Source organism: Prionailurus bengalensis, chromosome D1 (genome assembly GCF_016509475.1).
Source record: "Prionailurus bengalensis isolate Pbe53 chromosome D1, Fcat_Pben_1.1_paternal_pri, whole genome shotgun sequence".
Classification (NCBI taxonomy): Eukaryota; Metazoa; Chordata; class Mammalia; order Carnivora; family Felidae; genus Prionailurus; species Prionailurus bengalensis.
The window spans coordinates 89,567,955-89,856,312 of record NC_057346.1 but is presented as its reverse complement, the minus strand read 5'-3'; the positions used below and the strand labels follow the sequence as shown (position 1 = coordinate 89,856,312).

The window sequence follows — 288,358 nt, the reverse complement described above, 5'->3', positions numbered from 1 at the left end:
CATAGTGGCAACCCTAGCAGTGGTATTCATCATGGTTTTGTTTGTTTTCCCCCTAATGATTAGTGATGTTGGGCATCTTTTCATACGCTTGTCGGCCATCCGTACGTCGTCTTCAGAGAAATATCCTTTCAAGTCCTTTGCCCATTTTTGAATTGGGTTGTTAGTGTTTTTGTTGCTGAGTTTTAGAAGTTCTCCGTGTATTCTGTATATGCAAATATTTTCTTCCTTTCTGTCTGTCGGCTGCCTTTCTACTCTGTTGGTAGAGTCTTCTGATGCACAAAATTTAACAATTTTTATGAAGTCCTATTTATCTATTTTTTTGTTTTGTTGTTTGTGTGTTTGGTGCCATATTCAAGAAATCATTGCCAAGTCCAACATTGTGAAGCTTTTGCCCTGTTCTCCTAAGAGTTTTGGAGTTCTCGGTTTTACATTTAGGACTTGGATTCATTGTGAGTTAATATGTATGTATTCAAAACTTAATGATAAATGTTTTTAGTAACCAAGCATTAGTGACATACTCGTGTGTCAACAGATCCTAGTTTTAACTGCTGGGGTGGGTGGTGCCAATACAGTGCTTTTTTGGCAACTCAGGCTTCTCGATTCAGATCGTCACAGTGCCTGATGTTCTTTCCTGAGCCCAGTCTTTATCTGATATCCACTGCCAGTTGGAGCCAGACTTAGCTGATCATTAGCATCACAGGAAGACTTAAAAAATTTTAAATTATATTTTGATTAACCCAACATATTCAAAGTATTTTAAGCATTTATTTTTGAGAGAGAGAGAGAGAGAGAAAGAGAGCAGGAGCGAGCGCATACATGTGTGTGAGCCGGGGTGGGGCAGAGAGAGCGAGTGAGAGGGAGAGAGAGAGAGAATCCCAAGTAGCCTCTGCGTTGTCAGCACAGAGCCCGACATGGGCCTTGAACCCACAAACCGCGAGAGGTCACCATCTGAGCCGAAGTCAGACCATAACCAACTGAGCCTCCCAGGCACCCCCAAAGCATTTTAATTTTAACATGCAATTAATAGAAAAATATCAATGTGATCGTTTCCTTTTTTTTTTTTTTTTTTAAATACTAAGTCTTTGAATTAGGTCTGTATTTTGAACTTACAGCACATCTCACTCTGCACTGGCCACATTTCATGCCACAGTCGCAGTCCTACACTCTCATTTAGTAAAAGAAAAAACACAGTCTCGCACACACACAGCCATGATCTTGGAATTTTTTTTTTTTTTAATGAAGACATTGAGATGAATAAAGGAATGAATTGCCTTGTCCCTATTGTTCTCTGTCTTCTTTACGACTGTCTTGGAGGGCCACGGGAGTTCATAGAGAGGTGTTCTCCGTTAGATACCGCAGGGTACGCTGAGTTGCACCATGGTGTCTGGGACTGCCCCACCTGAGTCGATTCTTTCTTGCATTGACCAGCTATCCCTGAGAGCGTACCTTGTACCAAGCCCAGCTGGGGAGAGCTTGCCGTGTGTGAGCCAAGAGAAGACATCTCAGAACGAAACCTACCTGACCAGCACCTCGATCCGTGACTTTCCAGTCTCCGGAATCGTGTGCGAGAAAAGCGTGTTGTTTAAGGCCCCCTGTCTGTGGTATTTTGTTATGGCAGCCTGAGGTGATGAACACACCGGATGAGTTTGACGTTCATCTAGGTGTTAGAACTCTTGATCTGAGGCAGGAATAGCCGTTAGAGTTCTTCGCCCTCCTATTAGGGAAGGACTTTTCCTTGGTGGAAACAAGTGCTGTATCTAATTGACCGCTGATGTTTACCAAGGCTGGCAGGACGAAGGGGTGGGGTGAGGGCATGGGGTGGGGAGGGCGTGGAATTATTTGCCACAGTGCCATGTATTTGCCATTCATGTATTTCTTTCGAGCTTTAACAGCTTCTGTCCTTATTTCCTCGAGTCCTTTTTTCCCTTCTTGGCACTGTAGTATTAATAACATGTTAGCAAATCCTCAAAGAACTTTGCACCCTTCCCCTTGACTCATACTCATGCTCCTTGGATTTCAAAAACAGATGCTCAAGAGCCAAGAGTCACTGTCTACATTTACTGCATTGGGCTTTCCCTTTTGGCTTATCTTGTTTTTTTCCATTTCTGTTCAGAGTTCTCAAACAAGCTTGGGAGTGATTCATTAGTCATACGTTCTAACTTTGAAGCAAAAGCATCTTTGGCATTCAAAATAACAGAAGACAATTAAAATGTAATATTATTGTGTTCCTTATCTTCGCCATCCATCCAGCTGTTATTTTTGAGCACCTTCTAGGAGTTAGTCCCAGAAGGCTGGGCCTTTGGGAGACAAAGATAAATAGGAGATAAAATCTCTGCCCTTGGGGAGCTCCAAGTCAAACGTGAGAGCCAGGTTCCATATCGAACGGTTATAATGTGTTAAGTGCTGTACTGGGAGGTGCTAAGGGATCACGGAGGAGGGCCCACTGCTGTCTGGAGGGGATGATTGAGGGCATTTTGGTTTTGGATTGCTAATCACACTCTTAATTCATTAAACAAATAAATACGGAGCCCTTCCTATGTGCCAAGCTCTGATCCAGGCACTTGGGATACATCAGTGAACAAAATAAAAATTCCTCCTCTTGTTGAGCTTGTGTGGTAACTGGGGGACCAAATAGATTGGGGCCTCATCTGAAGACCAGCACATCAGATCTATGAGCTGGTGACAGGGTATGAGAGACTGGTTTGGACCTGTGGCTGGGGTCAGTTGCTCTGCCTTCCCTCCCACTGTCTCTGTGGGAGGCAAAGGCTGCCTCATGCTGTCCAGTCTCAGGACCGATCTTCAGAAGGGAGGCCCTGGGCCCTGACCTGGATGTGCTCACCTCAGAATAGGAGGAAGGGTCAGGCTAGCCTGAAAGAGAGAGCTTTTCCTAATACCGACATTCTGGTGTCATACTCCCCCTTCATGCTAGGAGAAGAGAGTAGGAATGGGGCCAGGGCTGGAGAGAAGGACAGAGTGGCTTTCAGGGACCTGGAGGAAGGTGGGGAATGGGGAAGAAAGTCTCCTTTTACTTTAGATCTGGAAAAAGTGCAGCGACAAGGAATTCGATGATGAGGAATTGCCCACCAGGCAGATAAGGAAAGAGGGGGTTTTAGTGCAAGAAATTGCAGATGCTGAAGCATACATAGGCTCTGCCAATAAAGCCCCTGTAATGTTTTTTAACCCCCACTGGACAGATGAGGAAACCGCATTGGGCCCCTCTCGTGCTCATGTCCTCTGGGCCTACCATTGAGTCTAGTCATTGATGCAGCAACCAGCTCGGCATAGGTGTGGCTTCCCTGACCACACCTCATCCAGACTGTACCTCACCTCTCTTGCTTTCTGCTGTTGGGGAGGAAGAACTTTTCCCGTGCCCTCTTCGCCCTCTTCGTTTCCTCTTCTGCAGGCCGGCACGTTAAACTGACAGAGCCAGATTAGCAGGAGGAAAAGTGTTACTTGCCTGTGAAAGTTAACAAAAGAAGTAACTAGCTCATTACATGGTTAAAGTTAGAGGATTAGAGACCTAACTTAGTAGGAGAAAGGGGAGAAGGGAAGGAGTTCGTCTTTGGGAAGAACGAATAGATGTCTCTAGAAAAGACAAATAGATTTTTAGGAGAATGAGCTGGAGATAAGGAGGTTTGTGATAATGTTTGTTTATGCAGGTGCAGATGGTCTTTCTGTTTTCCTGATGGCCATGACACTCCCCTGAGAGGGAACTCATGGCAGCCTCATTTCCCAGAAGTTTCTGCTTTCAGTCAGATAAGGAAAACCCTGACAACTGACAAGGTTTCTTTCTGCATCTTTTCATTTTCAATGGCTGGCAGCTCAAAATAATCCTTATGGCAAAATAGCCGATTTTAAGGTGGCATATTCCGGCATATCCACTGCCTCGGGACTTCCCCGAGACAGCTGCTGGGGACGTCTGCAGGAACCCATCTGGTGGTCACATACTCGTGATCTGCCAGTGGATGGGTGGAGGGGTGGACGGTGGAGCCTGTCCAGAGCCAGCCCCTCTTTTGTTCCTGGGACCTTCAACACGGACCCCAGAAGGTCCCTCTACTCTGGGGCCCGGTTGTCCACCGTGGTGGCTAACTCAAGAATACCCCCTGGTGATGACTCTCCCTCCTTTCCTGCTGCTTCCAGTTCCCAGTCCTTCTCCTAGGTCATTTCCCCAAATACCTGCGTACCTGCATAAAAGCCCTTGCTTATGCTCTGCTCTGTGGTGGAACCCAATCTAAGACAGAAACTGCAGTTCAGAACCGGAGCGGGGGGGGGGCGGGGACAGTGCCAAAATGCCACAGATGATAGAGCATGGAAGAGGAATCCAAACCCGGGCTTCACTCAAAACCAGGTTCGTTCTTCCTCCCGCGATGGTGCCTTTCTTCTCTGCATGTTTTTAGTTGCTGAACTGTACTCACATTCACTGCTTTGAGTCCTCTAGGCCAGCAGCTAAAATAAACCAGGAGTGGAAAAGAAGAAGATATTTTGTAAAGTTTGAAAACAGGAAAGTTACATCTGGTTTCTTGGGACTTTTGAGAGTCATTGCCATCAATAGTTAAATTTTGAAAGTTTGTCAAAATACTGGTTTTGGAATGGGTTCCTTAAAATTATTTGATTTGGGATCCATTCCATGTGGTTTTTATAACACAGAAGTGACTTTTTAAGACAGTGCAAGGCTGTTTGTTTTCAAACTGTTTTTTTTTTTTTTTTGAACCGGACCTCTTAGGCAAAATATTTTTGTAACATTTTTCTACTATCTAAAAATTAAAGAATTTTTAAAGCAAACGATTTAAAACCCTGTAGAAACCTACTTATCTGAGTACTAAGATTTTTGGATAAGTTTCACACTATTTAACTTCAAAACACTTAGTCAAAATAGCTTGGATCTGGGACAGATTTCAAAGCTGGATACTTTCAAATGGCTCATCTAGATAACATGCAAGGATATATGGACCATTTTATTGTCTCAAAACATTGGTTTCCCATCATATAAATAAAGCATAAGCAATAACTTCACATAATTGCAAAATCAGCTACATATTTGAAAAATTAAAACATCTGTGCAACGTGCAAATGGATTGAAATGTTTTCTTTATCAATAATATGGAAACTATTTTGCAAAACTTTCAACCCAGCCTCCTCTTTCCCTCCCATAGGATTGTGACTCCGTGGGTTGTACATCCCTGGATAGAGCCAGCACCATGTGGCCTTGCCTTGTGCTTACTTGTACTGTCACTTGTAATTTTTCACAGCAGTGCTGTGAGGCACATAAGATTATCTCTTTTAACAAACAACCCCCGGGGTCAAAAAAGGTTTTAAGTCTCTAAAGTCGTAAAGTTCCTCAAGTACAGGTCCCAGGCCTCCTCTGGCTGCGTTTCTCAGATTCTTAGCCTTGGTACTTCCTGCCCGTGCCCCGTTTTCATAACTTGGACTCACCGAACCTCTCTCTCGGGGCTGTGTACTTCCCCCACTTCCTAGTCTTTTGCAGTGGATCTCAACTAAAGAATTGCCGTGTACCTGCAATCGGTGGCCAGATCGGTTGCGAGTAATTTGCCATCAGTCCCACCCGTGGATATGAGCTCATGATGATTTAGGTTGAGACATGAGAGTAGGTTCAGGGCTATCTGTAAAGTTACGTCACTCCCGCACATTCCTATTCGTATACGATTCCTAAACGGGAACGGGGGGGGGGGGGGGGGACAGGTGCAGTTTGAGAACAAGACATCCCACAGTCCGTGTGAAAGTAGCACCATTAGCATTCTCCAGGATGAGAATGGCCCTTGGCCAGGAACTGAACGTTTTCTTTACACGTGGTTATTCTAAGCTCAGGCTAGGGCCATGGGGAAAAAGTTACTGTTGGTGCCTATTGCTACCAGGGGGACAGAATTTGAAAGGGTGAGGGGTGGGAGTAGAGGGGATAGGAAGTGACATTCTGTGTGGTAACAGAAAGGGCTCAGAAACAGGGAATTGTAGGGAAAAAGAAAATATTTCTCCTTCTCCTTATGGGATGAGTATACTGCCTCTGAAGTTGGTGTTTGACTTTGGGTGTGTTTGATTTCAACAGCCAAGAGCCGGACAATAAGGACAAATACGAGGTATGTCCCATTTCTGGAATGTTTTGTGGGGCCTCATTAAAATACTTTGTCGTGGACAGATGACAGCTGCTGGTTAGGGCTCATCTACCAGAATGAAACCATTTTGCCTCTGACTCAGTATAAACCCGTCAGATAAGTCAAGAATTAAGACAATTATGCAAATAATGTAGTCTTTGTGAAAATGAGTAATGGGAGACCTCACCAAATGGAGTCAGGATGTCCGCAGTGGGATTGCCACTCTGCCAGTTGTAGACCCAACAGGAATAGACAGACCTTGCCCTGGATACTTCTTTTCTGGGGCAGGACCAGGAAGAAAGTCTTTCCTCCTCCCCCGACAACAGCCCAGCCAATGAGAGACAGTCACAACTCAGCCAGTGAAAAGCCATTATATTTCCAATTCCCAGTTTATCCCCATGGACTTTTTGTTTACAACAGCCTCTCCAGATCTCCTCCTTTCCTCTATAAGTAGTGTTTCTCTGCTTTGTTTGGCCTACTTGTCTATGCTTTTCCGGAAGGTTGCTTGTCTTGGATTATAATTCTCTGTTATCTTGAATAAACCCATCTTTTGCTGGGAAAATAACTGGCGGTTTTATTTTTAAAGTTAACATCTTCAAATATAGTTTTCTCTGAAGCATTCATCTAACTAAGGCAAAGGATTTTTTTCATTTCGCATAAATTTTCCCCAAACTGCTTTTGGGCTCTGTTAACAAAGCCACTGTCTGTAGGAGGAAATGTCCCAAGATGGGGGTGGGGGGCTGAGTGGAGGGGGTGGGGGGTGAGGGTACGGGGTGGTGGTGGAGATAGATGTGTAGTGAGAGAAATTAGAATTTAACAAATAGAATGGCTGGTTGCCTTTCTGCATTCCCGGGGAGACACTAATTCCCTTTGTTTGTAATTTCACTGTATTTAAATTCCCCTTTACAAGTGGGCAGCTTTTGTGAAGGAGATCACCTTGATAAGTCTTGATGGGCTTTAAGAATGAGAAAGGTGAGACAGCCCTCTCCACCCCCAACCCCGTTTCCTGGCTGAATTTGAATGGGCGAGCGTGAATTGCTCTGGAGATAAAGTCCTAAGAATTAGGGTTTGGTAAGCTGAAGCGGAGGGAAGAAGGTCTCCAGAGAGAGAAGGACCCAAAGGGGAAGGAGACAGGAATATATCTTAGAGGGATTTGCCACAGCAGAGAATGACTGATAGATTTTAGGAGTGAAATGGCAAATATTAGTTTTTTGAGCATGTGTGGTTGTATGTATTTTGGGGTAGGAAACAGAGAGAGCAAAGTCAAACAATTTTAAAGGATCTACCATAAATCTAAAATGTTGATTCGGGAAGCCACACTGTCTTTGTGTAAATCTCAGGTCCCACTCTTCCTGGCTGCAAGATCCTGGGTAGGCAAGTTCCCTAACCCCTCTGTGCTTCCATTTACCCAACTACAGAACAAGGATGATAATGACTCACTCCCGGGGTTGTTAAAGGGAATAGCTGATTTTCATCCATGTACCATCTGTAAAGGGTCAAGAACAGTATGTGGCTGCTAATGAGCACGTTATAAGCACCATATGTATATTGTCATTATCAAGTATTTCTGAGGTGCTTCTCTTAACCCCACTTTGTCTACCGGTGCTGTCCCATTTCTTTGATCCCCTTTGCAGCAAATCATTGGAGTATTGTTTATCTTCTCAGCCTCTGAGGCTTTTCCTCACCTTCTTTCTGTCTGGAACCAGTGTTTCTCATGCTTGCTTTTTCGTTATTGTCCCCACAATGCATCTTTTTGGGTGTTTTTTTAAACTGCCTTCTCTCACCCATGACTTGTGAATACCGCAGACATCCTGTGTAGTTACGTACTATATGTTTACCTGTGCTCTAGACGTAACAAGAGCAAGGTTTTTTTTCCATCTCCCAAGAATTGATTTTCCCTCCCTTGGGAATGATATCACCCCACTAAGAATGTGTGTCTTAAATCTACTCTAATCCTTCTTTTGTCCCCATTAGAAAACAATTCTCATTCAGGGTCAGATCATTGACCTCCATGTCGCCAAATCCATGGTCAGTTCTCCGTTCCCATCTTAATAGACCGGTCCTTGGCACCTGTACAGCTGATGACGCCCTCCTCCTTCATACACTTTCTTCAGTGCACTCAGTGCATTCTGTTATCTTTGGTTTTTTCTCCTGTTTACTAGTTGTTGCTTCTCAATTCCTTGTGATTCCTCTCTTCTTGTCCTCCTCTTGATATGGATGGAGGACCCTAGGGCTCAGTCCTTGATACTCTTCCCTACATTCACTCCCTTGGTGATATCATCTGATACTCTAGCTTTGCTACCAAAAGTCTCTCCTGGGGGTGTCTGGGTGATTCAGTCAGTTAAGCATCCAACTCTTGATATCAGTGCAGGTCATGGTCTCTCAGTTCGTGAGATCGAGCCCCGCATGGGACTGTGTGCTGACAGAATGGAGCCTGCTTGGGATTCTCTCTCTCTCCCTCTCTGTGTCTCTCTGTCTCTCAAAACAAATAAATAAAAACTTAAAAAAAAAAAAAAACCACTCTCCTGGACTCTAGACTAGTATAATAGTAACTTCTTACTCCCCTTCTCCATTTGGGTTTAATGGACCTCCTCCATTAACATGTTCAAGATTTAGCTTTTGGATTCTTCACCCAAAGTACTTTATCCAAGATCTTTCCCTTTCTCTATTTTTCTTACACACTCAAGTCCATTAAGAATTCTGATACCAAAATAAATCTAGAATGCTCCTTCAAATTTACTTAAATGAACTGAAAAAATCAGGTGTTTACACACAAATGAACACATGGATGCTTATAGCAGCTTTATTCATAACTGCCAAAATGTGGAAGCAACCAAGATATCCTTCAGTAGGTGAATGGATAAATAAACTGTGGTACATCCAGACAATGGAACATTATTCCGCACTAAAAATAAATGAACTATCAAACCATGAAAAAACACGGAGGAAACATAATGAATATCACTAAGTGAGAGAAGCCAATCTGAAAGGCTACACACTGTATGATTCCACCTATATGACATTCTGGAAATGCAAAACCATGGAGACAGTGAGCAGATTGCTGCTTGCCAGGGATTGGGGTTTTAGGGCCATGAAACTATTGTGTCTAATAACTGCAGTGGTGTATTCGTGTTGCTGTGTATTTGTCAAAGTGTATGCCATTAAAGGCACAATACCAAGAATGAACCTCAACGTAAACTATGGACTCCGAGTGATAACGATGGGTAAGGGTAGATTCATTTCATTGGTTATAACAAACGTGCCTGTGGGATGCAGGATGTTGACAGAAGGTTAAGTTGTGTGTGTGTGAGGGCAGCGGGGAGATGGGAACTCTCCGTACTTTCCACTCAATTTTGCTGTCAACCTACAGCTGCTCTAAAAAATAAATTGTGTATAAAAAGAAATCCAGAATCTGCTATGAGCTTGGTGGGTGCCACCATCTGACTCTCTCCTAAATGAGCACGATTGCCTTTTAACCGGGCTCCATGCAATGGCCTTGTCTCACTGTAGTCTGTGTTCATCCCGGGTTCCCCATCCTACACGGAGAAAGTCCAAAGTCCTGCACACGGCCTTTCTGGCCCTTCTTTCTGACCCTTGTCCTCCTCTTCTCCCTCTTGTTTACTGTGGTCCAGCCACACGGACTCCCTTGCTATTTTGCTAACACGCCAGGTGTGCTCCTGCCTCGTGGCCATTGTTTCGGCCGTTCCCTGTCCCCGGAATGCTCTTCCATGTATCCTCATGACTCTGTCACCTCCTACAAGCCTTTGCACAAACGCTACCTTCTTAATGAGGCCTTCTTGTCCTCCAGTTAAAAACTGTAGCTCTCCTACCCTGCACTCTGAGCTCCCTTACCTGCTGTATTTGCTTTGTTTTTCCATAGCACATCATTTTTAATGTACTAAATCATTTACTTTTTAATTTGTTGTTTATTTTGTCTTCCCTTGAACACACACAAGGACAGTGACTTCTGTCTTTTTGTTCACTGATGTATCTCAAGTACCTAGAACAATGCTTGGCACATATTAGGTGCTCAATCAGAATATGTCGGATAAGTGGGAGTCCCCCTACCGCCCCTGCCTCCAGGTCCTTCTGTGTAATGTCCTTCTGATGTTCTATGTACATACGGGCATATGAGATGAAAATAAGCCAGTTCTTATACTTTGCTGTATTCTGTTGCTCACAACCTTCAGTAAAAATCTTCTGTACACAATGCTAACACTACTTGGAGGGGCTGAAGGAAAGGAATGTTCGGCATGTGGTAAGTGGGACAGAGAGAAGACAAGAATCAAAAGAGATGAGTCGTGGAATGGAGAGAATCCATCAGAAACACAAAATCTTGGTAAGGTGGCCAGTAGAAACATACAGTCCCCAAGAATCCTTGGCGTTGTATATATACTGGTTGCCTATTTATTTACTATCCTGTTTGAACAATAAATGAAGAAGCCACCGTCTACCAAGATTGGGAGACTTGGTGATATCTAGACAGCAGAGGTCTTGATCAGGATAGAAGCATCATCCCGATTCTTTGTTTCCTGATGCCGAAGTTAGCGTCACTAGGGGCAGGCTCTCCAATAACTGCTCTATAGTTTCTGTTTTCTTCTTTCTGTTGCTTTTATGAGATGATATCGGTTCTGATGACTGGGACCAAAGGTGTGGGTGGAGAAGGATGGGAGATTGTGAAATTGGCTGAAGTTCTTCAGGATCCTGTCCTGTTGGTCCAGAGACAGGTTCCTTCTCCCCCGCTCGCTGATGCAGGGGGTTGAAAACACTAGGACACAGACTCCAAGGCTGGGCTGGCCTCCTCTGGATTTTACAGCAGCGCAAGTCTGTTTCCTTCTGGCTGAAATGCCTGGGATTGCAGGTCTGGAACATGTATTAGCGGAGCAACGTCTGGGGAGAAGAAGGCGGTGACATGGAAATGCTGGCTGCTATGGCAACAGCTGGAATAATAAACAACTTCTTTTCCCCCCTAGGAAAATCACAGAGCTTGGCCTTGGGGCAGCATTAGGAAGGGGAATAAGTAATACCCAAGTTAGAGCTCATGTTTGGCTTGATTTTTAACTCCCGGGTCGAAGAGGTTTGCTAAGCGCCTTATTGGGCAAATGGAGGGAATTATATGTCATCCAAAAGTTCCTACACCTCTCTAGAAATTGCTTTAAATGAAATCAACTCAGAATGTTTGAATTGGAGAGTCAAAATTTCCCCTCCCCCGCGTCCGCCTTCCTCTTCTGGGGTAATCAATACTATGTGTTGGTGACAGTTGGGTTTGGGGTTGGGCTGTTACTGAGTGGGTGACGCTTGGTGGGTTGCAGTCAGTAAGCGGTACAATTTCCCCCCCATTTCTTATGTCAAGTGTACTCTAATGATTTCCCTTCTCAATCCCTCGAAGGCATCTCAGATGGTCCCCTAGCTTTCGGACTGCTGGCAGGTGTTAAAAAGTCCAGCCCAGTATAAATGAAAACTGTAATCTCTCATCTCAGTTGGTTTCTTTCCCCACCACCCCCACCATGTTCCCGGACCCCAACTTGGTGCTGACCTGATGGGGAAGGAAGGTGGTAGTGATAGGATCTGTTGTTGTTGTTGTTGTTGTTGTTGTTGTTCTTCTTCTTCTTCTTCTTTTAATTTTTTTAATGTTTATTTATTTTTGAGAGAGAAAGAAAGACAGAGTATGAGTGGGGGAGGGACAGAGAGAGAGAGGGAGACACAGAATCTGAAGCAGGCTCCAGGCTCCGAGCTGTCAGCACAGAGCCCTACGCAGGGCTTGAACTCATGAACTGTGAGATCCTAAACTGAGCTGAAGTCTGACACTTCACTGACTGAGCCCCCCAGGTGCCCTTAGGATCTGTTCTTTCATACTTCTTGCATCTTGCTGTGCTTTGTGGCTCTGGGCTCCCCCAGGTTGGGAAGAAGGAATTAGAAGGGTGCCATCTTATTTGATTGGCAGTGTTGTAATCTGTTAGGCAGATGCTCATTTGAATGCTGCCTCTTCAGAGACTCCATGACTTACTCCACAGCAAATCCAGTCTCCTTTATGCCATTTGATGAGTTTATTGCTCCCCAAACTTGGGTCCTACCCTTTGGGGTACATACACCCTGGGATCTACTTGCCTCCTAGCCCTGTTCACTTCCATGGAGTTCTCTTGGCCCAGTACTGCCCCCAGCCTTGGGCAAAAAGGATACCAGCCCTGCACCTGCACTCCCCTCCCCCCCACCCTTTAGGGGACCCCATGCTTGCCCTTTTCTATCTGTAGCTCTTCAACTTGGTGAGAAATCAGTAGATCCATGAGGACATTCCCACCTGGAGCTCAGGCAGTCCTAATCCTCATTTGGGTAATGGGAGTCTGGAGTTCCCTACCGGAATGGCCTCAGCCCTGTTTCCAAGGTCTTTGTGGTTTTCTTCCCCAGGGCCCCATTGCAGGTATGTACATCTCGAGGTTCAAGGAGTAGTCAAGGGGTGCTGCTTCCTGGGAATGTGGGTGGAACTCATGTGTGGATATGCTGGAGCAGGAACGTTGGCGGGAAATGAAGGGGAGGCCCCGGAAGGGCCCGGCTTCACCACGCCTTGCATTCAAGCGTGAGTTCCAAGGATCAGGAGAATCCAGCTCCCCAGGTCATTATGGAATTACATTTGTCAAGGTAACATGATAGAGCATGTTTTCTTTAGCTTGATTCATACTTTACAAATATTTAGATATAGGATATGTGGGCCTCCACTTGTACTCTTGGTCTGTGCCCTGGAAATACTAGAGGTGGCCGTGACTCAGCCCGTAGGAAAACTCACGCCTCCATGACGTGCTCAACCTTGGAAGCATAGGGGGTTCTGCTGCCTCCCTCTCACGACTCCCTAGTGTCACAGGTAGCTTTGGCAAGTGCCCACCTTTGTACTTCTCCAGACTAGAGGTGGGCATTTCTGTTTCCCTGTCCGTATCGCTCAAACTCTGGGGGCTACATTTCAGATTCTTAAAGGACTCTTTGGCACTCTACTTGATAACAGCACCTGGCGGTGGGTTTGTGAGTTGTCCCCTGGACGCATTAGGTTAGGAAGGGTGAGGTGTAGCCATTTCTCCCGGCAGACAAACCGAGACTGCAGGAGTGGTCCTCTTGGGGAGCATCTCCCCTTGGTCTGAAGCGGAAAGAAGGAGAAACAGGACTGTTTTCTCTACTCCTCTGAATTCCCTCCAAGAGATTTTTTCTCTGGGACCTCTTCCTCTTCCTATGTAACCTGGAGTTGGGTGAGCAGAATTGAAAGTGGAAGGCCTCTTTGCCTACCTCATGGTAAGACCTGTGTGGATGTATCTAGAACTTCTCCTTAGAATGCGTGGGGACTTGTCCCCTAGTTGTTTTCAGCTTTGGGCCTTAGCAGAATTCAAAGGCGGTAAGACAAGTCCCATCTGGTAATCTGTTATACATACACATCTACCCCATTTATAGTCCTAAACGGGGCTTTTTCATTTGGGTGATGGTTTACACATTTCTTGAACAGCTACATAACATTTTGGATGCTACGTGGGGCTCTACCATAATTTGTGTAACCGTTCTTCTATTGATAGTTATTTAGGTAGGTCTTTGATATTGTAAGTGGTGTTGCAATGAAAAATCCTTTGACATATATCCCTGTGTCCTTATGTAAGTATTCCTAGAAGTATGGTTGCTGATCCAAAAGGCCCACGCATTTTACATTTTGATAGGAAGCACATTCTGTGTTCTAGTAGGTGGAGTCGATTTGCACTCCTACTAAAAGTCTCTGGGAGTGCCCAAACCCCTGCCTGCACTGAATATTGCCAGAATCATCTAATCGGTGAAAGATTGTACCTCATTGTCACCTTAATTTGCATCTCTCAGATCACTAATAAGGTTCAGCATCTTCTCATACACTTTTTAGTGATTTGTAATTGTGAATTATGTTTGTATCTTTCGGTAATGTTGCCTCGTTTTCTATTTAGACCTCTTTGTGTGTTAGTCATACCTGCTTGAACATAGAATATGTTGCAAATCTTTTTCCCTGTTATTCTCCGGATGCTTTTATCACAAATAGATTCTCAAAGCTAAAGGATTGTTCTGTCCTGAACCAACTTAGGTTGGTATCTGTGGAAAACAGAGTAATGAATTAGACTGGCCACAGTAGTCTAGCTGCTATAACCGATTATCCCCAAGTTTCTGTAGCGCAATTCAGTCACGGTTATTTTTCACTTTTGCGCAAGTCCCACGTGGGCGTCCCTGGTCCGTTCTTTTTCCAAGGTGACCCGTGGACCCAGGATCCTTCTATCTTGTGGCTCTGCTCTCTAGATTCTTGGAGTCTTTTCCATTTATCGAGCATATGAGGAAGGAGAGAGCAGAGCATTTCACAGGATGTTTTATGTGCCAGGATTGGCAGTGACATACATCACTTACCCCGCTATTCCCTTGGCTAGAGCACAATCATATGGCAAGGGACACTGGAAATGAGGTCCAGCTGTGAGCCTGCTGGAGTCTGTGCTATATAGCAGGTGGAGAATCTTAGCAAATATACATACGTCTTCCATTCTCATCGTGTTACTGAAGGAAGCCTAGTGGCTCTGGGATAGAATGCATAGAATGATCCCTGCCAGAGAGTTTTCAAAACACAGAGGACTGTTTGAATGCCAAGAATCATGATTCCCTTGGTTTGAAGTCTTGAATATGTAACTTCCTTGTGGAACAGGATTTAGTGTTCTTCAAAGGGACAAGGGTTTCTTGTGGATTCTTTTACAGGAGGAAGAGATCATCTCTTAATTCTGAAACATTTCTGGAGGTTGTCCTGCCCTTCCCAGGCTCAGAGGTTTTTAGTGTGGTGACTGGGTGGAGGGGCCGAGGTCAGGCAGGCCCTGTGAGGGTTGGGGTTAGGAGCAATGCAGGTGGGGAGGTGGTTGGCCGAGCACCCATGGGCCAAGGTAGAGCTGGGGGAGAGTTGAAATAAACAAGTGTCAGGGTTGGGAGACCACTGTTGGGGTTTGAGAAGGGGTGACCTGGTAAGGGGTAACTTTAATAACAGATCCGGGCAGAGAGAGGAGAAAGACAAAAGACAGACTGGAGCTGGGATTTCTGACTCAAGTTCCAAATGGGAGAGAGGGGGCAAAAGCTAAGGCTGGCGAGGGAATTGCTCCCCAAAAGTGGCACATGAATTTCCAGGCAAGTAGAACGTTTTGTTATCTTCAGCAGGCTTGACTCTAGGCTAGCCCTGTCACACCTTGGCCATTGCGATGTTCCCTAAGCCCACGCCTCTATGTCGTTAGGAAGTAGTGCTTCCCCATCTGGGTGGTCATGTACCTGCAGGAGTTGTCCTGGGGCTGCCGTGTGGCTCTGGGGCCCTGAAGGGATTTGGCTACTTGGAGAAATGAGGGTTAGGTGTTCACAGCTAGAATGCCAGTGAGGAGAACAGTGTCTGGTTCCCCATTTGCGAAATCAGAGGGCTGATCGGAACGACCTTCGACATCACAGTACAGCATTCACATTCCTTTAGATGGGATGTTGAGGCCAGCGAGAGTCACGACCTGTTCTTTGGGAAGGGGTAATTAGTCCCAGGACCAAGCAGAGGGAAACAGCAGCTTCTCCCCAAATTACTCAGGTTCCAGTGATGTCCCTGACCTCAGGCAAGTTACTTTCTCCCCCTGGGACTGTTTTCCCATCTGAAAAACGGGATGATTTGCTCTACCTGCTCTGACTTTCTGTGACAAACACAGCCTGTAAAAAACCTGAGTTTGCAGGAAAAGAGGGGTTGTGATGCAGTACGATCAGGGTGGCACTGAATTCAGGGATCATCGAGTCGTCTTTATGCTGCCATATATTGCTCAAAGACCTTCAGTCTCCCTCATCACTCACTTGGGAAGATAAGGATGTCCACGCAGAGTGCTTAGTGCTGTGTTCTGGTGGCTTTCGGGCCTGGAACCCCTCCATACCCCGATCCCAGCACATCTCTGATTTCTATCTGGTGGCCTTTCTGTGTTTGTTTCACCCTTTCAACTAAGGGTGATGGTCCCTTAGCTTTGAAATTTGGCTTCGCTCTATATCACAGAGTCCCCCATTCTTTCCAAAAACCATACTCCAAAGCTCATGGGTAAGTCCTAACCAGTCTCACACAGGCTCAGAGTCCTGAGTGTCCCCTGGGGAGAGTTACTGAACAGTTACTGTTACAGCACAGCATTTTGTCTTTCTGTTTTCTTTAAATGTTATTTAATTTTGAGAGAGAGACAGAGTGCACGAGCGCACACGAGAGGGGGAGGGACAGAGAGTGAGGGAGACAGAATCTGAAGCAGGCTTCAGACTCTGAGCTGTTAGCACAGAGCCTGATGCAGGGTCTTGAACTCATGAACCGTGAGATCATGACCTGAGCCGAAGTCGGATGCTTAACCGACTGAGCCACCCAGGTGCCCCACTTTGTTTTTCTGTTTGACCAAACTTTGGAGGGTGGCAGATGGTGGTAAAATGACCTTTAACTCCGAGGGGCTGAGAATTCTTTGTGAAAGTAATGTGAGTAGTGGCATTTCCAATGGCTAGGATTTACTAGATGCTGGGCCATCTTGGAGAATTCATTTGCCCCATATTTTACTAAGATGCAAGGAGTTTGGCAATCAAATGTACCCTGTTAGCAGCCAACAGGGTCTTGGAGTTGGACAGGGGCTGGAAGAGGTCCTGGCTGATGTTCTGGTCCAGTCTTGGGCTATTATTCCTTAAAGTTCTCCCAACATTTGCAGGTCTAGGATATTGTTATCATTAAAAAAAAAAAAATTAAGGTTGCACCGTTCAGGGTCAAGATGATTGAACAGAACACTGGGCTTATTTTTCCTTATGCCAGGCAGCCCCTTCTAATTTAGCAAGCAGGAATGGATGGCAGTGATTGAGGGAAGTGTTAAATTGGTTAATTAGCTTTTTCAGAATGGCTAGCCAAGTTCTCAGCTGGTATCACTCTCCACTTTGACCAGGCCTGTATGTCCTCTGCTTTATAAGGGCACATCTGGGAAAGAGAAACCAATCTACCAACCCAGAGAGACAACTGTGGGAGAGAAGCTTCTGTGAAGCAGAAAGAATTTTCTGGAAGAACTTTCTCATTCACGGAAACCACCCTAGGCTGTGGGCTCCTTGAGGGTAGGGTCCATGTTTTGATCACTATTGCTTCCAGTGAGTGTGAGTGGCAGCATCTGGAATGCACAGGTGAACCCAGGGCTTCCCCCAATACCCATGGTAGATACTCCCAGGGCTGGGGTGCCTTCTTTGATGAGTAAAGCCCCACAGTGACTGCCCCATAATTTGGGGCACACATTCTGCTGTGTTCTGAATCCCACACTGTTTCTTTCTTTTTTTATTCAACATGGTTTTTGAGACCTAGCCCTGTTCCTACCTGTAAACTATGATTTTTGACTGCTGTATAATACTTCATTATACATTTATACCAAATTCTCTAGAGAGGGATATGTAGGTTGCCTCTAGCCACGAACTCCAATTCCTAGCTAGCTCGTTCAGAGTATATCCTTGTGCTTATCTTCTTCTGAAATGCAATCTGTCTTTATTTGTTTCATGTTTACTCAGATACTTTGAAGGATTAATTCATTGCTTTCTTAACTAGTTTGTAAGTTCCCTTTGATCAGGTAATCATAGTATCCACTTTTTAGGGTGGTCGTGGGTATGGATGAAATCATGTGTATGAAGTGCTTAGCACATTATCTGGCAAGCAGAACATTCTCAATAGATGGTATGAGCCCTCCAGAGCCTAGAACACATTAGAACTTTAATAAATACCAATTATAGTAATGAATGTTTAATGACCTCTGGCGATCTGGGGTCTCCTTCCTCATAAAACTAGGCCCCAGAACACTTGAAACATGAGTTAATCAGGAGATGGTAATTACGGTGGCCACCATTAATCCTCCCAAATGATTCCCCATTTACAGATGATAAAACTGAAACTCAGAGAGGTTATACATCTTGCTTATGGTCATTCAGCATTGTTAGTGGCAGAATTGGGGCTCAAACTCTGGTCTAGCTCGAAAGCTTTTATTCGTAGCTACCCTGCTATATTGCCCCCCTGCGGGAAAGTGTGCTTAGATTATCACCATTTCAGCAACAATGGCTTTTATTTTCTCCCTGTTATGGATAGCAAAGAACTTAAGGTGTAATTAACGTTTACTGAAACCTCACACGTGCCAGGCCCTGCCATGGCCGTTTTTAGGGTCCATTTGTGGAACTTATTGAAAGGTGCTCCCTCTGGCCAGATACAGCTGTGGGCACATGGCTTGCTCAGTGGAATCTGGGCTGGATTCTGGCCTCTGCCTGTCTCCTCACCTGGGCACCTGTGTGCAGAACACACACTGCCCAGGTGTGCGCTGTGTCCCTACGAACTTGCCGTGTTTCCTCACTGCCGCGACGTTGAATCTTCCTCCCCACACCAGTCCAATGGGGCAAATGCAGTTCTACGTGACAGATGAAGAGAGTGCGGTCCAGAGTTGTGACATTTCCAAGGCCGTATGGTCTCACGGTATCCAAATAGGAGCGTTCAAATCAGAGTCCTTGGACTCCAAATGCAGAGATTGATCAAATATGAAGCCGAGGGCTCCAGGAGGGTGACACTGCGGGAAGGGAAAAGAAATACAGGAATCCCTGGGCAGTGATTGGGCAGTGGACCGCCCAGTTTGACCGCTCGTGCTCGGATGACCCTTGTGTGCCTCTCTGGCGAGGGGTGGATATGGTCCACTGGAACCCCAGAGGAGCCAAAGCGCCTGGCAGGCAAAAGCCCTCTGGTGCAGGATCATCATTGAGCTTGGGGCTGTGGAAAGTGAGTGCCTGGAGGGCGTTACAAGCTCCTAGAACAGGCCTCAGGCTTCAGCGCCCATCGCTTCTTCTGCACAAGGGATTGGTAAATGTACCTGCATTTGCAGAGTGGCACTTGCGCGGCCAAGGCCCGAGAGATCCTTTCACTGGCCGAGTGGAGCGAGACAGGCTGTTGGAGAGCCGGGTCAAGAGGTGGGCCCCCGGAGATACTGGAGGTTTCCTCATCCTCCTTGTCCTTCTGTGATTTGCCTAGGCCTTTGAAGATTGCATTTCTGATCTCTCTGCAGATGCTTCAGTGTCCCCAGGTCAAACAGAGTGTTCTACAAAATCATCACCTCCAGGAGGTATCTGCACTCCCACATTGACAGGAGGAGTGTTATTCGCAATAGGCAAGGCGCCCACTGGCAGGTGGATGGATAAAGAAGATGTAAGAGGCAGAATGGAATATTTATTATCCAGCCTTAAAAAAGCAGGAAATTCTGTCGTTGGTGACAATACGGTGGAACCTAGAAAGCGTTATACTGAGTGAAATAAGCCAGACAGAAAGACAACGCGTGGTATCATTTGTATGTGGAATCTTAAAAACAAAAGTGTCGAATTTCTAGAGAGACAGTAGAAAGGGGCGGGAGACCTAGGGCGGGTTTGGTAGTAGGGAGCAGGCGTTCAGTTACAAGATGAATGAGGTCTGAGGGTCTGATGTATAACGTGGTGACCATAGTTAATAATGCTGTATTATATCATTGAGATTTGCTAAGAGAATAGAACTTAAGTGTTCTCTGTCACACAACAAAGGTAAAATGTGAGGTGACGTGTTAATTGACTCTATGGGGAGTCCTTTAGCAGTGTATACGTGCATCAAATCATTTTGTTGTACACTTCAAATATCTTACGATTTTATTTGTCAGTTATACTTCGGTAAAGCCAGGGGTGGGGAAGTGGGAGCAAAGATTGTTCTAGAACACCACAGATTTTTCTGTCAGTGAAAGAGATATATATTTGGCGGGGGCATTCTCAAGTTACTCTTTGGAGGCATTTCTTCCTTCCAGTGCTGGGACTTTTTCCCTCAAAAACCTGTGCCAGGTACCGGAAACACCATAGTAATATTTCCTGCCTCGATGGAGTGTACATCTAAAGGGAAGCAGATTAATAAACAAGAATTTATAATCCCGTATGAGAGCTAAAATAGGCACGATACTGGGGGAATCAGAGAAGGCTTCCCGGAGGAAGCAATATCTAACCTGAGTCCTGAAGGATGAGTACAATGTGGAACAGGAAGAGGGCTTCAGGGAGAAGGTGCAGCCTGTGCAAAGGCCCAGAATAAGTCAAAGCCAATGCGCTTGAGGGACCGAAAGGTTGGGAAACAAAAGACTTTTCAGCATTGTTGTTGTTGTTGTTGTTGTTTTAGCTACATTCATGCATTTAGACTTGTTCTTGGGCAGTAGGGGTCCTGGAAGGAATTGGAACAAGGATTAACCTGCTGTGAAGTTGAGAAAGACCACTTTGGCTCCTTGGGGCAGAGAATCGGGGTGGGGCAGCGAGGGCCCTCCAGATGTGGGATTACTTAAGAAAACCTAGAAACACAAGTCTCACTGGCCAGGAGGAGAGAAGACTTCCCGCCCAGGGCGTTACCTCTAGATTCTCTGAAGCCCCCGAGGCTGGGAGAGCCTGAGGTTCTCCTGGCTCCCGAAGAATGCTCTGCCCCAAAGCTTCCCCCGGCCCCTTCCCTTCCAAGAACCAGGCCTTCCCTACTGCGGCTGATCTTTCCTTCCCACGTCCCCAGGGCCTCCAGACCCATCCCGTATATTTCTTCCTGTGCCCTTTAGTTTTCCTTCCGACTCTCCTCTGATCTTCTCTTGACCTCCCGGGACCGACACCGAGATAAATCTGTCCGCCTCTTGGCGGGGGAGCCGGGTTCCTTTCCAGATCTGGCCTGACACTTCCCCTTAGCTCAGCAGGGCTGAGGCAGCGGCTTCTGTCTGGCCTGGGACTGGGCAGAGAGGCAGTGAAGGAGCTCTAGTTGCTGGGAGGTCTTGCCATATAGACTTTGGAGAAGGCGAGAAGACCTGATTCTGGTCTCCTCCGTGAGGAGTGGTGTGTTTGTATCCTGTCTCAGTGGCTCTCCAGCCTGGCTGTAAGATAGAAGCACCTTCTGGCGCCTTTTTTTTTTTTTTTTTTTTTTAAGGCCTGGTTTTCCACCCCAGAGAGTCTGATTGTACCGTCATGGGAAGAACCCAGACATCCATCATTTAAAACTGCCCAGGTGACTTTAAGGTGTGAATATCAGCGAAGACAGCTCTCCTAGCGGCATGTTTCAGAGATTCGTAGGCTGAGTGTCAGCTCCGGCAGCCTTTTGGCTGGGCTTGCCTTGGACAAATCATAGCCTGTCTGAGCTTCATGAGTTTTCACCTCTGGCCGGGGGAGTTAGTAAGGACCTACCCTGAAGATGGTGAGGGATCTGCCCAAGCCGGGCATTTGCCATGCTGGGCACATAGTTAGTGCCCAACTGTGAGCACTGACTGCTTCTCTTTCTTATCATTGTACTTCTAGTTATGCTTTGCCCTAGCCCTCCTGTTCCTTTTTCATGCCCAGCCACTCTCGCGCGAGTTAGACGATCAGATTTCTAACACTCGTGTGTGAGAGGGGATGTACTAAAGGAGAAAAGTGCAGGGTTAAAATTCTCACAAAATGACTCAGTAGAAAAGTTGTCTGCTGGGCCCCCAGCCCCATGTCCTCTCCCTGTGCCCTCAGGCTTTAGACAGGAGTTGAGGCCGGTGGAGGTCCACGTACCGAATACGAAGCACTTCAGCACTGAAGGACCAAGCATGCCTCTCCAAGGAGCATGGAGAAAGAATTCTTCTGGAAACTCTTCCTTTACTAAGTGGCTTCCGTGCCATTATACAATAAGACTTTCCGTAGCTTTCCTGCCAGAGTCTGTTCCATTGGTCTCTAGATGGTTTAGTCTCTACACCTGTGTGGGCTTTGCCTATGGGTGGACGCTGAGACCCCTCCCGCTTCCTTACTTTGGCTGTGATTCAGGGGCTCATGCTGGGTAGCGTGGTGGGGGAGGAGTGACTTCCTCCGGGCAAGGTAGCTCTGCAAAGACTCCATCCCCTTCCTCCAGTATCACAAGCGTTTTTCGCTGGGCACAGCAGAAATGTCAGCAGAGGAGAGAAAGGTCAGCGAAAACTCATCACCATTCCGGGAGAAAAAACTCACGACACGCTTTTCAATGATGAAAGGAGCGATGTGTCTCTCTCAAAATATTTGAGACGCAGAGATAGGCAGTGGTGCTCCAGAGCAGCTGAAACTGAGGCCCAGAGAGAGGCTCAGAGGGCCAAGTGACAGCTAATGGGAGACACCGCTGCGTCACAGCCGTTGTGATAGAATTCTAGCTTTATTTATTTTTTTAAGTTTACATATTTATTTTGAGAGAGAGGGTGGGGAAGAGAGAGAGAGAGAGCATGAACGGGAGAGGGGCAGAGATTGAGGAGAGAGAGAATCCCAAGCAGGCTCCCGACTGTCAGCACAGAGCCGGACTCGGGGCTCGATCTCACAGAGCTGTGAGCTCATGACCTGAGCCGAAGTCAAGAGTCAGAGGCTTACCCGACTGAGCCACCCAGGCGCCCCAGCTCTGACAGAATTCTTTTTTTTTTTTTTAATTTTTTTTTTCCAACGTTTTTATTTATTTTTGGGACAGAGAGAGACAGAGCACGAACGGGGGAGGGGCAGAGAGAGAGGGAGACACAGAATCGGAAACAGGCTCCAGGCTCTGAGCCATCAGCCCAGAGCCCGACGCGGGGCTCGAACTCCCGGACCGCGAGATCGTGACCTGGCTGAAGTCAGACGCTTAACCGACTGCGCCACCCAGGCGCCCCGCTCTGACAGAATTCTAACCCAGAGGGTATTGGGTTGCCTTTCCATAGAGACCAGGCTCTCCATGAAGGCAGAAAACAATGCTTTCAAATATGAGCCCTAAATGGATTAAGCTAAATTAGTATGAGCCCTAATGGATTCAGAAACTTCCAGTTTCTGAAAGTTAAGCTATTTTAAGAAGCAGTACGTTATCCCGAAGACTTTTTAAATGCTATGACAGCACCTGGATGTCCTATGCGTTGAATCACTTCGTAATTCAACAAACACGAGTTATCTTAGTGAGTGTCTGCGTCTTCTGTTTTGCCACAAATACATCGCAGGGGCAGACCTTGCAACGGCAGGCATGCATTTAACTCTGTGTCCTGGAGAACTGAATGACCAGTTCACCACATAAAAAAGCTCTAATGCAAAATTAAAAACTATCATGGCTTGGCATTAATCATTAACAATTATAAAAAATTATTACAACTTCAGAATTAATTTTTATTGTTTCCATTAAAGTTTATTTAACAATGGCTAATTATTTCTGCTGAGCCAACCTGGCAATACAGTTAGTGAAATAAAATATGTCGAGTGCACGGTGTCAGACATTTAAATACGTACACCAGAGGGGCGTCTGGCTGGCTCAGTCAGAAGAGCACGCAACTCTTGATCGCGGGGTCATGGGTTCAAGCTCCACATGGGGTATACAGATTACTAAAAAAAAAGAGCAAAACAAAAAAAAAAACAACCAATAATAATAAACTTTCAAAAAGTACATGAATAAATATATAGACAAGAAACAATGGTTTTCATTTTATCATGGGAAAATTATTATTTTTCCAAAAGATAAAGAAAGCATTTTGGGAAGACTTAGTTTTTACAAACAAGGAATAAATATGGTACTAATCTAAGGGCTAGTCTGATAGTCTAGGAATCACAGTATCCATGATTTCAAATCTAGATGTTCACTGGGTTTTGCCATTTCCTTTTTGTTTTTTTTTAATATTTATATATTTACTTAGAGAGAGAGCATGATCAGGGGAGGGGCAGAGAGAGAGAGAGAGAGAGGGAGACAGAGGATCTGAAGCAGTCTCCAGGCTCTGTACTGACAGCAGAGAGCCTGATGCGAGGCTCGAACTCACGAACTACGAGATCATGACCCGGGCTGAAGTCGGATGATTCACCGACTGAGCCACCCAGGCGCCCGGCTTTGCCATTTCTTGAATGATCGATCCTATCAGCGGCAGCTACTACAACTATTATTGTAAGTATTATTAGTAGTATCGTCCCATTTGTCGTTGGCATCATTTATTTCTGCTTGCACAGGATCCCAGCCTCAGGCCCTGGATACTGTCTAGATTTTCCTTTGGATAATTACCCCTCCTCATTGGATTTGGTCTCGGATGGGATGTGAAAGTGTCAACCCTCCTTTGGAGGGTGACTCCGTGTTAATAGAGCTGATTCATCCTGACAGCAACACCTGGAAGATACTGTCATTAGTTCCTGGGACTTACCTGGGCGCTCTCCTGACTCCTGCTTCCTGGTTCCTTCCAAAGCTTGACCAGTCAACCTGTCCATTGACTCCCTCTACTGTCTCCAAACCACTCATCACATGTTCTGTTCTTTTTCCTCAGAGGTGATTTGTTTTGCTTGGAAATCAACTCTCCGTAATATGCGGGAAGTATTATTAGTAAAAGCAGCTCTGATCGTCACTGCCTTTGTTCTCAAACTCATAGTAGCAATAACTACCTTTTACTTCCTATGTACTATGTTCTGGACACTCTTCTTCTTTTTTTTTTTTAATGTTTATTTATTTTTGAGAGACACAGAGACAGAATGCGAGTGGGTTAGGGGCAGAGAGAGAGACACAGAAGCAGAAGCAGGCTCCAGGCTCCGAGCCGTCAGCACAGAGCCCGACGCGGGGCTGGAACTCACGAGCTGTGAGATCATGACCTGAGCCCAAGTTGGACGCTCAACCGACTGAGCCACCCCAGCACCCCAGGACACTCTTCTAAGTAGTATTCCATCGTACCCTCATGACAACCCTGGGACGTAGCGGATACACACCATTGTCACCCCCTTTTGCGGACAAGGAAACTGGTTTGAAGAGGTCTAGCAATTTGCCCATAGCCAGCAAATGATGCTAGCAAATGTGGTGTCCCCAGCTGTGGCACAGACACCCTCGATCCCTAGGCTGCTTTGCTCTGAAATGACTCAGACAAGTGCCTGGCAACGTGCTAATCCCTTTATTTATATCAGTCACCTCTTGAATTTTTGCAGAACCAATCATGTCTCAGTATGAGTTCTGTGTGCAGTTCTACAGGTGAGGAAACAGGGGCTCAGGTGGGTTAAATGCTTTGTGCAAGGTCACTCAGCTACTCACATTCCAGAGCAAAGCCATGGAGGAGAAAGGTCTGAGCCTGTCGGGAGAAGGATGAAGGAAAGGGCCAGGTCTGTCCAGACTTAACCTCACTCACTGTGAGCAGAACAAAAGAACCTTTAAAAATGCGGAGAACTGGGCTGCCTTTGCAGAAATCCCCGGAGGTTTCAGCGGAAAGGGAAAACTTCCTTGTACTGAGATAACTTTGAAACCCTCACATCTAGGCCAGTTTTTTTTTTCTTTCTTTGTTTCTTTCTTTCTTTTTTTTTTCTGTCTCCTTTCTTCTTTGAGAATTCCAGACCTGATTAGATCATGCTCTGGACTGAGTCAGCCAAGGGCCATGGTTTCAATCACTGTGATCCTGATGACCTTACAAGAACATCTTAAAAGGATAAATCTATTTGTTTCACACTGAGATAATGGAAAATAAAGCAACCCCCGCTCCTCTCCAGGAGACCTTCCTTGCCAAGTTGGTTTTCGTAACATACTCTTACAGTTGATTTATCTCCTCTGAAAAATGAGATTCAAAAACGAAAAAATAAAGAAGCCCTTAGTAGTGCTTGTGCCAAAAAACAATGGCAAAAGCCAAGACCGGCTTCACAGAGCCTGTTACCAGAATTGGCAGGTAGATGTGCTTCCAGACATGGGAACAAAGACCCCAAATTCCATGGAGCCTGGGGAAACTTTCAGCGGCTGTATTTCCAGGGGAGTGAGTGAAGTGGAAAGCACTGTGTGGCTGCTGTTTGGCCCCCACCCTCGGCACCAAATCCCAAGGGAATTTTGGCCCTCACCCCAAACTCCTAGGGCAAGTGGGGTTGGCAATTCGAAATTTGTACCCAGGAGGTAGATAGGGTCATCTTGAGAGGATTATCTGGCTGGGGTGATTTTCCAGGGGATGCTGACGGGGGCGGTGTGGGAGGTACTCAGGGTGATGGCGGAAGGACAAGCGATTTCCGTTTATCCTGCCTTTTGTAGCAGTTATTTCGAGGGGAACACAACTTTTCACAAGCGTGGAAGGATGGGATTGCCATTGACTTACCGTCTCTTTTTGGTAAAATGGAGGTAGTCTGGCACCTAACTCAGCCAAATGGGAGGCTTACATGAGGTGACAATGCATGCATCGTGCCTGGCACAAGGTGAGTGCCCGGGAAACGGTAGGTTCTTACCGTTACCCCCTCCCAGCTGCTTTTGAGCTGAATCACTCTGCGGTCCCACGTATGGCCACTGGTCTGCCTTCAGGCGGCTGTGGCCTACTTAGATCACCTCCACATCTCCTCCTGTACTAATACCCTATTGCCCAAGGCCATTCCCCCCATCTTATAGGTGGATAAAGAAACTGATGCCCCGGGAGGTTGTGCGACTTATTCAAAGTCACACAATTAGTAAGTCTAACTCTATTGTTACCAGCTATCTGTTGCCGCATAACAAATTACCCCAAACGTAGCCTCTTTTTATTATTAAATTTTTTTTTAACGTTTATTTATTTTTGAGACAGAGAGAGACAGAGCATGAATGGGGGAGGGCCAGAGAGAGAGGGAGACACAGAATCCGAAACAGGCTCCAGGGTCTGAGCGGTCAGCACAGAGACAGACGCGGGGCTCGAACTCACGGACCGCGAGATCATGACCTGAGCTGAAGTCGGACGCTTAACCGACTGAGCCACCCAGGCGCCCCAAACGTAGCCTCTTAAAGCAATAAGCATGTAGTATCTGACATGTTGTCTGAGGCTTAGGGATCCGGGAGCAGCTTAGGTGTGTGGTTCCGGCTCAGGGCCTCCCACGGGGTTGCAGCCATGGCATCGACCAGGCCTGCAGTCAACCAAAGGCTTGGTTGGCCTGGGGAATCTGCCTGCAACTCACTTACATGGCTGTTGGCCAGAGGCCTCCTAGTGCCTCGGCACGTGAGGTTCCCCACACGGCGGCTCGTGACTTCCCCCAGAGCAAGTGATCCAAGAGAGGATGCGGACGGAAGCCCGGTGGAACCTGATCTCAGAGGTGATGTAACATCACTCCTCCTGTGTGCTGTTGGTCACACGGACCAAGGCAGGTGTGCAGTAAGAGGGACTCTGTGGGCATGGGTGCAACTTCCAGGGGGTGGAGGCAGTGGACACCATGTTGGAAACGGGCTACCACCTACCCCTGGCTACTACACATGACAAGGACAAAAGTCCTTCATGTGACCCACAGCGATCTGTGTCCCTCCCCAGCCTCACTCGTTGCCCCCGGGTTCCAGTTCACATTGGCCTCATTCCTCACGTATCCCACGTTCCTGCCCAGCCTGCCTTTGTGTGGTGGTCTTTCCACCTAGACCACTGCTGTGTCACTCTGTCTCAGCAGTTCCTCTCTGACCTTTAAAGCTCAGCCCTGCCGGCGTGCCTCCAAGAAGTCCTCCCAGATGCCCCAGCCTAGGTCTGCTCTCCCGGTCGCATGCACTGTGTTGGCAATAATCGAGCCACGAATCGGCTCACTAATTAATTGATAGTACCAGAGCATGTGGTCTGACGGTCGGGGAGCACAGACCATAAAGTCAGGCCTGCGTTCCAGTTTCTTCACTCAGAATCCTGGGTCCATAACCTTGATAACCACTTAAGATTTTTGTTTAATGTTTATTTAATTTTGAGAGACAGAGAGAGAGCGTGAGGGAGGGAGGGAGGGGGAGAGAGAGGGGGAGACACAGAATCCAAAGCAGGCTCCAGGCTCTGAGCCGTCAGCACAGAGCCCGATGTGGGGCTCGCACCCACAGACTGCGAGCTCATGACCTGAGCAGAAGTCGGACACTTAACCGACTGAGCCACCTGGGCGCCCCTTCATAACCGCCTTTTAACGCCTATTCCTAGCAGGAGAAAAATAGCTATTTTGTACCTTGTCCTTCTCCAAGGCTCTTTTCATTACTTCTAAAACTAGGATCATGCTTATTTTCCAGACTGAGCATCTAGCCTGTAGGTTTGCTTCCAGACCCCCTGCGTTAACCACAAGAAAGCACTTTCTTACAGTATGATCTTTTATTTCCTTACTAATTTGATTCGTACTTGTCAGCAAGTACACAGTTTTAAAAGTCACCAGCACCATTGTTTGTCACAGGTTTTCTTTGGAGATCAAGTCCTGCTTGTAGAATACATTTGGGGGAGAAGAGAATTCTGTTTTTATTTTTTTATTTAAAACATTTTTTTCTAATGTTTATTTATTTTTGAGACAGAGAGAGACAGAGCACAAATGGGGGAGGGCCAGAGAGAGAGGGAGACGCAGAATCCGAAGCAGTCTCCAGGCCCCGAGCTGTCAGCACAGAGCCCGACGTGGGGCTCGAACTCACAGAGCGGGAGATCATGACCTGAGCCGGAGTCGGAAACTCAACCGACTGAACTACCCAGGCGCCCTGAGAATTCTCTGTTTTTAGCCAGTCTTGCTTGCAATTTGGCCCACTGGACGGGCCACTTGGAGCATTTAGTCCTTTTCTCTTAGGACATGCACACTCAGCACGCACGGTCACACGCACATCTACCTACACTCTCCCTGACCACTCAAACTCACAAACTCACACAGTCTCCCACACACACTCATGTACTCACATACTCACATACGCCCATACCCACATATACACCCACCCACACGTACACACCCCACACCCACACACTCAGTTTTACTCACACTCGCATGTGCTCACACACCCACGCTCACGCACAGTCTTACCTGCTCACACACACACACACACATACACACACATACACACACACACCCCTTTGATTTATTTGCTGGGATGATACAGTGGAAATTACAGAATCAGCGATATATACTTACGTGTGCATTTGGGGGCAGAGTGGGGATGTCTTGACTGAGCCTAAAATGGGATTCAAACATGCCTGTGGATGTGGTGGGGAGATTACCACGAGCTGATTTGCAGAAAGGCTCTCCCACCCCTCACTGGGAGGAAAAGGGGCTGGATGGGAGGACCCCACGTAGTCAGACGCTATGTCTGGGTCTTGGGAAGCTTGCACGGAAAAGAACGAGGAACTGTTCGTACAATAGATCCTGTGACCCTTCGGGGCACAAGCAGGGCCTTTTGGAGGTCTAGGTGACCCCATGTAATTCTCAGTGGGGGAGGGGCCGATCACCTCCCTGCAGAGAGGACCAGAACTTGCTGGCACCTGGAGGGGCCCGGCAGCTGTGGAAATAGTGGCAGGTGGCATCCTTGTGCGGACGTTGGCATTGAACTAGCAGCAGCCGCGGCTCAGAGGACACGCTGTGTGCGCTCAGGGGGCTTGTGATGCAGGCAGTGTACATGAGTGGGGCGGGAGAAGGGAAAGGCCCAGCGGCTGCCACGGGAGGCGTGGTGTCTGTGGTCACCACTTGCCGTGTGACCCCCCGGGAGGTACCTCCAGGGGCGCCAGGGTACGAGTGATCTCACGGGCCGACGTCCTTCCTCTGGGGTCCTATGGAACAAAGAGCCGGGGATGTGGCGGAACAGCTATAATAGGTAGCCTGTTCCCGGGCACAGAGCAGACAGACTTCAGAAACTCAAATCGTGCAGAATAAACCACCGAAGCTGGAGGCTAAAAGAGACCTAGAGGTCATGTAGTCCCGCCCAGCCCTCACTAACCGATGAGGAAGCAGAGCCCGGAAGACAGGCACGTGGTCCAGGGGCAGACAGCTACGGTGGAGATCTGGGTTCGAGCCTCATGGCGTCTTGCTGCCTGAGGGAGTGTGGGGAGCTTGGTTTATCACTGTTACTTCCTCAAGACTGTTGACGCTTGGAGGGATGGGCTGATGCCAGAGGGCAAGCAGGCCCCTAGGTTGGGTGGCTCCGTGTCACGTGACTGGAGGGACAGAAGAAAGCCAGGACACTTGAAACATCTCCCCTGACGGCATGCCCTGGACTCAGGAATGCCCCCCTCCTCAAGGTCATCCTTTGGTCTAAAGGCTTGTGCTTACTCGAGGAAGCGGGCCCTGGCAGGCAGCTTGGGAGAAGGGTCAGAGAAAGGAGCGGAAGGTCCGCAGCAGCAGCAGAAATGGCAGGTCTGGGAGAGGCCAGGGAGGGGAGGTCCACGGAGACGCCCAGAAAGGCGACCAGATGCTAAAATGGCAACATTGGGGTGGAAGTGGAAGACAGGGACCAAGCGGGCCATTTCCGGTGCCCCTTCAGGCAGGACTCCCTGAGTTTCAAAGGGCCTGATATATATCAACCATGTGCTGAAAAATCTCCTTTGCCTGGATAAGTGATGTCCCAGTCCGGCCTCACGCTTAGGTTCCTGAGCCTTGTTCCGCTGCACATAGAGAGAGAGAGGAGAGGAGAGGAGGGGGAGGGGAGGGGAGGGGAGGGGAGGGAAGGAGAGGGGGAATCAAAAGGAGAGAAAGGGAGAAGACAGATGGAGAGTGAGGGAGGAGGAGAGCAGAGGAAGGGGAGATATACAGAGAGACACGGAGAAAGAGCAGGCATGAGCCATAAATTGCTTCCAGGGTGTAAGGAACCACAGACACCCACTTTCCAGACCTTTGGGGGCCACTGTTTCACAGCATCCAGCTGCCTGGCTGCGGGTGGGGCTCTCACCTGACTCCCATTAGAGCTCCTTGCCTCTGGAAACCGGCATGATTTATGGGTCCCTCTGGGCCCGTGGTCAGACAGCCACCCCTCACCCGTCGCGTCCTGGCTGACCCCGAGTTGCCCTTCTTGTTGCACGTGGTCTAGCAGGTGGATTTGAATTTCTAATGACTGCAGACACCTGTGTTTCCCTGAGGCGCTTGCCCTGGTGATGGAGACCAGACCCCGGCCTTACCCAGGAGGAAGAGCGCAGCGCAGGAAATATGAGCGGCAGACCTGTCGGAGGCATGAAATATCGCGGAAAGCGTGGACCCTGTTCGGTTTCATTAACTGTTTACATTTCCCCGGCTGCATTCCACTGGTCACCTGCCCAGAAACACAATTGGAAACACAAACCTTAAATGAGATCAGATTTTCCAATGAAATATGATAAGAAAAAACCAAAAAAAGGATCTGGAGCCAAATCACAGGTAAATGGGCCCAGTCCACCAGAGGGCCATTGTCGAGGAGCTCGGTGTAAATGCAGCCCCGGTCCAGTCTGACTTACGGTTATCCTGCGGCTCCCGGAGGCCTACTCTGAAGGAGAAGGGGTAAAGCAGGTTTGCAGAGCCCAAGGGAGGCACGTATGGACTTGGATTTATTGTGAATCCCCACCGGCTCCCTCCCACCCTCTTAACTTCTTTGGAGAATAGTATGCTGCCCCTGATCACAACTCTGTTGCAGCGGATAGAAACTCAGGATTGAAAGTTTAAGTAAGATCCGTCGTCCGGCCAGCAGTGCAGAGGGAAGAGAAGACCTCGTTACAAGTCCTAAATTCTTCAAGATACGGCAGGATCCATGCTGTGCACCTCCAAGCTGCTGAGCAAAGAGCAGCCCCTTTGTTCTGGGAAGCGTGGTTTGAAAACCACCTCTGTCAGGTCCGGCTAAGTCTGTGGTGCCAGCTTTCAAGGGTCAGCAGTGCCCTGATGCTGCTGCTTAAAGGGGAAAAGTGGTCCCTGCTGAATAATTCATGACTCTCCTGTAGAGCCTATTGAGAGAACTTTTTCCTCTATCAGAAGGATAGAGGAAAAAGTCCTCCTTACTCCTCAAACTTACTCCTCACTCCTCAAACTGTAGTACATAGACCGGCATCATTGGGATTATTGGCATGATTTACGTCCTTGTTAGAAATGCAAATTCTCAGGTCCCTGTCCTACTCCTACCGGATCGGAATAGCCCCATATCAGGGGCTTAGGGTAAGGCCCCTCTGGACATCCAGAGGTGGCAGTAGTCAGGTTGGCTTTGGTAAGAAGCAGTCCAGGCTGTTGTGTTGCGTAACCTTGGTCCCTGCTACAGTGGTCATTCTGTTGATGTGCCTATCCTGCTAGGCGTGGGTGGCTGATGACAAATACTGGTTAATGTCAACTGGCTGAGTCATTTTTGTCTGCGTGGATATTCCATGCCTATTCCATGCTGGATTCTTTCTTGTCCGCCATGATGACATTTTCTGGTCGTCTTTGGTGCCTGGCCACCCACATGCGTCTGTTCCAGACCTGCTTGGGTCCAGTCCTTTCCTCTCGGGCTCCTCATCAGCCAGAGAAGCCATTTGCCAGGGTCTGTGAGTCTATAAACGTTCTCACTTCAGGCTCCTTCTCCCACGCAAGGCAGACGACTAGGTGCGCCACTCAGAGCTCCCCGCAACGGGAAGATTTTCCCTCGGTTCCTTTGTTCAAGTCCACTCTGCAGTGACTCCGCTGTAGCCACCGTTCATTTTCAGCTCATACTCACATTCCGAGATGTCCCATCTCTAAACTAAGCTTGGAGATTTTCTCCTTTAGCTACGTGAATTGGGAGCCCCCCCTCCCCCTTAACCATCTGGCTCTAGGTCAAATACCTCATATCCCCCTGGCCTCGGCAACAGGCCGAGGATCTGTTCCTCCAAAAGCAAATGCTGTAGATCAAGTGGCCTTGGTCCAGAACCCCAGGGGCCTATGTTGTGATTCTCCCACTAGGGCTTGAGGTAAGACCTCTGCTGCGTGCATTTGTTTGTTTTTGTTTTTGTTTTTGTTTTTCCAGCAGTGACACCTCCAACACTGGATGGCCTGCTAGATCATATGCTCCAAACGGCAGAGCTACTTGTACCGTGGCCCCTTCCTTGCTCCGGGCCCCATGCAAAGCTGGCTACCTTTCAGATTTCCTGGCCCACCGACTGGAGTAGTTTTGCTGGATGTGGAATGTGCCCCCTCTAGAGCCCAACCCAAAGAAGGCTGACAGACATTGTACTTCATTCCTGATGGTAGGGGATGAAAAATGCACCAATTTGTCTTTCACGTTGGACAGTATTTCTCAGCATGCCCCTGATCTCTGGACCCCTGAAAACTTTACTTTCGTAGGGCTTCTCTCCCACCATCTGAAGTGAGTTGCTTCACCCAGGCCTCCATTGTGCTAGTCTTCTCTTACTCTCTCTGCTCTGTCATGAATGTGATGGATCAGTGTGATAATTCTGCAGGATGTCCCGAGGGTCCAGACTTCTTCTGCCTATGTTGTGATGGCAAGAAATTAGCATAAACCTAGACAGTCCTAAAATGCATACTATTGTCCATGTCATATGAATGTAAATTTTTTCTGATTCTCTTTTCTGATCGAGCTGGAAAAGAACTCATTGGCTGCATACCATTTACCCGAGTCTGTGTTCATCTGCTCTAGTAAAGATCCCATGATTATCAAGACAACCATTGTTGGAACTATTTCTTGGTTGAATGTGTAACAGTCTGTAGTCATTCTATAGGCTCCATCTGCTTCTTCAGGGACCTGACTAGTGAATTAATTTGAGATAGGAAGATATGAAAAAGGTTGCTGCTACAGCATCATTAAGATCTTTAGGGCTGTCGCTAATCTCTACCGTCTCTCCCGGAATGTGATACGGTTTTTGATTCACTGTCTTGGGGAGGTGAAGGTAGTTTCAGAGGCTTTTACTCTGCTTTTCTGTTATGATGGGCATGATCCCATGTTGGAGTTTCATGGCTGCATATGGCAATCCCAATTACATATTTGGAGACCAGGAAAATGATCACTGGATGGGTCCACGGACCTACTGGACCCACTGTGAGCTAGATTTTGTCCAGGATTCAATTTATTAACTTGTCTCCATATACCCCAGACAGATGGCAATGATGACATTTTGGGTCTCCAGGTATTGAGGTCATCTCAGACTGTGTCCAATAATCCTCAAAACGTATGGGTATTTCCCTTTCCTCAGTTCATAGCCATCTGAGTAAATGATCATATGTCCTATTAGAGAATGGTCAAGGGAATCATTACAGTATCTATTTGCCATGGTGTTACTGGTATACTTTCTTTTAGGGAACCATCTACCTCTGTAGCCAATAGGTTCTTGGGTTTGAAAACTGGCTCAGGGGGTGCCTGCGTGGCTCAGTCAATTGAGCGTCCAACTTTGGCTCAGGTCATGATCTCGCGGTTTGTGAGTTTGAGCCCTGCGTCGGGCTCTGTGCCGACAGCTGGGAGCCTGGAGCTTGCTTTGAATTCTGTGTCTCGCTCTCTCTCTGCCCCTCCCCTGCTCACACCCTATCTTTCTCTCAAAAATACACATTAAAAAAAAGAAAAGAACACTGGCTCAGGTCAAGAAACTGAGCAACGTTCATGACTTCCTATTGGGGTGACCCTCAGTGTCCTGCTTATCCAGTCTTGCTTCTTTAATTGTGTATAGTAAGTAGCACCGTCCTTATGTGCCTATTTTGTTCCTAGGGATATCGTGTTCTACTAAACATCTCCACAGCTTCTTGTGGGTCAGGCTGCCTTGGGTTCCTTTCTAATTTTATTGGCTGTGATGGTAATTTGAGGGCCCCCTCATTTCTGGCAATTAAACACCACCACCTGGACTCTGTTGCTTTGAGTCCTCATCATTCTCACTGCTATTAATAAGCCAGGTTCTGTGACATATTTCCAACAGTCAACCCTAACCTGTAGAAGAAAACCACCACTGAATGTCTTAGTGATGCCAAGACCTGTCCCATCAGTACATCCCCGATGGCCTTGGGGAATAGTGTGTTCTCTTAGTCCTTCCACTGAACAAAATCTCTGATGGGCCTTTTCTCCTCATGTAATATATCTGATCCAATATGCCTCCTTTCCTGGGCCATTTAATCCCACTGTCTTCTATGGCATCTCAGGCATTACCACTTTGGTCAGTATGGGCTAATTTTTTCTCCAGGTTTCTAAGAGTAGCAACAGGTTTGCCCACACCCAAGGGTTCTTGCCAGGGCACTAAATCCCATAGCCTTGAAGAGTACTCCCAAGTAAGTGAACTGGTACTTATCTTTTCCTGTGTTCTGTACTCCTCCATGAGGGACCCTCACAATCCAATCCAATGGGTACTTCTGTTGCTACAGGCTAACCAATTCTTACAGATCCACTGGGATTTGTCCTTTTCTTTCTTTATCAGACCCATCACTTCCTGAACTGGAATTTAAACCTAGCTATTGACCTGGCAGTGAGGACAGGTCTCGGGGCAAAGTCTTGAGGAAGACACCTGTTGTCTTGCAGTGGCCAGGCCTATGCTATATCTTCCCACAGGAGGGAGTTCTAGCCCTTCTAGGGACTACAGATCCATCCATCCCTGTAGGCCTGGAAGATTCAGGGGGAGTCAGTGGAACCTCAGTCTTTGGGAGCATCCATCTAGATGACTCAATCTTATGTTTAGGAGTTCACGTTTTTCCAACCAGGGCCCTGATTTTAGCATAGTAGATCTGCTTTGATTAACCATCCAACTCTCTTTGAAGCTTGGTGACAAAAAATATCAGAACCTGAGTTTGCTCCTCAGCTGTGTCCATTCTCCTGCAGGAGCTACCTAAGAGGACCATGGTCTTTCACGAATAATTTTTAAGTCTGTTAATTGCCCTTAGTTTCTCATGATCCCTCTGTAGGCATCCATTCAGCTTAGTAATCAGCTGTTTCCATTGTCCTTAAATGTGTTAATCCTCCATGATCAGAGGCGCGAATCATCATCTCAGCCAAGACTTTCCCCTCCCTGGGATGTTCTTTTAACTAACCACCTGTGAAATTTTTAGCAATTGGATTGTCATCCAGTTGTCATGCCAGGAAGTATCTGTGCCCCCAACACCATTTGGGATGGAGTCTTCTTTGCCAGCTGTGTGGTGAGTGAGGCGGAACCCACACCCGACCTTACCACCTCTTTTTTTTTCGGTCATTCCTGGTACCAGTTGCGTTGGTGGGTTCTCTAAGAAACAGACACCAAGCAGAATTAGAAGTGCAAGACAAATTGTTGGTGGTGAAAAATAAATGGGAGAGGGGAGCAGAGTAGGCAGGGAGTGCTCTGCCGGTCTGACCCTAAAAGGCAAGGGGAAACAAAGGAAGATTGAGGAAGATACAGCTGACTTGGGTAGGGCCTGGATGAGAGCCTCAGACTGACACAGCTCTCAGGACTTTTTAGCCAGCCCAGTCGGGGCCCTAGTGTGAATATCACCTAAAGAGAATTCCTGCATTGGGTAGAAATGCCAGCTACGGTACCCTCATGGACCAGAGGCCGCCTGGGCATAGCACGGCCTCAATTCAAAGGCTAGAATTAGGGGCAGGTCCACACATCCACACATACCCCCAAATTGTAGACAAGAATCAGTATGTGTATACTTTGCTAGGACCTATAGCTTGTCGCTAAATTCTCAAAGGATTTTCGATGCCCAGATGGTAATGTGATATTGTTATCAAGCTTCACTTGGTCATACCAACATTTTCTCCTGGTCTCTTTCATGCCCCCTCTTGTTAAAAGGGTTGGGCGTGTGCTTGTGTACCTGCTACCCTGGCTTTCTCTGTGTTCCGCACACAGGCGAGGCTCATTCCCACCCGGGGCCTTGGCACTAGCTGTCCTCTCTGCCGGGCACGCCCTTGCCTCAGATGCTCCCATGGCACTTTCCTTCGGGCTCGAAGTGTCACCTTCTCAGGAAGGCTTGTCCTGATTCCTTCCACAGTCACTCCGTGGCGTACTTCTCTGCTTTGTTTCTAGCATGGCGACTCTCACCCTCTGATCTCCTTCGCTGCTTATATGCCTTTGCCCCATTGTGTGGAAGCCCCGTGAAGCAGGAATCATTCTGTCTTGCTCACCAAGCTGTCCCTGGTACCTAGAATGTGCCTGACACATAGGAGAGACTCCAAATGTTTCCCTAGACTGAAGAGTAAGTGCCTGCCTGCTCTGTCAGAAAATATTTTCCAGGGGTGCCTGGGTGGCGCAGTCGGTTAAGCGTCCGACTTCAGCCAGGTCACGATCTCGTGGTCCGTGAGTTCGAGCCCCGCGTCAGGCTCTGGGCTGATGGCTCAGAGCCTGGAGCCTGCTTCCAATTCTGTGTCTCCCTCTCTCTCTGCCCCTCCCCCGTTCATGCTCTCTCTCTGTCCCAAAAATAAATTTAAAAAGTTGAAGAAAAAAAAAAATTAAAAAAAAAAAAAAGAAAATATTTTCCTATGTCCCCCTTTTATATCTCCCTATTGCGCCTTCTTTATAGCACTATAAAATAGAGATCTACTTATCAACAATTCAAACATATCAAAATTTTTCAGAAAATAACAGGTACCTATGGGTTCTCCTCAGAAGATAAACCGATATTTACATTTTGCTCCCAATCGCTTCAGATTTGTCTTTCGCTTCCTTTGTATTTTAGCTACAATTGCATGCCCCGTGTTTTGTGACACCCTTCATTTTCAGTGACAACTGCTGTCTTGGAGGTAGTGTATGTCACTTCTGCATACGATTTAACCGTTTAATGATTTGCATTTGTATTCATAAACCGTATATGCTATTTTTATGTGTCCTGGGATTTTTATATAATGGCTCGCGTGCCGTGCAACAGCATTGTTGTTGAGCCACAGAATTAAGTAACACTGAAGCCGCCCTACCTGTGGACTTCTTGCTATACAGGGTCGTAAAATACCCTATTGTCTACGCCACGTGCATTGGGTTTGTCGTTCCGTGCTGCTGACAGCCTCTGCGCTGTGGGGGTCTCATTCCACGGACACTTCTCACAGTGGCATCCTTAAGCCGGGGCTGGCTAGCAGTTTGCCTTTGGTCACAAGTGTACCAGGGTATAGACGGGTTTAGTTCCTCCTTTAACCCGGATTGCCCAATTCAGAAACCTCTTGTATTGGTACCTGATTGCTGTGTAACAAATTTAGCAACTTAATACTACACTGTCGATGATCTCATCCAGTGTCTGAGAGTCACGAGTCTGGGAGCACTTAGCTGGGTGGATCTGGCTTGGAAGGGTCTCCTGAGGTTGCAGTCAAGTTGCCGGCTAGAGCCGCAGCCATCCGGAGGGCTGGAGGGGCTGCTTCCAAGCTCATTCTCACCGCTGTTGCCAGAAGTTTCGCTTCCTTTCCGTGTGAGACTCTCCAGAGGGCTGCTCTCACACAACATGGCGGCTGGGCACTTCTCCCAGGGCAAGTGGTCTGAGAGTGAGAACGAGGGGGCTTCTCCAGCACAGCCCCCTTGCACACCCCAGCATCCACGTGGTCATCAGCCGGGAGTCATCCTTGACTGCTGTGTCTCCGTTATTCTCCAGGTACATCAGAATCACGGGCCCCATCTGGTTGACCTCCGCAGTGCCTCGCACACCTCCCACTGGTGCAGGCAGAGTCAGAGGTACAAACCTGATCCAGTCACTGGCCCTCGAACTGGTTCCCATTGCCCTTAGGATAAAGCTCATGGTTTTCATAGCCGGCCTGCATCTCTAGCCTCCTTATGACATGACCCTCCTCAGACCTTGTCCTCTCCTGTCCCTACCCTCTATTTTTCTTTAGATCTGAAGCTCAAAGGCACTTCCTCAGGGAAGCTTTTCTGACCCTCCGGCGAGATTCCCCTCTGCCTCTGCCAGTTAACATGCTTCTAGAATGTTCCATTCTTACACGTGCTGCTTTTCACATTTGCTCCACGTCTCATTGCTTTCAGGTCTGTAAATCCACAAGGTGAGGGACCACACAGGTTTTGTTCAGAGCCATATTCCAAGGATTTGAAATGATGACTGGCACATAGCAGACAGGCAATAAACTGAACTGAATAAGGGAGCAAATGCTTTTTATCTGGTAAGTATTTGGGCTTTCTCCTTTGCTTCCTTCCATGGAAGAAGTCAACTTGCTTTACATACAAATCCTATTTATCCTAATGAACAATGTAGCAAGATTGAACCAGACAGTCAATGCACAGACCACCCCCCCTCCCCACCCAGGCTTTTTTCTGGGTTCTGTGACAAAGACTGTCTCCTTAACCAAACCCTTTTTTTCCTCTTTTACTAGACCTCACCCGTGGGCCTTGTCCTCAAGAGCAAGAATCCCAGCTTAGTGAAAATCTCCCAACCTTGGTATCTGATCACCCAGGCCTGCCTTCAGCAAGAATCCTGTCAAATTGGTTTAGCCAGAATATCCCCCTCTTATCCCTGAGTTTCCCCTTGATAATTTTCCATCCACTGATTTCTACCCTGTTCCTTGGCTATAAATCCCCACTTTTCCTTGTTGTATTCACAGTTGAGCCTGGTCTCTTCCCTCTACTGCAAAGCTCTATCGCAGTGGTCTCTTGAGTAAAGTCTTCCTTACTGTCTTTAACAAGCGTCAGAATACATTTTCCCCTAACGCTTGGATGGGGTCCATTCAGGTCGGGCCTCTCAACTTGTCTTCAAACAAATGCACCCCCTGTCCCGAGACCTCCAGCTGGGAGCAGAAATGTACAAGGCAATATATTTTTCAGACATGAATTTCTTTCAAATTAATGTAGGAACATAACTGACGTCACTAGACCTGAGGAAAATGGTAGCTATTTAATTTCAGTTACATTTCTGAAGGGAGGGTTTTTTGAAAACTCTTAAGATCAGATGTCCATACATAGTTATAATAATAGTCACCACTAATTGAGCTACCGTTATGTTAGCCAGCCTCATTTGAATCTTCTCACCAAAATTATAAGGTAGCTATAACCTCCTTTTTTATAGATGAGCAAACCGAGGCTCAGAGAGACCAGTGAACTAGCCCAACTTCAGCTAGCCAGTAGGTGGTAGAACCTTGATCCATACTGGGGTCTGCTGACTACAGTGCCTTTTTGGTGCCAGGGTACCCTGGTGCCTTCCCTTCTGCTTTTGTCCCCTTCCCCCCTCAAAATAGCTCAACTGCACAGAACTGTGGAGCTAGCCACTTGGACCGTGGTCAGAATTTTTGCCAGTATATTCTGTATAAAGCTTTGCAGTTCAGTTGCATAGCAGACAACATTTTTTTAAAAAAGTGGTTTATAAATACACACGTCGAAGTCAAGAACAGGTTTCCCCCAAGTGATTCAGGAGCCCTTCAACTATGAAGGAGGGAAGCTCCCTCTGGCTTTCAGCAATTTGCACGAAGAATGACATAGAGCAGGAAGAATGTGGCCAGAGAAAGCACCACGCACCTACCCCCTAGCCTGGCTCCCAGTGGAAAGGGAGCGGAGCTGTGCCAGACCTGGAGGCAGAACATTATTGCTCATTGTGTAGGTGAACAGCCGGGATTCATTAGGGCTGGAGGCTTCCATGGTGGGCAGGTTCTAGCAGGCTCCGGTGGGAGGGCCCTTTGTCTTTCCCACAGACCTACCCCTCTCCGTCTCGGGCCCTGGTTGACTTGAACTTTGCGTTTCGTGCGGCGGCGGAGGAAAACCAAACGTAATTACCCCGTTAGGCTGCGATGTTTCTCTCGGGTTTGCAGACCGGTCTCCCCTAGCCGTCTTTCCTCTGGCTTTCCCACCGCGTAGTGGCTGCTGGGTGCTGATCCCAAGGTATAGCTTGGAGACCGGGGAGCTGTTGGCATTCATTCACAAGGCAGCCTTCTCAGGGGTTTCTTCCTGTGTATTCACATGCAACCAGCCTCCCTGGTGGCACTGAAAAAGGTACAGGTTTTGCTAGAGTGCCTCATCCTTTCGCGTGAAAATTTAGTGGGTATTGTGACTTGTAATTAAATGGGTGGCTTGACTCTTTCTACTACAGCCCATTGTTGATTTCTGAGCGCTGATTATAAGTAGATAATTCTTAATTCCAGGCGTCACTCCCTGCTTCCCAGCATGGCAATGTGCCTTTTTTCACCCACGCCTTTTTGGCGATTTACTTCTGCCAGAAGTGGGTGTCGAAGATAAGGGCTGAAGGGGGAGATAACGGCAATAAAAATAGCTAACATTTACTGCATGCTTGGTGTATTTTAGGCACTGTGCCGAGCACTTTACTTCAACCTTCTGGGGGCAGATAGTATTCTTCCCATTTAACAGATGACGAAACTAAGGCCATCACAGCTGAGAGAACCTGCCCAGGTGTACATGGGATAGTAAGTGCTCCAGCCAGACTCAACAGTAGCCAGTGATCCAAGGCAAGTGCTTTTAAGGCAGAAATCAGGGAAAAGCTAGGGGGAAGGCTGGTCCTTCAAATATCCACCGTGTAGTTTGTAGCCTAGACTCAACAATTGTACACATAAAACCACTTTCCCCAAACCCAACAAATATTTCCTCAGCTTTTCAGTGTCAGCTTATGAGTACCAGTGATTCTGAAATGAGTTGGAAGTTTGTAGATCCTCTTGGGGCCTTGAAGAAGGCTATGGCTCCCTCTTACTCCAAACTGCATGCAAAATTTTGCATATAATTTGGGGAGGTTTGAAGGCCCTCCAAAAACCCCCTCCCAAGAGAGCCCATGGGATCCAGGTTAAGAAGCCCTGATTTAGGACAGTACTGAACTCTATTGCTATGAAAAGTTGAGTTGACCATAATGGGAAGAGAGGAAACTAAACTTGTGTAGGAAAAGTCGAAATTTGTGTAGGGCTGTACAGCCTCAGGCAAACCACTGAGCTTTTCTGTATCATAGTCCTGGCTTCCCTCTCCCTCTATGAGCCCAGGTTTATCGTGAAGTTCAACAAGGAAATATTGGATCATGCATGGCTTTGAGTTCCCCACAGAAATGTGTCCTGCTTCTTTCTGAGAATTCCTTTCCAGACTCTGTAGCCCTAGGAAATCTGCAAACCCAAATAAGACAACAAATTAGCAGGGAGCAATTACTACTGTGGGCATTCCAGGAAGAGCAGTGAGGGCCTGTTTCCAGGTTTCTAAGCCTGGAGGAGCAAAGACCTGGCACTAGGGACTCCTTTAGGTTCATCATCTGGAGTCCTGCCCTGTTGGGGTATAGTTGCTGTAGGGGTGAGGCTGCTGGGTTATCAACCCAGGGAGGTTGAATGTGTGTGTGTGTGTGTGTGTGTGTGTGTGTGTGTGTGTGTGTGTGGCAGGGGCGGGGGTGGGGGGGGGCGGTGGCTGGAGATGCAGGATCATGGAAGAAGGAAGTGCTACTGTCAGCTGGTAGTAAGAACAGACTCTTGAGAGGCTCTAACACCTACCATTATTTGGAAACTAAGTCACCTCCTCCCCAGTCCCATCATCGAAGGACTGGGGCTGGTTGACCAGACGTAAAGTGAACCTCCCCTCTTCTCACCTCCGCCTTCCACCCCTTAGATATGCTGCTCTTTGGTATTTCCCACCTTTTTAAGGCTTTTTTTTTTGGTGCTTTTTTAAAAATAATTTTTTAATGTTTATTTATTTTTGAGAGCGAGAGGAAGAGAATGAGTGGGGGAGGGCAGAGAGAGACGGAGACGCAGAATCGGAAGCAGGCTCCAGGCTCTGAGCTGTCAGCACAGAGTCCGGTGCGGGGCCTGAACCCAGGAGCTGCGAGATCATGACCTGAGCTAAAGTCAGACGCTCAACTGAGTGAGTCACCCAGGTGCCCCGGCACTTGTTTTAATCAGATTTCACCCGGACAGGGAAGTTGAGGGTGAGGGAGAAGGTCCATACCATAGGATTTCCTTGGTGTTAGACTCAGGCCCATAATGCAGATAATGATTACTATTTAAAAAAAAATTTTTTTTAGTCTTTATTTTTGAGAGAGAGGGAGACAGGGTGAGTGCGAGCAGGGGAAGAACACAGGGAGAGGGAGACACAGAATCCGAAGCAGGCGCCAGGCTCTGAGCTGTCAGCACAAAGCCTGACGGGGGCTCGAACTCATGAACCGTGTGATCATGAGCTAAGCTGAAGTCAGACGCTTAACCAACAGAGCCACCCAGGCGTCCCAATGATTACTATTCATTGAGCATTTAGTATGAGGTAGGCACTGTGCTAAGGGCCTTATATACAGTCTCCCTAAATTCTCCCGTCTACAAAGTTTGATGATTATTTCCATTCTACAGATGAGAAGACTGAGATTCAAAGAGTCAGTTAGCTTGGTTTAGGTCATTGTATTAGGAAAAAAAACCCCAAACGGCTGCCCTTCCTTCTTCTGGGTGTGTCCCCTACTCTTGGACCACTACCATACTCATTTTGGACACTTCTGATACCAGGTATGTGTGGGTTTTCCCCGCACCACGCACGTCTGCAACACCAGCTGGGTGTTCTATAAGTTTACTCAATCCTGACACTGCCTGGGGGGAGTGCCACATCCCACAGGTCAAGGGCTCAGTCTCATGGGACTGTCCCCCACTTCAGACATCAACCGCCAGTACTAGGTCCCCAAGTTACCCACAACCCCTGTCCCACTTGGCTGCAAATCTGGAGCGTCCCGTGACTTCCTCCTCGTTGGATTCGATTGCTTGCTTGAGGGGCTCACAGAGCTCAGGGAAGCCCTTACATTTACCAGTTTATTAAAGGGTATGGCGAAGGATACAAATGAAGAGATACGTAGGGGAGGTCTGGGAGGGTCCCAAGTCAGGAGCTTGGAGTTGGGGTATATCATCCCCCCCATGGAGTTGGGGTATATCATCCCCCCATGGAGTTGGGGTATATCATCCCCCCATGGAGTTGGGGTGTATCATCCCCCCATGGAGTTGGGGTATATCATCCTACTGGTACATGGTTGTGTTCCCCAAGCTGGAAGCCCTCCAAACCTCGTACCATTGGGATTTTTCCGGAAGCTTTGTCATTTTAGGCATGATGGGCCATTAAGTCCATTTTCACCCCTTTTCCCTTCTCAAGAGAATAGGGGGTGGGACTGAAAATTCCAAGCTTTCAGTCATGGCTTGATCTTTCTAGTGACCAGCCCTATCCTGGAGCCCACCCAGAGTTGCCTCGTTAGGACCAAAGACGTTCGTATCACCCAGGAGACGCAAGGGTGTCAGAGCTCTGTGCCAGGAGCTCGGGGCAGAGACCAGCATGTATTTTGTGTGATCTCACAGACATAGAGTCAGAAAGTGGTGAATCAAGGTTTTGAACACAGGGCTCTGACTGCCGAGTTCCTGTTCACGGTTACTTCCCTGCAATAGGCCCCAGGAGCAGGGCTGGGATTTAGGAGTTTCTCTCTGAGAGGAGTGCCTGGGCCGGGCCCCTGCCTATCCAGTCTAGCCTGAGCCCTGGGGGCTCTCCCTTCCCTAAGTTTCGCCCATCCTTCTTTCCTTCCACTCCATTGCTTACTGTTTACTCCGAGTCTGTCAACAGTCTCAGATGTGCTCCCAATGCCAGCCTTGGCCTCCTCCTTCCCTCGGTCTGGATGCCAAGGTGGCTTTTCTTCCTAGAAATTTGCTTCGGGCTCAGCACCCCTGCTCCTAAACCGCCAGAGCCCCTCATTCGCTCCAGAATAAAATCCAAACACCCTAACCACTTGCTTCCTCTTTTCCTGCTCTCTGCCCCATCCACGTGACACACATTGTCTATCCTCCTGAGTTGGCTTTTGTTCTGGTACTGATATTGTTTATCCAAACCGTTAAAGATGTATTTTAATGGTACGCATTGCCATGGATCCTTTGGGGACAAGAATAAATATAAAGTTGTACCATACGCAGGCAAATACTGATTATTTCCCGGTGGCCCTGGTCAAATTTAGTCCTTCCTCCTAGAAAGGCCTTCCCACGCCCCTGCCTGGGTTGACATCCTCCCTGTCTCCCAGGCTCCAGGCGAAGCTTCCCCGGTTCAGGTAAACCTCCTGCTGCCCTGGGCCTGAATGATCACTCACTTCTCCCAATATGGGTTCTTCATGTGAGAGTGCAAACCGGGACCAGGCATGGCCTGAAGCCCCAACACTTCCCTGAGTTAGACCTGGCTGTGAATCCTGCCCTGCTGCTTCCGGCTGAGTGACCTTGAGCACGTCACTTCCTCTCGGAGGCTTGGGTTTCTGCGTGCGTGCTGTGTGGATAGGACCGTCTGTTGCACACGCACACAGTGCCTGCGGCACTTTAGTGCCATATTCACAGCATCCTAAGGAGTGGTAGAGCCCGACGGCTACGACTGCTGCCTTTGGACCCGGGTTCAAACCCTGGCTGTGCCACTTACCCACAGCGTGGCCTTGGATGAGCTGTTGAATGCTCATCCACTCAGTTTGCCTCCCTGTAAAGCGGAGATGATAGGTTAATTACGAGGAATGAATGAGTTGATACGTGTAAGGTACTTAGATCCCTGGCACAGAGAGATTGATGTTAAAAATCAGCTATTGTCTAGGGGCGCCTGGGTGGCTCAGTCGGTTGGGCATCCGACTTCAGCTCAGGTCATGATCTCATGGTCCGTGAGTTCGAGCCCCGCGTCAGGCTCTGTGCTGACAGCTCGGAGCCTGGAGCCTGCTTCCGATCCTGTGTGTGTCTCTCTCTCTCTCTCTCTCTGACCTTCCCCCATTCATGCTCTGTCTCTCTGTGTCTCAAAAATGAATAAACGTTAAAAAAAATTCAAAAAAAAATCAGCTATTGTCTAATAAGCGTTCTTTCTCCTCATTTGAGAGGTCATTTGCTATTCCTGTGTCTAGACTGCTGCTCTCACAACGGAGGCAGCAGGGTCCTCTGTGTTCTTTTATCCCTGAGCCTACTTCCTTGCCTGGCACACACTTTATGCTCCTGAACACTCCATGATTGGGCATCAGAGGAAGATGCCTGTGATGCAAAGGATAAGGTTTTCAAATTGTGATCACCTGGAGGAGCTGCAGAGGGGGAAGCAGAACTCGGGGATAGAGGTGGGGAGGGGGGAGGGTTGTCTCCCTTTCTCCCCGGTCAAGGCCACATTCTTAGACTGAGTCTGTAGTCCTGGCAGGGTTCCTGTGGGATGATGGTGGGGTGGGGGTGGGGTTTCGGGCCTCACCTGAGCTGCCCCACCGTCCCGCCTACCTTTACCCCCATCAGGGGTGCTACCAGCTCTCCCCCAGCATCACCCCCCCACCCCTGCCCCCGCGGCTCCAACCCGGCTCTGGGCATTCAGCCTGACTCAGGCTGGCCTCCTGCTCCGAGCGTCCCTCGGCGTGACCACACCTCCCGGGCCCCGCAAGGGTTAAGGCAGCGGAGAGGAGAGGTTTGGGCTGACGTCGCTCTGGCTGAAGGTGGTTCCCCTCGGACGAGGATGGGAGAGCCTGGCGAGCTGAAACCCGAGCTCCCGCTCAGCTGGGGCTTGGGGAGGTCCCTGTAAGAGCCGCCTGCCCCAGCCTCCCTTCGGTCCCTCCCCAGCAGTCACTCTGGCACCGGCGCGGGAACGATGGAGCTGGGCTGCTGGACGCAGTTGGGGCTCACTTTCCTGCAGCTCCTTCTCATCTCCTCCTTGCCTAGAGGTACTGTGAGTAGCGTTCAGGGCCCCCCAGGGGCACTTCCCTCCTGGGTATGGAAGGGACCCCCCCCGCCCCTGGGGGGGGAGCCCCGAGAGGTGGTGGTGCTAGGTGGGGGGCTGGGGGGAGCAGAGGCAGCGCTGGTGTAATTTGGGGGGCTTGGCTGCTGGTGCTGGAGCGTCTTTCCTCCCTGAGAATGGGGCACCGTTTTATCATCCCAACTGGTGGGACTGGACTGCCTCAGGAAAGGGTACCAGCTCCAGTGCATTTTCCCAGTTTTCATTTTATCTTCGTAAAGCACAGAAGTACCTCCGGGAATCTATCCGGTCTGATTCACCCCCTCTGACTAGCAAGAGGGAGAAGTTTCCCCTGGAAAGAGCCCCCCCAGAGGTGAAGCGGGAAGGAGAAAAACGAACCAAGAGCAAGGCTCGCAGCAAGGGTGTTCCTCCTGGTGGATGTAGCTTGCTGAAATCCTGCAGTCCCAGCCTTCAGAACAGAGCCCCAGCCTGGGAGATTCACCCACTCAGCATATATACACTTCCTTCCCATAAGAATGAGAAAGAAGAGAAAAAAAAAAAAAAAAAAAAAAAAACAAGCAAAAAACGGCCGGGGTTAAAAGTGCAGAATCGTTTCTGGGGACACACAGTGTTTGTTTGGAAAGAGCTTTGGCTTCTGTGTTTTTCACTATCATTTTCTGAGCCGCAAACCCCGTGTCAAATGGGCTCCCGGGACAACTGAGGCTGAAATGTGACCCAGAGCTCCTGTGGGGCCTCTTGACCCCGTGAGGGAATGGCAGGCTTGTCTTGTAACTGCTCGCTGGCAGGCAGGGAAGCAGGGACTTCTGGGTGCCTCTGTCCTTACCTGGCTCGAGCGGGGCCAGGAGTCAGGAGGTAGGTGAGACGTCCTGAAGGAAGGGCAGGCTGACAGGGCAGGCTGACGTGTGCAGATGTGACAAAACAGGGCAGCTTGGGGAGGAGCAAGGGAGTGTGTGAGCATTTGCTACTCGCCTTCTGTGCTGGTTACCTGTCACCTTGCTGGTTACTTGTCACCTGTGTTCTACTTAAGAGGTGGGCGCCCCGTTGCTGCAGGTAGCTGGCGAGTGTCCGGGAATGAATCAGGGTTCAGTGGGGGTGCTGAGGGCCTAAAGTCAATAGCCTGCTGTATAGATAGGGGACTCGACCATAGGCACGTCCCTTCATGATGAACAAAAAGCCAGGACACATGAAAAACCAACCAACCAACCATTTTGGTCAGAACTTTCCACCTGTAGCCTGCCGGCCCCAGGTGAAATGTTCCTTGGCGCTCTGCTCTCAAGCGGGGGTGTTTCATTGGAGTTTTGCCTCAGTGGCATCTGGGGACAATAAATATTGAAGGAAGAAGGAGCCCACGAGGGGCCTGATAATCCATAAACACAAGTGCTCGCCCAGGGGTAAGTCACCAACTTTCATTAGGATTCCTCCCTGTTCGTCTCTGCCTTTTGGTGGCCCTAGCCCAACTCCATCGGGGGGTTCCTTCCCAGAGCACCAGGGCTCCGAGGACTAGTTTCTCGTGGCTGCATCAACCCTCCCCTGCTTCCTTTTTTGTAACACAGCAGGTAAGATGGCTCAAACCCACGCCAGTTAAAAAACAAAGGTCAGCTGCCCCTCTCTTCTTGCCCGGGATCTGGAAAACAAAACCCATTTACTCCTGACCCGAGAATCTCTTTTTCCTTTGGCTACGGAAAAGCTTCGGGAAGGGTGCCTGGCAGTCACGCTGTTGACGGAACCCCGTAGCACCCTACAGCAGCCTCACGTGCCTATTTTGGTGGTTGAACGTCCACCGTCAGAGGGGAGAGGGAGGAACAGAGTGGAGAAGGGAAATAATTCTTCAAAGAGTGAGTGAGTCCACTCCCGGCTGGAATGCTGAATCTGGCCCCGTCTAGAAGAGCCTGGAAGCAGATTTCCTCTAATTGCTTTTCTAAAACGAGCGTTTGATGAACTGTCAACATCCACTGGATGTTGTGCGGATGGCACAGGAGGTGGTTGTGGCTCATCGACACGGGACACATGCTGCAGGGTGAGAATGCAAACATTAGGCCAAGTGACAACCCAACACAAACAGCATGTGGGGGAGAAACCCGACTCCAGTGACTCCACCAGACAGCAGTGGCTTTGCCAGCAGGATTCTGCCTAAGAGGAAAAACTCATGTAAAATATGTGACTCTTGGGAACGAAACCTTAATATGGATAATTTTGCAAGTGTTGCTTCCCAAAGACATTAGCTTGCGGAGAACGAACGTAGAGGCAACCGGGGAAGATAATTTGAAGCCCAGATATCCAGTGGGCAGGAGCAACCGGCCGAGAAAGGGAATGTGGAAAGAGAGCAAGGGGAAAGGAGTGGCAAGAAAAATGAGATGTTGGTTTATGATGGGATGTGTTAGCAAACTCCAAGGAGAGAGCTTTGGAAATTGGGCCATATCTTGGCTGGGGTGGATTCTCGTGGGGAGCACGAAGACAGTGTTCCCCTGATCGATAACTAAGAGCTGTGGCTTCTCCACCGGGAAAATAATTTGATGGTGGGGTCATGGATTTTTGGAGCTGGGAGCGACTTTGGAGATCACGTGGTTTTGAGCACCTTAATTTCCGACGGCAACGTGATGAAACATCTGTGGACCTTTATGTTGTGCCCAGTCTTTGAGCCAAATTCCGTGCATGCATGAATTCTCAGGCCACCCTAATAAGGTAGGGGCTGTTATCCCATTTTACAAACGGGGTTTAGAGAGGTTCTGTGACCTGTTCGAGGATGCACTGGCCTGGTTTCTCAAAAAAAAAAAACAAAAAAAAACAACAAACCTAAACGTTTGACCCAGCAATTCCATTTCTGGGCGTATACGCGAAAGAAATGAAAGCGGGGACTCGAACAGGTATTTGTATACCAGTGTCCGTCGCAGCCTTATTTCCAAGAGCCAAAAGGTGGACACAACCCCAGATGTCCATCCATGGACAAAGTGTGGTATCTATACCCACTGGAATACCATTCAGCCTTGAAAAGGAACGAAGTGCTGACGCTGACTATAGCAGGGCTGAATTTTGAAGACATTACATGCCAAGTGGAAGAAGCCAGACACAAAGGAAAAATAAATACTGTGTGGTTTTACTCATAGAGGGTGCACAGAGCAGGGAGATCCAGGAGGGGCTGGGGGGGGAGGGGAGGAGAGTTGGGCGAGTTCACGTTTAGTGGGTGTGGAGTTTCACTGTGAGATCATGAAAAAGTTCTGGAGATGAATAGTGGTGTTGTTTGCACGAGCCACTGAACGGAACACTGAAAAGTGACTGAAATGGTAAATTTTGCATTACTTAAAGTTTGCTGCAATCATGATGAAAAAGACAAAGAATGCACAGGCAGACGAGTGGAGCCTGGGGTGAGCCCAGACTGTCTAATTCCTGAGCTCAAACTCGCCTGGTACCCGGGTGACTTAAATTCCCTCATCTAACGGATGGATCGATTATGCTGACGTACGTCTCCGCTTGGCACGGCTTCAGGACCCGTGTGGTAGGAGAGAGTCCTTGCTAGCCCCAGTTTCGGTGGCACTGGTCGCCTGCGGCAAAGAGGGAGACTCGTAGAGCTGAAGGTCTGGCAGTCTTTGGGTCGAAATGCCTGCAAAAGTATTTAGGTAGGATTTGAAGGTAGGTTGGTCCTCTCTATGGCCAGACACCCCACCTTTTCAACCTACGTGTATGTTCCTGGCTACTTCCTACTGGCAAGTGAGATTTTGACTGCGTTCCTGAGAGGGGCGGGGCGGAAAGGGAGAGTGAAAGGCAGAAGGCAGAGCGCTCGGTGCTGGTTGGGGAGAAACACATGAGAGGATTGAGTAGCTTGACAGGACTCTTTATTTTATTTTATTTTATTTTATTTTATTTTATTTTATTTTTAATGTTTTTATGTATTTTTGAGATGGAGCACAAGCAGCCGGGGGGGGGGGGAAGGGGAGGGGAGGGGGGGGGGGGAGGGAGAGGGAGACACAGAATGCAAAACAGGCTCCAGGCTCTGAGCTATTAGCACAGAGCCCGACGCCGGGCTCGAACTCACGGACTGTGAGATCATGACCTGAGCCGAAGTAGGATGCTCAACCGACTGAGCCACCCAGGTGCCCCTTGACAGGACTTTGAAAAGAAGGAATGTGAATATAAACTTGGGGGTTTTGTAGAACATGTAGAACCTCTGTGACCACCAACACTTCAGTAAAATGTTTTATTCCCTTGAGCTCTCAAGAGTGAGCTTTTGATGGAAACAGAGGATGAAGCTGGGTAGTATGTCTGGGTCAATAAGCTGGGGACAAAACACCTTTGGACATGGGAGCCCAAAGGCAGAAGTGGCTTAAAGCATGTGAGTCTCTCAGAAATACCCAGAAGTCTTAGGGAAGGCTTTGGAATACCACTGGCATGGACTGAGGGTTTGATTTAAACTTACCTACATCTGAGTTATACTGGCTAGACAGAAATGGCTGAGATAATGGTGTCTGGGGGGATCTAGTGACTGGCCTTAGGTCAGAAATTATTTCCACCTGTCCCACTAGGGGCGGCCAATCCCCATGCAAGAGAGACGTCTCTACCTGCCTCCCCTGAGACCAGCTCTAGAAGCTGCGATTGATTTGTTGTATGTGTGGATTGGGGGAGGTGCCATTTCAGTGATAAATGAGGGAAGTTGGTGCCCCGTTTCCCCTCCAATGTGGGAGGACCTGTCACCCTCCCTCTGGGATATCTGAAAGTCACAAGAGCCCAGCTCCCTCCCCTCTCTCTCTCTCTTTTTTTTTTTTTTTAATTTGAGAGAAGAGGGAAATGCAGTGTTTACATTTTCCAGTTCCTGAATTCCAGGGTAAAGGGGCCAGAGGCCAGCTGGAGCTTTGAAAGCTACCAGATCAGTGGCAAAACGTCTACCAGCTTCCAAGCCTGGTCTGTGTTTAAGGAATTCTGCTTGTCAGCCATCATAAGATCTGGGCTGAGGCATTAGGTTGACAGTGAAATGTGTAGGAAAAAACAAACCTTGTACCTATAAGCAAAACGACTCAAGGAAGGCAGAGAATTAGAGTTGGTATTGTACTCTCTTAGTCAATGGGACCTTCCACTGCTCCTGGCTCATCTCCACTCCTTTCATTTTTCTGGGGTACAGTTATCTGTGAGACAGACCCAGAACCCGTGTGGTTGATAGCAGAGTGGGTAGGGGTTGTACCTCAAACCCTTCACCCTTGATGATGGAAGCACCAAACAGCCTCCCATCCTCTCGTGTATAAGGGACCTGACCATAAGTTTGGCCACCCAGATAATTAATGGCGTTTGTGGTAAATACCAGCCTCTGTCCTATGTGCCTTACGTTTAATTTATTTAATGACACATGGAGGAACTTAGGTAGGGAGTACTCGCCCTGGCCACATGGCTGGACATCCCTGTTGGAGCCCAGACAGTCTGGCTCCGTAACACACACTGAAGCCCTCCATGACACTGACCATGGTAGGTAGATGTGCTGGCTGTATTTTGGCTGACTCATAAAAGAACACGGTGTCAGTAAAGAAATCTGGTTATCCCTTGGGCATTGAAAGTGCTCAGAATGGCAGAAGTGAGGCCGTATGCTCACCACTGCGGAGACGGAGAGGATGCGGGAGGAGGGAGAGAGGCATCAAAAGCCCCCGTGGGCCCATGTGGGATCTGGGACTGGGGGGGAGCCGTTCCCTGAAGGAAACTGAGGCACTGAGCAGAGACCCAAAACTTTAACCAGTTGCTGGGAGCGCTGTCCACAAGATCATGTGTCTTATTCTGAATCAGCATAGAAAGTGAGACTTTCTTTGTCTCGTGGTTAACTTTTATCATCGGAATCACGTGTCTGTTCACAAAGGGATAGAGTTAAGGCTGAGCCGTGTTTCATGTCCAGCCCTGATACTATGTAGCCTATGTCCTTTATGGATTTATTCTGTCAAGATCATCAGTGTGTAAACCCTTAACGCTTTGGAATGGGAGAAGCAGGCCTGGAATAAATAAAGGCAAGCATTTTTTTCCCCTTCTTTTTTGGCATAACGCAGTTGATGGATATAGCAGGGGATGGAGACACCATCCCCTTCCAGTAAAATTAAGATGGGCTTTAACCAATTCATTTCGACCATGAATAAGGATCTACTGTCTACCAGACAGTAACGTGGAACAGTTAAGAGAAGTGCCCCCATCGCCTGGGCAGCAAGTGAAGACACCTATTTCTGTCACCCTTCTGCCTCTGGAGCTGGGGAAATGCCTTTATTCCTGCGGTGTGGGTGTCTGTGTCACCACCCTCCCTGAGGTTCTGGCCGTTTCAGAGGGCTGCGTTAGTGGTTTGGCAGTGAGTCTCCGTGTGAGTAGAAGTCTGGTCAGTGGGTTTGGTGATTGGAAAACCGGGGCTGCCGCCAGAACAGAGTGAGGAACGCATTCAGGCAACGTTAGCTCATGGGGAGACAAGGCAGTTGTCCTCATAAGCTGAATCCACGATTGGTTTTAAAAAAAAGTTTTTGCAGCCAGTTGAATGGAAAACCACTAAATGGAGGGGATGTTGACCCAGTTTGCTTCAAGTCAAATGAATCATTTGAAGACTGAGGCTGGGGCGCCTGGGTGGCGCAGTCGGTTAAGCGTCCGACTTCAGCCAGGTCACGATCTCGCGGTCCGTGAGTTCGAGCCCCGCGTCGGGCTCTGGGCTGATGGCTCAGAGCCTGGAGCCTGTTTCCGATTCTGTGTCTCCCTCTCTCTCTGCCCCTCGCCCGTTCATGCTCTGTCTCTCTCTGTCCCAAAAATAAATAAACGTTGAAAAAAAAAAAATTTAAATTGAAGACTGAGGAGCTGAAGGGTCAGTGTTTTTCAGAGCCCCCTCTCCACATCCTTCATAGGATTCCTTTGCATGTGATCAGTGAATCGCCCTCATGCTGGGATCTTCCCTCCGGATCAGCACTGAAGGTGGAGAGCACCTGAGGTGTCCCAGGACACGTTGCCTGAGTTTAGCTTCTAGCTGGTCACTTCTACTCCCATACTTTGCCACATCCCCTTGGCTCACCTGGTTGTGAACAGAAGCGGGGGTTTGGGTGCCAGTAAAGAATGTTTGTTGCAGGATTTCTTGGTCTGGCTTTCTGCCTCCCAGTGGGTGGTTGGCTGCCTGCTTCTACGTGGTGCTCAGCCTTCCTTCTGTGCAAGCCCGGCTCCCCTGGCCAACCCACTGGTGGAACAGAACAAGCGAGCATCCCTAGTCTTTGTAGAAATGAGATACACACTGCAGTTAACAAAAATATTCACAGTAATAGACCCAATGGATTCCTCATACTGCACCATCGAGACTCCCGTGTGACAGCAAGAGCCGTTTCTAACCTCACTCTTTGTCAGAACTAACCTTTCCCTGGGAATCACACGTGCTTCACGTGTCCACATTCAGGTATTTATTCAGCAAACTTGATCACGCACCTACCCCGGGGCCAGGCGCGATCCTAGGTACTTGGGGATGTCATGATGAACAAGACAGAGTTCTTTTCCTTAAGGCACTTGAACAATCTATCGAAAGAGCTGTTGGTCCAGTCTGACATTTTTCCAAAGTGGGTTTCATGGCATTCTAATGCTGGAAGATATTCAGCAAAAACAAACAAACAAAACCGAGGGCGTTGTGATGAAAAATGTCTGGGGAATGTGGAGATTAACTGTGCACAAAGCATTTATAGACACTGCTAAGCCCTGCAATAAAGAAAGCAGTGATTAGCATTTTATAAGGTTAAGCACAGAATGTCTTTTCACACAATACCTTATACCACCAGTGGAGTTACTGCTCCTTAGAATATAGTTTGGCAAACTACTCCCTTGCCCATAAGGAACGCAACGCTGAAGAATACCTCACCATTATGGAGGATAAGGGAAGAAGGGAATTTGAAAGTCTGTGAAACAGGGGCTTCTCATTAGCCTTCTGCTGAGGGCAGGGCAGGAAGTCTGATGTCCTAGTCACTTACCACTCCCTGAGAGAGTGAAAGAGCCATGGATTTGGCCCCGTTCATGTTGAGAAACATCCTTGCCAGCATTGACCTGCATGGTTCATTGAGAAAACTCATTTCTCATAGTCAGGTTGCCTACAGTAATGCAGTCGGTCTGGGATCATTGGACAAACTGAATCTGATTAACAGGTGCCCACGGTGACACAGCAGTTCTGGGGAGTGATGGAGCTGTGGCTTGACTCCCCAACTAGACTGTATCCTTGACTGTCACCAAGTCTCCCCTTCACAAGGATGCTACTTGAGCATCCTTCGAATCCCTGGAGGCACTGAGTCCCAGGACTGTTCATCACCAGTTACCCTCTCTTCTCCACTCCTCCTTCCCCCACCCTGCACACCCGGAGGCTTGTCTCCAATGCCTTCTTATTTATCCTGGTGCTTGCCAGCTCGGGAATAGCCCAGTCACTGTGACCGAGATTTGCACACCCTGAAGTGGTCTGAGCTGTTTACACTGGGGCTGTATCCCAAAGAGACAGCACGTGAGTTTGAGCTGCTCATCAACCCGCTGTTCGCTGCTTCTGGGAACTTCTTGGTTCCTGCCTTTGCTAAATATTGTTCTTGTTGTCATGCAACACGGCTTCTGTCTTGGCCCTAGCATTGCCTGCCCCTTCTCTCTGCCCTGACTTGTTTCAGATTGGATAACTGCGGTGGCAATGGGTAAGGGAGAAGACCTGTTGTTCCCTTAAGGGGTATCTTGCCAGAGTAGACTCAAGTCATCCATGACCTCAGCAAAGATCCAGCCTTTACTTGCCATAATTCTGGAATTCACCTTTGATGTAGATATCTTGGTATGGATGTGTCCAAGTTTGAATACACACGTACACAGAAGAGTAGAGATGTGGATGTGTGGTTGTATGAATATGCATATACACGGGGTGTAGAGTATTACGGTTTAAAGGATGGGGCAGGGTTTGAGTCCTGGCTCTGTTGTTCGTGGCTGCTTTTCTCTGGCAAGTTACTTAACCTTTTTCATGTGGCCTTACCACCTTCCAACCTGTAGACTGAGGATTGTAGTGTATTATGGGTTTATTGCAGGTGTTAAATGAGAATCTACTCAGAGTAGATTAGTGAAACGCCTCGCAAAACAGGAGTGCTCAGGAAGTTACAGTCGTCTCCTTCTCTCCCTTCTACTGTACTTCCCACCAGCACCCATTTCACAGGGTATCGAGAGGAAACACTGGCGGTTCCGTGTGTAGTAGGGTGGGAGTTACAAGGTCCCCTTGAGGCCCTCTTTGCCTCAGTCCACAGTCCTATCCTCTTTCCCTGTGGCTCTGTCAGAAAAAAAATCCCCTAAAGATTCACCGTAAGTTTCTCTCTTTGAGCCTTGCTACCTTCCCTTGGTTTTAGCATGCATCCACCTTACAACCTTAGAGGAAATGCCCTTCCGCACAGTGCCTTAGTTTCTCTGTGTTTGCACCAGGGCGAACGGTAGTTTCTTGCAAGGGGCTGAGAGGTCAGTGTTTTTCAGAGCAGGTGATTCCGGATCCATAATGTTGGTGTCCCAAACAGGAGATGCTCCTGACCCCCTGTTGCGATTCGAAGGTGGAGCCAGGCAGGAAGCCTCAGGCAACAAGAAGTTCCCCTTCTCTTGTTCTAGCCCGCAGAGCTGGGGGAGGTAGCTATAATGAAGGCTAGCCTGCCTGAAGCTGCTGCCAGCTTAGGGTTCCGTGAACAGGACATACCATCATAAACGCATCATCCTCACTCAACTTCCCTCCACATTCGACCAGTGCTGTTGGCCAGCTGGCTCTGGCAGGAGGAAAGTCTGGCTTCTGCCGGGCATCAGTGACCCTGGATCTGAAGACAGTAACACTAACCCTGGAAGCTATTGGCAAGGAGGGAGATGTGGCCGACCAAGACTCCTGTTGTAGCCTTGACGTGCTCCGATTCAGAAAGAAGGGTTTGAAAGTGTGGAAGATTGGGGGCAGGTGGGGTGGTTGGTAGAATTCTTGGATCCAGGGAAATCCAGATTGGATTTTTAGGGTAGAGCTTAAGTTTTATTGTTTTTGACTTGGCCATTCTGATGTTTCGGTTGATGTAATAATTTGCTGAATTCGATTGCCAAGTGCTTTTAGATGCATTATTAAAATTTTTTTTTTTGTAGTAGCCAATTCTACTGAGGAAATAAGACCCAGTCAGCTCGCTCGTTTTCCAACAATGCAAGTAACCCAGAAGCAGCTGTCCTTCAAGGATTTCCAGCACCACAGTTGTTGAAGATAATGGCAACTGGGGGCCCTTCCAAATGCCAGAGTTTAGGTTTTGTTCCCATTGGCAATGGATGTCGAATTTCTATTTCTAGAAGAGAAGCAGCAGGAGGTGAGGTATGTCCTATTTAAATGGGTGTCTGAAGAGGGAGTATTAGGAAAAAGAGACGAAGACATCTAGAAGCAAGGCGAGGAATTCAGAATGCCATGATTTAAACATGAGCCTACTGCTGAAAAATGCCATGTATGTGTGGGCCTCAGGAGAAGACATTATTACTCACCCCCTTCACTCCCTTCGCCATCTGTGTCTTAGCCAAAGACGTGATGGCTCTTTATCCTGCAGAGAATATTGGTAACGTCTTGACAAATCTGTACTTTTTCTTTCAAAGCCCTTTCTGCTCAGCGCCTTCTTCCACCGCAATGACGTCGACAACACCATCGGCCTACACCTCTCCGCTTGAAGCTTTGGGGGAAGGTGTCTTGTCTGCGATTGTCCAGCAGCATAAAAGAGGGACAGATTTCAGGATTAAAAGTTGGGTGGTCTGTTTCCCAAACGTGCCCGTTTCGTCACTGCCGAATTTTTAATCTGCAAAGTCAGGGGAGTGAACTCTCTAGAATGAAGCTAGTGTGTTGGAAGGAATCTGTTTCTAGGCTCCGGCTTTAGAAAGAGGTGGGTTCTGATCTTCCTTCTTTCACCTGAAAACTGTGCCGCCCGGGGCAGTTTATTTACCCTGTCTGTTCCTCAGTTTCCTCATCTGTCAAGCGAAGAAAATAATACTTACTTTGAGGGGTGGCGCTGAGGATTCAGCGAGCTGGTGTGGGCATGCCCTGCGGGTATCGGGGCCCAGGGTGCAGAGGAGGGAATGAAGAACCACAGCGGAGAACAGTGTGCTTAATAAAGGGTGAGTAGGGACAGCTCGAGACACACTGACTTTTACCTCCCCGTCCCTCCCCATTGTGTGCATGCCTAAAAACCAGATTTCTACAGAATCCCTGAGAAGTTTTCTCACTCCTGATACCCAGAGGCGGTGACAAAAACCTTGACTCCACAGCTGTCATCATCTCATTTACAAGAGGAGCTGTAAAAAGGGGCAGCCAGAGGTCACCGAGTTGGGGAACCCAGCCAGGCTGGGACCGAGGGTCTCTGGCTGACAGGTTGGTTCTCAAAGGCTTAGGAGGAGACAAGGAGTCCCCGAGGGCCCAGTCAGCATTGCGTAAGCATCGCCTGTCCCCTGACTCACCATCCTGCCTGCCTGGGGTTTGCCTGTCATGGATCCTGATCCCGCAAGCAGGAGGTCTGACCCTGGGGGAGTCAGGAAAGGCGTGTGCTGCCCCGACCTCAGTATGGGGAATGCAGATCGCATTTTTTAAAGTTTATTTATTTTTTGAAAGAGAGAGACAGAGCACGAGTGGGGGAGGGGCAGAGAGCGAGGGGAACACAGAATCCGAAGCAGGCTCCAGGTTCTGAGCTGTCAGCACAGAGCCCGACGTGGGGCCTGAACCCACGAGACATGAGATCATGATCTGAGCCACAGTCAGACGCTTAACTGACTGAGCCCCCCAGGCACCCCCGAGTTATGCGTCTTTTTTCCCCCTTCTGGTCTCAGAAGGTTTGCGGAACGCAGGACAGTAAAGGCTCAGTAGAAATTTTAGTTACATGTGGTTACATGGGAGGACCTGGAGGTTTCGGGGGACAGAAAGGAGGGCTCTAACATCAAGGAGGAGTGAGCACCTGACAAAAGTGCCTTTCTTTGCCACCTTCTGGGGTGGTCTCCACCAGGGCCTTTCATCTGACAACTGATGTCTCCATCTTGCAAGGAACAGGCTGACCCTTGTTTTCATGGAGAATCCTTTGCGTTTTTTCAGATGGACCTTAACGGCCATCAGTTTCAAGTTATTTCCTTAAAATGTCGTGTTGAGAACACAGTACTTGAAGGCTATGGGGACACAGTCCCCCACCATCCTGTGGAGGTTAGCACCTGCTGTTTGAGGGATTATGGGCTCTCCATCTTGTCAGCAGGAGGGAGAGATCAGAGCTGGACAGCCTGCAAGCAGACACTCAGTCTGCCGAGGGACCCTGCAAAATAACGATGGTGACAATGACATCAGCCAGCTTTCTTTCATTGATTCATTCATTCGACCTCCATGTATATGAAAGCTGAACTTGGGCCAGCTGGTCAGCATTGTCCTCATTGCCTTGGTATTCCCACTGATAGAGCAGGACTGAGAGCTCGAGTGCCTTCCATTTTCCACAGTGAGTTCTGGAAGAACCAAAGCTGGACCAAAACAATGGACTCTCTCCTCTGGATAGGAGCTGCTAGGATAGCTTATGCCTCTAAACATGGCAGCTGAGAGGACAGAGCTCATGATACCAAAGTACTTTGCAACTCTCTTGCTTTTATTTGCCCTGATTTAAAACAGAGGGGAGCAGGGGCACCTGGGTGGCTCAGTCAGTTGAGCATCCAACTCTTGATTTCAGCTCAGGTCATGATCCAGCTCAGGGTCATGGGATTGGGCCTCATGTCAGGCTCCGCACAGAGCATGGAGCCTGCTTAAGATTCTGGGGCACCTGGGGGGCTCAGTCGGTTAAGTGTCGGACTCTTGGTTTTGGCTCAGGTCATGATCTCACAGTTTGTGAGTTCGAGCCCCACATGGGGCTTGCTGCTGTTAACCTGTCGCCTGCTTTGGATTCCCTGTCCCGCTCTCTCTCTCTGCCCCTTTAATTAAAAAAAATTTTTTTTAAATGTTTATTCATTTTTTGAAAGACAAAGAGAGACAGAGCGTGAGGGGGGGAGGGGCAGAGAGAGGAAGACACAGAATCCGAAGCAGGCTCCAGGCCCTGAGCTGTCAGCACAGAGCCTGATGTGGGGCTCGAACTCACAAACCGCGAGATCATGACCTGAGCTGAAGTCGGACACTTAACTGACTGAGCCACTCAGGCGCCCCATCTGCCCCTTTAATTTTGATGAAAAAATTAAAAAAGAGGGGAGACGGCACCTGGACACATGAGATAATTATGCAGCAATTTAAAACCACTTTTGGAGACTCCTAAGTGTCAAGAGAAGACATCCATGATTGAAGTAAAGAAAAAGAAACAGTGGTTTCTAACCGGAAACGTTATCTATGTCACCAGTTTCCAGAAGACTATGTGTGCACACGTATCAGTATCTGTATGTGTATATATACGTCCGTGGGAATAAGACAACTTGAAGCTTGCTGTCTATCCAGACAGCAAAAATATTAAAGATATTGCTCAATATTTTTCCTTCCTTTATGATTTTATTGTTGAAGCTTTCATAAGGAATCTTTGATATTAAAATGTGTAGTGTTTCATAAAAAAAAAAAAAAGAGAACCGTAAATATTTTACCCAGTGGAAGAGCTCGACATGAACAAGTGTGAGCGGCACGCAGAACTCTCGGAGCTCGATTTCGTCATGGACGTGTGTTCTCAGTGCCTTGGTTTATCCCAGGCGAGTTCTTTGTGCTTTATTTGTGCTTCCTTCCTGGGAAGCGCTGACGGGATAAGGCGCATTTGCAGCTTATATAAGGTTTTGTTCGTAAATGTGGACGGCAGAGTAAAATTTGCTCACCTTCCGTAGCTGCTCATGCTGGGGGCGGTCCTGGCCCGTTGCCCCCTGAGCAGTGGGTTTTTCACTCCCTCCCTGGGCCCACACGTCTGTATTGGCCTCCCGTCCTCCCAGAATTAACTGCCCAGAAAAGCTTTGGCATTTCTCTTTACTTCTTCTCCTACCTAGCTCTTTTCCTCCTTTTCCTCGCTGGTCAAGTGAAGAAGTGAGGCTACATCATTTTAACTTAAAAGAAAAACCTACTTCCCTGGGTCACGTTGAAGATTAAATTGCATGAACAATATAAAAGCACTTTAGGTAAACACATGCTGACATGCTTTAGTATTCACACGTACATCCAGTAACTTCTGCTATTGGAGAGGTTTCTCTCAACCCTACTTTCTGGAACGGGCCTCTAGCACCATACTGAAATTCCCTGAAATCTACACAGCAAAAGCCAAATGACCAATATGCCTTTTCTGCAAATGTAATTCTAAGAAATGGAGGGAGGAAAAGTCCAGGAGATTGCTTTTGTCTGCTTACCGCGTTTTTTTTTTTTTTTAATTTTTTTTTTCAACGTTTATTTATTTTTGGGACAGAGAGAGACAGAGCATGAACAGGGGAGGGGCAGAGAGAGAGGGAGACACAGAATCGGAAACAGGCTCCAGGCTCTGAGCCATCAGCCCAGAGCCCGACGCGGGGGCTCGAACTCCCGGACCGCGAGATCGTGACCTGGCTGAAGTCGGACGCTTAACCGACTGCGCCACCCAGGCGCCCCATGCTTACCGCGTTTTAAAATCTCTTCAGCTGGTCAACTTTAATTATTTCTCACAGAATATTTCACTTATCTATTTATTTCTTACACATATATTTTGAGGGCACCTTCTCGTCTCTGTTAAAGCTGGGGAGAAAGAAGGGTGATGGATTTGCCAGACCAGAGGGAACAGGTCGAGTCACAAAACCATGAAAACCATTGCCTCCTCTGGCACTTACACGGATTTCTGAGTTTTTGGTTTTGTTTTGTTTTTTAAGATTTATTTACTCATGTATTTATTTATTTATTTATTAATTGCTTTACCCCAGGTGGGGGCTTGAACTCACAACCCCGAGATCAAGAGTCACCTATTTCACTGGCTGATCCAGCCAGGTGCCCCTCTACCTGTGGTTGTATTTAACGTCCTCCCCCCCTACCCCCCAGCAACCCTGTGAGTCCCATAGATTTGGTACTAATGTCCCTTCATGACCATCCATTTGTTCTCAGAGCATCCTGAAGTTTCCTTACCACAGTTAGTGATCATGTGTTTGTGAGGTCATTTGCCCTTAGTCTCCTCTTCTACAAAACAGTGACTTCTGTAAGGCTGGAAGGGTGTCTGTTTTTCTCTCCATCATATCCCAGCACCCAGCCTCCTACAGGACACAAGCAGACACTTGGTAAATACTTGTGCAATGAAAGAATGAATTTGTCAGTTCACCCGTATTCTTGGCACTGCGTTCAGTGGGGAAACTGAGGGACGGGGTGGTTAAACCTTTATTTATTTATTTTTTTCTGAGAGGACGCAGCATGTTAGTTCTGTTAGTATGTTACCGCGGTAACAAATTACCACAGACTTACTAGTAACTTAGAACAGCACACCTTTATTTCTTCCAGTTCTGGCGGTCAGGAGTTTGAAATGAGTTTCCTGAGGCTAAAATCGAGGTGTCGGCCGGCCTGCATTCCTTCAGGAGGCTCCAGGGGAGGGTCTGTTCCCGTGCCTTGTCCAGCTTCCAGAAGCTGCCTGTGTCCCTTGGCTCGCCGTCCCTTCCTCCATCTTCAGAGCACGTCAGTCCAGTCTCTGCTTCTGTTGTCACCTCTTTCTGAGCATCCTGCCTCCCTCTTACGAGGGTCCTTGCAATGATGCTGGGCCCACCTGGACAATCCAGCATACTCTTCCCATCTCAAGATCCTTAAATTAGTTATATCTACAAAATCCCTTTTGCCTTGTAAGGCAACATTTTCATAGTTTTGGGGGGTTAGGATGTGGACATCTTTGGGAGGGCCATTATTCTGTTTGCTACCCACAGAATCCTCGAAAAGGAGCAAGTTGGTGGACCTGGCAGACAGAATAGCTTCCCGGGATCATTCCCTTTGGTTAAGATGATACGACGCCTGGGACGTTACCTGTGAAGTTAATATGATGGGCTTGGGAGGGCAGAGGTGGACTTGCTCTTTGAAGTTAAAAGAAATGTCAATGAAGGCATTTTAGGGAATTAATTTCTGGGTAAAAAGGAGGCCAGAATATTCCATGGCTGGGCCAGAGGTGTTGCCTGCTGCTTAGGGGGAAATGGACGTCACTCTCTGTTGGAGTAGAGCCAACCTCACTTGGCCTTCTTAAGTTTAAAGGCTTGTAAAAGTTGCAAATTACTTTTATCCTGCCATTGCCCTCCCAGGAGTTACTCGCGCTTATAAATTCTTAGAAAAGCCTGAAGGATGTAGGGCTTACCCTAAGGTGAACAGAGGGAGGGCTAAGACACGAACCACACCCCACAGGCATATTTGCTGTTCCCGGGGATTCAGACTGTGCACAGCTGGACAAGGTGGGGGCTGGACCCAAGGCAGGCAGCCTGGACCCACTGTCCCGGGCACTTCTCTACAGATGGAAAGTGCCTTAGTTCCAATAGCAAATTATGGGATGAAGCCAGCTCCCCTGGCTTGTAGCTCCAAGCTGGACCTACTGGATGGAAATACTGGACTTTTGAAGAGAGGTAGCTCAGGTGTTAAGGCGGATTCATCCAATAAGCATTTATTGAGCTCCTTTTGTGTGCCGGACCCTTCCCTAGCAGCCGCGAACAAGTTAGATGTGGCTCCTACCAGCTTATGGTCATGTAAGGGATGCAGACAATAGGCAAGTAAATGGAAATGCAGAAAATGAGTATAAGTTGTGGTAAGGGCTAGACAAGGGAACACTTAGTAGAGATTATCATGGGGGGGGGGGCGGTGGAGCTATGCACTTCCGGGGGAGAAGTCAGTGAGAACCTCTCTGAGCAGGTGTCATTTATCATAAGGCCTAAAAGGGTGAAACAGAGGCAGTGGGAAAAGCAAACGTGAAGGCCCGGAGGTGGACGAGAGCTTGGTGGTTTTGAGAAACTTCTAGAAGGTGGGAGACCATGGCCAAGAAAACGTTTGGAGGGGTAGGGAGTGGTGGGTTCTCAAAGGCCTGTGGGCCATGACGGAGCATTTGGGCTTTGTTCCAAACGCAGTGGGAGCCAACATGAACATTTTAAGTAAGGAACTGGTATGCTATATAGTAAAACCTTGGACTGTGAGTGTTGTGCAAAACAAGCAAGCATTTCTAATAAATTTTGACTTGAGAAACGAGCCATGACTTGCGATATGAGTAGTATGTGATGCCGAATGTCACATGATCACAGCTGAGCCAATGGCTCTTCTGTCTCTTCTCTCGCTGTGGGATGGTGGGCGATCATCTCCCGTGCTTGGATGCTCGGTCTCAGGCCGTGGTGTTTGGCAGAAATCAGGGATTTTTCAGAACATTGGAAGGTGCCCACAGCCGGCACGGGTGTATTTTTTGTCACTTCGAAGCACCCGTGGACAGTCCTTTGCTTTTCCATACAAGAGTAAGCTCAGGAATGCTTTGCCTCATTCTAGGTCCGGCTGCCTGCAGATAGAGACCCGTTCCTCTGCTCCCTTATTGCCAGTTACATTAAATACGGTGTATGACAAGCGTTTATTAATACTGTACTGTAGTCAACATTGGTCAGTGATAGTGGAAGTCGTCCCACACAACAACCCTCCTTTCTTGTCTCCCTCACACCAGCCATGAAGGTTTTCAAAGGCAAGTGCAGGTTAATTTGTTTATTTTTCTCCATATCTTGTCCATACTGGGCACCTGCAGGTAGCAGCCGTGCTGCATGCCTTTTCATGGCTGAGTAATATTCCACGGTCTGAGTACCATCGTATCCTGCACCACATTTTATTTACTCACTGATCTCCTGATGGACACTTGGGTTGTTTCCACCTTTTGACTCCGGGGAATAATGCTGCAATGAACATTGGCCTACACGCATCTGTTTTGAGTCTCTGTTTTCGATTTTTTGGGAAGGTAGGTGGGAGTAGAATCGCTGGGGCTCAGTGATATTTCAGTGTTTGCCTTTGAAGGAACCGCCACCCTGGTTTCCACTGCACCCACCTTACCTTCCCACCAGCAGCACACGAGGGTTCCAGTCCCTCGACATCTTTGCCACCTCTTATTATTTTTCTTTTTTGTAGCCACCCTGGTACTGTGAGCTGGTATCTCTTCATGGTTTTATTTTGCATTTCCTCAGTGACCCTTGATGTCAACCATCTTCTTATGAGCTTATTGGCCATTTGTTTATCTTCTTTGGAGAAATACGTCTTCATGCTACTTGCCTGTTTGTCTTTCTGAGGTGGAATCATAGGAGTTCTTTATGTATGTTTGATACGAAGCCCTTATCAAATCTTTCATTTGCAAATCTTTTCCCCCATTTTGTAGGCTGTCTTTTTACTTTCTTGACATGTCCTTTGTTGCACAAAATTTATTAATTGTGATAAAGCCCCATCTATCTGTTTTTTCTCTGTTGTTGATGTTTAAGGGTCGTATTTAAGGACTCGTTGCCAAATAACGATGGAGATTTGCCTTTGTGTTTTCTCCTGTTCTTTCTCATTTTTAACCAGTATGTTCTCATCTGCATTTTCTTTTATTTAAGTTATTTTTTTAATGTTTATTTAGTTTAGAGAGAGAGCGAGCAAGCAGGGGAGGGGCAGAGAGAGGGGGAGACACAGAATCCGAAGCAGGCTTCAGGCACCAAGCTGTCAGCACAGAGCCTGACGTGGGGCTTGAACCCACAAACCGTGAGATCATGACCTGAGCCGAAGTCGGACACTTAACTGACTGAGCCACCCAGGCGCCCCTTGTCTACACTTTAGAAGTCATTCACTTCATCCAGCCAACATCAGAAACGTGGGAAGCCGAGTAACTATCCCAGTGTCTGTCCTGGTGGGGCCCGCAAACTAGTGGGGGAAACAAAACCTCACTAGTGACATTACAGTAATCTCTACCAATCACTCCCAAATGCCATCGTGAGGACCTTTGCTGGCTGGCCAGAGTTTGTGGGGGGAAAATTAGAAAATTTTTCAAAAAGCTAAATTTATTCCATGTCAGGAACCATCTCGTATTATGCAAGTGGTTCCTTGCTATGATGCTAGAATGTTCTTATGACCTGAGGCTGACAGGAGATGGTGATAGTTTCTCTAGATGGTTCTACCTGGCAGGTTAAGGATGATCAACTCAGCGTTCCAAATTTAGGAGGGGAAAACAGAAAACTAAACTGTGAAATTTGAGAGGTCAGAAGCCACCACAGATCCTAGTGTTGGTTTATGTGGGCCTGCAAAGCATGTTGGGGCATCCTTGCCCAGGGTTTTCAGGGACGACTTCACAGAGAAGCCAGATTCGCTTTCTCCCTCAAATATCTGACCTATTTCTTCTTCAGTCATCGTCTTTGTGCAAAATTTTTAGAAACTGAGAGTGGATGAGAAAAAAGAGCCAATCAAAACTCAGTCTGTTTTTTAGGCTGGGTTCCTCTGGGCAGCCTCCAACCGAGTCCTCTTATAGATTTTACCAGATGGTTTTTCTTTTTCATTTACTTAAGGTATGTTTTAAAAAAGAAAGAAAGACAGAAGTTCTACCCAGAAATACTTTTCTCTCTCTCTCTCTCTCTCTCTCTCTCTTTCTCTCTCTCTCTCTCTCTCTCATGGGAAAGAACGCTCAGTTGTATTTGGGGACTGAATGAAGTTTTGCCAATGAGTTCACCCTGGTAAAACATTGAAATTCTCCCAGACATACTAATTAAGATACTTTTTGTCTTTTTTGTTGGTGTTAGCTTTGAAGATACGATAAAAATGGCATGCTGCAAAATCGAGGAGCCAAGTTTGGAGGAAATGACATGGTCTCTGCTTGGCAATTAGCCTTGAACTTGAATGGCCTCGTCTACAGAGTAGTCTCCAAACTTTTTTGATGGCCCAAATGTCTGGGCTATGCTCTACAGGTGTTCAGTTGAGTGGTTCCTCCTGGAGTTGTGCAGTGTACAACCTATGTAGCTGTAAGCAGTAGCCGGATGCACCCCAGCAAAAATAGAAATGGGCATAGACACTCAAGAAATGTATACTTGTTTATATTATTTTTGTGTATTCGCACAGATTATATACTGATAAAACATCAGTTCTTAGCTTTTTTTTTTTTTTTAAGGAATAAAAATGAATAATACTTCTAACACAATTTCATCTGTGCCCCGGTGGATGGTTTTGAACACCCTTCAGGTCAGGCCACCCCACTTTGGAGACACTGGCCTAGGAAGAGTCCCCACGGCCTTCTCTATCGTTCAGGCAGGATGATGCATTTATAGGGCAAGGTTGCATCGTCCCGGTAGAGCCCTCATGGGTCTTACCCCTTCCTACCAGAACCCCTGTGCTCAGCTGCCGGTTTCCATTTCAGAGTACACGGTCATTAATGAGGCCTGCCCGGGAGCCGAGTGGAATATCATGTGTCGGGAGTGCTGTGAATACGATCAGATCGAATGCGTCTGCCCTGGAAAGAAGGAGGTAGTGGGCTACACCATCCCTTGCTGCAGGAACGAGGAGAATGAGTGTGACTCCTGCCTCATTCACCCAGGTGAGCATGGAATGCGAGACCTCAGGCTGCCTTCGGCTTTCCTGAGGTCGTGAATGGGAAGAGGCTTAACATCCTGGCCGACAGATACCAGGAGGCTGTGATGCCGCGACGTGAAAAGTGGCATGATTCGGCCCTGTTCTAACTTCAGGCCAGGGAAGTGGAGGAATTAGAACCCTCTTCACCGCTAACATGGGAAAGCTGTGCATTCATCCACTTTTTCGGTCATTTTAATGAAAGACTCAGCAGCTCCTATGGACCCTAGCAGATACTGGGAATACAATGATGTTTTTTTTTTAAAAAAAGACATATTCCCTGCATTCCCAGAGCTTGTAGCCTGGTGGGGGCGATGGACGAGTAAACAGGCAGCTACAGTACACAGCGTGGGGAGTGCGGTGATAGAGAAGCACCAGGTGCCATGGGAGCGGGGATGGCGACGGAGGGTGGCGGTGGAGCTTACTGGAGGAGGTGATAGGTGTGCCGAAGGTGGAAGCAGCAAACTGAACGGGGTGGAGGGGGTGTGGTAGAGAGCTCAAGCTGTAGCCGAGAGCATGTGCTAAGTCCCTGTGGCAAGAGAAAGCATGGGGTTTGGGAATTGCGTGTTCCTGGTCTAGCCAAAGGAAGCTGTGTGTTTGTGTGTGTGTGTGTGGGAGAGAGAGAGAGAGAGAGAGAGAGAGAGAGAGAGAGAGATGAGAAACATGAAGAGTGATAAACAGACAAAGAGAAAAGATTCTAAGAGAGCTATCTGAGGGTCCAAGCCCCGATAGGCTTTGCACGTTGTGCTTTGACTTTAGGCTATATCCTGAAGAAATTTTAGCAACATTGGAGATCTTTGAGTAAAGACGTGAAACATGATTTTCTCTTTGGCTGAGGTATGGAGAAAGGATTAGAGGAAGGGCAGGCCAGGAGGCGGGGGGGGGGGGGGGGGGAGTAACGGAGACCTTAATGAATGCCGAAGCCTTGCAGATGGAGAGAGGTGGCGGGATTTCAGAGCAACGCAAGGGAGTGGAATTGACAACAGTTTGGGATTGGCTGGATGGGGAAGGGAAGGGAAAGTCAAGGATGATGCTCTGGCTCTGAGCTGGACATACAGGAGGGGGTCCCAGTAATATAAGAGCATCTGAAGGTGAGATGGGACCTTCCCAGGCCACCGTGTACCATTCTTTGCCTTCTTCCGAGCCACCGTATCCCCACCACTGAGGGGACAGTGATTGTCGTTTTTCACTGCAGTGCCTGTCTGCCCAGAGGCCTGTGAACACCCCGAGCCTCAGACTGAAGATGTTTCCAATGTGATTAGCAAGCCACCGAACAATTTCTAGGCGCTTTCCTGTCTGCTCCCTGGCGCGTCTGGCTTTTCCCAGCGGCGTCTTACCTTTTCCCTCATAGGCCAGATCAAAAGGAAGATGTAGAGAGTTTCCAACACGCTTTCCTCGGGCTGAAGACCGAAAGGATGTCAAAAGTGCGTTTGGGGAATTTCTCTCGTTTCTGCTTTTCCCCCCTCTTTGACAAACACCCAGAATGACGCACGTAACTACCAGGAAGTTTCTTTTGTGGGAAGCTATAGAAGTGGAAAGAAGATGGGGCTCAAGTAAACAAGTGATATTTCTAAACTGTCTTCCTTCTTAGAAGAGAGCAATGCTGAGTTTGGAAATTCGAGTGACCTCGGTATAGCCTTTGTCCATTTGATCTAGAAAAGAAACCAACGGCCCCAATTTTCTGATGGTTAGTGTGGTTTGGAGGGAAATACTTGAGTAATGCTTCCAGATTTTCTAAGGAAATTTTGAGAACGAAACCAGGGTCTCTCAACCCGGCATCCTTGGTAGTGGCATCAGTCTTTGGATGATTTTCAGTATTTCCAAAAGCCTGGTGGTCACTGTTGGGGTGAGGGCGGGGCTTTGATTTTATGGTAAGTAAGAGAACTTCATAAGTGGTGCTTTGTGCTTCCTGCTACATTGTAGAGACGGCAGTCAACAACCTGTCTCAGCCGTACCAACATCTTCCTGTTACGTCACACACGAGGCACCCGGTGTCGCCCCCTTGAGGAATGCTAGGAATGATCTTTGGACCTAAGCGGTGACCAGCTGGTTGTTCCTGAAAGGGCAGGTTACATAAAGGCTTGTTTTCTTTTTCTCATTTTCAGAATAGTGAGTTGATGCCCTAGCAGTTCCTACTGGTGATCAAAGAAACGTGTGCATGGTGTGTGTCAGTGTGAAATTGTGAACTTAGGTGCTTCTGCTTATGTGGTTTAATCCATTTCAGTCACGATTCATTTTCATGCATACATCCCCCTATCTCAGGACACTGGGGGGGCCCCCCTCCGTGTCCATCTGTGTTCTTCTGACATGACCACTCTAGTGTTTGAGATCTTACTTGATTTCAGGCCCTTCTTGTGTATTTTCTGCCCCAGATCTGGAATCAGCCATCCCTCCAAGGAATTCTGGGCTTGACGCCATAATCTGGGCTCCAAACATGTTCTTGTTCCTGGACTGTCCTTGTACTAGGCTATCATTTATTTGTTTAAAGTGGATGGGGCTAGGAAATACGTATTTTTAAACAAAGAGAAAAAGGAGTTTATGCCGGTCGTCAAGTGCAAATGTAATATTCCGAGGTGGTTTAATTAACTTTGCTAATTTTATATTTGCGTGTCTTTTCTGTCATGGTGAAGACAGTTTCTTAATGGTATTAACCTAATCACTTATTGGCTTTATCTTATAGCATAATATCATTGTACAAAATAGCAATAGCACTATTTTTTTTTTTTTTGCGACAGCACCATTAATACTAACAAGGCCACTGATTACAGTTTTTATTGACCTTAGGCTACATCCCCCTAAATATAGTCGTTCTTTCGTCTGTGGTGTTACACCACGTACTTGATATATAGGCAGGTTTTTTGTTTCCATCTGTGTTCTGTATCTGACAACAGGAGCAAATGCACATTTGTATATACATTTATATATCTCTCCCCTGGCACAAAAGACAGCCTACGATAAACACCGCTAACTACCTTGCTTTTTGTTTTCCTCTTAACACCATATGCTGGAGATCACTCACTGACCGGATGGATAAAGCCATTTTTTTTTTTTCCATTTCTTTTTACGGTTGCATGTAACTGCATTGTGTGGACTCCTGTAGTTTCCGAGTATTTGGGTTGTTTCCAGCCTTTTGCTATTGTAAATAATACTACAGCGAAGAGCCTTAGACATACATCACTTAGCATTTTGCAGTGTTCTTTGGGGTAGGTTCCTGGAAGAGAGGTTGCTGAGTCAAAGAGAGATGCCTATGTCACGTTGCCGGCCTTTGTATCGTCCCCCGTGCACTCGGCATTCTCAGCAGCCGGGTATGAGGGTGCTGTTTTCCCAAAGCCTTGCGACACAAATCATTGTGGATTTTTGCCAGTCTCAAAGGTGAGAGATGGGATTGCAGCACAGTTTTAGAATCTCTATTCTTTTCCTCATTATGGTAGACAACCATCTTCTCTGGTGGCAGTGGTTACAGGCAGATCCGCACCCAGGCACATGGTGGTGGGGATGTCAGTAGTGATGTCCCACGGTCCCGCAGCACTCGGGCCCTCCCTGGATCGAGTGTGCCGTGTATTTTTGTGTGGCTTGAGGCTAGGTAGCTCTGAACTCAGTCCTCTGGCTTTTCTGGCAATGCCGTGAGCTACTTGGTGTCTTTGCGTCATCGCCTTGCTCATCTTGATCACCTGGCCGTTTTTTGTGCCTTGCACCCAAAGGCCTTGAAGTTACTGTGCCCAGAGAGAGAGTTGGTGGGGTAGTTAGGGGAAGACTCGGAGTCCGTTTGCCTCCTCAGTGGCAGAGTGGATAGGGAACCAAAGCGGGGAAAGTGGCACATGGGTGAAGATGGCCTTTGGAAAGCACGGTGACTCCCCTGGGACCCGGTTGTGGGCCACATGACCCACTGGGATTTGATGAATCATATCAGCAGCTCTTCTTCTCTGGTGGGAGGAAGCACTAGGACAGGGAAGCCGCATCAGGGTGGTGTGCAAAGAGAGGACTACAAGTGCACACTACGGGCGGATGAAAACCCAGTTTCAGCCCAGATCACAGAGGTGTGCTATCAGCTCAAGGAAACGCTGGTCGTCTCCAATGGTTGAGAAACCTGGATTAGCAGTTCATCTCTCCATCCACCCACCCGTCCCTCCGTCCATCCATCCATCCCGTCCACTTGTTCATTCATTCAAATAGTACTTCTTGAACACTTGCTATGTTCCAGATATCACATTAAGTGCTGGGAATATATTGTTGAACAAGATGCAGTACCTGACCTCAGTCCGTCGTAGGCAAACAGGCAGGCAGTTAAACATTGAGCAGGTTATGTGCAGTGGTAGGATAAGCCACGTTCAGGGATGGGAGTGTAGAGTAAGAATTATAGTTCATATTTAGGGGGTATGTACTATGTGCCGAGTCCTTTATATGTATGTGTTCGTTTAATTTTTAAAATAACCCTTAGGGGCAGGTACAGTTTTTAACCCCCTGTTTTACAGACGATAACATGAGGGCACGGAGAGCTTCAGCAGTTTGCTCAGGGAAACACAGCCGGAGAACTTAGCTCTCCATTTTGATAAGTGGGATCGAATTATCTCTATCTTTCATCACTGCCCCCCTCCCCTCAAGAGACTGTGTTTTAAAAATGACCCTTAACTGGGAGCTGCTCAACCTTCTGGTGTGGCCTGCTGGTGGGGGCAGGGCGACACGTTCTGGGGTGAGCCCCTTATTAGGCGTTGAGGTTGTTTCCCTGGCATACTTGGGTTATGGAAGGATATGGCATAGAAGACTATTTAACAGAACAGGAAGATACTATCTATTATTAACTGAAAAACTAAGTTACAAAAACAGAATGTACAGTCTATGACTCAAGCTTAATTTTAAGAAAATGTGTTTTTGTATATACACAGAGAGGGTGTGTTACCAATCGTTGCTCCTGGGTGATGGACCGTTAGGTGTTTTTAATTTAATTCTCTTTGCCTGTCTGAATTTTCTAAATATTCCACAATATGGACATAATACTTTTAGAAAGAGAAATAAATATGCTACGTTGATAGACAGATTCTAGCTTTTACTAGAAGTAGTTTCATGTTACTTCAAAACGTCAGCCACTAACTTGGAAGATGGTTCAGACCACCCCCCCCCCCCCCACCTTGGACTCCTCGCTGTGGATTCTGGTGACTCTGGCATTTTCCTAGGAAAGAGTATCTTTTCCCAAGGCTCAGGCACCTTTCTAGGCCCAGAGGCCTTCATCTGAGATGGGGCCCTGAGAAGTACGGCGTCTCTCTCCTGCTGTCCATTAGAGCCCGTAAGTGCTTTTTTTTTTTTAAATTTTTTTCAATGTTTATTCATTTTTGAGAAAGAGAGAGGGAGACAGAGTGCAAGCGGGGGAGGCACAGAGAGAGAGGGAGGCACAGAATCTGAAGCGGACTCCAGGCTCTGAGCTGTCGGCGCAGAGCCCGACGCGGGGCTCGAACTCAACGAACTGTGAGATCGTGACCCGAGCCGAAGCCGGACGCTCAACCGACTGAGCCACCCAGGCGCCCCAGAACCCATAAGCGCCTAATCTAACATCCTTCTGCTGGGGAATTTTCCAGGCTGTACCATCTTTGAAAACTGCAAGGCCTGCCGGAACGGCTCGTGGGGGGGCACGCTGGACGACTTCTACGTGAAGGGCATCTACTGCGCAGAGTGCCGGGCGGGCTGGTACGGAGGAGACTGCATGCGTGAGTAGACCCCGACGCGGCCCCCTCCCTGTGCATGCTGTGTTCACATGGCAGCTTGCAACACACTAAGGTTTGTCTGTTGGAATCTGAGTTCTGGAAAGCTGCGACCAGAGGGCTTTCTAGGTAAGCCTATAAAAAAACAACAACAACAAAGGCGTGTTTCCATCTGCTGGGTGTGGATGGTGGACATCTGTTTAGAATTGGCGACCAGGGGTTTATATCTGCTCTTAAATCTTCTCCTTTCTCCTAAATGAAGCCAAGACATTCTGCACCCAGCACGCCTCGTGTCTGTTAACACAGAAGCAGTTGTGTGTTAGCCGTGGTCAGCAACCGGTGAATGAGGCTTCAACCATGCTGAGTTCTGTAGTGCATTTTAAATATCAAGTTCTATTGGTGAATTTCTTGAATCCTGAGTTAAATTCCTGGCACCCACACCAAATTGTCGGCATGCCGCTTCTCCCAGGGAAGGGATTCTTTCTGGGTTTGACTTCGTCTCTAAGAATTACTTAATCTTTATTAGGATTCCCCTCTGAGTTTCAATAAGCCCTTGAAAACGGAGTGGAAATCTAACCTCTCAGTTTAAAACTCCCCTCCGCAGTGCCCTGACAGTGACTGTCCCTCTGAGAGTCTGGAGCCACAGACTGTTATCTTGTTAAGCCTCTGTTACATGCTCCCTATTTGTGTTTTGTTTTTAGATGTTTATTTTTGAGAGAGAGGGAGCCAGAGCGTGAGTGGGGGAGGGGCAGAGAGAGAGGGAGACACAGAGTCCGAAGCAGGCTCCAGGCTCCGAGCGGTCAGCACAGAGCCTGACGCGGGGCTCCAACTCACAAACTGCAAGATCATGACCTGAACTGAAGTCGGACGCCCAACCGACTGAGCCACCCGGGCGCCCCGATATGCTCCCTATTTGAGTCAGAAACAGGATGACTTGACAGTCCGAGCGAATTTACTGTTATGAATGATAGTCCCAGTTTGCAGAGATGAGTATAGAGTATTGTTGCTTTTTTTGCCTGACCCCACCTGCAGCAAAATGCCATGAGTTTCGAGAGTCTAAGGCAAAGGATTCGCTGTGTGGTCTGCAGCTGAGGGACTCCGCTCTATCTGGAGGAGATTTGGTGTATTAGGATTTTCGGATGAACCTGGATGTTAAATTATCCAGAATACAGATAAATTTATTTTATGTATTTATTTTTAAATGTTTTTTTTTTTTTTTATTTTGAGAGAGAGAGAGAGAGAGCGAGAGAGAGCATGAGCAGGGGAGGGGCAGAGAGAGAGGGAGACAGAGAATCTGAAGCAGGCTCTGCACTATCACTGCAAAGCCCAACGTGGGTGGGGCTCGAACTCACGAACCCTGAGATCAGGACCTTAACCAAAGTCAGAGGCTCAACCAACTGAGCCACTGGGGCACCCCCAGAATACAGATACTTTTAAAAGTGCTGGGTTTTGGTTGCAGATTTAAAAACTTCAATGTCATTTTAGGTGGGTTCTAGGGGGATTAGCTGTGGGATTTAACCCTGGTCTGCCTTTGGCCGCTGTTCTCTGAGGATGGTGTAGCATAAAGGTCAAGACTACAAGCTCTGGAATGACGCAGACCTGTAATTTTGCCAGTCACTAGCACCGTGGCCTTTGCCAAGTCGCTTAACCTTGCTAAGCTCAGTTTCCTTTTCTTTACGGTGGGAGTAATGCTACCTCCTGGGGTTAGTTCAAGAATTCATAATGCATATTGGGGCGCCTGGGTGGCGCAGTCGGTTAAGCGTCCGACTTCAGCCAGGTCACGATCTCGCGGTCCGGGAGTTCGAGCCCCGCGTCGGGCTCTGGGCTGATGGCTCAGAGCCTGGAGCCTGTTTCCGATTCTGTGCCTCCCTCTCTCTCTGCCCCTCCCCCGTTCATGCTCTGTCTCTCTCTGTCCCAAAAATAAATAAAAGTTGAAAAAAAAAATTAAAAAAAAAAAAGAATTCATAATGCATATGAAGCACTTAATGCTTTGTCTGGTACATAGTAAAAGCTCAACAAATACATAAATACATCATTATTGTTCTATACGCTCCTTAATTGCCAAGCTGGTAGGTGGCCCAGAAATAAAAACTACTTTCAATAAAAGGGTTTTTTAAAAAAAAAATTTTAATGTTTATTTATTTCTGAGACAGAGAGAGACAGAGCATGAGTGGGGGAGGGGCAGAGAGAGAGGGAGACACAGAATCCGAATCAGGTTCCAGGCTCTGAGCTGTCAGGACAGACCCCGATGCGGGGGCTCGAACTCACAAACCGTGAGATCATGACCTAAGCCGAAGTTGGACACTCAACCGACTGAGCCACCCAGGCGCCCTCAATAAAAGTTTAAGAAAGAAGAGATATGGGGCGCCTGGGTGGCTCGGTCGGTTAAGCGTCCGACTTTGGCTCAGGTCATGATCTCATGGTCCGTGAGTTCGAGCCCCGCGTCGGGCTTGGTGCTGACAGCTCAGAGCCTGGAGCCTGTTTCAGATTCTGTGACTCCCTCTCTCTCTGCCCCTCCCCTGTTCATGCTCTGTCTCTCTCTGTCTCAAAAATAAATAAACGTTAAAAAAAAAAAAAGAAAAAAAAAAGAAAGAAGAGATATAATGTACATGGTTAGATTTCACATTGACCTTTGGAGTAATGAGACAACTTTGGGGTTTTCTCCCCTTTGGATATGGGAAGTTGCTCTTTTTCTTTGTGGGTGAATAGAGAAGTGGTATGAGATGGGGTGGAGCCATCTGCCGGAGTCGGCTCACATATGACCTTAGAGGCAGGGAAAGTAGGTAAAGAGTTTAGATGTTTTTATATTTTATTTTATTTTATTTTGTTTTATTTTATTTTATTATTTTATTTAATTTTAATTTTATTTCATTTTATTAAAAAAAATTTTTTAATGCGTATTTATTTGAGAGAGAGGCAGAGACAGGAAGCAAGTGGGTTAGGGGCAGAGAGAGAGGGAGACACAGAATCTGAAGCAGGCTCCAGGCTCCGAGCCGTCAGCGCAGAGCCTGACGCGGGGCTCGAGCTCACGAGCTGTGAGATCATGACCTGAGCTGAAGTGGGTCACTCAACTGACTGAGCCGCCCAGGCACCCCTTTAACTTGATTTTATTTTAGACAGTACACCCAAGTGGGGGAAAGGAGCAGAGGGAGAGAGAATCTTAAGCAGGCTCCACACTCAGTGTGGAGCTTGACCTGGTACTTAATCCCACCATTCTGGAATCAAGAGTTGGATGCCCAACTGACTGAGTCGCCCAGGTGCCCCAAGAGTTTAGATGTTATTCTAAGAGCAATGGGAAGCCAAGAAAAATCTGTGAACCAGGTATGGCTAAGTGCTCTGAGAACATAGATAAAAGGACAATTGATCCCAGGGAGTCAGGGACAGGGGAGGTAATGGTTGAGCTATGCCTTTGTTCACCTGTGGGTAAAACAGGAAGGTGCCTAGGTCTGTGTGATTCTAGACCCCTTGTTCTTTTTTTTATTTTAATTTTTTTAATGTTTATTTATTTTTGAGAGAGAGAAAGAGACAGAGCGTGAGTAGGAGAGGGGCAGAGGGAGGGAGACACAGGATCTGAAGCAGGCTCCAGGCTCTGAGCTGTCAGCACAGAGCCCGTTGTGGGGCTTGAACCCTTGAACTAAGAGATCATGACCTGACCCGAAGTGGGATGCTTAACTGACTGAGCCACGCAGGTGCCCCTAGGCCCCTTTTTCTTTTTTTTTTTTTAAGTTTATTTATTTTAGAGAGAGAAAGAGAGAGAGAGATTGAGCACGAGTGGGGGAGGGACAGAGAGAGAGACAGAGACAGAGAGAGAGATAATCCCAAGCAGGCTCTGCACTGTCAGCATACAGCCTGATGCCGGGCTCGATCTCTCAAACCGTGAGATCATGACCTGAGCTGAAATCAAGAGTTGGACGCTTAACCGACTGAGCCCCCCAAGTTCCCCTAGACCCCTCATCCTTAAGCACAGTGCCATCCTACCTCTGCTGGCAAGGCCCCATCGGACAGCTCTGTTTCCGCTGAGAAGTGGGAAGTGAAGTCCTGCCGACAGCAGAGTGCACGTGCGTCTGCGACTGGGCATTTACCGAAGGTTTGGGACAGCCGCAGGAGGACTAAGGAAAGGCACCAGCTGGTGGCAAAGTAAAGCTTGTCCAAGCAGACTAAGGACCCCGCTGTAGCTGGATCCCCTGTGTAGGTGGTACAGTCCACACGGTTGGGCAGTGCTCGGGCAGCAGGGCAGCAGAGGGGAATAAAACCAGTCATCTGGCGGGTCCACGCATTGGCTAAGACATGATGGTCCAGATTGGAGACCACATGAAACCGGAAAGAGGCTGGAGAAAGGGCAGTGACCAGAGGTGTCAGTGAGGTGGAAAAGCAGGTGCAGTGTCCATAGAGTAGCGGAACGTGTAGGAGGGAGGGTACTGTGATCATAGAGCAGAATTTCCAAGTGGAAGCTTCCAGGAGTAGTGGAGATAAGGTGTTCATCTATATTAGTCATTTGTGTGTGTGTGTGTGTGTGTGTGTGTGTGTGTAACAAACCATCTCAAAAGGACAAATGTTTATGTTCCTTTGTCATGCCTCTGTGGGTTGGCTGAGGTTCAACTGATTTCAGCGGGGTTGGCTTGGGTTGCGCTCCAGCTTCAGGGCTCAGCCCCAAAGGAGCAGCAGCTACTTGGGACGTCCTCTGCTCAGGGTGGGTTGCAAAAACACTAGAGGCCGCGCCAAACACACAGGCACATTTAAGGCCTCTGCTCCCATCACATCCACTAACTTCCCCAAAAAAGTCACACGGCCAAGCCCCCGATCAGTCAAGTAGGGAAGTGTATACCATCCCAAGGAGGAGAGGTACAATTATTTCCTAAATGGTTCTCCAGTCCCTCCGTATAAATAAGTGAGCTTGTTTAGGGACAGGACAGGGAAAGAGAAGAATATTTGGATACAGGAGAGTGCTAAAGCAAGTAGTAACAAGACAGAAGGAGAGCAGTTGCCCAAAGAAATCCTGTGTGTGAGCCTTTCCAAATAACACCTGTTGGTTGAGTCTTGGCTTTAGCCTCAGTATAAAAGTTGGCTGTATATGGAATCTGACTGGTTGGATAGTTAGAGTGCCCATGTGTAGGATCAAGGGTTTCTTGAGGATAGCAGATAACAGGGCAACTGGTCATGAACCCTAGGAAAGAGAGCGGAGAGCATCATTCGTTAATCTACCCATCCATTCAAAAAAGATTTCTTTTTAATGTTTATTTATTTTAGAGAGAGAGAGAGCGTGAGCAGAGCAGAGCAGAGAAGGGACAGAGAGAGAGGGAGACATGGAATCAGAAGCAGGCTCCAGTCTCTGAGCTGTCAGCCCAGAGCCCAACGTGGGGCTTGAACTCACAAAACCCGAGATCATAAGCTGAGTCCAAGTTGGACACTCAACCGACTGAGCCACCCAGGAACCCCCCAAAATATTTCTTTAAAAAAATTTTTTTTATTACATTTATTTATTTTTGAAAGAGCGAGACAGAGCAGGGGAGGGGCAGAGAGAGAAGAGAGACACAGAATCCGAAGCAGGCCCCAGGCTCTGAGCAAGCATTCAGCACAGAGCCTGACGCAGGGCTCAGACCCACGAACCATGAGATCATGACCTGAGCCGAAGTCACTCAACCGACTGAGCCACCCAGGGGCCCCCTAAAAATATTTCTTAAATAGATGCTCCTAGGTCCTGGACATACAATGGCAAGACAGATATGGTCCCTGTAATTTTGGATCTTGCAATATAGAGAGGAGAGACCAAAAAAAAAAAAAATTGGAATGTGGTCAGCGCTATGAAACAAACAGAATAATGGCCAGATTCCTATCTCATTCTGTGTTGGTTCGGTTATGCTTGTTCAATTTCATTATGCTTGTTCTGAAAGCCTCTTTTCACACATTGTATGTTGTTTGATCAGAGTCATAAGCATTTATGAAGCATTTCTTATGGGTCGGTCACCAGGGAGAACAATGAGCCCTCAATGAGTTTACAATCCAACTTATGGAAACAGGGCTTGACTGTGAGAAGACTAGGTTCTTAATACCTGCACCTCATACTGGCATAAAATAAATGTGAAGGGAATTCAAAGGAGGAAGTAATTCATTTCGCTGTTTGCTGAGTGCTTGCCTACTGCTGGGCACTATGCTGCCTGCCTGTATAAAGAAGGAGCTGAACGCTTGGTGCCCTGTTCCTGGCTGGAGCAATGCAAGCATTTGCCCAGTAGATGGCACCCAAGTGATCCTTTCAGGTTGTTTAATTCAGAAGGAGGGCTTCCTGCTGAGTAAGATCTGTGGAGCCCTGGCATTTTTTCCTGAGTGCCATATAGAACCTTGGAAAGAGAAGAGACAGGCAAATGCCACAAAGGATCAGAATATTTTATATTTGAATTATAGAGCATTCAGTATTGAGCAGATGCTATAGCACCTTTATTTGCTCACTGTCCTTGACAATATTCTTAATAATTGGTATGACAGTCTTAAAACCCGTTAGGTGATTGATTCATTCATAACAATTGACAGATTATATTAACCAAGTTCATAGGAGAAGGGCCTGAGGTCAGTGAGCCCAGGAGAGGACTTTCTTCACATCCTCTTGCCTGCGGAAGATTGGTTTAGTAAGCTCAGAGTATTCCAGGCTTCAGAAAGGAGCTGATTCTTTCTTCCTTCCTCCAACTTTTTATTTTGAAAAATTTTATATTCATGGAGAGCTGAAAGAATAGTACGTTCGTATGCCCTTCACCTGGATCCACCAATGATCATTTTCTCACATCTGACTTTCTCTTTTATAGCACTATGAACGCATGAATTTAAATTTTTTCCATGTTTTGCAATGTTATCATCATTTTTCTTTCTGATGCTCAAATTGTCCCAGAATTGACCTTTCAAGCCAACTCTATAGCATTATTCTCTAGGCACTTCCTTGCTTTCCTTCTGCCCGCCCCTCAACCAGATGTTTCAAGTTCACCTTGATTGTTTATGTCCAAGTCCTGGCGCCAGCCATTTCTCCACGAATCCTGGTTCCTTTTGTAGGGAGTGGTTATTATGAACTGTGAGCTGGACGGTGGCTAAAAAGGCACTGATACCTCAAGTCAACATTAAGGCGTCCTCCCAAGGCTTCATAAACTGGAAAGTTGACTTCTTAAGTGGAACCACTTCATTGTACTTCAGAGTGGAATTTGTTTGTTTGTTTAATTTACTTACTTTTATTTTGTTTTAATTTTTTTAATATTTGTTTTTGAGAGAGAGAGTCAGAGTGTGAGTGGGGAGGGACAGAGAGGGAGAATCAGAAGCACGGAGCCCTACACGGGGCTCGCACTCATGAACTACGAGATCATGACCTGAGCCAAAGTCAGATGCTTAACTGACTGAGCCACCCAGGTGCCCCAGAGTGGAGCTTATTTAACGTGGCCCTCAGGCTGAGTTCTTTAGCCACCGAATGAGATGAGCAATGAGAGGGCAGAAGAGCCACCCAGGATGCCATACCTTCAGCTCACATTGCAGTGACCCAGACTTTCAGGCTATGGAGAATCTAGGGGATGGAAGGTTAGGAAGTCAACCCAGATGAGAGAGGATTTATGAGGAGAGATTATGGACCCTTAATACATTTTATCTTCTTAGCCATATTTTGGATAGAACAGAGGAACTGGCCACGAGCCATGCCTAAAAACATGGGCTAGAATATGAGACAGGAGGACGATTTGTGTAGCCTTGTTCTTGAGCCATAGTGTGGAATGATCAAGAGCAAATTTTGAGAGAGAGAGCGCGAGCAAGAAGGCTCACAAATCTATGTGCTACTGATATATGGAGCTGTCTTCCTAGGGAACCATAGAATCACCAAGGAGGAGTCCCTGAAAACTGCCTCACCTTGTTCTGGACTCATGTGTCCTGAAACTTCCAGGAAAGGAAAGATGCCCATGTGGATCCAAACTGGGAACTGTATTCTGTGGTGGTTACCAACTGGGCTTGGAACTAGTAGGACCTGGATTTGAATCTCTCCTCCCTCCGTGACTTGGGGCAAAGTGACTCAATCTTTGTAAATCTGTTTCCTCATTTACAAAATGGGATCATAATAGTGGGCGCTTTGTGGATTTTTGTGAGGGAGGGTTAAATGAAGCACTATCTGTAAATCCCTTAATATGAAGCCTGAGTCATAGTAAATGCTCAATAAATGGTGGTTGCCATTCTTATCATTACTAAGCAAGAGACAGCAAGAGAGCTCTTGTTTTTCTTTTTTTTTCTTTTGTTTGGGAAAGAAATGAATGTAGGGCCAGAGAGCAAAAATAGTAAAGTAGAATTCCCTAAGGAACAAGAAAATATATACCAGGCATGAGGAGGTAATCTTCCCAGAACAAGTATTATATGGTAAGTAGTATTTTACATCTCATATAAAATTATATGAAAGTTATATATATATAGTATATATATATACTATATATATTTATATATATAGTATATATATATACTATATATATATTTATATATATACTATATATATTTATATATATAGTATATATATATACTATATATATATTTATATATATACTATATATATTTATATGTAACATATTTTATATTGCTAAAGCTGTGACTGCAGGGAATTCATGTCTGAACCTTTGAAGAGGATTTTATGTTATTTTATTAAAAAAATTTTCTTTAACGTGTATTTATTTTTGAGACAGAGAGAGACAGAGCATGAACGGGGGAGGGTCAGAGAGAGGGAGACACAGAATCTGAAATAGGCTCCAGGCTCTGAGCTGTCAGCACAGAGCCTGACGCGGGGCTCGAACTCACGGACCTCGAGATCATGACCTGAGCCGAAGTCGGCCACTTAACCGACTGAGCCACCCAGGCACCCCTGAAGAGGATTTTATATTGTCAAAGAACTCATCAATCATTGCTCAGTTTCTGGCGAAGGTGTAGGAGGACATGAAAAAGGCCTTCCTTCCTGCTCAAATAGCAAGAAATCACTTGATAAACCAAAGAAAATCCACAGTTTTCTTTAAAGCTGTCAAGTATCCGTGAACACAAAATCTAAAAGAATCTAAACTCCAGAGGAATAAGTTCTTCCTGGGTAGGCGGGTCATCCAGGATACCTTAGACCAGGGCTAGCTATGAGGCTGAGGGCAAGGCAGGTGAAAGAGGTGGGGGGGGGGGGGGGCGGCTAGCCAGACTTGTGATGAACCTGTGGGCCAGCCTGCTGAACTTGTATCTAAAGGAGACCCCAAAGTAAAGGCAATTCAAGTATTTTCTTAAATGAAATTGCGCCGAGCAAGCAGAGTCTCGGGCAAGACTGCAAAGCAGAAGATCTCGGGATGCTGGAGTTTTGCAACTTCAAAAACTTGGTGATTTCAAAGTCTCAAAAGCTCACAGTTTCCCAGTCTTACAATTATGGAGGTGGAGGAAGCTGAGGGGGGGAGGTTCAGGGGGAGTGTTGAAAATCAAAGACAGACTTTTTTTTAGGTTTCTGGTGCTTCAATTTCAAGATCCCTCTAGAAGAATCATATATCCCATCCTGCTTCATACTAGTTTAATTTCTGATTGGTTCCAAATGATCAGCCCCTCATCTTCCCTGCCTAATAGAGGAAAGGATATTACCAGTCAAAAGAAAAATATGTATTTTCTATTGTGAAGAAGCAAGAGAATATAGCCTTCAGTGTAGAGAAAAAAATCAGTCAAAAGAAACAGACCATGCATGATCAAATACTGGAATTTTCGGTTAAGGAATCAAAAAAACCACTTTTTAATAGGGGCACCCAGCGGGCTTAGTTGGTAGTAAAGCACGCAACTCTTGATCTCAGGGTCATGAGTTTAAGCCCCATGTTGGGCGTAGAGCTTACATAAAAATAAATAAATAAATGAAATAAAATAACTTTAAATATACTAAAGGTTCCACAGGAAAGAAGAGATGAGAAATTTCAGGATATATTTGGAAAGTGTTAAAAAGAAATTTCATAACCGAAAACCAGTCTACACACACACACACACACACACACACACACACACACACTACTGTATTCATTGGAGGGGATTAACAGTTGATTGGTCACAATGAAGAAAGGATTGGGGAACTTAAACACATATTTAATAGAAATCAGCCAAACTAAAGCACAGAGAAATCCTTTTTTTTTTTTTTTTATTCAGCAGTTGAAGTTCTCTGTGCTACCCAAGCCCAGATCCTCTCTTTTGAGTTGGATTGGCAGAGTTCAATCTCTACTATTTTTGCAAAGATCCTGATGACTTTGGGGAGGACAGACTTTCTACAGCAAAGTGGCAGACACTGTTCTTGCTGGCCAGTTGTTTCAACTAAGTGGACAGACCGCTTAGTACAAAGATGAGGGGCTTTCAGAATGGTTTGATTGGGCGGGGAGATGTTTGAGTTTATCTGGTACAGGCATTCATTCAGTTAACAATTATTTGGACACCTACTCCATGCATATAAAGGTGTGAACAAGACAGACAAGGCCCCTGCTCTCACAGAACTGTGTCATGGGGGGGGGGGGGGGGCGGGAGGAGGCAAACAATTAAATAAACCATCACTCTAATGTATCAAATTAGTTGAGATTATAGGCCAAATCATAAGGTGAGCCATGGAGTTATTCCTAGACATCTGACAGTTCCTGATTAAGATCTGAGCCCCTGATAAAAGCCATCTTTTGGCACTTATTATGAACCAGGCATTGTTCTAAGTGCCTTCATGTCCTAAGCCATCATTCCTCATCAAAGCTGTTTTATAGGTGAGGACACTGAGGCACAGGGAGGTTAAGTAACTTCCCCATTGTCATGTAGCTTGTAAGTAGCAGAGGGAAGATGCCAATTCAGAAGCCAGGCCCCAGAGCCCAGTCTCTCACCCTCTATCCTAAATCATTTCTTGTGGGAGGCACTTGAGGTCCTCACTCCGAGTTCCTGGGCAGGGGCCTAGCAGGTCATGGTAGGATGATACAAGTCACGTGAAAGGTGTGACCTCCCCCCCCAGCTCCTGGCCTGGAACGTGGGTCGTCCCCATGTCATCATCCAGGCATTTCTTCTGCCATCAGTTTCTGGGTTCCTGGGTCTAAGTGGGTTTAGGGATGTAGCCAATGCTGTAAGGAGACCCTTAGGAGCCTTGGAGCAGGCTGGGGCATCCCCAGCGAGTCTTGCGCCAAAATAGCGTCTCAGATCCAGACAAGACTCGAGAAATAACACGATTAGTTGCCGTTTATTGAGCATTTTACCTATCGGGTACTATGCTAAATGCTTTACAAAATGATCTATCTTGTTTAATCCTTACAACAAATAAGAAAACAACAACATGGTGGAAGGAACATTCTCCTTTCCAAATGAGGAAGTCTTGGCCTTGAGAATCTGGAGAACTTGTCTGGAGTCACACAGCTAGTAAAAGGCTGAGCGGAAGCGGACCCAGCCTGACTTCACGACTGCCCCTTAATCATTTTGAGTCTTGCCCTGGAGTCCTCTCAGAAGGAGGGAAGAAAATGCAAATGTCTCTGTCTGAATGCTTGCTTTCTTTACTCCTTTCTGCACCCCCCCCCACTCCCAAGAGGAAAGATTTAAGAAACAAAACAAACACAGCAAAACCCCAACCATGTCTCAGAAGCTTGTTGTGTCTGTCTCTTGCTCCTCCTTCCCCACCCTCCATGCTGGAGATAGCAAGACTTTTGTCTGAGTGCTGTGGTGTTCATTTTTGTTGGGAACCTTCCAGCTCTCTTGCCAGTTTAGAAATTAATGGAGGTTTCCCTTCGGCTCTGCAGCAGTAGGGTCTCTCCAGCTAACTCTCCTATTTTGGCTCATAGCAACAGAGAAGGGTCGGGGGGTGGCGGGGTTGGAGAGGAGTCCAGGATTTGAGAGCCCAGGGGACAGTGTGGCTTCGCTGGCAAACACCCCTACACGCATACACACACGCCCCACTTCCCCCTGCAACAAGACATCGTCGGGGAATCTGAGCACGTTTCCGGGCCCACTGCCTGCTCTGGTCTTTCAGACTCAGGACCACCTGCTTGGTTGGCCAGCAGTGCCTCCTTGGCGGGAACACTCAGCTGTGTTCACTGTTCTGCTCTAGACAGAGAGGTGCACTGAGTCCGCCCTGCACCCAGGCCCGCCAGTTCCCGGGGAGGAGGCAAGAGTGGAAAGGGAGCTGAAGGAGCCCCTTGGGGTGGGCAGGGGGTAGGGCTCCTTCCTCCTCTCCCCTGTGCCCAGCACCCCTCCCCTGAGCACATTTCTGAGAAGTGGCCTCTTTGTGTCTGCTTGGTTGGAACTTGTCTGCCGTCTTGGGGTCAACTCCTCCCTTCCCCCCAGAGGGAGAAGGAAAACATCAGGAGGAACCGAGGCATGGCATGTGCTTTGGAGTCCTGGCTACTTCTGAAGGACAGCCCCGGGCCTGGAGGACCAAGTGGTCTTGCATTTCACATGGCCAGGGGCCAGCACCCGGGTGGGAATGGAGGCCCCAGCCTCTCCAGAGGCTGCATGAGATCCTGAGTCTGGCTAAAGCCTGAATGGTCCTGCCAAGGAGACCTGACTGGGATGGGTACCAGCACCCCCGGCCATGAGGAGAGGCCCGGTTTCCCTGCTGCCTGAGTCCAGCTTCCATATGCAGGGAAGCAGGCAGGCAGCATTTGCTGCTGGTTCTCACTCAGGGTCCCTGCAGGAGGTTTGCTGTGGGAGCTGGGATTTAACACCTTGCAGGCTGGGAAGCTGCCAGTCCCCAAAGGGTGGAGGCTGTGCAGGCAGGTTTCTTTTTTTGTCTCTCACACCCAACGTATCACTTCCGTAGCCGGGCAGCAGATGGGCGGATGGGGGCGATGGCGTGTGAGGTGTGCAGGAAGGAGGAACGTGCACTTCAGAAAACACGGCTGAGGGTGGGGGTGGGGGGAGATTCAATGTCTCTTTTTCAGGGCAGTGGAAAAATCCTACTGCTTCGAAATGTGAGTGGGACAGAGCTCCCCTAGAAAGCCCCCAAGACAGTTGAACATACCAGCCAAGACCCAGCACTGGTACTAGACAGATCCAAGTTCAAATCCCGGTTCTGCCACCAACCAGCAGCAGCTAACATTTACTGATGTCTCTGCTTAGGGCTTTCCGCCCATAACCTGATTCAAGTCTCACAAAATCACATGACGTAGGTGCCAGTTTTATTCCCATTTGGTTCCGGTTTCCTGAGGTTCTGAGAGAGGAGGTAACTTGCCCAAAGCCACACAGCCAATGAAGATAAAGCTGAGTCTCAAACCGAGGGCAGTGGGGGCTCTGAAGTCTCCATTCTTAACCAGTACTGTAGAGTTAAAACACTCGATTGCAGACTTTGACCTCTTGGCCTTCTGGCCTTGAGGAAGTCACCTAACTTCTATCCTCAGTGTTCGGCATCTGGGAAATGGAGAGATGAATGGTGTTCTCCTAGGTTTCTCAAGAGCATTAAATGAGAGGGTGTTTGTAAATGTTTCAGCCAGTGCCTGGCCTGTGATAGTATCGTCATTCATTCATTCATTCATTCAACCTATTACACACCTGGCTCCATTCCAGGTGTACAAGCTAGAAAAGGTCCCAGCTCTACTAAAGTGAGTGAGCAGATAAGCTAGATAATTCCAAATAGTGATGTGTGTTATGAAGAAAACAAAAGTAGAATAAAGGCAGTTCGAACTGTAGAGACATGGGGTCTCTTTGAAGCAATGGCATTTGAACTTAATTCGCAAAGAACAGAGATGTGGGAGAAGACAAACCTGCCAGGCTAAGAGCAGCAAGGGCAAGGCCCAGAGCTGGGGACAGAAATGAGGCTGGTGTCACTGGGGCAGTGTGAGGAGACAGATGAGCGGGAGTGGGGACTGGGCAGAGGGTGGGCTTGGGCACTCAGTGAGGCCGGGCCGTGAACATCGGTGGGAAGGTATTTGCATAGCGGGAAGCCTTTGGAGGGTCAAGAAAGCCTTTGGAGGAATCAAGAAAGCAATGTGATCTAATTTATCTCTTTAAAGAGGTGGCTTTGGCTGCTGTGTGGAGAATCAAATATTGGTGAAACGGATTGCAGAGAGGGATGGCGGAGGCTGGGCGGGACGAGGACCCCCAGTGGAAAGTGGTGGACCATGCTTCTCCCTGGCAGACCAGGACAGCAGCAAAAGTGAAAGTCCGAGCAAAGACATGACTTGTGCAACCAGCCTGGCAGTAGGTGTCACAAAAGCCGAAGCCTCACACCTCACAGCTCATCGGAAGCAGAATCTGAGCTCCTTCCCTGACATTGTAGAAATGTCACCACCACCATCTTGCCATGGAGCAGTATCCACCGACATTAATATTTTTCTTCTAAGCGATGAGAATTTATACTTTGGGGGGAGGAGCTATTGAGTGTAACTGCATACCTAGAGTTTATGAGGTCAAACTGGATTTCTGTATAGAGCAGGGTTAGATAAACTTTTTCTGTGAAGGAGCAGCTAGTAAATATTTTCATTTTTGTGGACCCTGCTGTCTGTTTCTTGTCAGAACTGCTCAGCTCTGGCATTATAATTTGAAAGCAACCATAGACCATGAATAAAAAATGGGTGTGGCTCTGTTCCAATAAAACTTTATGTGCAAAAACAGGCAGTGAGCCACATTTGGCCCATGGATTGTAGTTTGACAACTCTGGTAGAAAATAGTGTTTACTTACATGACCCAGATAATTTTATTCTTATAAACCAATTCAAGACATTTTCCCCAAACTCTTTTGTGAAACTAGGGTGCATCTTGCACACCTGTGCTTATCTTAACACTAGAGAATATGATGTAATTTAATGAAGACTTAGTCCAGTGGTTTTCAAATCTTAGTGATTCCTGGGAGGTAACTCAAGGAACCAGGGCGATAGTGAGGGTGGAGGGCTTTGGGCCCCCAGTTTCAAGCAGGAGAACCTCTTGGATCCATGTTTTCTAATTGGTGGTTTTCATGAAAGTTTGTCTGGAAAAAAAGGGGCTGGGGGCTAGGAAAAAAATAGAAAACCAGTAATGCAGCCCAGCTGGTGGAGAGCATGTCCCCCTTCTGGTGTCATGTGTTAAAGAGGCATTTATTACATAATTGCATGTAGAACAAAAATTGACACATAAGTGTTCTAAGTGGATAGAAAGAGGTCAGGAAAGAGTTGCTTTGGGGTTATATTTGTGGAGTAGAGCATGTTCAGGGAACACAGACCAAGGGTCTTATGCAGATTTAGGCTTCAGACAAAGGCCACTGTGTCTACTTTTAAAGCCTTTTAGGGTGGGGGATCCTGGGTGGCTCAGTTGGTTAAGCATAAGTCTTCAGCTCAGGTCTTGATCTCACAGTCTGTGGGTTCAAGTCCCAAGCTGGGCTCTATGCTGATGGTGCAAAGCCTGCTTAGGATTCTCTCTCTCCCTCTCTGTCTCTCTGTCTCTCTCTCCCTCCCTCCTCCTCTCGCCCTCTCTCTACCCCTGCCCCACTCATGCTCTCTCTCTCTCTCTCTAAATAGTTAAAAATAAAGCCTTTCAGGGTGGAGTCAGTAGGTTGGCATATGGAAGTCTTGGGGAGGCAGAATGATAGAGTGGCTTGGACTTTATATTCAGATACAGTTAGGTTTGAACCTCTGCTCTGTCACTTAGTGGCTCGACAAGCTATTTCTTTTTTTTTTTTAATTTCTTTATGTTTATTTTTGAGAGAGCAAAAAGAGCACAGATGGGGAAGGGGCAGAGAGAGAGGGAGACACAGAATCTGAAACAGGCTCCAGGCTCTGAGCTGTCAGCACAGAGCCCGATGTGTGGCTCGAACCCATGAACCGTGAGATCATGACCTGAGCCAAAGTCAGGTGCTTAACTGATTGAGCCACCCAGGAGCTCCTCAACAAGCTATTTCTTTAACTCTCTTGTTATGCATTTTCCCAGATGGAAAACTGGAATGATATTACTTCCCTTTTCAAGCTGTTGAGTAGATTAAGTGAATTAACCTATGCAAATTTCCTAGCACATTGCCAGGTGCTTGAGAAAGTAATTTCCTTCCCCATTCTGTTCTCAGGGGTGTGGGATGAGCACAAAGGCTCTTTGAGACCTTCTGCCATCTCTTTCCTGTTTATTCCAATTTCCATGCCCCAATCTTCTCTTCCCAGGATGTGGCCAGGTTCTGCGAGCCTCAAAGGGTCAGATTTTGTTGGAGAGCTACCCTCTAAATGCTCACTGTGAATGGACCATTCATGCCAAACCTGGGTTCATCATCCAGCTAAGGTAAGGGAAGGGGCTGGGATCAGAATTAGGGAGTTTGAGGTTATACGGAAACACAGTAAGAGGACTGAGTGCCCTGGATCCTAGTGACCAAAGGCTAACCATCAGAAAACTCAGAAAATGTACCTTATTCAGAAAATGTACAATGGAGCCTTTTGTTTGTTTGTTTGTTTGTTTGTTTGTTTGTTTGTTTTTAAATGTCTTGGCAATTCCATGGAATAAACCTGGTCAAAACTACGACCAATGAAATGTTTGTCATTCACTGCCCTAGAACAGGGGTTGCTTAGGTAATTTTGAACCAAGGATAACACCAACAAAACAGAATACTGATAGCAGTCTACCCATCCACAAATCTTTACCAAGTCTTCCTGTTCACCCAGTACTGGGCTGGGTTCTATGGGAGGAAAGTGAAAAAATTAAAAGACACGGATCTAACCTTCAAGGAATTTATAGTCATCAGCTCCTTTCGCTGATGTCCTCAGAAAACAACAACCACATCTGTAACAAATAAACCAAGTTTTTTCACTTGCATGGAAGATAAGTCATCTCTTCTTATGAAGCTTTGGGGTCCTCACAAATATGCAATTTATGCCATAGTACAAAGTGTAGATCCAGTCTTGTTGTAACTGTAGATAAATAACACAAGAGAGAACTGTTCACTGCTGCATCCTAGTGCTGGGAACAGTACGCAGTACACATCATAGGTGCTTGATAGATACTTGTTGCATGAATGAACGTTGAAAGAACTTCTCCCTGCCTCCAGTGTATCTCCTTTTTCCTGGCAAACACCTCTCCTTTAACTCTCTAGGGAATCAGAGTGACCCACTCACCCCTAGGATTTCTAGGGATATTGTCCACTTAGCTCTTCCTTTTCTAACCAGGGGGGGAGGTTGGCAGTAATGGAAATTTCTAATCTTCTAGGGCATGGGTTTTCAATAAGTATTTTCTGGATGGATCAGTGGAAGTTTCCACATTCCAGCTGGCTCCTCAAATGACTTTCTATCCTCTAGGAGGGACCGCATGGTACCCTGCCCGGGAAGGATCCAGCAAAACAGGTCCCCTTCTCAGTTCTCCTCATCAAGGCTGGCCCTCAGTGGCTGGTCTCCCCATTCCTGTAGGATCTGGGGTTGGGAGTGAGTCTCATCAATTGGACTTTTCTAGAGGAAGGTTAGCACAAGGAACATCTGAAGGCCCACACCCTTCTGCTTAAGGTGCTTCAGGTGGGGTCTGCCACAGATGGTGAGGGGAGGTGTTAAATGCTGCATATTATTTCAGCACCTCAGGAACCAGGCCAGATGGTCCCCTTAAAGGGTCCCCTTAAAGGAGGAGCTTCTCCAAGATCCAGGATATAAAGGAAATCTGTCCCCAAGCAAAAACCCAAAATGGTGGAGGGATTGGAGAAGCACATCACCTGCCTGGGAATGCCCCTAGGGAGGCCTGCAAATAGGTAGATTTCTTTCCTTCTCGTCAAATCTGGACCTGCTGCCCAGTGATAATAATAATAATAGGAAACACTGATGCATATGTACAGTGTTCAGACCAAAAGCCAAGCGGTCATCCCTGATGCCCCTCTTTCTATCCCCTACCACAGCCAGACCACCACAAAATCTATTTTATTACCTGTAAAATAATCTCAAATCCATCCGCATCTGACTCAAGTGCCGCTATTCCACGTTATGCCACCACAATCTCACCTCAGTTCTCTCATGGCTTCCTAACTGGCTCATGTTTCCACCCTTGTCAGCTCTGCTCCTTTCTCTCCTCAGTGACAAGAGTGACCCTTTAAAATCCTAAGTCCACTTCTGTTGTCGAAACCGGTTTTTTCCTATGAGGCTTGGAATCAAATCTGGATTCAGGATGCTGGATCTGGATCCTGCTCTCCTCCTTAGTTCATTCCAGTCTCCTCTTTACACTCCATCATGCAGCATCCCTGACTTTCTTTCAGTTCCTCAAATGCACCAAACTCATTACTGCTTCAGGGCCTTTGCACTTGCAGAGCCCCCTGCCTGGGCCTCTCTTCCCCATGACCTTCACATGACTGGCTCTGTTTCATCATGTAAGTGTCTGCCCAGATACCAAGTTCAGAGAGGTCTTCCTTGACCACATTGCATAAAAAGCTTACCCTCCCCAGTCACTCTTCATGCTCTTACCCAGTGTATTTTATTCACAGTGCTTAATACTCTATGAGATTACCTTGTATTCTGGTTTCCTTGCTTATTATTTGTTCACCAAATCAGAACTACTCTCCATTAGGGCAGGCACTAGTTGGGTATATTTAGTAGGGGCACTGCTGTGCTTTCAGCACCTAGAACAGCGCCAGCCACAGAGCAGGCCTGCCACAGCTAGATGTTAAGTACATGAATGAACGAGGGTATGAACATAAATACAACTTGGACTGTCTCATATTTTGGTCTCAGAAAAAGCTGTGGTCTCTTTTGGGTGGTGGCCTTGTCCCTCCTCCTTCCCTTTTCAGACAGAGTTACTAAAGTCTGGAGAAAGAACTCATCTGTCAAGGCCCACTGTGACCTAGCAGTGGCATCTGGATGAGAAGTCAGGTCCTTAGATATTAGACCACGTTTCACAAAGCATGATTAGTGGCCCTTACAGTCCTTTACAAAAAGTTTTGTGATAAAAACTTTGTAAAACAAACACTAGCCATACGTAGTTAGAGGGCTTCTTTTCCATAAGATCCTTAGGTGCATTTAAAATATACCGATTCACTATGTTCTAGTGTTCTCTAATCCTGACTATTGAACATTTCACCCCAAGTGGTAGAAATAGACCCTTGTCCCAGCTTTTCAGGTGGCAGTTGTGCACTCTTCTGTCTTTTCCTGCTTCTTCTCCAAAACTCGAAGGAGAAGATACAGATGTATATTCTGTGAACTCAGTACCCAGGCATTCCCTTGGGAATATTTTGAAAAATGGCTTTTCCTCTCTTGCTGTGGGATGTGGCTGCCTCCTGTCTTGTCTGTTGGCAGTGGAAGCTTGCGTTCATCTTCTGCTTTTTTGATCTGATGTATTCCAGTATTTCCAAACCTGAGACCCTTTTAGGCAAACACACGTTTATCAGATCTCCCCCGTTTCTGAAATTCTGATATAGTGCTACCTTTTCTACTCTTTGGGGTAAGAATTATTGCTACCCAGAGGATAATTACCTTCATATCCTTCCATTAAAATAGAAGAATGTGCAGAGATTTTGTTCTTTTATGGAGTTTTGCAAGGCAATGTATACTTTTTCCATTCTTCAGTTGTAAAATTATACTATAGTATCTATTCAACCATATCTTCATCAATATTTGCTTGGCATCTCTATATGCCAGGCACTGTGTTAGGCACAATCAAAACATTGATGGAATAAGACAGATGTTCTCTCCTACACTCAAGAAATTTGCAGTCTAGTGGAGAAGATAGGGATTCATGCATGTGAACGCACACACACACACACACACACACACACACACACACACACACACACAAAATCAAGAAGATAAATTTGAGGAGTTAAAATTAGTATCCTCACTATGAAGAGAACAGAGGATCTCCTTTAGAAAGAGTTGTCAGGGAAGCGTCTTTGAGGAGGGAATATTTAAGGTGAGGCCTGAGGATAGGAAGGAACCAGCCAGGCAGAATGGGTGGAAAAGTACCCCTGTAAGAGAGGCCAGCTATGTGCAGAGATTCTCTGAATGGAATAGGTACTCCCTCTGTCTGGGCATGCACATACACATGGGGACAGCAGATGTATACATGCCCCTCTGTTAAAAGAAATTCATCTCATCTCACATTGTCCAGGACCCTTTTTCTATCAGATCAGGCCAGTGGTACCACTCTTCTGAGACCTGTTCATCATCTGGTCTGGAACTTGCTCAGAGGTCTCAGGAATCTCAGGATGGTCAGGGTCCACCTGTTTTGTGCTGTCACTCTCTCTACCCACAGGTTCATCATGTTGAGTCTGGAGTTCGACTACATGTGCCAGTATGACTATGTTGAGATCCGTGATGGGGACAGCAGCAATGGCCGGATCATCAAACGCTTCTGTGGCAATGAGCGGCCAGCTCCTATCCGGAGCACAGACTCTTCGCTCCACATCCTCTTCCATTCAGATGGCTCCAAGAATTTTGATGGCTTCCATGCTGTATTTGAGGAGATCACAGGTAAAGGCCGTGGAGACAAGTGTAGCATCTTATGGCTATGCTCCAGACGAACATCTCCTTTCTGTGCACGTCTCCTTCTCCCTGCTCAGCCTTATTAAAACCCAGTGGGCTGAGTTCTCAGAAGCAACCTACACATTGAGAAGGAAGAAAGAAATGGCGAGGTATATTTCACACATGTTCACCAGAAGTATAGCTAGGAATTATGGATGCCCTCGTATGCTGGAGTAGGGAGAGGGTAGGTAATTTGTCCAAGGTCACAAAGCGGTTGGCTCTATGGATCACACTGGGGGGGAATCTCATGGTTAAGAGCATTAGCTTTGGAGCTCTGGCAGATTAAGCCGTGTGACCTGGGGTAAATTCTACTTCTCTGGGCCTCAGTTTCCTAATCAGCACATAAGGGAATATGCCTAGATCCTGCTCCATTACGGAGGCTCTGGGAGATGGAGTGGACGAAGAATGTAGCCTAGTGTCTGGTACATAGGATGCACTCAATAGCTGCCCAACCCTAGGCCTGCTTTGAGCCTCCCTCTGTCATCTGCAAGATAGGCATCAAAAGTGTTTAAGTCAGTGGTGAGGGCCACTTACTTTATGAGCAACTCTGAGCTTGACTTTAACTCCTGCCCTATTCATATCAGGAAGTAGGATTTGACCAAAATGCACAAAACGCTCCATCCTAAGGAAGCCCCCTCAGCTCTCACTGTTCTGAGATTGAATTGCATCAGGTTTTACAAACTAAGCCCAGGCTTAAAGTTCTGGGGGTTTTTAAGTACCCAATTAGGCATTTTTGTGGCATTTTGATCGCTGTGGCTTCCTATGGAAGGTATGATACGAAAGACTCAGGAAGAGTGATGGTGGCAGTGGGATCATCCTTCTGCAGCCTTGTCCTTTTGGTGAGAGTGGGAGACCACCCCCCCCCCCGCCCACCTGCCCATCCCTTGGAATGTCTCCACGTGAGCTCTCAGCAGCTGCGGCTCCCCTGTGTGCCCGCTGCCTTCACAGAGGATGTCCCCTGTAGAGCTGTGCGGGCCTGGGGGTTCTGGAAGTGTGCTTCTGTGGTGTGGTGTGGTCAGCCTCCGGCTGATCCGCCCCCTTGGTAATACGTGGCTGGCCGAGGCTGGGCAGGGGGTGGAGGGGTCACACTTGAGATACTTATGTGGGTACTCGTGACAGACAGCAGAGCTGGCTGTCAGGGAAGCCAGGTAGAAGCAGTGGCAGCTTGCCAGCTTATGACCCTGTGACTAAGGGGAGGGCCAGGAGGGTCTTTTCCTCCCCCGAAGTGGACTCCTCAGCCCCCTCTGGAGAATTTTGGGAAATGCTGGTCTGCGTCATCAAGTGGAGAGTAGCACTCGTGGCTTCTCACACGCCCTGTTTGCATGTGTGTACTTGAATTTTCTCCTCAGGCTAATGTCACCTCCTCCACACCTGTGCATCAAATCCCAGCCTTCAAGGTTTGTCTCCCATTCATCCTCCTCTGCTGAACCTTCTCTCTTGGTCCAACGGGTTGTGACTTTGCCCTATTTTGAACGTCTTACAACACTCTCTCCCCTTTCCCAACGCTAAGTGAATTATGCTTCAGGTGATAGTCGTATATTTTTTGTCAAAAAGCCCTGATTTGGTAAACACGTGTCCTGTTCATCTTTCTGTCTCTCCAGTTGCCTCACACAGAGCAAGCACTCAGTTTGGGCTTGTGGAACCGGACCCAGCGATCTATTTCCATGTCAGGGTAAATGAATGGAGGGTTAGTGGTTAGGACACAGACCTCTGTTTCCCAAAGTATTCTCTGCAGAAGAATAGTTCGCTGTAAAATGTAGGTTCTGAGGCCAGATAAGCTTGGGAAAGGCCAGACATGATGTGCCTTCTTAGATATCTGCAGTGCACATTAGGACATGGAACATTCTGAGAAGTTCTGCAGTAAAGAAATCTGGTTCGTTGCCATTTAATACCAGTGGCACTTGCCCACCATATTTGAGCTTAGAACCCTTTCTTAGTTGAACGTATCAACATCTCAAGAGACTAATGTTTACAGAATGTATGTTAGGAAATTCTCAAGTACGCTTTTGACAGTGTCATGGAGATCTTCCAGTTCCTTCCCCTAGTACCCAGGACCCTGAGCTTTCTTAAAAAAAAAAAAAAAAAAAGGATCTAAAGCTGCCTGAGGACGCCTGTCTCCCCTGGAGTCTTTATGGGAGGGGTAAAGGCATGCTTCCACTTTAATCCTGTGGTGTGCCTGTTTATGTTGGCTTTAGGCTTTTCAGACCATAGAAGCATACTTCTGGGGCCTTTGAAAATATCAAATAACATCAGATAAGCACCGATTTTAGGCATTCTCAAGTGACAGTAATGTGGATCCAGTAAAAGAAGTAAAAATATTGCAAGAAGACTGCAAAAGGCAAGTGAAAGACCCTGGTCGAGGCTCCAGGCTTGAGGAAATTGACTCACCGCAGTGACGCTGAGGGAAATTGCCTTTTCTCTTACAGCATGTTCCTCTTCTCCCTGTTTCCATGATGGCACTTGCCTCCTTGACAAAACCGGATCTTACAAATGTGCCTGCCTGGCAGGCTACACCGGGCAGCACTGTGAAAATCGTGAGTATGCTTCTGGAGTGAGGGTTGAGGAGTCACATGGGGCTGGCATGAAGAAGGCTCTGGGAGCTTATGAAGTATGTTGTTTCTTGGTGTTTAGGACGGTGTGTCCAGGGTGGCACATAATGTGGACATTCCCGTCGAGTGGTTTTCGGGGCTGGGCTGCCTCTGAGTCAGGATATTTGGAACCACTTAGGTCTTCCCGTTGACATTTCCACATCTCCCCCGCTGCATATAGTTCTCAAAAAGATATGCCTTCAAGGGCTTGAATAATATTCAGAGCTCAAAAACACGGAAGAAGTGCCAACAGGAGAAAGCCACCATCATAAAATCTCCTGTGGCTCTCAGCCTGAACTCCCTGTCCTTTGCAAGATCTGAATTTTGGAGTTGTGCCCCAGGGAAGCATCTATAGATTCCAGTATGTTGTTGCATGGTCTGAAGCCATCAGCAGAGAGGAACTCAACATCATGACCAGCAATCATTTATCAAGGGTCACTGGTCACAAAGCCTTGTGTATGACATGTGTCACAACCAAAGTTTGAGACCTGAAACAGGTGTCATGGACTGCAACTATCAGCATAGAATGAGATGCGCACAAGAATAAGAAGAATCAAAATTTGGGGAGGGGGCCAGGGGAGGAAGCAAAGGAGGGCAGATAATGGCATAGGCAGGGGTTCCCCCCAGCAGATCCTGCGTGGTGAGTGTGAGTCAGGAGCTGTATTAGGATGTGCTCCCAGAGAAGCTGGCAAGGGAGTGGGGAAGCTGGACTGGGAAGGGAGGGAAGCCAAGCAAAGGTGTGATTTTAGGCAAAATCCAGCCTCAGTGGAATCTGGAATGTAATTTATACCTCTGCGTGTATCCTGGCTTTATAGCAAGGAGCTGGGCTTCCATATCCCCCTTGCAATCAGCCATTGACCCAGGGCTGCCCTGGATGAGCGGGAGAACATGACTGACGTTCTGTGTATGTGGGATGAGTGGTTCCAGTAGCCCTTGAATAGTCAAGGAGATCTCAGATGCAGGCCAATGGAAGCAAAACCATATAGACTAGCATGCACGGGTACTTTGGGGTCGTCCTATAAGGTGCCTGGTCTGATGGCATTCTATAAAGTTCAGACATTTTCCAGTCAATTTCATCAGTCGTCCTTATCAACAAGGCAGACGGAAGCCGCGGCGTCAATAGTGTACCCTTGAGTGTGTCATTGCGTGGTGCTGAAACCATCCCTTGATTTGGCTTGGCACGGCTGACCTGAGCATGGTTATGCTGGGGGCTTAGAAAAAGATGTTCTGCTTCATGGCTCCTGCCTCGTTGGAACCTGCTGTGTTGTGTGCAGGGCAGGGAAGAGAAATGCTGCTTTCTCTTTGTTTTGAAATTGCGTGTAGAGAGTGAATCTGGAATCTCGACAGTGGCAGATCCTGAGCTTTAAAGGGCTCAATTCAGAGCGAGAAACAAGAAAAGGGGGGAAGGCTTAATTTCTTGATGAACTAATTACACAATACTAGAGCTTTGAAAAACAAGGTAAGATTGGAGAGAAGGGAAGTATTATCGAAGAAGCTGGGTCAAATCAGGGCACAGTGAGGATTTGGGGGCGGGGGGAGGGAAGGGTAGAAATTGATCAAAAGTTGTGACTAAAATATTTATGAGTTGCTTATGAGTCAAACATTGACTTTTCAGCATTTCCATTTTGTCCAGAACACAAAGCAAAACAAAACAAATACATATAATGAGAAAGAATGGAAACTATGTCATTACACACTGATTCATATCTTGAGTCACAAACTGGCTCAAATCACATCTGATCTCAAAACACCAGCATAGATGCACAAGAGAATTCTTCCTAGCTACTTTTTAAAATGTCCTTAAAAAACCATAGTTCCCTGTAGTTGTAACTGGGTGAAGGTACTGGGTATTGGTGGTGGGTATCTGATACATCATTTGCTGGCATTCATGTGGGGGACCAAATGTTTTATTATTTTTTTAAATAAGATTTAGGTTTGTTTTTCCTTCTAGGAAATTCAGCAGGAGTCCCCACTAACTCAATGAGGGGAACGTCACAAAAATTAGCTGTGACAGCTTACCTTGTAATTTCTGAACAAACCATAGCAGATTTCTAGAATAGCCTATTAGTTAGAAAAACCAAGAAGGAAAAAAAAAAAAAAAGATTTACATTATTGTTTTCCTCCTGAGTATACCACTGAACTGGAATAATCTCCCTGGAGGAAATTCCTTCAAAATGAACAAGAAACTCAAGCATTCTGGGATTCTTTGTACGTTTTGAAATGCCTAAATTGGAGTAGACATTTGTTTTACAAAATAGCTTTAAAAGCACCGAGTCAAATATTAATGAGAATTCCATCTTTTATTTATGTAGTACCAAATCTGATGAGGGGCAACCACATCATAGATGCTGCCTTAATGGTCTGCCCTCCTGAAGGCTTTGTGAAAAGGTGGATGCCCCTTTTAACAGATGAAGGATTTGAAGCAGAGAGCGCGAGGCACTGAAATTCAAAACGAGACGCTAGAATGCCACATTTCCCATGTTGGTCACGGTCTCCCAGACATGGTTCTCGCCATGTGGCTCAGTGGAACTGTGGGTGAACAATTGATAAGCTCTGGTCGTGGCCTCATGGTCCATTATGTATTCCTCTCAAAGGACTTACCTTCCCAGGTAAGCTCTGCCTGTCACTCTTTTCTAAAGAGCATCCTGACTCCCTGTCTCTTGATAGAAGCTATTCTCATTCTTTTCTTTGTGTATATTTAAGAATGTGAGTGGGACTGGAATAGAAATAGATTTTATACTGACTTACAGAAGAAATATGTGCCTATAAAAATAATCAAATAGTCCAGAGGTGTTTAAAATAAAGAGAACATGACTTTCCCTAACCGACCCTAGTAGACTGTTACTATGGTCCTTCTGGACTTTTTGCTATAATGTACAAACCTAAGTTGTTGAGAAACCAGTATTTTAAACCAGTGATTCTCAGTTGGGGATGAGTTTGCCCCCAACTTCCACCCTCAGGGGCGTTTGGCAACATCTAGAAACATTGTTGGTTGTCATCATGGGCAGGGGTGGGACGCAGGGGGATGTCACGGGCTTCTAGTGGGTGGAGGCCAGGGATGCCACTAAATATCCTACAACGCATGGACCCAGACCACAGAGTTATCTGGCCCAAATGTCAGTCATGCCAAGATTAAGAAGGCCTGTTTCAAACAAAAGTTTGTTTTCAGTGTGCTGTTTTCAGTGCCTGTATCATGGATATTTTTTCCAGGCCACTCCATGTTGGTCTACCTCATTAAAAAAAGGGGGGGGTGATTTTCTGTGTATTCCATCATAGGGATATATATACAATTGTATTCATCTAATCCCTTAAGATGGACTTGATGCCGTATTTAATATATTATTATAAAGAGAGCTTCAGTGAATATCCTAACATCTACCTCTTAGTTCATATGGAGAGGAATTTTTATAAGATAAATTCCTAGATTTCGAGCTGTTAGTTCAAAGGGCACACATATTTAAACTTGGGAGAGCTGTTGCTGAAACTGTCACTAAGAGGTTTCACCAGTTTACGAGATGAGCTGTTATAAACACCAGTCCTCAGATTAAGAATTAGGACTCGCATTTGAGAGACAAGGGTCTGCTCTTGTCAAGTTGAAAATGGATTTCTTCTCCAAGGGAGACAAGTGGGTCTGAGGGAAGATCTCATGGCCAGACTTCCTGGGGCTGTGAAGACAGAGGAGGAAGCAAGCACCCGCGCAGGTGGGCGCCTTCAGTTGTGGAGACGCTGTGAGAGCCCCCAGTGCAGTTGGACCATAGGTGCTGCCCCCTCGCCCCCAGGTGTCTCCTCAGACTGTTTCCCAAGGAGGAGCGACTTTCCCCTGCTCTCGGGTGACCTCCTCTGAGAGCAAAAAACGGGAGTGGCCCCCTCCTCAGCACTGGGGCCAAGCTAGCCTCCTGCCAGCACCCTCAGTGACCCCAACCTCCCTGGGCCACCGCGTAAGAAACTGCCCCCCCCACCTCTTTTCCCTCTGAAGTTTCCTGTTTCTTTGTATGGGACACAAGGACAAACTAAGTTCTTGAGTAAATGGTGGGAATCTTGTTCTGTAAAAGTGAAGAGCGAGGGCTTCATTGCCCCGTTCCAGTTTCCATGTTGCCTTTGTTCCTCTGGCCCAGTTGCCGATGCCCGGGCTCTCCCCTGCATCCTAATGAAGGACGATGAAATGGGCTAAATCTTGGGGCACAATGCTCACACTGCGGGCTCTGACGCGCTTGGAACAAAACAAACCGGCTTCCACCAATTAAAGAAAACGGGGGAATCTGGATTCGTTTGGGGTTTGGAGCATCAGAAGGTTTCCCGCTAGCCTGTCCCAAGGACTGGGAAGAAAGAGCCCCAGATGAGAGGCACACTTTATACTTTAGCTTCAAAGGGGCAACCGCATTTCTCATCAGAATAAGTGATTGGGAACTTGGGGGTTTTCATGGAAACGGTAATGCTGATGCAGTGAGAATGTGCCGAGGCCAACAGTGGGTCATGATCACCTCTCCGATCAGAGACGTAAGATGCGGAGCTTTGGTGGGATTCGTGCAGATTGTCCCAAGATCACTCAGGGGCGACACTGTTAAAATGGAATAGTTGCCTGGATTTTTCACCGTTCCAAGGGCCTGTCTTGTCCTTAATTTATGGAAGACAGGTGCACCTTTGTCTGTAGTCTGGAGATGGTACATCCCGGGGTGGAGAGCTTGGGCTCTGTGGCCAGAAAGACCTTGGTTTGACTCTTAGCCTGCAATTTACCAGCCAGAGGACCTTGAGGAGGTCGTTGAACTCCAGCCTCATTCTCCCTGTTTACAAAGTTCAGAAAAATAATGCCAAATATTTCTCAGAGCGTTTGTGAGGATGCAATGAAATAATCCATGTAAGGTGCTGAGTTGAGTAATAGGAGCCATTATGTTTTTTAAATTTTTTTAAATTTGAAGCATAGCTGACGCATGATGTTATATTAGTTTCAGGTGTATGACATAGTGATTCAGTTTCTTTATGTGTCACGCTATGCTCACCACAACTGTGGCCACCATCTGCCACCCTACGCTGCTATTACGGTATCATTGACTGTCTTCCCTATGCTGAGCCTTTTGTCCCTGTGGCTTATTTATTCCATAACCAGAAGCCTGTACCTCCCACTCCCCTTCGCCCATTTTGCCCATCCCCTACTTCCTTCCTTCTAGCAACCACGAGCTCGTTCTCTGTAGTTATAGGTCTGTTTCTACTTTCCATTTGTTTATTCGTTTGTTATGGCCATTTAAAAGTTTGGCAGAAAGCAGGGGACTCTCCAGATAAGGGGTAAGGGGAACAGCACCAGTTTCTACAAACTAGATGATTATGACACACCTTTCTCGGGGCTCCAGGGCTTAGGAAAATTCTCCCTTCGACTTTGTAAGTTTCCTCTGTGAACTGCTGTTTGTAAATCATTGCCAGATACTAAGAACTGCTCCCTCTGCATTTGCATACAGGCAAGAAGGATCTGGTTTTATCAGGCAAGTAGACACTTCCAGTGTTGTTGTCATGGAGGAATCCTAGATCCCAGGAGAAGACACCCACACTGGGCATGAGGGATAAGGAGCCTTTGTAACCAGGGCAGCTCAGAGTGGGGGCTTTGAGAAATGATGGATGGAGTAATGCCCCGGGAGGAACTGGATTTGGAAACTCCAGGGCAAGTTGCCCAAGCATCAGTGTTATCTGGTCAACCTCCCTTTTTCTTATGGGGATTTTCAGAAGTTACTCACTTCACATGTGGCGGGCCCTATGTCAGTCCCCTGGTGGTCATATAGGAGACTGCTGCCCCAGGGCATCCCTTAAATGTTTCATTATATGTTTCGAGCAGTCTGGCTTGAGATGGTATGAGATGCAGAAGGATAATTTCATGAAGAGTCCTGGGGAAATCCATAGTTGTTACCCACAAGCACTTGATGGCCCAGAGCCTTCAGAGATTTCAGGGGCCCCAAGAAGACCATCAGCTAGTGGACTGCTAACTCCTCATACACTTCCTTACACCTGTGCCTCCCATCCACTTCTGTCCCTAACATGGAGATGAATCTCTGACATCCTTCTTGGTGTATTTAGAGGGATGCCATCCCGTTTAGATTAAGATCTGAAAAGCAAAAGCTATAACTGAACACAATAGAAACTGCCTTTATGTAGTTATCAAGGTATTTGTTTGTTTAATAATTCAGGAGAAAGTTTCCTTTTCGTTTGGATCATTCCTTGTTGGGCGAACGTGAGTCTACATAGACGACATGACGCTTTAGCATCAACTCTGATGGGCTCTGCGGGCCTCCAGCCTCTTAGCCAGAGTGTTGCCATATCCCTTTCGGGGTAAGATGCTTTGTGGTCGGCATACAGGGGATATATTTTGCGAGTCAGCCATCCCTCTCCTTATGGACAGCATTCTAGCAAGTAACAAGAGGACAAGTGAGGCCACATGGTCAACTTTCCAGTCTGACTGTCTCTAAGAGCTCGGGATGGAGCACCCATCAGTGTGGAGAGGGCCAGACCCACCACTGGTTTACCAAGAATTTGCTTCCATTCGCCTGCCCCTGACGGGGCCCTCTTGGCTTTTGCTTCGGCAGATGAGGTCGCTGACGCAGGACTTATCGCAGGAGGCAGATTTGATTTGGGGGCTGAGGAGGTGAAGAGGCAATCCATTAGAGCGGGGACGGGCTGTGTGCCACTGAGGGAAGGCACTGGAGGAGGCAAAGAGTAGAAGAGCATGAGAGCAAAGCAGAATGAGCTTCTGGTGGGAACAAATATCCCTGCCTTCCTGGACCCTGAGACTGACCCCAGCCCCCTGACAGAGGCTAGAGGGGGGCCCCACTTTTCTCTACAGGCTTCTGCCTTGTGGGATATCAGCACTTGTCCCTCACCCTGCTTCGGAAGATGAAAGCTTCCTCTCTGCAAAACGTAAGACCTTGTCACTGGCCTCCAAATACGAAAAACGACAAAGGTAGTTGCTCTTATTTGTGTCCTCGGCACAGGCCAGACTCTGTGCTTTATGTGACATTGTCTCATTCCATTGTCTCAACATCTCCACGGGGTGGGCACTATTATCCACGCCACTTTATATATTCATGTAGCCGAACATTTTTGAGCGTCTGTTACGCTCTAGGCACTCAGGAGCTTGGACAGAGCTATACCGTATGTGTTTTCCCTTCTATTTGGCAGAACTAATCTTAGCCTTTCTCAAGTGCAGAGGAGAACATCCCATGCCACACAGTTCCCGGTCACAGCTTCCTCTAGTAAGGCCTTTGGTGATGGTGATGGTGGCGATGAGAATTAGTAAGTGGGCAGAGTCTCTTAGGACTCTTCTGCAAGGTCATTCTCTTCATCCCCAAGGCTAAACAGAACCGAATTGCCTAGCCTGGGCCATTTTCATGGTGAGTGTTTCTTATATGTTGAAGAGTTGACAATCAATACTGCTGGGAGACATTTTCCCTGGGAGTTAGCATTAGGACCCACCTTCTACCACAAACCCAGCAGCTGACTCAGAAGCCTGAGATTTGGGGAGGCCCCCAGAAGACTATCACCAAGCAGGTCCACTAGGTAGAGGGCAGCTAAGTTTCTACCAGTGACGTAGGTTACTCAGTTACTCTACCAAATGAGTGTGTGTCAGGTTGATTTTGAACAAAAGTAAAATGACTAGTACTTTCTGAACATCTTTCAAAGCCGACCTGTCTCTTAGACACAGGCAGCGTCAGCTAAGTAAATAGGCCATCCAAACACCGGAAAAATGGTATCCGAAAGACACAGTGTACCAGGGGCCAAGGACAATACTGATTAAGATCAAATAGCTAATTGTAAGCCTCAGCCTCCAAATTGCTGCCGGATGAATAAACAGCAGTGTGTGCAATCCAAGCATAATTTCACATGGATACTGTCTCATTCACACCCGCAGAGGGCTGGAAAGCATCAGGGGGACAGAATACCATTGGCTGGAAAGAGATAAAAAAGGGTTTGTAGTGGGAATTACATCGCCGGTGGGTGTCATTATGCCTGTTTGGGGAAGACTTTTGTGGAGGTAAAAGATAATTGGTTCGGTCCAAAGGCACTAAACTCAAATATAAGCTGAACAGGAAGAGAAGAGACCAGAGTCCATCCGGTGGTTATCTCTGGGCGTTGGTCTTATGTTCATTCAGGTTTCCAGGATGAACAAAGCCCCAGTGGGAAAGTTAATGCCTTTTCCAAACAGAATGTAAATTCTGTCACAAACTATTCCCTTGATTTTGGTGACAAGTGAGAATGGGCGGGTACCAAGGGTATGCTAAGAATTGAGACCAACAGCCTCCACCACCCAGCCCCCAACATCAGCCAGGTGCTGGGATCACGAATTGTGTTGAGTTTGGATCTGTTTTCTTTGCTGAAATTCTCAGATAATCTCCCAGCTCTGAAACTCAGCTCCTATTTAAAGAGACAAAATAGTACCCCGGTTTAGTTTTTGCCTCGCGCGGCTATCTGGCTGCCATAACCAGTTCATTCATATACGATTCGACAAAAGAAATGTATGCTTCTTGATGGGCAGTTTTGTAAATGACATCAAACCATTGCTGAAAGCCAGGAGGATGTAAATAATAGTAATTAGAAGGAATCCAAGTGATTTAGAAGCAGGGCAAGAACAAGCGAAAGAGAACACTAGATCAGATGAGGGAGTTAAATGCAGCTTCCACGTTTGCATTAGGTGAAATGCAGCTGCAGATGTCTCTGATTCTGAGTGTTCTGGCAGCAAAGGCAAAAAGGGAAATGCCTTAGATGGTACGGCTCTAATTGTATATCAAGTGAAAGTGGACGCAAGTTCATTGGGAGATGCAAATATCACCCATCCTGTTACAACCCCTACTCCCTTTTGCTCCTTATCCAAAGATGGGTGCTGGGGAAATGTTTTCCACTTCAGTTTTGTAAACAACAGAAATCTAATCTTTTTTTTTTATGCCAAATATTTCTAAAAGCTAAATCCATCCACGTCTCCTGAAAAAAGAGGTAGCTGGATTTTATTATGTTTACACCATCACTGTGTATATTGACCCACTGGCTTCCAATCCCAGGCTCCTGCAACCATGCCTCAGGGTTTTCTTGGGCTTCCAAAGCCACTGACTCATATATATGGGCAGACTGGAGGTGCGGAGGAATTAATGTTTATCTCATCATCCTTCAGCAAATGATTGATTGCGTTTGGTAGGTAATTACTCATACCTCTTACTCCTTCTGTAGAATAATTCTGAGGTAGGTTCCGCACGGTCTCTCAGAATTTGCCAATGGCATTGAGCCTCAGTTGTCCCCAGTAGTAGCTTTCTTGGTAACGTGAACTTCCCTGTCTCACTTCCCCTACACTACCATTGGTCCTTCCCGGGATCACCACCTAAATAAACTACCTGCACTCAAATCTCTTCCTCGCAGTCTGCTTCTGGAGGGACCCAACTGAAAGTACCTCATGAAAATATTTATTTGAGAAGCTAACTTAATAGAGGGCTGGAGCTCAGGTCAGCTAGATTAGCATTTGATTGTTTCTTTAAAATATTAGGTAAGCCTTCCATCAGTGCTGAATAATGTGTATTTCAGGATTGCACTGTCTGAGGATGCTCAAAATATGAGTGTATGGTTGATTTTAAAAGGTCCAGTGTTAGACCCAAGAATTGATCTCTCTCTCTCTCTCTCTCTCTTTGTCTCACGTTTGTGTGTGTGCATGCACACACATTCTCTGTGCATAAGAGCCAGCCCCGTCCTTTATTCGGTGGGGTGGTGAAAGTGAGTGGAGACTCCAGTGGTGATAGCTTATAGTACCTCCCAAAGGACTTGAAATCTTCTGAAGGATTTGAGCAAACTTTGCCACCTAGCATTTCCAGACAGGGACTAGAAAGTGAGTGCTCCCACCCTCAGGAAACATCATTGGGCCTTCACTAATGGTCTTGTCTTTGGTTATTGTGCCCTTGATTGACTGGTCATACTGCACTAACTTCAACGTGTGCCCTGGTTAAATGGTGATCTCTATGTCAACAGCTCTGCCTAGTAACCCAAGGGGAGCACAAATGTGCCAACACATTCCAACAAGTCCCCAGTGGTTATTCTTAGCAGAAGCATCTAAATTAGAACCCGGTTCCACCTCCCCTGGGTTCTCTGTCTGGATTTACAAGTTTTCTTTCAGGTGACACAGCAGGCTAAGGGCTATCAACCCAGTTCAATCAACGGTGCCTGATGAAATCTTTGTTGCAACTCAGACTATAGTCAACTGCTGGGGTCGGTTAGTGTTTGCTGAGACCCCACAACGCATTCAAATTCATTTAAGGCCCCGGTGATTACCTTTGTTTTATTCCTTGGTCAGGGCCCTACATTCTTTTGTAATTTTAGAAGCAAAGTTAGGAAAAGCACTAGTCACTTAGGATGAATTGGTGCTAATAAAAAAAAGAAAAAATATATGACAACACTATACATAGTATATATAGATTCCTCTGAATATTTTGTTTGGTAAAAATCTGACCTGGGGAATAGGTAGTTGGAAGGAAGTCCCCAAACCATTCCTAACAAGTACTAAGTGAGGCCAGGGAGAACCTTCAGGTACCTTAAGTACTTTAGTACAATAAGCCTTAACTCACATCACTTCTATTTCTGGGTTTAAATAAAAACGTTTCCATATTAAAGATGTAGGAAAACATCTTCCAGCGCCTTATTCTCCTGGGCACAGAGGAAGCACTCATTCAATATGTGGTGCAAGAAAATTAGTCCATGAAATCAATAGAGCTCAGCACTCCCCCAGGTCTTTCTCTACAGAGAGGCATGCTGGACTTCTAAAAGGCAAAGCAGTGATTGGATTCTCTGGTTCCTAGGGGTTTTTTGATAGATCTTGTCTTCAAATTTGAACTTGTAACTTCAAGAACAAAGCAAGAGGAAAAGACAAATATTCGTGGGTGTTTGGTATATCATATTGAAATTCTGGCCTTATTCATGAAAAGATTATTTTTGTGGGCAAGGATATACTGGTGGACACTGATATAATGGAAGAAGAGGTCTGGGTTTTTGTTTGTTTGTTTGTTTGTCACAGCTGGGAACTGCCCCCACTCCCAAGTTTTGTGATTATTAGGGGGGTGGGGAGGTGGTTCCACTTCCTAAATTAGGGATGAAGAGTGTGGACTTTGTCATATTCAATATAATTGAGCAGAGAACACAAAAAAATTGGTGTTACTTGTGTGTACTGAAGAGCCCCCATTCCTAAAAATGTCTCCACATTATCTTGACATGCTCTCTGATATCTCCATCATCATGTCCATTTCCTGTAGAGCTTCTGGACCTGGTCACCTCAGCTACCTTCTGTCGAGTATGAATCTTAGTGTATCAATCAGGGGGAGAGAAAGCCGTAAGTTTATTTGCTTTAGGTCAACCTAAAGCCAAGTCTAAGACTCATCATTCAGACTTGTGAGAAATTCAGTCTGGCATTGTTGGGGCCTTGTCTGTACCTTTGGGGGGTAAACAAGTTGCTGGATTTACAAAGACAGCACCAAATCATCAGGGAGAAGCTTCACGTGGATTCTGGGTCCACGCTATTTAGCTCGCGAGGAAGCCTCTTGTCTCAGAGCACCTGATCCCTTCAGGTCAAACACCTCTGCTGACATGGGGCCGGCCGGCTGCTAGAGGATCTGTGGAGGCTGGAGGCCCCTCTGACGAGAGCTGGCCTCTCTAGATGCCAATCATCCGCCCCAAGATCTCCCAGGAGTGCTGAAAGGCATGCAGAGCTTCATGCCCAGGGCTGAGATGACCGCCGCTCTGGGGTCTTGTCACCTCCCGGGAGTGCCACCGTGGGGAGGCATGAGGGGCCCTAAAGCCCAGAGCTAAGAAAATAGCAGACCTGTCCTTGGTAACTTTTTCCCAAGCCGGTCATTGAGCTAAGCATTTGCGTCCAAATGATTTATTAAAGGAGGTAAGGGATCAACCAGTTGATCCCAGGATCGACCAGTAAGGGAGTTGGGGAAGCGAGATGGGAAAGAGGAGGAAACCAAGCAAGAGTGATTTCACCTGAACTCCCAGACTCAGTCCGATCCTGTGGGGGTGCTGGGGAGTATAAATGATGCCTTGAGGAATAGGAGTTGAGCTTTTGTGTTTATACACCTAGCAGTCATTGTCTATAGGCAACCCTGGGGTGGGCATGAGGGGACAAAAGTCTAGGCATTTTTCAGCTTTTCATATGGGCAAGATGGTGCCCGTGCCTGTGCCCAGGGCAGTCCTCTGAAGGTGGCAGGTGTCAGCTCTCAGCAGTAAAGCGCACATGTGGAAGCTGAGCTGGTAAAAGGGGATGAGGGGACCTGGGTGGGGCACCGATAGACTTCATTACAAGAGCCATCTCAAAACCATCATGTGTCCTTCTAAAGTGGCATCACAGCGAACCACCTTGTACTGTTGCCCTGAGAAAACAAGAAAACAAGGTTAGGGAGTCTTTCTTTAAATGTTTGTCTGAAACAGCAATGCACCTCGAGGTACTGTTTTTTGTTCATGAAATGGCAGGTAAGGTCATGCTAAACTTAATGTGTTTAGCATCCCCAGACTGAGTTCTAAAAGTAACAGGGAGATGTGCTATTTATTATTAATCGTGGAGTGTATTACTTAGCAAAGCAGAAGCTTGGTGCTTCTTCAGGCCAGGGATTCAGATGTTTTACATTCTCATTTGGCTTTGTGTGGAAACATCCATCCCACTGAGGAGAAAGGAAGCACAAAGCCCTTGAAAAATCAAATAGAAAAGAATCATGGATCTGTTCAACGGGGAGATACAAAGGATTCTAAAAAGAGAACCCACAGGTGAAGTGAAGAGATAGCTTTTGAAATGTAACCCTGGGGAGGTGCTCTAATGAGATGCAGATGGTCTATAGACCCAACACGTAGATGTCTAAACTGGGAGAGAAAAGGATGGGTGGAGGAAGTCCTAGAATTCTCTTCAAAAGCATCCTAGGAGAGTGTACAGCTTTGTATAGTATGGGAAATAAATGAGAGGGAAAAGGAAATGATGCCCACTGGATGTTTGAGACAAGAATACAATTCTGAGGCTTCATGTTGCTTGATTAAAAGAGATGAGACAGAGACCATGGCTGATACCCAGAAGTCTGAGTCAACATCCTGGGCCCAGGTCTCCAGCGCATCATGCATAGACATTACCAAGAAGCTAGACAATAGAGTGGCATATTGTTTTATATTCAAATAGACCCAATAATAGGTCTTTAGATTTCCTCGTGGGTTTTCTTTAAAGTGTCTGAATTTGGGGAATTGAGTTTTAGAAGTTGCGTACTTTGTAAATAAAGGCAAACAGGAGAAAAGGAAACTGCGTGTTATAGAAATTATTCCTCAAAACAAGCCCAGCCAGATAAGTGCTATTATCCCATTTTTCAGGCCCAGAAAAGCAAGGTTTGGAAAATTATGTCATTTTCCCACACCCTAGTTCATTAAATGGAAGAATGAATAAATTTTACCCTTTATCCCCTCCACCTACTAACAAAGATTAACTGAGGACCTCTGGTGTACTTATTCTGGACACTGGGGACCCAAATAATTATTTCAACCTATATCTGTCTGATTCTGGAGGCCCTTCTTTTCCCCCCAGATTCTAGTGACAAAGCTCATTTAAATCTGAGCCCACAGTAGGTTGGATTATTCTGTGATTATGCAAGATGGTAATGAGATTTACAGGGAGGGGAGAGAGTATGGGAACATAAAACAATGCATGGCCCAGTTCATGCTAGGTTTATAGGCTGAGCAGGGAGGACCCAAACCATTTTGCCTGCTATTTTAAAAAAATTAAAATAACGAATGACCACAAAAATAATAAACACCAAACTTCTATGGCTACAGTTTCTGATTGTCAAACATGGGGAAAAAATGATAAAGAGGCAAAAATCCTTTTTGATGTTACAAGCCAGAGAATGACTATAATTATTTTAAAGTATGTTTTTCCCATCCGTTTTTTTTTTTTTTTACCCCTTTGGCTGCTTAAAATTTTTTCTTTGATTTTGGTTTTTAACAGTTTTGTGTAATAGGTCTGTGCCTGGTTTTCTTCCTATGTATCCATGTTGGGACTTTGTGAATCTGTAGGTTGATGTCTCTTATCAGTCTTTTTCAGCCATTATCTCTATATACTGAGATGCTAGGTACATGTATTTGTTAACCTTCTCTGTATTCTTACATGTTCCTGTACATTTTCACTTTTTTTGTCTCTTGGGCTTCATCCTGAATTTTTTCTTGCGAGTTATATTTCAGTTTATTAATACACATAAGCTGTATCTGACTTGCTATTAAACTCACTTAATTTAAATTAAGCTTTAAATTTCTGTCACTGTAACTTTTCTGTTCTACCTTTCTCCTTTGGTTAGTTTCTCAGGTTTCCAGTCCTCTACTGAGGTTCTCAATTTTCTGTTTTATTTCCTTGAGCACATTGAGCATATTTATTTTCAAGTGGTGTCCTAAAACTACACATCTGAATCCTTCCTAAATCTGTTTCTATTGCCTGTATTTCTCTTGAATTTTAGCCATAGAGTTTTTTTCCCTAAGATTGAATTTTTAAGTAATCTCTACACCCAACTTGGGGCTCGAACTTATAATCCTGAGATCAAGAGTCACATGCTCCATTGACTGAGCCAGCCGGGTGCCCCAGCCATATAGGGTTCATTGGACCTAACTCGGAAGCATCATTCAGCACTAGGAAGCTCCATCCTGCCGACCATTCATGAGCAATAACTTAAAATCAAATAATAGTTCTCTGTTATAAGATCTCATCAAGTTTAAGGTGCGTTGTTGATTTAATTATAGCTTCTTTGAGAATTGGAAATAAAGACATACTACATGAAATGTATACATGTGACCTGATTCAGACATGTCACTTAAAAAAGAGTAGCATCTAAGAATTCTAGAAACATGGCAGAACTCCTCAGCCTTGGGCAGACCTATTTGTATATCCTGACTCAGTTTCTCTTGGAGTCTCCCTTTAAATCCTCCTCAGGGAGAAAGGCAGATAACCTAAATTGTCCCAAGGCTTTGTTACCTCCAAAGGCTTGAGAACTTTCCAGTGCGTTCCTGCTGGTTAAACCCACATTAAATGGGGAATTGGAAATAGGATCCACAAGAATGCTGCCATTAGGAAATCACAGGGCAGGAGCCTGGTGGACCACAGAAGTCCTTACTTCTAAAAGGGGAGAAACCCAACTATCAGGCTCACGGTAGAAGGGATTTCTTATCTGCTGTTGAAACTGCTGTGATTCAACTATAGTTCATTTTCTTTCAGTATTCCAGGACTGGTCTTAAGTATCACCAGAATTTTTCTTGGCTGTGAGCTATAGGAAGCAAAACTCAAAATGGAGGAGAAACTGCCCTGGTGTTGCACAAATCATGCCCTTTGCACAAAGCATGGCCCTTTGATAGGCTAACTAACCACAGAGTGGAGCCCCTGCCAGGGCCAGGCAATGGGGGCTGTGACCAAAATGAAGAATGCAGCCCCCATTAAGCAGAAGCCACTTCTCAACGCCAGTTGATTGTGGCCATGTGGGAACACAGGCCCAGGGTTTCTGGATCTGAATTTTGCTCAGAAATTAGTAATATGGATTTCTCTGAGCAATCTCCTGATTTTTATGTTGGCAGTGAATTCCATTTTCTAACACTTGCAGGTATGACGCACCGTACCTTTTTGAGACTGTAGGCTCAGGTTCAGGCTACACGTTCTGGGCATTGAGTGATCTCCGCTCTAAGAAGGGAGTCCCATCACTGGAGCAATACGGAATGCTTTCTCTGCCTCTCCCTCCTACATCATAGAGGCATTCCTGGGAATATAAGCACTGGGGATTTCTAAGGCCGCTTGAAGTTTCAAAAAGTGCATTGCTCTCCATATGCCATGTTGCGAAAGCTCTCTCAGGTTGATTTCTTAAGTTAAGGTGGGGTTTTGGAGTTCCCCATTGTGGAAACTGCTCCTAGTATGTAGCCCAAAAGCATACAGAAGATCCTTGAAATCATCTGCCACATGGTCTATGGGCAGTCTTAAAGCAGACAAACCAGAAATTTGGTTAATATTAGCAACCCTGCCAAATTGGCACAAAGGGAAATTTACTCATATTTACTTCTCAAGTATTTTAGAAGTGCTATATGAATGGAATGGAGATTCTTTTCTTGCCTGGAGGCAGGCAAGCAGGTTTCTTGAAAGGTAATTGGGATGGTTAAGGGAAGAAAAGCATGTCAGATGCATGATCACATTGCGTGGGGACTGTTTCATAGGGATGAGACTGTGTTTGAGAAGAAATGATTAAAAAGAGACCAGGGAGGCTGACGGAGCGATTGGTGCCCAAGGGCAGTAATTAAAGGTCGAATTCCTCAGGGGACTCCCTCTGCGTCCTTACGCAAGCAGGATTCACCCTTGTGCCATAATCCATTTGAGAAAAATATGTTACCTGATAGAATCTTTCCAGGAATTGTCTGATACCCTGCTCAGTGCTCGGACACTGGTGTTATAGCTGGTGTTGACATTTCTGCTCTCCATTGCTGTCCAATGTGAGTTAGAGAATAGAAATGCCTTTGGAGTGGACATTAAGTGTTTATTTAGTTAGAAAGTATATAGTTGGAGATCGGGGGAACTTTGTTTTATCTCTGAATCTATATAGTTTCTAGTATTTTTTCACCATAACTTTCAGCACACTTGGGTTCCTGAAGATGAAACATAGCATCTAAATTCATTTCACACATAAGGCTTTGTTTCTAGTAAGTTCTACATTCTGGGTATAATACAAATGGGAAACTGAATGGTCTTGTTGAATTGCACAAGCTTTAGGGAATGGAAGAGACAGCACAACACCGAAAGCAATAACCCCTGGGTACTGGTCATAAAATCTAGGTGCAATGTTTATTTTGCCCAGGCCTGCCCAGCTCCCACAGTTTGAGAAAGAAATGAACAAGATCACAGGAGAGCCAGTGGCGATGTCAAATTTATTTATATACGGGATGAAATACTTCTCAAGGGAAGACATGTCTAACGCATGCATTTTCTATTACGAGTTTTCTCTTGGTGATTCCTCTGGGTACCGTCCATAGCAGGCTCCACCTCACTGCATGTTTAATTCAGTGAAACATGAAAAGATTTGGTTCTAAAATGGAATACTCCACACTTCTAACAGCTCCTCCCCCCACCCCCTTTTATTTCTTCTTTTAGTCCTTGAAGAAAGAAACTGCTCGGACCCTGGGGGCCCAGTCAATGGGTACAAGAAGATAACAGGTGGCCCTGGGCTTATCAACGGGCACTATGCGAAAATCGGCACTGTCGTGTCCTTCTTTTGTAATAACTCCTACGTTCTTAGTGGCAACGAGAAGAGAACTTGCCAGCAGAATGGAGAGTGGTCGGGGAAACAGCCAATCTGCATAAAAGGTAACCTACAAGTATTTGCGAGAGAGCCACAGAAGGAGACGGAGCTGCGGACTTTTTGGTAGTTCCCATACATCGGTGTTTGTGAGCCCCTGAAAAAAGAAAATGCCTTTCCCTCTTAGGTTCTCCCGGGAACCATCCATAACTCTCAGGTGGGAAGCCATCTCTGAAAACATTTGCTCCTTTTCTGGACCTCCAGAGGACCTGCTTATCCTAATCACAGCTTCTTGCTGTGATCAAGATAGTTATCAGAGCAGTTTAGGAAAGATGACAGGACTGATTTAGATATGCAGACCCAAGAACAAAATTGAGGCAACCAGTGTGCTTCAATATAGCTGTGTTTATCTACTGTCTATGAAATACAAAGTTAACACAGGAAACAAAACAAAATAGACACACCGTCCTGCCGGCCTATGTGGCAGTAAGTTTAAGATGTTAACATAGTGGGGACACCTGGGTGGCTCAGTCAGTTAAGCGTCCAGCTCTTGATTTCGGCTCAGGTCATGATCTCATGGTTTGTGAGTTCGAGCCCCTCATTGGGCTCTGTGCTGGCAGCGCGGATCCTGCTTGGGATTCTGTCTTTCTCTCCCTCTCTCTGCCCCTCCCCTGCTGGCGCTGTCTCTGTCTCTCTTTAAATAAATAAACATTAAAAAAAGATGTTAACATGGTGAAAGACATCTTAACAAGATGTCAAGTCCTTGAGCATTCAAGGCAGAGTTAGAGGAAACAGATGAGCAATGTATGTTCAGAGGAGGGAACGATCAATATTGCTTGAAATGGGGATAGCTGCACACCACAAGTCAGAGGAGAGCCAATCTGGGGAGCTGGGAAGGGTTGGCAGAGATAAAGAGCAATCGGGACGATAGTGCCATCATGAGACAAAGGAAAACAAGGAAGTATAGGCAGGAGGGAATGGATCATGCTAAACTCAAAGTGGGGCCAACTGGGAATCTGGGAGGAAGATGGAAAAGGTTGGTTTGGGACCAGAAAAAAATGGAACCTTGTACAGAGAAGCCTGAAACTTCCCCCTTGCACTGGGGGTGGGTAGTTTCTTACTGAACCAGGTCAACAGCCCCTGTATTTCAGGGGCAGGTCACAATCATCTGGCTGTTTCCTAGGAAGAAAAGCATGTCCTTGGCCTAGATTATCCAGATAATTGCCTTAATCCTCCACTTTCCCTTCTGGGTGTTTGTCAACAACCCAACTCCTGGGAAAAGAAATAAAAGAGAATTGGTTTGTGAAAGGAATAAATCACTTTAGACTTTAGCCAGAAGCGACCTTCGTCCCCACCAGCACAGACTCTGATTCTTGATTTCATTAAGTATGGACACGGTGTTACATATGTCCTTGGAGATTTTTGTCAACTCTTCTCTTACGAATTAATAACAACCAAAGTTCTCTAGTTTGCTAATTAGACGAATGTTGGCTGCCTGATTGGGAAAGCGGAACGAGAAAGATTGCTTTTCACTTGTGAAGAAAGAGACACTTCAGCAAAATTACGCTGGGCTTTGAGGTGTCCTTAAATGGTCATCAGGAGCCTCAATTTCAGAGAAAGGACATGAGGGAGTCAGCTACCCAAGACTTCCCCATGGTGGACACTGACATCTGGGCCTAAAGGAGAACCTTGTAGTTCCCTGCGTGGGGCTTTAAGTTAGAACCTTCATTTTGACCTTGGCTCCATTTTCCATCAAGGTCACTAATGCTGTCGTGTGAACAGAGAGTGCCAGTGTGTTGACTGCCAGGGTTCCACATCACCTAGGTAGAGCGGCTTGTCAGAGGTGCGTGCTCTACGTGGCTTCTTCGGAGGGGCTTGTCAATTTAGATGGAAGGCGGCGAGCTCTTTCGCTAGGGAGCTGTCCAAGCTTGGCCGGCATGCCTCCCCTCAGAGACCCCTGGGGGTGTCCAGAAAGGGCAGTCAGGGATGAATCTGAACGGAATGATGGGAGCAGGTAATATGGGAAGAGATTATGCAGTGTTGTCTCCTTCGTTCTAGCCTGCCGAGAACCAAAGATCTCAGACCTGGTGAGACGCAAAGTTCTTCCAATGCAGGTTCAGTCAAGGTGAGGTGGAGACACCCGAGCTCTGCTTTAAAGGCAAATGCATGCTTTCCCCTCCCGCCCCTTTTCTCGCCTTGCGTTTGGCCAAAGACACTCTGGGGTTTCTTAGGGACCCTCAGAGCTGACTGCTCATGAAAGAACAGGGCCTATTAGAGGGAGGCTGATAAGCCAGCTGCCTTTGGCCAAGAGGTAGCAACAGCTGGAACGTGTACACGGTTCACTGGATCGTGGGAAAGCAGGTGGTTGATGGGAAGTAAGGCTTGAAGATGATCCGTGAGGGACTGGATTTTAATACTCGAGTCTTCGTGAAATTGCTCCGTGTTTACTAGGGTACCTTCTACAGGGATGGCCCTCCTGCCAGACTCAGGAAGATGTTTTCTGTAGTAATCAACCAGAGGAGGCACGCCGGTGGCACCCAGGAACTAGAGACAAACGATCAGTCCCCGATGAGGGACGCGGGCCCTCAGATGTGCCCGCCCAGCCTTCCTCCAGGGAAGACAGATGTGGAGGCCACCGGTGGGGATGGAATCGGCCCATTTCTACTACGTCTCGCCTCATTTTGCAGGAAACACCGTTTCATCTCATCTCCTGCCATTCTTCTCCTCACCCTCCGCTCCGGCCACACGGGCTGCCTGGCTTGTCCTCTCTACCCCTCCACGCACGGTGCCGCTTCAGAGCCTCACAGCTCTGTCTGGACCCTGCTTCCACTGGATTTCAGTGAGGCTTCATGCCTCCCTTCCTTCAGCTCTCGCTCAGCTTTTTAACCTGGCAGAGAGACCTTGCCTGGCTGTGCTTTTGAAAATAGCAACCCCCCCCCCCCCAAAATGACAACCATGTTGTGGTACCATTTAATGTTTTCTCTTTTTCCACCTTATATAAAATTAAGCCACAGTCAACCGGATAAATAAGTAAATAAGCAAATAAAACAAAGGTAGTAATGTCACTACCACCCAGACCGCAGAGCCGACTTCTCTACTCTCTGGCATTTGCTGTCATTCCGTCTTCGGCTTGGCTTCTATCCCCACCTGTCGTCTTGCATCCATTTTTTTATTTGTTCAAGTTCTATCTCCACCCCCGCCCCCCCCCCCCCCCCCACCCAGCCCACGAAAATAAGTAAATATAGGTTACAAGCGCAGGAACATTTTGTGTCTTGTTCATGCTCGAGTTCTCCTGCCAAGAACAATGCTTGCCACACAGGGGGCACGCAAGAAAACATAACCACCCCGAACGTGGACTGAATGAATGGGACTGACAAACAATGGCTCGAGACCGGCTTCTGTCTCTCTTTAGGGCTGTATTTAGTATTCTTGGGCAAGCTCCTACGCTTGCTAAGCCTTCAGTTGCCTCTTTTGAAAAATGAGGACGATCATAATAACATGTGTCTCTGGGGATTGCTGAACAGATTAGACGCAGCCCCGATAGACAGCATTTATCGAATGCTATGTGCCCAGTTACTCTTCTGAGCGCTTCCCATGCATTAGCTCGTTTACTCTTTGTTACGACCTCTGAGGTAGGGATTATCATTATTACCATTTTATTATAGATTTTATTACCAATTTTATTACGGATGGGTAAACCGAGGCTCAGAGAAATTAATTAACTTGCTCCAAGTCACATTGCAAAATGCGGATCCAGGATGCAAATCCAGGATCTTCACAGTCTTCAGGGTCTTCAGGGCTTGCTCCCTTATGCACTAAGCTCTAACTAAGTCCTACGTAAAGGCTTTAGCAGAACACTTGCCCGGATGAACACCTGTCACTGGTAGCTATTGCTTTTAGGATTGGTAACAGTGCATCCCAGTGACCAGAACTGGCCACAGCCAAGTGACCTGAAATATTCATAAAGCAGGATATTCCTCAGTCTCTCACCCTTCCTCCGGATATCTCCTATTTCTGTCTTTCCCTTTTCAGGCAAGGCATTCCCTTGGGAACAGTGGCTGTAGAAGACAAATTCTGCTCCCTTTCCTGATCTTTATGACCTACCTGGAGCTGGACTCTCCGCTAAGTGGGATAAACCTGTTCTTTCCAAGGAGACGTCTTGTAGAGCAGCCCCTGAGCTATTGAAAAAGACTATGGGGCTTTGCATTTTTAGAGCGATTATAATGGGAGGTTAGGTGACAAGGTGCCCGGTAGCTCATGTAGATGAAAAAGCAAGCCTAAAACTTGGTTTTAAGGATCTTTCTGGAAGATAGGCTGCTGGCAAGTGGATATACATATCTCCAGCAGCCTAGTCACCCAAGAACCCCCAAAGGCAGTGTAGTCTTTCAACAGATGGACCAAAAGATGAGCTTGTTGGCCAATTCAGAAGCTCCTTGAACTGCAGACCTTGTTCTAAACTGGGCTCAAGATTTGTTGAATGAAATCAGTGTGGGTGGAATATTTGTTCTGAGTGAAGTGCCGTGCAGACACATGACACAGATTTCTTCAGATGATATCAAATGGCCCAGTGGAGACACCAGGTTGGGAACCATAACTGCTCAGTGCTGCCTTGGGTACCAACTTAGCTTCCCGTGTACCCTTCTGTGTACTCTCACTCCCCTCTCTGGGCTTCCTCTCCCCATTCATTCAACAGAGATGAAAACATTGTTTCCTAAAAGAATTCTAACTTTGCAGTGATCGTTAGCACTGATGCACCATGAACGCAAGCTCTCCAATGTGTGTGTGTCTCCCCCAAGAACCCCTGGGTGGTCTCTGGGGGCTTTAGCTCCAAGTGCTCATTTGAAAGGCCTTTTCGCATTTACACACAGTACGCTGTGTTTCTGCCAATCATTGTGCCCTGAGAAAGCTCTATTCCCTGAGGTGTCCTAATTATATACGCTGATTGCTAAATCAAACTACTGTATCAACACAGTTTAGTTCAAGTCGATTCCTAATGTTACCCCATTATGATAATGTTTGGAGGAAAAAAGATGCCTGGATTTCTCTCATTCAAATGAACTTCCTTTCCTGTTTAATTTCACAGTTAATTTTTCTCTGTGTGCACGTATAACGTACCCTTGGATCGCAGCTATTACACCAGATACTATCCTTTGGTTAAAATCCTAGGCAGCCGGAGGCATGCCAGAAATGGAAATGGATGAACAGAATGAAGGTTGAGGTGTGCAAGAGAATTTGCTCAGTGGCAGAAGGGAAGTGTGTGTGTGTGTGCATGCGTGTGTGTGTGTGTGTAAGTGAGAGAGAGAGAGAGAGAGGAAAGAGAGGGTGGGGGAGGTGAGCGGGAGGGATAGAGAGAATGAGATAGACTTTTCGTTTTCTGCTCTAACCAAATATCTACGTGGGGGGCTGGCATGGATACCATAGGGGCCGCCATGACCGTCTCTCACCCTGTTTTCTCTGGGCCCGTGGGCCCCAATTCAGGGAGACGCCATTACACCAGCTCTACTCAGCGTCCTTCAGCAAGCAGAAACTGCAGGGCGCCCCCACCAAGAAGCCAGCCCTTCCCTTTGGAGATCTGCCCCCCGGGTTCCAACACCTGCACACCCAGCTCCAGTACGAGTGTGTCTCACCCTTCTACCGTCGCCTGGGCAGCAGCCGCCGAACATGCCTCAGGACCGGGAAGTGGAGTGGACGTGCCCCGTCCTGCATCCCTAGTGAGTCAAGGCTTGTCCTGGGGCTGGAGCCCCTTACATCTTCCATGGTTACTTGTGAAAAGCCCTCAACCCTCTTGAAGACTTTTTGGGAAAGGTTTCTCGTCCCATGGTCTTAGGTGAATTTTTTTGGAGGGCGCATACTTCCTTCTGAATAATTCTCTTATGTTTCCTTGGATAAAAGGGAGAGAACCGTCATTACACACAGGTGGGGAAAGGAGTTAACAATTCCAGAAGGCTTCTAATTATGTCATCTTGGATATCCCGTCTAAGCCCGTTTTCATGCTCATCATCCAGTGGTATTGAGTAAGTAATTGTTACTAATTAGGTGATGAGCTTTTAATTACCCATAAGGCTAAGATGATGATCACTGAAGTAGTATGTGGAAGTTTCTGGAATAGGGTCTTGCACATAGTAAACTACCTTCCCCATCCTCTTTGTCAAAGGAGAACAGTATGGCCTAATTCTTTGTGGTCAAGTTTATAATGATAGTCACTGATATTTTGAGTCTAACTGTTTACATACATGATCATCCAGCCTCCTCAAGAATTGGGTGAGACACGTGTGATTCCTGTATCCATTTTGTAGGCAAGAAGACTGAGGCTTTAAGAGATTAGGCAATTTGCCCAAAGTCCTATTGATAGTAAGTGCCTGGGATCCAAAGCCTTCAATCTTCACCCTAGACTTTATAGCCAGCCATGACAACAAGGTGGTTGGTAACTCTTTAGTGGGAAAGGAAAAACAGCTTAGATGCTTAGTGGTCATCACGCGCACGGTGCTTACCTTTCCAGGTTTGTGTTTTCTTGGCTGAGTAACACATTCCCCTTTGGATGGGATAGTCTGAGTTTATCTCACTGAGCCAATGCTTTCTCCATAGTCTGTGGGAAAACTGAGAACATCGCCGCTCCAAAGACCCAGGGGATGCGCTGGCCGTGGCAGGCGGCCATCTACAGGAGGGCCAGCGGGGTGCACGGTGGCAGCCTGCACAAGGACGCGTGGTTCCTGGTCTGCAGCGGCGCCCTGGTGAATGAGCGCACCGTGGTGGTGGCTGCCCACTGCGTAACTGACCTGGGGAGGGTCACCATGATCAAGACAGCAGACCTCAGAGTCGTCCTGGGGAAGTTCTACCGGGATGATGACCGAGAGGAGAAGACCATCCAGAGCTTGCGGGTGAGAGAGGGCTGTCCCCTGGAGACTAGGCCTCGGCTCAGCAAACTCCACACCAGGAGAGCAGCAGGTGTGCCTGTGCCGACACCTTGGCACTGTAGCACCCAGCCAGAGGATGGCATGTAGCAGGTGCCCAATATTTCACGTAGACAGATACTAGAAAGGGGCACCTAGAAAGACTAGGGAGTCTTTTCTCCCTTTGTTTTCAAAATAAGATTGTAACAACTATCATCTATCATGGAGATCATCAAAAGTTAATCACCCATTATGTTTAGGTCACTGTACTAGGTAGGCTTTGAGGACATAGAAAGATTTTATCCAAGGAACTCCTGATCAATTTATAATATACATCTGTCTTTATTTGCCTCTTTCCCTCCCTTCCTCTCTTCCGTCCACCTACCCACCTCCCTCTCTATCTATCCATCCATCCATCCATCCATCCATCCATTTATCCATCTTATCCATCTATCCATTCGTTGTTGATCTCCCATAGTACGCCATTCACAGGGAATAGATACAGAACTGATACATAAGAATAGATACATGAGGCATGGTTTTTGCCCTGAGGAGTCCACAGGCTACTGGAAGTGACGGACCAGTATGTTATGATTAGTTTGACACAAGAGAAGCCCCGAGGAAATGTGCCCAAAGGTAGTTGCAGTACTAGAACACGAACATAAAAATGTTAGAGCATATCACAGACGTAGGCTCCTAGAAGCTCCCATCAAAGTGAATGATCAGCAAGGATTGGGACAATCAGCAAAGACTGTGGAAAAGTCTTGTAGAGCATTCTGGGTGGAGCTCTGTCTTCTTACTGGCTTACAGATGAACGTGTATGGTGGGCCAGAGGTTGCAAACTGGTCGCCTTGAGGGGTTTGTGTTTGGATGGCGCTAACATACATTTTTTTTTTTAAGCCAGTTCTGTGCCAGCATTTAAAAATCAGGAGGTTCAGATGAAGGTCTGGAGTCGGTTCTCTGGCCAGGTTAGAATGCTGCCCCCTTTCGGCCGGGCAGTGGTCAGCCAGAGCAAAGTGGCCGCTACCCGCTTTAGCTGGGTTGTGCCACACTGTTGTCGGCAGCCCCGTCTGCCGCCCCCACTTAGTTAACCCCACCTACCAGGCAGCAGTGGGCTTTTCACTTTGCAGCCCCCGAAAGAGAGCTGATGTTTCCCAGGACCCCTTAAGCAAAGCGTCTCCAAATAATTACGTGTGTCCCTAAGACATTTGCTCCGAATTTTATTTGGCCCTAGGGCTTGCCTGTTCTTGTTCGCTGTGCAGCTCGTGGCTCACCACTACTGTCCATGTCTTGCGTTTGTAGATTTCTGCAGTCATCCTGCATCCCAACTACGACCCCATCCTGCTGGACACGGACATCGCCATCCTGAAGCTCCTGGACAAGGCTCGTGTCAGCACCCGTGTCCAGCCCATCTGCCTCGCCGCCCCGCGGGACCTCAGCACCTCCTTCCAGGAGTCCCGCATCACCGTGGCCGGCTGGAACGTCCTGTCCGATGCCAGAAGCCCGGGCTTCAAGAACGACACGCTGCGCTCAGGGGTGGTCAGGGTGGTGGACTCGCTGCTGTGTGAGGAGCAGCACGAGGACCACGGCATCCCCGTGAGCATCACGGACAACATGTTCTGTGCCAGCCGGGACCCCGCTGCCCCTTCTGATATCTGCATGGCGGAGACGGGAGGCATCGCGGCTGTGTCCTTTCCGGGACGGGCGTCCCCCGAGCCACGCTGGCATCTGGTGGGGCTGGTCAGCTGGAGCTATGACAAAACATGCAGCCACGGCCTCTACACGGCGTTCAGCAAGGTACTGCCTTTTAAAGACTGGATCGAGAGAAACATGAAATGAGCCTCAGCGCCACTGAGGTGCTTTTCGTGGGTCCATCTCTACGTGGGTTGCCTGAGGCAGTGTGGACCTGAAGTTTGATTCTGCCTGTGAATTCGGCTGGGCCAGGGCTTCTGACTTCAAGCTCGAAACTCAGTGGAGAGTGAGTAGAGCTCACTTTTTGGTAGACCGCTGCCTTCCTGGCTGCTGAGACCATTTGGAAGACACCAAGGCTGCTCTGCAAGGACGGAGTCTCCTCCAAAAGGACTATGGGAATAGCAGAGAAGTGGTCCCCGTTCCACCAGCCCAGTGGCTTTGCCCACCTGCCCTATGGTGGTGTGAATGTCATGGCCAGCCCTGGCGGAGACAGCACTGGCCAAGAAGTCTGGGTTTCATGAGGTCTCTTCCAAGACTCTAGCCAGACCACGTTCCAAAGAGCCGCCTGTGGGACAGCCCGGGACAGCGGAGCTTGGATGTGGCTCTGGCTTTTGTGTACATTGCCACCGTAAAGCGTGGTCCTTCTCTTTCTCAATCCCCTGTCCATATTTTAATAAAACGAGGGTTGGCTTCTGACCTACAGAACCGCTGTGCTATGGCTCTCATTGCTGCGTGCTGCTTCTGATGGCTTGAAGCCCCTTAAAATAGATCCTCAAGTCATAATTTCAAAACAATGCGTGTGGCAAAGCTGAAGCCATCTTTTCAACACCAGCCCCTGAAATTGCTGGGTTATGGGCTGGAGGAGGAACAACACGGGGGCCGTCAGAAAAGGCACAACCAGAGGAAAATACCAGGGATTAGATGATTTCTAGTGTCCCCTCTGGTTCTCATGCTCCAGATCTAACCCAAAACTCTGCTTTGAACTTCTGTCCATCTTGATGACGTATTCTCATAGCATCTGAACTGGAATCACCTATTTACTCACACTAGATTGAGATGTGCCAAGACAGTGAAGCTCCACTGTTTTCCAGAAGTGATGTGATTTTCTTTTCAAACGCTACCTGGCTCTCACTGGATAGCGGCGGGAAAAAAAATATGAATTCAGTCCCTGAAGTGATCTTTTCAGTAACTTTCACTTTTGTGTGTGTTTGGCGGGGGGGGGGGGGGGGGGCTCACTCTTTTATTCTTTCTTCCCTGCTCTCTTGGCCAGTCTCCTCTCCTCCAAGAGGGTGCCATGGAGGCTACCCTTCAAGTACTGGGGCACAATGAGACTCCGGAGTCCCTGCTGGCTCTTGGGTGTGTGTGGTGGGTCCTTCCCATCCCTGGCCGTCCTGCCGACATTGACCTCGAGTGCCACAGCGGTAACCACTGAAACTTGTGCCATGTTCTCTCTGCTACCCTGGGGCCCAGCAGCCCTCCCTCCTGACATGGTACTCCTGAGTCGTGGGGGTGACTCCCTTTTGACCCTGGTTTGGATCACTCGGCCTCATTGCCACAGCGACGACCTTCTCTGGTAGCAGCCATCCTGCCAGACTCTCAGTGACCTCCCCTTCTACCCTTGGGGCCTTTGCGAGAATATCTTGGTCTTTTCTACACTTCATGAGGGCTGAGAGCCCAGGGTTGGTACAGGGACCTCCAGAAGATACTCATCTTCTATAGACCCAAATAGGAACATTACTCTTTCTCAACCTACTGGAGAGAACTTCGACCTTCAGCTCTTGGGCCCCAACACAGGAGGTTAGGATACGCTTGTCTCCCAACCTGCCTACTATCTCTGTGTCTTTACATAATTCCCTGAGCCAGGAGACAGTTTCTGGTACTTTATCATCTTGTCGGACTTTCCTGGGGCTTCCAGAATCCACACCCACCTCCTTTCTCATGGCTTAGTCGAAGAGCGATGTATTAGTTATCAACTTCTGAGTGACAAGCATCTAATGTTTAGTGGTTAAAACAAGCAATAGTTATTGTCTCCTAGCCTCAGTGGGTCAGGAACTGGGGAGCTGAGCCTGGCATGATGCCGTAATCATCTGAGACCTTAACTAGGGCTGCGGCATCGGGTTCGACAGATATTGTTACCAAATTGCTGCAAGGTTTTTTCGTTTTCTTTTTTCTTTTTTTTTTCTAAGCCTAGAAAACTTGGATTTTGAGAGGTATAATGGGAGTCTGAGCAAAGAAATCTAGATTCAACTTCCTGCCTCTCAACTTCTTTTCTAAGTGACCCGGGGCAAGTCACCTAACATAGCTGCCTCAGTTTCCCAACGGTTAGGTTGACATAATAAAATCCATCTTTTGTGGTGACTGTGATGATTAAGTCAGATACCGTGTAAAGTGCTGAGCGTAGTACATGGCTTATAGCTCGGTGCCTGTAATACGAGGCTGAGGCTAGGCTGTCCAGCTGGGCACAGCTCCATAGAGCCTGCATCTGTGCCTCTGTGGGCATATCCCACATGGGTGCCCATGTGCATTACCTGTTCTCTCTGTCCTGACCACCCCCCCCCCCCGCCCCACACCACTCCCCAGACCATCAGTTCCCTACTTTCTTGACATCCTTTGCGTCCTTGCCCCGTCATTCAGACTTGGTTCACATTTATGTCATCTCAGCTATGACTCTGATCCCCTCAGAAGTTGAAACGGGCCTGAAATCCTGGCAGCCCTGCCTTGGCATACTTGGTTAATGGGCCCCATGCCCATTTCTCCACCACCCCCAAGATCTTCCCATCCCGGCATTGCCCTCGTGGGCTGCAAGCACTCTGCCATGCTGACCGAAATCTCTAGGTCTGGACAAGAGAGTCAGACACCAGCCTGTCCCTTGGCCACATCTGGCTCCATAGGAATGCCATCCGTATCTTCATAACATGGCCTTCACATCCTAGCATGGGGCTGTGAGGATGAGAGATCTCTTTCTCAGCTGGGAATCTAGAGTGGCCCATCAGTCAGGGGTTTTGATCAGAGAATCAGAACTTCTAAGAGTCTTATAGAATAGGGGATAGTAATGAAAACATACAGTTGTGGGCACTGGCAGGGAGGTCTGTGGGAGGCTCTTGCCTTGGCATCTGGTGTTGAACCTGGAATCAACAGGGCTAGCAGTCGGGAAGGAAAGCTGGCTGGGAAGTTGGCCGAGCAAGGACAAGCTGAGACCCCCAAGGATGAAGGGAAGCCCATGTTTTCCCTTGCCGTCCCCAGCCGTCCTGACACCCTTAGCATGTAGCTGTACGCACACCTGATCCAGGACACTCAGAGAAGCTTGAAGAGGATTTCCAGCAGGTGGGCCTGGGTGCTGTCCCCCTCACCCCCCAGCAAGGTGAGCCGGTGGATCAGTGACCTTGAGTGTGAACTATCACAGTGACTGGTGTGCTACCAGCTTTCAGAGCAGGGAGGTACTGCTCCACTCCCCTCTTCAGATCCCATGGAAGTTCCTCTTGTGCCCACCCGCAATCACATAAGGAAGGGAATTTTGCATAGTTCCAGCTTCCCCTAGGTTGACCTGGAACAAAAGCCATTGCAAATGATGGGATACGAATGCTGGACAAATGTTTGTCCATTCAGGATGCATTCGGGGGGAGCCTGAGAAGACTCCTGCTTCACCCAAAACAGTTTGGTTCTGATTCGTTTTGTAGTAGTTCTTTTTGTCTTTTATGCACAGGCAACCCCCAGCTTGGAACGTTCTATTGGCGGGGCCTTGAGGAGCTGGCCTGGCACTCGCAGCTAGGCTATGGTGTTCTCTTGTTGAAGGTCAGTAATTTCACAGGATGCCAGTAGCAGTCAAGATCATTCTGTGACTGTGATGGAGCAAAACACCAAGACCCCATTATCTTGTCAATGAACAGACAAAAGCAGGGTCACCATACAAACCACAAAAACACCAATGACTCCCTCTCCAGCTCATGTGTGCGACTGGCTGCTTCTACCAATTGCTGTTTTAGCTTTGGCCAGTTTTCCTTTTAGGTAAGATTTATTGAGATCGCTATTACAGAATGACCTCCACTTACTGATAGTACCTGAGCTAGAATAAAGTCCCACTTCCTTGCAACCTCTCCCAGATAACCTAATAGAAGCCCAAATCCAGTAAGTTCTTTCTAATACTATCTAGGTGAGATACCCTACAGTTCCCCAGGATATACACTCTCTTTTATGTCAAAGAGCAGTTAAGTCCAACTTGCTTAGCTATTGGTGTATTTCTGGTGGTCCTTGGCTGGAGGTCACTGAAAAAAAAAAATGTATATGCCCACATATGCTTCCATGTGTATAGTAAGAGTTTTGCCTAAATCATATAGAACTTACTTAGATTTTGTATATCATATGATAAAATGTATATGATATATAAAATGTAAGTAAAGTCTATATGATTTAGGCAAGCCTCTTGCCTTCCTTAGGAGTGGCCAGGCTTACACATCAAGAGGACCTTTTCAAGAGTAACTGAGTAGTGGACTCACACTGTATTCTCTCATATCCACTCCAACAGGAATTGAGATGACGGGGCAATCCAAGCAGGCTAGCATTTCCAGTTAACTTGACATTCACAGGGTAGTTAGCACTTCAACTGAGTCTTTGGAGTGGTGGATGGGAAGGAAGTAGGATATAAGAACTGGGCAAGTGCATAGGTTTAAGCATGGAGAGGGACGGCCTGGAGAAGGACCAATTATTGCCCAACATGAGCCCTTTATTGCAGTGACAGGTCAGGTTGGCCAGCCAAGGCAAGGCCAGTCCAGGCGAAGCCGGTTGGTGGTGGGTTTCAAATGCTGGGGTGAATAATTTGGCTTCTTATTGCCCATCGGCAAGTTTCAAACTCCTGTCGATGTTTCCAGGAGTGAAAGGGTTGAAGTGGAATTCTAGACAGGCCTCTCAGGCTGACTGTGCAGACAGAGGCAGTGGTTAGAAGACCCAGCCTGAGCTCAAATTCCATCTCTGTCAATTTGCACGCTGTGACCTTGAGTGTGACACTCGATCTCTATTCTGCAGTGGCCTCTTCTGTAAATGGGACTGGTGTGATGCGTGTGTGAGTTCGGCATGGAAGACGGTGGTCTGACCCATTGCACTTGGTCAATAATGGCCACTGTTATGGCTGTTGTTTAGCTGTTCTTGAGGAGGAGGAGATTGGACGTCTGGGAACCAGTTATGGGAAACCTTACAAGGGGTGGAGAGGAGAAGAGAAGTCTTTCAATGCGGCTGAGGTCCCAGCATGTAGGAATAAGTTCAAAAATCTGCAGAGTGGGGTTGACAACAGGAAAGGGTGGGCAGAAATAAATAGGGGCCTGGGTTAGAAAAACCAAAAAGTCTGAGAGCAAGGAGCAATGGGATTGTGTAAGTGGAAGGTGTCTGGATAAATTTCTGAGACAAAGTGCTAGGCTTGCAGTGACTTTTTATACGTTTCCCATCTGCATGTGTGTGCACGCGTGTGTGTATGTGTGTGTGTTGGGATGGAGTGGGGTAGGGGGGCTATATATACTGAAAGGGACCAGGCTGAGCTGGCCAGTCGAAAATATAGAGCTATTTCACCCCCTCCTTTCCAGCATAACACACATTGTCCTCTGAAGTTATGCGTGTGGGGGCTGAATATGAATCTTTACAGTTCTTTGGGATTTCAGATTTTTTCTGCGGCCAGATTTGTCACCTACTCAAAACTTAATGGGCCTTCCACATTCACCTCCTATATCAGAACATCAGTCAATAAAATCTCTTCTATCCCTAATTCAATCAAGAGTTGTGAGTTCATGGATTTTCTACCTGCCTGTCATTCATTCATCAACAAAAATGAATAGAGTGTTTACTACGGGCAAAGGACCGAAACACTACAGGGGGGCGAAACAGGCTTGGTGCTTGCTCTTGGTCATATAATCCGAGAAATAAGAAATCACGGTAATTACTAGGAAGGAAGACACAGGGTGCTGTGAGACCCTCTAGCAAGGGTGGCTGATTTAATCTGGAGGGTGGGGTAAAAGCTTGCCTCCCCCCAGTTGGCTAGCAAATGGATCCCGGGCCGTGGGGAAGAGCATTCCAGATCGGGAGAAAAATATGTGCCAAGGTGTTGAGAAGCAGGGCTCCTGGCCTGTTTGAGACACTTCTAGAAACCAGTACGTCTGCAGTGGGAAGCGTGAGGAGAACAGTGGTGCGGTGTGTGGCTAGGGATGGAGTCCCGTGGGCCATGACCACCTGGGGAGGTTGGAGGATGAGGTGAGTGGGCATGGCCGGGACCACCCTGCACGTATCAAACCCTATGAATTCCTACCTGTGCCCTCGGAATTAGTGAGATCATCAACCCAATCAAGTGTAGCCCTTGGCTTTGACGTGGGGTTTTTCCATGGCACTTCTAACCTGGACAGGAAGACCTTGAGTGTCATTGCTCTGACACCATCCCATATTGTTTGGACAGTGAATGATCGTAGATGAAGACAGTGAAAAGAAGGCTGATGGCCAATGCAAGATGCAAAGAACTGAGACCCTTAGATCTCAGCTCTGGCCTGCCTTCTATTTTTCTCCTTCTTTAGGATCCTGTGAAAATGTTGAGTGAAACTGTTCGGATCCCCAGGGCTTGGGGGAAGTTTATCTTTTCAGGGCTGCTGGAAAGACGAGAACATTCTGGAGTGGTTTGGTAGCCATTTGTGGTTTCTCTCTGCTTTTCCTGGCAGCAGGACCTGCCTTCCCTGGCAGGGCTCTGCCCGGATGTGCCGTTGAGGCCCAGCATTTTAAGAAGAGCGTCTCAATGGCTGAGTTTTTCAGGGCTCGCTTCACACTTGTATTTCAATTCACCGAGTGTTTCTACAGAGGCTTGTAGTCTAGGTTTGATGGAGAGTTTTGTCAACAAAGGAAAAAAAAAAAGTAGGTAAAATTAGCGAATAGCTTTCTCAGGTGAAGAATAATATTAGCGATTGAATTCTCAGAGAAGAAAAACAACAGTGCTCCGTTCCTGAATTTATGGTCTCTAGGAAAAGGTAACTCCAGACCAAAGAGAAAGGAAGGACGTTATTAATCCCTGTTTGCAAAGGGGAACAGGGTGTTGCAAATACAACATCCACGTGCTAATAAATGAAATCTTCAAGTGGACTGAAATGGTTCTACTTCACCTGTTATGCAAAGGCATAATTCAGCCTTCGATTTGAAGAAGAAAAGATCTCTGAATCTATAGTCTTCGGTTAGAAGACCCAAATTACCTGGTTGCTCTCTCTTAGTCTCTTAATAAGGAAAATAACTTTATAAGAAAAAGCACTTTTGGGATTTGATACAAAGCCTCCCTCGGAATAATCATGTAATTTCATTAGGAGGCGAATACAGGAAATAGAACAAATCACGTCGCTGGATTTTCTGAGGTCACGAGAGCCTGACTTGGGCTCCTAATTCACTCCTTTAGCCAGATCATTTAGCATTTAACCACCACGAGCCGGTGTCACGCAGAGAAATCATCTCAAATATAAACAGTGTTCGCCCTTTGCCCATCAGAAGGATGTCACTAGGGAATATTGTAATGTGCCGGCAGAACACAGGGAAACACGCATAACAGGCATTCTTTGCCAGGATTAGGAAAAATGGGGGTAGAAATGAAAACACCAGCAATCGCTCTCCAAAAAATATTTCCGCTTGACACAGGATCAAGCTACTAAAAAAGAGACAGACACTCTAATTCAGATTTTTATGGTTTTTACGGCGGGCGTACAGAATTTGTGCCAACCCTGACATTTAGCCTCAAGCCATCTTGTAGTAGAAGATGCTGACATACAGGAATGATATACCAAGAACTCAGTTCATTTTTTTCCCCATTGTCTCCTTTCCTCTTTCATCTCTACTGAGTAAATGGGACGAAGCCACACTCTTTCCATTAGAATTCATCAGGAAATAAGTGTAGCTAGCAAACGTTTTAGTCTCCCTGAGCTCTCTGCTTAATGAGACGCTTTCTGCCTCAAGAATGGATTATATTTAGACCAAATTCTCAGTCTGAATTGAGATTTCTATGAAGTAACATCTCTTTCCCATCAGCGTAGAGAGTGAGTAAAAATAGAACTCTCTTCTCTCCTGCTAATGTGTGTTAACAAGGAGAGAGTGAACGAACTCAACGTGTATCTTACCGCTCCAAACACAGGGGAGATGATGATTTCCTTTATTCTCTATCTAGTGACCACGCTGGGACAAACGGAACCACAGGCAGGCTCATCTCTAGCTGTCCTGTGTTGTTGGCTCCAAAGTGCCACCACTGTTACCACTTTCGAGTAGAGCAGCCGCAGCCAGGAGACTGACATAATACAGATGATGATAGCTGTCACCTCATGCCAAGAATTGAGCTAAGTGCTTTATATGATGTTGCCTCACTGCGTTCTCTTCCAAGCCCAGTAGATGGGGTCATTACCACCCCACTGATGTCCAGAGGGTTAAGTGACTTACTCAAGGTCATTCAAAATGGCGAGAGAGATGATGAACTCAACTGGAAACTCACTGGTCCAAAACCAGATGGGGTGGTTCCCAGGTTAGTCTAATTCTGAAGCCCATGTTCTAGCTTTTGCTGTGACCATCTCAGCATTCTTAGTACACTGAACTGGGGCTGCTGCTGTGAAAATCCTCCCCCTACCAGTTATCTCTCTAAGCACCCCCTCTGTTTCCAAAACCTTTTCATTTTCTTTTTTTAAATTTTTTAATGTTTTATTTATTTATTCATGAGAGAGAGAGAGAGAGAGAGAGAGCATGAATGGGAGAGGAGTGGGGGGGAGACACAGAATCCGAAGGAGGCTCCATGCTCTGAGCTGTCACTGCAGAGCCTGACGTGGGGCTCGAACTGAAGAAGCTCGAGATCATGACCTGAGCCGAAGTCAGACGCTTAACTGACCGAGCCACCCAGGGGCCTTAAAACCTTTCATTTTCAATTTCATTTCAGACTTCTCCATTTTCTCTTGCTGATGCTCTTGGCTTCGGGGACAATGCTGTTGAGAATACTATCTTTCCCCTAAAATCGGAAGGAACGTTATACAACAATTTTCACTCGTCCTAAAAGTTGCTCACATATTTGAAAAATTAGCACATGCACATTAATTGTCAGGGTGAAAGGGCCCGATATCTTCCTCTGTTTTATTGCTTTTTAAAAAACCTAAAGATGTCTAGTCTCATAGTCTTTATCAGGCCAAACTTTTAAAAGACAGATCAGACATGCAGCTTCCGTTTCCTCCGCTACTTAGGAAGGTTGGAGGCAGACATCCAGTGTGTGATCCCCGCTTTATAGGTATCACTTTCACAGAGACAAGAATGGCTTCCATTTTATAGAGGAGGGAGTTCAGTGTTCGAGGGATTAGGGGGCCCACTCGATGTCCTGGGGGAAGGAGCTGGGCTTTGAACACAGGCCTGCTCGACTCCAAGACCCATACAAGTTTTATCAGAACAACTACACGGAACCTGAAAAGACAGATTTGTTCACTGGGTGGTTCTGACTTGGCAAAGAACCGTAAGAGTGAATGTCCCACCGAATGAACCAAGGGTGGGTGGTTTTCTCATTCCTAAATTCTGGACAACATCAATAATCTTTAAGAGCAAGTGTGATGAAATGGTTATTGCATTCAGGGGGAATCAAATTTAGATTTCTCAGACATTACTAAATGACAGTCCCTTTTGGAGAGGGCACCCCTTCGGTCACTTGGCAGCTAGTTCTCGCTCTAGGTCACTTTCTTCTGATAAACTTTGAACATTGAAACATCTCTCCTCTGTTGTCATCATGGGAGGGAATGGACTTATTTAACAGCCTTTTATGGGAAATTGGTGTAGGACTTTTTTTTTTTCCTTTTCTATATTAGGAGCCTCCCCCACCCCTCACCCTCCATCGAGATGCAGTAACCAATCTCAAGCAATCTGAAAGAGAACCAAGACAGGAAATGAATCCTTTACAAGAACATAACAGGAGAAGAGAGAGTCTTTACCTCTCCTTTGGTCCAACTAAGCTCCAATAACGAGGCTAATGATCGGAAAAGAATGTTAAACACTGAGGGAGTTAGGACCGGAGACTTGGGGCCATTTCGTGATTTTTTTTCTAGAAAAGGGTCTAGTTGAGTCTTCTCTGCTGGAAGATGCTCCAGGTGGAGAGGTCCCCGCATGTCAGGGGGACAGCCTGTTCCAGGAACAATGGCATCATTATTACCATAGGTTGCACAGCAGAAGGGTTAAAAGCCAAGTTCTACAGGAAGATTGCCTACACTCAAATCTCAGCTCCACCCCCGCTTTATCCAATGGCCCTGGAGCTCCATCGTCCACCCTTCTCCAGCCTGCTGTGCTCCCCAGGGAGGCTGGGCTGCAAGGACAGCCCGGGAATTGCAACAATGCAGCTCCCCGCTTTGGCCAGTAGGGAGCCCCAAAAGGGAGAGAAGAACCGGAGGGAAGTGGGATCAGATTATTTATTCCCCGCACCCATCCAGCAGGTTGTTGTGGCAACAAAGCTCTCTGGTCCTGTTCTGCATGGGGCACTCCCCTCTAGATTCTAGTAGCCTCCCTTCAAAAGTAAGGTGGGTAAGGGGTGCCTTACAACTACCAGCCCAGGGGGTCTGCACTATCCCGTTGAATTTTCCTACACCCTTCTCATATAGTCCCTTTATCAAACTGTGCACAACTTGCTTAATTTGAACATGCCATCGTCTTCTAGCTAGCACCTGGACTGATACGGCCACTCACTATCTGTGTAACGTTGGGCAAGTTCTTTAGTCTCTGTTGGCCTCAGTTTTCTCCTCTGTAAAATGGAGGTAATAATAATAATACTATCTTCTGTCGAAGGCCATCTAGAGGATCAAATGAGGTTAGACACATTATGATACTTTGAACACACAGTAAGGATTCAGTAAGTGTTAGGGGAATACCACAAATACCCTGCAGTCCCCAGTCACTACCTGAATTCAACCATGGTAAGTCACTTCTCATCGCGTGGGTTAGACCTGGAGTAAACAATCAGTAGGCAAAAGAAAAAAGATCCTTTTTGGTAAAAATTAACTTTGAAAGCCTCTTAAGTCACCTATCAGAGCAGGGTACAGAAAAACGTTGGCATTCAGTGCTACAGAGTGGTTCTTCAAGCGAACTTTGAGAACGCTCGCGCTAGATCTGAGAAAGAAAAATCTATGTGCAAACCTCAGAGCATCCCATCCCTTCTGCTTTGGCCATAACCATGGCATCCCTGGAGGAGACAGATACTGGGCAATTCACAAGTGTTCCTGCTAGCTTGTTGGGTTGACCTGGTTCTGTTCTATCAAGTCTCTATCAACTTCATGCTGCTGGCTAGGAGACTTACGGTTCGTTGTGAGGATAGAGGAGTTTATGGGATCATACTTGAGGTGACTTTAGCAGAGGCGAGGCTTGCAAGCGAGCTCCGTGGTAAACGGTCTGTGTCTAGGGTGACCCTTTATTGAGCACTCACGAGGTGCCAGGCTTAGAGCTAAGCATTTCCCACATAGAATCCCATTGAATCTCACAATGATCCTGAGGTGGGTGTCATTACGTTCTCCAGTGTTTAGATGGGAAAGCTGAGAACCTAAAGTGCCCAGCCTAAGGCAACACAAGAGTCTAATACAGGTTCAGGGAAGTATTTAATGCAGGTCTGCCTGACCCAGAGCTGAGTTCTTATCTAGCACTGAACTGGTGGGTATAGTGACTCACTCCCAATATTCCCTGTGTGCACAACCTAAGAAGAGAGCTCTGCGTTTGCCAGGAGAGAGTTTTTAAAATTTATTTATTTATATTTTGAGAGAGAGAGATGTGGGGCTCGAACTCATGAATGGAGAGATCATGACCTGAGTGGAAACCAAGAGTCAGATGCTTAACCCACTGAGCTGCCCAAGTGCCCCTGCCAGGAAAGATTTTGTTGATGCCCTGTGTTTGAAGAGAGGAGGGTCAGCCTTGTATCATGTCCTTCTTAGTTTTGCCTTTCCAAAGGCTAAACACACCAATTAATTCCGTCTATTTCTGGGTGCCATTTTGTTGAACCATCTCTAGTCCGTCTCTGATGCTGCCTGTACAGAATTCATCACCGGGGGAGAGGGATGTTTTAAAAAATACTGTAGGGGCGCCTGGGTGGCACAGTCGGTTAAGCGTCCGACTTCAGCCAGGCACGATCTCGCGGTCCGTGAGTTCGAGCCCCGCGTCAGGCTCTGGGCTGATGGCTGGGAGCCTGGAGCCTGTTTCCGATTCTGTGTCTCCCTCTCTCTCTGTCCCTCCCCCGTTCATGCTCTGTCTCTGTCTGTCCCAAAAATAAATAAAAAAAAAAAAAGAAAGAAAGAAAAAAAATACTGTAAGTTAAGGCCCCCACTGTAGGCTGATGGACCCAACATTGCTGGCAGGTAGCCTGAGCAGTTTTTTTTAATTAAAAATTTTTTTGTAATGTTTATTTTTATTTTGTATGTTTATTTTGAGAGAGAGAGACCCAGCTGCCCTGGGTGAGAGACCCATCCCACAAACCCACAGGCAATTATTTTTAAATGAAATATAATTGGCCTGCAACACGGTGTAAGTCTAAGATGTACACCGTGTTAATTTGATACACTTATACATGGCAAAATGATTACCGCCATCGGTGAGCTAACACCTCTATCATGTCACATAATTATCATTTCTTTTTTTTGTGTGGTGGAAACAACTTATACTTAGTCTCTTAGCAACTCAGAATTTTTAATACAGTATTGCTGTCTATAATAACTTGGCTGTGCATTAGATCTCCAGGTTATTTACCTACTGGTTGCGGGTTTGTACCCTTTAATAACATCTTCCTGATTCCCTCACCCCCGAGCCCCTGGTAACCACCATTCTACTCTGTGTTTATGAGTTCTGCTTGTTTAGATTCCACCTGCAAACTATAATCATACAGTATTTGCCTTTCTATGTCCGACTTGTCTCACTCTGCATAATGCCCGAAGAGCGTTTTTTAACTGGATGGTTTAAAAAGTGAAAACAATCCCAGCGCCCTTTCTCTTTCCTTTTAGTTACTCTGCGTTTACATACCACCCGGTGCCCTGCTCTCTGGGCAGTGAGTGCTAACGAATGGTGCCACTCAGCCCTCCGCGCCTGTGTGCAGGCACTGCGGGGTTATAATGGTGGAGTTCATTCACACGCATCTTCAGAGGGGTGTTGCAGTGTGGCTGGGATCCTTAATATCTCGGCCTGGGATAGATTTCCAGCTGCCGCCTCAGCAGGAAAGTGAGGGCTAAAGTGTCAAATATAGGGCTTGGTGTCAAATATAACACCAAGGTGTAAGAAGGTAGTTTTTCACCTACGAATCATTTTTAAATGCACGTGCCAGAGTGCATTAATTTAAATACAGATGAATAACATGAGTAACTACGATTTAGAAATGCAAGATTAGAAAGGCTGTTAAGTAAAGGGTGATGGGCTGGTTAACATATAGATCTGGTTGATGTAAGGCAGACGGGAAGAGAGGAGGGGAGAGGGAAAGCAAGATACGGAGCAAGGTATGGACGGAGGAAGATGTTGGGGCTCAGATTTGGGGAGGGGGCGGGGTGAAGGGAGGAGGTGAGCAGAGATTTTTTTTTTTAACTTCTATTTAGCTCTTTTCTCTTTTTCGTGTTATTTCTCTCATCTGCCTTCATCCTTGGATATTGAGCCCAAGAAACTATCCTCTGGGGACCCTTAGATTTAACTGAGCAATTTTTGAGGTTTTTACCGGGTGCCAGACTTTAAAGCGCTTTGCATATCTTTTACATTTTATTTAGTTCCGGGGAGGGGGGGTGGTTGGGAACGTAACTCTCGTGTTGCCTATGGGATGAGAAGACATTGAGGAATTTGCATTTCCCCCCCCCCCCCCCATACTCCACCGGCAGGTGGTGACGGGCTCAGGCTCTGGCATAACCACTAAGCCATCCTTGTGGGACTCCGCTCCCCTGGCACGGTCCCCGGGATGAACTCCTGGAGATTCCAGGGGGCCAGCGGTACTCCGGCGTCGGACAAGGGTCAGCACAGCCGCCGCACTGAAGGGCACCTCCCTAGGGCAGAAAACTGGGGAGGCAGTGAGGAGCGGACACTATTAGAGCGCTGGGGTTCCGTGACCCCGCTCGGAGGAGCCTGGCACGTTCCTAGCGACAAGCCAGGCACCGCTGACATCTCCCGGGGCGCGTTTACACTTTGCAAATCTCTCCGTCAAGAGGGCCTGTTTAATTCTCACCGCGGCCCTGCAAAGGGGGTTATTTTTGGTCCCATTTTCCAGACGCAGAAAGTGAGGCTTCCGCTCCCAGGCAGTCACAGCGTCCGGCAGGTGGTGGAGCTGTAGGTGTCTGCTGTGTCCCAAAGATAATAAAGTCGGCACGGATTTCGTCATTATTATGCAAAGCCGGCGGGGAGGCTCCGACCCTCCCCTGCAGGAGCCCATCTGTCTCCGTGCGCCGCCCCCGGGGCTCAGAAGCCGAAGGCGAGCGGGAGCGGGTGGAGACGCGTCCCCAGCCGCTAGCCTGGGCCACCTCCCAGCGCCCTGCGGGCCAGCGCCCCCGAAGCCGACCTCCCAAGGCTTAAAAAAAACCACAGCCTCCCCAGCACCCCGCCCGCCGGCCGCCCCCTGGGAGCTGCATTAATATTAATCCCGATGAATAATTGAAGGCCAGAGATTTATTCGGGCCGCGGCGGGGGAGGGCGCGCAGCTGGGTTCGGCTGGGCCCGGCACCCGGCACACCCGGCACCCGGGACGCCGGAGGCTGGGGTGGGTGTGTCGCCGGTGAGGGTGAGCTTGCTGGTGTGCGTAGAGCCCGAGCTAGTGTGCCAAGGAGCGAGGCGGAGCGCCGGGGGGCTGCTCGAGGGCGGCGGGGACGGAGGGGCATCCCAGGTCTCCGCGCCCCGGCCTGCGCTTCGCCCCGCGCGGGGTGACCCGGGGCCACGCGGGCTTGAGGGGGGAACAATAGCGACTCCTTAGATCCTGGGCTCCTGCCACGGGCTGCCCAGGCCTTCCCGGCGACCAGCGGGGCCTCCTTTCTTATTTCGCTAATTTATGGCGAGAGGCCGGGGTGGGGTGGGGGAGGGGGGATTGGCATGGCAGAGGGGGGAGCGCGTCTGGGGACGGGGGGCGAGGGGGCGGCAGTTAAAGGAGTCTCCCGAGGCGGCGGCGCGGGTGATGTCAGCTCTCGACGAAAATAGAGAGGGATCGCCTGCAAATCCCCAGCTGCGGCGGGGCTAAACCTCGCAATCCCTCCCCGGCGGCGGCGAGCCAGGGCGCAGCGGCCGCCACCGCCTCCCCCGGCGCGCACACACCCGCACACGCGCGCACGCACGCACACACTTCCCCTGCACACCCGCGGCACACCCCCTCCCGGGCCTCCCCCGCCGCCCGCCCCGAGCCCCGCAGCGCACGCAGGTGGCGGCCGCGGCCCGGCGGCCCGGGGGCGGCGCTGGCTCGGGGAAGCCACCCCCAGCCCCCGAGCGCCCCGCCGAGCGCCGGCGAGGCGGGACGCGCGCGGAGGAGAGCCCAGCCGGGGCTTAGCGCCCGCCGGAGCCTCCCGCGCGGGCTGAGGCGCTAAAGGGCTTACCCGGGAGGGGGGTGGGAGGCGGGGAGAGGCTCCCCCTTAAATAGCGCGCTCCGCCACTCTCCGGCGCTCACGCCGCGCCCGCCGCCGCCGCCGGACCGTGCCGAAGAGGAGGGGGCGTTCCCCGGACCATGGCATCCACCGAAGGGTGAGGGGGCTTTTCTGCGGACCCGCGGGGAGCGGGCGGGCGGGCGCGGGCGGGGCGGGGGGGAGGGTGGCCCCTCATCCCGGATGGGGACGCGGAGACGTCGGCGCCGGGCCTCGGAGACGGTGGCGGAGCGGTGGCTCGGCTGGGGGTGGGATGGTGGGCAGGGGATTGATTTTTCTTTGGCGAAGCTAGCTGCTTAACCCTTTGGAGATGCGGGAGGCAGACGCTGCGTTTCTTTTAATCGAAAGGGCACCGGTGGAGGTGTGAAGAAGAGTCCGACGGGGTGGAGGGGAAGAAAAACCCTCTTGACGTTACTTGTGAGATTTAGAAGGAATACGGGATTGGGCACGATGTGAGCGGCAGGCATTGCCCGGGGAAGCGGCGCTTGGAGCGCGGCGCGGGCTGGAGCGTGGGGACCGGCCCGGAATGAATGAGCCGGGACCAGGACCGGGGCGGGGCGAGGACCGGCGCGCGCGGCCTTGAATGTCAGATTTGCTGCAGAGTCCCGGGGTAGATGCCCGGCCTGTGGAGATCGCACTCTGTCCTTGGATGGTGGAATCTCCCTGGCCAGCTCAAAGGAAGAGTGGAAGAGATTTGGGTACTTCCCGGGAAGAGGCGAGAAAAGAAGTAGTTTTGGGCAAGGACAGGAGTCCCCAGATTCCACTGGGTAAAAACGCTGGCCTCCCCATTCCGCCCCGGGGCAGTGCAGTCCGCTCCAGCCTTCTGAGGCAGCAGTTGGAGGGGCGGATGTTCCCAGTGATAGATGACAGCTATCTTTAGCAAGAGGGGACAGGGGCTGCAGGAGGCAAGAGGATCTCTTGAATACGCACACCTCAAAGGAAGGGTCCAGAACAACGTCCCTGGAATCAGGATCTCCCAGGAAACTTTTCTGGCTTGGTAGAACCTGGTTCTGGTTGGGGAGCTCAGCTCTCTGGTTAATACACAAAATTGCCCTAGCCACTTGCCAGAAATCACCAAATCCAAGTTGTGTAGAAAGCCACTGTCAGCACCTCCTCGGGGCACGGGTGGAAAATCCTCGGTGCTGGCACTGTCCATAATTTCTGTCTAGTAAATTTTCCAAGCACCACAGGCTTCTTTGGGGGGAAGGAGTCTCTAGGAGTAAAAAACTGGTTCCCAAGTTAGATCTTCAGATTCCTACCTCCAACAAAAGGAAGATAGTTCTACAACCGTCTCTCTGTGTTCAGGGAAGGAGCTCATCCCTTTTCTGTCCCCAGGACTCTTTCCGAAGGAGTCTGGCACCTTGTGCTAGCGTGAGATTTCTTCTCTCTTTTCATCCTAACATTTCGGCAGTGTGGACTATTTTGATTGTTATTTCGCCAAGAAAGATGTACACACGTGTACAAGGAGGGTATCACATTGTGCTAAAACAGAGCTCTGGAATTAAATATTAAGAGCCCAGATGGCTCAGTCTCAAAGCCTTTCCCTGTTAAATCAGTCTTTCAAATTAGAAAGGGTCCTTCTAGACTTAGCCCTGCTTTTAAAAGCTAGGTTGCAAAACGTCTGTGAAAGAGGTGAAAGTCTTTCAAATCCTGCACCCAACTCACCCCTCATTTTGATAGCCAGATAGTGAAGGCAAAGGTTAAAGCAACAACAAAGACCCCCAAAGGTGTTTGCCTCACCTTTGTCCTAAATGAGAGTTGTCAAATGATTTGACATTAAATACAGAGTGGAAGTGATTTTCAGTGTTTTTAATGCCTTGTTTGCACACCGTGCATGTTAAGAAAAAAATGGCAAAAAAACCCCACAAACTTGTACTGAGAAGATGAATTGAAAAAAATGAAAGGCTGGGAAACATAGAGAAAGATCTATGAGCCGTTATCCCTTAAGAACAATAACTGATGAGCGGGTAACATTTTCAGAAGCCCTGGTCTGTCTTTGTCTCTTCCTTTCTTCTACCTTTCCTTCCCGGAGCATCTCCTGGGTAGACCCCACATGCTAGGCACTCCTCGGAGATACAAACAATAAACAGTTTGAGAGCTGGGTTTTAGAATGCTGCCTCCAATCAACGACATTGATTGGTAAATTGTTCGTACGGTTTGGTGGGATTCTCCTGCGTCTTCTGATATCTTTGATTAATGGGCCTTATAAACACAAGTTCAAGTTCATGGGGAATTCTCAGACCAGTTGCCTGCATTAGCTTTTGCTTTCTACCCGTGTTGAAGCTGTTTCTTTGAAACACATTGCCGAGAAGGAAGCAAGACTAGCAACACAATTATATGTTTTCCATGCATGTATTTTCAGTTCAACTCTATTTGATCCAGAATGTTTGGGAAATGGGAGAGTATGGTGAACCGACCATTCTGGGTACCATTCATTTGGTGATATAGTTACCGTCAACTACTTATGCCGATTACCAGCTAGAAGCAATAGTGACATCTAATGTTTATTTAGTACGCCACTTGCAAAGCTCATTTGTATACATCATCACATTTGCTTCTTCCAATGTCTGTGAAGTAGGTGGTCCAATGAAAATGGAATTTAAGAAGAAGATGGCGTAGAATGTAAAGTCATCTTTCCAGGAAGATTCCAGGACTTGGCAAAACTTTGGGGTTATCATCTGGAAATGTCAGTTGTCATCAGAGAGTATACTAGGCATATCTAGCTCAGAAGATCACCCGCTTTCTCTCAATCCTTTGCATACACACCCTGCAGATTTGCTTTTGGAATATTCTTATTATCAGCCTCTGCACTTGGTCTTTGCCTTTGCAAAACATACCCAAGACGCTTTGGTTCTTTGAGGCTTCTAATTATTTGGAATGGGGATTATTAGTATCCAGTTGCCATAGAAGTCAACAGTGGACTCTTTGGTAGTTCCCAGGCCCGGAGAGGTATTTTCTTGCAAAGCGGCATCTAATTTGATAGTTGAGCACTCTTTTTCTCTGGCTCCCCGGACATGGCTAGAATTACGGTTTTAGGTCTTTGACCCAAATTGGAAAGAGATTATAAGTAGTTGGTGGCAGACAGGCTAGTCAATTATGGTCTGAGTTATATTGGAGTGCCTCGCTGCTGTAGAGGTGGACGTTTTAGAGAGATGTTTGGGGGGTGAAAGACCGCTAAGTCTCCGTGTCTGTCAGGAACCCACAGCGATCTGTCTTCTGATCAGTTCCCAGGAGCCAAGGGGTCAGGGCAAACGCCAACCACGAGGTCTTGGGTTTCAGTTTGACTGAGAAAGCAAGCGAAACAGAACTGCTGACAGCAGGAAAACCCTGGCAAGGGAGACCTCTGGATTTATTATTTCAAGCAAACAAAAGCAAAACATAACGATTGCCTTCTCCCTCCTCCCCTCGGGACTGAGTTTGAGGTCAGTCGGAGGAAGAACCCACGAGTGGACTTATTGGAAGGCAAGTGGCGCGCACGGGGTTTGGGGGCCAGAGGGGGTTGCGTGTTGCATGCCTTGGGCTTTGCTGCCACTGTCATTTTTCACTTTGAAGAATATAAAAACAGCCTCCTTGGGTAAAATAGATACTAGTGGAATTAACGAAAAAGCCATTTCGTGTTCACTAAGACGGCCTCTTGTGAGTGATTGGAAGCTCAGTTCCAACAAGAAACAATTTCTAAATCCGAATGAAGCTGGATTTCCACCAAATGAAGTAAAAGAGCCAGGATGTTAAAAACCAAAAGACAGGTCTGTCCATCGGTATCAGTAGGCCCTTTTGCTCTCTTAGGCAACACGATTCGGCACTGTCTCTTTTCACTTCAAATTTAAGGAAATTGTCAGACAAGGGAAAGTCCTTAAGAGAGAGCGCTTCGGTTGCAGGAACAAGCGATATTTAACAGCCAAGTGTGAAATTTCTGGGTCATTGTGCCATAAATCCTAAAGATGCAGGATTGCAAAGCTTTTTCACTGTTCGAAGCTCAACACAGGTTGATTTCAATGAAAATCCCCCCTCCCCACCCTCCTCTAGGACTGTGTCACCAATGCCCAGATGTCCGGTTTTCCCCCACGTGAAGGCAAACTGAATTGCTTTCCATGCTGATTTTTCTCCCCCATGGGACTGGCTTGTCCTAAGGAACTGAATCTACTCGTCATTTCAATTGCCTGCTATGATTCTTTTAATCGAATGAGACGCCAATAATTTAAAATCTTCTAGCAACAGTAGGCAGGAACGTCACTCTCAAGATAAAATTTTAGTTTTCCTTGCATGTAAGAACTTGTCCTTGACGTCTGAAAACATCTGACAAATGCCATATATCATCACCTTGCTTGCGAGCTTCTCTTCATGCTCTTGACAGCTTGTTGGGGGCACGCGGGATGCTTCATAGCAAGGGTTTTAGAATCCAGATTATGACAAATCTCTTTATTTACCAGAGCCTGTGCTTGCCCTCTCCTCCCTCGGCCCGCCCCTCACCCCTCACCCCTCCGCGCCTCAAGGGCTTGGTCCTTGGATGAATTCATCAAAGGGGTGTTTAAAAATACCTCATTGCTCTGTCCCCACGTGCCCATCATGGATTGGAGGCAGATGGGCCACATATTTGTCAGTAGAGTAGAAAAGGACTAGCATCTTGTTATAAATCTGTCTGGTTGCCTTCTAGACGGTGGCAGGAAAGACAATGGGCCGGAGACAAGGGAGGATCCTTAAACTTTAGAAAAGAATAACTCGGTTTCTAAGTGCTTTGCTTCCCCCCCACCTCCCAAAATGGTGGTTGTTGTTTTCTTTAACGGTGTGATATTTATTTACGTGTCTTTCACTGATGTATGTATTTAATTTTCCACGTAGGTGAGCAGATATGACGGCTGTCTGCTGCACCGCCCTCTGGTGACGTGGGCAGTCTTGGTAGCTACTTTGGATCGCGGACTCATGGAGCAAGGGTTGTCCTTTAAAAATGGAACGAAGGGAATGGACTCCATTTTGGTGGCAGGACTTGGTCTGTGTCAGTCCTGGCTCCCTCTAGGATACGTGATGGCACATGTTAAAGACCTTGAATGAAGTCCCTGGGGACAAGGAGGGAGAGGGGCTCCCCTCCGCCCCCTCCCTTATATTAGAGGCTTCATTTAAATCACCGAGAGTACTTTCTCCTGTTACATGTGGTCAGGAATGCCATCTGTCACTCGCTCTTCGTAATCTGGCACGGGACTTTCTCTCGTGTGCCCCTGCCACCCCCGGCTCCCAGGCGCTGTGCTTTCAGGATCACGGAGCTGGTGGCAGAGTTAGAAGTCAGTCTGAGACCTGTCTGCCTCCCAAGCATGGCTCTTCCCACATCACTAGACGTGAGGCACCGGATGCCTGTGGACCGTACATGGCCCACAGGCATGTATGTTTCGGCTTACACAGGATTTTGAAACTATTACAGTTATTTGCTCCTACTTAGACATATTTCACCTAAAAAGGAATTGCGATTCTGGCTTCTCTCAAACATTGGGAAAGCTGATGGCAAAGGATCTGTCCTTTTGTCTTGGTACCCACTTATTGAGCGATGATAGCTCTGCATTGGTTTAAGCACTTTATATGTATTAATTTATTTAATCCTGCCAACAATGTGATGCACAAGGACTATCATGATCCCCGTTTGACAGGGATGGAAATGGAGGCGTAGAAAGATTCAGCAACTTGCCCGAGGCTTGGGCAAAGCCAGGCTGTAAACCCAGGCAGCCTGGCTCTGCACCCTCGCCCTAACCACCAGACTACATGGCTTAGTCCCAAAGGGCTGGGGTCAGCTGGGGCCAAGTGGCTGTCCCTCGAGGTAGGGCATGTGCCTTTCAGCTTGGGCACAGTCTTTTCTGAGACGACTCACTCATGTTACCTCTTGACCCCTCACCTCTCTAAGGCCCTCTTGGAGAGAATGAGAGTTTGGGTTCTGTCCTCTTATGGAGTGCCACTCTAGTGGTTGTGGATTGGGAGAATTCTTCAAAACCCCATTTCTATGACATGAAAGGTAATTCCAGCGACTTTTTCTCGTTAGCCCTTTCACCACTACCTTCTTGTTATTTCCTTTCACGTTCGTCGCTCTGGGTTATTCTTAATGATGAATTCTTTTGTGATTATTCATTGTCGGGACACCGGTAACACAGTCTTATCCAGATGCGGTGCTCTGCAAGGGCCCAGGGCACGACCACATGGGTCCCATCCCTTAGAATGCTGAGCCTTGGGCGTGCACTTCTTAGTGGCAAATGTAGCTGAGCGTTTTACAGCTCTGGGATTTATCCTTTCCTGTGTGATTTCAAGTGTAGCCATTCAGGGTTGTGACTTCACTTAGTCACTTTCCTGAAAGAGCTACGAGCCCTACCCTTTTAGGAGCAGGGCTGATGTTGTTGGGTGGTTTTTTTGTTTGTTTGTTTGTTTGTTTTGTTTTTTGCGACATACGCAAACAGTGATGACTAGAGATGTCCTTTTTTTTCTATTATTTTTTTAATTTTTTAATTTCTTTATTATTATTTTTTTCAGTATATGAAATTTATTGTCAAATTGGTTTCCATACAACACCCAGTGCTCATCCCAAAAGGTGCCCTCCTCAATACCCATCACCCACCCTCCCCTCCCTCCCACCCCCCATCAACCCTCAGTTTGTTCTCAGTTTTTAAGAGTCTCTTATGCTTTGTAGAGATGCCTTTTAAATTGAGGGCAAATTTTTTCAGAGGTCACGTTGCTGTGTATTTAAGCACAGTTTGCTGATCACTCCATAGGTGGCAGTAAATGTCAGCACTTTGTCCACACTGGTCTTTTGATTCCCTTTGGAAGCCCCTGGTGCTTAGGGACTCCCAATTCCCACAGCATTCCATTCTTTTTTGATTAAAGAAATATATCTCCACCAAGTAAATCATTTAGTATTTGTGAGACAATCATCATAAATCAACAGTGTTCATAGATATCACCGTAAACAAATATAAATAGGACTATTCATTTCAACTTATTCCAAGTCTGGGTGACTATACATATACGATTTCATTAAATCCTTGGGAAATTACTATGGAATGTTAGGTTCATTTTACGGAGAGAGGAATTGAAGCTTTGAAAAATTTTGGTTTTATGCTGCTATCGGGTGCCTTTTTTTTCCCCATCTCATTCAACTCTGTTTCAAAGTATCCACATTTTGCAGTTCATTCGCATTTCCTTAAAATTTCACAGACCTTCTCTTTGTTTGTTTCAGCTCTAGTGAGTGTCTCCAATCATTGTGGTCAAAGGGAGCAGGATAGCCGAGCGTCCTTGCAAAAGGAGACGATAAAGCATTTAAGAGACAATGCACAAGAAGGATGGCAGTGATTACAGAGAAGTTAACTTATCTTTGAATGGAGAGGCGACATTAAGGAAAATGCCTCCGTTTAAAAAAAAAAAGTGGGAATAAGTTTAGGCAACTGAGAACAATGGCCAGACCCCGGCCTGTAGACATGAAGCCAAAGAATCTCAAATAGAAGAAGCAGTTGCAATGTACAAAGGGAGATAAAGTAAACGAAGACAGATAAAACAAGAAAAGCGTTCTTTTTCTATTAGGTATCAGACAAAGCCAACTGCTGCGGACCAAATTGTATTTTTGTTTTTATCTCAGTCTTCACTTAAAAGGATGGTTGGGATCTGATAAGCAGCTTTGTTAGGAAAGTGGATAGAAGTCAACCAGAACAAAACACAAGCAGATAAACTCGGCTAGAGATCAGATGGATGGATGTCAGCTGACAACACTCATTTCAGGCACTCGGGACCTTCAGCTATTGTTTTTTTATATTTTTTATTTAAAAAAAAAAATTTGTTTTCAACGTTTATTTATTTTTGGGACAGAGAGAGACAGAGCATGAACGGGGGAGGGGCAGAGAGAGAGGGAGACACAGAATCGGAAACAGGCTCCAGGCTCTGAGCCATCAGCCCAGAGCCCGACGCGGGGCTCGAACTCACGGACCGCGAGATCGTGACCTGGCTGAAGCCGGACGCTTAACCGACTGCGCCACCCAGGCGCCCCTGTTTTTTTATATTTAGATGCAACATATGGTCTAGAAAAAATAAATTTTGTACGAATGTGTAAGAATAGAGTAGGGAGTAATGGAATTATAGACCGAATCTGTTTCCCTGGTGTTTCTCTGGGATTCGGCGTCATCAATCAGCAGACATTAATAAAATCATCATAGAATAGAAGCTCTGAAGGGATCATCGATTTTTTTGATCATGATTAATTGCTGACATTTCAGATGAAGAACTGATCATTTGTAGAAGTTTATCTATTAGTCTGAGAAGATTCAAATTTGCCTTCTTTCAGGACATTGATACATTGGGTTTGAGGCGTTGTTGCTGGTTGGTCCGTCCTGGGAGGGCACTCCGAGGTGGAGACTTGTGTTCATAAAGTTTATTGAGGGGAGCTGTCAGCATAAATCCCCGTGGAAGAGGGAAGGAAGCAAGGTGTGGGCAGAGGGAGAAATTGAAACAGTCACATCAAAGGGCTCAGCCCATCCCACAGGAAGCTCATTTCTTCTGAATGAGCCTGAATTGAGGAAAGAGGTGTGGCCTTCCTACCCCTGCGTCAACCAGCCTCTGCTGGGCAGTGGGCATGGCCCTGGGTGAGTACAGGGCAAGGCTCTAGAGGGCGCTATAGCTGGTGTCGATATCGACACTGCCAGCAGGTAGGGGAAGAAATCTTAAGAGTTCTGAAGGTGGGAGCATGGGAGTCTCAGTGGCACACCACAGCATCCATTATTGACTCCAGATTCGAACATTCGAGAGAGAATCAAATAATGGGTACAGTTGCCTTCCATCTGAATGTCCAGGCCTCCACAAAGCCATTGTCTGTAATAAAATACGATATCTTAAAAGAGTAGGTGGTTGGGGGAAAGGGCAGGGAGAAGATGGAGTCTAATGGGCACGGTGGGCAGAGTTAGCAGGCATCCTTTCACTTAGTTTTAGCCGTGACCCACACGGTCGCCAAAGACGGACGACCAAAGACCTTCTCTTCAGTCCAGACCTTCCAGAAGTATCTGGTGCAACGGGAGGATGGTTATCTGAAATTGCCTAGGAAAGGGTTATCACCTCTAGTTAGTGGAAGGGGCCAGAAAGAGCAATAGATAAATATACGGGGAACCAGAGTATAGCTATCGTTGGTAACCCCAGGGTCGACAGCAGCTTTTTCTATACTCCCACTAGTGTGTTGCCCGTGGAGTCCTTACCTTGGGAAAAGGTGGCCAGTGAGCTGGACAACCCCTTTCTGGAATATCCACTGCTTTGTTCTGTTGATTCAGGAACTCATGCATTCTGTCAGTCTGCAGCCAAAGGTGCTTTTAGGTTGATATGTCTCAGCTCCGTTCCCTTGGCAAATATTAAGATATGTTCAGAGATGAAAGAGAACTTTCGTACATAATCTAAGGCCTTGGAGGTTGCACATCTATAGACATTTCCCCTTCTTCTCTCACATTAGCTGACTCCGCTTTCTGAGACTAGGACATTGATTATCAATGTTTGAGTTTTTATTAGCACGACAACTTAATCCAAATGGCTCAATTGCAGGGCAATAGATGATAAAGCAAGCCAACATTGAAAATTGCCTTTCTTGGGGCGCCTGGGTGGCACAGTCGGTTAAGCGTCCGGCTTCAGCCAGGTCACGATCTCGCGGTCGGCGAGTTCGAGCCCCGCGTCGGGCTCTGGGCTGATGGCTCAGAGCCTGGAGCCTGTTTCCGATTCTGTGTCTCCCTCTCTCTCTGCCCCTCCCCCGTTCATGCTCTGTCTCTCTCTGTCCCAAAAATAAATAAACGTTGAAAATTGCCTTTCTTTCTTTTTACTTGTTTACATTATCTACTATGGCAAACAGATACTGTACATGTTTCCGGTATTTGGGTAAATACAACACTGTATTCAGTCAACATTGAGAAAATCCATTTTATACAAAGAATTTGCCAGCTAAATGAAGGGATGTTCAGAAATTACATGAATAATTTCTGTCAGAGGAATTATTTTTAACAAAAATTTTTAACTTTTTGTCCTCTGGATCCGTGACTCTTAGCCCCCATAACGGTAACAGCGGCACCGGCGCAAAGTGGCATTATTAAAAAACAGAAACCAAAAAACCCCGAAATTTTAAATATTACAGAATGGCATAAAATGAATAAGTAAGAGAATGCCTCCTACCTCAACCCTGTTCTCTAGAATTACTCATTTTTTTTTTTTTTAATGTTTATTTTTGAGAGAGAGAGACAGAGAGAGAGAATGAACGAGTGGGGCCGGGGCAGAGAGAGAGGGAGACACAGAATCCAAAGCAGGCTCCAGGTCTAAGCTGTCAGCACAGAGTCCAACACGGGGCTCGAACCCACGAACCGTGAGATGATGACCTGAGCCAAGGTCAGACACTCAGTGGCCTCCCAGGTGCCCTGAGACATTTTTCTGTGCCCATGTACACATCCTATTGTTAAGATGCAAATTTTACCGTCCTATACAGACGGTTGTACAACTTGATTTTCACTTGACACTTGTAAGTATATGTACATGTGTTATATTTATCTGATCATAGTCTATCGTATGTCCATATAGGTGGAATATGAATTGGAGGAGAGGATGAGGCAGGGACACTGAGACCAGTTATGATTCAGGTGACAGCAGTGATTCACGTGGGAGATAACGGCCCAAATGAAGGTCCAGGGATGCATTCGCATTACCAGGTTCCAAGGATGGTTAGAAGGACTCAGTGACCAAGCATCTATAGTGGGTGAGCAGAAGGGAGTCTCTTGGGTTTCTGGCTTAAGCAAATAGAGGTGGAAGAGAGTGCAGAAAAGGAATTCAGGAGAGAGATGGCAAGTTTGAAGGAGAAGGTAATCAATTGGGTTCATCATGGTGGTTTAGAACTTTTTGGTGGACATCAGGTGGGGAATGCTCACAGAGCAGTCAGATACAGGAGAGTCTGGGGGGGCCTCGATTTAGTGGCATTTATGATCACAGAAATAAATGAGCTCACTCAGACAGGTCATGGAGCTAGAAAGAAAAATGAGGGGGTGGTGCCGGGGGAAGAATCCTGGGATGCTCTAATGTCTATAGCTGAGCAGGGGTGGGGGGCAATTCACAGGATGCTAAGAAATAGGGAGGGGAGTCAGGAGAGAGCAGGTGTCTTGGAATGGGAGACAGTGCTACATGCTATAGAGAGGTAAAATAACATTAAGTACTGAAAAGTGTCATTGAACTAATTAGTTTCAAGGCCATCACTGACCTGTGCCAGAGTCAGCAACGTGGTGGCTCCTGTTGCCATGTTGGCATGGGTTGAGAATGGATGGAGGGAAAAGGCATGTAATTTTTTTTTTTCAAGAGTGGCAATCAAGGGGAGGATGGGAATAGGAAATTACGTGCTGAGGAGATTACATCTTGGCTTTTTTAGGATGGGTGCAATGTGAGCATGTTCATATGCTAAGAGAGAAGTTTGATTAGTGATGGTGATGTCTTGGGTGCCCTCTGTAGAAGCTGATGAAGAAGAGAATTAGAGGGGGCGCCTGGGTGGCTCAGTCAGTTGGGCATCTGACTTCGGCTCAGGTCACGATCTCGCGGTTCGTGAGTTCGAGCCCCGCGTCGGGCTCTGGGCTGACAGCTCAGAGCCTGGAGCCTGTTTCCGATTCGGTGTCTCCCTCTCTCTCTGCCCCTCCCCTGTTTATGCTCTGTCTCTCTCTGTCTCAAAAATAAATAAAAGTTAACAAAAATTAAAAAAAAAAAAAAAGAATTGGAGCCAGAGGGTAGTTCATTGCTTGCTCTGGAGGTTCCTACAGAGGAGGGGAAGGTCGCTCTGTGAGTGCTTGGCCAGAGTATTCCTGTTTGACTGATCCCACAGCCCACAGTATAGGGAAGGACACCTCCGGATGGAGAGGGAGGAAAAGGTCACCTGCTTAGACTTCGAGCTCTGTGCCTTCCACCCTGGTGATCCATGGAATGACAGGCAGATGGGGCAGCCAGCTAGAGTTGGATAGATTTTAGTAGTCATTGGCATCATTTTTGAAGATTTAACTTCTGGAATCCTTTCTAAGTCTCCCTAGCTGGGATTTTTCTCTTCCCCTCCAACTGTTCATTTGTACTCTCGGGTAGCTGGTGAAATTTCCTTGGATTCATTCTTGATCTCCATTTCCTCAGCTCTGCATTCTCTTTGGATAACTTCTTGGGTACTTTCACACCACATATACATTGAAAACTTTAAAATGTGTGTATATATATAGTTTATTTATTTTTGGAAGAGAGTGGCAGAGAGATAGGGGACAGAGGATCCGAAGTGGGCTTTGCGCTGACAGCAGAGAGCCAGCTGTGGGGCTCAAACTCACGAACCGTGAGATCGTGACCTGAGCCAAAGTCAGACACCTAACCCACTGAGCCACCAGACACCCTCTAAAACGTATATTTCTAGCTCGGACCTTTCCTCCAAGCTCCAGATTCGCATATCCTGCCATCAAATTGACATCACCCTTTGTGCGATCCACAGACATCTCCAAATTACCGTGGGAACAATAGAACTCTTGATATTTCTTCCTGTAGACCTCTCCCTTGGCCCACCCGCTTTCTCCCATCTCAGTTAATGGCACTACCATCCATTTGGCCATTTGAAGCGAGCACTATAGGTATTAGCCCTGTTTTTTCCCCTCTCTTCCATCAGCCCCACCCTACAAGCTTTCTCAGTCCCATCTCCAAAATGTACCTCAAGTCTGGCCTTTTCTCTCCATTGCCAGGGCCCTCACATCAGCTCAGACTACCATCATGGCCCCACCGGAAGCTCCATAACCTCCTAACTTTCAGTTCCTCAAATACCCCGTGGTCTTGCCCACCACCTTAGAGCGCATTCCCTCCGTCCGGACCACCTCCGGCCCTCCACCACCGCCATGCTTCAGTTGGCCGGCACCCTCTTATCCTAGAGCCTTCCGTTCTCGGTTCGTACGCCATTTCCCAGAGGGGTCTGCCCTCATCACTCCAAAAACTAGGTCCCCCTGTCGTGGCCCCACTTCATCCTCTGCGTTTGCTTCCTCCATGGCGTCAGTTACAGTTTTTCAATATTTTATTTATTTACCTTTTTGTCTGTATCTACCCCCCACACCGGAATGTAAGCGCTCTGGCGGCTGGTCCATCATTGCATCCCCTAGACCCTGGCACCACGCACTCAGTAAGCACCTGTTGATTGAATGCTCATCCTCCAGGTCCAGCCTCAGGAGGCAGGGAAGGCCTCTCGGAAGAAGTGACATTTGAACTGTGTCTCTTCCAGGGAGTTTGTTCCCATTACACTTTGTTCAGACCTCTCTTCTGACAATTCGTGATAATGGGGTGTGCTGAGTGTTTTCTTGTCTGTCTGCTCCCGTCCTGGTGTCTCTCTGGGGATCAGGGCTATATTAATTTCTTTGTGCCCCAACTTATTATCATTATCACAATGCATTTAGTGTAATTGAGTTGTCTAGCTTACAGAAGGCAGAGGGGGATGGCTTTAAGGGGCTTCAGGGCCATAGTAGAGAAAACGTGTCCTTTTGCTTCTTGGGACACGTCCTTTCTTAAGGTTCTGGTGGTCAGTTGCACTACCCTGCCCAGCAGTCAATAACCCGACTTTTGACCGCTAAGGGTTGATAGCGTCCAGGCAGGTTACAAGAATAACTAGCTGGGCAACAGCTCATCTTGTGAAGCCACCAATGTATTTATCACAGTCAGTCATGTTCCTGTGCTATTGTCTGGGGAAGATGACAAATCCCTATAGCGGCTGTTAGTTTAAATTTTTTTTTAATGTTTATTTATTTTTGAAGGAGAGAGAGAGACAGAGCACGAGTGGGGGAGGGGCAGAGGGAGGGAGACACAGAATCCGAAGCAGGTTCCAGGCTCTGAACCGTCAGCACAGAGCCTGATGGGGGCTCGAACTCACGAACGGTGAGTGACCTGAAGTGAAGTCGGACGCTTAACTGACTGAGCCATCCAGGCGCTGTTATTTTAGAATGCACTGAAGTTTAATCAGATGAGACTTTTGAGCCTTCCCTCCATCTTTCCCAAGACCACCTGCGTCCTGTCCTATGATGTCTTTCTGTTCCTTTCCTTGTTCCTTGTGAAGGAAAATAAGAAGTTACCATGAGCTTGATATTTAGATACACAGAGAAAGATTTCTTAAGTCCAAGATGATGTTTAAATTGCATCAGTGAGTAAAATCCAAGGCTCAAGAGTTCAACCGCTCATAAAACTGATTTAGAAAAAGAGAAGTCTAGAAGCTGACACCATTATTGTTAAGCTGGGGCTTTTTAACTTTTGAAGAGCTTCTCAGTGTATTTAATCATTCCCAATAGAGTTCTCCACTCCGGCTTCCTATTGTGGTTGGAAAAAAGAGCCATGAGTGAAGAAATAAAAAATCCTATAGTTGGTACGTGTGTTTTCTGGCCATCGAAATAAAAACGTTTGTTGTTTCTCTGTTTTCTAAAGTGAAATTCTTCTCTGGAGTTGTCTGGTGGCGGGACATGCTGAGGGGTATTTGTTGTGCCCTGGTGGGATAAGAGGATAACAACTCTGCCCAGAATCTTCTTTTCTTATCAGTGAGAATTCTGAGGTTGAGTGAAGGGCCAGTTTGTGAAACTGTCTTCCTGAGCCTTCACCCGGTAGCTGAAACCACCCTCATTGTCCTTATGGCAAATGCTGGATTCCTGCTGAATTCAGAGCCAGGGCCTTCAAACTGCTGTATTTGAGTTGAAAGTGGCTTCCTCAGGCATGGAAGTCACTGTTCATTGGGAGAACCAAGCATACACGGCTCATGGTTTTACTTGATTTGCTTTCTCTTTCCCTCTGAAGACGCTCAGTGGGTTTCTGGGAAAGTAAACTCGAGATCCCACACGATCTGCACGTAATTGTTCAGCCATCAGAAGGACCCATCCGGTTTTTCCAGGAGGGGGCACTGTGGAGCCCCGTGTAGGCTCCCTGCATGGTAATTTTCCTCTGCGGCTCTGAAGCAAGAGCCAGAGGGCCAGTTGCCTCTTTCCCAGGCCAACACCAGCTGTTGCCTTGGTTTTCAAGAAGGGAAGCCCTACTGCTTTGATTATTTACATTTCAAGCGACCTGGAGTTGTTAAGTCACTGAGGGGACCAGAGCTCCCTGGCACTCAGGGCTATCCCTGACACCACGGGCTGAGGTTGAGAGTGAGTTGACAGCAGTCGCCATTTACCATCCTGGTCCTGGGTCCTTGTCCACGTCATCAACCACCTGGCTTCTCCGTGAGAGTCATCAGCGCCGATTGAAAAACATTTGCTGGTTCCAGAGCTCGGGTATGTCCAAACTGGTTTTGTCTGGGTTGTTGACTGACTTTTTAAGGTGACACAGGGGCAACCATGGGGAAAAGGAGAAGCCCTTAAAGAGGGAGAAAAAGACACTGGAGAGATTGAAGGGTACATTTTGAAAGAGTTGGAGAGGCCCCAACATGAGGGACGCAAGAATAGAAGTATGAACATAGTCATCTCTCTTCTCAAAAGGACTAACCAGCCGCCCCAGAGGTCTAGCTTGTGTCCCAGCCCAGTTGGAAGCAGGCAACAAAGTCAAGATGTGTGTGAAAATGCTGTGTGTTTGGTACAGGGCACACTCCCTCCGGAGGAGGCCGGAGAGGAGTCAGGGACTTCTGTCCATATGTTTGTCTAAAGAGGACCTCCCTCTTCGCCTTTGAGCTAAGCTGCCGCGGCCGGCCAGTGAGATGAAGGCGTCCCCATGGTGTCAAGGAGCAGGAAAATCACAGTTCCACCCAGCTGTGACTTTAGTGACTGGTCACAGGGCGTTTTAAATTAACCTTTGAGTTTCCATGTCATGGAGTCCCAGGGTATGTGTTGAGTACATACATGAAAGCGGTAAAAAACTCACTGGGCGGGTTCTTTCCTGTAATGATTTCTGATTCCTCCTTCAAGAGAATCTTAGATTGGGTGTGGACAAAGAAACACAGAGAAGCCGATAGCTTTACGGGCATGTGACAGGTGGTAGCCCAGGGCCTGAGCTCAGAAGGGCCCCGTCTTTGGTTTAAGGCTCTGCGGTCACCATCTTGAAATTCTTAGTAACAAGAGACCTTGTGTTTTCAGTTTGCACCAGACCCTTGGAAAGTGCGGGGCTCGTCCTGCAGGGAAGCCACACGTGTGCAAGCCCAAGACGATAACCTTGGGGCTATCTGATCTCTTGCAGGGCACCAGAATGTTCCAGTAACGAGACGCTTTGCATAAAACGGCTTCTGGCAGCCAGTGTTGCCCAGTGGTTAAGGGGTGTGTTTTACACTCAGAAAGACCCAAGCAAAATTTCCCGTTCCACCACTTGTGAGCAGCGTCACTTCAGGGAAACTCATTAACTTTCTCCGAGACTCGGTTTGTTTCTCCATTACATAGGCACAATACCACCCACTCGACGGGGTTGGGAAAAGATTGAGGCGGGATGTGTGTGAAGCAGTCTGGCTGGTGTCTGGGACGTGGCAGACCCCCTGTAGTGGTGACTGTCCTTGGAGTGGCATTACCATACTGCTGAACTTAGCGGAGTCTATCCGTCATTCTCCTGGCTTTGCACATTGGATTGCTAACACTCAGCGCATACCTGCAGGTATGTTTGCTAATTCGTTCTCCCAGAGGCCCCTGGTGATAAGATTAGAAAGTGGGTCCTGGCCGTCTTTGATCTTCTGAGCGGTGTATTTGCACTAGCGTAGGTTTGAAGACTTTTCTCCTATGTGCTTTTAACCCTTGAACTCACAACACTGCTGACTCGAAACGCATGGTGACTTTTCCAGTGTGCCTCCAACTCTCCGACACCAGCCGGGTGCCCTACGATGCCATTCCATTCTGACACCATCTACCTGGAGTTGGCGTCACTCCCATAAGCTAAGCGCTCGGTCCCACCAAACTGCGCCCACCTCAGTGCCGGTTGGAAGCCCGTGTTGCGCTTCTCCCTGATTGGCCGAACATCCGGGGGGTTTGCACAACCCCCGCCTCAGGTTTGATAATGTGCTGGGACGACTCGAAGAACTCAGGGGAACACTTTACTTACGTTTTCCAGTTTATTGTAAAGGATACCGCTCAGCAGAAGACAGAAGAGGTGCATCGGGGCAAGGTACTGGGAAAGGGACCTGGTACCCTCTCTGGGTGCACCACCCTCCCAGCCCTTGGATGTGCTCACCAACCCAGAAGCTCCCGAAGCATCGTTTAGGGGTTTCTGTAGAGGTTTCCCTACATACAGCTGATTAAATCGCTACCCACTGGTTGTTAACTCTGTCCAGCTCCTCCCTCTCCCCAGAGGTCGAGGGTTGGGGCCGAGACATAAATAAGTAAAACATAAAAAATCATATGCAGCTGAGTGCCGTAAGGTTTCTATATGATTATTTTTAAGGGAAATCAAGTCTTTTAGAAAGACTTCCGTGTTTTGGGGTCTTTTTGTTTTAATGTTATCTCTGCTAAATTTTCATGGGACTCTGACTTTTCAGGGATGCACCTGTATGATATCGTGGCAGCAGTAAGCCCTATGAAGGCACTGTTCTGTAAAGGTAGAGAGTTTATCCGTAACAGAGGTATTCGTGATGCGTGAAGTCCATACTGGTTAGACACAGACGAGATTAAAATACCCCAAACTATAACACCTATTCTCCCACTAGCCAGCGATAAATATCTTTGCCATTGGTGTATTGGACTAAATGCATATTTACTTATCAATACATTTTTACTAAAAATGGAAGCATAACCTACAGATTGTCTTATAAACTAATTTTTGACTCGACAATGGGTTGTGAACCTCTGTTAATAAGTCAATCTATACACTTATTTAATTGCAATAGTTTCCATTTTGTGGATGTATTATAACTTTTAGAAGCAGTCTCCACTTGTCAGATACTTAGGTTGTTTCCGATTTTTCATTATTATGAACGTCTTTGTGTATACCCCTATGCAAACCCGTTTCATCATTTCCTTAGGGTAGGTTCCTAGAAGTTGAATCGCTGGGTCAAACGGTACACATGTTTATCGTTTGGACACCTGTTTCCCAACTGTGCAGTGTCTGGTGGGGACAGGAGATTTGAACGACCAAATGCAGTTGTCTTTTTGAGTTGACTTCACTGCGGTGTCTATTATTGTAGTTGTAATATAGAATGGCTCTGAGGCTAACTTTAATTCCTGGCAAACACCTGAAACATTCCTGAGCAAACACCATTTCTTTAGACTAAGAAACGTCTTTTCTTTGCACTTGGTTAAACATTTTTTTTTCCTGTCTTGGCTCTTTTTTTTTTTAATATTTATTTATTTTTGAGAGAAAGAGAGAGACGGAATATAAGCGGGCGAGGGGCAGAGAGAGAGGGAGACACAGAATCCGAAGCAGGATCCAGGCTCAGCCGTCAGCACAGAGCCTGACGTGGGGCTCGAACTCACCCACCGTGAGATCATGACCTGAGCCAGAGTAGGACGCTTAACCGACTGAGCCACCCAGAAGCCCCCTGTCTTGGCTATTTATATGTATGTTTTCTCTGTTACATTCCACATCAGGGCTTTTGTGGAACATTTTCACGGTTTCTTTATCTGTTACTGTGCAGAGTTCACGCTGCGTTCCTAAGGGGCTAGCTTTCCTCTAACAAGTGCTTTTTGTTAAAAAAAAAAAAAAAAAGTGGCTCCCGATGTTACTGGGGCTGGCTTCTTCTTTTTTGCCTTGTCTTTTTGCTGCACCTTGAAAGAGCCGAATATCCGCTCTGTTTTGAGTACAAATAGGTGGTCCGACAAGCTGTGTACAACTGGAAAAGGCATCTTCTAGAGTGCAAGCATCGTCACACAAGGTTTGCCTCCCACATCCTTAACCTTCTTGTCTCGAGATCCAGTTCTGCCCCTCACCCCGGCCACCCCCTGACCTCCAGTTGTGCTCATCTGGATCTTGTACCCAAGCTTTATGGAGGTGACACGTGTGTAACAATCAAACAGGGAGAATCATCCAGTTTGGTTTCATCATTGAGTACGTCAAGCTCAAGGTCAAGGTGTTGGGTCCAAGTAATTAAAAGTGTTTGCTCTGGGGGTGCCTAGGTGGCGCAGTTGGTTAAGCGTCCGACTTCAGCCAGGTCACGATCTCGCGGTCCGTGAATTCGAGCCCCGCGCCGGGCTCTGAGCTGATGGCTCAGAGCCTGGAGCCTGTTTCCGATTCTGTGTCTCCCTCTCTCTCTGCCCCTCCCCCGTTCATGCTCTGTCTCACTCTGTCCCAAAAATAAATAAACGTTGAAAAAAAAATTAAAAAAAAAAAAAGTGCTTGCTCTGGTTTCCCATCTTAGAAGTCCACAGGGGGCTCAATGTCTGTTAAAGGCGAACTCTCAGCTTCCTTATGGACGAAGGGGGACTATGTGGGGAGGACAGAGATTTGGGGAGCAGGGGAGGAAGAGAGGGGAGTACTGAGGACATGCTGAAGGTCAACGTGGATGGGGTTGCTCTTTCCAGGCTGGTAGGAACGGATTGTAGTTGAAAATTTTTATTTTGTGAGCAATTTGCAGGCTGTAAATAAATGCTCACAAAGTCTCTCCCCTAACTGGATGGTGACCCGGGCAGGGGCAGGCTCTGCAGGGCTGGCGTGGGGTCCTTCCTTCCAGTTCATGAGGCTCTGAAGGGGCTCTCTCTAAAATGCGACACACTCTGTTCTCATCTCACGTGTTTCTCAGCCCTGTGGAGCTGAGTCGGAGGCTAAGCCTCCTGCCGCTTAGGGTAAGACTTTGCCTTTATTTAGCTCTCTTAAGATTAGATAACTCGCATCACCTCTTAGAGTCCGGAGGTGGCATTGCTTTTTATTACCTGACAAACTGTGGACCCCAGATATCTTTGAGCAGGTTTTACTTCATGCAATGTGTAGTCACCGTAGGCCTAATGTCCTTTGGACTACTCAGTATGGTAGCGCTCCAAGTCTGTGCCCTGTTTCCTTGGCCAGATGTCTGCGTTTTGTTTTTTGTTTTTGTTTTTGTTTTTTTGGTCCATCCCCTTCAAAAGTGACAGTGGTCAGTGCATGTGAAATTGCGCTGGAAATGAATGCCGAATGGGCTTTAATGTCATGTGAAGGATAATTAAGTGTTTCTACTTGTGGTCATCATGGACTCAGAACATTCCAGAACATTTGGCTCAGCCCCTCATTATGTTGAAGCCCACAGTCAAAGAGGGTTGAGAGACCTGGGTTTTAGGCCTTGCTCTGCCATTGGCTTCTGGACGAGAAATCTATCATTATCTCATTCTTTTTCCTGCTCCCTATGTGAGCTTGAGAAGGCGTGTGGCCTATTGTACCTGTGTTCTTCCCTGTACCTTGGACCTCTGGTCCGCATATGCTGGCTGTTCTGGGGCCCCTGGGACTGTTGCCCCTTGACACTGTGCTGCTCACTCCGAGGTCTTGGTGCAGAGGTGAGGTGGGGAAAGCCGAACTTCCCTTAGTTTCTCTGTCCTTAATTCCCCAGAACCTCTCACATACAAGGGGGTTGTGGACGTACAGACTTTATCCAAGATAAGGGACAACTAGAGGGAATGATGATGTGAAAAAAAGATAACTGTAAAAATCACTATTCTCAGTGCTTAAGAGGAAAAGAATCCTAAACATTTGACAGGAGGCCTCCTAAGAGATGAACTCATCCCTGGTGCCGGCTTGAGGTCTGAACTCAGAGAAAGAGCTCCTCTTCCAGTCCTCCTCCAGGCTAACCGCCACTCACTTCTGGAAAACCACCCCGCTCCTGCCCACAGTATACTGGGTGTTGTCCTTCGATCTCTGTCGCCCTCCCCGCCCCAGGACAGCTCAGAAGTGTTCACCGTGAAGTGTTCCAGAAGTCATGGTGAATCACGGTGGAAGGCACAGCTGCAGCGTGTGCCGGAGCCCACGTCCTCCTGGGTCTCCAGGGTCTCTGGGGACCTTTTAGTAACCGTAGGCCACAGCCTGTGCTTCCACACGAGGCCCCCGGGTTCTTGGGGACAGCACGGTCCTCGTGGGCAGCGCACCCTCCATACCTACCAACGAGAGAGGTATTTGGCTCAAGATGTGACAAGCTCTGCACTCCGTCCTCCATCGATCACAGAGACTTCGCCTACCTGGGCATCACCTTTGCTCATCTTCCATGTCATGCCTGGCGGCCTAACTGGGCATTCGGAACAGGACTCTGTACTGTGCCGGTCCAAGCCCGGGGCCATTGGGCCCTGGTCCGTTCTGCTAACTAGATCAGAATCTATGGGCTGGGGTTTTCCTGCAATTCTGTCCTGTTCCTGGCCGGTGGCACGGAGGCCTTCCAGCAAATGAAGAGGAAGAGAGGGTGCAGGGGTGTTACGGCCTCTCCCGGGAGAAGAGAAGGCCGTGCGGCCTGCCTTGCCTGTTCTGGCTTCTTCAGCTGAGCCGCTCGGCCGTTTTCTGCAGGCTAGAAAGTTGATGCTCCGTGGATGGAAGGGAAGGAATTTTATTTTTAATTAGCACACTTAAATTAGCTGTTTGCACACTCCTATATTTGAAAAGTGGCCTTTTGCTCCGGGAGGTACGGGCTGCAAAATCTTCACGTGCACCGTCCAAGGGCACGCAGGTCATGGGGGGCCAGAGTGAGGCCGTTGTCCGTGGTGCCTGAGCAGCCAGCTGAGGCTTTGACCCAGGTCTTGTGTCTCTGATGCCCCACACCTGGCCCCGGGCATGTTCGGGGGGGACCAGCGTGGACGTCAGGCTTTCACTGCAATGCTGTGAGCAGACCAGGTCCGGGTCACCACCGCTGTAGCAGGTGTGTGTGTGTGTGTGTGTGTGGCAGGAAGGATCACATCCTGAGGCCCTTAGACAAGTCAGAGGAGTTGACCTCCCCCAACGAGCCAGATCCCAGGGTTTGGTTGGGAATTGCTCAGGGGCTGGGGCAGGAGCTGGTGACAGAAGGGGAGTAGTAAGCTTGCAGATTGCTGAGGCAGGAAGGGCTCCACCGAGTGGGCTGGAAAGTGCTGGGTCATGGTTAGAAAGAGTCTCAAGGGCCCCTTCTAGCTGTTGTCATGAGAATGAAGCCCTGGGGGATGAAAAGGCAATGTGTAGAAACACGAGTTAATGGAAGGGAGTCTCTATTCTCTCCCTTCTCTTAAAACCAGAACATTTAAAGTTTGTTTGTGTTTGTTTATTCATTTAGAGAGCATGTGCAGGGTAGGGGCAGAGAGAGAGGGGGAGAGAGAATCCCAAGCAGGCCCTGTGCTGTCAGGCACAGAGCCCTACATGGGGCTCGAACCCGCAAACTGTAAGATCATGACCTGAGCTGAAACAATGAGTCAGACGCTGAACCAACTGAGCCACCCAGGTGCCCCTAAAACAAGAACATTTTAGACAACAAACCTTGTTGATGTCTTTGAAATATCCACATGCCATTTTAAGATGAGTGTTTTATTCATATTTATAATGATTTTCAGGGTTTTTTTTTTTTGGTGGTGGGGGGTTTCACAAATTATTAAAGGGAATGTTTAAAACTCAGAGGAAAAGCGGTTGGTGACTTTTTTTTTTTTTCAAATTTGTAAAACATCATTTACATTTTATCTGAATGCTTCTTTCTGATTACCAAATCCTAATTTGGTTAAAGGCTTAGCCATGAATCCCAGTTTTGGAGTGATTTTTGCCATCTCTGCTCGGGCCAGTAGGGCGGCAGGAAGGATGGAAGGGTAGGCTGTGCATGTAGCCATTGCAGTGCCCAGGGAAGGGGCCCCTGTAGTAGCAGTGGGGGTAGGGTCAAGGGCAGGGGCTAGACTGGCCTCTGTCTTCAACAAGGCAGCTTCAGAAATCAAGGCCATCCTGGAATACCACACAGACCCCTGGCTCAAGTCACAGTAAAATGTGGTGCCATTCACTGATTTAACAGATGCTCGCGGGGACTGGCCCTCTGCGAAGTGTCAAGGGTGGCCTTCTCCCAGTCGAGTCAGATACACCCACTGTCCGGCCGCCACGTGGAGCCTGACAGCCTGGTGCCCTGGACGTAATGCACCTTAGTCTTCTGATCCCTGCTGTCCTCGTGCCCTGACCAGAACCTTAGCATGAGACACCTGGAACCAAGGAGCTGAAGACGCTTGGACCTAGGACCGGCTGCATACTGGATGGGTGACCTAGCCTTAGAGCTAGAGGTTCCTTCTCTGTCCCTGCTATAAAGTAGGAATAATAGCATCTACCTTGTAGTGTGATAATGAAGGTCATCTGTCATTTGACCAGTGCTGGAACAAATAGGTGCCCAAGAAAAGGTAGCCGTTTTATGACATATTAGCATTCAAGCACAGTTGTGCTTCTGTCCCTCTGGAACACCTCAAACGGAGCCCCGAGATAGATAAAACCTTCAAAATGTGTCAATGCTGCATTTATGCACGGTCCCCCTCCAAGTACACATGTGTACCTCACTGTGGCTGAATCTTCCAGAAAGGGAGATCCTGAGGATGCCGAGTCTAGATGGACACTGTGAAGGACTCAGGGTATCCCTTCCAGATGACTTTCCAAGCCCCCCCCCATTGCTACTGGGAGAAGACTTGGGGAGCCCTGGGGGCCTTTATTCGCAGCTCAGATGTGGCACTTAGGAGCCCAGAGTCTCTGACATGCCTGGTCTGGCAAGCAAAAGTGGAACAACAAACTCAAAAAGACAGATACTCTGTTCCTGGGAATTCAGAATAGTCAGGATGGAATGGCCCAAAGCAGCAGGGAGGCAGGCTTCCTCGGCCCACTGCCGGTGACTTCCACCACCCCGACGCGGGGGGGCGCTGCAGCCCCACTTTTCCTCAAAGACGGAGGGAGGCCGTCCCTGGGTTTCCCCACCCAGCCTTGAAAGATCCCCCATTTCCTCTATACTTGCATGATTGCCCATTCTCTGTGCCTCCCTACGTGGAATTCTGCAGGGCCCTAAACAACAACAACAACAACAACAAAAACCAAAACCTCCAGAAAATATGCATGGCTTATTCAACCAGGAAACTTAACAAATTAGCAAGAAATAGCTTTTCATTGTCACAAAAATTTAAAAGTACACATCAGCCGAAAGAATTCCATACACCCCTTGATAATAGTCTTCAACTCACGTACACTCACACACACACAAAATAGAAGAATTATAAATGATTTTTATATATTTACTAAAATAAGGTAGCACTCTGCAACCTATTTTGTTACTTGCTTTTTCACATAACAATAGCCCTGGGAAGCTTTTCAGAGTTGACTCTGTTTAGATAATCTGGGACCATCAAATCTGAGGTTCAAAGCCCTAAGGTATTAAGATTAAAAACAAAAATCAGGGCATCTCAAATGCAAATTTCTAATTAAAGTCAAGAGAGGCTTAACGTGATTATGTTTTGGTCACTCCATGAGCAGCATCTAACAGTATTTATTTGCATGATGGGTAGAAGGCAGGTGATGTTTCCTAAAGCTAGAAGAGCAGTTACGGCCCTTAAATACCCCGAGGAGAGGAGGCCTCGTTCCCCAGACCTGTCCCCGTTTCCTCCTGGACTGCTTGGCGGTCACGTGGGCCAGTTGGTTTTCCCAGAGACAGAGGTGGAATTTAGCCCTACGTCCAGCTGGGAAGGCGATGGTTTGGGTAGGGAGAGATGCACAGAGAGTAGAAATGATAGCACAGGCTTTGTTGTCGGACTAGCACAGGTTCAAATCTCAGCTCTGTTACATGCTGCCCAGCTGGGGGGCCTTGGGTCAGTTACTTAATCCCTCACTGCCTCATTTGTAAATCGTGCTAAGAAAACTCTTGCGGGATTGCCGTTAATATCAAGTAGCATATCTATCTCTATCTATCTATCTACTTATCTATTTATCCTTATCTATCTACATCTATATCTACATCTATATCTACATCTATATCTATATCTATATCTATATCTATATCTATATCTATATCTATATCTATATCTTCTCTATCTATCCCTATCTATCCCTGTCTATCTATATCTCTACCTATCTACTTACCTATCTGTCCTTATCTATCTATATCTATCTATCTCTATCTACTGATCTATCTATATCTATATGTATATCTATATCTATATCTGTATTTATATCTATCTATCTACTTATCTATCTATCCCTATCTATCTATATCTCTATCTACCTATCTACTTATCTATCCCTTTCTATCTATATCCATCTATGTCTATCTATCCCTCTCTATATCTATCTATATCTATATCTATATCTATCTTCTATATCTATCCCTATCTATCCCTGTCTATCTATATCTCTACTTATCTATCTATCCTTATCTATCTATATCTATCTATATCTATCTACTGATCTATCACTATCTATATCCATCTATGTCTGTCTATCTATCTATCTATCTACATAACCTTGGTTGGTGACTGGCAGGTATAAGCACCCAGTGCGGTCAGCAAACATTAACAGAAACAGAATGCAGCGTGGGTTTGACCCAAGGGCAGTCGTTGGTGGTGCCCGCTGTACATCAGTGCCATCCACTGGCAATACAACGTGAATCTCATAGGGAATAAGTGTTCTCGTAGCCACGGCACAAAAAGAGAGACAGGGGAAATTAGTTTCAGTTATAAATTTTATTGACTTGAAATGATCCCAACTATGATTGCCTCAACATGGAAACAACATGAGAAATCATTAATGAGGTCCTTTCCTTTCATTTTTGGTATTATTATTTTTTTAATCTGCTGTGTATTTTGAACTCATGGCACCTCTTATGTCATACTGGTCACATTTCACGTACTCAGTAGCTGAACTGGTTGGCACAGCCTTGGGTAGCGATTCTCCATCTGCAGGTCATGCTATGACGTGGGCCCAGAAATCAATTTATTAGAAAAAAGTCTGGCTGCAAAGATGAAATAGAGGGGAACAGAAACTATCAGAGAGCATATAACTTACAGAAAGGATATGGGCTGTTTCCTGCAGCTCTGTGTGTGTGTGTGTGTGTGTGCGTGCGCGTCTGTGTGTGTGTGTGGGCACGCGCGCGCGCGTGTGCTGGACCACGATGAGAAGCATAAGACGATTTCTTTCTGTGGCTTGTTGTCAAACAGGGTTGAAACTCACTGCTTTACCTACTGACGTGTGCTGGTTTTGCTTTAAATCAGGCTAACTGTGGCGTATAGCTGCTTTCTTACTCAGGCTGCGCTGGGGCCGGGCCAGAGCTATCTGGTGTTCCAGTGAATGAATGTCCGAAACCGGCCAAACCAGTCACTGAATGTCGTGCTGACCATTTAACATGTATAAACCAGGGGCACCTGGGTGGCTCAGTCTGTTGCGCATCCGACTTCAAGCTCAGGTGATGATCTCAAGGTTCATGAGTTTGAGCCCCACATCGGGCTCACTGCTGTCAGCGTAGAGCCCGCTTCGGGTCCTCAGTACCCCCTCTCTCTGCCCCTCCTCTGCTCACGCTCTCTCAAAAATAAATTAAAAAAAATACTTTAAAAGGGGCAAATCACAATCCCCAACTTTAAACTCTATGACCTCTATATTTGTTTCAAAGAATCCTTGTTTTACAGATAGTGAATGGAAACCCAGAGAGGTGAAATGCTCAGTCAAGACCCAAACCCGCAGCAGTGCTTTGGGATAAGAATAAGGCAACGTGGGAACCCGGCCTGAGAAGAGCTCCTCCCTCCCCTGCCGGCGCTCCACCTCTGTGCATGAACGGAAAACTGGATTAATTCCCTCAGTGGTTTAAGCATCACGAGTCATTTTTGCTTGGCAGTTTTGAACATATAAAACAAAGTTAAAGAGATATTGCTTTAAAGTGTTTCATTCTCTTGATTTTTTTTTCTATTTTAGAAAGAGAGAGTGAGTGGGAGAGGGGCAGAGAGAGAGAGAGGGAGAGAGAGAATCCCAAGCAGGCTCCACACTCAGCACAGGGCCCGACGCGGGGCTACAACTCAATGAACCGTGAGATCCTGACCTGAGCTGAAATGGAGAGTCGGATCCTTGACCGACTGAGCCACCCAGGTGCACCTCTGTTGATTTTTTCACTGATTCCTCCACAAATTTTTCTGAGCCTCTAAAAACAAGGGTTCGGGCTCTGTGCCCAAACAGTTCACAGTGGAGGGGGCGGATGGTATGATACCCTTCTATAAAAACCTAAGATTATTCAGAGTGAAGTGGAAAAGAGTTTGTTGTTGTGTCTGGCTCATAATTCCCTAAAAGATGAAAAGTAGGAAACTGGGAAAACTCACTTGTCTCCCTCCTATTCTTTAGCTAAGTGTTGAAAGACATTTTAAATAATTTTTATAGCGAAAAGTCTATAAGGTCCCGTTTCCCGAAATAAATTCTGAGTAAATCCCACTCGCCACATGGATTCAGTTTTTTCCCTTTCCCGCAGGATTGGTGTGTAGGGACCAAACAGACTTTGGAGTTAGGCTGACTTGGATGTAGAGCCCACCTGCACCGTTTCCAGGCTTTGCCTTGACCGTGGTCTCTAAGGACTCCGTTTCCTCATCTGTAAAATGGGCATGATCTTGGCCTCATAAAGTTGTGGTGAAGATGAGCTGGGGGACACGTGTGTTAAAAGAAAAATAGTTAAAGTGTGGGAGCATGCGTTTCCGCATGCAATTTTTGATATGAATCAGTTTTCCGAACATAGCAAATGGAGTACAGAGGTGATGTAATTTTGTCACTTCCTCCTCCTTCCAGAAGGGTGCAGTGTGGAGCCAAGAAATGCCCCCTTTCCCCGCGATTTTCATACGCGGACAGTGACTTAGAGACTGCATTTTTAAGATGTTTTCCTCCACCCGTTCATGTATCACTCTCACACGGACACGGTTGCTATCGGGAATTCGACATTCCTGAAAAAACAGCCACATTTTTTGGACACTCTTTTTTTTTTTTTTTTTTAAACAAGTAAGGGCTTTCTGTTGTTGCCATGACAGCCAAACGCTCGCCTGTCAGTTATCCAGGGCTGAATCATTAATGGTCTTTGTTGAGGACATCAGCAGTAAACACACTCAGTGTCCTCCGGGGCAAGGTAATAGGACACTAACAGCAAGAGTGGTCCCAGTGCCGGGAACTCGGGGGATGTGCTTGCCGTGTCCCGTCCACGGGAAAAGACCTGCATGAACCGGCTGCCTGCCCGGGATCCTTTTCAGTGGCCACAGACCCTATTCTCCTGGCATTTCAGGTTGCGTAAATGGCTGGTGCCTGAGTCACTCTTCCAGAAGCAGGATGCTTATACTGGCACTTTCTTTCATTCCCAGAAAGATTTCACCCATTCCTGCTCAGATAATCCTTCCCACAAATTAAGACAGCCATGTACGGGGAGGAATGGTTGACCAGGAACAAATTCGTATCCCAGTTTCGTGGGAGAATGGGGAGGCCACTGAAAGAGGAGAGGGTCAGAAAGTGTCGGTTTGGAAATTACAGGGATATAAATGGCTGCCCTTATTTGTATTTAAAAATAAGAAGCACTGGGCGCCTGGGCGGCTCAGTTGTTAAGCATCTGACTTTGGCTCAAGTTATGATCTCAGTTGGTGAGTTCGAGTTCCTCATCGGGTGAGCACAAGCCCCGCTTGGGGGAAAAACACGAGCCCCGGATGAGCCCTGCTTCTCTCTCTCTCTCTCTCTCTCTGCCCCTCACTCACTTGTGCCCTTTCTCTGTCTCTAAAAAAAAAAATGTCCCGCAGGGCACCTGGGTTGGCTCAGTTGGTTGAGCATCTGACTTTAGCTCAGGTCATGATCTCACGGTTCGTGGGTTCGAGCCCCACGTCGGGTTTTGTGCTGGCAGCACAGAGCTCTTTCAGATTCCGTCTCGCTCTCTCTCTGCCCCTCCTCCACTCTCCCTCTCTCTCAGAAATAAAACATTAAAAAAAATTTTTTTTTAAATAATAAGCACTGCATGTTAGTCATGGTTAAGCTTCTCTGAGGGTAATTTTAAGGCAACTTAATCTTTCTGACCCTTAGTTTCCACCTATATAAAATGGGTTTAATAATAGAACCCAATGTCTTAGGGGTGGTCGTGAGGGTAAATGCATAGAAAGTGCGTGGAGCAGTTTCCGGAGCACAGCGAGCCCCTTACTGTGTTAGCTGTGTTATAAAATGCTTGAGCTCTAAGTCATGTATCAGTATTTCCTTAATGTAGCCAGATCCCCTGAAATCTATTAGGAGATTCAGGAGACTGCCATCCAAGTCACATCTCACGGACGTCTTTGCTTTAGGGTTGAGATTTGGTTTTCACAAACATCACTGAATTTCGTGGCAACGGTGTCTGAGGGCATCCACGTCTGAAAGTATCTAGAAAATGTGTACGCTTTAAAAGAGACATTCCTCTTCGGACACAGCGAAAGGGTGGGGAGAGAAGGCAAGACGGGTCTCAGAATTCAGGTGTTCCTTGGGGAGAAGTGCAAAACGTGCAGCCAGGAATGTAATTAAGGCCCAGAGACAGTTCTTATAGGTGATTTTTCGCCTTTCTTTCGGTCTTCTCTGCCTGAATGCTTCTAATTCTGATGAGACAAATTCTTCTAGGGACAAGATTGAAAAAGAAAAAACTTATTATAGAAGTTCCGCTAGAAGATGTGAAGGAGAATCCAGGGAGCCCAGCCAGGAAAGCAGATGGCTGGCTCACCGTGGGATTGGCGTGCAGGGATAACTTACGGGTCCCAAACAGTATGCCTCTATGCTATTGCGAAAAGATCGTTTCACTGCCCGTTATGCCCCTCTGTAGGATCTTCTCCTGGGAGGATGGGAGGCGCAGCACTGTGAAACGTATAGGCTGCAGAACCAAGAGACTAGCTGTGTGACCTTGGAGAAATTACCTAACCTCTCTGAGCCTCAGTTGCCTCAACTGAGGGAAGAGAGATAATAGTATTTTCCTTGCAAGGTTGTCATGAGGATGAAATGGGGATAAAATGTGACATGCCTGTCATGTTGTAGGCCCTCAAGTGTTAGTCTCCTTCTGTCTTTTGAAAAAGCTGTTCGGGGGTGCCTGGGGTCTCAGTCGGTTGAGCGTCTGACTCTTGATTTCAGATCACGTCATGATCGCACGGTCGTGGGATCAAGCACCATGTTGGGCTCCGTGCTGAGCATAGAGCCTGCTTAGGATCCTCTCTCTCTCCCTTCATCTGCCACTCCCACGCTTGTGTACATGCTCTCTTTCTCTCTCTCTCTCTCTCTTTCAAAAAAAAAAAAAAAAGTAAAAAGAAAAAATCTATCCACTTTCCTAATTTATAGAGAGGAGGGCAGGGATGATCTGATCTGAGCTGGAAGTTTCCTGGCCTAAGTTACGAGTTAGAAAGCGGTAAAGGGGAGAGCTTTCATTTCTGGATATTTCTGTTTCACTCTCTCATTAGTTTACTCTGGACCCACCCATAGTATGACCTTGTCAGTCATTCAGTATGTGGGTGAATGTTTATTATCCTACTTCTTTAGTTCATCCTTGTATAAACGACATATTTCTGGGAAATTTAACTGAGCGCCTCTCTGTGAGGCAGACGGTGGCATAGGGAAAAGCATGCTATACTAAGACTCTGCGGCTGTGGGCTTCTTGACCTTGGCACATCACCTTGACCTCCCGAGGCTTTCTAAATTTGTTTCATGTGTCAAATACGACGTTGATGATTGGGTTTTAAATGTCCTTTTACACCCCCCCCCAAATTCTGTAGCACAAGCAGATAAATGGCCAGACTTTTGTGATGGTATTTTTCACCCCCAAAGTTGGTAAATCTGAAGATTTGGAAGTTGGGACGTTGACGATTATGCCACGGTGGCAAGTATGGGTAGGTAACTCCGCACGCCAGCATGCTTCGGGTTATCTAGTCCGCTGGGCCTAAAGCTGAAACTGAGACTCGTTTTAGGATTCTTGGAACGCAACACGTACTTGTCATTTTGAGTTATGCTCTGCAGATGGCCTCTGGGTTGGTCTTCCTTACTCGAGAAGGAGGAAGGTCATATTCACTTATCCGTGCGTTAATTGCTTTCCTAAAACTCATCCTTAGGATTCTAAGGATGAGGTCAGAATTCAGACAAACCGTGAACAAGCCACGTGGCTGAGAAAAATCATCTTCCATATTCCACGTGGGATCTGAGGTCATCCAGAGTTTGGCAAATAAATGTCTTTACGCGTTTCTGTTAAAATATTTATGGTATTGTGCTGTCATTTCAAAAAATTATTCCCAGCTCTACCTGACCGGTCATCCAACCACTGGCCCAAATTGCATTTGACAAGGGCAATTCCATTATTATTTTGTTTCGTGTTCTTGGATTCCATGAGATTTCTGACAATACCGTGTTCTCTGTTTTTGTGTCACGCGAGTACATTTCTCCGTGAAGCAACCCGATAGCCCCTGACTAGGACAGTGGGGGATGATGACGGCCATTGCTAAACTTTCCTGGGTTGTGGCAGTACGGTTTCTCAGTTGTGTCTTTTATCCTGCTAATCAGCAGTGCTCCAAACGTGCCCCTAGACAACTGCCTTCCCTTTCGCCCTCCATGGGTGCCGTCTGGAGGGAGCCATCACCAGTGACATGGTATCATGGCGGCTGCTCCTCAGAACGTTGGCACTGCCCTCTGGAATCCAACCGGGCACATTCAACAGACGTTCATCATCCACGCCCGCTGTGCATCAGGCCCTTTGATAGGTGTCAGAAGTGAATATGATAGGGTGCTTACTTTTGAGTGGTTCATACCATAACAACGTGTGCAGAACATAGTCTATGGAAGGCATTGTTTTAAATCCTTCATGTACGTTAGTTCACGTGACCTTTAGAACGACCCCACGAGGTAGGTACTATTATTATCATCCCTGTGTTCTAGATGGGGAAACTGAGGCACAGGGAAGTTGAGTAACTTGCTCAGTTCCATAGCCTGTGAGCAGTAGAGCCTGAATCCAAACCCAGGCAGGTGACTCCGGAGTCCGGGCTCCCTCCCCGGCGTGTACGTTCCTCTTCTCTGACCTCCCCAGGAACATCTTCGTCTCCTTGATCCTTGCCGCCTTTTTCTTCAGGCTTCTTTCTTCCATAACAAGTCTTAGAAAAATAATGTTGCTCAAAGCAAAACAAACAACAACAACAACAACAAAAAGCCCGGTGAATCCAAAAGGCACAAGGCAAAAAATCTAAACAAAAAGTAAAATCACTCACAACCCGATTATTGTTATCATTTTGGTTTATGTCCTTTAAATCTGTATGTTTTGCTATTTTTGTAGAAATATACATTTTAAAGTCTGAACTCACCAAGTCTTACGTCAGGTTTTCTTTTTCTTTTTCCCACTATATTCTTTCTTAACATAATTTTTATGGCTTAACCAGTCTGAATGTTTTAAAAGCATAGTCACACCATACATTGATGTAACCAGCCCCTTCTTGTTGGACATCTAGGTGACTTCTGACATTTCGTTGTCTTAAACCACACTGTCGTGTACATTTTTATATATTCATTTTTTTCATGTGTGTTTGATAATTTCCTTAGGTGGATCTTAACTTTTGTGGTGTTTGGGGGGTGGGGTGGGAAGCAGAATCAGACTTAGGAATCAGGTTTAAAAGGACCATCTAAGTTCTTTTCACTCCTGGAGAGCTTTAAATAGTAATACCATAAGTGTGTGAAGCATGCTATAAATCATTCATCTTTTGCTTTTTAGGAGAAATGTCATAACTTACGATTTACGGTTTGGGAATTATATGGCATCTTCTTTTTGACACATGGATTCACGATCCTACCAAGGGTTAACAAAACCAAGGTTTAGCCGGCCTGGTTGCCTCTTCCCACCCTTCTTGAAGAATCACCCAGAGGGATGATGGAGAATAGAACACGGGAGGAACAGGAAGACACAAAACAGATTGAACAGGAACTCTGTGGAAGTAGAAATCTAGAGGGGCGGACAGGCCAGGAGGGAGAATGTGGTATGAGGTAAACATCACTTAAAGGTCCATCAAGCAGTGAGTGATTCCGTGGAAATGGAACCGGTGTTTCAACACTGACTTTGTGGCTACGTGGAGTTGCGTTTGAAGCCTAAGTCCGCTTCTGACTTGCTGTGTGATCTCGCACAAGTTATCCCTCTTTCTGAGCCTCGGTGTCTTCATCTGTAAAATGGGCGTGTTTTTGTACCTGCTTCACAAAGCTGTTGTGAGGGTTTAATCTGACTGTGGGAGTGAAAGTGTCAGTACTGTCTGTTGGCTGCCTCGTGCAAGCCACTAGGCTCTTACCCATGAATCAGCATCATGTTCATCCGCATCAACATCACTTAGTGGAGGGGATTTTATCGTGAGAGGTCAGTTCTTCCATGCTGGTGTGGCCCATGGAAACCACTGGAGAAGTTTTGCTTTTGTTGGGGGGGGGGGGGTAGGAAGGACAACAAATTAAAGGGTGCCTCATAAATGTTGCACTTTATCTTCCTGAAGCACAAAGGAGGATTGTGTTGGGAGTTTCCCGTCTGCTTTCCGAGACAAATGAGGACCGTTTAGGGGCCTTTGCTGAGGGGCTGGGATGCTCTTCAACAGCAGGGTGGGCCTGACTGGATAGGCTTATGGCTTGTGCTTCAACCTTTCTCCGGTGTTTAAAAAAAATTACATTTAGAGATCGCTCTGTATTCTTTTGGGTGCTTTCCTCAAAGGGAAAGAAGGGGGGGAATTTTCGTGGCTCAGGTCCCTGGGATTTCTAGGGATTTGGTAGCTACAGGCAGAGCAGGACCCAGGACTCAAATGCTGTCATTGAGATCCTGTTCCCCTTCCCATCTCTTGGCTGGGCTTTCCTGGGTATCTTTGTTTCAGGTGACAGTGTCCCCTGCAGCTCGAGGCTGACAGCATCCCCATAGTTAATGATCCCAGCAATAAAAAGAAAAGGCCCAGGGGACAGTCTCATTAGCTGGACTTCAGTTGCACCCCTTCCTGGGCTGACCACTGGAAGAAAGGGTTATCTGGTTGGCCAGGTCTGGGTCACTGTGTTCACTTCCCTGGAACGAACGGAAACGGGCGGGTCCCCGTAGAGATGCTGGGAGACAAAAAGTGGAAAAAAGAAGGGAGAGGAAGGAAGGGAGGGAGGGAGGGGGGGAGGAACAAGGAAGGGAAATATCTGACTACTACAAACTCCTAAAAATCTTATAATTAGGTGACTGAAGCCTGCGTTCTGCAGGACTGAATCCCAGCTGGGTTTACCAATGACTCTTTTCCCTCTTTTCTTCTGCCTTTTCCGCCTCCATCCCCACGCAGGTGTGATTTTTAAGTCAAGTGTTGCTTTTTATCACCTGAAGCTGCAGCAGTTGGTGTGAAACCCGCTTCTTTAAGCTCAGGGTGTCATTAGTAGCCTAACAGCTACCCAGTGCAGCTTAACTTCTCCCTGCGGGTTCTAAAAATACCCGGAGGCACTCAAAACAAACAGTGAGGCGCTGTGTGCGCAGGCGCGGCCACTCCCCCCGGCCGGCTCTGTAAATTGCCTTAACGCGGGCGCTGTCCAGAGAACCTGGGCGGTCGGCTTTATTCTTTATTTTTCCCTTTTCGTCTTGGGTCACCTGTACCGCTGTTTATGCAGAGGAGAAAAAAAACAAAAGGGGGTTATTGATGGGACAGAACTGACTGGAAGAAAGGGAAAGGGAAAAGCAAACACCAAGCTTGTTCACACACTGTGGTTTCGCAGCTCGCTCGAGACCTGGACTAAGATGTGTCGAGAGATCAGACCAGTCCAGGGAGCAGCAAAGATTAGCTGGGATTTAAAATAAAACTCTTTAACAGGAGGTCACCTAGAGTAACCCTCACGTATGTCTCCGTGAAGAGGCCTGAGGACCATAAACGCAGAAGGTTAGTGCCCACAAATGACCACCAGGGCCACGACCCGGGCTGGTGTTCAAAGGCAACGCAAAAATCAGTTCCTTTTGCGTGGAATTCTGAGGTGGAGCTGAGCCATCCAGGGAATCGAGGTCTTCTTGTTTCAAGGAGGCGTCCCATTTTACGGGGCTGAGGAGCTAAGGGGATTCGTATCATATGCCCTGGGACTAGCGGGTTGGGGGCCTGCCTCGTGCTGTCTTGTCAAACCTGTGAGCACTTGGGTTTTTTGAAACCTGGCCAAGGGATTAAATGATAAAATTAGATGGGTTATGAAAATATGTGAGTCATTACAGATGTGACCTTTTAAAGATTGCCTGGAGGAAATCAGATGCCTCCTTAACGAGACAGTGAACCTGAACCCAGTGAAATCTATTAGATGTCACTAGTGACGATCATGGATAGGAGGGAAAAAATACACTTTTTTTTTTTACCAACTGTATGGATGTGTGGACGACATGGAACGTTTGTTTTAGCTGTTGGGAATTGCCACACGATTAATAGATTGCCCAGAAGTCGTTCTCAGAGCAACATTTCAGTTGGCCGGTTTATGGAAGGCTTCTGGGATTTAAATTAAAAAGTTAAGCCTTGAAGGGTAAGCATGAGTAAGTTCTTGGACAGAACGTACTTAGCATTGTTTCCATCCATACGTGAGTGGAGGAAGCGTATGTACCCTGGACATATGCTTCTCATTGGAAAATGCGATCAAATGTCTCTCTCTGGACCGGCTCTCAAGGAAAGTCCTTGGCATCTTCTCAGACCTTAAGCGAAGGCTTCTAAGCTCCCAAATTGCTAGGTGGTCTCTCCCGAGGAACATGTCAGAGGCAGGGGCGCCTTGCTCTTTGTGGGTGGGTTTGCTCATCTGGGATTTTCATGCCTGCCTTCTTTACAAAACCTGCATTGCTTACTTAAACGGAATTGCCTGAATGTGGCGCAGGCTTTGAAGAGTTTTGTGAATCTGGGCAGCTTAATCACAGTGTTGGTAATAACGATAGCAGCAGGAACAAGCACGGACATTTCTGTAGTGCTTTCTGTGTGCCAGACTCTGCTCTGTGTATCACAGATTCTGATGCATTTAATCCACGAAGAGTGGGGCCTCAGATTTATCCCTCCATCTTCTCCTTCCACAGCTACAATTAGCCGTGTTGGCTATGCACCCTTTGCAAGACGACCAGGTAATTGCCAGCTTTTCACGGCACCCATCAGACTTGACTTTGAACAGAGTTTGACTGAAGAGAACCACAGGTTGTGTATTTGTCTGGACACATGCTTGCCTTTTACACTCTTACGGGTTGTTTTTTTTTTTTTTAAGTTTATTATTTGAGAGAGAGAGTGAGAGAGCGAGCAGAGGAGGGGTAGAGAGAGGGAGAGAGAGAATCTCAAGCAGATTCCGTGCTAGCAGCATGGAGCCCATGGAGGGGCTCGAACCCACAACCTGTGAGGTCATGCCCTGAAACCAAGAGTCAGACGCTCAACCAACTGAGCCATTTACGTGCCCCTCTTGTGGGTTCTGTGAGCAACAGATTCAAAGCACACCATTTATCAGTCCAATCAAGAGACTCCGTTGCAGGCAAAGACACATTTTGTTCCCTCTGCCTTTCTCACTTTCGAACACATTTGAAAGGTTCTTGTTTTATGCTAAGTAGTTAAACCTCATGAAAAAGAAGGGCTGTGGACTTTTTCGAGTTGCTCATGAAGACATAGATTGCTGATGTGAATGGGAAGGGTGAGCTCTTTGGGAGATAAAGATATTTAACAAATCAGACCAGGTTGGTGACAACTTTAAGCTGCTTCGGGTCAGTCAGCGTTTATGTCTTTTTTGGCCTTTCCTCTGCCTTTGGTGAAAGCTGTGTGATAGGCAGCAGTGAGCTGCTTTAAGATGGCTGTCTTCCTAGGAGGCAGGCAGGGTCCCCCGAGTGTCATGCGTGTCCTCATCCAAACAACTGTTTCAGAATAATCAGTCCCTGAAGTAATACTGTGCAAAGGCATCAGGTCATTTCCACGTGAGCCTGTGTTTTCGGATCTGGGGACTGTACCCTTTTCTAAATCCACGTGTCGCTTTTCCTTGCCGAGTGTGGAATCCTGAACTGGGGCTGGAATGTGTTTTGGGGACGGGAGGCAGTGGTATTACTGATTATATTTCCAAGTGTGAAGCCGACGGACTGGGCACGGATTGAGGGGCGCTTGCCTGGTTCCATGTGGCTTCATTCTTCTGGCTGAAACCTACCAAGGGAACTTCCAAGTGCTGTGCTCATTTCATTTGCCCTGGGCAGGTGTTTTCGCTTAGAAATGCCCACTTAGTGAGACAGGCTGGGAACCCGGGTTTCTTAAAGGAAAACCCACGTTGGAATAAAAGAAAGGGGTGTATGCAGTTTCCTAGATAGTTAGATCACGTAGGCATCCAAAATAGAAGAGGGAGGCCAAAAACAAAAGAAAACAGGCAAAACAAACAAAACAGACCGACCGGCAAGCAAAAACTACTCTACTCGTTTGGGGTCTAAATGATCTGGATTTGATAAATATGACAGGCAAAATCAATTGGAGAACAGCAAAAGCTTCGTGAATATGCCCGCTCAGGTCCATCTTGGAGGGTTACTTTTCAGGGGTTGCGGAGAGGGGGTTCATGCCTTCTTAGGTGATCGATGATTTTTTTTTTTTTTTTTTTTCCCACTGAGTGAGTTTTGCTTGGGAGCAGGTGAATGCAGAGAGCCTGGGCTTTGCTTATCAGGAAGATCTGGGCTTACATTGTGGTGCGGCCACCTAGCCATAAGTTATGTAACCTTTCTGAGCCTCAGCTACCTCATTTGCATGTAGAGTTGGTAATCACTCCCCTTCTGTACTGGTCAAATGGAGCAATGGACGTCGAGCATCTGTTACGTAGTGTGTGTTCTGTGACGTCCATACGGTTCACTCGGCATCCCACTCTGTGAGTTGAAGACAAACCAGAGGGTGATTGATAGAGCCAGCCCAATTTTGGTTGAAATAAAAAGGTCAACAAAGGAAAAGACGCCCATAGTCTCTCAAGACACACAGTTTCCCTGCTGTATTCCAACTATACGGCTGAATTGCTGTGTGACCTCGGGAAGCGGGTTAACCTCTCTGATCCTCAATTTCCTGATGTGAAATGGGAGTAATAATCACGGTTCCTTCCTCCTAGGGCTGTGGAGAGGATTACAGGAGCTAATGGAGGCAGAACATTCGCCTCCTTGCCCCACACATAGTTAGTGGGACCCATGCCTTTGTTTCTTCTTTACCCCTTTGGCTGCCAGTTCTCCTGACCCTCATGAAGACACTTGGGGCTCCCTGGCTTGCCAGCTCCTCCCTGCGTGCCAAACCTGCTGCATTTCGGGAAGCTCACCCCTGCCTGCAAAGTAGTTCTTCAACCTCCAAGTGATTCAAGGCTTTTCTGGCCAGCGGCCATCGACGTGTGGGGGTCGAGTGGATTTGTAGAATAGCCACTGAGGATTTGAGTCAGAGGGAAGTACAATAGAGTTACATCTTGAAGCACATGGAAATCATCTGTTCTTCTGAAGCAGACCAGGTTTCTAAACCTAAGTGCTGCCAGCGTTTTTGTTGTTGTTACTCACAATTTAAAGCAGATTGGATGTCAAATCAAGCTGAATACTTATTCACATACATAGGTGGAAACACTATAATTACGAAGATCAACCCATTCGTTTATAAACTGAGAATGTCAGTGGTTTTGATCCTTTGGCCATTTGTATTTTTAGTGTTTTTTTTTTTTTCAACACTGAGTTAAAAAAAATCAAATCACTTTAGACTTAAAGAAGAATTGCAGAAATAATACAGAAAGTTCCTGGGTGCCCCTCACTTAGCTTCCTGTAATGGTGACATCTCACATAACCATAGGACATTGGTTAAAACCAAGCAGTTAACCCCACTCCAGTGTAGACCTTTCAGGTTCCCCCAGTTTTTCCCACTAAGGTCCTCTCGCCGTTCTAGGATCCAGTCCAGGATCCCACATTGCACTTCGCTGTCCTGTCTCCTCCCACCTGTGACAGTTTCCTAGGTATTTCCTTGTCTTTCATGACCTTGACACTTTCAAAGAGGACTGATTTGGTATTTTGTAGAATGCCTCTCAATTTGAGATTATCTGATATTTTCTCCAGTCCTACCTTTTTAGTTGACTGTTGTACATATGCTTCATTGCCCAGGCTGGGGATCCAGTGACAAATAGGGAGGTTCGAAGGCCTAATAAATTAGCGACTTATTTCTGAGACTAGCCTGGCTGGGTGTTATAGACCTAGATCCTGGAGGTTAAGAGTATGGGGACCCGAGTTCCATTACCTGCTTGCTCTGTGACCTTGTGAGTGTCACGTGACCTCTCTGTGCCTTAATGTATTCCCCTACAAAGTGAGAATAATATGGAACTGACTTCTTAGGGTATGGGGTGAAGATTAATGAGTTAAAGCACAAAGTGCATAGAGCGGTGCCTTGTATGTACTAATCACTCAGCCTATCTTAGCCGTTACCGCTGCCGTATCCTCCGCACTCCCGTCCCACGAAGTCGAGGTCAGGATGTCACTTCTGAGATCTGCGCGTGGAGGTGTGCCCCCGACCAGAGTTGATGAGTATGCAGCACAGTGCCTGGGGTTTGGGGATGCAGTCCTTACGTCCCATCTAGAAAAACCATATCCAGCAGAGGGCTGAATCTCGGCTGCCAGGACCAAGTTCAGTCTCCAGAGCCTCCTGGCTACATGCTTATTGCATGCAGACCCCTCTTCTGTCCTCTGCTTTTCTTTTCCTTTGGTTCGGCATTCTCCTGGGCACCCCCCCCCCCCCGGCGCCCTGTGTTCCCTGTGTCCCTCTCAGTTGGTATGAGTTGGTATGAGGCCGTGAGGCATGATGGTTGCACACCCAGCTTCTCGAGAAGGACTGGCTGGGTTTGATTCCCATCCCTAGCACTTAAAAATGTACTTAGATCTCTGTGCTTGATTGATTGGTTGATTGATGGTCTCTAAAAGGAGCTGATGCTAGTAATACGGTCAAGGTGACAGGCTTTATTCTCTGTGAGTCACCACTGTAAATGTGACCCCTGTTGTTTTATTTAATCCCCATCACAGCAGTGTGGCATAACTATTAGCCCGATCCCATTTTATAGATGAGGAAACCGAGAAACAGAAAGTTTAAATAACTTGCCCAAGATCACAGAGCCAAGATGTGGAGCGGTCGAGGTTCAAACCCAACCTGGCTCTGGAGCCCCATGGGGTCTCAGAGGGTTTCTGCGAGGGTTAAATAAGATAATCTATATAAAGCACTTAGCAAAGTGCCTGGCTTAGAGTTAATGCTCAGTAAACTTTAGCTATTATTAATCCCATGATCTGATTTCTGTTTCTGTGGCTTGTGGTTTACATGATTCTGGGATGCAGCTTCTAAGTGTTTGCTCACTGACTCAGCACTCTGCACTTTGGGCAACGGGCACCTTGCTCAGTTCCCAGACCAGAGTACCCCTGCCCGTGCCGTGCTGCGTTGGCCCTACAGCCCCCCGCCTAGCAGATGGGGTCACTCCCAGCCCTCCACCTTGATACAGCTCAGCCTGCAGTCCTCCGTCTGTTTCTGATCTGCTCAGTTCCTGGTGCTTTCACTTTTCTTCCACTCAGTTTCACCTTGCACCTCCAACCTTGGCTTTTGCTTCTCTGTCGCTGGTTTCGGGCTTCGTCCCCTAGCCCGCAGCCTGGCCTCATGCCTGCCCCGGACCGGCCGCTTCCTGTCCCCGTGCTGGGTCCCTGGGATTTGTCGTGTGGCCCAGTCTGGGGCAGGTCCTCGTGACTGGCATCCCCGCTAGGTCTGCCCGACTCAACAAGGGGCTCACTCCTATTATGGAGGTAGCAGCACTTGGCCGTGGGCCTTGAAGTCTGAAAGAAGCCATTCAAGGAGAAAAGAGTGCAGAAGGACAGCTGCAGGAGGGACAAGGCAGGAGGTGGCCAGCATTTTGTTCCCTGGTCCCGGGAAGCCCTTTACCTCCTTCCGTGGCTGGAGGCCCCTCGTGTTCCCCTAGGCTCTGTGCCGGCCACCATCTGTAAGAGGAGGCCTTCCCTATGCCCCAGACACAGCTTAGGTCCCGCGTCAGTGGTTCCTGCTGCTTCTGAAAGTCACAGGCTTGGATCTCTGAGCAGGCGGTAAGGCAGGCGGGCGTCCTAGGCGGAGTCCCCGTGCCCCGCCACACTGCCTGGGCTTTCCTCCCAAACCACCGTGCGCTAAATGAACTCAGGCACGTTGCTGAAATCCTCCGTGCCTCAGTTTCTTCGTCTGCATGATGGAGACACTAAGGGCACCTCCCTCACACAGTGGAGCCTGAGAGTCTGATGGTTACCTGAGCGTCTCTCATTTAGCAAGAAGCCGAGCACATGAATGTCGCTCGCTGTCCTTCTGAGAGCCGGGCAAAGAGTTTAAGGAGGATTAGTGACGCCTCAGGCATCGCCACAAATGGCGCTTACCCCACAGACCTTACAGAAGGGCACAGAGTTTTCCTTTGCAAAGATTTTGAGGCATCATTGGCATATTCTCTAATGTGGCGGTGCTAAGAAACACAAAGCCGCAGGTTCACATTCCGCCTCTCGGGGCCAGGCAACCTCGCATTGCTTCACAGATGCGGGCTCTAACCCGGTAGCCACCGGCCACCAAGGCCATATGAGAAGGGCTGGGGAGGGAAGGAGACCGAGCCACTGGTAACCGAGGACCACAGTAGATGCTCGTCCAGGTCAGCAGGAGAGGGGTACGTGTGAATCGTGGCCACGTTGGTGTCACATCCAGGTGGTGAGGGGAGGCCATAGACAGGAGGCAAATGAAATGGTAGGAAGCAAGGAAATGGGACCCCTTGCGGAGGCGTCAGTGGTAAGAGAGGTTTAGTTACTTTGCCAGAGTTGCCCAGCGGCACTGGGCGCAGCAGGACTCAAGCCTGTATCGGACCGGCTACAGTCTGTGCTGTTAATAACGAAACCGCACTGCGGTCAGGATCCAGGCGCATGATACAGCTTTATCCCAGGTGCGAGGTTGATGTCCTGATGAAATGAGAGATGATTTCAGGGGGCACAGGGGACGATTGGGGGTGCACCGATGACAGATTAACATCGCATCATATGGTGAGACGGTCATTTCCTTTTCGGATTCTTCAGTCTGGTTATGACAAGGTTAAAACAGGTGCGGCTGTGTTTTGCTGCTGCCCTGAAACCTTTCAACCTCCCTTGAAAACCGAGAGAGGGCAGGGGCGCCTCCGTGGCTCGGTCAGTTGAGCGTCCAACTCTTGGTTTCAGCTTGGTTCGTGATCTAGTGGTTCACGGGATCCAGCCCCGTGTTGGGCTCCCGGTTGATGGCGCGGAGCCTGCTTGGGATTGTCTCTGCCCCTCCTCTGCTCTCTTTCCTTGCCCCTAGCCCCTCATTCTCTCTCTCTCTCATTTTCAAAATAAATCATCTAAAACAACAACAACAGAGGGCAGGCAGCAGAAGCCTCAGCGAGCGGGACCTAGCTGAAAGTCAACAAAAATGTTTATTGTCACGTCGGTTTGCACACCCCCTTCTATTCATCAGTGGTACTGGTTTTCCATTGACAGTAGTGTAAAAATGCCTCTCAGGGTGCCTGCATTTAGGGACAAAGAATTGGTGAGTGTTAGGCACTATTAAGTACGTAATAGCAGAGATGGCATTCAGTTGTGGCAAAAATAGTGATGTTGCCGCTGTGGGTGACTCAAGCCTGTGAAACGCTGTGACAGACCGTGAGTAGTTTTCAGCCTGATGCGTAGCACGTGGTGCATATTCAGTAAATGTCAAGGACAGAGGGACGGGAGAATGCACCTCTCTTCTTCCGACCCACGAGAAGGAGAAAGGAAAGGAGCCGTTTGTAACCTGGATGAGACAGTCTTTCCCTTGGGAGTTCGGGTCTGAATTTAGCTTGTTCTCAGGGCTGACGGGTCAAGTAGGGGAGGGAGAAAAACGGTGGCTCCGGATGGCGGAAGGGACTTCCCCCAAGGTCTCCCGGCCAGCGTGGCTAATGCTTTCATTTATCTCCAGGCCAGGATCCTCATCTTCGGTCTCTTTTTCCCCAAAGAGCCACCGGCCCTGAACTGGTCTGGGTGGTAAAACCCAGGCAGCTCTGGGTCCAGTCTACCAGTGTCTGGGTGCTCAACAATTCCCAGCCCTGCACAAGGCGCCATGAGGGAAAGGGAAGACAATAGTCATCTACAAGTTCAAGGAGACAGGGCTGGGCTGTATGATTTTGCCCTTAGACAAATATAATTTGGAAAGTGTATAGCCCAGCTCTCCTACAATAGAGTCAGTGAGAAAGGTCCCCTGGAAGTAACAAGCCCTGTATCGGTCAGCTTTCACCAGGTCATGCTTCTGTAACAAGCAGCCCCAGGTCTCTGTGGCTTACAGCTACGACGTTTGTTTCTTGTTTCTGTTACATCTGGTTGCAGGACACCGGTACTGTCCTCCATGGGGGACCCGAGCTAAAGAAACAGCCGCCCCCCAGCCCCCCCCCCCCCCCCCCCGCTGGGGCCATGCCTCTCTCGTAGCAGAGAGAGGAAAAGGGCAATGACAGAACTATGCGAAGGTTCCGGATGCTTCTTCCGGGAGGGATCCTATGCTACTTCTATTCTGTGTTGGTCTGGGTTCCTAGGAGAAGGTTCTAGGTCAAGGATTCCAACACGAGTAGCGTATTTAGGAGGTGCACGAAACCTACCTGGTAGGTAAGTGGGGAAAAGCCAAGAGAGGGTGAGTTATCGAGTCTGCTAGCAATGAAGGCAACTCCTACTTAATCCTGTGGGGAAATTCTCAGGGACGGAGCAAGCTACACGCTCAGAGTTGTCCTCTTGAGGAACAAGGGAGCTGGTGTATCCACACATTCAAAACTGCCCGGGAGTGGCTGAGGGCTACTCCCGGGGGGTTGAGTTCCCCAGCCCTTCTGGCCTGCGTGGGGGCACGGTCACCTCCCCACTTCTGAGAAAGCCCTCAGTCAAAGAGACGCAGACCCTGGCAGGCGGAAGGTGGCTGGAGTGCACTGTACTGAGGAGGCAAGGAAGGTGGGCAGGGCACCCAGAGCATCCGGAACAGGACCTCGTGCTATCGGCCAAAGGCAGCCGTGAGGCACGGCGTGTCTTTAGGGATAAGGGAGGTATACTCTTCCTGCAGAGGTGCTGCAAATATTTGGGGACCAAAACACACGTTGCTGCAGGTCCTGAGCCCTGAGTATGAAGGCAGTAAACTCTTTGGTCAGCCTTGTGGGTGCGGCTTAACTGAGAGCTACCGGGTAGACCAGGGGCTCGACCTCAGCACCATTGACATCTTGGGCTGGATAATTCTTTGCCAGGGAGGGGCTGTCCCTGTGCATCGTTGGGCATTTAGCAGCGTGGTGGCCTGTACCCACGAGCGGGTGGGTGGCCTGTTCCCACAATTCCCTGTGGGAATTGCTAATTCCCAACGAATTGAAATAAATTGTAGGTGCCTGGTCTAATGGAGGTTGCTCCCCGTCTAATGGAGGACTCTGTGTTGGAAATATGTAAAGGAAACAGAAATAGTTTAGGAGTGGGAAGCATCCATTGTGTTGAGGGCTGGGGATGGTCAAGAGAGACTGTATAGAGGCAGAGATAGCTGGGTAAGGTTTTGAAGGATGAAGAGGAGTCTTCCAGAGAAGTGGTCCCCACACGCAGAGGTTAGCCAGAGGCTTTGATGATTGTAGTGAATGCTGTAATAGCTAACTGGAGATGCTGACCACAGGGCCTTGTCACAGTCAGAAAGACCAGATTTCAGGACTGTAGTTAAACCAGCTTTACCATGTGCTCGATCATGTATGAGGAGCAGTTCCAAGAGCTTGAGGGGGCTCTTAGAGGAGGTGCCCGAATGGCACATATACGGCTTCCCCTCAGAGGGACCAGAGATGCCTTTGCTCTGTTATTTTGGTCAAGAAAGAAGTCCAATTATTACTACAGTCTCCCTCAGTTTCATTTCCTGTCCCGGCCGTTGTGATGTTCGTAGCATAGCATTGTGCAAAGAAAACTCGATATGCCTTCATCATTTCACCTCTTTACCTCCGTTTTTAAAAAATTTTTTTTTTCAACGTTTATTTATTTTTGGGACAGAGAGAGACAGAGCATGAACGGGGGAGGGGCAGAAAGAGAGGGAGACACAGAATCGGAAACAGGCTCCAGGCTCCGAGCCATCAGCCCAGAGCCCGACGCGGGGCTCGAACTCACGGACCGCGAGATCGTGACCTGGCTGAAGTCGGACGCTTAACCGACTACGCCACCCAGGCGCCCCTTTACCTCCGTTTTTATACCAGTTAAATGGGCACCATCAGGTTCTCTCCCTTGCCAGCGTCACAGTCTGACACTAACCAGGCAATGAAATTACATAGCATCACTCATGAGTTCAGATGGATCTGGTTTCAATCCTGCTCTGCCGTCCACCGGGTCTGGACTTCTCTGACTCCATTTTCTCAGTGTCCCATCTGTAAGATGGGCATCATACCCACCATATGGGATTGTCTGGAGGACTAACCTGGCAATAAGAATAAATGATAGTCATTACCATAAGTATTATAAAATAGATTGAATTTGCATGATAGCTCACTTGTATTGAGTGCGTGTTATGCCTCAGGCACCATTGGACATAGGGGTCTGAATGTATTAACCCACAGGTACAACAGCTATTGTGATCAGCTCCATTTTACCTATGAAGAAACTGAGGCACAGAGTGATTATGCAGTCAGTGAGTGGTACTCAAATGCCGGCAGACTGTCCGAACAAGTAATTGCCTCGCTGGATTGTTTTGTGCTTAACATTTCCCCATAACTTTTTGAAAAGAAATCAAGGGCTTAGCTATAGGGTTCCTCTTACCAGATTATTAGAGCCAGTGTAGCCACCACTGGGTAAATGAACTTTTCTCCCTGTTGGCCGAAGGTCCTTAACACATTTACAGAATATTAATAAGAAGATGGTGAGCAGAGATTTATTTTTAACCACAGTATCTGAATTTGCTTCTCAGCCCGAGTCTACTTGGGTGAATGATGAATCGCCCCAACCTGACCCCTTCCAGAAGTCTGTGAGAGCGACACAAAGGGGAACTTTCAGCTGCTTCACTGCCCCCCCTCCCCCTGCAGCTCCCACCGGTGTCCCCCCACCCCTCCCCGGGCTATTGAAAGGAAATGCTGAGACGTTGTTTGTCAGCCTCCTGGACACCAGCTCCAGAACAGCAGGGGGTTTGTCTCCTCTCCCTTTGGATCAGGGACACATATGGTGTTCTTGATGTCGGAGGGAGCAGAATCTCTGCCAAGAGCTGCTTTGAAATCCAGCCTCCGTGTGCAGAGTGGCAGCGATGGTAACCAGCGCAGGGCCCCAGTGTCTCGGGGACACTCCATCTGCCTGTGCCCTGTCGCTTGCTAAGCTCTCATGCCCAAGAGCCTCTCTTTGCAGGAAGAGCAAATAGAACTCAGAACTCGGGGAGGGTGCGGACGAGCCGCCTGCTGCGTGCAGGTCTGCATCTGGGTCCCATCCTAGGGGCTCCCCGGAGGAGGAGTCAGGGAATGAAAGGTGCCGACGCTCCTCGGGTTCGAGCCACTTTCTGCGTGCGGACACCATGCCTGGAGTTTCTCCCGTCTCCGGCTCAGGCCCTGGTGCGAGTCCTTGCCGGCCACATGTCTTGGGACAACTTGTTTTCCCTCTCCCTGCCTCGTCTGGAAGGTGGAGATAATAATTCCATGCAGAGGGTTGCTGGAAGCTTTCAGCCCAAAGCCCCTGGCTCGCAGAGTACCCTGAGTGTTCTGTCGGTCGCTTTGAGCTTTGAGATGGACCCTGGGGGGCTGGCATCCTAAGGCCCCACCGCTGGGAGGGATCTTTAGGCACCCTCTGGTTCTGATTCCCGAACAGTATTTGAAACTCTCCGATGAGCCCCTATTTGACAAATAACAAAAACGCTTGGCAGCCCAGAAAAAGAGGCTTCTGTAGCAGCTCTGCTCTCATTAGCTGTGTCCTGGGCTCCAGCTGGGCCCCCTTCTTCGCTGCCAGGGCTCAGCCTGCTGCCTGCCTCCCCCTCGGCCGTCCACGGGTCTCCGGCAACCTCAGAACATTCTGAGGCAGAATGGGAGCGCCGCTCGGGCTGTGCACGACTAATTGATCAGCCGGTTGTCTTTCTCTTCACGACGCCCCAAAGACGGTTGTGCCCTCTCCATGCCTCACCCGTGCCCACCCCTGCCTTCTCCGCTTCTCCTCCTTCCTCCCACGTTCATGCCCCTACAGACGTCCTAACCCCCTCCAGGGAGAGGCAGGGTAGTACGGTGGTCATGGGTGCTGACTCAGGATCCGACTTTGAGGGTTTGAATCCCAGCTCTGCCAGTGAACTGCTGTGCGAACGTGGGCAGGTTACCCAGCCTCTCTGTGTCTTCTGGCCTTAGAGACGGGAATAACAGTAGTGCCTACCCCTTGGGGTTGTTGAAGGAGTTAGACAAGCCCAACACATGCATAGCCCTCCGAGTGGCCCCAGAACATAGTGAGTCTTCCATGAAGGTTCGCTGTGATAAATGTCGCCAAGGGGGGATTAGATGTGGCGACTAGAAGGACTTCAGTACGAGTCAAGCTACCGAGGAGAGCTGAGACCTTGCTATGGATGTGCCACGGATCCTACTGGCAACTCTCAATAGCAAAGCTGTTCAAAGGACATTGAGGGCTCCTAAAGGCAGTGGCTGTTTTGCCCAAGAAATATCTGTGCAATGAATCAATAAATAATAATTAATCATGATAAATAATAATGATGATAATCGATAATAATAGTTACTGTGTGTTGCATGCTGTTGCATGGACGTTGATTTAATTGTCAATTTTTGTAACAATCCTATGAGATATTACTATTATTTAAAAAATTTTTTTTTCATGTTTATTTTTATTTTTGACAGAGACCGAGAGAGCATGAGCAGGGGAGGGGCAGGGAGAGAGGGAGACACAGAATCCGAAGGAGGCTCCAGGCTCTGAGCTGTCAGCACAGAGCCTGATGCGGGGCCTGAACTCACGAACTGTGAGATCGTGACCTGAGCCGAAGTTGGACGCTCAACCGACTGAGACACCCAGGTGCCCCTGGTTACTATTATTATGCCTCTTGACGAACGGGATATTTGAGGCCCCGAGTTGTTAAGTAATCTACCCAGAATCACACATGAGTGCTGGAAGTGGGCTTAAAGTCTCAGGTGGAGCTCCCAAGATGCCCTCTGCCTGCTGCATACTTATCTATGGCGGCGATTAGGAACCAAATAGAGCATCAGTCCTTTTCCAGATGCAGTCGTGCTTGCGAAAATTTCAGATTGGGATTGAAATGGCCCCGAACTGGGCCATAAAGAGCTTGTGAAACAGCCACGGATGTGGGGAAGCGTGTACGTAGTGGATCAGGACTTCAGGATGCGGGGCTCCCGCAAAGGCCCAGTTATGGGGGGCTCCACGTCCGATTATCTGCAAAGCACGTGGAGGTCTCCTGTCTGGCATGGGCGGTGGGCCAGCCAGCCCCCTGGTCCCTTCCCCACCTGCCGTCTATCCCAGTTGAGAACTGAGGTTCCATTCTCTATACTAAACTGCAGCCAGAATACTAACTCAAGGCTGCCTGCATCCTACTAAACCTTTTGACTGAAAGCCTTTACTATTTCTCTACAAAAATAAGTCCAACTTACAGCATTGGTTCGGGGCTCTCTCGGTGTTTATATAGCAGATCACTGCTTCCCAGAGTGCGTTCCTTGGACCACCGAATCTATGCCACGTCTATAGTTTTTATATAAGAAAAATAAAACGCAGGAAAAGTAAAGCGTGTTCTGGGGCTCCAGGGACTTTGCGTAAGGCTTGGTCGAAAACGTTTCTTTCCTACTGAACTTCTCAAAGCCCTGATACACCAACAGACTTCGTGAGTCTTCAAGGATGAGCAGCTCTTTCCAATCTTATTTGACCCCTTAACCTTTATATCAAGGGACACTTGGGGGGATTAGTGTCCTGAGGGACACATTCTGAGAATTGGCGCTCTAGTCCACGGATGCCGTTGAAGGTGACTTGGGGACTGGTGTTCACATCTATCTGAAAACAATAAGTTGACCTTTGATTTTACATTTCATTAGAAAACAAAACAGAGTCCATGAATAAATTAAGCTAAAGAACATGTAGAATTTAAGTACAGAGAAAGGATTGGAAGCCTGGAACATCTCCGGACCTTAAAAGGAGTGGGCCCGTTTCATTTTACACTGGCGGTTAGAAGTTAAAGACACAGTACTTTGATGAGTCTGGATTAAATGTCAGGGAGCGAGGCTACAGGGATGAAGTGGTTAATGACCACGGATGGCTGCAAGGCCGGATGAGGGAGGAAGGGGGTAAGTGCGGAGGAAGAATCATCTGGGCTCAGGGCCCTCCTGGCGATCTGCTGGGAGAGCCACGTGGAAATTGCCCAAACCTGGCGAGGAACAGCTGTAGTCCTTGCTTAAGGAGAGGAAAGGGCCATCAAAGGGCTAAGATGATCCTGAGAGATCTTTCACTTGCATAATTACACAACATTCAAACAAACACTTAGCGACCTTGAGCTCTCCAGCCAAATGACGGCGGTCAATAGGACAGCTCTCCAGCCAAATGATGGCGGTCAATAGGACATCAGAACGCTGGTTAGGTAAACTTTAAAGCACCCGACAGATTTTCCTCTGAGGTACAGCAGGACCGTGATGGAAGAGAGAGCTCACTGCAGTGCTAGGTGGCCAGTGCGTTCCTGGAGACGAGAAGATGGTCAGGTCAGAAACCTTGGGTAGGGTGGGGGTGGACAGTGAGGGGGGATGAGAAGGAGGTAATCACTATATTCCTGGAGAAAAAGGAGAAATGGAAAGGTGGAATAACAGGTTATTATAAAATACTTACTAGAGCCTCCTTTGGTATGGAACTTGGCAAAGAGACTTGCTTTTCCCACGGGCTGAAGTAATGTGAGCTTCCTCCCGTGAACTAGGTTCTCTCTAGACATGTAGTTTCAGAGAAAGGAGGAGTAAAAATTGGGAAGTGTAATCTGCTCATCAGAGAAATCATTGGCTCTGAAATGACTCAGGATGGTGAATAAAACGTGCAGGTCCTGGAACCCTAGGCACATGGTACGCTTCTCGATGAATAGGTGTTGAATGACTCAGTGAATGAATAAATGATATTTGTATCTTTCCATATAGGACCCCCCCCCCCCGCTTTTAAATGCTGGTTTAAATGACCCATTGATAAGATGGTTAGTCATGAGCTGGCAAAGTTGTATCTTTTACCAAAATCATCATCTGTGATTGCATCTTGAAGAACTTAAGCACCCAAAAGTAGGAGACATCATACCTACTGGCTTTGTCTTCTGCATTCAACCTCAGACTCTTTCTAGAGGTTCTCACGTTCCTGTCTTCAGCAATCACTGCTGAAGAAATTGGTCCAGATAAAAATCCACGAATCCCAGCTCCGCCATTTACGTGTTGTGTGAAACTATTTCCATTTGCAGGTTACGGAATCATGTGAGGGACTTCATTAAGTTTGCCTTGTCAGCCAGTTAATCCTGCTGCAAAAGCTCTTGGGTCCACATATTCAAAGGCAAAAGTGTAAGTGATACGGTGCTGTTACCTGTACTTGGTGTGGTGGGAAAGCCAGCAGGCTTGGTTTCCGTGGTGGAAAGACACTTTCTGATATTGCTAAGCGCGTAAGGTATTTTGTTCAATGTTCTACCCCGCGATCCTTTTAAGTGTTTCTTCTTGCAACACAGAGTGTAGGTGTTACAAAGACCATCAGATACATTTGCTCTTTCTCCCTTTCAAGTTATTGCTTTTTTTTTTTCCCTCCAGAAGTGGAAAGAAAATGGCTGATGATCATTCAGCCCTTTGATGCCTATCTATCGAATGTTCACTAGATTTGGGGAACAGGTTTCGTGTTTATCAGAATTGGGACCATATTCAAACATCCTATCCTTTGAAGTGTTGATTTCTGTTTTCAGAAGCCCCAAAAAGATGATTTTAAAAAGTAGTAAGTCCATGGGGCGCCTGGGTGGCGCAGTGGGTTAAGCGTCCGACTTCAGCCAGGTCACGATCTCGCAGTCCGTGAGTTCGAGCCCCGCGTCAGGTCCTGGGCTGATGGCTTGGAGCCTGGAGCCTGTTTCCGATTCTGTGTCTCCCTCTCTCTCTGCCCCTCCCCCGTTCATGCTCTGTCTCTCTCTGTCCCAAAAATAAATAAAAACGTTGAAAAAAAATTAAAAAAAAAAATAAAACGACTTCCTTGAAGTTCATTTGTTTATAGTTTTGTTTACAGGCTGTTCATATTACGATTATGAAAGTTCTATATGCTCATGGCAGAGAATTGCTAAAATATTTAAAAGGATAAATAAGGGGGAAAATGTCAGTCTGTGAACCAGAGGTCGGCACTCTTGCAATGTGTCTCCTTGTGGTCATAATCTACGACCATATGTATTAGAGATCATGCTGTATTCCTTTCCTCTTATGTCTGCTTCTGATGCTGCCAATCCCTCCTTTGTTAAAGAAAAGGGAACTTAAAATTCTTTTCCTATGAGTTCTTATCTAAACTCCCTTCTTAGGTCCACTATGACATGGTGCGGGCCATGTGTGGGGCCTGCTTTATGCCCAGCTTCATAGAAAGGCACTAGGTTGCCATGTGGGAATATGGGTAAGAAATTACATCTCTTGATATCTCTGTTCTACTTTACCACTGCTGTGGCATCATTTGCTTAACCTTTGCCATGACTGAACTGGGTCGTTTCCGATTTCTGTGTTTTATAAGGAGTGCTACAATTGGCCATCTGTGTCTGAATTGCATTTATTTTTTCTGGGACATCGTTCCATGTACCGTATTCCCAAGATCGGATTACGAGGTCTGTGAATATAAAGGTTTATAATATTTGTTACCTGTTTCCAGAATTACTAAATCCAAATTAATACAGCCACTCATGCCCGCCCTTTTTGGTGGTGGTGTTTATCAAGGATTATTGAAAGGAACTTGTGATCATCTGAGATGAGAATCTGTCATTTTTCTTCTAGCTTTGTGTTCGAGACTCAGATTTACTCATGAGGCACAAAACCATTGAGATTCTTATTGTGTTCCTAACTGGAGATTTAATATTGGGGGGGGGGCAAAAAAAGGCCCAATCCTGCCCTCTTTGGGGGTGCAGTCTAGTGGGGGACGGTGGACATTGATCTATGACACAGATCAATAGGGGAATTAGACTTGGTCTAGATAGGTCAGGGAGGCTTCCTGGAGGAAGCAATGCTTGAGCTAAGATCAGAACAAGCAGGAGACTGTGAGGGAGGAAGAAGGTGGGACACAGCCTCTGTGCATTTGGAGGAACAACTGGGGTGGCAAGCCTCTGCTAAAGAGAGAGGTCTAGGCAGCTTCATCTGCTCCCACTGGAAGGTTTTTCTTTTTCTTTTTTTTTAAGTTTATTTATTTATTTTGAGAGAGAGAGAGAGAGAAAAAGCACGGGGGTGGGGAGGGCAGAGAGAGAGGGAGAGAGAGAGAATCCCAAGCAGGCTCTGCATTGTCAGCACAGAGCCCAATGCGGGGCTCGAACCTACGAACTATGAGATCATGACCTGAGCCAAAGCCAGACGCTTAACTGACTGAGCCACCCAGGCACCCTTTCCACCAAAAGGTTCTAGGACAGCTGCTTTTACTCCATTCTAAATCACCCTTGGTTGTAAGCTATACAAACAATTTAATAATAGTTTTTTTTTTTAAGTAAAAAGAGAAACACCATGTATCCCAATTACAGAAATTTTAAAACGTTTTTTTTTTTTTTTTAAAATGTATATATATCTTAGAACCAAGGAAACAAAGTATCTAAATTCGAGTGTCAGTCCGGAAATTTCACAAATTCTCCAGCTCAGCCAATGATCCTATTGTCCTTTGTGGTTTAAGTGAAACCACCTGAAAGCCCCATCTCCCATGCAGGGGGCCTGGGAGACTCTCTTCCCATTCCGGGGATGCCTGGAAGTGAACGTTTCTCCAAGGCACCTCCATTCGGAGGGAGAATATTCTCCACAACATCACGCGCTGCTCAGGCCGCTCTCCACCCCCCTCCCTTGCTCCTGGGGAGCTGTTTTGATCCCCTGCTTCCCTAAGTTCCACGGCCTAAAGACGGCAGATGCTGCAGGCGTAGCCGACTTTATTGAAGGTCTGAGCCTCAAGGGAGGTGGCGGTGTGTGTGTGTGTGTGTGTGTGTGTGTGTGTGTGTGTGTACCGCAGAACAAGATAGCAAGTGGAGTGCAGTGGAGCCTTGGGCATTTCTGTACCGCCGAGTTTCTTCAAGATGGGCTCAGAGTTTCAAAACCCAGCTCTGCCACTTGCTGTATCACTGTGGACAGCTCACTTGACTTTGGGTGCCTCAATTTCTTCCCCCGTCGAACGGAGATGAGAGTAGTACCTACCTGACGGGGTTGCGGAGGGTCTAGAGGACAGCGCTTGCTTGGAAGGATACCCGCAGTAAGTGCTTTGTAAATGTGAGCTGTCATTACCATCGACATTATTATTACTGCTATTATTAGTGCTGTTCGTATTATTGAAGTTCCCTTGGCCACTCCTCCCAGCTGGGATAGTCTTCATTGGCCACGGTTTCCTTCCATGGCCTCCCCTCTGTACTGACAGGGCCTCTTGCTCTCTGCTCCAAAGCCTCCCTTCCTTCCTCTGCCACCCCCAAATTCCCATTTATTTCTCCTGCAGTGCAGTTTACCCACCACATTAGCTTACCCCCAACCCTCTCACCTAATCCATGTAGTGAAACGTGCCCACTAAAGTGCATTACAAAACAAGGGCTCCCTCTGTTCAGTCCTGCACGTGCTGAGACATTTTAAGAGCCCTAGCTGGGGTGACAGTACTGGGGAGGGGGGGGAAGAGATATCGTACCCATCCTTTGCAGAAACCCAGCTGGTTCCTCGGGAGGCAGTACCGGAGTGGCTTCTAGAAAGTCAGGCTTGGCAAACGGTCAGGATGAAAATGCCTCCTCTCTGTGACCTCTGAGGCTCGGCCAAGGCAGGAGTGGATAAAGAGCTAACCTGTCCCGCCTGCCAGCCAAAAATAGGCTGACTGCGTCACAGGGCTTTCGGTAATTAAACCTTCCCTCTGCAGAAGGCACTGGAAGGACTGGAAAGGCGCCATGGACGGGTTAAGGTAATTCACTCCCCATGCTGACATGCTCTCAGTATCAGAGGCAGGCTTGAAACCCGAGTCGTGTCAGACAGAGGTGTAAATGCATAACCAGGGCACGATGTGTGAGCTGCAAGGTGAGGGAGCATGTGCCAATGACGTGACTTACAGACGAAGAAGTTCTTTGTCTTTACTCTGAGTCACGTAGACTGTGTTTTTGGAGGCAGGAGGGGGAGGCTATCAATTTATTTTTAACTTGTTTGGTTTCTTATTATCAAGGTGAAACATGTTTGCTGTAGAAAGTTTGAACATAAAGGAGAGAATCAATAAGGAAACAAAAAACCATCCATCATCCTACCGTTACGGACAGCCACTGGGAACCTCTTGTTTTTGTTTTTGTTTTTCATCTTGATGATACAGTGTACAATTTTTCTAAGATGGTACCATTTTCGTGAAGTTTCTGTCTTGGTTTTTAAATGTACCCACAAAAGGCTCACAGTGATGTTGTGTCTCATGAGGTCGCTGAATACTACTTGGAAATCACACTGTTTTTAGCTTCCTAACTTCGTGGCCAGGGCCAAGGGGGGGCCAGATGACAGGCACACGTGTCTACAGTGGTAGGAGAACGTGCTGGTCCGGAGTGTTCACGGTCCCAACAGGAACTGACATGCCTGCCCTCTGTGAGAGTGGAGATGTGCCCGTCACTGGGGCAGGTGGAGAAGGGATGTGAAGCGTTACACAGTGAGTAGAGCCTGGCCCCCCGAGGAAAGCGTTTCTGGTTTGGATTCTGTGTCTGCCACTAACCAGTTGCCTGACTTTGATTGACCTACCCCGCCCTCTAAACCTCAGTGTCCCCATCCATCGAGTCGAACTAATGATAACACCTATTTCATTAGGTTACTGACAGTGCCTACCTCGGAGTAAGTACTCAGTGTTAGGGATCATTGGTATATTATTATGAGTAATTTCTCCAATGGAGACCAGATCATGATTCCGTTACATGAGAGCTGTGGGTAGATGGGTTCACGCGGTAAAGGAGATCTCTAAAAGGAAATAAAAATGTTGGCAGGCTCCAGTACGTTTTCCCAGAGAGGTGGTAAGTTCAAGATTTAGGACAGTCCAAAGAATGGAATCTTAAGGCTCTTTCCATTACGTACCTCCAATGCCTGGTGGCAGGTCACTCGCCCCAAGGTTCGGACCAGACCAGAGACAGACTCCAGCCCCAGCCAGGCATCTTCCCAATCAGGCTTGACGGGGCAACTAAGAGTATTGGAATAAATCATCAAAAGATTTGCCGCTTCAGCCAAGCTCTTTAGAGTTGTAAATCAAAAGGCTGGGAAAACATTTTATCTCGGTGTGCATTTTTGGAAGGGTCTCCAGGCACCTGGGTTCAAGCCTGGCTCAGGTCGGGAGCTGGGAAGCAGCTGAGGTGGTTTTTTGGAGACCCTGGGCGACTTGCATTCTTTCTTTACTCTCTCTCTTAATCTGGGGGAGAATACCTGTATCTTTTGGGTTGAGAGGATTGAGAGAGATTAAGTCTGTGATGTGCCTAGCACCATGCCGTATTCACTGTCTGCTCGATAAATGGGGATCCTATCATCCACCCCACCCCACCCCCCCCAATCCTGCAAGATAAGAACAAGGTAGAAGACAGTCTTGTGGTTGTTTCATCTATAAATAAGGAACTGGAATGAGAAGGACTCATGGGAGTTAAAACCCTCCTCAGTCTCTGGAGATGTCCTCTTCTCTTTTGATTCAGTGAGCATTTCCTAAAAGCCAGGAGTGAGTTTCTAGTATTTCCTGGAACATCTTGGCAGATAGCTCTTGCCTGTGCCGGGCACTGTACTGAACCCTTCACCATACCGGCCTCATTCAGGGTTTCCTAGAGGGCAAAAACTGAGGCTGAGAGACGTTAGGAAACTCACCCCAAGTTTCTTAGCTGGTAAGTTGGCGGAGCTGGGATTTGAACCCGTGTTGTGACCATCCCAGGTATGTGAATCTCTAACTGCACAGGACTTCCGCCCCTGCTGGCAAAGATAAGTGCAAAACAGACTAGAATGGCCTTTTCAGCTGCTAAACTGTAAGCCCCCGGAGCCCACGAGCTGTGCGCTACCCCCTCCGCACCCTCCCAGGTCTGCAGCAGACAGGAAATTGTGGGTGAACGTACTGGAAATCCAAGCATCTGGGTTAGGCCTCCTTTAAAATGCAGATATCCTATGAGGAGTAAGCACATTTGATACTTTCTTTGCTCTGCAGAGATGAGCGTTTCCGTGGGTCGCGGGTCGCTGGGTGGCTGTCTGGAGGGAAGGGCGCTGGAAATCTAGAAGGGAGGGGCCTTTCTTCTCTTCATTTTCCCCCAAAAGGAAGGGAGGGAGAGGAGCTGACGTGAGGAGGACACATCCACAGGCTTCACAAGAAAGAGCCACGCAAACACCTGATTTCCGGGCCCTGGGCGCTTGCCAGATGAGGTTTGGGGGTGTGTAGGCCACACAACGAACCCACGTTGCTAAGGACTCACGGACAGTTCTGGCTTCCTCCATCATTTCCTCTTATTTCTTGTTCCTGGTGGCCTGTGGCATTCCCTTGGATTCCCTGGGCACTTTTGATTCCTTCCTGATTCTCCCTTCTCATGTGGCCTTGGCTTTAATCTTTGTTTTCATCTGGATGGCCCCTCCCTTAGCCCAGGCCTTGTACGGGGCTGCCCGGGCTCCTGCGGCACCCTCCGGTTCACGTGCCCGGTTCTCACCTCGCTCCCGGCACCTCCCAGCCTCACCTCCCACGTGCAGCCCGCCTGTTTCTCAACTTCGCCTTTCCCTTCCCGCCTCTGAGCCACGTTCTCCATTTCCTCTGCCTGCTGCATCTGCTCCCTTTCTCTCTCGCCGTTAAAAGTCGGCCTGGAGTCTTCCAGACTGAACACACACGCTTCTCCTTTGTGACGCCGTCCCCAGCTTTACTGTCAATCTCTTTGTCTTCCTAACTCCGGGAGCAGAGATGGGTGTCTATACTGGCGTTTTCTGGCAAGCGTGTATTTCCTTGCTTACCTCCTGGACCATAACTTCCCACCTGTTTGCTTTCCTCCCATCCAGTTTGGGAGTTCTTTAAATGAAATGTGTCTCTCTTATCTACTGAGTGTCCAACCCATGTGGGGCACCCTACTGAGGGTTGGGGGGCAGCCAAGAGGAACATTGGGTTTGCTCATCATCAGTACTCGAGGGGAGACCCTCGGAGGGAGAGTCGGTTGGCCCAACCCAATTCTAGACAGTTCTTTCACCGACCCCAGGAGAGGCCAAGCCAGGCATGCCTCTGCTTTTTTCCGTGTCCCTTTTGGTAAAAGCAGATGCCTGAGGAATGTTTGGACTTAGCCTGTGAGCCCACTCCTAGCGAGACTCAGCTCATGCATTCCAGAATTCACTGGCTGTGTTAGGAGCAACGCCTCTTGCAGAGCAGTGCTGGGATGCAGCCGGGGCCCAGACCTGTCGCAGGGACTTTGGCACAGGGCAGGGTCAGGATGGAGGGCTGGAGGGCTGGCTTCGAAGGAAGAGGCCCTTCCTGCCGCTTCTGCACTCCGAAAGCTCACAGCATCCAGCTTCTTTGTCGTCCCTTCTCTCGGGAACAAATGAGTTTGATCATTCACTTAGCAAACATTTGCTGAGTATCGTAATCTCTATTTCCTCAGTGCCCACGTGGCACAGCCCCTGGCACGAGACTAAATGCGACAGTCTCTGCTCTGCGTGAGTCCGCATCGAAATAAATGCAAATTGCTGGAAGCAGGGAGGGCCCATATGGGCACATGGGTGGCCACTCCTCAGTTTTGTGTCCGTGGCAGATATTTGCTCATCGATCGTAGAACTCATTCGCTGTGAATCTGGATTCAACTTCAGAATCCATCTCAACCCACTGGTGCAGGCAGCCAGCGTTACTGGATTGGACTTTGCCCGTGAGGTGAAAGGGGCTTGGAACCACTCTTGTCTTAAAGGTGATCTGCAGGCCACTGAGATAGAGGGAAAGGGCTCTTGTCGCGGTGAGTGGTTGCATCTGTGCAGGGCAGACTGGGAGACCCCTTTAGTCGGAGTGCTTGAGAGTAACAGTGCTGGGGGGAAGCCCCCTAGATTGCTCCTGGGAACCCCTTCATGCCCCTCCTGCTCCCTCATGGTGTTTTCCTGCGTTTTTGAGGATTCTTCTTCCTCCTTCTTGCCCACAGAAGTAGCTGTTATGCAAGATTCAACTCTTATCCCCCGTAAGGTCTTTTCTTCTTGCCTGCTCCCTTGGGTAGAGAACAAACGAAGTGTTAACTCTCAAACTTTGTTTTCACATGTGTCTTTTTTCCCCCCCACGTCTGGACTCCTTCCTTTGGCCTCAGAGCACCTGATCTGAGCCTGTTTGTCTTTCCAAGTCCCTGCATGGTCTCCGTTCCTCGCCTGTGGAACGTGCCTCTGCCGTGGGCACGGGGCTTCCCCCAGCCTGGGTGCCGGCCGTGTGGAGTCCGGCCCCCACGTTTTGCTCATCCCCTGCCCCTCCCCTCTGCCTGCGGGTCTCAGCTGAACTGTCGTTACACCTGGAAATCCCTTCCTGACTTCTCCAGGATTTCAGAAGAGAACAGTGCCGCTGGCTCAGGTCATTCAGTCATTCAACAAATAGCTCCTCAACACTTCCAATGAGTCCCTAGTGCGGACAAGGTGAAACTGCCCTCGAGGAGCCTACAGTCTGGTCCCATGTCTGTTGTCGGTTGCGCTTGCTTACGTGCTCTGTCTCTGCCAATAGACCAAACCCTTGTGGTCAAAGGCTGGGTGCCGGTCGTTATATCCCCCTAGTCCCGGACATATACTGGATACTCAACACATCCCGATGGGCTGAAAAGTGGCTCCTTGCTCTGTCTGTTTTGCTGTCAGGACTGGTGAATGTGTAGTCCTTCAGTGGGGCTCGTAGCCTCCACGGCCTGTTCTTCCTCCCGTCAGCCCTCCCAGCCTTTGTGAGCCCACGGAGGCGAAGAGAGGGAACCTTCCCTGCTCCGTGCTACGAACCCAGACAGCAGGAGCGGGGCTAGAGATGGGCCCCTCAGATGGAAAGTAGATGTAGTCGAGATGCATTAAGAACCTGGGTCAAGGTTCGAATTCTAGCTCCTCAGCTTTATTACTTTGAGCCCTAGGAAAGGACCTTCGTTTCTCTGTGCCTTGGTTTTCTCACCTGCAAAATGGGTCTTAAAATAATGTCACCTTTGTACAACGGTTATGAGGTTTAAGTGAATAAATTGTAAGGGAGTTTAAGCGAGTGTGTAGCACTTAAAACAATGCTTGGGGGGCGCCTGGGTGGCTCAGTCGGTTAAGCGGCCGACTTCGGCTCAGGTCATGATCTCGCAGTTTGTGAGCTCCGCGTCGGGCTCTGTGCTGGCAGCTCAGAGCCTGGAGCCTGTTTCAGATTCTGTGTCTCCCTCCCTCTCTGTTCTTCCTCTGCTCACACTCTGTCTCTGTCTCAAAGATAATAAATAAGTAAATAAATAAATAAATAAATAAAACATTTCATAAAAAAAAAAAAGGAATGTGGCTAGGCCAAAATGAGATGTGGTGTGAGTGTAAAATACATACCAGGGGCGCCTGGGTGGTTCAGTCGGTTAAGCGTCCGACTTCAGCTCAGGTCACAATCTCATGGTCCGTGAGTTCAAGCCCCGCGTTGGGCTCTGTGCTGATGGCTCGGAGCCTGGAGCCTGCTTCCGATTCTGTGTCTCCCTCTCTCTGACCCTCCCCCGTTCATGCTCTGTCTGTCTCTGTCTCAAAAATAAATAAACATTAAAAACAAAACAAAACAACAACAACAACAATGCTTGGCTCCAAGCATTGGCTATTAGACTTTCTGGACAATGGAGTTAACTGGTGATTTTTCCCCTTCTTTTTTATATCTTTCTGTAAACAAAGTACATATTATTGATGCAATCCGAAAACCATACAATAAAACTATCTCTCTCTCTTTTTTTTTTTTTAAGAGCCAAGCAAAGGGTCTGGTAGGGAAGGGGGTCACAGTTGGCCCTGCCAGCTCCTGGCCGTAGCCAGGTGCGTGTGCCTCTCGGCACACTTGCCGTGGGGAAGACCAGCTTCTGTGCCCCTCTGCCCTGGGGGTCCCCGTTGACTGTTCGTGGTCCCAGGAACCTCCCAGCTGAGCCTCCAACCTTGCTGGGTGGTCTGAGGACTGGCGCCCAGTGAGTCCTGCAAGAGCCCGAGGGAAGGAAACCAGCCAGCAGTGCCTCCCCAGCGGGGATGCGAGAGGCAGGCAGCGCGGTAGACGGTGTGTTCCCGGGGTTCCCAGGCGTGCTCTGAGAGCGGGAAGGCGGTGTGCCTGGCCACGAGGAGAAAGGAGGGAGGGCAAGGTTGTGCTTGCAAAAGCAGGAGCCAAGTCCACACGTTTTATGAAGTGTTTTATGGGCGAGCTGCACTTGGAAGCCTGGTACTTACTTCGCAAGAATTATTAGGTGTGATGGTCTTCACGTGAGAGTTGGGGGTGGGGCATGAGAAGCGGGCGAGGTAAGTGCCATGGAGTGGGTGGCTTTGATTCAGCATCCTGCTTAAATCGGCCTCTTTATTGTTTTATCTTTTTTAAGTTTTTATTTCTTTTTATTATTACCTATCTATGGAAAAATTTTCTAATGTTCATGTTTTTTTTGAGAGAGAGAGAGAGACATACACACACAGTGCGAGCAGGGGAGGCACAGAGAGAGGGAGACACAGAATCCAAAGCAGGCTCCAGACCCCGGGCTGTCAGCACAGAGCCCAAGACGGGGTTCGAACCCACGAACTGTGAGATCACAACCTGAGCCAAAGTCAAAGCTTAACTGCCCGAGCCCCCCAGGTGCCCCTTTATTTCTTTTTTTAAAAGTTCACTTATTTATTTTGAGAGAGAGAAAGAGAGAGAGAGAGAGCAAAAGAAAGAGAGAGCAAGCAGAGGAGGGGCAGAGAGACAGGGGGAGAGAGAATCCCAAACAGGCTCAGCACTGAGCCCAACGTGGGGCTTGAACCCATGAACCCTGAGATCATGACCTGAGCTGAAATCAAGAGTCAGAAGCTCAACTGACTGAGCCACCCAGGCGCCCCTGTTTATTTTTATTTTTATTTTTTTAATTATTCCTTTTTCTTTCTTTCTTTCTTTCTTTCTTTCTTTCTTTACTTACTTACTTACTTAATACTCTTGGGACATTCAACACTCAACTTAAAGACAAACCAAAAATATTTGTCAGTTACTTGCTTTGGGTCTGAAACAGAGCTGCTAAGCCCAATTGAATGGTTCAATTCTCTTACTGCCCCTGGGAACTAAAAGCGCCTTGAGGTCACTTCCAGTTCCGGGCACAGGAATCTGATCCAGTCAGGGTGATCGGGACCCGAGAAACCCTTCCCAGTACTGAGCAGGCTGTGCTCTTTACTGCCCTAAGTTAATTCTCAGTGCTCTTAAGTTGTAAGGAAATTTTTTCCGTATTTGCATTTTTAGGGGAATTGTCCTTTGATTCTCCCAAGCACACGCTCCTAGAATTTTGCCTGTGAGCCTGTGGTGAGGAGATCCTTCTTGCTGTTCCTAGAATTCATCAGCTTCCTCCTGCCTCAGGGCCTTTGCACTTGTAGTTTCCTCTCTCAGAATACTTTTCTCTAGGATCCTACATGGTCACCCTTACTTTCTCCAAGTCACTGATTAAATGTCACCTTCCTGGGGTGCCTGGGTGGCTTAGTCGATTGGTGGAGCGTCAGACTCTTGCTTTCGGCTCAAGTCGTGATCTCACGGTTCATGGGATCAAGCCCCGTGTCGGGCTCTGTGCTGACAGCATGGAACCTGCTTGGGATTCTCCATCTCCTCTCTCTCTGCCCTTCCTTTGCTCCTACTGCAACCCCCTCTCTCAAAATAGGTAAATAAACTTAAAAAAATAAATGTCGCCTTCCTGACCACCTTATATAAAATAGTACCTCACCACACTGTATCCCATTTACTACCATATCACTTCATTGTTCTTTATAGAATGTATTCCTCTATGACATTAATTCTTTGTTTATTAGCTCCTACCGTTACTATTATGTAAGCCTCTGTTTGTTCACCACTGTGTCTGTTGCATGTAGAAGCGAGTCCAGAATAGATGCTTGGCAAATATCTACTGAGTGGATGAGTGAATTAGCCAAATAATAACATGGGTCATATTTGGGTCTTAGATGTAAACAAACAGTTTTTTTTTGATGATAGAAGATCAGGGTCTGAGTTCTCATTGGGGTCACTTCCTGGCCATATCCCTTGGGTCCCAAACATTTGAAGCACTGTGAAATGATCACCCGGGCACCACAAAAGATGTTTTGGCTGGAGCCTTCTAGGGATTTCACAATGTTGGCACATCTGTTGTTAGTTTTGTCAAACCTTTGAATTCACTAGATATCAGATCTGTGTGTGTGTGTGTGTGTGTGTGTGTATAAAAATGGAGAGATATTCTGGTGCACAGATATTATTATTATTATTATTATTATTATTATTTGTTATGATCTCGGTGCACAGAGAATGGGTTATCCCTACTTGAAGGCAGGGTACTGATACTTCCGGCACAACAGCGGGTGTCAGTGACTTGTGTGTGGCTGCACAACGTGTCAGAGCAGGGCAGTGGAGGAAGCCCCATGTGCAACTACAGTCCCACTCTGGAATCTTTATGATTCTGTTCTGGAGAAGATGTCCCAGGGGTTGAACTTAAGTGACCAGGACCAGCTTGGGGCTAGTGTTTTCTGATGCATGAACTCCTATGTGCATGGGAGGCAACTGTCTCTGTGTCTGATCAAGGCCAATGGGAATTAAGACTAGGAAAAGAGATCCTGTATTTTCCTCTCATTTTAAAGGAGAGAACAAAAGGTACCACCCTCCTCCAGGAAGTCCATTCCTTCTGAGAGAAATAAACCCTAGTCTCTGCTGGGCAGATTATTTGCTGTGTTTCTTGAGCATAAACCTCAGAATCATTTTTGGAAAATTTATCTTGTGTTACTCTCTGCATCAGGTGATCTTGGCAGTAAATTCAGCACACAGAGCTATTACCTCCTGGTAACCTCTTTTACAAATGGAAGCCTCTTGGCCTCATCTTTTAAAAAGTTAATGTTTTCCTGAATTAAAAACACAACAACTGTCCTCTCCCGAACATTTGAGATGGCTGATTCATCATTTACCAAAGGAAATGTGAATTATCCAGTATAATACATGAACATAACATGGTTTTAAAAGTCAAAACCTACAAAAAAAACCCCTACACAAACATAAAAGGATCCCTTATGTACCTGACTCTAAAACCCAATCCCATTCCTAGAGGTAACTCCTGCAGTCTTTTGCTTCTTCCAAAATTTCTCTCCATTCATTATAAGTGTACATGTGCATGAATACGTTTCATATGTATATATTTTGGGCATTTTTCCATGTGAGTTTATACAACAATACATCATTCTTTTCGACAGGAACTTAGTCTTGCATAGCTTCAAAATGTACCAGTGTTTATTCGGCCGTCCCCTTATTTGATGGAATTTAGGTGACTTCTCAGTTTTTACTGTTACAATTTTGCAAAAAATATGCACCTTCGTGCATGCACACATTTCTCTAGGACAGAAAGATATTTTTGCTGCGTCCAAGGGTGTTGCAGTGTTTTAATATTGATGGAAACTGCCAAATCGACCCTCCCTCCACCCTTACCTTACCAACACAGAGTCTTACATTTAATTTCCTGTGTCCCTGCCAATCACAGATGTTATGATTTTAGGAAAGTTTTGTCGGGACACCTGGGTGGCTTAGTCAGCTGAGTGTCCGACTTCAGCTCAGGTCATGATCTCGCGGTTGACGAGTTCGAGCCCCACGTCGGGCTCTGTGCTGACGGCTCAGAGCCTGGAGCCTGCTTCGGATTCTGTGTCTCCCTCTCTTTCTGCCCCTCCCCCAGTCATGCTCTGTCTCTCTCTGTCTCAAAAATAAATAAACATTAAAAAGATTTTAAGAAAGTTTTGTCAATTTGATGTGCAAACTTAGTTTTAATTTACTTTGCTCTGTTTTCTAAGGGAGTTCAGAATCTTTTTGTGCATTGCTGTATGTTGCTGGGTTTTGGACACAGTTTCAAACATTTTCACTAATAGGACTATTTCAGAAATGCCTCGCCTCCAGGGCAAATGTGTAGCTGGTAGTTAAAGTGTTGAAATACTTTCATACTTGTAGGTAAAGTGCCTCTGCCCCAAGTCTCAATTCCCTGGCTCCCCCTCCCTCTGGCTCTCTGGCCCCTTGCCCGGACCTCCCAGGAAGGCAGCAATTAAGAGGTTAATAGTCAGACCTTCAAGACCACCATCTATTGCAAAACCAGGCCTTATTCAGATTGTTTGCCCGCCTGATACACCGTTTAGAAAATATTTCCACGAGTCCCTCCCCAACTCTCAACCAAATGTACTCAAACTATGTTTTATACGTTTAGCAGTTTCTGGCCTCCGAGATTCGTGGTAACATACTGCTGGTTTGCTTCTTGCACTGGGCCCTGCTTTGTATGCCGATTTCCCGGGATTATGCTTACATAATTTCCTTTTGACCTTAGCCTGCACACTGTAATCCGAGAGGGCACGCTGGGGGAATAAGATGACCCTTACGTAACTTATTGCGTAAGAGTCCAAGAGACCTGAATCCCACTGGAGCGTCTGCGGAGTTTTCTAAGAAGTCGGAAGGTTCATTTTGACAGAAGCTTATGTTGTCTTTCAGTCCGTTGAATTCTTTGAAAAGCGCTCCTCTGTTTCTGAAATCGCCAAAGGGAAGGGGGAACGAGGGAAGGACAGTACTGTTGTTATGTGGCGGGCATCTATACTAGAAATGATTGCATCTAATTTAATCTTCTCTACAATCCTCTTTCCTTGTATGGATAAGGAAGCAGGCTCTAGGGATGAAAAGGAGTTGGTGAGGTTCGTTCCGCTAGAGAGCAGTAGCACTGAGCTGTAAAGCCAGACCCAGCTTCTTCCTGTGGAAGGTACCTGTGCATGTGTGTGTCTGGCGTGGGGGGCATGGAGTGGCTCAGAATCATGCTGGACAGTCTATTTCATGTCCCATTCTCTTGAAGCCTTAAAAAAATTGTTTTAATGTTTATTTATTTATTTTTGGGAGAGAGAGAGAGAGAGAGTGTGAAGCAGGGGAGGGATGGAGAGAGAGACAGAGACAGAGAGAGACCGAGAGAGAGAATCCAAAGCAAGCTCTCGGCTGTCAGCACAGAACCGGATGTGGGGCTCGGACCCGTGAGTCACGAGATCATGACCTGAGCTGAAGTCAGACGCTAAACCGACCGAACCATCTATGTGTCCGCCATTCTCTTGAAGTCTTGAATGGTGTCCACCAGCTGTATTAAGGTCAATGAGGGGCTCAGGCTATTCCAAGAACTTTGAGTACCTTGGAGGCCGGGCTGAGGCCAGCTCTTTGATCTCTGGGCCAAGGAAACCCTGACCTGTCCCTGGCTGCGTGCAGAGGGTCTGGAGGCTTTGGGGCTGGGACTTTGGACTCCCTAATGTCACCCTTTCACCTTTACGTCTGAACTAGGGCAGACCCAAAGGCAACAAAGCCCACGTAACATGTTTGCCTGGCACAAGGCGGGTCCCGTTGTCTCGTCTCTCTGCTTAGGGAAGTGACGCACGAGCAGAGTTCACACCAGGGTGAACAACTGTATGGCCAGTGTGACAAAGCCTCAGAGGAGAAAGCTTAACCAGGCAGTCCGAGGAAATGGGGTTCTGGTCATTTAACTTCTAGGGTCATGAAAAGCACCCAGAGGGGTTTGTTGTGGAGTATGTTTTTGAGAATTCCCTCTTATTTTCCATCCTTATACTGACAAAGTGATAAACACATGGGGAAGCATTCAAACCATAGTGAAGAGTATGCAGTGATCAGTGAGTCTCTCGCTCCCATGAGATGCCTGTTCATTCGTTCTTCTCCTGAGAGTCCGCTGCTATTACCCGTATCCTGTGATCCTTCCAGAATGCTGTCTGTAATCTTTGTATGTGCTATGGTAAGTGTGTACTTTTTTTTGTCTCTATCTATCTATCTATCTATCTATCTATCTATCTATCATCTGTCCATGCATCCATCCATCCATCCTTACGTTTCAACTTATGCTCAGCTCTTCTGGTTGAAAATCATTCAACATTCTGGAATTCATCCTCTCTTGGTTTGGTGTGTCGGGACCAGTACACCCCTGACAGAGGGCCTGGCATGTCCCGCAGGATGCCTGTCTGAGGTCCAGTCCTTATTATAAAGTCTTCAGCTGGTGAAGGTATACCATTGGGTCACATACCAACCAAAGACCTTTCTGAGAGATTGTGTTTCCACACCCTGCACTATACTATTCCTCCTGGAGTCTGTCATTCTCTTTATTTAGTTTTTTGAAGTTTATTTATTTTGGGGGAGAGAGAGAGAGAGCAAGCAGGGAAGGGGCAGAGAGAGAGGGAGAGAGAGAATCCCAAGCAGGCTCTGCACTGACAGCCCGGAGCCTGATTCGGGGCTCGAATTCATGAACTGGGAGATCATGGTCTGAGCCAACACCAAGAGTTGGACGCTTAACTGACTGAGCCGCCCAGGTGCCCCTGTCTTTTTCTGTAAAGCAGAATATAAGAAGTTGCAACAGAGGAATAAAACTATTTTTTCCTCTATACTTCTAGATTCTTGACTGAGACCTGCCTGTAATAAAAAGACAGATTAATAGGAGAAAAGCAAATGTAATTATGTATGTATGTCCAGGAACCCCACAAAGCTATGAGACACAAAGGCAGCCAGGCATTTGAGACTTATATACCATCGTGAGCTAAAGAAACAGATAGGGGTCTGGGGCTTCAAAAGGGAGAAAGGCATAACCAGGAAGAGCAGAAGAACAAATGTTTGATTAAAAAATGTTTGCCCTGGGGCGCCTGGGTGGCTCCGTCGGCTGAGCTTCCGACTTTGGCTCAGATCATGATCTCGCAGTTTGTGAGTTCGAGCCCCGCGTCGGGCTCTGTGCTGAAAGCTCGGAGCCCGGAGCCTGCTTCGGATTCTGTGTCTCCCTCTCTCTGCCCCTCGCCTGCTCACACTCTGTCTCTCCCTCTCTGTCGAAAATAAATAAACATTAAAAAAAATGTTTGCCCTGCCATACAGATAAGTATTTGAGATGAAAATGTTATCCCTGATAATAGTTCTTTCCCTGGTACAGGCCCCCTTTCTAAATTCTTTTAGGCAGTTTGCGGGGGCGGGTGGTAAAAAGCTTTTCCTAAGTCTGGTAGGTCTTGATTGCCTTCAGCTCCAAATAACCCTGATGCCAAAGAGGCGTATTTTGGGGTGGCATATTCTGCTCCCCTGCAATGCCCTGTGGGATAGATAGTTCTAGGTAGGTGAGATTTCACAGAATCTGTGCTTCTTCAAAGGCTGCTCTGGTTCATTCCTTGCCTGAGGTTCATTCCTGCTGCCTGCATTGAGACTGCCTGTTTACGTATGTTGATTGCTGGACAACTGAGAGCTTCAACAGGAGGCGGTCAGTTTCTCTGCAGCACCTCTCTTCCCAGTTAAGTATGGCAAGAATGAAGGGCTGACAAATGGCTGTGATACTGCTTTTCATTATAACTTCCTCCAAATTACCACACGAGGAGCTGGTACTCTATGGGGCCTTGTCTTGGGATAGTCAGAAGTAGAAAACAGGATGATCCCCAAGGAACTGCTCCCTAGAGAACAGAGATGTGGTTTGAAATGCTCCTTCTTCAAAGACAGGAAAATAACCTATTGGTCCTGTCCCTGGCCTAACCAGATCTTCTGGAGAGCTCTGGACACTGGTTCCTTCATCTTACAGAGCTCAGTGTAGACCCTGCCATTCATTAGCTTATGTAATTTTGGGCAGATAAGTCTTTGTGGGGAAAATGGTTATGTCGGTTTCAAAGGACTGTTTTGTTTTAGTTGCTGGTGATAGAAGCCTAACTGAATCTGATTTAAACCAACAAAAGAGAAGGTGTTGGCTTATTAGCTAAAAAGTCTACCTGTAGCTTCAGGCATAGTTGGATCCAGAGTCTAAAATGTTATCACGAGGCTTTCTTTCTCCGTCTTTCTTTGTTTTCAAACACGGGCAAGCCATTTCTATGAAGGCTCTTGGAAGCTCTGTAGTCGCATACTTGTAGCTCAGAAATGTCAGGAAAAAAAAAAAAAAAGAAAAAAAGCTTTGTTTTTGGCCACTCTTTACAGCAAAAGTCTTAGGACTGATTGAATCCTGCAGTCCTGCCCCTACATCTTCATGGTCATGAGGATGAAATGTCCTGATGCTCCAGGTCTGAGATAGGCCATGGGTCAGATCCACCCAGTCCACAGTGTCGTAAGCAGAGGAGGGAAGGGACCCCGAGGAAAGTCAAGAGGGGAGAACCGAAAGAGTAGTCAACGGATACTAGGGAGGCAAGAGGCTTGCAGCGTAGGGGCTAAATGAGCCGGGTCAGCAAATTGTTTCTATAAAGGGCCAGATAACAATTATTTTAGGGTTTCTGCTGAACTTACTCGGCTTTGCTGTTGCGGTGCAAAAATGGCCAGAGGCAGTAGTTAAATGATGGGCCTGGCTTATCAAGTGAACTTTATTTACAAAAATAAGCAATGGGCTGGATTTGATCCATGGCTATGGTTTGTTAACCTGCGGTCTGAAAGATAGACTGCACAGGAAGAACATAGAATCTTCTTTTCCTACTTATTCCAGAAACCTCTACAAATGACATCTGGCACATTGAAAATACTTAATAAGTGTATTACTATTTTTACATGTTATTATTTTATTATGCTAATAACAATGATAACGTTAATGATAATTATGATAACACTAATTGCATAATGAGATGTAGTGACTTATGAATAACATGTCACCAATATTTTCAAGAGTTGTTTCTATACTATTAGTGGACCTTCCGCTCTCCATACTTATAGAGCTGGAAGGCACCACAGAGGGATCCGATTCAATTACCTCATTTTACAGATGAATCTTAGGCTCAAGTTCAAACAACAAACTAGTGATAGTTTTGGAATTTGCAGCTGTTTCCTCCAGCCCATCTCCTGAAGCCTTGCACGACTCTACCTGATAGACACATGGTGTGCGTAGTACATTTGAGCACATGGGTGGAGTCAGACCATAAAGATTCATTGATTTTTGGATCCCAACTGGGGAGTATGGTGGCTTAGTATTGGGTATGATTCTAGGCATGTTCTTGAGCCAGTGCAAAGACCTGATTCCGGACCAGTATGTGTTTTATGACTCATGAGAACTCCCTGCTGCTGGGATGACTCAGATGTCTGTTTTACACGAAGATTACTAAACACCTCTTGCTGCGTTTGAAAACAATGAATAAAATGCCTTACTGTCTCTTCATCATTATTTCCATCGGCTTAGCATGCTGGCAGCCATCTAAAAACAGCATAGCTTCAATTTGCATGCTGGTGAAAGGCTTCCTCTCCAACCCTCCATCAGCATGGACAGAGAGAGGCCCATGGACACTTATGTCCACACTCAGTGGGACAGACCCCTTGGCCAAATTCTTCATGATGGGTAAAACTCTCCTTGGGTTTTGGTTAACCAACAGTTATGCAGTGATCCAGGAAGTGGATATTTTAGACCCAGAGCTATTTCGTACCCGCCACCCACCCCACAACCCCCGCCCCGAAACAGTTGTTTCCAACTGTTATTACTCAGGGTCATTTACATAAATCAATGAAAAGAAATATGTTCATGAATCGAAACTATGCCATAGAATCCTCTGGTCCCAAGTACTACAGAGACCTCAGTTAACAGATGGAACATTTGGGATTTGGTTTACTACTTTTTAAGCTCAAGGTCAGCAAACTTTTCTGCATAGGATCAGATAGTAAATATTTTAGGCTTTGTGGGCCACATGGTGGGCTGTGATTTGCGGACTCCTGTTCTAAGCTCTAGTTAATTATAAAGAGCAGACCGAAAGATGGAGTATTTGAATCTGGTACCCACTTACTTGAATGTAGTCTTGAAAAACTTGGGCTTTGGAGTTGTAAATTTAGCTCTGTGGTCCCGCTGCTTAGTGGATGATTTAAGTCAGGTTAGTTCCCTTGGTTTCTTTGTCTATCAAATGAAGACGATAATAATCCCCTTTACAGACTTGTACAGAACAAGCACAGGCAGGAAGTCACTTATCACAGAGTTGGTATGCTGCCTAAAAGACAGTAGTATAATCAGTACTCGGATTGATACCCAAGCCCAATGGGTGTAAGGAATGAATCAATAGCATACAATTAGGGAATTGACCTCTGTGGTCACCTTCAAAGGGAACTAGGTGACAGGTGCTACGAAACCTTTTCCCTTGTCTTCTGTGGGGTGAGTCCGAGACTATGAGATTTGCTTTGCAACATTGTAAGGAGCCTCATGCTAACTCAGACAAATCATCTGTCTTTCTCTGAAAAATGAGGCCTCACATCATTCAGAGGAAAATCTCAAATTAGAAATCCTCTACTGAACCTTCTCTTCAGCCGTGGAGTTAAGCCAAGTGGCCTGCTCTGGGTCGGGATCATCAACGTCACTGAGAATAAGTGATGAGGAGCGTTCTGGGACTTCGGCTCTGGGACCTAGGCTAATTAGTTCCCAATGACTTCATCGTGTTGCCTGTCATTTTGCACCTCCTGTTGCTTCTAAGGCTGAAGTTGGAAAGGATTTGGCCTGAAGCCACCTGTGTGTTCAACATCCTTAGGGAATATAGCTTTCAATAACTAAATATAGATATTTTAAGAATTATGAGCTATGAAGTTGAGGTTGGGTGAGTTAGTGAGACTGGTGAACAACAAGTTTACTCAAGAATGGCAAAATAAAACACTGAAAAACAGCGACCCCTTCCTTCTGCACACATCTACACACATACACACACTTTGCCTGGGATAATTCAAGGTCAGGTCCATGATGCAGTAACTAAGGAACATCTAAGAATGTCGTTTGCATGAAGCTGCCCGTTCTTGCAGCCACCGTGTTGTAGTGAAAAAGGATTAGCTTTTCATTAGAGGCCGACGGGGATGTGATTCCTACCTCTGCCCTTTCCTGGCTGTCTGATAACAGGCGACTTACTTAATCCTGCTTCCTCATCTGTAAAATGGCTAACAGTCACTTCTCACATGGTGTAAAATGTCTAATGCAAATAACTGTCATCTTTTTGACTGTACGGTCGGAGTCCAAATTACCAAATCTACACACCCCCTCCCCCTCCCTGTAGACTTGTAAAAAAAAGACTGAAGTCACTCTAAGCATTTTAACACATGCTAAGTCATTCCTCTAGAGAGTTGTAATCCTGGAGCCATTGATCCAAGGAGATCTGCTGAGAAGACAATGAAACCCTGCTCCACCCTCTGAAATCTGCTAGCCAGTCCTAGATTATTCCCAGGCACTGACTCTGCCTGCTCTCAGGGAAGGTGAGATCGCAGGTCACTGGCTTTATGTTTTCACACTTGTCCCCTGGGAAACTTGGCTGGAAGTTGTAAATTAGGTGACACCCTTGGTAACAATGTGATTCTCTCTGTTAACACATAGTGTATCTACTTTGTAACCTGGCAAATAAATATTCATTCCTTGTTTGGGGATTTTATTTAAGCACATAGGGACAGCTCCCATCTATACACTGATAAACCTAAATGGGACAGGGGCTCCTAACTCCGTAAGAGTCATCATAGGAAGGTGTGTGAATGAAATTAGAAAACAGTTTACTTTCCTCTTAATACTCTTTTCAGAGAAATAGCAACGGAAGCACAACGACAAATGGTATTTGATGCTTGGCCTTGGGGTCAGGGAAGAAATAGGGACTCATGGTGACTGGCTGGCTGGCAAACCCATGCCCATCTAAGGGAAAATCACTTCTCAATTCTCGCTGATGGTCGCCACTCAGGAATGTAGGTTCCAGGATATCTAGATTTTCTGGTACTTAAAGAAAAGAAAGAAACCTGGACTTTGATGTGAAATCTACTAGCTTTTAAATGTTGTTGAATGATTCTAATTAAAAAACAACCACCACTGGGGCGCCTGGGTGGCGCAGTCGGTTAAGCGTCCGACTTCAGCCAGGTCACGATATCGCGGTCCGTGAGTTCGAGCCCCGCGTCGGGCTCTGGGCTGATGGCTCAGAGCCTGGAGCCTGTTTCCGATTCTGTGTCTCCCTCTCTCTCTGCCCCTCCCCCGTTCATGCTCTGTCTCTCTCTGTCCCAAAAATAAATAAAAACGTTGAAATAAAAAACAACCACCACAATGATAACGACAATCTTGTGTTACCCTTGAGTTTATAAGCACTTGTACAGACCGACAGGGAGAATTGGTGGGGAAAAAAATGATCTTGAGGGGAGAAGAAACGGTCGTGTGGACTAACCCCTCAAAGATTGTGTGTGGCATTTATTGCAACACTCTCCAAGTGGAAAAGCTTGACTATTTCATTCGAGTTTATCATATGCCTTAGATTCTACTTCCTAAGACAGGAAAGCAGATAAGCACCTTTAGTGCTTTTCAATAACGAGGTTAAATCAAAGAGCATTGATGTTTAGTTAAGAAAATTTTAAATGATAGTTTACCCAGTTTGGGGCGCCCGAGCGGCTCAGTCGATTAAGCATCCGACTCTTGATCTCAGCCCAGGTCTTGATCTCTGGATCGTGAGTTCAAGCCCCGTGTTCAAGCCACCCTGGGTGTGAAGCCTACTTAAAAAAATTTTTTTTACTGAGATTTATCACTGCAAATTAAAAGAGGTTTTAGAATTCATACCCAGCTTGTTATCATTAACATTGTAAAAGTTACTTCTTACTAAGCTTAGCCATAAAGAGAAAGAATCCTTACGTAAAGGGAACAGATGGATTTGGTGACTTCTCTTCATTATTTTGGGGAGACGGTATGGGACAAGGTCACATTTTCTTAGCAGCTGAGGAAGAGGCTTTGTGTGAACACTTGGTAAGTGGGCAGGGCTGGGGACTGAGACCCACCGGATTGGGATCGGGATGGTGCTTGAGGAACAGCAGGGGGGCAGCTGTTGGGCGGCCTGTCAGGCTGTGTGTTGCTGGCTGGGATAGGGAAGTGGAGAGTGAAAAATGCAGAGAACAAGGGTTCTCATACACTTGGGGTGTATGAAGAGGATGAAGAAAGTTGTCTCCACTGAAATTTTATTATGTGTTTGCTGGGTGGTGTGTGATGTAAAACCTCTCCCCCTTCTCCCCATACTGTGTGATGGTGATTTCTCAGGACCGGATCGTAGGGTTGGATCTGTTCTCAGGTAAGGCACAAAGGGCTGAGTGTCAGCTGAATGTGGCACTTAGGGTGGACAGGGAGAGAGGGCGGGTAGGCGAAGGAGGCAGGGCGAGAGAGCCTGCCAGTTCCGTGTTAACGCAAAGCCTTAGGATGTGCTGGAGTCCAGGGAACATCACAGACCTTTCCCAGCCCCTACCTGTTCCCCTCTTTTGTCCCATCACGGAATGCGATCTACTAGTCTTGACTGAATCCCTTTAGGTGTCTGGCATTTTGCGTGCCATTATACAGTGGATTCAAGCAAAGACAGGGTATGATCTGGCTTTGATGTCTTGATTTAAGAGCCCACTAGATAACTCACGGACGCACGAAGAAACCCTGCGTGGAAACAAATGAACGATTTTGTAAATTGAGCAAGATTGAGCCTTTTTTCCCAAACACCTGGGATGAAGGACTTTCACTTTAGTTGCTGTGGAGTTTTTTTTTTTTTTAACGTACATGCGAGTGTTATATTGATATCAGATAAAGGTACATTCAACACTGTTTTTTTTTTTAATTTTTTTTAACGTTTTATTTATTTTTGAGAGAGAGAGACAGAGCATGAACGGGGGAGGGGCAGAGAGAGAGGGAGACACAGAATCGGAAGCAGGCTCCAGGCTCTGAGCCATCAGCCCAGAGCCCGACGTGGGGCTCAAACTCACGGACCGCGAGATCGTGACCTGAGCTGAAGTCGGACACTTAACCGACTGAGCCACCCAGGCGCCCCACATTCAACACTGTTAAAGATATGGATTGATATTTCATAGTTCTGAGCGGTTACATTCACAAAAAAGACCTAAACTTTCAAGTTTTAGCATACCTACAACGTAGCCTTAAAATATATAAAGCGAAAATGGACAGACACGAAAGAAGAAAGAAGAACTGGGCAAATCTACAATCATTGAGGGAGATTTTTAAATGGCTGTAGTAATTGACAGAACTAGATACAATATTGGTAACAGTGTGGAATAAAGTAGTGTTCAATGGCCAACGTACTGAACTTGGCTCCTGGGGAGCCGAGGGCAGGTGGGGCCAGAGCGACTTCAGGAAGTGCATAAAATGTCAAGTTGCGTCCACCTGTGGTAACTCCAAGCTGCAGTTGCTTTTGGCAAGGTCACTGGTTGTCCGTTTGAGCTTTGGTAGACCCCAAGCTAAGGAGTTTCATGCACCCTTTCCTCGTGCTTTGTTTGGCTCCTCTCCAAATCCGCATCCGTGGGAAGAACCTCTTATCCGGCCCCTGTGCTGGGTAGACTTTTGCCAAAGGCACTTCCCAGATCTCTAGAATTGGGGCCCCTTGTACCTCCGAGTCATTATCTCTCAACAGATTCTTATTGAGCATCTAATACGTATTGGGTCCAGGGGTAGAGATGGGCCCTTCGTGATGAATAGAATCTCAAGTCTGCTGGGGAAGCCGTTCAGACAGTAAGGGAACAACACTCATGTATCGCAGTGGTAAATGCAGCATCATGAATGCAGGAAGAGTAAGTGGGGGCTCAGGAAAGGATCGTTCAAAGGAGCAACGTCAAAGAGTCCATTAAGATTTCAGGTTCTGATGGGAGAAGTAATCCAGTACTCAAACACCAAGCACTGCATCTGTCTATGAAAAACGGGGGAAGTGGGTAACGGAACAGGCTGTAGTCTGCTCGTGGACTGGGCCACGGCCACGCAGGATGCTGTGAACCAGCCGTCTCAACAAGCGGCCGGTGTGTGAAATGCCCATTCTTCTCTCAAGAAGCCGATTTCCTGGTGAGAGGATAACCCTGCTGGTGATTGGATGGCTCAGGTTCTCACCTGTAAAATCAGCCCGCCCAACTAGTTCAGAAGTGATCGGGCAGTCGGGAAGCTGAGTTGACTGGTGGAGACCTCGGGACCCGAGGGTTTAGCTGCCTGATCGATAGCCACAAATTGCGTGGCTCATTGGAAGGAACTGCAGTAAGAACAGGCACAGGTCCTCCGGGGAGGCCCTGAAATGCCTCCATTGGTGGTGGGAGCCACCAGAGACCTTGCGTCGGCCAGCCTTTGGAACTGGTGACCGGCCAAGGAGAACAAGACGCTGCTTCAGCCTGTGTCTGTCTCACAGCTCCCTCAGAGCTGGGAGAAGGGAGACGGTGGTGCCCAGGGCCTCGGCCTGTGTCTCAGCCAGGGAGGCCGAGAGGCACGTAGCTGTCTGAGCACACTGCTGCTCTGGGCAGAGCTCTAGAAGGTGCGGGCTGGGTACCGAGAGAACCTTAGCGGCTGCTACCTTGCCTCTCGGGTTTATTGTAAACATCACGCAAGATAATGTAGGAAACACTTAGCCTAGGGTCTGGGACTACATTTGTTTTCTATTGTTGCTGTAACAAATTGTCACAAATGGGGTGTTTGGGAACAACACATTTATTTTCTTATACTTCTGGAGGGCAGAGGTCCAAAATGGGGCTCATGGGGCTAAATTCCAAGTGTCAGCGGGCTGCATTCCTTTCTGGAGGCGCTAAAGGAGAATGCCTTCCCTCGCTCTTGCCAGCTTCTAGAAGCCACCCACGTATTCCTTGGCTCATGGCCCCCTCCTCTGTCTCCAAAGCCAGCAGTGTGGGGTGAGTCTTTTCTCGCTGCTGTCACTCTAATTCTTCTCCTGTCTCCCTTCCACTTGTAAGGATCGTTGTGGTTACGTTGAGCCCACCTGGATAATCCAGGATGAACTCTCCATCTCAAGGTTGGTTAGCAAACTTAATTCCTTTTTGCCCTGCAACTCACATACTCACTGGTTCTGGGGGTTAAGACACGGACGTTTTGGGGGAGGGGGTGGTGGTGTTATTATGCCTACTACCGGTACGTACTAAAAAGTCAATCAGTGGTCCCTATTTGTTACCAGTACTCCCCCAAATGGGGGGTCAGAGCCCCAGCTCTGGCACATTCTGAGGTCCTGCGAGCTGAGGGCTAGAAAGCCTGCCTTGACTAGCTCGGGGGAGCAGGGATGTGGTCCCACCCCACCTGGATGGTTGTGTCGGGTCCAGGAGGCACGGTGTAAAGGGGTGTAAGCGGCTTGAGGCGCTGCAACCAGGATGGTGGGGAGCTTGAGGAAGAGAAAACTCCGAGCAGAGAGAAAAGCTGCCTTCGTGTGCCTGGAAGGCTGGTGGATGGAGAAGGAGGCAGGCTTCACGCATTGCTAAGTGTTGGGTTATGATCAAGAGCGTGAGCCTTTTGCTCAGGTAGAATGGGGCTTTCACTCTCAGCCCGGCCCCTCACCAGCCATTAGGCAAAGGACTTCACCTCTGACCTCCAGTGTTTTCATCTGTTAAGAAGGAATAATAATAGCATCTACCTTGTGGGAGCGTTGGGAGGAGTTAATGAGAGGGTGCACTGAAGCAATTAGCTCAGTGTTCCTAAATGGCTCTGCAGGGTAGAAAAATAACCAGTGGGTAAAAGCTACAGGGAAACAGATTTAGGTTCACCCTGAAGGAAGAGCTTTGTAGTGGCCGAAGCTGTGCTGTGTCAAGATGGTGAGGGGCGTGGTGCATCAGACCCCCCCTTCACTGCAACTGTTCCGTCATTGACCAGACATTCACACCTGCAATAAAGCCACAGGGGTGCTTTGAAAACAGCCCAGGGGGGCGCCTGGGGGGCGCAGTCGGTTAAGCGTCCGACTTCAGCCAGGTCACGATCTCGCGGTCCGGGAGTTCGAGCCCCGCGTCGGGCTCTGGGCTGATGGCTCAGAGCCTGGAGCCTGTTTCCGATTCTGTGTCTCCCTCTCTCTCTGCCCCTCCCCCGTTCATGCTCTGTCTCTCTGTCCCCAAAATAAATAAACGTTGAAAAAAAAAATTAAAAAAAAAAAAAAAAGAAAACAGCCCAGGGGTCTAGGCCCCACCCAGACATGCTCATTTGGGATATTCTGAGATGGGGCTCCAAAATCTGTTTGGGTTTTTTCTCCCAGTAGATTTTATTTTCTAAAAGCAGCGTTAGATTCACAGCAAAATTGAGCAGCAAGTACAGAGATTTCCATGCACCCACTGCCTGGTTCCCAAACACGCGCATAATCTGCGGGGGCCATCAACAACCCACACCAGAGGGATACATTTGTCACCACGGACAAACCTGCAAACACCCAAGGTCCATAGTTGCCCACAGGGTTCCCTCTTGGTGTTGAACAGTCTATGGGTTTGGACAAATGTTTAACATGTATCCACTATTATAGTATCATACCAATTATCTCTGCTCTAAAAATCCTTTGTAGTTCACCTATGCACCCCTCTCTTGGCCCTCCCCACTGATCTTTCTATCTCCATAGTTTTGCTTTTTTCAGAATGTCCTGTATAGTTTGTAGCCTTTTGGGATTAGCAACTTTCACCTAGTAATGTGCATCTGAGTTTCCTCCATATCTTTTCATGGCTTGGTAGCCTTTTTTTTTTTTAAATTTTTTTTTTTAAACATTTATTCATTTTGAGAGACAGAGACAGAGCGCAAGCAGGGGTGGGGCAGAGAGAGAGGGAGACACAGAAACTGAAGCAGGCTCCAGGCTCTGAGCTGTCAGCTCAGAGCCTAACCTGGGGCTTGAAGTCACGAACCATGAGATCATGACCTGAGCCAAAGTCGGACGCTTAACCGACTGAGCCACCCAGGCACCCTGATTTTTTTTTTTTTCTTAAACTCTGGATAAGAGCCGGATGGACCACAATTTGCTGATCCACTCACCTACTGAAGGACATCTTGGTCGCTTCCAAGTTTTGGCAGTTTCGTGTTTCATAATCTTAAAGCTTCTGTAAAAAACATCCACGTTTGGACATAAATTTTGGAGATCTGTGTCTTTAACAAATGACCCAGAGACAGATTTGGGGCCTCTGGACCAGATAATCATTTGTTTTGAGGTGGACGGAGGACCAGAAGCCTGTCCAGTCCCCCAATTCTAGGATTCTGTGAGGACTGTGTAGACAGCTCTTAAACGTCAATGTCTGGTTTGGACTAGACCTGTTCCTTGTTCTCTCTGGACTCTTCTCCCCTTAAGCAAAATCACTCTTTTGGCTTAAATATTCACTGTCAATGTTTACTGCCAGCACAAAATTACCGAATATAAAGAGCATTTTTTTTAGGGCTGGAGAGAGAGGGAGAGAGAGCTGACCTGGTTTTCCAAGTTTAGGACTGCCTGCGTTCAAGTCGAGACTCCACAAACGGCTAACTGTGACATTGGACAAATAATTTAACCATTCTATGCCTCAGTTTCCTCTTTGGTAAAGGTTGTTAGTAATCATATTTACTTCATGAGGTTATTGTGAGAGTTAACTTGGTTCCTATGTCTAAAACTCTTAGAAAAGTGCCTGGTACGAAGTAAGCTTTGCATAGACCCGACTTATTATCTATTTTCCTCATCATAATTTGTATCCTTATTATTACCGGTTACCAGATGTCTGAGCCCTTCTGAGGTGAGGAGTCCTTGCTGGTGACGAGCTCAAGGTTATTTCACATCAGCATGTGCTGCCTGAGTCCGCGGGGACAGGGTGACACCTGTGCACCCTGGTGGCCTGAGGGGAGGAGCCAGTTAAGTGGCTGCCACTTTAGCCCATGCTACACCCGAGGCCAGGGGCCGAGAGCCTGTGTCATTTAAGGCAAGCAGCCAGCGGCCACTTTTCCCTCACTGGGCAGCACGCTCCTTGCTCTGCCTTCCTTCCCTGGGTGCTGGGTTACAGGTCTCTGGGTTAATAGCGCTTTGGTGGGTTTGGAAGTTCGAGGGTGCCTGTCACTTTGCAAACACCCCTAGGAAGGATGTACCCAAGGAGCCCTGGACTCAAAGGCAGATGGCAACGCAGGTTTAATCCTGGCTGCAGAACCACCTGGTTCAAACCCTGCCCCTGCTGCTTCTCAGCGCCGTGAGCTCTGGCAAGTTTCAGAATCTCCATTTCTTTCTTTTTAAAAATTTTTAAATGTTTATTTCTTCATATTTTGAGAGAGAGAGAGCAAGCTGGGAGGGGCAGGCAGAGAGAGAGAGGCGGGGAGAGAGAGAATCCCAAGCAGGCTCCGCACTGTCCGCGCAGAGCCTGACGTGAGGCTCGATCCCACAAACCGTGAGAGCATGATCTGAGCCGAAACCAAGAGTCGGACGCTTCACCAACTGAGCTCCCCCCCCCCCCCCGGGCGCCCCCAGAATCTCCATTTCTGAGATGGGACCATTCCTCCCCTGTCAGGGATGTCGTGAAGACAAAGTAAGGTAATGGATATGGCAGTTCTTCGGGATCTCTGCACATGTTGGTTTGTCGTGATATTATTACTAACGTACTTGTTAATAAATCCGACTGATGAAATGTTGGTTATTGTTTGTAACTGGAAAGATGAACACGAGGTGAAGAGCCTACAAGGGTCTCCTGATGGAAGAGAAGGTAATGTGTTGAGGGACCTTTGCCACCATGGACATGGCAAAGCGGCAGGAAGATAAGGACCACGGACGTCTTTTTTGGCCAGTGACACCACCCCCTTATAACCGGGTCACCCCAGATCCTACATGGTTTTGTCTCATCGGAAGGAGACTTTCCACATGCCTCCCAGGTAGAAGGTGGGTGAAATTTGCACCTTTTGCCGGCAAAGGCACCGCTTTGGGAATCAGCCATTTGGGGGCCAACCACATGATTTCATTTGCCTGTTTCTTTTCAACTTTTTGTTCAAGTCCGATGCGCATACAGAGAAGCACACAGACCTTAGGTGACCAGCTCGATTAGGTTTCCCAGATTGAACACACGTGTGAAACTAGCGTCCAGATTAAGAACAAAAAAGAGAAAGAAAAAGGAAATTGTTAGTAGCCAAGAAACCCTGTTGAGGCCACAGTTCAGCTCAGAACTGACGCTGGGTGACCGCGTGCAGTTGGCAAAGCTTGTGTCCAATGTCCTGAGCAGCTCTTTTACCTAGCTTCTGGGTGTGGTTCTGGTCGGGACTCATGTCAAAGGGCCCCCCATCCCCAGCAAACCCTGTTTTTAGAAGCTCCTTCATGCTGGCTTGTCGGTGGAAGGGTTGTTTTTCCACGGGCTGCGGCTTCAATCTGAGATGCGAAGGATGGGACTCTCAAGGAGAAATTTCAGGCCTCTGGGAGCCAGAAGTGGGCGCCTTTGGAGACCTCCAGAGAGGCATAAAGGACGTCCTACAGCATCTCCCCACAGAAGCATAGTGTGGCGTTTCCAGAGCCAGCCCTGGCAAATCTCCCGGCCATCAACTGTCTTCCTGTCTGGAGTTCACGTTGCATCGCAGGGTTGGCCGCCTGGTCTAGAAGGAGAGAAAAGGCACAGGGACCGCTCTGCTCAAAGAAGGGCAAAGAAGGGCAAGGGCCGCACTGATGAAAAACAACTGTGAGGTGTGACCAAAACGTCCAGGAAGTCCCAGCTACCTTTCTTGGTGGCTGGTCTCTGCCTGGTGCCTGAAGGCACCGAAGCTAAGCCACTTGTGAACATCCCAGCTGCTGCCCTGCCTGGCAGGCTAGGAAGGCTCGGCTTGGAAGCTTCAGGGGCCCAAAGAAGAGCCTCCCAGGCCTGAGGGCCAAATCCAGAGCTCTGTTAATGAAGAGGGCTTCTCAAAATCAGAATTCCACTGACCTCTGGAAAAGGAAAGAGTGGCCATGCGCTTTGGTAGAAGGACATGTTGGAGGGTCCAGATTTAGAGATGTTGATTTTGGCAATTCGATCCCACGGCATCTTCCGGGGTCCTCATCGGTGTCCCCTGAAGGCCTCATTAGCCAAGCCTACATGGGTGCATGGTTCCTCTTCCCCCGAGAATGCTGCGAGCACTGGGGCCACCACGCCTTGGGCCAGGCAGCTGGATCAAAGCTGCCAGCAGGGAAGGGCCCAGGCCTACCTGGTAGCAGCCTGCCCCTTCCTGCCACCTGTGGGTTTTCCTAATACAGGTGTTCGCTGCTTTTGCTCTCATTTTCCTCCTCTTTCCATATTTCCTAGGCTTTCAGGGCACTGCTCCGCAGAACCTGTGATGAGAACATGCCTTCTAGCTTGTTGCCCGTTCATTGGTTCACTCATGTAACATACAGAACTTGAGTACCTACCATATACCAGGCACCGTGCTGAGGGAGAGAGAGTGGAGTTAAGACAAGGCCATGCCCTCAGAGAGTTTATATTCCAGTGGCGGAAACAGATGGGTCATTGTGATAAATGCCTCAAGAGAGGCCGGCCCGGATAAACACAGGTAAACTGCAGGAGGACCATCTAAAAGTCAGTGGAGACTTTCTGAGGGGCGTCATATTGGAAAAAAACCGAGTTTTGAAGAAGAAACAGAAGTTAGTTCGTGAAGGCAGGGCTGGAGGCTAGGGTGGAGAGGACATTTTGGCCGGAGGAAACCATTCGCTTCAAGGCAAACTGGGAGCAGGGCCAAGTTCCCTGTGGCTCAAAACCCAGAATGCGGGCCACATAGATTTCCCTATTTATTGGAGTCGTGTGATGTTTGCAAAGGGTATTTTCATGTTGTTCCATGAACCGCAGGTGGGTAGCAATTACTTCAGGAGTGACAATGCCTCTCTGGAGACAGGGCTGGCCAGTGTCTTCTTGGGTCATGGCATAACCTTTATTTTTAGCAGAGGTTCCCAATTTGAGATGATTAAACACCCCACCCCAGTCTCTCACCCAGGCCTGGAGGGTCACTATTCCGTGGCATCTTATTTCTGTTTTGGGTGGTGAGCCTTTCTGGAAATGGGAAATCTGTTGTGTCAGGGCCAGTTTAAGTCTCTAACCTTGGGAGGATCTCACAAAAGTCCAGAGGTTTTATACTTAAGACTGTATTTCTGATGTTCTTTGGGAGGTTGTCCAGCTATTCCACAGTGTAGAAGCTTCCCAGGCCCCCACCCACTCTGGTCCTTCTGAGAGAGAGAGAGAGAGAGAGAGAGAGAGAGAGAGAGAGAAAGCAGGGGAGAGGGGCAGAGGGAGAGAGAGAAAATCTTAAGCTCCATCCTGAGCCCCCATTCCCCCATCCACCCAATGCAGGGCTCAATGCTAAGACCCTTGGATCACGACCTGGCCTGAAATCAAGAGTCGGACACTCAACAAATGGAGCCACCTAGGCGCCTTCGGGACTTTTCTTTTTGTGAAAAACACAAGTACCATTTATTGCCAAAACTCGACTGTAAAGAGACCATCGAAATGGTCATTTTGCACCATGTTAGGCATTTAAGACAAAAAAGGAAATTAACATTGAGTATCAATTACATGTTACTTACTCTGCCTGTGCTTTCTTAAGTATTACCTCATCGAAGCTCTGTAATGACCCAGTGAGCTGCATGTTGTCCAAGAAATCAATGCCTCGTCCCAGGAATGGTTGGAAAAGGGAGATTTTAAGCAAGAATCCAATGGCCACGCATTTATGTCATTGCATTCCACCAAGTCGCCTTTTGGCAGCTGCTAATCAATTGGTGGCTGGTGTTTTAACTTCTGTTTCTGGGCCAAATGAGTATTATTTTTATTTATCTCTTCAGGATGTGAATGCCACCTCTCCAATTCCATGAGAGCTGACTGGGAGTGATATGGGCGGTGATTTAGGGATGAATTTGGCAATTGGCTGGCTCCCAGTGCTGGTTCACCTGTTCGAGTCTGTTCCTGTGGCATTGACCTGCCTTAGAAATCTAGACTGCGAATTGGTCAAGGGTGGACGTGGGATTAAGAAGATGCCCGTGTCTGAATTGTGTAACAACTTTGACCCCCTAACTCAGCATTAGTAGTGCTACAAAAATATGCTTTTGCAGCAGAGATCGGAGAGGTGAGGGAAACATGGAGGTAAGGGCGTACAGAAACGGTGCTTATTCTTATTATTGGTTTGTCTCTTGTCTCTAAGTCACCCATGTGCCCCTCCCTGTGGGGACTGACATGCAGTGATCGGGCTGCCCCTCATGGTTGATGAAATGATTCATCGCATGGTAAAGTGTAAGCTTATTCAGTCTTGAGTAACTAAAATGGAAGCTACCAAGGGTTGTGAATATCCTCCCGCCACCCCCAGAGAATCACAGAATCTTAGAACGGTAAAGAATTTCCAATTCAGCTCCCTTATTTTACAGATGAAGAGCCTGGAACCTAAAAAATAAAAATCGGCCAGAAATGACACCGAAACCCTATTGGGATCTTCCGTTGAGTTTGTTTTTCTCATTTCATACTACTCAGTTCTCTGTTTGTTGGTCATGGGCGAGTAGCCTTACATCCGTTTTATCCCCACGCTATTCCCAACGCTACCAGGTAGGAGCGGGCCTGGAATTAGAACCCAGGCCTCCCGACTTCCAGTTTCATTTTGTCCCCAGGTCCAATCCTGTCACGATTTGGGAAAACTCTAAACTGTGCCCTTGAACCAGACCTTTGGGATGCTCAGGAAAAAGCCATAGAAAAGGAATTATCGTTTGTGAAGTCTAGAGTGGCCGACTGGCAGGGCCTTTCTAGAAAGCATGTTTGTGATTGGAGACGGGGACATAGCAGCCAAAGATGAACAGAAGAAGGGACCGGAGGGAGATTTGGAGGTTGCAAACCTTCAGAGTTCATTCACAGGGTCCTTGAAGACCCAGTGGCTGTCAGAGGGAGAGTCATGACACCATTCAACCAGGTCTCACAGGACCTAGCGAGGGTGGAGGGACTGGTGGGCTGGAAATGCCCCGCTGTCTTAGAGTTCCAGTCCCTTTTGCAGCAAAGGTGGCATTCTTTAGGGAGCTGGGGAAATCCCAGATGTGGGGCAGTCACAGCTATAATCACCGGTTTGCGACAGCACTGGCATTTCCAGCGTTGTTTTCCAAACACGCCAACCACCCAAGAGGAAAGGCCCTCAGCAGGCTTTTTGTTTTTGAGGGTCTGACCTAGTAGACCCCCTTAGGGCAATTCCTGGGCATTGTCTCCTCAGGCTCTTGGACTTGCACAGCAGAGGGCTGGATGGTGATGCTCCTTGGAGATCTCACATCCTCCAGGCAGAAACACATCAGTTGCTTTTAGGTTCCCTGGGGAATGTTCTGTTGCCACCTCACTGAGCCAGTGGAGGAGGAAGAAAGACTATGGTGCCAGATAAGGCAACACTGAAGTGTGCGGGCAGGAAATCTGAATCAGACCCCACATCTAACGAGCCTATTCTTAGAGGCTCTTGACAGAGCAAGGGAAATCGAATGCTAATGAAAAGCAGGTTCTCAGAATAGTTTAAAACTCAGCACCAGCCGGCCCCATTACATGTTCCCTTTCGAGCCCAGAGGAAGTGTTGCGCGATAAAGCTGAAACAGTACTCGCGGATTTGCGTGAGAAGGGACAGGGCAGTGACTGCGAAATTAACAGCCGTTTAACTAATTCAGCGCAGACGTTATGGCTGAAGGAAATTATAGGCTCATTCTTGAAGTTTTCAATTATCCCAACAGCTGTCCCATCACATGGCCTTCCTTTGTGGGCCAATAGAGAGCGATCCAGCGGAATTGGCATGCACAACTTCCAGTGTTAAGGAATTGCATTGCCAAATGTTCCATCCAGAAGGCACTCAAGTGGAAACAGGTGGTCAGCGGGGTTGGACAGCATCAGGCTGGATGGACTTGATCTCACCAAGGCACACCTGAGCTTCTAAACTCCTCATTGCTTTTTCTGTGTACACAGGCACAGGTTGGAGGAAGGGAGGAATGATAAGGGGGAAAGTGCACACACTCGAAATGACTTGCTGTGTTTCTCCGGTGAGCTTGCCCGTATCAGGTCTTGCCCTTTCTGTTCATTGCCAGGGAAGCAAATGTGCAGGCTGTTGTGACCTTAGCCTTCCTTTGGTGTCCAGCTCACCTCTCCCTGGTATCATTCCTCTTGCTGGGAGCTGGGACAGCCGAAACTCCCATCATATGCATGATGGTAATAGAGCGCGGCGTTACTGGTTCAACATTCATTTGAATCAGTGCCTGTGCTAAGAAACCAGCATGTAGACACCCGGAATTGCATCTGGTGGGAGCTTCGGGCTCCAGTGTGGAAATACAGGTTTCTAAACGGTGTACATTCCGTTTATTTCCTAAGCTCCGGATAAATTGCCTGATTCGTGTAGGAGAGCCCTCATTCCCTGCCGGTTTTGGTTTTAAGGCCCCCTTATCACAGAAGCCTTCCCCAGCCACCTGATGCAAAATATGGCACGCCTCCTCTCCACGTGTCATTTTCCTCCCAGCGCGTATTTCCACGTGAAGTATGTTTGCCCACTTATTTGTTGTTCCACTAAAATGTTCACCGCATGAGAGCAAGGGTTCTGCTTGCCTCGTTTATTGTGGTATCTTTAGCATCCAGAACAGCATGGGACCTGTCATGTGTGTCCAGTAGAAATCTGTGGAATAAACGCAAGACCGGAAAGAGGCAGCGATATGCTGCCCCTCTGTCCATAAAAGGGCCTCATTCCCAGGAGAAAGGAAGGTGCCTGCCCTTTGTAGTCGCTTTCCAATTTATAATTTCTTCGAGCAAATAGTCATCAAGCCCTTGGTACCAGGTGTGAAAGATCCAGCCCTGCTCTCCCAGGGTTCACGGACTGGTGACGGATATAGACGTTTGAATTAGATCCATTCTTTTTTTATTTTTTTTTTTTTATTTTTTTTTTTTTAAATTTTTTTTTTCAAACTTTTTTATTTATTTTTGGGACAGAGAGAGACAGAGCATGAACAGGGGAGGGGCAGAGAGAGAGGGAGACACAGAATTGGAAACAGGCTCCAGGCTCTGAGCCATCAGCCCAGAGCCCGATGCGGGGCTCGAACTCCCGGACCGCGAGATCGTGACCTGGCTGAAGTCGGCCGCTTAACCGACCGCGCCACCCAGGCACCCCTAATTAGATCCATTCTTTAAGATACAACTCTGGTGTCAGCCCTCCTGGGAGCTGTTCTTGAACACTGCTCTTCCCCAAAGCTACGTTGGGTACCATTTTTCCCATTTCCCCAGCACCCCCTGTAGAGCTTGACCATGGCCCACGTGTAAAGCAGATTGCCTTGACAAGCTCTTTAAGAGCAGGGATTACACCTTACTCTCTCCTGAGGATATAGAATACTTGGTAAATACCAGGTATCCTTGTTACTGCCACTGTTATTATGTGCATTCAGTAACCAGCATTCATATGCCATGTAGGTATAAGTCTTACAAACAGCTCTGTGCTGTTGTATAGTATGATCTGATGCTGTGTTCTATAATATTCCCCACTTCAGGCTCTCCCGTGTTCTGGTGATATGGTGATCATGTAGGCTGGTATAGAATTGCTACCAAGAGTTCTTAGGGGACTTTGTGTTCCTAGATGGCAAGCTGGGTTCCTGACGTACGTCGCAAATCATTCTCTACCAGCCGATGTCAGAACCTCCTCTGAGCCTATGAGCGTTTGGTTAATTTCAAGGGAGCTGAGGAAGTCACAGGGATCCTCTCAATAAATACATGTGGGTTCGTGGCATTTTGATGCTGCCACTTTGATGTGGCCGTTTTGATTCAGGGTTTCGGGGACACTTTGTCATGGCCTGAGAAACAAACCATTAAACATACAGCAGGTGCGTACAACTAAGAATTGTGCGCATCAGACACTCAGCCACACTGCTGGACTGCGTGCGTGCGTTTACCTAACACTGGCGTGTCTTCACTTTGACGTGGCTGTTTTGGTGCCTGACACTTTCATTATATCCTTTGGATCTTGCCAGAGCATTTGGTCGAAATGCTTGCTAGTCTCACTTAAATACCAATCGTGTGCCTGAGTCTAACTTCAGTGGCAAAAGGGATTCAAACGAAGCAGGAGGCAAAGGGGTTTACAATCTCAAGGGGACCTAGAGTGATGCCAAAGGCTGGCTGACGGAGGCACTCGCCATTTCAGAACACACACGGCCTCCGTTCTTTGTTGGCCGCTTCCTGGTTTGGAGCTTTAGATTACTTACTGGCTGGAGAAATGCTTAAAAATATCAAAAGATCCCAATGGAAACATATGGTCTACCCATGTTAAAAAAGATCGTTTTGATCATTTTCCCCTGCTGTGTTGTAAAAAGAGCCTTTCTGTCCGTTTCCCGTGGAGATTAGAGGAAGTGGTGTTTCTTGCTTGCTGACCAGATTGGCCCTCATGTGCTTGCTGCGAGCAGTCATGCCCTACTTTCTTTTTCAGACAGTCTGAGTGATCATTAGCACACACATGACAGCTAGTCAGAGGCTGCCCCAAAACTAACTAGATGAGTAGATAATTAGGCCACGAAGGGGAGACCGAGATGCTGATATTTTGACTAATATTCTCATTTGGGTATTCTAACCAGATCATGAGACATCATTCCTAATTTCAAAACATTTTGGTAGCGAGTATATTAAGGAGTCTGTTAGGAAAGAGTACGTAGTTGTATTTGGGTCCCTGGTCTTAAATCTGAGACTCTGGAAGCTAAGCTTGGTGTCTTGTTGGAATGGTGGAGCAAACGTCACCCTTGTAATGAACTTGATGAATACGGTGTGTGCCCGTGCTGCCTGGAGAAAGTCACAACCTATGCCAGGTGTCATGCGAGGCCCCTAACCTATCTTACCATGTTTAATGTCCACAAGGTAGGCATCGAGGCCTTCTTTCTTTCTTTCTTTTTTTTTAATGTTTATTTATTTTTGAGAGAGAGAGAGAGAGAGAGAGAGAGAGAGAGAGAGAGACAGAGTGTGAGTGGGGGAGGGGCAGAGAGAGAGAGAAAGACACAGAATCTGAAGAGGCTCCAGGCTCTGAGCTGTCAGCGCAGAGCCCGAGGCGGGGCTCAAACCCACAAGCCGCGAGATCATGACCTGAGCCGAAGTCAGACGCTTAACCGACTGAGCCACCCAGGTGCCCCAAGGCCTTCTTTCTACACACCACACAGTTAGCAAGTGATGGAGGCATGATTTAAATCCCAGGTTCCCTGTCTCCAAAACCCACACGATTGCCATTATAACCAGTGATTCCAAACCCCTGGTCCACCAATTGGTACTGGTTCCAAAGGAAGGCTTTCCCAATCTCTGGAGACAATATCTGGGTAAGGCTAGCTCCCTCCCATCTTAGAAGGCATTGCCATTTATTCAGAGACCGTGACCTGTCTTTCTCGGTGTTGAAGACTTAAAGGATTTTTTTAATCCCGCGATGGTGATTGTTAATGGCAACTAACAAAAGGGTCTTAAGTTGGCAAAGTAAAAAAAAAAATTGGCCTCCCGATGTGAATCTCCAAGCCTAAATTTGAAATCTTACCGGCCTGCCAATGACCAAGCTGGAAAAAGAGGCAGTGTACTCATTACCCGCAACCACCCCTGTAAGACTCTCATCACAGCATGGGGCTTATCTGGGAAAGGGCTGGGCTGCACTGAGGGCTGAAGGGGATCACGTGCTTCTTAAAGCCACACTTCTTTGACGCTGAGTAGCATGACTCTTGGGCAGCTTAGCAAAGCCCTGATAATGCAGATGACCTTTTAAAAACCACAGTTGATTGAATTTTTAAAAAACTAGATAGACCATGCTTTCCAAAAGAGAGGCAAAACTTGGGCCGCCCACATTTATGACTTTTCCATGACCAGGATTGGGAAAGCTTGAGCTCAGAGGCATTTGAATTTAGCGTGACTTAGGTCATGACTCTTCTGACCTGAGATAATCCAAAGGTCACTTTGGGCTATTGATACAAGAATGAAAGAGCTCAGGTTTTGGAGGCAGATATAGCTGGGTTGATATCTCCGTTTCTTTTATTTTTTTAAAAAATGTTATAATGTTTATTTTTGAAAGAGAGAGAGAGAGAGAGAGAGAGAGAGAGAGAGAGACAGAGCACGAGTCGGGGAGGGGCAGGGAGAGAGGGAGACACAGAATCCCAAACAGGCTGCAGGCTCTGAGCTGTCAGCACAGAGCCTGACGCAGGGCTAGGACCCACGAGCTGTGAGATCATGACCTGAGCCAAAGTCAGACGCTTAATGGACTGAGCCACCCAGGCGCCCCTGTATCTCCATTTCTTCTGGCCTTGTGACCCTGAGCAAGTTACTCTCTGGAAAACAGAGCCGAAATACTTGCCTCTCAGAGTTGCCATGGTGGGCAACTCTTGGAAGAACCTCACCCCGCCTTGTGGCATGCCTTTTCTTTACTCTGATGATCCAAGATGCTAGGGATAAAAGTGCCTGGCGCGTAGATGTTCCACGTGTCCTGGCGTCCTGCCTACAGGTAGCTGCAATTCAGAGTCCCCTGAGTTGCTCTGGTTTTTATTTTCCTGCCAGGGGTTCTAGATACCCCACCGTGCCTGGCGGGAGGCCTGTTTGACCTGCTATTACCTGAGCCCCGCAGACTGCACAAGAGGGGCACCCACCAGGCCCTCACCACTACCTTTCCTCTTCTTGCAGTGCCAACAACATGCCCAAGCAGGTCGAAGTACGGATGCACGACAGCCATCTCAGCTCGGAGGAGCCGAAGCACCGGCCTCTGGGCCTGCGCCTGTGTGACAAGCTGGGGAAGAATCTCCTGCTCACACTGACCGTGTTTGGTAGGTGACAGGGCCTGCCTGTCTTCTCTGGCTGTCTCCGGGCTCTGTGGGGAAGCTGGCTCCCACAGGCCGCCCTCCCCCTGTAAAAGAAGCCCCTCCCCCTGTAAAGGAGCCTAAGGCCTCCTTTGCCCAGGCACGGCTGCCTTGACGATACAGTCTCCCATCCACCTGCCCTAGCTATCTGTTTTCTCCTTTGGGATTCTAGTGGTCCTCACCACCTCTTGTGAGTGTGTGAACACATGGATTCCCTGGCCCTACACACGGAGACTTTGGCCCATCTGCAGTGAGGCCTTTGAATCTCCATCTTAACAAATCTTCTAGGTGGTTCCAAGACAGATGGTCAGCATACCACACTTAGAGAAATACCTGCATGGAGGTAAAGGCAGCAGTTGCTGAAAACCCCACGAAGAGGGCTCCCAACGTCTCACCTACGAACACCCTCATTAACTTAGATTAAATTAGCACATTAGCTAATGAGGTCAGGGTAGAAGAGGTTTGTCCAGAAGCCTGGATCTGGTCTGGCTCCTTCACAAGGGTCTGATTCCTCTGCTTCAGACCTCGCCCAGGCTGTGGTTGTCCTTTGGTGTGACTGTTGACACACCTTGGTCTTGGGTTTTCAACCAGGGTTTACTGAAAATGGGGAGATTGCAGTATTTTGTAGTGACAACCACATCATTTCCTCTCTCGATCCCTCCTTGTTCTTCAGCTCTCACTTAGGCTGCATACAGAAGCAATGAACAACTCATCACGCCTTGCCCTTTCCCCACTCCGTTCCATGACTTCTCCTTTGAGTCAGTCATCTTGGATGTCAGCGGACCAGGGTCTGGACTGGGGGCTTGCCACAGCTCAGTTTCGTTAATGAAAGAAGACAGAGGTGTGGTAGGGTTTCCAAAGGTTACCTTCCACATGGAGAAATTTCACTCATCGTAGATTCTAAAGAAGTATATTTTTTACCTGTAGAAGTAAAAACCATCAGGCTTTTGGACACATCACTCCCCTCCCATCCCTGGAGTTAACATCATAGCCCACGGATGTAGGAACTTCCTCCCTCCCTCCTAGCCAGTGGTGCTATGACCTGATTTGTGGTTTCTACAAGGATCTTTTATGTCGGCCTCCTGTCTGCAGAGATCCAAAGTTTGTCTCGTGGAATCCCCAAGTATGCAAAGTGAAAGGCTCCTGCCAGCAACTCTGCCTAAATTGTTTCTTCCCAAATTATACACTTTTAGAGACCCCCCCCTCCCCGCAATCTGCCATAAAATCAGCAAGTCTGAAGATTATGTAAGAGAACATAGAAGTCAAGGACAAAACTTCTTGAGAATGAGCCATGGGGAAATTGTTGGGAGCCAAAGAAAATAGAAGGAAAAAGAAAACTCGCACCGGCTTGGTAAATCAAATGTTCCTTTTATCTGGTATCCAGTCAGAAAGGGAAGGAATATGTTAAACACCATACCAATGGCCAGGCCTAGGCTTGGAGGGCCTGGGAAGCAGTATTTGGCACTATGGATTATTTCTGACTATATTTCTGACTCTACCAGTGGACAGTATCTTCAAAGAAGTTAGTCAAGTTACCTTATCCTCCTTCTCACAAAGCCTTGAGAGGGCTCTCCTTGACCCTGTCAGTACTGCCTTTTAGAATAGTTGGAGGTGCACAGTATTCTATCACTAGTCGTCAAAGTCGGCTTTACGATCTAATGGTATTTTCGTTACGTGCTATTCATTATCCGATAATGGAGAAGTATGAAAAAGGTCAACGTTGCAGAATCCCTACAGTTAGTCACTTTATTGGGCCCAAAATAAATTCAGATATCTTCCCCTCTCCCTTATAGGTGTCATCCTGGGGGCAGTATGTGGAGGGCTTCTCCGCTTGGCATCTCCTCTCCACCCTGACGTGGTTATGTTAATAGCCTTCCCAGGGGATATACTCATGAGGATGCTAAAAATGCTTATTCTGCCTCTCATCATCTCCAGCTTAATCACAGGTAAGGCCACAGGGGATCGTACTCCCATCTGGTTTGTGGAGTGACCATCGAATCTCAATTTGATTGAACGAATGAATGAATGAATGAATGTGATTGTCTGTGTCATTTTATTTCAGAGCCTTGGTTTTCCTGTCTCTAAAATGGGGACTATCAACCCAAAACGAATTTCTCATTTGTTGGTCAGTCCTTCTGTCTAGCAATAAAAGATGAAAAGGAAACTGCCACGTGTTGAAAGGGTTAAAAACTATAGTGATTTTGGGGCGCCTGGGTGGCGCAGTCGGTTAAGCGTCCGACTTCAGCCAGGTCACGATCTCGCGGTCCGGGAGTTCGAGCCCCGCGTCAGGCTCTGGGCTGATGGCTCAGAGCCTGGAGCCTGTTTCCGATTCTGTGTCTCCCTCTCTCTCTGCCCCTCCCCCGTTCATGCTCTGTCTCTCTGTCCCAAAAATAAATAAACGTTGAAAAAAAAAATTAAAAAAAAAACAAAAACTATAGTGATTTCAATTTTGAATGTATACTTTTCTCATTTTCCAAATTATATTTCACTCAGATTCTGATAAAAGTAATAAATAGAAAAGGACATTTTCTCTTTACCATTTAACTGGGTGTAGAAGGAAGTGGGTATTAAAAATAAATTAAATACTAGATGTGAAACCCTTCAAGTTTTTAAGAAGAAAGTCACCCTTAAAGTGTAAATCAGGTTCAACTCTTTGGGGCTGAAAGAAGTCTTTTATTGCAAAGAATGTTTTCACCTCTCTGGGCTTATGCTGGTAGTTTTCTCTTTACTAAATAACACTGCTCAAATAGGGTACAAATTGATGTAGTTTTTTTTTTAATTTTTTAAAATATTTATTTACTTTTTGAGAGAGAGAGAGAGAGAGAGAGAGAGAGAGAGAGAGAGAGAGAGAATGTGAGCGGGCAAGAGGCTGAGAGAGGGAGACACAGAATCCAAAGCAGGCTGCACACTCTGAGCTGTCAGCACAGGCCCTGACACGGGGCTTGAACTCACAAACCGTGGGATCACGACCTGAGTCAAAGTTGGATGCTTAACCGACTGAGCCAGCCAGGCGCCCCATTAAACTGATGTAGTTTAAAGACTGGGCTCTGATTTAAGGCTGAAAGCTAGGCTTTGACTGGTACTTGGTGCCATCTAGGTGACCTTGAGAAAGCTGTCCACCTTACGAAGGAAGTGAGGCTCTCGAAATGTCAAGAGATTCAGACGCTAAGCCACATTGTTCTGTAGTCTCATCTCGGGTCAACCAGCGAGCCCAGTGAATGCAAGGTCTCATCAATCAGCCCCAGACTGAGTGAAACTGTGCTTTAACCTTAAAGGCTCCTTTTCAAACCAGAGAAAGTATTCTCCATGCCTGTTTAACAGACCATATACTGGTCAACCTGGCAAGGAAACTTAGTGTCTGTTGGCCAGAATCTGACTTTAGGTTGTAAGGAGAAGTGGCTTGTAGATAAGTCCGCTTAATTCAGAAAACTTTGCACCAGTGACTTCCTCCCGCACAGCAAGGGCTACAATCTCTCTGTCTAGTAAAAGCAGAAACTGAAACCAGGAAGTAGAAAAATTGAACATACAACTGGGAAAAAACCTAGTGAAGGCAGGAGTTTTTGTGACTTGCTTGGAATTTCCTCTAACAATCACAGAACCTCCCACAGTGTAGACAGAGCACCCACCTTTGTGTTCTCTAATCCCTGCACTGGGTTGGAAACTGTGGGTCTCCGTCATGCTTCGCCTTGGAGGAGTGAGGGCTGTGCTAGATCGCTATGCTAGATGCTTGATATCAATCACCAGGACTGCCAGATTTTTTGTTTTGTTTTTGTTTTGTTTTTGTTTTTGTCTTTTTTTTTTAATTTTTTTTTCAACATTTATTTATTTTTGGGACAGAGAGAGACAGAGCTTGAACGGGGGAGGGGCAGAGAGAGAGGGAGACACAGAATCGGAAACAGGCTCCAGGCTCTGAGCCATCAGCCCAGAGCCCGACGCGGGGCTCGAACTCCCGGACCGCGAGATCGTGACCTGGCTGAAGTTGGATGCTTAACCGACTGCGCCACCCAGGCGCCCCTGTTTTTGTCTTTTAAGTGAGGACATTAAAAGAAAAAGTTCTAGCACCATCACCTCATAAAGAAAGGATATCTTAATACCAAATAAGTGGGAAGGACATGCTCTCAGAATTAAAAAATGGAATACATTCAACTTGAACTCACTATTGCAGACTGACAGAAAGTAGTCATTGATCATTTTATAAACTCCGAACCAGAAATCTTCAACTCTGGTTCTCTAGAATCTCAAAAATGTCCTGGGAGAACAGAACGGTAAACTGTAGGGGACACCTAGGTGGCTCAGTCAGTTGAGCGTTGGACTCTTGATTCGGCTCGGGTCATGATCCCAGGGTCATGGGATCAAGCCCCGTGTCAGGCTCCGTGCTGAGCATGGAGCCTGCTTAGGATTCTCTCTTCCTTCCTCTGCCCCTCTCCTCTTCTCGTGTGCACGCGCGCGCTCTCTCTCTCTCTAAAATAAAATAATAATAGACAAAAGAACTGTAAACTATAGGATTTGTAGGACCAAACATTCAGTAGGAGGAGGTTTAATTAACCATTCATGCATTTGAGTAATATGAAGCCACGTTCTAGGTATGCAGAGATGGGCATCGTAGGATTAATCCTTCCCATATCATTTCAATCCAGGTTTGTCGGGCCTGGATGCTAAAGCCAGTGGACGCTTGGGCACGAGAGCCATGGTGTATTACATGTCCACAACCGTCATCGCCGCAGTGCTGGGGGTCATCTTGGTCTTGGCCATCCACCCAGGGAACCCCAAACTCAAGAAGCAGCTGGGACCCGGGAAGAAAAACGATGAAGTGTCCAGCCTGGATGCCTTCCTGGACCTCATCCGAAATCTCTTCCCTGAAAACCTTGTCCAAGCCTGTTTTCAGCAGGTAACCCAAAGTTCTGACGTTCTTGCCTCTCTAGCCTCCTTCAGTTATCAAGATAATAACTTAGGGAGTGTTTCAGTGAACTAGCCCTGGGGAACAGCTTTCCTATATTTAATTACCTCTGTCTAGGGATTGTAGGAGGTGATTTGGAGCAGGATTTTGGGATTAAAGTTGTATTTTGCTTGATTTTATTAACCTTCCTTTTTTTCCAGCTCACTTCACATCTCTTTGCTCTGGGATTCCCCTTCTTCCTTTTTTTCCCCCACCCCGTTACTTTTCCCCTTGTTTTTTGGTTTCCGTGGATGGGCTGTCCAAGGGCACACGTTTGAAAATCACCCTTGCCCTCAACCCTCTAGAATGCCCAGTGGGTCTCTATGTTGGTAGGATAGCAACACCACATGTGATGCATTTAAAAAAGACACATGCCTTACAGAGTCAGGATCTCTAGTGTAGGCCCGGGGATTGGGTGTTTTCAAATTGTGGAAGTCATACACGAGGGCTGTAAAAAGTTTAAACGGTGGAGCTGTACTTCCCTTCCCTAGAACTACTCATGCTGGGAATTTTGTTTCCTTCCATATATAGATTTTGCCTGTGTGCATAATCTTCAGAAAAAAATTCAACCCGAGTGGTAACTGCATTGCATATACTGTGCTGTGCCGTACTCTTTTATTTAACAGTGCCTTACCATCATCTCTCTCTCTCTCTCTCCTCACGATTGTGTAGTTATTTCTGAAAAATAAATTCTTGGGGGCTCATGTCCTGCCCCGGAGTTCTAGATTTCAAATTTGCTGGATGTTGCAAAACGGCTCTACAAAGGTTTGTAGTGATGTATGCTCCTGCCGACTGCATACGGGCAGATCGAGTTTTTTAAAGCTTCTAATTTAAGAAAATGGGTGATTCTGCTCGGTGGAACCACTGAGAGAGAGAGAGAGAGAGAGAGAGAGAGAGACTGAGGCCTCGCTCCCCAGCCTGTCGTCTAGCCCCCAAGGTCAGGTTAGGTGAGAATTGGCATCAGTTCCCATTAGCCCATGGAGGGAGAGCTAGCACCAAGGTTCAACCAGAACCCGGGAATCTCCTCCAGCCATTTCCAGGGAACCACAGAAGAATGAACTTCGGAGACAGGCTGCCTAGAGGAAAAGTTTGCTTTCCCAGCTGTCCCCCAAATCCTATTGTCAACCCCGGCTGGGCCCCGCTTACTCTGGGTTAAGACGTGTTCTCTGATTTCCAGTGCTGCGTTGGTGGCACTTACGGCAGAGGGCTACGTTAAAGGCAACCATCTCACGGATAAAGAAGATGTGGCGTATATACATATACACGATGGAATAGTACTCAGCCGTGAAAAAGAATGAGACTTTTGCCGTTTGCGACAACGTGGATGGACCCGGAGGGCATGGTGCTAAGTGAAATAAGTCAGAGAAAGACAGATACCACATGATTTCACTTATATGTACAAACTAAAAAAACAACAACAACAACAACAAAAGCCAAGACAAATGAATAAACAAACATGTAAAAAACAGCAACAGCCTTCTACTTACGGAGAATAAACCGATGGTTGTCAGAGGGAAGGAAGTGGGGGATGGGCAAAGTGGGTGAAGGAGAGGGGGAGGCATAGGCTTCCTGTTATAGAAGGAAGAAGTCGTGGGGATGGAAGGCACAGCACAGGGACTGTAGCCAATGGTACTGAACGGTGTTGTGAGGGGACAGACGGTAACTACACTTGTGGTGAGCAAGCGTAATGTGTAGACTTGTCAAATCACTGTGTGGCGCGGCTGAAGCTAACGAAATACATTGTGTCCACTCTGCTTCAATCAAAAGGAAGAACGAAATAAAATTCGAGAACAACCACAAAGGACAAATCAAAAAGCCTCCATTAACACATAATAAATAAGAGAAACCATTTCAGCTGGGGAGGTAGGGTGGGAAGGGAAGGGAGGGGTGCTTCCTGGCGCTCCCTCTCTAGAGGGAACCTACTTAGATGAAAGCACTCTGGGACTGGGGGGAGGGGTAGCATGAGAGGCACCATGGAGGCACGGACGGGCCTCCTTCCTGGGCCCCGTCGTGACCCTGCTCCATGAGAGGCGACCCCTTCGTCATAGCAAAGCAGGACCGAGGCAGACAGCCACCAGGAGCCGTTGCTCTGATCTTGGGTGAGCTTTAGTGGTGTTAGCCACGCTCACTCGGTGACCTGTCCGGTCAGTGGGCGATCTCTGTATGAAGTTGCCCACGGCAGGGCTACTGTGCACACTAGAATAGAGGGCTGAGCCATTCCCTGCCCCTCCCTGCCCTGGACCCACCCCTCCACTGGCAATATTCATATGAGGAATGAGCCCTTAGCCGCCCCACCCCCACCCCCCCAGCTCAGTCCAGGGTCACTGCCCCTTTGAGTTGGGACAATCAGAGGAAAAAATGTGTAGACTCTTTTATTTACCTCAGGGCAAGGGAGCATGTACATCTCAGGCAGCCCAGAAGAAGGGGGTCTTAAACTAGAAGCAATCCATGGGCCCAGGGGGCCCTTGAAGTGGGTTCAACGAAAGGGAACCGTTGTAGGGTGACATCCCATTACCAGAGAGAAGGGATGCCAGGCAAGTGCTTTCCGTGCCCTCGGGTTACAGCTGGAAGTGACTACAAAAAGCTTGCCTTGGGTGTGGAGGGCTTCACTGCCACAGTTAGACACAGAGATGGAAAGAGGCAGGTGCACTGTCCCCGGAGCAGAGGCTGTCTTGCTCAAAGTGGCAGGCCCTGTGCCTTAGAGGGCAGCGGGGCCTCCTGCTTGCTGCTTAGGGCTGAACCAGCGTGAGCTTTCCGGGACAGCAGCGGGATGTCAGGTGCGGTCTGACCACATTCAGTCAAGGCTAGCCACAGGGACCGCATGGGTCTTCTCTTGCGGGGAATCCAGTGATGTGTGTTTGCTCATCCATCTGATATTTGAGAGCACTTCCTGGGTGCTGGCTCTCCACTGTGCACAAGATGCCACAGGCAATGAGACAGCCAGGGTCCCCGCCCAATGGAACTTACTTATGTTCGGGCGTTGGGGGACACAGTCCAGAACCAACCTGTTTTAAGGTGACAGACCCTGGTGGCTTGGACTCGGGTAGACTGGAGTTGGCATCCAGATGGGGTTGTCCAACCCAGACAGGCTCGGCTCATGAACTGAGGCGGAGACCAGGCCTGTGTTCCAGTATCCCTATCTCCTCGCCTTCAACCTGAGCCACTGGCCCGTGCTGTTTGGAAGCTGATTTGGGAGTCAAACGTAACTCATTTTGAATCCTGCTTCAGCAACTAGCTAGCTTTCTGCCCTGCAGTTAGCGAGCCCCCCTGAGCCTTGAGGGGCTACTGTTGACATAAGCGATAATATGTGTCAAACATGCCACACCTGCTGCCACCTGTTCCTGAGAGCCACCATTTGTTTACGACCGTGGCCGTTAGTCCTTTGAACTCAAGACTTGGCTTCTATGGCATTCTCAGGACAGAGAATGTTGGCTTCTGGCCCTCCCATTTTTCCTGGGAGCATGACTCTTCTGATCATGCCTGCATTCTTTCTTCTTGCCAACGTTGCCCAGACCCAGGAGCCCAGGAGCTGCCTGTCCTCCCCTTGCACACTCAGCCTGAGCTTCCTTCCTCGCTGCACAAGCACACGTGGCCAGGCTAGAACAGAGCCACATCGTGCTTCTCTCCCACTTTGGAGAGCTGGTCAGCTCACTGTTAGGCCTAGCTGCCGTAGGGTTGGGTCTCGGTAGCACAGGGAGTGGAAGAACTCGGTGGTGGCCCTCGGAGTTCAAGTCCTAGCTCTGCCAAGAACTCTGTGCCATCTGACAGGTCATCTGAGTTCTCCATGCCTCCTCTCCCATAGCTATTCAGGGTTTAGCCATCTGTTGCCTACTATGTACCAGCACTGACATTCTAGGATTCTGCAGGAGTTCTATTTTAATGCCCTTGGAGGTATTGTTTCTCGGGGCTCGGAAGTGTGTTTTACAGCACTCTGCATGCAGGGTGCCTGGCACCTTTAAAATTAGAATGGATGCCACAGATGTCGAGGAATAGCATGAGAGGTTCTCAGGGGGCCACTTGCACAGAGATGCTTGGCAAACATTGAGCAAAGCTTGGCATCACTGCCCAGAAGGAGTGGGTGTCTTCCCATCTTACATTTTTGGTCTGAAATAGAAGCCAACAATCCTGTCATGGCAGCTGCTGGCAGCTGCGAGTACCCAGCATCTGGTGCCCAGATGGAGCTGCCCAGCAGACCATGACTCTGGAAGGAGCCCGAATGAGGCTTCGTCTGTGAAGACCGCCAGACAGGTCCCAGGCAGGAAGGAACAAAACAGGTGGACCTGTTCCCTGCGAAGACACTCACTTTCCGACTCTTGGCCAGATCCAGGGCCCCTCCCAAGAGGCAAGAAGGGCCATCCAACTGGGGTTCACAATTATGAAGAGCTTCAGTGATCGATGCTGGATGTTGTCTCTGAGATGCAGGGCTACAATCATGGGACTGAAAGAGGCTACAATCAAGGGCTACAATCATGGGACTGAAAGAGGCTACAATCAAGGGCTACAATCTTGGGACTGTCCCCCAACTCGAAGCTTGTGTCCCATTACTGGATCACACTACATTATAAATGAGTGCTATCAGTCCTATAATTATCAAGTGATGAAGACAATCGTTTCCTACTGTATGTGTATAATAAAATATCACTTTGTTAAACACGAACATTGAACTATTGCCCAACTTTCATAACCTTGTTTTGATATTTCTTAATTAATTTTTTAACATCCTAGGGATTTTAAAAACGTGTAAGTGCCTAGGCTTTTGGTGGTCAAACGCCTTATCTTTATATTCCTCCCTCCTCCTCCCACTCCATTAGATTCAAACGGTAACCAAGAAAGTCCTGGTGGCGCCTCCATCAGATGAGGAAGGCAATGCCACCAACGCTGTCATCTCATTATTGAACGAGACTGTGACGGAGGCACCTGAGGAAGCGAAGGTGGTTATCAAGAAGGGCCTGGAGTTCAAGGATGGCATGAATGTCTTAGGTAGGCATCGTGGTGTTCACCTCTGGGGGGAGACGATGGCCAACCTTTCCTGCATCTCAGCGCCTTGGCATCCCTCGTTGAAAGATTAAGGAAGAGGGAGAGAGGCAAGCAGGACCGCGAGGGGACATGGCAGCTAGAGGTCAGTTATGGGAAGAGAGAGGGGACTAACGTGATGTTGGCAAGTAACTTTCTCTGACTGTCCATTGCAGGAAGTTACACATCCAATTCTTCCATTTTTTCAGCATTTTTTTTTTCTTGAACTGCCCTGCATGCTAGTGCTGCACTAGGCACAGGGATAGCCCACCCCAGCTTTCACAGCCTTTAAAACATCACAATGCTATCAGGAGTGTGAAGTGTTGGTGTTGGTGCTCAGAGGAGCTTATCAAAAGATTATCTTGTTTACCTCTCTGGGATTCCAGTGAGCCCTTTCCCCTAGCCTGGAGCCTTCATAGCACGCCATTACTTGGTTCTTCGGCTCTGCAGGTAGACAGGCTGGGTTCAGATCCCTTATGGACCACTCACTGGTGACTTGAGCATGGCCAAGTTGCTTCACTTCTTGAGATTCATTTGTAACTGGATGAGATTGCGTTTCTCTTGCAGATCATTATGAGCATTAAATGAGATTGTGCATGTGGAGCACAGTAGTATATAGTGTGTGCTCTCTTCTGAGCTACTGTCATTATCCAAGGTGAATGGAGAGCTGAGGGGCACCATAAGAAAACGCCCCCACAGAGGATGAAGATTCCCCATCATGGGAGTGACTCCCCTTTGCTCAGTTTACTCCCTACCCACCCCCTGGGACCACTCCCCACCATAACCCCCACCCACTGTTAGAGTGGTGTCCCATAAACAAGAAGGAGGGACATTTGGCCCTAAGCTGGAAGAAATGGGGAAGCTGGGCGGAAAAAGGACGTTAATCTGTGCAAGCAAGATTTCTAAGGGTTTGAGGGACAGCTGGTTAGAAATGGATCAGCTCTGTGGTCCTTCCGCTTTGCCATCTAGGAGATCAAATACCCTTGTCTCCTTAGGAGGGTTGTAGATAAAGTATTGGATGCCGAGTCAGCCTCCACCCCTGATCCAGCCCTTCTCCTCCACTGCCCAGATGTCTGTGAGCCTTTCAGGACCTTCCCAGCCCTGCTCTGTTCCCCCAAACCCCATAGTCAAGTGGCCCCACAGTCTTCTACATACGCTGGGGGAGGTTAAGGCCATGAGTAATGAGGCCAAACTTTGGGGTGAATCATTCAGAAGACTTACATGGTCGTTTCCAGATTCTCAGTGGATTCTGGGAAGCCACGTTGACCTTGAGCTGCCCTAGGGAGTTTCAACACAACTCACTACTCTCTCAGCCCCAGTGACCAAGTCTAAAAGGGCTTTGTTCAAGTGAAACGCCCCAGTTCCAGTAAGCGAGTTCAGTGAAGCTGTGTTGACAGAGGGAAATGACATGGAAGCTGGACGTGAGTGTCCAAGTGCAGAGTGAGGCCCTGGAAAGCCAAGGGAAGTTAGACCATTGGGAAACTTCTCATTTACAAATCATGGCTAAAACAAGATTCTTCCCTTGGTCTTCTGAGGGTGGAGAAGGTGGCTTTTTTTTTTTTTTTTTTTTTTTTTTGGCTTTGGAAAGTCCCAATGATTGAACATTGCAGTAAGTGAAGACAAAACCCTGACTCTGGCCTCCTACTTCTTGAAGGACTCCTTTCTCTCTGCCAAAACCTCCAGACCACTTCTGAGCTCCACTCTAACCCCATCCATTAAGTCAACTCCTGGGAGATTTTGCTCCTTCCAACGTCTCTCTCTCATAGTCATAGATGTGGCTCAGTTTCTGCTGACCCTGCAAGGGTAGCCCTTTTATGCCAGCATTTTGTGACTTTGAGACCTTGAGGAGTTTCTCTTAAAATCTCCAAATGGAATTAACTGGGTAATACTAGGTCTTCTCAGCCAGAATGTTCACAGATTATGTCTCACCGCACACCCAACAGACTCCTCTCCGTGGGCTTGAGAGAAGGCTTGGGAATAGTCTGAATTTGGTTCCATACGTTACTGCAGAGTGAGACCACACTCCCCTGGTCACTGCTTCTCACAAAGCCTCTGTCTTTATGGCCAATAACTCACTTGTAAATCACTTGCCAGTCTTTCTAGCTAAGAACTGAAAAGGGGAAATATTCGTTCCCAGGGATTAACAATCCTGAGTGCAGGTGCTGAGTTCTTTTTGCTAAAGAGAGAGAGGGTCCAGTGAAGGATAGTTGAACAATCTGGGTTGTTACGTGCATAGTGTGGGGAGGTGAGTGTCTCTGGGGGGAAGTCGGAGATTCAGAAAGAAAGAATTCTTCCCTAAGAGAATCAGATTATAATGATATAATTTACCCAGTGTAACTCAAGACTCCAGGCATAACTGGATACATTAGGAAATGATATAAAAGGAGGGTTGTAAATTAGACCTGCCAAACTGGGACACGGCAGTCATAGGGAAGAGGAAGGAAAGAGAGGGCCTAGAATATTGGCCATACTACCGTTCAGAAGAAATGTCAGATGGGCAAGCAAGGGCCTGCAGCTATGGGGACAGCAACATTGGTTGGTAGTCCATGCCAGTAGTCAGAATTGGAGCCCCAGGATTGGCCATAATGGGTCAGAGTGGGAAGGGGGCACAGAGTGGCTAGTAATCAGAAATCCAGACAGCCCCCAGACAATCATGGGGGTATCTGTTAGCCGTAAAGTGGCCCAGTCCCTGGGTGGGCCTGGGTGAGACTAGGTAAGGGGTGAAACTCTGAGGAAAAGGATGGGAAGGAGTGGTAGGGGAAGAGAAACTTCTGGGAGGAGAAAAGCCAGGCCAAGCTTGGAGGAACCAAAGTATATGGCAGCTTCCTAGCACATATGCCAACATACTCTGGTGTGGGGAAAGAGGCAAAGACAACACAGAGATAAGACTCAAGGCTGGGTGTTGAAGCTGGTCCAGGACCTAGTGCCTTTGATGGGGACAGAGCTCCTCACGTCCTTCCAGCCTGGGGTTAGGATTGACCCTAGAGGCTGGGGTGGGGCTAGATTTAGATAGAAGTCAAGCCATGTCAAGTGAAGTGAGAAGGGGACTGAGGGGCTAGCAAGTTTCAAAGTCTATGTTCTGCCTTTATGATACTGATAAAAAATACAGTTAAAAAAAAAAGGGGAAGCATTCTAACCATTTTGACCATGAAAAGAATGATGAGGAGTTAATAAATCACAGGTTAAATACAAACGAACTGGGTCAACTGGGGTTTCCCAACTATTTTGGATTTCTCATTGCTTTCCATTTGACTTTTCGACATTCTTCCTCCTTCTCGTATTAGGCATGTAGCAGTAGAAAGATACTTTTATACTTAGGATTCTTCTGCAGTGGAACATACCAGCCACACATGAATTTGCACTAGCCCTAAGCCAATGTAGACATAACCCTGGCAGAGACTTTATTGGCTAATTGGTCTCTCTGCAGTTCTAATGTGGGCTCCAAAGTTTGCATGATAATCCCCAAGCCTCAACAAGCCTTCTTTTGTTAATCTGTGTACTCTGGAATCTGCTTACCCATGGTAAGGGAGGAGGAGAGAGAAGAGAGTGCTTTTGAGTTTGGAATGAAATGGAATTCATTTTTTTCAAGGAACTGATACCGCTGACAGTTCAACTTGCTCTTGTGGGAAATGTTAAGGGATGCCATAATTATCCAAGGGAAAGGTATTTTCAGTGTGAACCCTAATGCCTCATTTGCGGGGTAACAGGCAGGTGAGAAGGTGGCTCCCTGTGTCAGGAATGGTGAAGGAGGGAGAAGAAACACACACTTTGTAACTTGTCCTTCTGCGTGATGTGATTCACTCAACAGGTCTGATCGGGTTTTTCATTGCTTTTGGCATCGCCATGGGGAAGATGGGAGAGCAGGCCAAGCTGATGGTGGAATTCTTCAACATTTTGAATGAGATTGTAATGAAGTTAGTGATCATGATCATGTGGTAAGTGAGCTTGTTCTTACTCAGTGTTGGGGAAGGGTGTCTGAAGGTCTTGGGATCCTTGAAAGATAACGGAGCCCTCCCAGCAGGAGAGAGTAGGCATGGAGCAAGCAAAGGGCTGTCTGGAAAAAAACTTTGAGAAAAGGATGAAAATCTTTTTTGGGGGGAGCTTCCCCTGGAAAATGGGTTGGAAAACCATGGCCCATCCTTGGGCCAGATCCTATCTGCTTGCTATGCGTTTAGTGTGGCCTACAAGTTAGGAATGGGTTTTATGTTTTTATGTTGCCGGAAAAAAAAAATCAAAAGAGTAATAGTGTTCCACAACACATGAAAATTGTATGAAATTCACATTCAGGACCCATAAAGTCTTATTGGCACACGGCTGTGTCCATTCGTTCACATATTGTCTAGGGTTGCTTTGTGCCAAATGGCAGAGTTGGGCAGTTCAGACTAAGATTGCGTAGCCTGAAAAAACTGAAGTATTTACTATTTGGCCCTTCACATAAAGTTTGCCTATTCCTGCCTGTGGGAAAACAAAAACAACAACGAAAAGCAAGAAAAGATAGACAAGCTGGAAAAACCAATTAGTAACCCTGAACCTGAGCACTGTGAGGAAACCTAAGATAAGTCCAAGATACCAAGGATGATACAACATGACTGAGGGCATGTGGCAGGACCACTACGCTAATATTCTGGTGTCCAAAAGCAGTGTATTGTAGTGTTATGACTCGTGCAGCAGGAAAAAGAGGCAGTTCTCAGGCCATGCAAACAGTGAAATCACAGAGGCAATATTAGAATTGTAAGTGCTCTTGGAAATCTTGTTCCACCCTCTAGTTTTATGGAAGAGAAGACTGTATCATATGATACATCCAGAGTCACCAAATCTTGATTCCTTAACATCGTCATGATCATTATAATCATAAAAGTTACCAGCTATTGATTTCCTTGTATCTGCCAAGAGCCAGGATAAGTGCTTAGTGCCTGTCAGTTGTAATCCCAGTAGCCCCGCAGAGATGGCACCATGACTCCCATTTTACAGAAAAGGCAACTGAGGTGTATTGAGGTGAATTAATTTGCTTAAGATGATATAGCTAGTGGGGCGAAGAGCTGGAGTGCCTATTCATTTCGTAATCGTTGATGCCTAAGTGGGTGACTTTTTTGTTTGAGTTATCTAAGCAGTACTGTCTCTGCTTTACTGCATGTGTCTTTGTGGTCAGCGGTTCTGAAATCTAGGGCAGCCCAGGAGGGCATGAGTGCCCAGTCTTCTGTAAAGGAAACGGTACCACCTTCAGACCTCTAGTGTCCACTCTCTCTCGGATGAAAGATTTTTACGTGCATTTGTTCCAGACCTCTTTGATGGTCTGATATGCCTGTCTAGAAAAAAACCAAAACCGGGGCGCCTGGGTGGCGCAGTCGGTTAAGCGTCCGACTTCAGCCAGGTCACGATCTCACGGTCCGGGAGTTCGAGCCCCGCGTCAGGCTCTGGGCTGATGGCTCAGAGCCTGGAGCCTGTTTCCGATTCTGTGTCTCCCTCTCTCTCTGCCCCTCCCCCGTTCATGCTCTGTCTCTCTCTGTCCCAAAAATAAATAAACGTTGAAAAAAAAAAATTTTTAGAAAAAAACCAAAACCATTATGAGACCAAACGACACCTGTGTCCTGTCACAGGAATTCAGGATTGCCAATTCTCTGTCTCTGCTTGTTCTCAGCCTACTCACCTTCCCCAACCCTCCTCCTCCTCTGGGCTTCCTTCATTTCTGCATGGTGCCTCCCACTAAAATTCTACCTTCTCTTTCTCTTCTTCCTTTCCTTGGCTCCTCCTCCCCCTTTACAAGAACAAGAATCTGCTCCTGCCTTATTTTTTATCCCCACAGAACCCAACCTTGTGATGTGCTGGTAGTAATTCTTACTAAAACCTCAAGAGTGAGTGGACTAGCTGAAGGCCCCAGGGTCTCAGATCCAGAAGATGTTCCTCATATGAGTGAAAACATATGATACGTGTCTTTCTCTGCCTGACTTATCTCACTCAGCGTGATACACTCCGGTTCCATCCACATTGCTGCAAAAGGCCAGATTTCATTCTTTCTCACTGCCAAGTAGTATTCCATTGTATATATAAACCACATCTTCTTTATCCATTCATCAGTTGATGAACATTTAGGCTCTTTCCATCATTTGGCCATTGTTAACGCGGGAATCTACCCCCAAGACCAAGAACACACTGTATATACTGTATGTTAGCCAACTTGACAATAAATTACATTAAAAAAAAAAAAAAAGAATACACTTCACGGAAAAAAAATAAGTATTTATTGAATGAATAAATGAGTAAATAAGCAAGAAAAGAAAAAAAGATGTTCCTTATGATTTCATGAACCATATTTACTAGGCCTGGCTTGTTCAGATCATCGCTTTATTGTACTTTGAAAACATGGACAGGACGCTGGTTAAATAATGTGATTTTGTTTTTGTTTTTATTGTATCAATTCTTCAACTGCTCAGGCAACCCTAGATTTCTGAATACTTCTTTTTTATGAAAATTTAAAGTCACCCGCAATGTGATGCTCTAAAAATATGTTTCGAGTCTTTTTTACAAACCTGCCTGAGCTTGCTGAGAACTTAGTAAATAATAAAGCAGAATATGCCTCTTGGTAGTAAACGTTAGGATCTGCACTGGTCCCCTGGAATTCTTAGCAGAATGAACGTCCTCGCTCTAAAACTACAGTTCAGATTTCTGTACTATGATGCCAGTGATGTGGGCAATATCATTTGCACTGAGCCCTTGAAGGAGAGGAAATGTGGGAGATGAATCATGGGATAAAGTGTGTGCTCACTTCTCCCCGGGGAAGAGGGGTGTGGATTAAGGTTTCCTATTCAATGAAACCAAAACTCCTAAAGATTTAGCATCAAAACCCAGGAGATGCCGAGCAACTGTGAGTCAGGAACAAGGTCTATGCAATGACTTCTGACAGCTGTTCAGTTACCTCATCTAGGCAAACAGTCAGGAGGGTGTTACATGGTAGGAGATGCCGATTCTACACATTTCTTTCATTCCTGAGCTGCCTCGTCAGCGTTTGATAACAATGTGTGTGAGACGGTTTGGGGTAGAACAGTCAATTACTCTTTAACCGACCCTCTCAAAGCTTAAATGATCAGACTTCTTTTGTGTTCTTCTCTGTGTGGTAATAAGAACAGTATAATAGCAAAATATAACGTTGCAGAGATCCCTATTATTCTAGTAACAATGATTACCAAATTATAACTTATAGTTATTAAATTCTTGCTATATGCTCAGCACTACCTCAATGATTGTATTGTATCTATTTATTATTGGGGAGCTAATTATTATTATCATAATTATTAAATCAAAGCTAAGGTTTGCCAACTTCCTGCTATACGCTTAGTACTATTCCAATTACTTTCCATACATTAATTCATTTATTGGTCTCCATAATACCTAGCAGGAATAGGGACTTTTGTTAGCCCCATTTTCCAGTTGTAAAAACTAAGCACAGAAGTTAACTTGCCCAGTGTCGTACAGCCTAAGTAGTGGGAGTTGTGTGGGAGTGGTGCCTAATTCAACTTCTGTCTGACTTCAGGGTGGAGTGAATCCGGCATCCTCCTAGTACTAACTGTGTGACTTTAGGCGAATTAGACACATTCTAAACCCCATGATCTGAATGGATTGAGCATAGAATCAGTGTGTCTTAGGGTTGCCGTGAGAATGGAGTGAAATTGTGATCAACAGTTACAAAGCATTCCTCATATGCTGGGTCCTGTCTAAACACTTTCTATGAACAGTGTTATCATTGTTGTTATTTTGTGATTATGATTACTATTATCAATTCAATCTGTATCCTCTGTTTCTGTGTGTTCATGGATCCTTTAAGAAGCCTAAAAGACTCTCTGATTCATCAAAAAAAGAAAAACCCTTAATTTCAGTATGATTTTAATATCCTCATTTTTTGCAAATTTCTTTAAAACATTTTTTTTGAAAATCTGATAACCTTAAACAGAAAGTAAAACTTTTCATAATCTCACCACTCTAGAAACACAAAGTGAGAAGTGAGATCTCTGTCCACTCTTTCAATTCTCCCTCCCTTTTAACCCACCACCACTGTCCATCCATCCCTTCCATCCATCCATCCATCCATCCATCCATCCTTCCATCCATCCATCCATCCCTTCCATCCATCCATCCATCCATCCATCCATCCATCCATCCCTTCCATCCATCCATCCATCCATCCATCCATCCAACCGTCCAGCTATCCATCCATTCTGTCACTCCATGAATGTTTTTGAGCCCCTCTTCTATGCCAATAACAATTTTAGCTAGTGTAATGGTGAAGAAGACAGAGAAATATTCTGGCCCTCACAGGGCCTACATTCTACTGAAAGGAAAGAGAAAGAGTAAAAGGAAGCAAATAAGAATTCAGACAGCAGTCAGTGCTACAAAGTTAGTAACCAGGAGAGTGGGACAGAGAGTGATGGGGGATGGAAGTATGGCTTGGACTCTATCCTGGGGGTCCAGGAGGGCTGCCTGGGGAAGTGGCTTTTGATGGAGATCTGAAGAATCGGAAGAGGCAGCTCTGTGAAGAACCCATATTAGAATTTTTCAGTGGGAGGAAACAGCAAGTGAAAGGTTTTTAAGGGTCAGACGAAGGTCCGGAGTACCTGCGATGTAGTTGGTTGGTGAGGGGGCGTGGAAGGCAGTGAAATTGGAGAGGTGGGCAGGAGACAGATGCCATAAGTCTTCGCAGGCTACCTTGACAAGTTGGGGTCTATTTACTTGCAAAAGGAAGTCCCTGGGGAGGTGTGGGGGAGGGGGGAGGGGAGACTACAAGCCTGGAGGCTCTGCATACTGATTTTCCCTCTATCCTCATCCAAAGTTCTAGTCCACACATAGAAACTGTCAGCAGTCACTGCTTGGATAGCCGGAACACCAGTCTCTAAGCGGACTGGGTAAAATGGAGATTTGTGTTACTTTTTGAGCCTGAGAGCAGACAACACATTTAGGTAAACTCTTAGAATGTGTGTTTGGCTCTTTGTTGACAGACTCTTCCCTTTTTTGGTTCTCTTGGGATCTGTCCCAAACTGGGAGACTGGTGTTGCTGTTGAAAACCAATAGCAGTGTGGGGCAAAGCCAGAGTGACTTTATGGCAAGACCGAGAAAGTCTCTCCACTAACCATCTAACTGTCTGATCTGCCATCTGTCCTGTGACTAAAAGTCCTGAATTAACTACTTTAATGGGTTAAGACCAAAGGTCTTGAATAAATTGGAGCTAATGCAAATGGTTTCCGAAGGGTAACCAAGTAACTTCTGCATTTCATCCTGTTGTGGAACAGATTTTATTCCTTGAAACATTGGTTTCCGAGAATACGTCAGAATTACCTAGGGGAACTTGTTTAAAATACAAATGCCCCCAGGTTAGCTCCAGGAGATTCTAACTCAATAGGTATGTGGTGAGCCCAAGGAATCCGTGTTGTTAGCAGGCAGGTCAGGTGAGTGTGAAGCCGGTGTCTGTGAATGCACAGGCACACTGAGGTCTGGGCATGTTAAATTCTGTGTATGAGTTTGTGTTTGTGGAGTCGAACGCAGTCTTGGGAAAGGCAACTTGGTAAAGACCTTAAAATGACAAGGACTGAGGTACAAAGCGGATGGAGGCAAGGATGGATGATGTGATAGTAAGAAAAAGATTTGACAGGCCAGTCCTAGATGAATCAGTGCCTTTGAAAACAGTGCCCAGAGCTGCAGATACAACCAGTCTAAGGGCATGGTGGGAGGCATTCTGTCTCCCTGCTCTGCAGTGATGTCCTTCTAATTTAGAAACTGGTCCAACAATTACTGGGCACTCTTTGGCTTCAGAAGCTTACCGGAGCCCTCAGCCTCTTTATGCACTTTAGTTTATGGCTTTGATTGTTTGCTTCATTTCAGAAGCTTTGAGTGGTGACCTTGAATCCTGGTCATTTGCCCTTTCTTTTCCACGGAGTGTCATTTCCAGTGAGATAATTATACGGCGACCCAGGAACTCAGAAGCTCTAGCTCCTGAGTGGAAGCTTAAGCCACTTGTTTTGAAAACAGGTGCAGGGAAGTAACGGCCTTAAAGGACACCATAGCGCTAAAGACTCTTTCCTTGTCCTAATTGATGCTCATTCTGGTTCTGGAGACCCAGGTGTTTGGGTTAACTAGGGCCCCTGCTTGCCATATTTATTTACCTGACACTCTACCTTCTGGCCTTTGAATGACGCTCTCCATTTGTAGTGGGAAACTCATGTTTCTCCCAGCGAGCTGAGTGCTCTGGAGGTAACCTGTTCCCTCTCTCTAATCCATTTGGCTCCGGCTCAAAGGTGTTCTCCAGGGGGATTCTGTAGCTGTCTTGCTTGGCAAAGAGCCTGGGAAACACTTTCTCTCCATTCTGCAAATGGCTTGTCCCAGAAAAGCGGGAAAATTGAGTGGCACCCAGAATAGCTCATATTTGTGTTTTTCTGTACATCTTTAAAGGGTGATTGGTGCTTGGGAAATAATTGATCTCTTGGTTTATGAAGATAAATGCTTGCTGGCACCATTTATTGGTGCATTCTGCTCAGTTACTTACAATCCCCTGGAACAAAGAGTTGGCCTCTGAGACTACCCAGCTGATCGGGGAGATGTTGTGACTATGGGCACACCAGGAGAGTGTAAAATGGTGGGAAAGCCAAGGGTTTAACAACATAGCTCCCTAATGCCTGCGGAAACAGTTCTCAAATATCATCAGTCTTTACCCCAGGGAAACACGTGGAGGCTACAGCCTGGAAACTCATCAAGGAAGGGAGCAACTATTCTAGTGTTTTTACTACGTATCGTATCGTCAGTTACAAATCAGCTCTTTCAGAAGAAGGTTCCCCTTGACAAAATATTTTGCTTATAAAAACATCCACCATTGGGTGGCAGTAGACTGAGATGTTTTAGAAAGCAGCATTAACTCAGACTTGACTCATTAAGCATGGTGGGGGAAAGGACACGGTGTGCGTAATCCGTGTAAAAACAGAACATACAAAGGATTCCTTGGTCAGCAGTTGGAGATGAATGGTGCTGACGGGGAGGGGTGCAGGATTTACATTTCAAAAATGTAAGCCTTGCAGCAATCCCACGAGGCTGGAGTTAGCCTAAGCCTTGACTTGCATGCCTGTAAAATGGGAATAAGTCTCTAACCAGGGTCATGTAGCTGGTAAGTGGCTGGACAAGCTCCGTGTCTTATGTAAATGTGTATATAACTCTCATCCACTCCTCACATCTTTTCTTTACCCAGGAAAGGGTTTGCTTCAGGCACAATTACAAAAAGAAAAAAAAAAAAAGAATCACTTCTGGCGTGGGTGTCTGTCTTCCTTTCCTGACTCCTTTACCCCTGTTGATGGCCTTATCCTGGGACTTCATTTCCCCCACAGTCTTTTTCTCAAATAAGTTCATAATTCTTACCAAGGTATCAACTTTCCCACAGTTTCATTTCAGTCAGAAGGTGTCGCAGGCTGACCAAGTCTATGCTCCAGGTCTACCAGATTGGGCAACAGAGAAAGTATGTTGCCCAACATTGGAAAAATACACTGAAGATGAGAGAGCACGTGATGAGCTTACTCAAGAGTGAGGACAACAGCCAATGGTTTCTAAGCTCCCTATCAAACAATAGTAAGATGGAAATATAAAATAAGGTTATAGAGAATAAATCGGTGTATGGTAAACTGTTGGCTTAGCTACAACGAGCTACAACTGCCAGTTAAAGGGAAGTGGTTTGGCTTGGTGAGGGGAAAAAATACCCTTGGAGTTTCACAGGACCCGAATTGTTCTCCTCCTGCTTCCTGGTTTTGCGGTCGTGGGCTGGTTACTTAACTTTTCTGAATGTCAATTTCCTCGTTTGCCAACTAAGAGTAATGATACCTTGATTTCAGGGTTGTGGTAAGAATTAAATGAGGTGATGCATGTAGTGCTCTTACTGTACCGCTTGAGACGCGATGTACGGTGGTCGGGATTGCTGGTAGAGTAGGGATGGAAAGAAATACTTTCAGACTTAGAAGTAAGTAATAAAACCGCATTTCTCTAAACGTACTCTCTGGCTCAGATGGTTTTCTTGATTTGGCAGGCTTCCCCCCCCCCCACCCCCCTCTCTCTCATTTTTTAATAAATTTCCCATCTTCCAAGGCAGAAACAAAGCAAATTTGCAAACACCGGCGTATAGTTTGGTGAAACTCTAATGAGCTTCCTGGGAAGCTCCAAATGGATTCCCAGTTTTCAAGGAAAGAGTTGGGGGATCAGGGAAACCAAACAAGATTCTCAAAGACACAGCCTGTGTGTCTCTCAAGCTCGGTGCTTACCCGGGAGATGGTAAAGCTAGATTCTGTTATTCCTAAAAATCACCTGAGCAACAGAGTTCACCTTTGGAATTCTCATCAGAGCAGGGATCCCCCCAGATCCATGGCACAGATTTCAGGTCGTACAGTGAGTCTGAAGTAAAATGCAGCAACAGTTGAATCTCATGGACTTCGTCCCGCAAAACTCTTTGTACCGAAATGCAAAGGGTTTTCCTCGGAGTGCAGTACATGTAAGGGCCCAGATCTAGGTTCTGGATCCCATAAGGCTGTCTTCAATGCTTTTTTTTTTTCCCTTTTATGTTTTTCAGGTACTCTCCCCTGGGTATCGCCTGCCTCATTTGTGGAAAGATCATTGCAATCAAGGACTTAGAAGTGGTTGCTAGGCAACTGGGGATGTACATGGTCACGGTGATAGTGGGCCTCATCATCCATGGGGGCATCTTTCTCCCCTTGATTTACTTTCTAGTCACCAGGAAAAACCCTTTCTCCTTTTTTGCTGGCATTTTCCAAGCCTGGATCACTGCCCTGGGTACCGCCTCCAGGTAGAGAATACAAGAAATCACCTTTCTTTCTTTCTGCTCATTCCTTTCCCTTCTCTGCCACTTCCTCTTTTCAAAACCCTTTCATCACAGAGTTCAATGAGAACATGTTTCATGTATTATTAAAATATTCCTGGAAAAGATAAATGCTTTGTATTTTTGGCTCCCAGGAACTTAGGAACTTTCTGATGAACATTTTTGCGGATATGCAACTGTCCTGGAAATATGATCTCATGTTAAACTTCCCAGATGAATACATGCTATTAGTATGCATGCCTAAGTTGCCACATCTAGCATTGGTTTAGTTCCAAATGTTTTCCAGAAGGATGTAACAGCGTATTGTGCTATTTAAGAAATTCTCCCACCTGTGATTTGAAAAATGCTATCAGAAAATATCACTCTATTGGACTTATGGTTCAAAACTGGAAAAATGAGCTTTTGCATGGTAAACATGTTAGATGAGATTTTTAAAAAACAAACCAGAAGTCAATGAAGCCTGTGACCCCTGCATGAACCCCTAATGGACCCTTCTGCCCCATTGATTTTGAGAAAATCAGGTTGGCATTGATTCAACTTGACATTGACTGAGAGTCCGTTCCTTCTTCATTAAGTAAGTTCCAGGGCATCTAAAGCCAATGAGGACTCCAGAGATATGCAGAGAAAAAAAAAATATTTTTTGATGTCTTCTTGGACTGAATTTAACAAGAACAAACAAACAGGAACAAATACATTAGAAACACCTACCAATTTAGAATTTCAAAAAGAGTTTTATTGTTTCAGACTGCACTAGTTGTTAGTATTTCTTTACAAAACTAAGGGTCACAAAACGGAGACAGAGGTCAGGAAGCAGGTGGTGGGGGCAGGGGGGTGGGGGCAAGCAGGCTGCAGACCCTAGCTCAGCGTGATCTCTGGAGTCACCTGTCAGCTGATTCTAGTTGATCCCATGACCATGCATTGCCAGTGAGATGGTCACCCTGTGACACAGAGTGACTGCTGTTCCGAGGCTACTGAGCAAGCAGTCGGGTTTTCCTTAAGTGACCCGACAGGCCAATAGTGGTGACTACCCGAGGAGCCAAATTGTGTTTCCATCTTGCAAATCAATGAGATTTTGGTACTTGTAGAATGTAGGGGTTCAGAAGATGCTAAAAATACATATAATCCTCGGGATCTACATTCTGCATTTGGTTTCCCAAGATGAAGGGAAACATCCCGAAATTTCTTTTTCCTACTTGGTCTTATATACTCCCTATGGCTAAGTATCTCTATCCACAAAGATCCCCTCTCTTTGGAAAAAAAGTAAATATTTTTTTTTTCCAAAACCAATCATTTTTAGTTTGATATTTGTTTTCTGGTTATGAGAGTGGTGTTTGCTCATTGGGAAAAAGTTCAGACAGTGAATAAAGTTTTGAAGGAGAAAGTGAACATCTCCAGTTATTCTGTTACCCAGTGATAATTGATAGTAACCTTTTAGTTCATCTTAGTCATATATTTTTTCCAGGTTTTACTATATATAGATATTGCAAACTGTATTTTTTACTGATCAACCTATTATAAAATTTCTATCAACATACATCTTCCTACTATTTTAAAACGGCATAATAATATACTGCAGGTGCTATAATACACCCCTGTCTCCACCTTGGGATGTACATTTAAGGCATGTCTATTGAACAGGCATCCTTATAAATACATCCCTGCAAGCTTGTCTGATGATCCCCTCAAGGTAAATTTATAGAAGTGGAATTTCCGAGTCCAATGGTAAGCACACCGGCTGTTGTAAAACATATCCCCAGTTTGCCGCTCAGAAAAGTATGTTAGTTTATGCCCCCATGAACTGGGTGTGAGAGTATGCTTTTCCACACCTACTTACGAACACTGGATATTATCAGTCCCTTTAATACTTTCCAATGTTATTGGTGAAAAATGATCTCATCGATTCTGCATTTCTTTGATTACCAGTGAAGGCAAGCATCTCTTTGTGTTCTTACAGACCATCCTCCTCTCCCCTCCCCAACCCTGTGAACTATTTGTGATGGTCATTTCCTGTTGGGGTATTATTCCTTTCCTGATTGGCTGTTTCACTCTCTTCACATATAAAAATATTAACTCAAGTGTCACATGTCACAAATGATGTTCCTCTCTACCTGACATTTGTTTTGTAAATTTACAGGGCTTTTTGTCCCTGGAAGTTTTTAATTTGTGTATTGTTGAAGTTGCTACTATTTTCATTTAGTGTTTAGAATTTCAATTTTCTCAGGAACATCTCTACTAAAAATTATGAAACATTACTTTGTATTTTCTTCCAGTACCTTTGCGGTTTTGATCTTTAAAAATATTATTATCTTTCCTTTGAACGACTAGATAGTTATCCCTAGTACCTTTACAAGACAAAGTAAATCTTAAAAGCATATGGGTAGCCCGAGTTCATATTTAAATCAGCCAAACGCTTGGGTTATCTGGCCAAGGCCACAGATGCTAGACCCTTCTCCTTACCCTGTCTTTCAAGTGACTTTAATCTTTGTTTAAAATGTGGCTCTTTCCTGGATGCAGAATTTCATTTTTTTAGAAGAAAATACACTTAAAGAAAAAACTGTGGCATGAATCACATACTAAGAACTATCTCAGCCATTATGACCACAGGGAAAAAAAACAAAACCCCAGTACAGTCAGCTAAATTTCTTTCTACCTCCTTGGACCTTGGACTGATGGAGAAGGGGAAGGGGTCACCCCCTTTTCTCAACAGGCTGATGTCAGGGAGGACTAACAGAGGGGGTGCCCTGGGACACATGTCTCTGCATCCTCCTGACATCAGTGAATGCTATTAAAACTACTCTAGAAAAAAAAAGACGGTCAAGTAACTGATAGTTATTATTAGCAACATTTGAAGACTTATTATTAGCAACACATGAAGACATCCACGTCAGAATGCTGGAAGGACAGGAAAGAGTTAAAACTCCCAAGTCCCAGTTTGAATTGGTTGGGTATATATAGACTTTTAAGACACAAAGCCCGTTCAGTAAAGAAATTGAGACTATTTTCATACCTTGTCAATTACTTTCCCTAATCTATTTAATTGTCCAAAGACCTCTTAATGACATTTTGGGAAGATGAATACCATAATAAAAATTATTATATTCTCGTCCGCCCCGAAGTTTGCTTAGATTCCTATCATTGAAAATCCCAGCCACCAACCACAGCTGCCATTTCAGACTAGTCACGGTGTCCTAGAAACCTTCAAAGGGGTCCTAAGAAAGGGTGGGGTGGGGAGGGCCTGGGGGTGGGAGGAATAAATTAATGGGACACTAATGTCTCATTAAAATAGCTGGAGAAGCTAACCAAATACAATGACCTCAACTTTTCTCCCTGGGTTTATAAGGTGTTAGTAATGAGAGGTCTCCAAACATTCATTTCTTCTCCCTAAGAGCAAGGAGGAGGCATAAGACAGACCTCTGACTTGAAATCACAAAGAATATTGCCATAAGATGACGCTGACGTCCCTAAGATTGTTATGAGGAGCTTGTTTATCAGTGGTTTAATAAGATGCAGATTTAGGCGACTCTAATTTTAGAGCTTCTGCTTCCTGTTTCTGAGTAGGCCCTGGAATCTGCATTCTCTTTAGCTTTTCTGAAGCTGGTGGCTCTCTACTACTCTCTGAGAAACTGAGACCTCTGGCAACGGTCTATGTCAAACTTGGCGGGAGCCCTGGTTCTGACCAGTAGAGGGAGGAAGCTATGAGGCTGTCCGTGCATGCTAGAAATAAGTGTGTCTGCATTGGAGGTTCCCCAGTTCACTTTACTAAGCTTTGAATAGAAAAAAAAAAGCAAAAAAGCAAAAAAACCAGAAACAAAATCAAAACAACCAAACAGAAAAACCCCAAACCAAAAAAAACCCCAAAAGAGAAAGGACCGCAAAGAACTCGCATGGCAGTATGGGCGTTCTGCATTTCTTTCCATATTACTTAAACTTGGAAGCAAATCCACCTACCCTCCCATGTGCCTCCCTCCACATGGAAATAATATTTTGGCCATCAGCAACCCTTATCCTTACAGGTCTCCTAATTTAGAAGACACACGAACATGTCAGGGGTTCTGGCCCTTGAGGCTGGGTCATGCGGTGGTGAGTTCCGGACAGGAATTTCCAGGGCGGAGTGGGGGTGGAGTCATTCCGTATTGGGTCTTTGATTAGCTACAGAGCACATGCTTTTCTGCCCTATGTTGTTGGAAAGACTGTACAGTTGGCCAATGACCATGTATTAGGGAGTTGGATTGTGTATAGGGGTCCCCAGTGAATTGCTAGAAGCTCAGGTTCAGGCTAAATGGTACTTAACATGTTTATCCAGCATTGTCAAAATTAGCTCAGGGCAATTCCCAGAGGCTGGATGCAGTCCATGCATCATTGGAAACAGTGTTTCTAGCATGAAATTATGGGTCATTCAAAAATTCCTTATTCCATTTCACTGTTGACAGCTGATTGGTTCCTGACACATTTTTTTTTTTTAGCAGCTCAATTAATGTGGGCAGTCAGATGGCCTTTAATATTTCATCCAAGAGGGAAACACTGATCAAAGGAAAAAGAATGTGAACCTCTAAGTAGATCTTGAAAACCAGAAGCAACAAAAAGAGCTTGCTGCCTATGAGCATCTTAATAAGATTGAATTTGAACCTCCAAACAGTTGGTCTTTAATTTGCCTCCAAACACTGCTTTCTGCATGTCACATGGCCTGATTGGAACAAACGCACAAAAACTTTGTGGTTGGCATTCCAGTTTGAGTTTTGTCCTGTTTCTCTAAAGTGGACATAAACTCTTGTCTCTCTCTTTCTGTCTTTGTTCCTCAGTGCGGGAACTTTGCCTGTTACCTTCCGTTGCTTGGAAGAAAACCTGGGGATTGATAAGCGTGTAACCAGATTTGTCCTCCCAGTTGGAGCAACCATCAACATGGACGGTACAGCCCTTTATGAAGCAGTGGCCGCCATCTTTATTGCTCAAATGAATGGTGTTATCTTGGATGGAGGCCAGATTGTGACTGTGAGGTGAGGGGTGCAGGTGGGGAAGCACTGAACATTTAACCTTCGTCCCTTCCCCACTAACTCCATTTGACAGGGCCACTTGGATTTCAGTTCTCCTGGTGGAAGAATAATGAAGGAAATAACACAGAAGAGGAATTATTGGCTGTGTCAAAGGGAAAATATTGTGACAGGAAAGAAGCAGGCTCATACTCATGCCCTCTGTTTGTACTGCGCATGTGAAATTGCTTTGGAAATTTGATATTACTTGATTTTTCATGGTCCTGTGATGTTGCAAGGCAGTTATTTCTCTGTCTGTTTAATAGATGAGGAAGCACAGGCTTCAAGGAGCATGGCGGTTTGTCCAAAGCTGCCCCATTAATGAGCCGGGAGGGCCGTCACTGGGGCCGATATCAGCTGACTCTGGATCCAGTTTTCCTTTTGTTAAAATACGTTCCCTTCAGCATTTCAGAGGGTGATGGCAGAAATGATGAAATACTGGAAGGAAGAGATTCCTCAATAGCGTATCGACCATTTTATTACAAATAGCTAACAAGTATACTAAATCTGTTTTTTACCCTATGTATTCATTGTTTAAGACATTTAGGAAGAGGGGCACCTGGGTGACTTAGTTGGTTAAGCGTCCAGCTCTTGACTTCAGCTCAGGTCATGGTCTCATGCTGGGATGGAGCCTGCTTGGGATTCTCTGTCTCCCTCTCTCTCTGCCCCTTCTCAGCTCATGCTCTCTCAAAATCAATAAATAAACATTTAAAAAAGAAAAAAAGAAATTCGGGAAGAACACCTTCCCAAGAGGACATTAAAAACACAGTGCTTTTATCAAAAAGAATGAAATCTTGCCATTTACAACAACATGGATAGAACTAGAGTATATTATGCTAAGTGAAGTTAGTCAGAGAAAGACGATTATCCTGTGACTTCACTCGTCCGTGGGATTTAAGATACAAAACAGATGAACGTAAGGGAAGGGAAGCAAAACCAGGGAGGGGGACAAAACACAAGAGACTCTTAAATGTCGAGAACAAACTGAGGGTCGCTGGAGGGGTCATGGCTGGGGGAATGGGCTAAATGGGTGATGGGTGTTAAGGGGGACACTCGTTGGGATGAGCACCGCGTGTTATATGTAGGGGATGAATCACTGGATTCTACTCCTGAAATCATATTGCACTATATGCTAACTAACTTGGGTATAAATTTAAAAAAACAACACATAGCTTCTGGGGCACCTGGGCGACTCAGGTGGTTGAGCGTCTCTCGATTTCAGCTCAGGTCATGATCGCAGGGTCATGGGATCAAGCACCACGTCAGGCTCCACACTAAGCGTGGAGTCTGCTTGGGATTCTCTCTCTTCCTCTCTCTCTCTCTCTCTCTCTCTCTCTTTCTCTCCCCCCACCCACCCTCTCCCCAACTCTAACTTTCTCTCTGTCTAGAATGAATGAATGAGTCAATCAACCACGTTGCTTCTCCGTAAACTTAAAGTCACACCTCTGTGCATATATTAATTTGTCTAATCCTTACAACCACCCTCAAGATCCATACTTGTCTTAGCTCAGACTGCTGTAATGCAAGACCATAGACCATCAAACGATACATATCTATTTCTCACAGTTCTGGAGGCTGGGAAATCCAAGGTGAAGGTGCTGGCAAATTCAGTTCCCGGTGACTCTCTCTTCTTGGCTTGTGCATGACTGCAAGCTGTTTGCTTGCCTGGCCTTTCCTTGGTGCATGGAGAGAGAGCAAGCTCTCTTACGTCTCTCTGATAAGAGCACTAAGCCCTCATGATCTACTTACCCGAAAAGGCCGTGTCTTCAGACACCATCACCCTGGAGATTAGGGCTTGAACAAACGAATTTGGTGGTGGGGGAACACCGATCAGTCCACAGCAGTACTGTAGGGGAGCCTCAGTTTCCTCACTGGTGTGATGGGGACAATAATCACACATTCTAGGGGGTTGAGAGCGTTGTGCCTGGAACACAGTCACCTATCAATAAATGTTAGCTACTATTATCGTTATTACTGATGCTCAATAAAATACAGTTCTTCTAGAATACGAAAAAACAATGTGACAGTGATGTAGTGAGTACCATGATGTTGTTACTCAGTGGAAAACATGCTTCAGATCCGGGTGTCACGGCTTCTCAATCATGTTCTCAGATTGCACGTGAGACCACCAACCTCTCTTGCTTTAAAACTCAGAGACAAACAGGGCTTCCTAACAAAGCCCTTCTTTTGAAGCCAAACAAGATGAATTCTGGTCCCTGAATTCTTGGCCCGTCAAGTTCACACTGTTAGATGAAAAATTAAGAGATGGAAGAATGGACCAGCGACCAATGATCGGGATTGATTAATTCAGAGTTTTCGGTGTTGGAAGGGATTGGGGGGGGGGGGGGTGTCTCAGGGGTCGGCATGGCATTGCAATCCAGCAGATAAGTGTTCCAACCCCAGCAGACCATGGTCAACCTGTTTGACCCTAAGTTTCTCCATCCATCCAATTTGTGGTTTGCCCAGATGGAACGCAGATGCTACCATATGTACTTTGCAGGGTTACTGTGCAGTTCTGCTGTGACAATGTGTGTGTCATACCTTGCATAGAATCCAAGAACCAGCCTCAGAGAAGTGGGCTAGTGAGTGGCACGACAGGAAAAGCAGAAAGGGATAGAGAGATGGAGAGGAGATCACTGCCCCAAGAAGCGGTCGCAGGACTTAGAATCATCCAGACACTCTGCCCATGGTAGGATGAGGGTATTAATTGGGATAGAGCGACTGTGTGGGGGAACCAACTGCCAGGAAGAATTCTCTTTATAGGATTTCGTCTCACACAACCCAGAGGGACCAGGCAGACCGTGTGGCCAAAGTGCAAAGGGATGTGTCAGAGTGACTCATAACAGAAGCAACTGATGTTGTAAATAAAACGGCCGAGGCCACGACTGTTGGGATTTGGGAAGTCCCCCTTTCCTAGTGTTGTTGTCCTTGTCAGGGAAATGGCTGAGAATTCCCACCTTGTAACTCTTGGGGCTTTAGAGAAGTTTTTATTGCAAAGTGACCTCACCCTGCCCAGATTTCCTGATAAGATAATTCACATTTACTGGGTGGTGGCAATGTGCCTGGCCTCTTCTAAGTGCTTTTTATTTATTAGCTCCTGATCCCCCATGAGTGAGACACCATTATTATCTCCTTTTCTGCAGATAAGGAAATCAAGGCGCAAAGAGGTTGAGTAAGTTGCTCAAAGTCATGCGGTTAATCACTGGAAGAGCTGGGGTTTGAATCCAGGTTGTTTAATTCCATAATCCTCATTGATAACCACTAATATTACTACCTCCTATGACCCAGAAGGATCCCGGGAATACGGGGTTCTTGAAGCCTTAACACCAGCTCCGCAATGAAGGGGCAGGGGAATAGCACAGATGGGTTCTGTAGACCCCACCTAGGGGAGGTGTCTCTAGGGTGACAGGTCTAAATCTGGAAGGATGGCACTATGGAAAAACCAATGTAAACTACGAAACCTCCTAGGGCCTTTCCTCATATGTAAGATTAGGTAAATTCGGGTCCCTCCCCACTGTAAGACCTGTAAGGATTCTGTGCTTGGTCACAACAATGGTCTGGGCTCTTTCAAACCGGTCTTGGAGCCCAACTCTTAGTTTGGAGCTAGCAGGCCTACTCTAGAAAGTCTAGAATGATCTAACTGCAAATAAAGCCCCTCCTTTTCTTTACAGCACCCACAAAAGCAAGTTGGGAGTCTATATTTTCAGAAGCATCTTTCCATTTAGAAATGACGACTTTTGTAAATGGCATCCAGAGAAAAGGGAGACAGGTTATTGCCCTTTGCTGGACCACAGAGACCCCCTGGTGTCTAGACAGGGCACTCAAGCCCTAGATGAAACCCTCCTCCAGAGACAACTTCAAAATGGTGCTGGGTGTGCCCTTGGCATTGCAAGTGGTGAGATGCTTCAGAAAGAAAGCCTCCTGTTATTTCATTATCTTTTCTTGGCGCCCTCGTTTTGAATAATGTATTTTCCAGTCCATGGTGAAATGTCCAGGCGTCTCAAACTTAATGTCATTTGGAATCTGTTGATTTGTTTCCCTCATGTCCACTCAGTTGGGTCTGGATAATTGCTATTGTGAGTTCTCATGTTAACATTGGCAGTGGCCTCCTCGGACTCTTGCCTCAGAGTCCAGATGTCTCTGGGGCTGACGGAGAGGTAAAGGCGTAAGCACAAATGAATGCAGTGCTGTTCCCATGGGAGGATTAAGGGCAATTTGTTTTCCTCCTTTATTATTTCCTTGCCTGCTTCAGAGCCCCGCTTACCTTAGTTGAGCCCTGTGATATATTAGGCTAGTTGGCTATCATGCTGAGGATAAGGCTCCGATCCATGGATTTATAAATTTCCATCACAGTTGAGTAGAATCCAATAGACCCTAATTCCTGGGTCTCAGTACTCTAGATTTCTCCATTCCTTGAGAAAGAAAAGAACCTTTATGACTGCCGGGAAAATTGGAGCTTCAAGTTGCCTGCCAGGGATGGTTTTTCCAAGTCCTCTTTCTCCTGTGACCTGGTCTTCTCTGTTCTCTCAGCCTCACGGCCACGCTGGCGAGCGTCGGTGCGGCCAGTATCCCCAGCGCGGGCCTCGTCACCATGCTTCTCATCCTGACGGCTGTGGGCCTGCCAACGGAGGACATCAGCCTGCTGGTGGCTGTGGACTGGTTGCTGTAAGTGCTGGTGGATGGGGCTCTGCTGGGGATGTGACTACTGCCTCCCGGAGGCAAGGTTTCAGCCAGGGTCTTAGCCAATCCCCGTGACAACTCCCTCTCTCCTTTCCTCCCTTCTTCCCTCTAACATTTACGGAGAGCCTGACTGGGAACCAGAGAGGAAGAAGGAATCCTTGAGGGCCTCACAGTCCAGTGGAGGAATCACATAAATTATAATACAAAGTTTAAAGCATCACAGTAAGGAACCCACTACTGATGCCTGCGGAGGGTCTCAATCCATGATGTCGAGTGAAGAAACACGAGGGAGTATATGCTGTATGATCCCGTTTATAGAAGCCCTAGGAAAGACAGTATAATCTCTAGCGATAGAAAGAGCTTAGTGGTTGCCTGGGCCTGGAGGGGGTGAAGAGACTAACTGGGAAGGGGCACAGGGAAATCATGAGGGGTGGTAGAAATGTTCCGTAGGCACCGGTATGCACAGGTGTCTACATTGGTCAAAACTCATCAAACCATGCACTTAAAATGGATACATTTTATTGTATGTTAATTATACTTCAATAAAACAGACCAAAAAATAGCACACAGATATAAAAGGATAGTGATGTGTGCTCTGCACCTGTGAGCACTGCCATATTAAAGGAGGGTCATACATTGTCCAGGGCCTGGCCCTTCAGGAGGTGTTCTTTCGGAGATTGTTACTTGCTCTCTGTTGTTGTGACCTTGGTTATTCTCGGCGCCTGTGAAGGCCCCAAGGGGAGCCTTTCTCAGGACGTCAGTTCAGACCACACAGTCATGGCCGCTGCGACTCAGTGGTGGTGTGTGGGTGGAAGCATTGGGAGGGGATGGGATGAAGGAGGCGAAGGAGTGGGGTAGGCTTCAGTGGGGGAGGACAAGGGGGAAATGAAGGCATTTTCAATAGTTTAGGGTCAGTAGGAGCTCACTAAATGTGTGCTCAGTTTAACCACAGACTTGCTGCGTGTAGGGGCCTTTCCACACAGGAAGAAAGACAGAGGAGGCTATTAAAATTAAATCTGCTTCCCCTGTGACTTTTGCTTACTAGGTCCTCTGACCCTTTGTTCCTTGAACCTCCTGAACCCGTGTATCATCGGCCTACCTTACCTGCTGTGACTACGTTGCCTAGCCTCTTCTTGGGTTTGTTTCGGAGGCTTGGATTCCACCATTAGAGGTTTATCTTTTCAAAAAATTGTCATTATAGAGGCTGCCTCCCCTCATTCTAATGTAAATTCCTTACTTTGAGTGAAAAACAAATGCAGTAATGTCATCAGGAGATGCAGAAAAGGAGATGATACTTGGCGGAGACCGCCATGTTCTTTGCATCTGTTGGCGATTAATTCCTAAAGAGCCCTAAGGGCTGTTTCACAGATGAGTAAACCAGGAATCAGAAAGGGTTAAGTAAGTGTCTTGCCTACGGCACTGGAGAGCTACGTCCCACCTGACACAACTTCATACTTAGAACCAAGGAGATCTAGCAATGGGCAGAAGCAAAGAGGCCCAAGGAAAGGTTAGGGAAGACAGACCTATTAGGGTCACCTCTGATTTTACATAATAAAAGGGAATTTTCCATTTGACCTGTTTTTTCCTCCTCTCAAGATTAGAACAAAAGAGCAGAAAAAGCCTAAGTGGGGACAAATGGGGTACAATCAAGGTCTCAGCTACTCTGAGACCATTGTGGGCCCTGGTCTTCTTGGCAGTCGTTTGCTTCCAAGCCTGTTGGATGAGAGTCATTTCATGAAACATCCAAGACCCTGCCCCCTTCTGACCTAAATGCCAGCGAATGGAATCGGAGGGCTGGGTCCTCCCCGATCACCCCACACCAGCGCTCTCATGTGCATACTTGCACGGAGAGCAGGGCGTCCTAACTCCATGGTGGAATCATGCCAGCTGAAGGGAGCTGGCCGAACCCAAGAATGATGATACATTTGGATTACCTATATTGATGAAACCGTATATGAGAAAACTCGATCCCAGGCTGGCAGTGGAAAGGAAGGAAGAAATGAAGAGCTGTTCTCTGGTTCTGGGGTCTGATCTCAGGTGCAGGGGGTGGGGGTGGGAGGTGCGAGGGGCATGTAACTGGAGAAAGGAAAGCAAAGGGGCAGGAGCCCCGGATCTGAGCTCTGTGCTTATTCTCTGGAGGACTTCGCACAAGCTACTCTCTGGACTTCCCCTGTGTCACGTGGACAATGGGAATGGGAACTTGTCGGCTTAAAAGCGGAGTCTAGACCCAATGCCCTTGAGTGCCCTTCTGGTGTTAAGACCCGGACTAGGATTCTGCTGGTGATGGATGTTTGTACACAAACAAGCCAGAACGTTCCTTTTAAGAAGAGAAGAAAAAACGGAGGATAGAGGATCCTGGGAAAATGTGCGTAGGGGTCTGTAGCTAGGTCAGATCTGCTTTGAATTAGTAATGGTGGTACATTCTTTCTCGCCAGCAAGTGGAGTTCTGGAAACATGCTCTTGGTCATGGGCTCCGTGGCTGTTGGGGGCCCATTACGGTGTGAATGGGGTAGGGGGGAGGGTTGAGACAGAGGTGTGGGGGAGGCTGGCCGTTCCCTAGTAAAATAGTGTGTGGGGGAAAAGCAGAGAAAAGGAAAAGGTGAGGGGATTTATTATTCTCGCTGGGCAAAGCTTGTAAGCTCTCATAACTCTAGCAATTTTTCAATTTAAAACCAAACAAAGCCCGCAGTGACATTTAATGTCCGACAGTGTTTGCCAGCTGCTGGAGATCTTACTTACTGGAGGCTGCTGGAGCCTCCTTACTGCCCGCCAAGCCCTGGATGCTTTTCAGTGGGCAGGCTTAGCTGCTCTGTAAATGTCATGGTGAAAACCAAGATTCTGGGCCCTGAAAAATGCCGGGAGTCCTCAAACACCGGATGGGCGGGGCTGGTAAAACCAGAACCTTCCCCTGGGGCCAAGAAGCCCTTTGTGTCGGGAATCCTCCACTGATATTTATAAGAGACCTCGCTGACACCCCTCTCTCTCTGAAGGAAGCAGGATGGAGTGAAAACTGGGAGCCAGTCCCAGGAAGAGGTCGTAAATAACTGGGTCTGGCCACAGGTGGCCAAAGGGAAGCCAAAATAAAGTGAAAACCCAAGTGGGTCTGCGGCTCATTTATCACATGAGACTGCTGGGGAGGTCTTTTCTGGGGACACATTTACTAGCCGGGGGATAGAGGTGAACTTACTAGGAAGACCTTAAGGGCCTCCACCCTTTGGCGGGGGTGTGTGTGGAGGGGTGCGCTCTGAGGCTCCCTGTTAACATCCCTCCCTGGAGGGAATAGAGCAGGGATTCTCAAACCTGAGCACACACCCAAACCCCCTGGAGATTCAGGAGGTCTGGGGTGGGGACCAAGAATTGACATTGCCAACGAGTTCCCAGGTGATGCAGGCCAGGGACCTCACTTCCAGAAACCAGAGACTGGAGACGCGGAAGGGGGAGCAGGAGTCCCTGATTGTGGGTATCTAAGCACCGCTACGGTTTTTGAATACCAGTTGACAGTTCACGCATCCAGCCGACGAGAACAGATGGAAAAGGACTCGGGATACTCCTAGCTAATACCTAGCAAGTGCTCCTGAAATATCAGGCAGTGTTCTAAGCACTTTACAGGGACCTGTTTCAAAGGTGGCCCCAATGATGAGACCGGTTCATAGTATTATCCCCATTTTATAGTTGAGGAGACTGAGGCTCAGAGAAAAGTACTTTATCCCAATGTAGTGGATATCGAGTGACTGATCTGGCTGTCCCTTGGGGGTCCAGGCCCGCCAATCTGGGGTCTCGTTCTCTTCTTTAAGACACACTCGTGCAGCTATGTGTGATCGAAACCCCACTTCATATCTGGTGGAAGAGAAGACCAATCCCTCCATCTGTCACATCTCTGAAGATGCTGGGAGTTTATTGTTGAAGTCTTGTGCCGTGACTCCCTGCTCCCACCAGAGTTCTTTCCTACAACTTTCCCGACCTCCAGTGATGTCAACGCCAGCTGGGATGTCACTCTTTCCCCGAGTCCTTCCCTCCCCTGCCAACGCGTCCCTGACTAGAAGCAGCGAGATTGCAGTTTGGGGGTGGGGTGGGGGTGGGGCTACGGTTCTGCGCAGCAAGAATCATTCTTCAATGCATCACAAAAGAAATATGTGTTCACGGAAAAACAAAGGGGAGGGGCAGAGCTCAGGAGAGTTATAAGATGAAAAAGACAAAATCTCCCTATATTTGCGATTGAATCTTGAGTGTTGTTTCCCTGAAGCAATAATCAGTGTGAATAATTTCAGGGAGCACGGAAGCAAAAATTGAGTGTTAGGCACCTTTTCTCCTTAAAAAATAAACCCTTGGGGCGCTTGGGCGGCTCAGTTGGTCAAGTGTCTGACTCTTGATTTCGGCTCAGGTTGTGATCTCACGGTTGGTGAGTTCAAGCCCCGTGTCAGGATTCTCTTGGGATCCTCTCTCTCTCTCTCCCTCTCTCCGTGCCCTTCCAACCCTCTCAAAATAAATAAACTTAAAAAAATAAAAAATAAAAAATAAATCCTTTAGTGCCTGCCACCCCCTTCTAGGGACCTGTCCCTGCCCAGTTTTTCCCTTTGGTCCCAATCTCTCCCTGTGTTGCTGGGCCTCCCTGTGTTTGCCTCCGGCGCTCAGGACCCGTGTCTTGTTTTTGTAGGCAAGGTAATTTGGGCTCTGTCTCTCCCTCCTCCTCCCTCTCCATCTTGCCCTTGCCCTAACTTTTCACCTCCAAGACGCCCAACCAGACATTTGCTGAACAAAAGACAGTCCTCTTTCTAGAGTTAACCTGATCTCTTTAACAGCCCCTCCCCACCCCTCCTTCAACGCGCCCGCCCACCGGGTTCCCCCGCCCTGCCCATATCACAAATAGATACAACATGGTGTCCGCGCTCAAAGAGCTTATCATCTAGTAATGGGGACAGATGTGGTCAAAAAAAATCCCAACCTGAGTGTGCTAAGTGCAAAAAGAGGAATGCACAAGACTTGGTGGAAGAACAAAAGAGGAAGTGGTCTACTCCCCTTTTCACTGGGACTGAGAAGATGAGGAGTAGGGGGGGAAGAAGGAAGAGGGGGATGGGCCAACAGCTGAGCACTGGGTTGGTGTCAGACCTTTTATATGCAGAGTTTGGCTGAGGTCCTCTTGATGACAAGCACTCAGGACACATTAACAGTTACTATCTTCTCAACAAGCTTGGAAGGAGGGATTACTTTCCATATTTTACAAATGAGCAGGAGAAGCTAAGTGACTTGGCCTGCCGTAGCCAGGATTGCAATCAGGGCTCCCCTCCAGAGTTCACACTCTTAACCAATGCTTCTGGAGGCCCCTCCTTCCCTTCTCAACCCCATGTGGCTTTAGCCCTTGGATGTTTAGGATTGTGCCAGCCTTCTCAGGCCTGGGCCCTCGGGCGGCCCCTCCGCCATTACTGTGCACCCTGCATTCTGAGAGGCAGACATGATGGTTTGTTTCCGGTGAATGTTGAGTCACATGAAATTGCCAATATGTGACCTTTGGGAACTTGTAGAAGCGGCAACTTCATATGGTTCAGCCCAATTCAAAGACCCAGATGACCCTGAGTAACCCTGCTCCCTTGGCTCTGTTATTCTGTGAGAACCAGGACTTGCAGACAATTCTAACACCTTCCTGCCAGAGGATTTGTTTTTTTTTTTAATTTTTTTTTCCCTTAATGTTTTTATTTATTTTTGAGACAGAGAGACACAGAGCATGAGCAGGGGAGGGGCAGAGAGAGAGGGAGGCACAGAAGCTGAAGCAGGCTCCAGGCTCTGAGCCATCAGCGCAGAGCCCGATGCGGGGCTCGAACTTACAGACTGTGAGATCATGATCTGAGCCGAAGTCGGACGCTCAACCGACTGAGCCACCCAGGCACGCGAGTTCGGATCTCCCCTCTGTCCCCTTTTCACAGGTCTGACACAGAGTGTCCAGACTCAAGGACAGCATCAGGCACTCTGAAATTCTTTTTACCAAGTAGGCTTGAAGCTCCTGAGGTCAGCAGGGTTTCCTGAACAGTCAAGGCTGGTTGTGAGGCAAAATGAAAGCATTTGCCTGTGGAGAAATTTTCCATATGTGAACCATAAACTCCCATATCCCGTTTTTGGCCACACTTGGACTTCCCCAGAGTTGGTCAGACATCCCCCCTGGTGGCCTCAATGGCAAACCAAAAAAATCCTATCTCCCGTCTCCCACCATCTTCCCCTCGCTCTCTTTACCTCCTCAGTCAATCGTCTTGAATAAGACGATTATAAATAATATCACTACTCAGTTCTCATTCACTTTTCTACCCGTGGCGAGCTGGCTTCTGTCTCTGCCTCTGGCTTGCAACTGCCCTGGCAGTGATGGCCTCTTTGTTGCTAAAACCAAGGGGCGCTTCTTTTTCTTCTCTTACCTGATCTCCAGGCAGTCACTGGAATTGTCCATCACACCCTTACTTTTGCAACATGCTTCCCTCAAACTCTTCTAAGTTTTCTTCCACCTTGGCGGACTCTTATTCCTTTGCCCACTCCTTAAGTGTTGGTCACTCTCAGGGTTCTAGATAAGACTGTCTTTTCTTCCCGCTCTGCATTCTCTCCAAGAATGAACCAAAAACGCTTGTGGCATCTCCCCATGGCCTCTTTAGGTGTCGCCTCCTAATTCACTACCTGCAGCCCAGTTGTCGGTCCTGATCTTTAGTCCAGATTCCCAACCATTTGTGGCACATGTCTCCTTTGCTGGGTCCCAACCCTCAGCCCCAGTATGTTCAAGCTGACACGAGAACCTTTCTCACCCCGAGCCGTCATGTCCCCTACACATGGTGGTACGGTCTACTGGTTGCCAGTAGACACATCAACGCCAGCTGCCCAAACCCGATACCTGAGAGGAATCCTTGACTCTTTTCTTGTTTATTCTCTATGACCAATCAGTCCTCAGGTCCTGTAATTCTGTCTCATCATCTTCCATCACATCTTCACCAAGTGGGTTTTGCTCTTTCAGCCTTGCCCTTCCTCAGACCAGTCTTCGTACGGGAGCAAGCGTGCCCTTGCTGCTCCTCAGTGGCTCCTCGTGACACTTGGCACAAAGCCCTGACCTCCTGAACTTGGCTGATGAGGCCATACGTGATTTGGTCAGTTCTTCCCTTCTGCCTCTCATTACATTCATTTGCCTCCTGAGTGGTCTTGCGTGCTTCTCTCTCCTTGATTTCACATTATCGATTTCTTCTCTCTAGCTCGTTTTCTCAGACTTATCCACAGGTCCAAACTTGGCACACTTCTACTCAAGCTTTTGCAGGGGCCCAAGTGTAGATAAAATGTCCTACCTACTAAATCCCATAGCGCCCGTAAAGAGAGCGTGGGTTCTTGGAGGAAGAGGGAGCATAGGAAGAGCCATTTCTTGTTCTTCGTTGCCAGGACACTTGACATAGTGCCCTGCACAAAGATGCTCATTGTACGCCTGTTGAATGAATGAATGAATGAATGAGCTAACAAAGAACTCAGCAAGTATTAGAGTCTGTGTTGTCTTCTTATTTCTGTGTAGCCATTTTGATGCTCTTGTGCTCCTGCAGTCTTTAATGAGTAGTTATGGCATTCCAAATATTTCTCTCATTTTATTTAACCCTCATAATCTTCTGTGAGGTTCGGATTAGCCCCATTCCATATTTCATGGTCAGGTGAGAGGTGATTTGCTCAAGGTAAGAGAGTCAGAAGATCTGGGTTGAGCTTCCAGCCCTAAGTCCAGGGCCCTTTCCTTCTTGATTTTGGTGTCGAACATCAGTATGCTTTGATTCTGCCCAGTTCTGTCTTCCATTCATTCCTGGCCTGATTGCTATTTCCTCTGGCCAGGTTCATTTTCAAACTCAAGGAGACCTGACCCGGGTGCCTGTATGGCTCAGGTCATGGTCTCGGAGTTTGTGGGTTCAAGCCCTGCGTTGGGTTCTGTGCTGACAGCTCAGAGGCTGGAGCCCGCTCTGGATTCTATGTCTCCCTCTCTCTCTGCCTTTCCCCCACTCATGTTCTGTCTCTGTCTCAAAAATAAATAAACCATAAAAAAAAAAAATTAAAAAAAAAGTAAAAGGAAATTTGAGAGTATGGAACAGATATCCTAGTCAAAAAATTTGGTTCAGTGGCTTCTTTGGAGAGTAGAGATTTGGTATCAGAGAAAGTCAAGAGTTGAAGAAACAAGAGTTTGTAAATTTGTGTCATCCATTTGAGTGGCAATGGACTTATTAAACTTAAAATGTCATTAGCCCTTGAGGACAGTGTCTTGTGCTTTTGCCCATAAAATGAGGGTATGAGTGATGGCTGTTCCCTAAAGGGGAAGGAACCAGAATTTAATGAATATCAACTGTGGATCAGGAACTGGTTTTGTCTTCTTGAAATGCTATAAAATAGGTATTTTGCCTGCCTGAGAAAAATTCTGGTAGAGGAAGTCACCCCGGTTACACGGCTAGTAAGTGGCTGAACTAGGTTCAGATTCAGAGCTTTCTGGCTCGCAGGTGCTTTGCATCATGTGGCAGACAGTGCATTCTGGAGGCACACGTCCTGTGCTCAAATTTTTCGGTTCTATGACTTCACTAGGATGTGTGACTTTGGGAAGCCATTTAATCTCTCCAAACCCCTGTGTTTCCATTTCCTCAGTGTGGATAACAGTGCTTCTTACAGCATCGTAGTGAGGATTAAACAAGGTAATATCTGGAAAGCATATCCTTCTACATATTAAATGTAATATGTCAGCCCCATCATCATCACCCCACCATCACCTTTGGTCCTTCTACTTGGAAATGATGTAGATTCTCCTGGGCCGTGATACAAAAGAGTACCCAGTGGATTCCTCTTGGCATCTTTAGCGCTCTTTGGAATTTAACCATTGGCCAAGGATGTTGGGTGCGTGACTCAGAACACACGCCAGGAGGGATTGAAAGTAAAGTTGAAAAACAACAGAGTAGGCCACAGCTAAATGATGGGCAAATAACTCAGCTGGTTGGTTGGGAGTGCTACCATGGGAAATGTCCCGCAAATGTTTATGGGTGTTTTCAGGGGGAGATAGTAGCTTAACTAGGCATGTTTGGATGTTCTACCTAGGAACTGCCAAAAATATGTTTAAATTAACTTCATAAGAATAATGGTAATATTTAAAGTACACCTCATGTAATAACTAATGTTTTGTGAATCCTTGCTAAATGTCTGGAACTGTACTAAGCATATTGCTATCTTATTTAGTCTTCAACCCAAGGTGGTAGATATTTTTATTATTTCCATTTCATAGTTAATGCAACTAAGGGTCACAAAGGTTAACTAGGGTCAGGGTTGTCCAACAAGTAAAAGAAAAAAGTGGCATCTGAATCCAAGTCGGGCTGTCTCCAGAGCCCATAGTTTTTCTTAATCATCATTATGTATGCCTTCTCACACCCTGTCTCTGCCTCAGATGCCTAATTTTGTGGATGACTTAAAGACCCAGTCTTCGTTCATGTATAGATTTTACCACCCTGCGGCAGATTCTCCAAAGTGGAAAGGAAGAGAAGAGCATTCTTAGATGGAGAGATGCCCCTGAGAGCTGATGTCAGGGTCTGATCTTGACTTTTGTATGGGCAGGATCTTCCCACTTGAACCCAGGGGATAGCTGCTCACAAGCTCCTTGCGAGGAAGCCAGTCCTCTTGGTGCAGCGCCATTCTTCTTCTCTAATGAGAAATAGATTGGATGGATAGGCCTTTGTTCTAAGAACCAATTAAGACTTTCACTTTGCCTTGAACTGATTCTGGTGTCCTTATGCATATTTTTTGAATTAAAGGCTAGAGTGTCCTGGACAGAGATTTTAGCAGCATTTTTGCTTAAATTCTTTTTAAAAAAGTTTCCAGCACCCTTCTCTTTCAGACTTTGAGTATCTCATAAACATGGTTAGAAGGACTTTTCACACCAATCTGAACTAGTGGACGACACAACACCACTTACTCTTAAGAACTTAGTTTTCCTGGTGCTGACGTTCTGAGAGGGAAGGTTCTGGGCCATCCTGCTTTTTTTTTTTTTTTTAAATCAGAACTTGGGAAACAAGATTGGAGGGAGGGTTTTTCTTAACACGTCCTGATTCAGGAGGCACTCTGGAAGATTTAAATGTTTTTTTTTTTTTTTTTTTTTGGTTAACAGAGAGAGCAAGACAACGTATTTTGGTTTTTCCAGGACGCAGAGTCACTGTGCTTATTGGTCAGGGAGAAAATTGTGGCCGGGTTTCTCACCCATCAGCTGTGCCTGTGCCTGTGTATATGTATGTGTCGGTGGGAGACTGAGGTGCAGAGGGAAAGGCAATGTTAATTTCAATCCTTACGAAGAGATGAATTTTCTATCATGGGAGAATTCACAGGTAGGATTAATAAGCAAAATAAGAGGATGTGATCTGGGGTCCTTGAAGAACAGTGGAAATCAAGAGGACACAGCTAACAGTGTCTGGAGCTTTGGGTGCTAATTCCGAGATCTGAGAATTATTGTCTTCCAATTCTTCCTTCTCTCCTTTCTCTTTGCTGTTGTTTATTGGGTTTCTACCATCCATCAGACGTTTTGCTAAGGCCTTTACGTACATGATCTCATTTGATTGTCACACAAGTTTATGAGACAGATATGATTGCTCTCTCCGGTTGACCAACAAGGAAATCAAGGCTCATAAAGATTAAGTAACTTGCCCCAGATCAGGCAAAGGGAAAAGTAGAGCCAGAACTCAACCCCGGGTTCTAGGCCTTGGCCTCTCAACCACCATGTCACTGCTTCTTCACTAAACATTCTTGTTCTTTGTTCCCAGGGACAGGATGAGGACTTCAGTCAATGTTGTGGGTGACTCCTTTGGGGCTGGGATTGTCTATCACCTCTCCAAGTCTGAGCTGGATACTATTGACTCCCAGCATCGAGTGCATGAAGATATTGAAATGACCAAGACTCAGTCCATTTATGATGACATGAAGAACCATAGGGAAAGCAACTCTAATCAATGTGTCTATGCTGCACACAACTCTGTCATAGTAGATGAGTGCAAGGTACCTTTCCCGTTCATGGATATTGAGACCTGTATATAATAGTGCATGCTCAGTTTCCTAAGACAAGCACCAAAAGTCCTGCATGTATTATTGTCACATTTATTTTTCTGAAGAATCATGTAACCCAAGCTTCTATGAGTCCCAGATCATCTAACTCTGTGTCTAATGTGGCAGATCTAACAGTCAAAGAGCCAATCGGTTGCTTGTTTCGTCCGTGTGATGTAAAACAATCATTTTGACCACCCCCCCCCCTTTCCACCCACTCCACAAATTTGATTGGTTTTCTTGAACATTTTGCCAAAGAATTTGTGGTTCTTAAGGCTTTGTTGGATTTCAAATATTCTATTCCTTGAATGAAACACTAAGAGAAATACCCCGAATCACTCAATATATGTAGCACAAGTATTCCTACTTGCTGTATATTACATGCTGGTCAAAAATGTGCCCACACGACTTTGCGCAACTATCTTTCTCTTAATTATTTTTGTGGGAAGGTGAGCTTTGACCTTGCAGTCACTGTGCTCCAAGAATGGGGAAGCTGTTTCAAGTAAAGGATCTCTATCCTTCAGGACAATTATCCCATAGCCACTACATTTCACACAGTGGTGGCACCATCTTTCTTGAAGCATGGATGTTCTGGACTCTTTTCCAAGCTGCTGGGTACTAAGTCTTCAAGCTTGATGGGCTCTGTCTAGCCTTCATTGTAACTAACTTGACATTGTCAAAGACAGAGTGTCATGACCAGAGTGAAGCAAACTTGGAGAAACCCTGGCAGGTGAGCAGAGTCAACTCTGGGAGTTGGGTTGCCCAAATGGTTCCAAGTAGCATCTGAAGGCAATCAGCACCCAGTACAGGTTTCTGATATTCTTTTGATTCCTGCTGACAGGATCTTATTTAATAATTTCTCCCTGGGTTACTTCTGGGTCATTCCAAACATATACATGGCCTCTGCCAGGCAAATAAGGGTGACACAGAAGTGATTCTCTTTACTGGATTGTAACATAGGTCCAGAAGTCTAATGGGCCAGCAGTAGTCTTTTGCTCATCCCCTCTCTACAGGGTACACGTGTGGGTGAACCAAGGCTCTGGTACAAATTAAGGAAGGACTTAGCCATCAAGAGCAGCTGCAAAAACTAATTGACTCAGTGAAAATGATTCAAATTATTTGAAATTCAGATGTATCTAAAGCGCATATTCCATTCTCCTAGGAAGTTAGCTCTTCCCACGTCTAGATGAATGTGCTGGATTATTCCCCGTCAAAATTTGGGTCAACAAGGGTCCACATTCTCATGAAATGGCTCTGTGCTCTATTTAACAAGTATTTATTGTGTGCCTTGTGGGGTTTAGTTAAGCATCTCATTCCTGTGACCTCCTATATTTTGATCATTCATCAGATATTTATTGAGTGCCCATTATCTGCAAAGCCCTGAAATAGGCAATGGGAGGACAGAAAAGCGAATGTACAATTTTGTAGGAAAGAGAAGGGTTGATTCCAAGTTACTGCCATACAAGGAAAAAGAATAGCATGAAATAAAATGAAATCACCATATATTTTTACATTTTGCAATTATATGTAAGAAGAATCGTAGTGACTAATTGCCTGTGGTGTGGCTCTTTTGGAGCTTCTCAAGAGGCTTCCTAATAGTGTTAGAAGGACATGTTTTGAAAAAGATGGTATATAGATATGGAGATACATTTAGATTTCAGACTTCCTGGGTTCTTTTTCTTAAAGGACATTAGGAGAAGTTTGCTATGTTCTTAGAGCAAGAACAACTCAAGCCCCCTAAAGGAAGAGATTTGTGAACTGTCCCTATCACTAGGAAGCAAGCCCATGAGGAGAGACCCCGTTTCCGCATTTATCACTGCTGTATCCCAGCACCTAAAGCAGTACCTGGCATGCAGTAGGCGCTCTATAAATATTTGTTGTATGTATCCTTTTAGCATCTTGACCCTGTGCTTTGTTTCAGACAACCTTGTTGCTGGCCAGTTCTGTAGAGATACTGGCTTAGTCTGTCTCTATAACTGACTGCCTACCCAACCACTTGCAAACTTGGTGAATTAGCATTTACATGGTCGAAAGGACACTGAGCGGGTCAGGGACATACCAAATGGCCATGTTGGTTTAATAACTATCTGGCCGTTTGGATTTTTTAGTGAAGTCATTGGGTTCGGCTCACCGAAGGTTAGTTGGCCTCAGCCTTCGCGAGGTGAGGCGAACACCTCTTCCCACCTAGACCAACGAAACTGAGTTGCCACTGATGCACGAGAGGAGGCAGCCAGAGCCATCAAGATGAATTTGCGCACTCTCCCGGAATATCTGAGTCACATTTATTCCTGCCTTTGAACTTCCTTCTGGTCCATTCTCCGTCTCACTGTTTTAAAAACCAAGATGGGAGACATCAATGCTTCCTGTCAGCCCCCTCCCCTTCCTGCTTTTCTATTGCCCAGGTGGTTGGAGCAGAGCAGGGTGGGATGGACCGGGGAGTTAGAGTCCTGGCTTCCTTGAACCGGCTCAGAAAAAGAAATGCCAAAAAAGGGGCTGTCCCGGCCACTTTCGAAACACAGGCCCCAGTATTCAACAACAGTGACAGCCACAGCAGGGCACACCCCCCAGTGCGGCCTGGTGTTCCAAAGGCCGCACAGCATGATTTATACTTTTGTACAGCTATTGATCTGGTTCATCACGGAAAGCCAAATAGGCACATTCAAGGTCAGAGCGAACAGGCAGCTTTCTCCAGGCAGACAGTTTGTTCCTGGCAGTCTTTCCTGAGAGTTCACTGAAGGGGAAACAAATTTGCTGGAGCTCTGGTCAAAATGTTAACCACTTCGAGCGTTGCTACGTCATGTTGGTGTCTGCTGTTTTCAAACTCTTGCCTTGTCCTTGTAGTTGGAAGTTACATGAGAGCTTTTTAATTGTCATCAGAATAACTGCATGTGGGGTGGTCATGGCTTGTTGCATGGTCTTTCTAGAAAACTATGGGCGCCCACTGGGGGGTGGAGAAACGAATGGCTTCTGTTTTCATTCGCTCGGTTTGTGAAGGGCACTTGTGTTCTGTTCCTAGCATGGTAGTGTGTGTTCCTAACGCATGCGTTTCGCTGCCTCTCGGGTTAAGAAGATCCGATTTCTTTCAAACATTGCTGCGTTTGTCATGTCTCCATATCCTAATGCTTCCATAAATCCAGTCTCTCCATTATGTGGAATATCAGTCGTGGGTTTAAGTTTGCACATGACGTTGAGGACAGACAGATGGAAGGTAAGCTAGGAAAATGATTTAGAAGTGGAGGGGAATACCTCCCACGCTGTGTGAGGGTTCAGTTCGCTTCGAGCCAGGGAAGCATAATAGAGACACTCTGGTGGTTATACTTGATTGTTAAATGCCTGCATGGGAATAATTTGGAAATAATTTGGACGTCTGGCTTTTAATTCCCCTTTTCTTCTCGATTTTTAAAGCCTGGATAGCTTACCTGGTATCCACACCATCATGATTTCCGATTTCGAAACTGGACGTGTATGAACTCCACCTGGCCTCATGGCAACTGAACCCTTCACTAGCTGTGCATGAGTAGAACTAGCTGTCTAGTTCTGGATTTTTCTCTGGTTGTATGGAGTAGCACAAGGGCACTGTTTGTTAAGGGCTGCATTATTCTCTGATGGGTCTATGTGTAGCTAGACGCCCCCGCCACCCTGAAAGCATTAGTAGAACTCATGTCCCAAATTGCAGACTCTCTCCAGTTCCTCTGTACTCCCCAAGGCAAATATGTACTTTTCACCATTTACAAATCAGTGTCGAAAAGCAAGACGGGCTCAAAATCAATTTGGAAAGAACCAGATTTGAAACCAACATGTAAGTCATGTAGTGTAACTCGGATCTCGTGCTTCTCCACATAACCCACGGGGTGGTTTTCTGGTTCGTGGCCTGTAAGCTGGATGTTGATGGTGATTATTTTCAGGTAACTCTGGCAGCCAACGGAAAGTCAGCCGACGGCGGTGTTGAGGAAGAACCTTGGAAGCGTGAAAAATAAGGATATGACTCTCAGCAAATTCTTGAATAAACTCCCCAGCTTATCTTATGGTAAAAGAGAGTTCAAAACAAGCTTTCTTTAAAAAGAAAAAAAGATGCATTTATTTCTGTGTTTACTTAATCCGTTAGCCGAGGCTTCGAGGATCTGTTGTGAGTCAGTGATAGGCACGGTGCTGTGTGTTTGCCAAGTCATGCTTCGTAACCGTCTCGTTTTCTCACCCGTGTTATTGTTTGGATGGATGCTGCTGGAGGAACCAGTTGGAACTGAACGCGCGTTCTTGCCGGCTTCCCTTTTCTCTCTAAATGCAGAGCCGTGGGTGCTCTTTTCCCCGGGGGATACGACTAAAGCAATGTGGTGCACTCCGGGGATTTGGGATGACGAGCAGACACTCAGCGTGTGATCCCGTCAAGTGTTTTTCATGCTTCCGCTTCATTACGCGCAAGAGATTCTGTTAGAAGCCTCTAGAAGTTAATTCTCTCGAAATGTCTTGTAGAGTTTGCCCATGTGTTGATTAAAAGCAAATACCTGCCTTAGGGAACTCTGATGATCTAGCTTATATATATATATATATATACACACACATATATATATATATATATATATACACACACACACACACACACTCTTGAAACGAAGTATTTCATAGAAAATTCTAGTGGGCACTGTGCTCCTCGCGACAATTGATCACGGAACCCGCTGAGTTTCTGCTCCACCCTTACCTAGTCTGTGGCAATAGTTATTGACATTTCAAAGTATGTTTCATAATTTGCTCCAAACTTGATAATGGATTAGGATGTAATTTGCACATAGCCGCTGTATATATTGACAAAAGAGAGCACAGCCAACACAGACTTGAACCAGATTCAAATAATCCAATTTGTTTGGGTTTGGTTTGCATTCACCTGACATAGTGAAATCAAGTGAGATTATTTGGTTTATGCTTTCCTTTCTTTGCTTCAGCCCTCAAATACTTGTTTGGGTTTCTAACCAAAAAAAAAAAAAAAAGGCATTTTTAATCCCCAAATTATTTCAGTTATAGTCTCATTAACCTGGAAGACCTAATCACTTTACTCTCCTCACACATGGAGGACAGTTATGTTGGCTATGCCTCTTTTAACACCACCTCTTGGTGAAAGCAAAACACTGTCATTGATCGAATGTGTAGAAAGCTTTTGGTACTATTCTCTCAAAGCACATAAAACCAGGTATAGGGCACAGTTGAAAGCAGGGTCCGTCTTCCTCCCTAGTCTTCTCTGTAGCAAGGAACAGAAAACAAGCATGGGCAAATCCCTATAAAGGTGACACTCCTGTGGCAAAGTCAAGGCAGCCTTGAGCCCTGAAATGGGAGCAAATGATGACTCCTTCCAGCTTCACAGATGGAATCTTTTCAAGGCTGTCACAGTTTGAGGGAGTCAGTAATCCAAGTGGATTAGCACAGTGCCTTGTATGCCACAGGCACCCAATGACTCCGGATGAGAGATCGTGCAAGCTAAATCTGTTGATGTCGCTACTATCATTTTCCCGTTGAATACCTCACAGTGTTTTCCTAAGGTTGCTGGCTTTGGGAGTTTGCTGGGAACTTGAACATGAATCACTGAGAAATAAAGTACACTTGACTAACTCTGAAGAGTGTGTAGAAGCTGGGTCCACACGTAGGAATCGGGTGGTCATCAGAGGCCAGCAGATGGGTGCTGGGGTATACGTGAGTAGTCGTAGAGTTCAAATTCTTTGGGGAGAAGGGGTGTAGAGAATCCCATACGCTTTATTGCCTATTCCTGATGACTTTTCTTTTCCAAACCAGACACCTTTGGAACATACAAGAGACGTGAGCTTCCCATTGCTTTTGTCCCTGAAACCCTTGTTATTTTTGGATAAGGATCACTATTGAGCAGTATTAAGCAGCTTTTTACCTTTAAAAAAAAATTGCCATTGGTTCTTCATTTTCATTAGATGGACAGTTGACTGGGTGGCCAAGGACGTGCTGAAATGTAGTAGTGGAAAATGCATCCTTTAGAGCAGGTATTGTGGGTCAAGGGGACAGTTCCTGGGTTTAGCTATGAGACTGTTATGGCTTGTCTTTAAGTGGTGCTCCCGAGAGCTTTTTTATGGCGAAGAGAAGGATCTAGGCAAGGCAGCGAGGAGTTTGTGGGTTTTGCTGTTTAAGGCCAGGTTAGCACTCGTACGCGCTGACATGTTTCCCGAAAGAGTGGTCTCAGGATTGTCTTCCCAAGACTCTGCCTAAATGTCTTCCTGCCTTGCTTTGTCGTCAGCATTTTCCTCCTTATCCTATGAATACATAAGGGGACAATGATTCAGAAGAAACAAGGTGTATGCTTAACAAAGCAGGTTTTTCTGGTTTTAGACTACATGTAATAAATTTCATGAGAATATGCTTAGGAAATCACATTCATCTGGAAATTCGACACATCACATTAAAAATGAATAATCTGTCAAGTTCAGGACTAACCTGAACATCCAGGATGTATGTAGAGCTGACGTACGACTGTGTTCTCTATTTGTTTAGGTCTCATTCATTCTTCTTATGCCATGCCCATTTGGGCTTTGCTTGCCCATCATGTGTGCCATGAACAGAACAAACAGATCCAGAGTATACCTCCAAGACACTTTTTCTAAATCAGATCTGTATAATCTGTCAGTTACATGCATAGATTTATATTAATAGGTTCAACACAGATATAAATGCTTCTAACAGTCCATTAATATTTGATGATGCATAAAAGTTATATGCAGACACAGCAGGCCAGAACCATACGCTCATCCTATGAGGTCAGTAAGTCAGGGCTTCGGCAACGCCATTTTGTTACAGACCCATTCACTCTTCTTAGGAATCCGCGATATTTTGAGAGCAAACCAACTAACCAGACTTTTATCTTCCCCTTTACGATTTTTGCCCACTGGGAAACCCAAGTAGAATCATCATGTACTTACTAACTACAATGCAAAGAGCCAAATCCAGTCAGCAAGAAGAATGGCTTATCTCTCAAGGTGGGATCTTTGAGGATGTGCCTCCCATATAGAGTATCAAAGAATCAAGGCAATCGTGTAGATTATGTAGATCTTCAATATGGACTTCAAGTAATAAGATCTGAACCAAGTAGATGTCAGATTCAATTATTCACTTCCTGTTGTGTGTGGAAACACAGTCTAGGGTCTCATTGCCTGCAGAAGTTACCTCGTCCGTAAAAGACAAGTGTGTGCTTCTCCCCTGCAACTGCTGGTCAGCTGATTTGCTTCTCCCCTGCAACTACTCGTCAGCAGAAAGAAAGGGTATCCCAATGCCTAGCTCCTGGATTTAGACTGGTGGAAACTGACAAAGGCTTCAGGGAAATTCAATTTGTGGGGAGATGTATTCCTGGTAGGAGATGTCAGGAATCCCAATGCCTGGTTGATTAGAGGGCCTCGGGTTATTGCCAACCTTGCATGGGGAAAGTGGGTCATTTGGCAGTGTGTCTCATCAAGAAACCCTTTTGGAGTTGGGTAACTCCTCTGCCAGGTTTCTGAAAAGAAACCCAATCCTGCCATGTTTTTGCAACTGTCCCGCTTCCTTTAGTTTTTAGTACAATATTTTACTTTTGTCAGGATTACGGGTTCTGTCTGTGCTGTATTTCCCCCAGGAAATACAGCAGTAAGTCCAAACAGGTACGCACATGCTCAGAGAGAATTCTTCCATAGTTCAGACTCTTGAGGAGCAGGTCTTTGTAGCCCTTGCTTGGCTTTATGGCTAAAAGTGCTCAGCAGTTACACCCAGTGGACGTGGCTCTTCTGTGCTGCTTTCTAATTCTTAGGGCCATATAGTTGGTTTTACTTTCCTTATTCTCCAAATAAACTCATTCCAAGCCAAGCAAATGGACCAATGATAGATTTTTTTCAGTTGTCGTAATACTTGCTCTTGGAATATTTGGGTCACGATAAGTGTACTCTTAACCCCCATCACCTGTTTCACACACACCCCATCTCCCCTCTAGTGACCACAGGTCTGTTCTCTATATTCAAAATTCTGGGTTTTTTTTTTGTTTGTTTTTTGGGTTCTTTTTTTGTCTGTCTCTCTTTTTTTTCTTCATTTGTTTCTTAAATTTGACATACGAGTGAAATCCTATGGTATTTGTCTTTCTCTGACTTATTTCACTTAGCATTATACTCTCTCTGAGAACATAAAAAGATTAAGCAAAGAGCCTGAAGAAATTCTGAAGTGAGAGTTTTGTAAATCTAGTTGTCAGAGATCAATGGTCTCCGTATCTCTGGTGCCCTCTGGTTAAAACCTAGGATAAGGGCCGTTGAGGGCCACCCCAGGCAGGTGCCCTATCGGCAGACTGTTCGCCTTAGGTGGAGCAAGTCCAAAGCTTCTCATGCAACAGTAGCTTATGGTTTTCCCAAAAGGAAAACCCGAGGCCCCACCCTTCCTCCTCCTTTCTTATTCCACCTGCCATCGTTGCTGCTTAAGAGACAAGTGGAAGACCACATGTGTCAGTGCAAGAGTTGGCTTTAGAAAAGATGGCACGGCATCTTATTTGGACACTATCCCGTTGCATGGCATAACACAACAAATTCAGGTAATGACATAAGGATGATGAGAAATGACCCAATTGGGTACAGGAAACATTTGACTTGGATGGTGCCAGTTTGTAGCTGTATAACTTACACAAGTCACTTTATGCCCAAACCTCATTCCTTCCCATGTGTAAAGTGAAGGGGTCGGCTTAAGTGATTAAAACCCTCTCCCAGTCCTGAGAATCCGTGATATTATGATCTCTCCTTTAATTTCTTATTTTATTAGAGGCTTACTACTATAAAATACGACTTAACGTGTCATTTAAGTCGGAGTGGCCCACGATGGTGAATCATCACTTTGGATCTTTTTTCATCCCCCTGGGGGGATATTAAACTCAAGCCTCTCTCTTCATTTGATGTTTTACAACAAGCTTGGAAGCTGGCCATATTAATCCACAGTTTGTGTTTTGGGATGCCAACAGACATCCTTTTACAAAACTGCCCTTTGCCTAACTCACTGTCTTCGTAGAAGCAGCGATCGAGCTCAGAGGGAACTGCTGCTTGGCCAAGGGGCAGGGTGCGTCCATAGCTTCACTCAAGGCCTTAGATCATTCCTGCTGTAGCAACAGAGCCCCTTGCAAACACCCCAAACACACGGTTTTCTCCAAACCGTCCTAATTGCCAACCCAGTATGGGAACTGGGGAGGCTTTGGCAAGTAAACTTGAACACTTTTATGAAATTTGGTGCAAGATTTACAGAATAACAGCAACCATCTGTCACTATCTTCCCTCTCTGCCTGTATGCAGTCACGCGCAGCCAAGCACAGGCTGAGCCTGGGCCAAGTCCTTTCTCTGGAGAGATAAGCAGGGATATTTGAATTCACTTTCAAATTATCCCCCTGGTTCGTTTTTATCGTGGGCACCACATAGAAGCTCTGTCTCACAAGAGTGGAGCTGGGCTGGTTACCATTGCCCTCATCAATACCTCAGGAATTTCTAAGGTAGATAAAATGCATGGTCTGTCTGCAAGGTGCGTGCCACCAGCCGTGGCCTTTCAACACCCTCTCGCACTTTCTGGTACTGCTTGCAATGGGCCGCTGCCTTGATCCTCGCTCTGTGTCCAGACTTCTGCTAAATATGGAGTAGGTTTGGTATTGAATGTGCTGTGAGCACCTTTATTGCCAGAGAAGACTTCAGCTCTTTAGATTTGAGGAGCCATGATGTAAGACCGGGGCTGAAAGGACGGGGTTAAGTTTTCTGTGTTTGTTTGCTTTTTACGTGCAGAAGACCGGATTGCGAGAGCAGCCAGGAAAAGGCTATTTCTTAACTGACCCAAATAAGAACCTAGAAAAGTGAGAGACGCCCTCACGTTCTTCTTTCATTCACTCAAATTATATCCTGAATAATTACCGATGAGGTTTTTGTTTTTTTTTCCTGTGTCCAGCCTTGCTTCACCTTCCTACCTCCAAACCAAGTATCCATTTTTATATTTTTATTCTTCTGATTGTTATACGGGGGCCCTTTTGTGCCGAGACTAAAGCTGATACCGAAACAGACCCCACTGCTTTGCAGAGTCGACACATGGCCTGGAGCATGGGTAATGACAGGTCCCCAGTTTCTCCAGAGGCACCCCCAACCCCTGGGTGAGTGTTGGAGCATACCAGCTGACTGTTATCCTTGTCATCGTTCCCCATGGAGACCGGGGATGACGAAGTCAGAGCCTTGCTCCTTCTGGGGCTCCGTTTCTCCCCATGGCAACCATTCAGCCTGCCTAGAAATGGCTGTTGCCTTTGGTAGGAGAGAAATGCACACACTAGCCAAGGAAGTTGGTCTAGCACAACTCAGGTTTCTCCTCCATGGAGCGAATCCTCTGAGATGTGTGATCAGAAAGCTGGCACTCTGGTTGCTTAATACTCCGGGAGAGCAATTTTCCTTACTAGGAACTCAACGTTGGGCATCCAGATCCTTCCACAAATCACCTTAACTTCCTCTCTTCTTCCTCCCCTTTGGGAAACCTCAGCATTGCATATTCCCATGTTGCACAACACAGATCAGATTATCTGGTCGCTATAGAGATTTGTATATAAAAGACTACTTTTGTGAGGATTTTTGTATATTGTTTTTCTATTTGTTTTCTACGGCTTAAGGAGAGAGCTGGCAAACTGTGAATCTAATTTGATCTTGCTGCCAGCAGATATATTTTGGCTTCCTGGTAAGAATCGATGTTACCAGGGACAATACACTGCCCCCTGATCAGTATTCCACCCCCCACCCCCGCCCACTCACAAATTCCTCCAGCCCGATCTCACATTCTTTTTTAAACAAATCCCTGGGCTTCTTTGTTATTATTTATAAAGAGCATGAGCAAATGTATTTATAGACCTGGATATTATATGTTTACTATTGATTTAGCCTTTCATAATGTTACAGGTTTGTATCTACTCTTCATAAATCGTAAAGAACTCAGTGTAGACTGAATTAATCTATTTAGTATCTGTAATTTTGCAGACAGATATTTTCTTATGGTATTTTCTATATGACCACATATGTAGAATTATAACTAATTAGAGCGCAAGAAGTTTCTACAGCAATTTAGAGCTATCGCTTGTTTCCTGAGCATAAAGCCGCATTCGAAAAATTTAAGAATCCAATCCTTTGCCATGCGATGAGCAAAATGACCATAAAGGACAGGGAATCACTTAAGTCTGTGAGCTGATTAAGATATGCATTCACCCAATTAGTCTTTTTAACTTGAGGAATGGTGCTAACTCCTTATTTTTGACACCAGACCTCATTTTTTCCGGCTAAGCGTTCAAATTTTGCAACAGCAAGAAGATGAAAAACAAGGTGATAATAGGGGGACCGTTTCTATATCGGAACCTCCCCTGCCTTCCCAATTAGGTGCATCGGCTTCGGAAACCCTTGAATAGCAGAGCTGGAGGGCAAGTGCTCGGAAGCAAATCGAGAGAGATTTGTTGCGGTTCCTTCTTGCCAAGCAAACCGGAAGTAAATGTCACGTGGTTATGTGACTTGAGCACAACGCTTTCAGAAAAAACGTTGTCAGTACCAACTACGAAGCAATAATAACTCTTACCGCTGGGGCTGGAGGTGGGGGCTTAGAGTCCTACTGAAATTGTTGAGAAGCAGCCCAGGTAGATTCTGTCCTCAGGTGGATATGTAATTTCCCCAAAAGGCAAATCAGTAGCCACTGCAAAGACAAGGGGGGGGGGTCTTCCTTCTGCCAAACACACCTTCTGATACGTGTGTAGGGCTAGTATTTTTGCCACGTTTAAAAAACAAAATAGTTACATAGAACGTGTACTGGTGTGTATTTAAAACGGTTCCTCATTAAGCAAACAGATTAGATGTGCCCTCAACTGGCAACGATTGTACCTGTGATTTTCCAGTACGGATAGCTGTTCAAAGCATGAAGTTCTTGTGTGTATACAGTAACGCTTGGTTCGCGCATGAAAATCAGTGCCTATGCACTTTGTGTAGCTATAATGTAGGTCTCCATGTGTAATTTCAGTGAAATGGTGTATAGATGTATTTTAATTTAATGTAAATGTTATTTTTGGCTCTTCATCTAAATGCAGTAGACATGTGGACTGGTGTTTTGAAAACCCTTCTTTTCCTTCTTAGATGCCCAGTGAATCACTTCTCCTCTTTTTAAATGTGATTTAGGGATATGTATCAGCGAAGAGCTTAGCTGTGAATCTTTTGTACCAATGATTGAAAGTCTAGGGGTCCAGCATCTTTGTAAATACGCCATTCAGAGCAAGGGGGGGCTGGAGGTGTGCCATGATCCTTAGTGAAAGGTCATCTGACTTCTGTATAATGCATGGTGAATGCAGCTGTGGAACTTTGGATTATCTAGGCTTAGGTAGGTTTAGAAGGACACTTAGCTATAGCCCTCCTTTGCTTGGCGGATTGGACTCAGAGAGACAAAAGGTTAGTCTGCGTATGTGCATGCTAACGTCATGTCCTTAGGTAAAGGTCTGCCTCCCTGGTTGCCAAATACTGATCATGATGCTCATGACTTAAAGGTTCTGAAGAGCCTTGTCCCCCTTGGTTTCTTGAGTCAGGGTTACGGAAAGGGCATTCACTGGCTAACCTCCATGCAGGTGAAACCCCACAAAAGCACAGTCCTGGTAGCAAACTGCACAGTTGTCCGTTGAAAGAGCACCAGAGGCACAGAAGCGGTCAGGGCACAGCTTTGAGGTTGCAGACAGGCAACTGATGAAGCACAGATCCCACATATGTGACGGGAGTGTGACCTCTACCTAAACATGCTCTGTGTGCATGTTTTCAGTGATGGAGATGAACTAATACAAATATACACTTGCCTCCTAAAACACACATTCTGTCTAATTACCACCAAATGGAATGCTCTGGAGTCGATAGTTCCTATAACCCCTTTCTTCTCTGCAAGGACAGAGAAAAATGGCCATGTGCAGTTGGGGACACTGGGTGTCCCTCTCTTTTCACAAAAGGAGTGAAGCCTAAGCAATCCCAGGAGGGCACAAAGCACATGAATTTTCAGTGGCTTCTCCAATGATTGGAGGAAGGGGATATATATATATATATACATATATATATATATACACACACACACACATATGGTGGAACAGGCACGTTTTTCCTTGAACATGTGGCTTCTTCAACTCCACGTCAGATTTAGGTTGGAAGCCTTGCTGAAGGAAAGCTGGGCCTTTAGGCAGGATTTCCTCCGGAGATGCTTGTGTGTCCAGAATGAAAGATAATTGTTTCCCTCACATTCACAATCCCCATTGGTCTAAAGTCATGTAGCATAGAGCGTCAGTAGCACGTAGTGTTTAAGGACTAATGAATGAAAAAAGATAAAAATGTCAACTAATTTGGGGGTTGTTTCTTAAAGATGGTACTAGGAGATGCCTTGTTGGCAAAGCACATTTTGGGTAGCTGAGATATTTTGTTTTCACCTCTAGCTCTCTAAGCTTTCTTACCACGTGGACTGATTACTGTAACATTTCATGTGTAAAATATATACTGGAAGTGATCTGTGAATCCAACATTTCACTAAGTGTTTTAACTCTTGTGTACATATCTCCCATCAATAAATGTGGATTCCAATTTCTCTTGCTTGTTGCCTCTCCTTCACTTCCCAGTTTAAACTCGTATTGGTTCCATAGGAGGGGTTCCTTTTGGAGAAATTGTCCCAGTGTTCCTTTTGGAGAAAATGTGGATTCAAAACTAAAGTGTCCAAATGAATACTTTCCAGGAAGCTGAGCCTTACAGCGGAGTCATGTCTTACCTGAGGTAGTGAGTTGGACGGCAATGGTATATAATCCAAGTTTTCCCAGTGAATTAGTCAATATGGGCTATTTCCCAAGTCTCAGGGCTTAAAACAAGGTTTATTTCTTAGTCATGTAGAATGCCCATCACAAGTTGTCTAGGGGACTCTGCCGTGCACCATCTTCACTGAGGGAGTCTGAGAAAGACTTGATCTCCAGGCTTCTGCAGTTGCCAACGCAGGAGAAAGGGAACATGGCCGATGTTACACTGAGTCTTAAAGCTTCTTCCCAAATGCTATGTACCTCACTTCTGTTCATATTTCAAAGGCCCGAGCAAGTCATATGGCTCTGCCTAACTTCAAGGGGGCAGGGAAGTGCAGCCTTACCAGGTGCCCAGGAAGAAAACTGGAAATGCTTGGTGAATAGCCATAAAGAATCCTTACATCATGCACAAAGGATAGTATACAAGCATACAGTCTTTCAATAAGTCAACACTGCAAGTTTTTCTCTAGCATTGGAAAAACCATTGCTATGGAGGTAAGTAGCAAGCTTTTGACAGTCAGACTGTAGAAATTAAATGTATGGTCTTCAAAAGTAGGATCACACTCAGCGTGATGAGAGTCTCACCCAGGAAAAGGTATGTGTACAGGAATGGAGACCCACCAACAGAATGGCAGGTTCTCTTTTGACACCCCAGGGCACCCACATACTGAATAAAATGGCTTAGATGAATTACCCTCTCTCATTCTTTTTGGGGATGAAAGGAAGCAAATATTTTATTTTGAATAAGTAAAATCGATATTGATACACCACAATTCTTTTTATGAATGTCAGCAGTTTATTTAAACACCTGGTAAAAATGGACGTTTCAACATACACTTTTCCTTCTTCCCTGGGAGTCAAGTATATATCACATCACATCCATATTCAAAATTGTATTAAAATCTTATTTCCAGAATGTATGCTGGTCAGTAAATTTCTGGGCTGCCATTTTGTTGTAAGATAGCAAACAGCCCCAAAACACAGCTGAAGTACACATAACACTTTAGTATGGATGCAATTTGGTTGGTCCTTCAAAAAAAGGACACAGCCAGGGAGAAACTTGACGTTGCTTATTCAGGTAGTATGATCCCCATGTTCTGATTTCTTACCCTTTCTTCTGGAGCAGAGGTGTTTAATCCATCCATTGACATTGTGAAAGCCCGTTGCTTTTACTTACCATGGCAAAAAAACAAAAACAAAAACAAAAACAACCCATATATAATTATCATATATTATGTACAAATCGCATATTATATGTAATTATAATTAATAATTATTATAATTACAATAATAATAGCTATTATTCCTTTAGGGGTAAGAATGAAAGGAGGAATTATGGACTGAGGGTTACAAGACATGAGTTCTGATCTCCATGTAGTCACTGAAGTGTCGATTAGATGTGGCCAAGTCCCTTTGCAGTTTGGAAGTAATTTTGGCATCTGTAAAATTAGGGCGTTGGATTAGGCAATTTCTAAACTTCTGAACTCTGAAATTTACCTATCATCCAGGTAAGTCATCATGTATGTAACTTATACCGGAGTTATAATGCCACCTGCATCGAAGCACACAAAGCCATTACCCCGTGCAAGAACATCACCAATAATTGCCCTTGGCCTTGGTGCTCCTTCTTACCCCAGTCATCCGCTTTGCCTCCCAGAGGAAATGCTCCTAGGAATTTTATCATTCCCCTGCTTTTAGAAAATGGTTTTATCTCACAGGTATGCGTGCCTAAGCAAGCTTTGCTTATTTTGAGCTTTATAAAAAGGACTACACGTAGGCTTTTTGAACATGTCTCTTTGTTACCTAATGTTGTATTTCTAATGTGTTGTTACAAGTGGCGATGGTTCATTCATCGTCACTGCTGTAGAACAATACAGTATGTAAAATATGCCACATTTTGGTTTATTCACTTTCCTGCCAGTGGACATTTGCCTCATTTCCAGTTTTGTTTCTGTGTCAAACAGGGCTGCTATGAACATTCTTGTATGTGTCTCCTGGGTGCATAACCTAGGAGGCTTTGACGTTTAAAAAATTTTTTTTAATGTTTATTTTTGAGAGAGAGAGAGAGAGAGAGAGAACATGAGTGCGGGAGGGGCAGAGAGACGGAGACACAGAATCTGAAGCAGGCTCCAGGCTCTGAGCTGCCAGCACAGAGCCCGATGCGGGGCTCGAACCCACGCACTGTGAGATCACGACCTGAGCTGAAGTTGGCTGTTTAACCAACTGAGCCACCCAGGCACCCCTGACATTTTGACATATATGCTCCTAGATACAATTAAAAAAAAAAAAAAGCGTGTGTGTGTGTGCGTGCGTGTGCGTGTGTGTGTGATTGGAAAGTACCTATTCGTATCTTTTCTTTGTCCATGGCTCCTTCAGTGGGCCCTCATGTGGACCACTACTGAAACCCCTGATAATCCGCACACCGCTGGCTGTTTAATGAAGCCCATCTCTCTAGCGGGAAGACTGAGGCAAATGAAACCGGAGCATTTTTCGGAAGGGAATTTCGGTTGAAAGCTGAGGCGTTCTTTCCTCAGACTCACACCACACGGCCTCTGAACACGGCTCCGATGGCAGCCAGACAGGACCCACTGAGTCTTGTCTCTTCCTGACGCATAAGGCTCTAGGCCCCTCTCCCTCCACCCAGCAGGCCGTGTGCTATGATGCGGACAGTTGTCTGACAAAAGACGTTCCAGGAAGTCACAAGAAAACTCTCCACCTACTCCCAGAACCACTAGCAGCCCCTTTAGCTACTGCAGGAGGATTACAGTACCGTAAAGGGCAGTGGCTCTGAAAAGGATGAGCTGTGTGGCTGTCACCTGAGGCACCGAACCCCCGGGGCACCTCTTCTTCCAGGCACAGAGACATAAACAGGAAGCCAGGACCCTGTGTTTCAAAGATTCACAGGTGACAGAGGGTTCAAGCACCTCCAGGGAAGCTTTCGTGAGGACAGGAAGGCATGGGTGGAGATGCCCACATACTTGACATGGGCTGTGCAAGAATAGAAGAATGTGGAGTCCCTGGAAAAAATGCAAATTTTGTAGCTTCATACTTTTCTTCCTGGTATTTTTTAAAGTTCAGTTCATTCACCCACCCACTGAGGCAGTGAGAGGCCATATTTAAGTCCTGTGTCATTGTAAGGAAGACTGAACCTGGGAGTCAGCCTTAAATTCAGGAGCATTGGTTGGGTCCACACCACTTGTCCAAAAACCGTATAAAGAGAGGAAAATCATCCAATGTGAATACTGTTCTCGCTCTCAAACATTGAAAAGCAACGACTTTAAATGCTTACGAATTCCAGAAATCAGACATATAAATCATTATTGTGACCTCCCCCCACCCCCCGCTCCCTCTTTATCAGGTCAGAATGAATACACAAAACCCTGAAATCTATTTTTGTTGGTGACTTGGGGTAATCAGATGTTAGCCTTCCAAATATTGTCTGGAAAAATCTAGGGGCCTCCAGTTAAGGAAAAAAAGGGCAAATACGGAACAGCAGTCGTCTGTGGTAGACTCTTTTTGTTGCACGACCTGGTTCTCCCAGAATTCTCCGACGGCCTCTGTCACTTCTCAGACGTGTTCCAAGCCTGGGTAACATACTGCTCACAGAGGACGGGGCCCCAGAATTTCCACACTGCCTTCATCTGAGTGAAAAGTTCAGCTGGAACACAGTGTCCCTTCTCTGGTTGCTCCTCTGCTCATCCCAAACCTTCCTCTCATCTTGGCGAAGAGGATAGAGATCATGCCAGACTATAAGGCCAGAAAGGTCCTTGGAGGGGGACTATTGGAAGTATAGTCCTGCCTTTTTGCAGATGAGGGAAATGACATCCTAACGGAAAATGAACTAGGGGTGACACAATGGCAAACCGAAGTTAAACCCTGGTTCTGTATCTCTTCTAGCTATGGACCAATGGATTGTAAGGGTTCAGTCAATGAAAGCTATCACCATCACTCACCATCATCATCATCATCAGGATGGCCACCCTTAACATTATCAATAACAACTTCTTAGTGACTAAGCTATACAAAGTTGATGCTTCCTCTTTCCCAGTCTGGCCTCTTTCCCAACCATGTCATATGGACATAAGCGTATAACCCAGAACTCAGAGCTGGTCTTCCACAAATCTGAGCTTTTTTCATAGACCACGTCCTCTCTGACCCCAGCCGTTACTCCTTTCTTCAGCCTTTTCTGCCAGAGGGAAAGAGAGCTCTAGGGGGGGTCCTCCACACAAGCAGTCCAATGTCACCTCAGCTTGCAACTCATTGATCCGAAGTAGCCACGTGGTCCCCCTGCGGCTTCAAGGGAGAACGAAATGCAATCCCACTTCCTTTCTCAGGATGGACGAGATCCAGAAGCATGTGCGCTAATAAATTACCATAGTCCACGTCCCTGCTCAGCCAATATTTGGTGCACCCTGTTTGACAAATGCAAGAGATTATTCTCTATTTACTCCTAGAGAAGCTTTGTGGACATCACGAGCCTGTCCTATCTTATGTTCCAGATGGCCCTCTAATACTTTCTTCTATTACTTACCAAAGCTGTGATTCTTGGCCATGGGGAAACACACTAGATTTCTTCAGGGAAAGGAAGTGAGTCTCAGCCTGGCTAAAGTGGCCTCTCACCAGGATGGGAGGCCGAGTTGGCTCTTCCAAATGGGAAACAGGACATCCAAGAACAAATCATTTCTTTCTTCACTGGAGAAGCCCCTTGGGGAGTCCTTAGCTCACAGAATT

At 46.9% G+C, this 288,358-nt stretch overlaps 2 protein-coding genes across 4 annotated transcripts; both read left to right on the top strand.

The window, feature by feature from the left end:
- The first annotated feature begins 45,970 nt into the window (after positions 1-45,970).
- PAMR1 (peptidase domain containing associated with muscle regeneration 1) lies at positions 45,971-121,938 on the top strand. The gene is made up of 11 exons (XM_043580963.1): positions 45,971-46,202; positions 66,490-66,666; positions 72,269-72,397; positions 88,459-88,573; positions 92,504-92,721; positions 95,199-95,306; positions 112,507-112,719; positions 114,710-114,776; positions 118,130-118,362; positions 119,237-119,529; positions 120,844-121,938. Exons 1-11 carry the CDS (start codon positions 46,130-46,132, stop codon positions 121,378-121,380), a joined length of 2,163 nt encoding a protein of 720 aa, XP_043436898.1. The 5' UTR covers positions 45,971-46,129; the 3' UTR covers positions 121,381-121,938.
- Positions 121,939-136,664: 14,726 nt separating this feature from the next.
- Positions 136,665-283,428, top strand: SLC1A2 (solute carrier family 1 member 2). 3 transcript variants are annotated; one of them, XR_006297452.1, is made up of 11 exons: positions 136,665-136,905; positions 226,099-226,238; positions 228,065-228,217; positions 230,909-231,159; positions 236,019-236,187; positions 240,029-240,155; positions 248,804-249,037; positions 253,870-254,064; positions 258,628-258,762; positions 269,550-273,034; positions 273,732-283,428. XR_006297452.1 is itself a non-coding variant. In XM_043580962.1 (11 exons), exons 1-11 carry the CDS (start codon positions 136,889-136,891, stop codon positions 273,614-273,616), a joined length of 1,704 nt encoding a protein of 567 aa, XP_043436897.1. In that variant the 5' UTR covers positions 136,665-136,888; the 3' UTR covers positions 273,617-273,716. The 3 variants fall into 3 exon arrangements, 2 of the variants coding, with proteins under 2 accessions (XP_043436897.1, XP_043436896.1); XM_043580962.1 differs by lacking the exon at positions 273,732-283,428 and adding an exon at positions 273,566-273,716 and having other exon boundaries at positions 269,550-269,781; XM_043580961.1 differs by having other exon boundaries at positions 136,671-136,905; positions 269,550-269,781.
- Positions 283,429-288,358: the final 4,930 nt, after the last annotated feature.

Excerpts from the sequence above, each read along its gene's own strand:
- PAMR1 (XM_043580963.1), top strand. The coding sequence starts at position 46,130 with ATGGAGCTGGGCTGCTGGACGCAGTTGGGGCTCACTTTCCTGCAGCTC. Across the intron at positions 92,722-95,198 it reads TGTATTTGAGGAGATCACAG|CATGTTCCTCTTCTCCCTGT; the intron begins GTAAAGGCCGTG and ends TTTCTCTTACAG. Across the intron at positions 95,307-112,506 it reads CGGGCAGCACTGTGAAAATC|TCCTTGAAGAAAGAAACTGC; the intron begins GTGAGTATGCTT and ends TTCTTCTTTTAG.
- SLC1A2 (XM_043580961.1), top strand. Across the intron at positions 236,188-240,028 it reads GGATGGCATGAATGTCTTAG|GTCTGATCGGGTTTTTCATT; the intron begins GTAGGCATCGTG and ends TTCACTCAACAG. Across the intron at positions 249,038-253,869 it reads GCCCTGGGTACCGCCTCCAG|TGCGGGAACTTTGCCTGTTA; the intron begins GTAGAGAATACA and ends TTTGTTCCTCAG.